This window comes from Oncorhynchus mykiss, chromosome 10, assembly GCF_057628025.1.
Source record: "Oncorhynchus mykiss isolate SJ-2025 chromosome 10, ASM5762802v1, whole genome shotgun sequence".
NCBI classification, from domain to species: domain Eukaryota; kingdom Metazoa; phylum Chordata; class Actinopteri; order Salmoniformes; family Salmonidae; genus Oncorhynchus; species Oncorhynchus mykiss.
In genome coordinates this window covers 41,888,061-42,176,418 of record NC_143031.1, presented here as the reverse complement: position 1 = coordinate 42,176,418, position 288,358 = coordinate 41,888,061, and the positions used below count along the sequence as shown (strand labels likewise).

The window sequence follows — 288,358 nt, the reverse complement described above, 5'->3', positions numbered from 1 at the left end:
CAAAATAAATGGTCTATTGATTCTGTATCCTCACAACAAAATCTGCAGAGCTTCGATGACTTTATGTCCCAAATATTCAACATTTTGTTGGTGGCAAGAATTCTATATAATCATTTTAGCTGAAAAGCACAATTTGTGAATCTTGCGTTGTTTTATATATCAACTCATACACCCTGTACCATGGAATCGGTACATCAAAGATCACTTCCCAACTATTTTGCAATCTGTGTGGCACAGTTGTCAACATCCTGGTCCTCAAATTAAACTGGTATACTTTCCTATTTCTGCTATTCTCATTCCTCTGGAGGTTTGGATCCTTTATATTGGGCGGACAGACCAGTTCCCTACCTCTTTCCACTGCCACCTGCCTCCATTTTTGGGGTAATTCTGTAATCAATTGGCTGTACTCTTGGATTGAGCAGACCTTCCCATACAATTCTGATAACTCCTTGAAGGACATAACTCTACCATTCCAATTTACAATATCATTTAAGAACAAAATACCCTTTTAAAAAAAAAATCCGATAAATACAGGTATTTTATCAACCGGCACATTTGAGTTCAGCCGTAATATTTGTTCTATCTTTTCAGGGGGATGAAATTGAAATTGTAGCCAGCTCTGCAATGTTTGTTTGTTAAAGAGAGATACTTTGAAAAAAGTATCATTTTCAATTAATCGAAAATGAATGAGACCTGGCAATCTGCACAAAGGCAAAAGGGCAATTTTTAAACAACGGATGACCTGGACTCTCACCTATTTTGTATCTCTGTAGTATTGTTTTTATTGCTATCTACCTGTACTATTAGTTCATGTTTTTCCTTTGTTAGTCTTGTCTCTTAAGCCAGAAACTGCTTGTTTATTATTGATGAATATTGAATTGAATGATATCTGTAGGTACATTTAAAGATATCCCAAACAATAAGGGGATTTGCTGAACTTTTATTATACTGGAAAAATTAAGTTATAAATGATTTTGTCTTAGTTAAAAATAAGTTGTCCTCCAGTAAACTTTGATTACATTTTCAATAGCATTCTGTCTCCTATTAAAACTTTTTTTAACCTTTTGATGCAAGAGAGAAAGAGACAAGAAAGTAGTCAAGACGACTAGCTTGATTAGGTCTTCTCCATGTATACCTCACTAATATTTGTGATTTCCTTAAGGGCACAGTGATAATAGTTTGTAGAGTGATTACCTTTACGGACCATTGAGGTCCTTAGTGCTGTGTTATAGCTCCTACCATAATGATTTGATCATTTGTTGCCTGTAAGTTCAATCAATTGGTATAAATGTTTTCAAAGAAGTGTGGATCATCCTGATTTGGACCATACAGATTAATGATCCAAATCTCTTTTTTAGTCCACATTCATATTCAAAAGGATCCACCTTCCTTGCGAATCATTCCTGACTATTTGCACATTCAGATCGAAATTTTAGTTAATTAATATCATCACACCTTTTGAGTTCCTTTGTCAAAGACAGAAAATGATTTCACCGCCCCATTCCTTTCCCCACGCAACTTCATCTAAGGATGTAGAGTGAGTTTCCTGTAAACAGTACATGTTATATTTCTTTTCTTTTATCCATGTAAAGACTGATCTTTTTTTATGATGTGCTAAACCGTTACAATCATAACTGGCTATACTTATTTCTCCCGTTACCATAACTAGATACTATTCTCATTCTAAATTGACCATAATTAGTGCTTGTAAAGTTTCTGCCATCAGAGGTACTATGACGATCAAAATTAGAGCTTTCAAATGTCTGACATTTAGAATTCAAGAAATAGGTTCTAGCAATATTTGTTTTATTCCCTTGCCTGTTTGCCTGTGAGCCAATGCCACAGATGTTAGAAAATTGAGACAAGATATTATGTGTGTAGTAAATCTGAGAAGGTTGATGTGATATTGGATGGTATTTGGATGTGATTTAGTGAGAGTGTGTACGATGTCTGTATATGAGTAAGACTATAATGTGTGATGTCCAAATAAATACTAATTTGCATTGTTGAGTGTCTGTGTGTAACATGTAATGTGTATAGCCTTAATATTCATGATAATTGTAATCCATATCGTATCATATCGTATCACCCCGTTATAGTTGCATCATAATTACCTTTAACATCATTGACAGACACATCCCAGCATTTCCATAGCAATTGATGTTTCACATGATCATGAAAGACACCTTGCATTACTCTAGAGACGGCTTCACTACATTACAAATGTATTCTGTACAATATGTTATTATTCCCCAATGCCCCTATTCTGATATCTTCCCCTTGCTTGTTGTAAATATATAAAAGCTTATAGACAAATACATAAAGAGACAAACAATAAACACATTAAATTATAAAACAGTTCTCAACAATAGAGGGAGAGAAGAGAAGAGAAAAGAAAAGAGAGAAAGAGAGTGAGAGAAGATAGCTATATCAGGTGTGTGTATGTATAAGTTTGTATGTTTAAGCGAGCATGTAATCGAGTACGTGAGCATGTAATCGAGTACTACCGATCCCTGGGTGACCAGAGGAGGGGGACGTGTTAGCCCATCAAATTATCCTGTCTCTAACCTCCAGTGGAACGTGCACCAGTCCCGCTGGACACTGTGGTGGAGTAGGCTCAACATGCGATGCTCGCTTGATGCGTCCACCTCCCACCTCACAGGTGCCACTAGACAAGAAGCCGGGAGGATAGGCACAGGATCGATGGCCCGCTCCTCCGTATCATATAGTCGGGACAGTGCGTCTGCCTTAGTGTTCTGGGAGCCTGGTCTATAGGAGATGGTAAACCTAAATCGGGTGAAAAACATGGCCCACCTTGCCTGACGAGGGTTCAGTCTCCTTGCTGCCCGAATGTACTCTAGATTACGGTGGTCAGTCCAGATGAGAAAAGGGTGTTGACGCTCAAGCTAATGTCTCCACAACTTCAGGGCCCTGACAACAGCCAGCAGCTCCCGATCCCCCACGTCATAGTTTCGCTCCGCGGGCTGAGCTTCTGAGAAAAGAAAGCACAGGGGCGGAGCTTCGATGGAGTACCCAAGTTCTGGGAGAGCACGGCTCCAACCCCAGCCTCGGATGCGTCCACCTCCAATATGAAAGCCAAAGAGGGGTTTGGATGCGCCAGCACGGGAGCCGAGGTAAAAAGAGCCTTCAGGCGACCAAAAGCCCTGTCCGCCTCTGCCGACCATCCCAGACGCATCGCCCCCCCCTTCAGCAGTGACATAATGGGAGTAGCCACCTGCCCAAAACCCCAGATAAACCGGTAGTAATTGGCAAACCCTAAGAACCGCTGCACCTCCTTTACCGTGGTTGGAGTCGGCCAATTACGAACAGCTGCAATGCGGTCACACTCCATCACTAGATGTGGTACTAAACGCTGTCTTCCACTCATCTCCCTTCCGGATACGCACCAAATTATATGCACTCCTGAGATCCAGTTTCAATCGCCGTGGCAATGAGAGGTAGCGGGTAACTATACCCCACAGTGATGGAATTTAGACCTATATAGTCAACGCAGCCCTCCCTCCTTCTTCTTCACAAAAAATAAACTTGAGGAGGCAGGTGAGATGGAGGGCCGAATGTACCCCTGCCCCAGAGATTCAAATATGTATGTCTCCATACCCACCGTCTCCTCATGGGACAGGGGATACACGTGACCCCTGGGAAGTGCAGCGCCTACCAGGAGATTTATCGCACAATCCCCTCGTCGATGTCTGTTGCCACGAAATCCTGGGGTTGTGACGGGCACATCAGGGGATCCCCAGCACCACTAATTGTTAAGGGAATTTTTTATCAACGATGACTAATTATGTATACATTTCAATCAGGACTGACTAATCAGAATACTATTATGTTACTGTATATGTACTAATCAGAATACTATTATGTTACTGTATATGTATGAATTTTCTTTTTAATCCTAGTACTGAATATAATGTGTGTAAATATAATCAAGAATTAGAACAATGACTGTCTGTTCCTTGGTAGAAATGAATGAACTATATCGCCAGTCTGGATAGAAGGCTTATCTTCACAAGCATGACCTTGGCTCGGTCGTATATTATCTTAATAGGGAGAGACGATGTGAGAACCATACAGCCTTTGTACTTGAACGGAGATGGCACGGGTTGGTACTGAAACCAATGACGTCATTTTAAGTTTATAACCTGTGGTAAAACGTGTAAGGAGCAGTACTCACGAGAATAAACGCAGCTGGTTGATTTCAAAGGCTGGTCTCTGTCCATTTTATACCAATAAGGGTCTTACAACCTCTTATGAATTGACAGAGTGATTAATTTTAATTGGTAACACTAATTTTTTCCTCATGACCCTCCTGCGTGACCATGTCCAGTGGAGCTGTGGCTTCCCTGACTAGCCCTGACCCTAATGGTCGGCTATCTAAGGTGTGCACTGGGAAGGGTTTGTCAAGCTGAACAAGGGGGATCCCTAACCTGTGCGCTAAACCGCGGTCAATAACATTCCCTGCCACGCCTGAATCTACTAGCGCCTTATGCCGGGAAAGAGGGGAAAATTCAGGAAAAACAATCCATACATGCATGTGACCAACAGGTGAGCCTGGTGCCGACTCACCTGAGGTGTCCGAGCAGTGCTCGGCCTGGCGTCGCGACTCCCTGGAGGACCCCCCCAGCACCGGTCAGCAGTGTGCCCTCTGCGACCACAGCTGGCACAGGAAAGGCCCCCTCCTCCGGTCGCCCTCGCTGCAGCACCTCCTAGCTCCATGGGCGTTGGAGTGGTGGAGCTGGGGGATGGAACTGACAGAGCCCGATCTGGACGTCCACGGGTCGCCAGCAAGTTGTCCAACCGAATGGACATGTCGATCAACTGGTCCAAGGAGAGGGCAGTGGCTCTACAGGCCAGCTCCCTACGGACGTCCTCACTCAAACTACACTTATAGTGATCGATCAAGGCCCTGTCGTTCCATTCCGCGCCAGCGGCCAAGGTCCGGAACTCTAGAGCAAAGTCCTGAGCACGCCTCCTCTCCTGTCTCAGATGGAACAGCCGTTCACCTGCCGCTCGACCCTCAGGTGGGTGATCGAACACGGCCGGAAAGCGGCGGGTGAACTCTGGGTAGTGGTCCCTCGCAGAGTCAGGATCGTTCCATACCGCATTGGCCCACTCCAGGGCTTTACCTGAGAGGCAGGAGACGAGGGCGTTCACGCTCTAACCTCGCGAAGTAGCCGGACAAACGGTCGCCAGGTATAGGTCCATCTGGAGTAAGAACCCCTGGCACCCGCCCGTCGTCCCATCGTACTCTCCTTCATTGCCCAGGCAATGAAGGAGAGGGTAGTGGTACTGGTTGGGGTGTGGGAAGGCCACCTCTCTCCCATCTCTCCATCGTCACCATCACCTGATCCATGGCGGTCCTCAGCAGCAGGTGTAACACTGCCGTGTCGTGTTGAACTCGCAACTCCGCGGACCCTGGGAGTGCGTCTGCTCCTGCTGATTCCATAGTGGTGCGAGATTCTGTGATGATGTGCGTCTCGGTGAGAGGTGTAGAAGTCAGGCGCAGGACAGCAGGGAATTTTGAGAAGTGTGTTTAATCATAAAGTCCACCAATACAAAAATGGCACAGACGAAAATCCCAAAACTACCGAACTTCCCAAAGCTCCCTTCCCCTGCTTTTGATCAACTCGTTTTGTTGTTAGTGTTCAAATTTTGCGATGTCCCTCGGTCTTGTCGCTCTGAGCTCCAAGTCTGTGTACTCGGTGGAAAGCCACCTTGTTTACAGTCTCTATAGGAAGTTTCAAGGCAGATTGCATGAATTCTTTGATCGCGCCATCTGGATTATTGGATGCATCCTCAGGAATCACACAAAAAAATATGATTTTCACGCATGCTACGACCTGTATGTCTAGTAGCGACTCCATCACCCTGTTTTCTCTGAGTAGACAATCCATGTTGGAATCATGGATTTTTATCTTGGCTGTGAGTGCCTTGTTTTCTCCTTGGAGCTTGAGAATTTCACTCTGGCTAAACTCCAAAGACCCCCTCAGCCCTGCTTCCTCCTCACACAACTTTTCCAGTGTTGCATGGATTCCAGCCAGAGCACTAGCCTCTAATTCAATGGTAAGTAAATCGCCGTGTCTGAAGAATTAATCTGTTTTTCTCTTTTTATGTCGGGTTGAAGTTCTTTTGTGAGGTAGTCGGATCTTTCCATGATGGAGTATGTTACACCTCCATAGCGTAAAGCTGTCACGCCCTGACCATAGAGAGCCCTTGTTTCTCTATGGTGTAGTACGTGACTAGGGGGTATTCTAGTTTATCATTTCTATGTTGTGTTCTAGTTTATATTTTCTATGTTGGTGTTTTTGTATGATTCCCAATTAGAGGCAGCTGGTAATTGTTGTCTCTAATTGGGGATCACATTTAAGTAGCTATTTTTCCCACCTGTGTTTGTGGGATATTGTTTTGTGTTTGTGCACCACGTAGTCACGTTTCATTGTTCGTTTATTGGTTTATTGTGTTTTGCTTTAAGTTTCACTTTGAAATAAATATGTGGAACTCAACATCCGCTGCGCCTTGGTCCCATTCTTACGACAACCGCAACAAAAGCTGTTGGTACTCGTCAATTTCCCTCAGGATCTCCTTAGTATCCAGGTTGGCTCTATACTGCAACCAGTTGTTTTACGAAAAGATAACAATGAGTCTTTCCTACTACGTCGACAGGTGTCTGTAGTACAGCCAGCTAGCACTCGCAGCATCCACACAAAAAAATGGAACACAAACTTGCAGTCCCAGCCATAAAGGCTAACCGCTTCGTTGAATCCTTAGCAACAATACTTTAGTTCTGATTTAAAATCGATTTAATTATATATATTTTAATATAAACAACAAACCGAGTGTAGACAGTACAATGTTCTGTTGCGTGCTATGATTGAGTACTTCAATTGTCAGCTTCACCATCTTCATCTTCTGTTCCTCCAGTTGAGTCTCTGTGGCATTTGACCTCATGGTCAGGGCCTCCAGTTCATCTTATTGAGCTTTAGAAAGCAGCCATAGTGAGTGGAAAAAGAAATTGGATGGCTTTGAGGCAGTTTAATAAATGTGGCCCCATGATATATATTTTTTCAGACCACAACATCCTCACCTTTAATCAACCTCTATGTACAATTGAATGACTGTTGGTTATTATGAACAACATACCTTCACTGTCTCTCTTCAGCTCCTCCACCTCAGCTTTCAGCTCAGTCAAATCCACCCCCTGTTCTCCCACCTGGGTCTCAGTGCTGTTGGACCTAGCATTAAGTGCCTCCAGTACCATGCTTTGAGCTGAAATCACTGTCAAAAATGCTGTGCTCGTTATACAGGTAAAGATGATATAATCTCCCCATCAGTTCATGTCTTTAAACATAGTTGATTACCTCTGTTCTCCTTCTTCACCTCCACAGCAGTCTCACTGGCCTTCAGTCTGCCCTGCAAGTGCCTTAGTTCAGCCAAGTTGGCTAAAAATATAATTATTGATTCAGTTTGGGAGGTAACCTTGTACTCTTTGCTGCAGTGTATTGTTCTCTCTTCTTTTACATTACTTTCAGTCACCTTCCTCATTTCATTCACCTGTCTGTCATTGGCTGTTACCTTTTTGCTTCCAAGGTTGTAATTGTACGACAAAGCAATTGCACTTCAAAATATTCCCTCTTATTTTTGGTACCCTGAACTAAATGATACAATTCAGTCAATTTACGAATGGAATGGTGTTTCTCTAAAACAGAATGGACATGAACATGGTAGAGGCAAGATCAAACAACAGATGATAGCCACAATTACAACAGCGATATTGATAATAATATAAATAATACCTGAGTTGTCATTCCTGAGGTCCTCAATGTACTGCTTCCCAGCTTGCAGCTGCATCTGTGCAATGCTCAGTTTAATTTCTAACTTAACCATATTGTTGGTGTGCTCCTGTAGCACTCTCCCACCTGTCTCAAACTTTCCCAGCTCAGAGTGGGTGATGCTCAGCCTCACTGCCTGCTCTACCATCATGCTCCTCTGACTGCACCAAACGCTTACTAGCTCTCAGTCTAGCCTCCATGACCTTCAGTTGTGACCTAGCGGTTGTCAACTCCATTTTGTGCTCCACCGACACAGCCCCTAGTTTCTTCACTACTGCTCTCATCTCTCTCAGCTCAGTCCAGATGTCAGCTTGGTTGGTTGTCTGTTTCTCAGCAGTGGCACCAGCTTCATTTATTTTAGTCTCATCTTCATTGACCTTTATATGTCCCTGTGCTCCACATAGAGAGATCACCAACACCAGCCACACGACAACAGCCCTCATCTTGAGGTCTACTGCAGAGCCATTAACTTTGAAATATGCTGGTAATACCTTTCACCCTCTTCATATACGCATGCTCCAGTTAAACATTCTATTGTATTTTTTTTCTCTCAAGGGTAAAACTGAAGACATATGACCGTGAACATGTTCCTAGAAAAGGCCAGCTGAGTTCAAGTGTGCATGTCTGTGAGAAATATGAAGCTGCTACCCTGGCTCTGGCTCTGACTTAGCTCTGAATGTGTACTTCATATCACATTGTCCCCGTGGGGAAGTTGCAGGTGCATAATTCCCACACAGGAAAAATACAAAACACTGTCATTCAAAGGATAACTATAAGTGAATAACCAGGGTAATTACCTTGTAGAAAGTAGAACAGACAATTAGATGGTACTTACCACTGTTAATTCAGTGGTGTTTGTCCAGTGAAACAAAAAAAGATAGCAAAAACGCTTTACAGATACCTAAATGACCTTACGGTAACCCCATAGAAATTGATTATATTTCTATGGGTAAGTCAATGTAAAATGCTGCTAGGTATTCAACTGGTAGTTACACTGGTATAAGGTCTATGCAGTTTGTTGTCCTTTTTAGTGGTAAATGCAGGTGTCTCTGTCCTTATAATAAAAAGCTGCATCGCAACCTCACTCGAGAGAAGAAGGCTGTACAGCCATCGCACCACTAGAGGTCAGTATCTGCCTTGTCTTTCAGCAGTAAATCTGGGAGGTCTTGTATTGGTAGATTAGTGGAAAATAAACTCATTGTGTTGGATTAACTTTTTCAAATTGCAGTAAGCAAAGACAGCAAAACAGCATCTACAAACCTTCAACAGATAGCAGTGGTGAAAGTATCAATTTTGAACATCTTTAATAAAACATAACAATTCAAAAGTAACTGGCATATCTGGCAGATGCTCCTCAAAAAGTATAAGCCAGCAGACAATGGAACAATATTTCACAGGAGATGAACTGATTTACATATTATTTGGAGAAATCATGGATTTGACAAGATATCCAAACGCATTCCAACTTCCTCATTCTGAGTGCACAGTAATAGCCCCCCTCTCAGTGTTCTTAGGAGGATGAATGAAATATAGGCTACTGTCGTTTGGTAGAGGCTCAGAATTGAAACTGTGATTTATCTTGGAGTGACATATGGTGGGTTGTCTATGTGTGCTGGTGACACTCATACGAGATTATGATTCAGGCTCCTCTTACCAGCCTCTTTTCAGATAACGCTCTCAGAGAATGCTAAGAATGTCGTTTGTAGGATTTCAAGTTTTAAATACCAAATATCAGAGACAGTTGGGGACAACTCATAAATCACTGTTAGAGCTTAAATGTCAGACTCCGAGAGAGATTGAAGGAGAGAGAGGGAGAGAGAGAATGGGATGTTCACTGTTATTATTACCTCATATCTGAACCCGATGAAATGTACAGAATGTGGAGAGGAGAAACACCTTTTCCTCATACCTTAATTTCTATCTACATCTGTTTCTCAGTCTGTGTAAAGCCAGTAGCTATCTTCTAGTCATAGTGGTAGTCTTTCTCTCTCTCTACTCTCTCTATTTCACTCTCTCTCATGCACACACACATACAAACAGGCGTAGCGCAAACACATTTACCTATAAACCATGGACCATAGATTCAACCTGTATATAGCCTGAATGATGGGTATCAGTAACAACCAAGCTGATAACAGGCTCACCTGGACCATTGACCTAGAGGGGCAAATCAGATGAGTTGGGATGGGAGGTTGGAGGGGGGGAACGTTGAATCAATCCAAAGCACTTATCATGATTGGGCTCCATTACAGAGATGACCGTGTGAAAGCCAGTTGCATGGCTAGCTCAATTCCACTCACTTTGCCACTCATCTCCCTTGCTCTTATTCATGGTATTTGCTCCTTTTTCAGAGAGAGAAAGAGATCTATGTGAAATCAATGCATCTATGCCCATTGTGATAAAGGCATTGTACAGGCCCACAAACACTCAGAATAGTGTACACAGGCACACATTCACACCTTGGTTCTGGTGGATCAGTTGGTTTAGGCGTGGTGCTTGCAACATCAGAGGTCAGCGGGTTTGATGCTTGCTGGATGTTGCCTTCGATGCTATCACAGTTCACATTAACATGCTCCCAGACCAACCAGACACTGTTCTGACATATCTCACTGAGTCAAAAGTGCTATTACTTTTCTGTCTAGCAACTCTCGTAAAAACCCTCGGCAGGACGGTGTGTAATTAATAATTCAAGCTTAGATATTACTAATGCGCCAGTAATTCGTTTTAACTATCCCATTCCTCAATAAGAATGACTACAATGAGGAGTACATTATCACGGCAAATTAATAGTTTAATATTAAACCAGCAATAAAGGAACTCATCTAGCCACCTTCTAGAGAAACAGAGGAGCAGGATGAACTCTTAGCTCCTTCATCAACACTCATTTTACAGAGGTAATAGTGAAAGTTGGCAAGTTGACCTTGGTTTGGAATTTCATGAAAAGAGCTTAAAAAACACGACAACGGCTAAGAAAGTTTTAGGTTAGTTTGTTACCAAGTAGCTCTCCAACCTCATGTTACTTTAAAGTCATGCCTAGAATTATTTCACTGTTAATGCAAATTCATTTCCTTTAAGTAAAGCCCAGCAGTTTTGGAACCTATACTCCTTGTAGATATTAGATAGAACTTCACAGCCCAGTCTGCCTTGAGGGAAAACAACCCTTGGTTACGCCATTGGCTCACAGAAAAAAACGTAACATTTTTCAAATGATTTTTTTTTGTCTGCTTATTTTAGTAAATTACAAACCTACATTTAAGAAAAGTATAACATGTATAAAGATTACTTTTCAACATTGCCTTCTCCTGAGCGTTCTCGCTACTTTAGAAAAACATAATATTGTAGGGCTTCCCTCATGCCCCTTTTCATGACAGTGCTAGCCACGTGAGAGAGTGAGGGCTTGCTAGCTATCGACCAGAACATCAAGCTAGCCATGACCAACAACACAAACAAACTTTACTAGTGAGTCGTAGTTACAAGCCCTGAGTGGAGTTACTGACGGACTATACTAAACAAAGTAACTACTACCTGTGATGAAATGTTTTCCAAACACATCGCACTGGGAACAGACATCAGTTCAACATTTAGTTTTGATTTACGTTTGGTTGAGTTGTCAACTAACGTGAATTCAACAAAAAATGTCACCTTGTCATTGGATTTGTATGGAAGCCCAGAAGACCAAGACACATTTTTTTAAATTAGAATCTTAGTAAGTCATTCAAACGAGATAATTGAGATACTAAGTCGTTCAAACGAGATACTAAGTCATTTGAACAACTTATTATCTCTTTTGAATGACTTAATTGTTATTTTGTCTAATTAGGCTGAATTTGTGATGCAGCTTGTCAGACTGTGTAATGATTACTGCAGCCATTCATTCACTGATTCCATCCATTGATATGATTATTCATTGACCGTTCTTTGATAGGCTAAAGCAGGGTTGATTTTGAATGTCACTGCTCAGTCACAGGCTCTGGGCATGCATGCTCTGCCAACCTGGACTCAGGGGTAGATGTAACATAGTAAACAGAAATCTGGGACACTCCAATTAGTATGATATGTTACTTTTCGTATGGTGTGTATTAATTTGTAGATCGCCATCATCCATTTTGTATGATACACTACAATACAAAAGTATGTGGACAACTGCTCGTTGAACATCTCATTCCCAAACCATGGGCATTAAAATAGAGTTGGTCCCCCCTTTGCTGCTATAACAGCCTCCACTCTTCTGAGAAAGCTTTCCACTAGATGTTGGAACATTGCCGCAGGGACTTGCTTCCATTCAGCCACGAGCATTAGTGAGGTCAGACATTGATGTGGTGCGATTAGGCCTGGCTCGCAGTCAGAGTTTTGATTCATCCAAAGGTGTTCGTTGGGGTTGAGGTCAGGGCTGTGTGCAGGCCAGTCAAGTTCATTCAAATTGATCTAAAAAAAAACATTTCTGTATGGACCTCGCTTTGTGCATGGGGGCATTGTCATGCTGAAACAGGAAAGGGCCTTCTCCAAACTGTTGCCACAAAGTCCAAACTGTTGCCACTTTACAGTTGGCACTATGCATTCGGGCAGGTAGTGTTCTCCTGGCATCCGCCAAACCCAGAATTGTCCGTCGGCTGTCAGATGGTTAAGCGCGATTCATCACTCCAGAGAACGCGTTTCCACTGCTCCAGAGTCTGTGTAGTTTGCAAGCCCTGCCACACCCGACAAGTGCCAGAGCCAGTGTAGTAGAATTCAATCTTAGTTCTGTATTGACCCTTTGCCTGTTTGATGGTTAGTCGGAGGGTGTTCGGGATTTCTTATAATTGTGCGGATTAGTGTCCCGCTGCTTGAAAGAGGCAGCTCTAGCCTACACTGTCAGTGCAGGCTGTACGTTGGCTGTGTGTTCTAATCTAAGGTCTGCTAGACCGAAAGCGTAGCAAATAAACTGAAACTGGCATCAATTGTACATGTGCACAAGTATCTTTCTTTGTATTGTACAGGGTGTACCAAAACCACGTTTGATCAAATTGCTGAGAATTAACAAAGCAAATGTTAATTTGCTTCGGGCTACTGTGGGTGGGGTAAGCTAAATCATTACAAACAAATATGTCTAATTAAGAGAACAGTCATAAAGGAAACAAACAATTCTAGGCAGAGCATGCCCAGAGCTTTCGGCTGAGCAGTACCAGATTTTTAAAAAATCTTCTCAAATGATGCTCTGTTCCCTAGATCCACACTCGCCCATTGACATGCGCTGGCATTCAAAATCAGCCTTGCTTTAGGCTATCAATCATATCAATGGATGGCGTCGGTGAAGGAATGGCTGCAGCAATCATTACACGGTCTGTCAAGCTACATAACAAATTAGGCCTAATTAAACAATTCAATCAGGAATATCTTTTTCGATAAGTAATTCAAAAGAGATACTAAATTGTTAAAAATAGATACTAAGTCGTTAAAACGAGAATTCCGAGAGTCTATGTTTCTTTTTTTGTTGTTGCCTTGGGATTCAGGGCTTCCGTGGATTTAAGTTCAAAAGTTGTGTTAAAAAAATACTAAATTCCCTTACGTTGAGGACGTTTTGTAAATCCAAACAGTTTTCCATGCTGATTCAACGTCATCACATATACATTTTTTGGGGGAAATGACATGGAAACGATGTTGATTAAACCAGTTTTCGCCCAGTGGGATTGTTATGTGTACTTGGACACTGGGTCCCCACAATTTCCCACTCTTCAATGCCGAATAGCCTGAAGCCACAGAGCTCTCCTCACAGGCTCTATTTTCTTACATGGGAACATTGCAAACTGTAAATTGGGATGGGCGTGGTCTAGGGAAATTCCTTCTTATGATGTGAATAGCGACTGGGAGTGTAGGAACTCATATCATTCCCCATCCAACCTACAGCAAGCTATCTTTTATAATGTTATATATTTCTATCACTGGTGAATCATCACCCATGTTTATTAAGAAGAAACATTTTCCAAGGTTTTCCACCATAGAATCCATGTCTTTGAAAAGATAATTATGACGGTTTTAAATAGCTTTCAGACCTTTATTAAAAAGAATAAAACATCTATGTTGTTGCAATCTATTCAAACTTATTTTTGCATGGTGAAAACCAGACTTCAAATTTGACTGAGGGTGTTTGTTGACTTTGTGGCTGACTTTATAACTGTGGGAGTGGGTAGATCCAATCGTCTGCAATGACCCTGCTCCTGCTTTCATGAGTCTGGACCATTATTATGTTTGAGGGTTCGAGGCTATCCTTTTTAGTCAGAACACATTTCCATGTCTTTAAAAGCTGCTTTGTGCCAGTCTGGTGTCTTTTTAAAGGCTACATCGTTCTCCTTGATTCTTCCTTGTATTGCTCTTTGAATCAGGCTTTCTTTCTCACTCCTCTTTCCTACTCAGTAGGTGGCTTTAAACAGGACCATCATACTCATTTTTGCCATGCAATTTAATTGAACATTGATTTACCAAACGAGGGGGTTTATAAATAAGATCCTATGAAGCTATTCAAAGGCTGGGGAATTTATAGGCATTACACTGGACACCTATAGAGGGAATTTTCAGATCGGCCAGTGGGAAACTGGGCTCTTAGAGAGGGGATTATGTGATAGCGTTTATACGACTACACTATACAGTACTTATGCAGTACTTATACACAGCAGTCTGTGGGGGTTGGTTTGACGATATAGGATCAGCCTTATGAAGCACCCAGGATCAGGTAATGATTCCCACGTGAAATAACCAATGGATGAGTTGCCAAGTGAGATGGGGGTAGCAGGAAACCTTTGGCCTTTGTCCAAATACCCATACTTGTGTCTTAAATAGTAGGCCGTTTGAGTATGTGAAAAAATACATTGTCGGGCAATGTTTATGATGAGTATTTCTGTAAATTGATGTGGCTCTCTACAAAATCACTGGATGTTTTGGAACTACTGAACATAACGCGGCAATGTATACTGAGATTTGTTTGTATAAATATGAACTTTATCGAACAAAACATTGTGTAACATGAAGTCCTATGAGTGTCATCTGATGAAGATCATCAAAGGTTAGTGATTAATTGTATCTCTATATCTGCTTTTTGTGACTCCTCTCTTTGGCTGGAAAAATGGCTATGTTTTTCTGTGACTTAATCATATGGTGTGCTTTCGCTGTAAAGCCTTTTGAAATCGGATACTGTGGTGGGATTAACAACAAGTTTATCTTTAAAATGTTTGTTTTTAAAAAGTTTCTTCTCTTCTATGTTTGAGGAATTTTATTTGGCGCCCTGCACTTTCACTGGCTGTTGTCAAATCAATCCCGTTGACGGGATTTCTGCCGTAAGAAGTTTCTTTTAGCTTTTATTTCTTTCATCACATTCCCAGTTGGTCAGATGTTTACATACACTCAATTAGTATTTGGTAACATTGCCTTTAAATTATTTAATTTGGGTCAAACGTTTCTGGTAGACTTCCACAAGCTTCCCACAATAAGTTGGGTGAATTTTAGCCCATTCCACCTGACAGAGCTGGTGTAACTGAGTCAGGTTTTGTAGGCTTCCTTACTCGCTTTCTTTTTGAGCGGCATTTCAGGTCATTTTGATATAGGACTCGTTTTACTGTGGATGTACATACTTTTTACCTGTTTCCTCCAGCATCTTCACAAGGTCCTTTGCTGTTGTTCTGGGATTGATTTGCACTTTTTGCACCAAAGTACGTTCATTTCTAGGAGACAGAACGCGTCTCCTTCCTGAGCGTCATCCCATGGTGTTTAAGATTGTGTACTATTGTTTGTACAGATGAACATGGTGCCTTCAGGCGTTTGGAAATTGCTCCCAAGGATGAACCAGACTTGTGGAGTACAATTTTTTTTCTGAAATCTTGGCTGATTTCTTTTGATTTTCCCATAATGTCAAGCAAAGAGGCACTGAGTTTGAAGGTAGGCTTTGAAATACATCCACAGGTACACCTCCAATTGACTTAAATGATGTCAATCAGCCTAACAGAAGCTTCTAAAGCCATGACATAATTTACGGGAATTGTCTTAGCTGTTTAAAGGCACAGTTAACTTAGTGTATGTAATCTTCAGACCCACTGGAATTGTGATACAGTAAATTATAAGTGAAATAATCTCTGTAAACAATTGTTGGAAAAATTACTTGTGTCATGCACAAAGTAGATGTCCTAACCGACTTGCCAAAACTATAGTTTGTTAACAAGAAATTTGTGGAGTGGTTGAAAAACAAGTTTTAATGACTCCAACCTAAGTGTATGTAAACTTCCAACTTCAACTGTATATACAGTACCAGTCAAAAGTTTGGACACACCTACTCGTTCAAGGATTTTCCTTTATTTTACTCTTTTTACATTATATAATAATAGTGAAGACCTCACAACACATCAAAACAACACATATGGAATCAGGTAGTAAGCAAAAAAGTATTAAACAAATCAAAATATATTTTATATTTGAGAATCTTCAAAGTAACCACCCTTTGCCTTGATGACAGCTTGATGACAACCAGCTTCATAAGGTAGTCACCTGGATTTTGTTTCAATTAACAGATGTGCCTTCTTCAAAGTTCATTTGTGGAATTGTTTTCCTTCTTAGTTAATGCATTTGAGCCAATCAGTTGTGTTGTGACAAGGTAGGGGTGGTACACAGAAGATAGCCCTGATTGGTAAAAGGCCAAATCCATATTATGGATTCATTTCAGGCAGAACATTTCAAGAACCTTTAAAGTTTCTTCAAGTGCAGTTGCAAAAACTATCAAGCGCTATGATAAAACTGGCTCTCATGAGGACCGCCACAGGAATGGAAGACCCAGAGTTACCTCTGCTGCAGAAGATAAGTTCATTAGAGTTATCAGCCTCAGAAATTGAAGCCCAAATAAATGCTTCACATATTTCAAGTAACATACACATCTTAACATCAACTGTTCAGAGGAGACTGTATGAATCAGGCCTTCATGGTCGATTGCTGCAAAGAAACTACTTCTAAAGGACACCAATAATAAGAAGAGACTTGCTTGGGCCAAGAAACACGAGCAATGGAAATTATAGCAGTGGAAATCTGTCCTTTGGTGTGATGAGTCCAAATTTGAGATTTTTGGTTCCAACCACCGTGTCTTTGTGAGAAGCAGAGTAGGTAAACGGATGATCTCCGCATGTGTGGTTCCCACCGTGAAGCATGGATGAGGAGGTGTGATGGTGTCGGGGTGCTTTGCCGGTGACACTGTCAGTGATTTATTTAGAATTCAAGGCACACTTAACCAGCATGGCTAACACAGCATTCTGCAGCAATATGCCATCCCATTTGGTTTGCGCTTAGTGGAACAATAATTTGTTTTTCAACAGGACAATGACCCAGCACACCTCCATGTGTGAACCATTTCATGAAACTAGCCGTTTGTCGCGGGTCACTACTTCACAGGAGAGCCGTTTAAACCTTTTTTTAATCAAAATGCGTTTTTTTGACAGAAATGCCTTGTCGAACATGTGAACTTTCATGTGCCTTAATAAAAAACGTATATGCGATCTGTAAATATGAAAAAAATAAAATAATTATGAGCCTAGAAAAAGAAACCTTCCCGCTGGCCATGATTGGCTAAGACAATGAGTGGGCTGGACATGCCGAGAGATGAGGTTGCATTGGTCTGCCATAAATCACTCTTCTGTCTATTTGAGCTGGTCAGTATGTGTAGGTAATCCTGTCTAACCCGGCTTTAAATTTTTTTTATGGCGCAGTAAAAATGCAAAAGTGTTGCTCTTCACTTTCTGGAGGACCGAGTTTTGAAATCAGTGGAATTCAAGTATGATAGCAAAAGAGATGGAGAAAACACCTGTCTCCGGATTATATTTTCAAACTAAGGGCAACCATGGCGTCCGTGACAGGAGATGCATCCATATATGATGTACACAGTCCATGCAAGTTAAAGTGTACTGTTAGCTAGCTGATGTTGGCTGGCTGTCTCGCTATCTAACGTTACATGTATGATCCTATTATTTGTATCTCAGTCATTTGCTTGTCTAGTTATAGTCTAATGTGAGCTAGCTAGCATTGAACCTGGTTGGTTAGCTACCTGCAGGGTAGTAACGTCATGAATTGGGATTATGGTTAATTGTTTAACTGGCTAGCTAGCCTTAACAAAAGTCTCCACTATGCATGCAACCATTTCGGGTGCATTCGTAAATTAAGTCTGGCCATCTACTCCAATTTCAGAACATTCACGTCTGAGTGTGCCAGAGCGCAGAATAACTGATGAATTTACGAACGCTCAACACTGTTGAATATGGCAACGCTATTAAATTGTTGGCAGCAGCACCGTTACAGTCACCAACGCTCTGGATAACATGAAAACAGCTTAACCAGCTCTGCTAGAGCAAGTAAAATTGTCATAGTTTGGGTGGGGGCTAAAGCTTAAGAGGGTGTGAACAATGCTGTGATGGGTGTAGATAAAGAAGATCTCTCCAGTAGGTAGCAAAACATTCCAAAGTCATTTTCTCAAAAGTGAGGTTACAAGTTTATCAACTTTCAAAGCAGAATTACTTTCCCATTGTTCCTCAGATGCAGTGTATAATATCTAATTTTGTAGCTCTGTCTCTGCTTTTATCCACTGTAAAAACACAATTTCAAATTTTGCTACATAAGACCGAATCAAGGCGTCTGGCCACATACAGTATGTGTTATTTCATAGTTTTGATGTTTTCAATATTATTCTACAACGTAGAACACAAATAAAGAAAAAACCCTGAATGAGTAGGTGTGTCCAAACTTTTGACTGGTACTGTATGTTACAGCACTTTGGTTTTACTAACAAATATGTTGAAATAGAACCAAAATTCTGTTTCTTCCTTCCTATTTAAATAGGATAGGTGGACTATATGGGCTCCAGTATAGGTCAAATGAGTTATTCTGCCTATAACCATCCTGCTTAGGCTTATAACTCCATTCCTATTCTATTCAGAGTTTACAGAAATTAATCAAATTGGATGTGAGCTATTATCTGTTTGGTTAATACGATGCATGTCTGTTGAATTTGGAAAAATCCATCACTGAACCCAACCCCACCTACTCAGCCAGTAAAGAGCTGCTACTGCCTTGCGGCCGTGTCATACTACTTTTTCTAAAACAGTATGTGCTAAATAGTATGCAACGATGAGTACATATTAGGCAGTTTATGAATGTAGTACGCTAGTATGGGTATTCAGACATGGACAATGAGTGGTGAGAGGAGGGGTGGAGGACTGTTGAGCCACATGAGGCAGGGAACATCAGAGAAGTTGAGAGAGGTTGACTGACTTGTCATGGCCCAGTTTAAGGTGGTATGTGAGCATGTGATCAGTAAATTATTGGGTGTGGTCAGGTGGGAGACATTGTGAGGATTGAGTTAAATGGTTTTAGACCAATTGATGAGGGTGGTGACTGAATAAATCAGGCTGGTGACTGAATTAATGGATATTGAGGCCATGAGAATGTTGAATTCATGCTAAATTTGATAACATGCTTAGCTTCCTGGAACCGTAATGACATTTTACCTCAGGTTGTCAATAGAGGGCACTATGGCATTATGCTCCCACAGTTTTTATTCAGAATAGTTCTAAAAGGTAAACTGTTTTTCTTTCTGAGCACAATAATAGCTGTCAGAGGAATCATAATGTCAAGCACAGGAGGCTGAGTTGAGGACGGCTCACAATAACGTCTGGAATGGTGTAAATGGAGTGGTATCAAACACATGGAAAACATCTGTTTGATGGGTTTGATACCATTTCATTGATTCCGTTCCAGCCATTACTATGAGCCTGACCTACCCAATTAAGGTACCACCCGCCGCCGCCTGTGGTGTCAATCTGTTGATTTAGGTGGAATGGCAACTATATTGTTCATGTCTTTATATGAAAATACCTTAGATAACTTTTGGATTACTGTCAATAGGGTTTCAGCTCGTGAAATACCAGTAATGCTATTATGCCATTTCATAGAATATATGTTTATAACCCTGACAAAGACATTACTTAGCATTTATTTGTGTAACTATATTTTAGTTTTGATATGATGAATATCTGAAATGAAGTGTGTGAGACAATCTGTTAGTTCTGGCCATTACCACCTCTAAGAGACAGCAGCTCCATAATCATGACAAATATGTCATCTCAGAAATAAATTGTCTAGTTAAAATACAAGTGCAAATTACATTTCTTAAGTAACAACTGAAAATGACTTTGCACAGTAACTGTTACGCCCTGACCTTAGTTATCTCTGTTTTCTTTATTATTTTGGTTAGGTCAGAGTGTGACTAGGGTGGGTATGCTAGTTTTGTCTTGTCTAGGGTTTTTGTATATCTGGGGTTTTGTAGGTCTAGGTATATGTATGTCTATGGTGGCCTGATATGGTTGCCAATCAGAAGCAGCTGTTTATCGTTGTCTCTGATTGGGGACCCTATTTAGGTAGCCATTTTCCCTTGGGTATTTGTGGGTTCTTGTTCTATGTTTAGTTGCCTGTCTGCACTATCCATATTAGCGGCACGTATTGTTAGTTTGTTCAATGTTTTGTTCTTTATTAAAGAAGAATGTACGCATATCACACTGCGCCTTGGTCTCCTCCTTACAACGAACGTGACAGTAACTTACCAGTTATTTGGCATAAAACACGTTTAGGTGTGGGAGCCGGATGGCATTTTATGTGTCCCACTTTTGAAGGATTCGACAATGAACCAACAATTGATGCAGTGCTAGTTATCTCAACAGTTCAAGACCAGGTTCTTCCGTAATAAATAAGTCTTACTCACTTTGTGTGGAAGCACTCCAACAGGAGTTCAACTACAGGCTGCAATTGATTTATGAGCTAATTAAATGGCAACCGGAGACCCTGAGTCAGTCCAAAAAATGTAATTACATAAGGTCTCCAATCACATGCATACACCTATATGCATGTAAATACCAATATGCAGACATATATGAAACCCTTCTCATTCCTCTAGTTGAATACACACACACACACACACACACACACACACACACACACACACACACACACACACACACACACACACACACACACACACACACACACACACACACACACATTCCCAGAATGTCCCGCACACTAGGTTTGAGAGAGCAGAAACAAATAAACACATTAGCCATTATTAAGTAACTATGATGTAGTTAACATTTTACAGTGTAATGATCTGTATCATTATGAGAAAGTTGTAGCAAACTGTAAAATGGAACATAAACACAAACTCTTGAATTCCTTTCAAATTGTTGAATTGTACATTTTAAAGAAATTGACAAAGCACTTTTGTATGAAATAGCCCTTTGTATAATGGCACCGGAGAGGATGGCTGATGTTTTACGTGCTCCTAACAAACAGTTTTTTTTGTGTTGTTTGTAATTTGTTTAAAATTATTTTGGACATAATGTTGCTGCTACGGTCTCTTATGACCGAAAATAACTTCTGGACATCAGAACAGCAATTACTCACCACGAACTGGAAGAAGCTTTTTCCTTTAATAGCAAATCTGACAAGTCCGACGTGAAGGAAAAACGGCTTTCCCGGGAACAGGCCCAAATCCCTGTCGTTTGCGTGAAGAAATGACAGAGAAAAAGGTGCGGAGGTTGGACTGCCTTTTGAGAATTCATAGGTGAGTGAGTAAACCCCCACTGCCCTCCGTTCTATTGGCAAACATGCAATCATTGGAAAATAAAATCGATGACCGAAGAGCAAGATTAAACTACCAACGGGAAATAAAAAACGGTAATATCTTATGTTTCACCGAGTCGTGGCTGAACGACGACATGAACAACATACAGCTGGCGGGTTTTACACTGTATCGGCAGGATAGAACAGCAGCCACTGGTAAGATAAGGGGTGGCGGTCTATGTATATTTGTAAACAAAAGCTGGTGTACGATATCTAAAGAAGTCTCAAGGTTTTGCTCGCCTGAGATAAAGTATCTCATGATAAGCTGTAAACCACACTATCTACCTAGTTTTCATCTGCATTTTCCGTAGCAGTCTACATACCAACACACTGATGTTGGCACTAAGACCGCACTCAAAGAGCTGTATACTGCCATAAGCAAACAGGAAAATACTCATCCAGAGGTGGCGCTCCTAGTGGCCTGGGAATTTAATGTAGGGAAACTTAAATCCATTTGAGCAAATTTCCATCAGCATGTTAAATGTGCAACCAGAGGGAAAAAAACTCTAGACCATCTTTACTCCACACACAGAGATGCGTACAAAGCTCTCCCTCGCCCTCCATTTGGCAAATCTGACCATAATTCTGTCCTCCTGATTCCTGCTTACAAGCAAAAATTAAAGCAGGAAGCACCAGTGACTCGGTCAATAAAAAAGTGGTCAGATGAAGCAGATGCTAAGCTGCAGAACTGCTTTGCTAGCACAGACTGGAATATGTTCCAGGATTCTTCCGATGGCATTGAGGAGTACACCACATCAGTCACTGGCTAAATCAATAAGTGCATTGATGACGTTGTCCCCACAGTGACTGTACGTACATACCCCAACCAGAAGCCATGGATTACAGGCAACATCCGCACTGAGCTAAAGGGTTGAGCTGCCACTTTTAAGGAGTGGGACTCATAAGAAATCTATAAGAAATCTTGCTATGAACTCGGACGAACCATCAAACAGGCAAAGAGTCAATACCGGACTAAGATCGAATCTTACTACACCGGCTCCGACGCTCGTCGGATGCGGTAGGGCTTGCAAACTATTACAGACTACAAAGGGAAGCACAGCTGAGAGCTGCCCAGTGACACAAGCCTACTAGACGAGCAAAATAACTTCTATGCTCACTTCGAGGCAAGTAACACTGAAACATGCATGAGAACATCAGAGGTTACCAGAACATGTACTGTGAGCATGCGCTGACCAACTGGCAAGTGTCTTCACTGACATGTTCAACCTCTGTAATACCAACATGTTTCAAGCAGACCCCCATAGTCCCTTTGCCCAAGAACAATAAGGTAACCTGCCTAAATGACTACCGACCCGTAGTACTCACTCTGTAGCCATGAAGTGCTTTGAAGGGCTGTTCATGGCTCACATCAACTCCATCATCCAAGAAACCTTAGACCCACTCCAATTTGCATACCGCCCTAACAGATCCACAGATTATGCAATCTCTCTTGCACTCCACACTGCCCTTTCCCACCTGGACAAAAGGAGCACCTATGTGAGAATGCTATTCATTGACTACAGTTCAGCGTTCAACACCATAGTGCCTTCGAAGCTAATCACTAAGCTAACGACCCTGGGACTAAACACCTCCCTCTGCAACTGTATCCTGGACTTTTTGACTGGCCACCCCCAGGTGGTAAGGGTAGGTAACAACACATCCGACACGCTGATCCTCAACACGGGGGCCCCTCACGGGTGCGTGCTAAGTCTCCTCCTGTACTCCCTGTTCACCCAAGACTGCACGGCCAGGTACGACTCCAACACCATCATTAAGTTTCCCGATGACACAACAGTGGTGGGGCTGATCACTGACAAAGACGAGACAGCCTATAGGGAGGAGGTCAGAGACCTGGCCGCGTGGAGCAAGGACAACAACCTCTCCCTCAACTTGATCAAGACAATGAAGATGATTGTGAACTACAGGAAAAGGAGGACCGAGCACGCCCCCATTCTCATCGATGGGGCTGCAGTGGAGCAGGATGCGAACTTCAAGTTCCTTGGTGTCCACATCACCAACAAAGTAACATGGTCCAAGCACACCAAGACAGTCGTGAAGAGGTCATGACAAAACTTGTTCCCCCTCAGGAGACTGAAAAGATTTGGCATTGGTCCTCAGATCCTCAAAAGGTTCTACATCTGCACCGTCGAGATGGTTGCATCACTGCCTGGTGTGGCAACAGCTCAGCCTCCGACTGCAAGGCACTACAGAGGGCGTACGGCCCAGTACATCACTGGGGCCAAGCTTCCAGCCATCCAGGACCTCTATACCAGACGGTGTCAGAGGAAGGCCCTGAAAATTGTCAAAGACTTAAGCCACTCTAGTCATAGACTGTTCTCTCTGCTACCGCATGGCAAGCAGTACCGGAGCGCCAAGTCTAGGTCCAAGAGGCTTCTAAACAGCTTCTACCCCCAAGCCATATCACTCCTGAACATCTAATCAAATGTCTACCCAGTCTATTTGCATTGTCGTCGTCCCCACCCCCTCTTTTACACTGCTGCTACTCTCTGCTTATCATCTATGCATAGTCACTTTAATAACTCTACCTAGATGTACATATTACCTCAACTAACCGGTGCCCCCGCACATTGGCTCTAGACTGGTACCCCCTGTATATAGCCTTGCTATTGTTATTTTACTGCTGCTCTTTAATTATTTGTTACTTTTATTTCTTATTCTTATTTTTTCCTGAAGGTATTTCTTTTAAATAGCATTGTTGTTTAGGGCTTGTAAGTATGCATTTCACTGTCTTCGGCGCATGTGACAAATACAATTTGATTTGATTAACACACATTGCAAAAGACAATCAGACATTTGTCATGTAGAAAATCCATGCTCCTTTTCTATATTGCAATGATAGATTGTGTGCTGAAATGGCAAACTCATGTCCTCTCTCTGAACAAAGGCATAATCAAACAGCTTTGTTCGTGATTCACAGAATACCACTGTACAATGTGTTCCCTCCTCTCTTCCTCATGCACACATGTTCATGCGCGCCCCCCCCCCCCCCCCCCCCCCCCCCACCACCAACACACACAGACACACACAGCATGACTACACCTCCACACCCCTCCCGCAACAGCTCATCTCACAGGTTGTATTTTCTGGTTGTCTCGTTATGACCGACCTTGTGTGTGTGAGGCTCTCATTAAGGCTGTTTTGTTGGTACAGATTGGAACTGTTGTATCAGCTATGGTGACGCCAGAGGCACACACAGACCCCCAGCAGCGAGACAGAATCTGGTCAGTGGATCGCTACCGCCTGTCTGCTGATGACATGTCTCAGTAACACAAGATCAGTTCATCCCTATGGCGTACTGCCTCTCGGCTCCCTTCCCTAGCAGCCCTGTTTCTATGTCTGATGACATCGCCCCGTAACCCAACTGACTGCCTTGTTTTTTGTTTTTTCGGAACCGAGTCTCATGATGTGATGCAATACATTGCAATTTAGAGTTATTCTCTTAAAAATAGAAAAATCAAAAGGAGAATACTAAAATGCTACGTCAAGACTGTGTACTGTTTAATAGTACATTCCAAAGGCTTCTGTCTCAAGACAGCTTTTAATGATTTGAACCCATAGGATATGTTCTTCTTTCCCAGTCCACTTTCCCCTAGCTCACTGAGCCAACACTTGTGTTGGTATGGTTGGTGCTCACGTTTTGGGGACCACATTTCTCAGTAGATAGGCCTACCTGTTGACCAAAACAACTGTAACCTTGACTTCAAATTTCCTGAATATGTCTTATCGACAAGCACTTGCAGTTGGATTGCTCTCAGTCTGAGGCAGAACACCACAAGTACATCCTCTAAACATTTGTAAAAATGATTCAAGTGGAGGAATTCAAAACCCCTTCCAAGCTTACATACAGCACTTAGTTAGATCATGTTTTGGCATTTAGCTCATGTACGATAAATCAGCTGCTGTGGATCATATCCAACACTCTAAAGTCACGTTTTTTTTGTTCCAGATTGTGTTTTGCATTTTCAACTTTGTATTCGATTTTGCAATAGTGATGTGGTGATTTTAATCTCTGGTGCTGACAACCACAATCTGCTGTATTAATCTATTACGTCTGATGATTTACAACCACCATCACCATGACAGCCACACTCTGCAGTATTAACCTATTATATCCGAGGAGGTACAACCACCATCACCATCATATAATCTAGGTATGGCAGGCAATCCCTGTTACTCCCTGTTGCACTATGATTTAACACTGATGTGACATGTAAGTAGACTGGCGTAAACTCACTGTTCCTTCATTTCCCACTGGGTGTGACTGGGTGACAACCTTCTCCATAACCATGATGACCATACCACTTTCCACCTGTAAAGGCTCAGACTGATATGAACGCTCTTTTTTTGAATGAATGGTACATCCTCAGTTGTGTAAGGTTGGCTCACTGCTGTTACTGTAAGCTATGTCTGTTGCGCCGTTTGTTAACATCGAGTATGCTTCAGCAGGAAATGGATTACTCTGCTGGCCTGAGGTCTTTAGCTATTGTTTTGGGAGAGGGGATAGGGTGTCCCGAGATCGTTGAGGGTTCTCCCCATCTGAACCACTTACCCTCCATTTTACCAATGAGCTCAAAGCAGTGTTCTTGTACTAAAGAATTTATGTGACTGTGTTATTGGGTAAAAGTCTACTGTTAAACCAGCGAGGTTGGTTGGAATTGTCTTCGGTTGAAATATCATTTATTGCGCTGATAATGATTGCATTGTTCACAAATATGGGATATCCAAAGTGAAATATACTGGTATTACATTTTGGCGAGGGTGTCTGCCAATAAGCAATAAAAAAATACATATTTATTGTTCTCTATGGTTGGAAGGGTGTAGTGACTAGATTGAATAGTTTATTCCTTGAGCTATTCATTCAGTGGAATCAGAGAGGGGAGGGAATCATTTCAGACATTCAGAGGGGTGAGTGTTCTCTTGAATTACCTATTAACCTTTGGGATTTGGCCGTGCAGATGAATCGTGGTGTCAGTTTTGTATGCATGCTGCCATAGAATCATTAGCTACAACAGTCCCCCGAGCGAGCGCAGGTGTGGAGACTAATCAGTAACTGTAATGGACGTTTATGGACCGTAATGGACACACTTCGTAACTGTCACTCTCTCAGGATAGGGTGAGGGGACCCGAGCCTGGGAAACTGAGTACACAGTATTGTCTGAATGTGGTGAGAGCTTGGGTGATGTATTTGTCAGCATATCAGTGTGTGTGCATGTATAGCCTACGTGTGTGTCTGTCTGTCTGTCTCTGTCTGTCTGTCTGTCTGTCTGTCTGTCTGTCTGTCTGTCTGTCTGTCTGTCTGTCTGTCTGTCTGTCTGTCTGTCTGTCTGTCTGTGTGTGCATACTCCATGCTAAAAAAAAGTATAGTCCCAATAATACAATACAAATACAAAGGCTCAGGACTTTTCAAAATTTTATTACTGCATCATTTGCATAAAAGTACAAATATCTGCCTATTCTTCTACCAACTGAAGCTAAGTGAGTTGTTCATAATTAGTGGAACTTGGTAAGCACTGTTCCCAGACGGCTGTATGTAAGAGCACCTGTGTTAGATGTGTCATCTTTATTAGCTGGAGCATGGTAAGCCTAGCTCTCCATGCACTAATCCCCAGCTAAAGAAACAGCTTTCAAGGATTTAACATCAAAAGTAAACCCTTGCGTGCCGGCGGGGGAGCTTTCACCAGAGTCGGCCTCAACTATCTCCCAAGTATTCCAGAGGCTCAGGGATAAAGTGGAAGTTAAACTTAACTTACTATGTGTTCTTCCATAAGTCTTTGACCTTGTTCTCAGGTCCCATAATAATCCCCTCTCAGATGTGTCTGAATCCGTGCGGGTTTGGGGAGAATCCGTGGGGTAATTCCAAAGGGGTGGCGAATGGATGTTTCTCCAGGGCCAATGGGCTGCTCTTCCCCCCAGCCATGTAGGGCTTAATCCTACCTACGATCTGCAGGTCAGGTCACTCACAGTTAAAATGTGTCCAGTACCACCACCTTTCAATCATTTCCGTAGCCTCCCATGGTTAGGCTAAGTGTTTAAAACCAGTAAGAGGAATATGATATTTTAACATACGGCTCTCTAGATTATATGAACATGAGGCCACAAAAATATCACTATTCGAGATATTATATATATTATATTATATAAACACACGTGTTCAGTAAATGGTACATCGTTACACAAAACTGTACATTCCCTTCCCTCCACTCATAAATGGGACTTTTTTTGTTTCTCCCCTTTCACACAATGACAGTCAGTATGTGATAGATTAATTAATTTGAATTTATCAAAGCTCCACAAAAAGCAATATTTGGTCATATCCTGGCAGCGTCTTCACTTTGTAGCTAAAAACATTTGAGAACAGCGCACAAACAGTAGCTTGCTGTGGCAAAAAAGCCCTGAAGTACAATGGATTACACATCTACCTGAGGTTAACACTTGTGTGGTGTTCGTGTTTTTGTTATTCACCCAATATTAACAGGTCTGATGGACCCACAGCGTTATTGGGTTTTTAAAACAATACAGCAATAACAATTTGTAAAAAACGTAATACTTAGATGTTAACTTATCAATTACAAGTCATGACAGTTACATACATTATTTTATGGAAATTATAAATGAGCCCTATTGAACACAAATTTAGGCTAGTCTACACACCACATGAAGGACAGACCTTTACTGTGTGTGTGTTGCAAATGTATTTATTGCACTTGATGCAATAATGTTTACTGTGTCTTCCTGTCCTACTTGGGTCCACACACATCACAGCGCTTCTTCCTGTTGCTACCGGCTGGAATCTAGAATCATAAAAACACTTAGTTCAGGAATTTTACTAACATCTCAATAACTTATTCACATATATAGGTAGGAGAGTCAGACACACATGCAACGACATCACACTTACTTCTGGTATTGTAGTTCTTGGTTCTGTGGATTGGGCGGATGAGGCACCAGCATCCTCATCCTGAATCCTCCTCACGATGGCTGCAGAAGCTGGGGTCCTTGGGATATGTTGCCTCCTCTGGATTTGAGGTCTTACCAATGCCTTGCCCAGCTACTCGAGAACGATCCGTCTCCTCTGGAGATTCCCTCTGTTCCAATCTGGGTTCAACGCCATCCAGATGACAAATGTGTTGTACGCCGAGATGTCCAAGTTATTGAAAATGTCCCAAGTTGCCAGCACAGGGTTCTTCTTTTGCAGCTGTAGCCAGTCACTAGTTTGTCTTGTCCACCCCTCCTATTGTGTCATTGATTTATGGTTTTTGATGTTCCTGGCCGCAGATTCTCCCATCAATATACAGCGTACTCATGAGTACCACATTTTTGCCTTTCTTTGGCACGTAGGACACTAGGGACGTGTCATTCGTGAACACAAACTTAGAGGAATTGATAGGCCTGTTCAGTGTATTCAACAGTTGAGGTGGGAGCTCTGGTTTGTTTTCATACTGTTCCTACCATCGTCAGCTTCCTCTTGAGGAGCTTATGTCTGAACTTGTGCGAAGTAAAAAAGTTATTGCATGTGATGTTGTGGACACGGAGTCCCTGTGTCACATCCAGGACAAACCGCATCCATTGGTTCTTCTCAGGGGATCCTCCATCTGGCTTCCCTGTACACACTTCCAAGTTCCCAATCATATGATGAAGCAGCAACACAGGCAGCCCAGATATTGATTCCGTATTTTGCCGGTTTATACGGTATGTACTGCCTGAAGGGGCAGCAGCCCCTAAATGGCATAAGCTGCTCATCAACAGCAACGTTGGGCCCAGGGTTGTAAAAAAAGGGGAAGGCGGTCCACCAAATTGTCCCATCCCGTCCGACCGATGCCAGGGTGACCAGAGGAGGGTGACGTGTGGGCCCAATAGATCAATCGGTCACGGACAGCAGACGGAACGTACAGGTGCCCAGCTGGACACTGGGGGGGGGGGAGTGAGCTCTGTGCGTAACGCCCGCTCGATGTCCGCATCCAGCTCCTACACCACCAGTGGCACCAGGCAAGAGGCCGGAAGTATGGGAGTGTGATCCATGGACCGCTCCTCTGTGTCATACATCTGGGACAGTGCGCCTGCCTTAGCATTCTGGGAACATGGTCTGTAGCGCAGAGTGAAAAGAAAACGGGTAAAGAACATGGCCCACCTTGCCTAGTGAGGGTTCAGTCTCCTCGCCTCCTGGATGTACTCCAGATGGGGGGGTGTTTAGCCCCCTCAAGCCAATGTCTCCACACCTTCAGAGCCTTGACAACAGCCAACAGCTCCCGGTCCCCCACATCATAGTTTTGCTCTGCCGGGGTGAGCTTCTTTGAAAAGAAAGCACAAGGGCGGAGCTTTGGTGGCGTGCCCGAGCGCTGAGAGAGCACAGCTCCTATCCCAGCCTCAGATGCTTCCACCTCCACTATGAATGCCAAAGAGGGATCCGGATGAGCCAGCACAGGAGCAAAGGTAAACAGAGCCTTCAGGTGACCAAAAGTGGTCGGCCTCAGCCAATTACGCAAGGGCTGAAATGCAGTCACTCTCCATCTCCACCCCTGACGTGGAAATGCGGTACCCTAGGAAGGAGACGGACTGTTGAAAGAAGAGACATTTCTTAGCCTTGACGTACAGGTCATGCTCCAACAGTTGACCGAGCACCCTGCGCACCAGGGACGCATGCTCGGCGTGTGTAGTAGAGTATATCAGAATGTCGTCGATATACACCACTACACCCTGCCCATGCAGGTCCCGGAAAATCTCGTCAACAAAGGCCTAGAAGATGCAGCATTCATCAACCCGTATGGTATGACGAGGTACTCATAGTGCCCTGAGGTGGTACTAAATGCCGTCTTCCACTCGTCCCCCTCCCATATACGCACCAGGTTGTAAGCGCTCCTGAGATCCAATTTGGTGAAGAAGCGCGCTCCGTGCATTGACTCGATCTCACTGGCGATAAGAGGCAGCGGGTAGCTGTACCTCACAGTGATCTGATTTATACCCCGATAGTCAATACAAGGGCACAGACCTCCATCATTCTTCACAAAAAATAAACTAGAGGAGGCAGGTGAAGTGGAGGGCTGAATATATCCCTGCCCCAGGGATTCGGACACATATGTTTCCATAGCCGCCGTCTCCTCCTGTGACAGAGGATACACGTGACTCCTGGGAAGTGCTGCGTCTACCACAATCCCCCCGTCGATGGGGTGGTAATTGAGTCACCTTCTTCTTACAGAAGGCGAGAGCCAAATTGGCATATTCTAAGGGGATGCGCACGGTGGAGACCTGGTCAGGACGTTCCACCTTAGTCGCACCGATGGAAACCCATACACACCTCCCTGAGCACTCTCGTGACCACCCCTTGAGAGCCCCCTGTAGCCACGAAAGAGTGGGATCATGACAGGCCAACCAGGGTAGGCCCAGCACCACGGGAAGCGCAGGAGAATCAATAAGGAAGGGACTGGTCAGGACTTTCCACCTTAGTCGCACCAATGGAAACCCATACACACCTCCCTGATATTCACAGGGAAGGGCATATCCACAGGAACAAGGGGAAACCCTAAACTATGGACAAATGAACGGTCAATACAATTCCCAGCTGTGCCTGAATCTACAAGCGCCTCATGTGGGCAACAGGGGACTCTGGGTGAGTCTGGTGCTGACTCACCTGGGGTGACACGATAGTGCCCTGCCTGCTGCCTCAACTCCCTGAGGAACCTCCCCAGCACCGATCAGCAGTGTGCCCTCTGCGGCCACAGATGGTGCAGGGAATGGCCCCTCCTCCGGTCGCCCTAAGCGCAGCACCTCCCAGCTCCATGGGCGTCCGAGCGGAGGTGCTGGGGGATGGAACTGACAGGCTCCGATCCGGACCTCCGCGGGTAGCCAGCAGGTTGTCCAGCCGGATGGACAGGTCCACCAGCTGGTCCAACGTGAGGGTGGTGTCTCGGCAGGCCAACTCCCACCGGTAGTGATCGATCAGGACCCCGTCGTTCCATCCCGCGCCGGTGGCCAGGGTCCGGAAGTCCAAAGCGAAATCCTGTGCGCTCCTTATCCCCTGCCTCACGTGGAACAGACGTTCACTCTACCCTCAGGCGGATGCTCAAAAACTGCCCGAAAGCGGTTGGTGAACTCTGTGTAATGGTCCTCTCAGGCAAAGACCTGGAGTGGGCCAACGCCGTATGGAGTGAAGGAGATTGGCCCACTCCAGGTCTTTGCCTGAGAGGCAGGAGACAAGGGCGGACACTCTCTCACATCCCGAAGGAGCCGGGTGGATGGTCGCCAGGTAGAGCTCCAGCTGGAGTAGGAACCCCTGGCATCTGGCAGCCGTCCCATCATACTCCCTCGGGAGCGCGAGCCGAATTCGCTGGGACCGGGTGAAGGAGGGGTGGACAGTGGGGCCTGCTGTAGTGGGGCTGGTGGAGGTGCTGGATGACCTTCTCCTCTCTCCCAACGATCCATCGTTTGCAGCACGCGATCCATGGCGGTGTCCAGACGTTGCAACATGGTGCTGCTGGACGCGCTCCTCTACTGCCAAAGGGAGGGCGTCTGCTCCTGCTGACTCTATTCTAGGTGAGTCATTCTGTAATGCGGTCTGTGTGTAGCTGGTGTAGAGGAGTCAGACGCAGGACAGCGGATATGAGGAAATAAACATACTTTATTCAAAATATACAAATGCAATACAATAAAGAGAGCCCACATTAACTGACCGTACTACATACAAACAATTACTCACAAACAGACATCGGGGCACAGAGGGTTAAATAATGAACAAGTAATTGGGGAATTGAAACCAGGTGTGTAAGACAAAGGCAAAACAAATGGAAAATGAAAAGTGGATCGGCGATGGCTAGAAGGCCAGTGACGTCGACCACCGAACACCAGTCGATCATGGAGAGGGGCCGATTTTTGCAGAAGACGTGACAATGTTGAAAAAACAGGCCCAGGGAGGAGGAAGGCACAAGGCAAAACTTTGTGTTTAATTCTTACTTGATTTCACCAACACACACACGTTTCCACACTTTTACTACCCTTGGGTCCAGTGGACCCAAACACCACATGTCATATAAATGTGTAGGGGGTTGTGTGCACTCAATGAAAATGTGTTATTTTACATGTTCAGGAAATGAGACAAGGCCAATGAGTCTCAGGTTGAAAAAAGAAATACTTTTTATAATTTTTCTTTTAGTTAACATTGAAAATGAGTCCCACAGACCCGAACACCACAAAAGGGTTAACACTCCCATCAGGTCATCGTAAATAACAATGCCTATTACATGTAGCCTATTATGTGTTGTGTTTTGGGTTGCATGTTGTCACAGAACGGAGGTTTTGTGCAGCTGCAGTGCCAATGCATGCTTCTTCTCTTTTCACAATGTATTAAAAGATTATGACATGAGGAGACAGGTGGGAAATAATAATTGGAGTGAAATATTAGGAGACGTGTCTCTTTAATTACAAACTATAGTACAAACTTTTTAAAACTTAATAAATGTATAATTTAAGGCCAGGAACTACACCCTAATATACATGTTTTTCTCTAGATTGCAGGAAAAGTATTGCGAAAGAAATGTGGCTTTCTCACCAAGGTCTCGATCTACTTAAAAGCCCTTGATAGACAGTGGCCGCCCTGCTAGAATGAATCAACTATATTTGTAACTCCAAAATAATGTTTCAATTCACTACAAATGCTTTATCTATCCCTGTGGCATTGATATGCAAATGTAAACGGAGTGGTTAACATTCTTGCCCATATTCTTGTGTCATTCATTATGTGACCTGTGCACCTAATAGGTGCATAACAGCATAATACCCAGGAATCTGCAAAGTCCATGCACACACGCTTGCATACTGTCCTACATGTGCTAATTAGAGTTGGTTGATTTATGTTCTTCACATTTTGTTTTGTATCTATTATCTTATTTAATTTATTTATTTCATATCTATTGTTCTGGTTAAACACCGTTGGAGAAGACTAGTATTTTGTAGTTGAATTCCTCATTGTACAGTGTATAAGAATATATCACTATGTTGCCAAAACAATTCAAGACTGTTATTGTTTCCCTTCAATACAATGCATTCAAAACTACTTTCTGCACATTTCTGCTACTTTCTTAGGCTATACAAGTGATATCTCTTGCTATTTTTTTTTTTACACCTATGCAGTACCTTCAGCAATAATAATAATAATAAACCTCTACTTTAGTAAAGAAAACAATTATGAAAGGTGTGTTGTAATAAAAAGGAGTGGCGTCCACTGATTGAATGCAGTCGTTCTGCATTGTGAAGAGGGAAAACAAAGATATTCACAAAGTTTGTGATGAATGACAGGTTATTTCTTTATGCAAAATAGAGTTGGGGTTTAAAATTCAAATAAGCTGCTTTCTTTTAGGGGTTTAGTGAAGGCGGGTCATTTTTTACCCTTAGGACAAGGGGAGCATACAGAATGTTAAGACTACGCAAGGGTTACATCTGCTTAAAAATATATTGCAAGACTTGAAAGTGGGTGTCTAGCAACGATCAACAACCAATTTGACAGAGCTTGAGGAAATTTGAAAATAATTCTGGGCAAATGTTGAGCCATCCATGTTTGAAAAGCTCTTAGAGACTTACCCAGAAAGACTAGCTTCTGTAAACCAAAGGTGATTCTAACATGTATTGACTCATAAATGTTTTACAAATATTATACTCCCCCCCCCACTTTGAAGTTAGAATATTTTGTGTAAACCATTGACAAAAAATGATAAATCCATTTTAATCCCACTTTAACACAACCAAATGTGGAAAAAGTCAATGGTTTGAATACTTTCTGAAGGCACGTAAAGGAAGATAGTTTCAGTGCTTGCTTTGTTATCCAACTGATCGTGTCCTTTCTGCATCGTGACCCTCATTCATTGCTGCTTGCAACTACTGTATATTTATAGGTGATAGTATATGCTGTCACAATACATTTGTAGATGTTATGGAAGAAATAACATTTATGCTACTTGGCAAATAAGTCAAACTTTTTTAATTAAAAATGTTACTGGATATGTGTGCAACAGCAGTTCAACATTCACCTTTCGCTACTATTTCTCTCAACTCTACTCATACAATTAGATGCATAAATTGGATATATGCAAGACAAATGCAGCGTCCCATTGGAAATGAATGCACTTCTGGTGTACCAAAACACAAGGACGCTGCTGATGTGACTGACGCGTAAGAGTTTGTTAAGTGAAGTGGAAATTCTTACTAGTATGTACTGTACAATATAGACATTCTGCATTCCACAGTCACCCACAGGTTGCGTGGGCAGATGGATAATGGAGGTTAGCTGAGCTCAGACAAAACTTGCTAATGTGATCTCCCACGCTCTCAAAATGCATGTCTCACACACACACACACACACACACACACACACACACACACACACACACACACACACACACACACACACACACACACACACACACACACACACACACACACACACCACACACACACACACACACCACACACACACTAGGCTCCTTGCAGGTTAGCAGAGATGGTCTCTCAACACAACAGGATCTACATGGTTGGCTTACATGCTTTTTATTACTGTGTTATCCTCCATGTTGGAGTTCAAGAGGTGCTTTGGAGTTCAAGCGCACTGAGGCTAAAGTGTTTTCTCCTACAGAGACCCTCACTGAGTGTGCTCTATGGAACAAAGCCCAGTAATCCATATTAGATGCTCCGCTGGTGCTCTCTCCTGTTGCGTGCGTGAGTCATTGGGCTTTGCAGAGCTTGATCTGGACTAAGCACCATGCTGGGTGATTGACAGGCATATTGCTGTTGTCCTCTCGCTCCTGTTTTGTTGTTGTCCAGAGGCTCAGCAGGAGCTGTTATTTACAGCCATGGTCTTTGGGTTCCTGGGGGATGGAAGTGCGGTGGGAGTGGGCGGTGGCTCCGGGCTGGAGCGAATACCTATAATTTCTCTAGAAAGTACAATCAGAGCCCATGTTTTCTCAAACGAGGGTCTTCTGCACTCCACAATAGGGGTCTGTGGGTGCAAGAGGGCAACCAATGAATATTAACTAACAACCAGTGTTCCCACACTGGAATCAATAGTCAATGTGCACCATTACAGTAGTTTTCATCAATCTACCATTTCCTCTGATGTTGATAGAGCATGACATGTCTGTCATGTCTGTAAATCGCTTTGGCTGACCGCATCTGCTAAATGGCATATTATTGTTACTTTTATAATTGTTATTTCACTGCTTATCCACCTCCAACTCCTGTGTTGCTCATCCAGTACACGTTATCCTATCATTTAAATTGTATATTGTAGGCATATTTAGATTAGAGTACCATGAGGACACCAAACCTACAGGTGGTTTTCAGTGTGAAGGAGGCACATATTTGATGCTGATGGCCGAAGAGTGGATTTTTGCCCACAGATGAGAAATTTAACCTTTTTCATAGTCTTTCTAACTATACTCATTGATGCATGGGAAAGTGAAGCAGTTAGATTTTTTTTTAAATCCGACAAACAGTTCTGTATTCCAAAAACAACACACAGGGCTCAACGTAGATTGATGTCATTGTAGATGTATATGCGTATCGATGAATAATCTCAATCATAATTTACAGTATTGTACTTTCTTTCGCAACTGATTGCGACGCAATCCACTGACTATCATAAACCATGATGAAGCACCTTACTTATAAGAAACCTGTCGTTAAATATAGATGGTGTCAAAGAAACCAGATTAGGGGAAACCAATCACCTCCTTGTTCAAAGCGGGTTCTTTTCACCTCCAACTGGCAAAAAAAAAATAGATGTATGAGTATGATTTAAATTGTGTCTATTGGCATGACAATATGGATGTGCGCCTGCTTCTACTAAAGGTTTTCGATTGGCATTGTTCTCCTGTTTCTGGGGAGTTGCCATGGAAACCAATGTAATAATCACAGTGGCGCTGTTACAAGGTTCCCCACCACAGGGAATGTGAGGGGGTGGGGGTGAGGATAGGACGAGGGGGAAGGGGGTTGTAGTGTTTATATGTCATTTATAGACATGCTCACACACATACACAATGGAAACATGAAATTCCATGAAGTGATCCTGCAGGTTATTACTCTGACTGCAGAGCTATTTCAAAACACCTGGATCTGTACTGAACAGACTACTGAATCTTATGGCTTCGGGTGGAATGGTATTTAAACCCGACACTTCTCCTGGATCCTCTTGCTTGGTTGGTCATGGTCAGAGAATGAAAACGCAACATTTTCCATTTAACTTGTGTAGCCTAGTTGATTTATGGAATCGTTTTTAATTTTTTTTATTATGGTTCCAATTCAACAACAGAACACACAACACAATCATAACTGAGTAAATAATTCTGGAGGTTACAGTGTCCTGTCCATCACCCAAAAGTATGTATACAGAGTTATTTGTTTGGAGGGGGGGGGGGGGGACTTTAAGACGAGAAATTGAGTCACCTTAGTGTGTCACGTATCCAGTGTGCCCAGCGGGGGACAGTGCGTGTGGTAAACACCTAACCACCATCGCAGAGGATTCAATTTGAGGCGACGTTGCAGATTGGCCACACGCGACTCAGAGCAGATGGTGGAGAGCAGAATAGACTCTGAGAAAGCAAGATTAGCCCTGCCAGCCCGAGAGCAGGGGAGAGTATCTGAGTCGCACAGATAGGGGAGTTTCAGGCACCTCTCCTCGTCCAATCAGATAAGGCTGGCCTGCGGAGTGGTGATTTATTGAGTGCGTGGAGGGGCCTGACAGCCACGGCTCTCATCAGACGGACTGAGACGTAATTAGCCGGAGCACGGTGGTGATGCAGCTGTTTGCATGGGGAGGAGAAAGCTATACCGGGAGTACAGGGGCCCACACAGCTTTTTCAGAGACGGAGCGGCAAACAGCGTGCTGCTCCCACGACCTCAGAGGGTATTTAGTAAATAGCTTTACTGAGTCCAGAAAAAGGCAGACTACACATTCGCTTCACTGAAGATAATTAAAAATTGGAAAACACCTCACTCTCTTGCATATCTCTCTCTCTCTCTCTCTCTCTCTCCCCCAGTTCTTTCGGAGTTGTCACTGAGTTGATCCTTTATTCACTGGACAGCTGGTAGAGAGGGACAGGACAGCAGTGCAGTAGCCTGTGGATTTGGTTTGGCCAGGCAGAGCAGTAGAACTGGCTCCATGAGTTATTTTCCCATTTGAATGTAATGAATCTTCAACAAGGTGCTGAAAAGGGAAAGGCCTGTGTGTACATCTTCTCTGCATGGCTGTCTCTGTTTATTAGCACGCGCCACTTGGGGTGGTGTTGCTGTGTGGCGGCATGGCCACTGAGAGCTTTGATGTGAAGATTAATGGCTGACTGTGTGCAGGATGTTGAGGGATATCGATCCCAGTTAGGTGAGATACACAGTATCCATAAGAGAAGACTTGCCTGCAGTGAAGTGGCACATTAATCTGAGAGGTCAGAGACTACATTCGTCACTTGAACTGACCCCCTGTCTCTGATTGGGAGCCATTTTCTTTTTTTCTAGTCACTTGAAGTGTCCAGGATTACCTCCTAAGTACCTTTGGTTTGAGCTTTGAGGCTTGATCTTGTTGGCATTGTCTCTATCCCTTTCTCATTACTTGGTAACAGTAAAATATCATGGCCCCTGCAGCTTAAAAGTGAGTATGTGGCCTTTACAGCGACCTAACAACGCTTGAGATGAGAGGATGATGGTGTATAGGGATTTAAATCTCTCATTTAATCGATCATATTAACACAATAGTATCTGAACACAATAAGAAATTAGTATCTGTATGAGAGAGAAATGGAGACATGCCCATGTCTATACTCAGTGGGTGTTTCTTATTATGCAGCAATAAGGGCCAGCATTAGATGCCTTGGCCATGCTGAGGAGGATGAGAGCAGCTCCTAATGAACATTTGGGGATTAATAATGACTAGGTTATTAGTCCGCTGCTGTATTATTCATGCCTCTCTCATTAACAGCCAGTCTTGTACAATGAATATCACATCTCAGTCCAGTCATAGCCTAAGTTTAAACATTCTGACCAATCAAATCAAATTTATTTATATAGCCCTTCGTACATCAGCTGATATCTCAAAGTGCTGTACAGAAACCCATCCTAAAACCCCAAACAGCAAGCAATGCAGGTGTAGAAGCACGGTGGCTAGGAAAAACTCCCTAGGAAGAAACCTAGAGAGGAACAAGGCTATGTGGGGTGGCCAGTCCTCTTCTGGCTGTGCCGGGTGGAGATTTTAACAGAACATGGCCAAGATGTTCAAATGTTCATAAATGACTAGCATGGTCATATAATAATAATCACAGGCAGAACAGTTGAAACTGGAGCAGCAGCACGGCCAGGTGGACTGGGGACAGCAAGGAGTCATCATGCCAGGTAGTCCTGAGGCATGGTACTAGGACTCAGGTCCCCCGAGAGAGAGAAAGAAAGAGAGAAAGAGAGAATTAGAGAGAGCATACTTAAATTCACACAGGACACTGGATAGGACAGGAGAAGTACTCCAGATATAACAAACTGACCCTAGCCCCCCCCTCCCCCCCCACACACATAAACAACTGCAGTATAAATACTGGAGGCTGAGACAGGAGGGGTCAGGAGACACTGTGGACCCATCCAATGACACCCCCGGACAGGGCCAAACAGGAAGGATATAACCCCACCCACTTTGCCAAAGCACAGCCCCCACACCACTGGAGGGATATCTTCAACCACCAACTTACCATCCTGAGACAAGGCCGAGTATAGCCCACCCAAGGGGGAGCGCCAACCCAGACAGGAAGATCACATCAGTGACTCAACCCACTCAAGTGACGCACCCCTTCTAGGGACGGTATGAAAGAGCCCTAGTAAGCCAGTGACTCAGCCCCTGTAATAGGGTTAGAGGCAGATAATCCCAGTGGAAAGAGGGGAACCGGCCAGGCAGAGACAGCAAGGGCGGTTCGTTGCTCCAGAGCCTTTCTGTTCACCTTCACACTCCTGGGCCAGAATACACTCTATCATATGACCCACTGAAGAGATGAGTCTTCAGTAAAGACTTAAAGGTTGAGACCGAGTCTGCGTCTCTCACATGGGTAGGCAGACCATTCCATAAAAATTGAGCTCTATAGGAGAAAGCCCTGCCTCCAGCTGTTTGCTTAGAAATTCTAGGGACAATTAGGAGGCCTGCGTCTTGTGACCGTAGCGTACGTGTAGGTATGTACGGCAGGACCAAATCAGAGAGAGAGGTAGGAGCAAGCCCATGTAATGCTTTGTAGGTTAGCAGTAAAACCTTGAAATCAGCCCTTGCCTTGACAGGAAGCCAGTGTAGAGAGGCTAGCACTGGAGTAATATGATCAAATGTTTTGGTTCTAGTCAGGATTCTAGCAGCCGGATTTAGCACTAACTGAAGTTTATTTAGTGCTCTACTTTCCGGCTACCCGGATAAAGCATTGCAGTAGTCTAACCTAGAAGTGACAAAAGCATGGATACATTTTTCTGCATCCTTTTTGGACAGAAAGTTTCAGATTTTTGCAATGTTACATAGATGGAAAAAAGCTGTCCTTGAAACAGTCTTGATATGTTCTTCAAAAGAGAGATCAGGGTCCAGAGTAACGCCGAGGTCCTTCACAGTTTTATTTGAGACGACTGTACAACCATTAAGATTAATTGTCAGATTCAACAGAAGATCTCTTTGTTTCTTGGGACCTAGAACAAGCATCTCTGTTTTGTCTGAGTTTAAAAGTAGAAAGTTTGCAGCCATCCACTTCCTTATGTCTGAAACACATGCTTCTAGCGAGGGCAATTTTGGGGCTTCAACATGATTTAAAGATGAGTCCGTACTTTGCTTTCTAATAATTATGATCTTTTCCTCAAAGAAGTTCATGAATTTATTACTGCTGAAGTGAAAGCCATCCTCTCTTGGGGAATGCTGCTTTTTAGTTAGCTTTGCGACAGTATCAAAAAGGAATTTCGGATTGTTCTTATTTTCCTCAATTAAGTTGGAAAAATGGGATGATTGAGCAGCAGTAAGGGCTTTTCGATACTGCTCGGTACTGTCTTTCCAAGCTAGTCGGAAGACTTCCAGTTTGGTGTGGCGCCATTTCCATTCCAATTTTCTGGAAGCTTGCTTCAGAGCTCGGGTATTTTCTGTGTACCAGGGAGCTAGTTTCTTATGAGAAATGTTTTTAGTTTTTAGGGGTGCAACTGCATCTAGGCTATTGCGCAAGGTTAAATTGAGTTCCTCAGTTAGGTGGTTAACTGATTTTTGTCCTCTGGCGTCCTTGGGTAGACAGAGGGAGTCTGGAAGGACATCAAGGAATCTTTGTGTTGTCTGTGAATTTATAGCACGACTTTTGATGTTCCTTGGTTGGGGTCAGAGCAGATTATTTGTTGCAATTGCAAAAGTAACAAAATGGTGGTCCGATAGTCTAGGATTATGAGGAAAAACATTAAGATCCACAACATTTATTCCATGGGACAAAACTAGGTCCAGAGTATGACTGTGACAGTGAGTAGGTCCAGAGACATGTTGGACAAAACTCACTGATTCGATGATGGCTCCGAAAGTCTTTTGGAGTGGGTCTGTGGACTTTTCCATGTGAATATTAAAGTCACCAAAAATTTGAATATTATCTGATAGGAATTCAGGGAACTCAATGAGGAACGCTGTATATGGCCCAGGAGGCCTGTAAACAGCAGCTATAAAAACTGATTGAGTAGGCTGCATAGATTTCATGACTAGAAGCTCAAAAGACGAAATCGTCATTTATTTTTTTGGAAATTGAAATTTGCTATCGTAAATGTTAGCAACACCTCCGCCTTTGCGGGATGCACGGGGGATATGGTCACTAGTGTAGCCAGGAGGTGAGGCCTCGTTCAACACAGTAAATTCCTCAGGCTTAAGCCATGCGTCAGTCAGGCCAATAACATCAAGATTATGATCAGTGATTAGTTCATTGACTATAATTGCCTTTGAAGTAAGGGATCTAACATTAAGTAGCCCTATTTTGAGATGTGAGGTATCATGATCTCTTTCAATAATGACAGGAATGGAGGAGGTCTTTATCCTAGTGAGATTGCTAAGGCGAACACCGCCATGTTTAGTTTTGCCCAACCTAGGTCGAGGCACAGACATGGTCTCAATGGGGATAGCTGAGCTGACTACACTGACTGTGCCAGTGGCAGACTCCACTAAGCTGGCAGGCTGGCTAACAGCATGCTGCCTGGCCTGCACCCTATTTCATTGTGGAGCTAGAGGAGTTAGAGCCCTGTCTATGTTGGTTGATAAGATGAGAGCACCCCTCCAGCTAGGATGGAGTCCGTCACTCCTCAACAGGTCAGGCTTGGTCCTGTTTGTGGGTGAGTCCCAGAAAGAGGGCCAATTATCTACAAATTCTATCTTTTGGGAGGGGCAGAAAACAGTTTTCAACCAGCGATTGAGTTGTGAGACTCTGCTGTAGAGCTCATCACTCCCCCTAACTGGGAGGGGGCCAGAGACAATTACTCGATGCCGACACATCTTTCTAGCAGATTTACACGCTGACGCTATGTTGCGCTTGGTTATCTCTGACTGTTTCATCCTAACATCGTTGGTGCCGACGTGGAAAACAATACCTCTATACTCTCTACACTCGCCAGTTTTAGCTTCAGCCAGCACCATCTTCAGATTAGCCTTAACATCGGTAGCCCTGCCCCCTGGTAAACAGTGTATGATCGCTGGATGATTCGTTTTAAGTCTAATACTGCGGGTAATGGTGTCGCCAATGACTAGAGTTTTGAATTTGTCAGATCTAATGGTGGGAAGCTTTGGCGTCTCAGACCCCGTAACAGGGAGGAGTAGAGACAAGAGAATGCTCGGCCTCTGATGTACTTACTGGTGGCACAGACACTTTTTCATCCTTTCCTACACTGATATTACCCTTGCCTAACAATTGCGTCTGAAGCTGGGCTTGTAGCACAGCAATCCTCGCCGTAAGGCGATCGTTCTCCTGTATATTATGAGTACAGCGACTGCATTTAGAAGGCATCATGTTAATGTTACTTCTTAGCTTCGGCTGTTGGAGGTCCTGACTAACCATGTCCAGATAAAGCGTCCGGAGTGAAAAAGTTGAATGAAAAAAAAAAAGTTGAGGGAAGAAAAAAAAATATATATAAACGGTAATAACCGTAAAGATGTCAGGTAGCAAAGTAAGGTTGGCAACAAAACGCACCAGCAACACGTAAACAAGTCTGCACGTTGTGACTAGAGAGGGAGGAACAGAGGGAGGACAGCCATATCTGTCAGCCGGACACACAATCCACTTTTCATGAAAGTCTCTGTTGCGTGTGTGATGCTATTTGGATAGAGAATCAAGACGGGGGGTGTGGGGGGGGGGGGGGGTCTGTTTATGTAATCAGGAAAAGTGTCCTGTGGGCATTAAAACCACAAGGTAGACGTCCATGTTATGGCTCTTCTCAATGTGCCAACTGTAATATGGGATAGGATTGACATGCTGATGATTCTGACAGTGTGGTCCGATACTAATTCAATGCTTCAATTTCCATCCTTTAGGGAGCACTAATGCAAGCTTCGTCTGCAACACTGGCCTTCTCTCTGGGCACACACATCTCAACACCATCATAGAAATTCACCAATTATTCTGGAAAATTAATCGCCTAAATGCCACATTGGCTTATTTAGCTATTAGCCTCACAGTGCCTCCAGAAAGTATTCACACCCCTTAACTTTTTGCACATTTTGCTGTGTTACAAAGTGGATTTAAAACTGATATATATATATATATATATATTTTTTTTTTTTGTCAACGATCTTCACAAAATACTCTAATGTAAAAGGGGAAAAAAATATGAAAAATAAGACAATAATATACTGTGTCTTGATTATTTAAGTATTCAACCCCCTGTGTTAGAATCACATTTGGCAGCTATTATAAATGTGTCTTTATGGGATAGTCTCTAAGAGCTTTGCACACTTGGATTGTACAATATTTGCCCCGTATCCTTTTCAAAATTCTTCATGCTCAAATTAGTTGTTGATCGTTGCTAGACAACCATTTTTAGGTCTTGCCATAGATTTTCAAGCAGATTTAAATCAAAACTGTAAACTCAGACACTTAGGAACATTCATGGTCTTCTTGGTAAGCAATTCCAATGTAGATTTTGTTATTGTCCTGCTGAAAGGTGAATTTATCTCCCAGTGTCTGATTCTTTTTTATCCTGAAATTACTCCCCAGTCCTCAAGCATAACCATTACCCATAACATGATCCAGCCACCACTATGCTTGAAAATATGAAAAGTGGTACTCAATAATGTGTTATATTGGATTTGACCCAAACATCAAGACATAAACTTAATTTCTTTGCTAAATGTTTTGCAGTTTTCTCCTATCACAGCCATTCAACTCGGTAACTGTTTTAAATTCACCATTGTCTCATGGTGAAATCCCTGAGCGATTTCCTTCCTCTTCAGCAACCAAGTTAGGAAGGAAGCCTGTATCTTTGTAGTGACTGGTTTTATTGATACACCATCCAAAGTGTAATTAATATGTTCTCCATGCTCAAATGTATATTCAATGTGTGCTTTTTTATTTTTTACCCATCTGCCTATGGGTGCACTTCTTTGTGAGACTTTGGAAAACCTCCCTGGTCTTTGTGGTTGAATCTGTGTTTGAAATTCACTGCTCGATTGATTGATTGTTGTATGTCACTTTCAGTTTATTTTATTGTGGTGTATTAACTGCACCTGTTTGAACTCGTTACCTGTATAAAAGACACCTGTCCACACACTCAATCAAACAGACTCCAACCTCTCCACAATGGTCAAGACCAGAGAGCTGTGTAAGGACGTCAGGGATAACATTTTAGACCTGCACAAGGCTGGGATGGGCTACAGGACAATAGGCAAGCAGCTTGGTGAGAAGGCAACAACTGTTGGCGCAATTATTAGAAAATGGAAGAAGTTCAAGATGACCGTCAATCACCCTCGGTGTGGGGCTCCATGCAAGATCTCACCTCGTGGGGCATCAATGATCATGAGGAAGGTGAGGGATCAGCCCAGAACTACATGTCAGGACCTGGTCAATGACCTGAAGAGAGCTGGGACCACAGTCTCAAAGAAAACCATTAGTAACACACTACGCCGTCATGGATTAAAATCCTGCAGCGCACGCAAGGTCCCCCTGCTCAAGCCAGCACATGTTCAGGCCCGTCTGAAGTTTGCCAATGACCATCTGGATGATCCAGAGGAGGAATGGGAGAAGGTCATGTGGTCTGATGAGACAAAAATATAGCTTTTTGGTCTAAACTCCGCTCGCCGTGTTTGGAGGAAGAAGAAGGATGAGTACAACCCCAAGATCACCATCCTAACCGTGAAGCATGGAGGTGGAAACATCATTCTTTGGGGATGCTTTTCTGCAAAGTGGACAGGACGACTGCACCGTATTGAGGGGAGGATGGATGGGGCCATGTATCGCGAGATCTTGGCCAACAACCTCATTCCCCCAGTAAGAGCATTGAAGATGGGTCGTGGCTGAGTCTTCCAGCAGGACAACGACCAGATACACACAGCCAGGCTAACTAAGGAGTGGCTCCGTAAGAAGCATCTCAAGGTCCTGGAGTGGCCTAGCCAGTCTCCAGACCTGAACCCAATAGAAAATCTTTGGAGGGAGCTGAAAGTCCGTATTGCCCAGCGACAACCCCGAAACCTGAAGGATCTGGAGAAGGTCGGTATGGAGGAGTGGGCCAAAATCCCTGCTGCAGTGTGTGCAAACCTGGTCAAGAACTACAGGAAACGTATGATCTCTGTAATTGCAAACAAAGGTTTCTGTACCAAATATTAACTTCTGCTTTTCTGATGTATCAAATACTTATGTCATGCAATAAAATGCAAATGAATTAGTTAAAAATCATACAATGTGATTTCCTGGATTTTTGTTTTAGATTCCGTCTCTCACAGTTGAAGTGTACCTGTGATAAAAAATTACAGACCTCTACATGCTTTGTAAGTAGGATAACCTGCAAAATCGGCAGTGTATAAAATTCTTGTTCTCCCCACTCTATAATCAGTTGAAATATAACATGAGGCTGTAGGAGTCATGCCTGACGTCATGCACCGTTGTCATGGTGGAGCAGCATATGAAAAATACATGCTAGATGGCTTCTAAATTCAACTCAAGTACGAGACATGGTCACGACAACCATGAAAAGGAGGTGAAAGTCACACCCTGGAATCACACTCAGCGTATATGCATCATACACATCTGTGCTTCCATTATTACCACATCAAAAGACCCAGACACAAAATCACTATCATTTTACCCTGGTGTTATATTATCCCAGTTACAGTATGTGAGACTATTAGCATACCATATCAGCAGCTCCGCCCCCCTCAGGTTGAGGTCGAGGTGCTCTCTGAGAGAGAGAGAGAGACAGCTGAGAGGGAGAAAGGAGGGGTAGTGTCACACTGATCAAACTGTCGCTTTGAGCAGAACCACACTGGGAATCAGCCTGTGACAGATTTATGGGACTATGGCAGTGCAGTTTGCATTTCCATTTCATTTGTCGTCCTGTGTAACACGTAGTACCCTACGCCTCAGATTCTCTGTCATCTGTGATTTCTGCCAAGGCTGGGTAGAACAAGACCAGGTGCACGGTGATGATTGTAAGCCCCACCGATGATCCTCTAGTGGTCATATTTCACGTCCAACAAGTGGGGCGGGGGCTCCCCCTCTGCAGGGAGCTGAACTGGGCCAGGTTCTGCCTCCTGCTACTCCCCTGCTGGGGGAGTTGTGCTTAGTCAGGATAGGGGCCTAATGGATCATAGCAGCAGCAGTTCCCAGGATTCCCTAAGTCTGAAGTGGATCATAAACAGGGCTTTGGCGTTATGTGTGACATCACATTCCAAGTCATCAGAGCTGGTCCATGAGGAATGGCGGAGGTAATGAATATGCATGATCTATAGACGAGGCTGACAGGAATTCAACGGATTATAAATCAAAGCCAACGCCTGGATGTAAAATCAGAGGATGCAGAAAATTACAATCATGCCATTTTAATGGCCAAGTATTGTGATTTGTTTGCCAGTAAAATTGTACTGACAGTACTTTTCTAAGAGCGTGTGGAAGTTCAAATTGTATCACTGTCCTTATAACCCAGGGGATAACAACAGCTGCTGGGAAATATACAACATCCTAGATCACAGATACAGTAAGGGTTATTAGTGTACCCCAAAACAGGGAAACAGTCTAATTAACAAAAACCAGTAAAGATGACCAAAATGACTATTCTATAGCTTACTGTTTTTGTGTCATCTGTTTCTGTGGAGCTGAATGGGATATATTGCACCATTGAGCGTGTGTTGCTGCGGTCTTGCAGAGGTCACGCTCCAGTGTATTTTGAGCTTCAGGAGACATTGGGTTACAGCCCCCATTACAGTCGATGGCTATTGGAGACAGACTTGTCCTTGTCCCTAAGTGGATCAATGGTCCTGGTTCACTACAGTGGCGAGGGGAGAAAGGACAGGCCCGGCCGCCCACAATGGTACAGGTGTCTGGAGATTCAGCAAGTTGCCAGAGACAGTTTATTGAGAGTATACCCACGGGGCTCTGTTATCTGATGGAAGCGTTCCAACAGCTTTCCACAGGCTAAAAGGCTTGGAGAAGTCACCCGTTTACCTCCGCCCAGAGGCTTGGGACGCCCGCTTTGTTTACCAAGGCTCAAAGGCTTGGAAAGGCCACATGTTTATTATGGACCAGAAAGGGCTTAAAGGTCACTGGCCCACAAAGCAAACTAACATATGCAAAGTGACAGTACTGCTGATGATTAGCTGCATTAGGAGGGGGTGGGTGAAAGGAAGCCTGGCATCAAATCAGTCTGATTATGGATGGTGACATCATGTCATGTTCACCTTTAAACGGATGACATTTCTACCTCTTTATTCAGCTCACATTTCAATCAGAGTATATGAAAAATATATCCCTGCATCGTTACCATGGAGATGTAGCTCTTTTAGCATGAGCAGAACCCCAAACCGGAGCTACTCACAGATCATTCATTTGATTTGATATGACTACGTTGCAGCCCTCTCATCTCTCTACAATGATTAAATTCCGCAAGGAACAGCCACTAGGATCACGTACCTAAATATGAGCTCTTTGCACCTTCATGAAGAACAGCTGTTGCATGTGTAAATCCCTACCATGGTTTGAGGCTCTCTCATTGGAATGTGTGGTGTTTCCCCCTGATCAAAGGGACATCCAGACTGCCCCCCAACATGGTTGTCATGGGAACAGGTGTCACATGACCCAAAGTGAGACAAACTTTGGATGAGAGAGGGTTGGACCTCTGGAGGGAGTCAGTACCCTACTCGTTTCACCTGACACGGTTACCTAGGAAACAAGGCACTGAGACAGGAAGCTAGGGGGAGCAATGTAAGCCTTTGTTTGTTTGGATAACAGCAACGAAGCTACTTGGACTCCAGACGTCTTGCTCTGTACTTGGGGGTGCTATTAAAGTGGGGGGCGGGAGGGGGGGTGTTGTGTGGAGGGCAAGATCAGGCTGAAATCCCTCTACCAGCTGTGGATTTGTTTCTACATCCCAGCTGGATGAAGAAAAAATAACCAACATCATAAATGATTCAGCTGTGCTTGTGAATACATCTGGGTATCCCACTCGCCCACTGCCTGCCTCTTATTCCACTTCCCAGTGCAAAGTTCCTGTTGATATCCTCAACAATAAGTCATGTAAGAACACATACTCAGTACCATCATCTATGTATCATACAGTACATGCAATGAAAGAGTTAACTTCCCAGGGCAAACTCCTCTGACTAATCTTCATTAAAGCCCATGTAATTTGGTCTGTAGTTATATTTATGTCTATATTTGAGAGGACGGTCATGTGGGCGTCAATTTCTGTGAGGACAGGAGCCTGGGAGCAGGGCTGTGAACAGGGGCTTCTCTGTGTTTCTCCTGAGAGCACAGAGTGTAATTATTGAACATCAAACAACAGGGTTAGGAGGTTATTAATAAGAGGGGATGTTAGACGGTCCTACAGGACTAATATTTACTGTTGATTTGGACGGCACCCAGAATGAGCCTGACAGCCTCTCAATAACATTGACAACCCTCAGACTGATGGGGGCGGGAGTGGGCATGCCTTGGGATATTTTACAGGTCCCGCTGCTTGCCATTCATCCAGAGAACCAGTCACTGTCAGAAGTCTGTGTCTTATTTAGCTCCTTTTTGTGTGCGGTGTCTGTGGATGTGATGAAACTGACAGATTATTCTGATAATTTGGGTTAATTGGGATGTTCTGGAGGATGACGTCTTTGCTCTCTGATTGGTGTCTTGAAAGTCATTTTTTGGGATGTCTGTTTACTAGCAGATGAGGCTCCTCTGGTAAATTTACTTTGTGACTTTACTGTCAGAAATATGTGTAAGAATATCTTTACTCTGCTTGACACAAGGCAGCGAGTCGGGTGCGTGTAAACAAATCACTTCCTGCTGAGGAGCCTACCTGCTTATACTTTGTAAGCGGACAGAGGGCTTCGAACATGCAGACTACACAATTTCATCTGATTGTTTGTGAGGATTATCCCAATGGTAAATGCGGATCTCGTGCTGTCATCATCTCATTAGGTTTTCTTTGGTCTTCAGTGGGATCAGGAGACCTGGGGAGACGCAGCCACGTCAAGGCATCAGGTAGATATCAGATAGCGCTCCCCTGTTCAAGTGCTGTCTCAATAACAAGTGACCCACTTATTTGAATTGCTTACCCACAAACACAAAGGAAAAAATTATAATAGCACGCAGCCTTGCTCCTGCACCTTCGTCTTAGGACTTAAATAAGGAGCATCTCTCCATCAACAATAGCTATTTGATGAAGGCATTTTCTCACATCAAAGCATGAAAGAGAATAGATTACGAGTATTAAACTCTAAAAATACTCTAAGTTAAAGTACAAAAGGCAAAAATCCAAGAAATGAATCAAACACTGACATACTTGACCCAATATTTTTGTGATGGAAAGCTGTCGCCAATGTTTAGGTATGTTATGATTCAGCAACGCTGTTTCCAGCCTTGTTGGGTTCTCTGAGCGATGACATTTCAACATTTCTGACATATTTCAGTTTTGTGAGCATACATGGTCCAATTAAATAAACCAACACTAAGTGTTAAAATACCAACCTACATGAAATGTGTGTATCGCTAATATAGAACTTCCAACAGAGACAGTAAGGACCTTTTGTGAGAGATCTGACATTCTCAACTTCCTGATGCTGTCCCTGTAGGCCCTGTGTGTATAGACCAGCTTTTGGACAGTGGCCTGTGACATTTAGACAGCTGGCACATTGGAGCCTTTTCTATGGGCCTTTAAGCATTTCTCATTAGTCCTATTTCATTTTCATCTGACAGATTAGAAACAGTGTTGTCAATACAGAGAGTTGACTATCAAATTCCTCGAAATGAGATTCTGCAAAAACTCACATCCAAAGTCAATAACTAGCCGGTCAGATGAATCTCTCACCTAATGGTAAATAATAATCCCTCCATGACAACATGTCCATCATAAGCAAATTATGATGATGTAATCAGTCCTATTGATTAAGGAGCGGTACGAACGAGACTACTTGTAGGAAGTGGTTAAACAGATGCTCAGCTCGGACCACCTACATTCGTCATATATGTCAGTTGACACTGTAGCCATTCGGGGCAGATCTGATGGAATTGATTTGAAATACAATTTTCAAGTTAACTTGAGACTACAGAAGAATGGGGAAAGAAAATTATGGTTTATTTATGACATACTAACATTTCCACAATAAACAAAGAGCTAACATCAGGTGCTCTATCAAGCTTTGAGACCTTGATTATATTGGGGAGGCAGCTAGCCTAGTAGCGTTGGGCCAGTAACCGAAAGGTTGCTAGATCAAATCCCCGAGCTGACAATCAGTTGTTCTGCCCCTGAACAAAGTAGTTAACCCACTGTTCCTAGGCCGTCATTGAAGACTTGCCTGGTTAAATAGACAGACAGATGAATTATATCTCTACATTCAATAACTTGTAGCTATATAAATATATATTTTTTACTCTTATAAAATCCCTATCATGAAAAGCTTTAGAGGCCTTTAAAGTATTGAAAAATAAACACCTTTTCAAAGATTTAAGTTATTGATAGCTGAGAGGACATATTTACATGCATTTGCAGTAATAGCTGGATCTGAATTTCAAATGGGTCTAAATCATGAATGTTTCTAGCCTTAAGGGTAATGCAGAATGTAGCATGATTAATGAGTTTTATATTGACATGTCTAGCGAAATGTAGGACAAAAAGAGAGATGGGGAGGGTGAAAGGAGAAAACGATTGAGAGCGGTAGAGGAAAATAGGGAGAGAGGGGGAGAGCGAGGAAGAGAGAGAAGGGGGAGAGAGAGGGGAAGAGAGTGGGTGGGGCTCAGGTGGAAGTTGTGTTCTTTCTGACATACCTTATGAGTCACCATGAGCACTAATTATGTTATGTCGTAAACTGAGGCTATTCTATTCCATACAGTACAGTTGCATTTATTTATAGACCTTTTTAACATAAATTCTGGTGTGTTTGTAAACAACAGCTGTTCTGTCTTGGCTGTAAACAGCTAGCAACTAAGCTAGCTAACTTAGTCTAGTTGTTGTCTCAAGGTCAACATTTTGACCATAGTAATCGCGGGTGGGATGGTCCTTACATCCGGGGACAAATCTATTTTAGAAAATGAAAGTTGATAGATTACCCAAAGAAGAGTCGTAGCTGCCATCATTACCTGCATGGATAGTAAAGTTAGCAGTAGGAGGTGGTGGTGCCAGGATGATGTGTAGCACACGGATAGGTTGTTTATCAAGTTAATCGTCTATTCGAGATAACGTCAGCTAGCTTATTACATATAAATAGGATAGACAGCAATCCAATATTTGTTTATTTTATCACACAACCTTTAGCTTGATCTGTTAAAAACAACAATGTTAGCTACCTAGCAAGTAGCTAAGATGGCTAGTTAATGAACAGATGTTCAGTCCCGAAGAGAGAACTATGTCAATACAAAACATAATTGCAAATAAATACCACATTTTACAGTACCTTCAGATATTATTCATACCCCTTGACTTATTCCACGTTTTGTTGTTACAGCCTGAATTTAAAAATGATTACGTATATACAAATATAAAACATTCTCAGCCATCTATACACAATACCCCCATTTGTAGAAATGTTTGCTAATTTCCTGAAAATTAAATGCATACCTATCTCATTTACATAAGTATTCACACCCCTCAATCAATACATGTTAGACACACCTGTGTTAGAATCACATTTGGCAGCAATTACTGCTGTGAGTGGTACTCAGTGATTTTTTTATTGGGTTTGCCATAAACATAACACTTTGTATTCAGGACAAAAATATGCATTGCCTAGCCACATTCTTTGCAGTATTACTTTAGTGCCTTGTCGCAAACAGGATACATATTTTGAAATATTTTCATTCTGCACAGGTTTCCTTCTTTTCACTCTCTCAATTAGGGTTGTCACGCCCTGATCTGTTTCACCTGTCTTTGTAATTGTCTCTACCCACCTCCAGGTGTCACCCGTTTTCCCCATTATTCCCTGGGTATTTATTCCGGTGTTCCCTGTTTGTCTGTTGCCAGTTCGTCTTATCAAGTTAACATGTGTTTTTCTGTGCTTTTCCTTAACTCTCTTTGCTAGTCCTCCCAGTTTTGACCCTTGCCTGCCTTGACTCTGAACCCGCCTGCCTGACCATACCGTGTGAATCAAGATGAAGTAGCAGTCTGTTGTCTTGTCCCGCCCCATCCCATGTAAATATATTTTTCTTCGTATATGTTCTGTATATATTTTTTACATCTCAATTCCCATCTACGGACTGAACATACTCTCGTGCAACCCGCCTCACCCAATGTGGTACGGATCTGCAATTTATTTTTGCACTTTAGAACCGGAACCCCCATCAGAAGCTAACTAGCTACTTGCTAGTAGTCATCACCATTAACTCGGACATCAGCCAGCCTCAGCCTGGTCAATTCCTGCCAGTCTGTACAGCGCAATATCAACCCAGAGTATTTCAGACTGCTTTTTCTTTACCTCATCTCCACATCTCCGGATTCCAACCGCAAGCTATGAACCTTTACACCGGATCATCACAGCTAGCTAGCTGCTATCCGAATTGCTACTCCTGGATAACGTCTCTGTCCCGAAGCAAGCACCAGTTAGCCTGGAGCTAGCCCCATCTCCCGGATAGCTGAAGAGGTCCTTCAGCCAATTTCTTGAGATATAATACCTATTTTGCCAATTAGCCTGGACCCTTTTACTGCCGACACGGAACCCCGCTGATCCATCACGACTGGTCTGCCGATGTAACCGTCCGAGGGGTCTCAACAGGCTCTTCCGTCGTGGCGTCCACCAAAGGCTTTCTGCTAGCCCCGGCCCACTAGCTGTCTGAATCGCTGTGTCTACAGCTCGCCTAGCTACTCACTGGACCCAATGATCACTCGGCTACGCATGCCTCTCCCTAATGTCAATATGCCTTGTCCATTTTTGTTTTGGTTAGTGGTTGTTTTATTTCACTGTAGAGCCTCCAGCCCTGCTCAATATGCCTTAGCTAGCCGTTTTTTCCACCCCCCACTCATGCGGTGACCTCACCTGACTTAAATGGTGCTTCTAGAGACAACCCCTCTCATCACTCAATGCCTAGGTTTACCTCCACTGTATTCACATCCTACCATACCCTTGTCTGTACATTATGCGTTGATATCTAGTCTTCCACGCCCAGAAATCTGCTCCTTTTACTCTCTGTTCCGAATGCACTAATCGACCAGTTCTTATAGCCTTTAGCCCTACACTTATCCTACTCCTCCCCTATTCCTCTGGTGATGTAGAGGTTAACCCAGGCCCTGTAGAACATAGCTACACTCCCATTACCCAGGCACTCTCATCTGTTGACTTCTGTAACCGTAAAAGCCTTGGTTTCATGCATGTTAACATTAGAAGCCTCCACCCTAAGTTTGTTTTATTCAATGTTTTAGCACACTCTAACCCGTATGTCCTAGCCGTGTCTGAATCCTGACTTAGGAAGGCCACCAAAAATCCATAACTATAACATTTTTGACAAAATAGAATTGCCAAAGGGGGCGGAGTTAGCCTGCAGAGTTATGTCATACTATCCAGGTCTGTGCCCAAACAATTCGAGCTTCTACTTTTAAAAATCCACCTTTCCAGAAACAAGTCTCTGACCATTGCCGCTTGCTTCAGCCCCCAGCTCTGTCCTGGAAACCATATGTGAATTGATTGCCCCCATCTATCTTCAGAGTTTGTACTGTTAGGTGACCTAAACTGGGACATGCTTAACCGCACTTGTGGTACCTCAAATTCCTAATGATTCCTAACATAGTTGATTTGATAAATAAGTCATCTGATTAATGAAAGTAAAGTCACGACACCGGTGTGTTCTTTTTAATTAGACAATTAATGAGGCTAACCATGTTGAAGGATACCAGATTTGACTAATAATGAGGCTAACCATGTTGAAGGAGATCCGATTTTCCTACTACAGCTACTGGACATGCCGTCATGAAATGGATTAGTGCAAGCCCTACCCTTGTAATGAAGATAGGCCTTCAGAATGACATGCACAGGAGAGATACATTATTCAAAAATATGATTATCATGAGGGTGTGCAGAACTGAATATTTTAAGGTTAATTTGATTTAATAAAAATAAATATTTATATTTGCTTCATGTTATCATCCTGGTGTTATTAATATGCAGTTCAACATTATCACCAGAAAGTGTCAGCGCTAGCATTTGTATTAGTCTAGCTTTATGTGAAAACAAACCACTAGCTAGCTCTCGTGACGCAATGGCAAGAATACATGCCCAGCGAGTCATTACCACTACAGTATGGTTCTTAATTGAAACTAAGTGAGCAATACACCTGGGTAAAATATGGTAGCGTTTGAGGAAGCAGAGAAAAGAGGTAGGAGAGAGACTGGTGAGGGGTGAGATTGATAGTGGGGTCACTTGATGTAAACAATGTGGCGTCAAATTGAACTTGTATGCTAGCTACATTTAGTTTAGTTATATCGTAAACCACTAGCTAGCTCTCGTGACGCAATGGCAAGAATACATGCCCAGCGAGTCATTACCACTACAGTATGGTTCTTAATTGAAACTAAGTGAGCAATACACCTGGGTAAAATATGGTAGCGTTTGAGGAAGCAGAGAAAAGAGGTAGGAGAGAGACTGGTGAGGGGTGAGATTGAGGTTGATAGTGGGGTCACTTTTGATGTAAACAATGTGGCGTCAAATTGAACTTGTATGCTAGCTACATTTAGTTTAGTTATATCGTTGCTGTCTTGAGAGGAATCCATCAATCTAGATGGCTATCAAGATAAGCTGATCTTTGTCTACCTTCACATCACACTAGCTCTGTTATTTGCTGTGCTAGCCAAATGTAACACCAGAGCAATAATAATAAACCGGAAATAATGTTATGTGGAGTGGAACAGGGGAACCCAAGAGCAGACTCAGATGAGGAGACAGGGATAAAGTAACCAAGGTATTTATTGAAACACGGGGGAGATGGAGTGCAGGTCAGGCGGGTTGCTGGGAACCAGGCACTGAGGCTGGAGCGAGAGGGGTTGAGACAGGGTAAGCAGGTCCAGAGGGGAATCCAAGGGAGTAGTAGAGAGGGGAATCCAGGACAGAGTAGCAGGACGACGAGACGTGGGACTGAAGACAGGGACCAGAGTCAGAGCGGGCAGAACTGTAGCGGAGAGGAAAACCGCATCAGGCAAGGAAAACAGGATAACAGGATCCGAATAGTAACAAACGGCTAGAAACGTAGAGTGACTGAGCAGAGATTACCATCTGGCAGTGTGGAAGTGGCAGGACTGAGTATTTGTAGAGGTCTTGATTATGGAACAGTTGCAGCTGGTGGGGATCTGCTCTGACTCCAGCATGATGTTTCCTGGGGAACCTCTGTTGCACATGCATATGGAACGTATAATTCTTTTGACTGTTTAAAAGGTCTAATAGTGATTAGCTTAATGGCTCAGAGAATATCAGCTTCCTCTCAACACTGAAAAAGAGAACAGTTCTCTAACACTCAAACATTTTCAGCAGCAGGAACCTTCAAAATCCTCAAAACAGTTTGTTTTATCAGTATGTTGTTCCGGTCTTTGGAGAGCTCTGGAAATGGAGGACATTGCTTTGTATATGAGATGTCATAATAGTGAAGGTTAAATTAATAATCCACTCCCCCCCCCAAAAAAAAATATTGGGTTATTTGTCATTAGAGCATTGTTGATACAGTCCAAAAACATTTTGGGAATGTGTCATCAGTGGACTAATGAGTGGATTATTCCTTTAAAGTAGAGGATTATGGGCTGACTCCATCCCTCATCAGTGTTCACTCTTGTCTCGATCTTGAGGTCTATTTGTCCATGGTCAAATACAAAGTGTTGTACTTGATAGTCTGGTCACCATGTTGTATTATATGAATCAGTCATATTCTCTTACGAGCAGGTCTATCATCATAACATCCAAATAATACAAGATTAGCATGGCATCTCAAATATAATGACCTAAGACAGTGCATGTTTACAGTAAATAGCCAATATCTTCACTGATATGTAGTGCTCTCTGAACAGGTCATTGAAGCTGACACTTACACAGGCCTACATAATCAAATCAATGCGCCGAATACAACGGTGTAGACATTACCTGTCACGGATCGCTAGGAGTGGTGGGTGTGGAGTCAGGCGCAGAGAGCAGTGCTTCCAATGAATACGTTTTATTCAGCTGGGTCCAGCCAACAACCAGGGAAAGTGACCAATAAACCGATAACTCCCCCAACCAGGGAAAGTAACGGACAGCAAACACATAAGAGCAAACCAATAATACACTACTGACATAGAGGTTAAGCCTGCACAAAAGCAGGTGGAACCTGGGAGTTTAAATAGCCCCTAATTAACAACAAATAAGATACAGGTGAAAACAATCAAGACAAAACCAACAGAAAATAAAAAGGAATCGGTGGCAGCTAGTAGACCGGTGACGACGACCGCAGAGCGCCACCCGAACAGGGAGAGGAGCTAACAGGGAGAGGAGCTACCTTCGTTGGAAGTCGTGACATTCCCATGAAATACTTGCTTACGAGCCAATGATGCAGAGTTAAACAAATAAATATATAAATAAAAAAATGTCATATAAGGGGAATAAAATACACAAGAATGGAGCTACCAGTCGAAGTCGGAAGTTTACATACACCTTAGCCAAATACATTTAAACTCAGTTTTTCACAATTCCTGACATTTAATTCTAGTTGAAATTCCCTGTCTTAGGTCAATTAGGATCACCACTTTATTTTAAGAATTTGAAATGTCAGAATAATAGTAGAGAGAATGATTTATTTCAGCTTTTAATTCTTTCATCACATTCCCAGTGTGTCAGAAGTTAACATACACTCAATTAGTATTTGGTAGCATTGCCTTTAAATTGTTTAACTTGGGTCAAACATTTCGGGTAGCCTTCCACAAGCTTCCCACAATAAGTTGGGTGAATTTTGGCCCATTCCTCCTGACAGAGCTGGTGTAACTGAGTCAGATTTGTAGGCCTCGCTATTTCAGTTCTGCCCACAAATTTTCTAAAGGATTGAGGTCAGGGCGTTGTGATGGCCACTCCAAAACCTTGACTTTGTTGTCCTTAAGCTATTTTGCTACAACTTTGGAAGCATATATGGGGTCATTGTCCATTTGGAAGACCCATTTGCGACCAAGCTTTAACTTCCTGACTGATGACTTGAGATGTTGCTTCAATATATCCACATAATTTTCCTCCCTCATGATGCCATCTATTTTGTGAAGTGCACCAGTCCCTCCTGCAGCAAAGCACCCCCACAACATGATGCCGCCACCCCATGCTTCACGTTTGGGATGGTGTTCTTCGACTTTCAAGCTTCCCCCTTTTTCCTGCAAACATAATGATGGTCATTATGGCCAAACAGTTCTATTTTTGTTTCATCAGATTAGAGGACATTTCTCCAAAAAGTGCGATCTTTGTCCCCATGTACAGTTGCAAACCATAGTCTGGCTTTTTAATGGCGGTTTTGAAGGAGTGGCTTTTTCCTTGCTGAGCTGTCTTTCAGGTTATGTCGATATTGGACTTGTTTTACTGTGGATATAGATACTTTTGTACCTGTTTCCTCCAGCATCTTCACAAGGTCCTTTGCTGTTGTTCTGCAATTGATTTGTACTTTTCACACCAAAGTAAGTTCATCTCTAGGAGACAGAATGCATCTCCTTCCTGAGCTGTATGATGGCTGCGTGGTCCCATGGTGTTTATACTTGCATACTATTGTTTATACAGATGAACATGGTACCTTCAGGCGTTTGGAAATTGCTCCCAAGGACGAACCAGACATGTGGAGGTCAACACATTTTTTTGGAGGTCTTGGCTGATTTCTTTTGATTTTCCCATGATGTCAAGCAAAGAGACACTGAGTTTGAAGCTAGGCCTTGAAATATATCCACAGGTACACCTCCAATTAACTCAAATTATGTTAATTAGCCTATCAGAAGCTTCTAATGATATCATTTTCTGGAATTCGCCAAGCTGTTTAAAGGCACAGTCAACTTAGTGTATGTAAACTTCTGACCCAATGGAATTGTGATACAGTGAATGATAAGTGAAATAATCTGTCTGTAAACAATTGTTGGGAAAATGACTTGTGTCTTGCACAAAGTAGATGTCCTAACCGACTTGCCAAAATTATAGTTTGTTAACAAGTTACTTGTGGAGTGGTTGAAAAACTAGTTTTAATGACTCCAACCTAAGTGTATGTAAACTTCCGACTTCAACTGTATATACAGGGAGTACCAGTACCAGATCAATGTGCAGAGGTACGAGTTACGTGAGGTAGATATGTACATGAAGGCAGGGTAAAGTGACTAGACATCAGGATAGATAGTAATAAGAATAAAGAACAGTAGCAGCAGCATAGGATGAGTATACAGTGGGGCAAAAAAGTATTTAGTCAGCCACCAATTGTGCAAGTTCTAGGGACCTAGTTAATGACCTGCAGAGAGATGGGACCAAGTAACAAAGCCTACCATCAGTAACACACTACGCCGCCAGGGACTCAAATCCTGCAGTGCCAGACGTGTCCCCTTGCTAAAGCCAGTACATGTCCAGGCCCGTCTGAAGTTTGCTAGAGAGCATGTGGATGATCCAGAAGAAGATTGGGAGAATGTCATATGGTCAGATGAAACCAAAATATAACTTTTTGGTAAAAACTCAACTCGTTGTGTTTGGAGGACAAAGAATGCTGAGTTGCATCCAAAGGACAACATACCTACTGTGAAGCATGGGGGTGGAAACATCATGCATTGGGGCTGTTTTCCTGCAAAGGGACCAGGACGACTGATCCGTGTAAAGAAAAGAATGAATGGGGCCGTGTATCGTGAGATTTTGAGTGTAAACATCCTTCCATCAGCAAGGGCATTGAAGATGAAACGTGGCTGGGTCTTTCAGCATGACAATGATCCCAAACACACCGCCCGGGCAACAAAGGAGTGGCTTTGTAAGAAGCATTTCAAGGTCCTGGAGTGGCCTAGCCAGTCTCCAGATCTCAACCCCATTGAAAATCTTTGGAGGGAGTTGAAAGTCCCTGTTGCTCAGCAACAGCCCCCAAACACCACTGCTCTAGAGGAGATCTGCATGGAGGAATGGGCCAAAATACCAGCAACAGTGTGTGAAAACCTTGTGAAGACGTTTGACCTCTGTCATTGCCAACAAAGGGTATATAACAAAGTATTGAGATAAACTTTTGTGATTAACCACAATAATAATAATTTGCAAATAAATTCATTAAAAATCCTATGTGATTTTCTGGATTTTTTTCCCCTCATTTTGTCTGTCATAGTTCAAGTGTACCTATGATGAAAATTAAAAGGCCTCTCTCATCTTTTTACATTTTTTAATTTTACTCCCCAATTTCATAGTATCCAATTGTTTAGTAGCTACTATCTTGTCTCATCGCTACAACTCCCGTACGGGCTCGGGAGAGACGAAGGTTGAAAGTCATGCGTCCTCCGATACACAACCCAACCATGCCGCACTGCTTCTTAACACAGCGCCATCCAACCCGGAAGCTAGCCGCACCAATGTGTCAGAGGAAACACCGTGCACCTGGCAACCTTGGTTAGCGCGCATTGTGCCCAGCCTGCCACAGGAGTCACTGGTGCGCGATGAGACAAGGATTTCCCTACCAGCCAAACCCTCCCTAACCCGGACGACGCTAGGCCAATTGTGCGTCGCCCCACGGACCTCCCGGTCGCGGCCGGTTACGACAGAGCCTGGGCGCGAACCCAGGGTCTCTGGTGGCGCAGCTGGCGCTGCAGTACAGCGCCCTTAACCACTGTGCCACCCGGTAGGCCTCTCTCATCTTTTTAAGTGGGAGAACTTGCACAATTGGTGGCTGACTAAATATTTTTTTGCCCCATTGTATATGTGTGTTTGCGTATGTGTGCACAGTATGTTTGTGTGTTGTCTGTATGCACTTGTGTGTGTTTGCATTCTGTATGTAGTGTATGTGAATGTGAGTGGGTTTTGTGTGAGAGTGTCAGTTGAGAAGGTGAAAAGCTTCAAGGTCTTCTGTGTACACATCACTGACAGTCTGAAATGGTCCACCCACACAGACAGTGTTGTGAGCAGCCTCAGGAGGCTGAAGAAATTTGTCTTGGCCACTAAGACCCTCACAAACCTTTACAGATGCATAATTGAGAGCATCCTGTCGGGCTGTATCACCGCCTGGTGGCCATCAGAGTGTTAAATAGCCATCACTAGCCGGCAATCACGCGGTTACTCAACCCTGTGCATAAGAGGCTGCTGCCCTATATACATAGACATTGAATCACTGGTCACTTTAGTAATGGTACTCTAGTCACTTTAATAATGTTTACAAACTGCTTTATTTATTTAATATGCACATATGAGTGGCGCAGTGGTCTAAGGCACTGCATCTCAGTGCATGAGGTGTCACTACAGTCCTTGGTTCAAATCCTGGCTATATCACATCCAGCCATCATTGGGAGTCTGGTAGGGAGTCACAATTGGCCCAGTGTCATCTGGGTTTGGCTGGGGAATGCCCTCTGTTGACATGCCCTTGAGCAGGGCATTGACCCTGTATACTTCTGTGTGTCTCTCTGAATGCGAGTCTGTTGGATGTGTGGTGTAGTGGCTTTACGGCAAAAATATACAATCTTTTGGATTCAATAAAATGTATTTTTTTATTTCGGAAAGTTGTAGCTACTGTATGTAGCTGTCTTATGGCTTGGGGTAGAAGCTGCCAATGCGTGCTCTCCCTTCTTTCTCCTGTAGTCCACAATCAGCTCCTCTGTCTTATTGATGTTGAGGGACACACTGTCACGTCAATAACCTCCTCCCTGTAGGCCAGTGGTCAGCAACCTATATATACATACTGTATATAAGCCTACTGTATGCAACATAAGCCTATGCAACAATTAAAAACAGTTCTGAAGTAATGAGGTTTGTGCAGTTGGCTATAGGCCCAATACATTATTACTGCAAATTGGCTACGCTTGAATTGCACTGCCAATGTTGTTCTTCTCAGACCATTTTGAAATTATATTTCAAAATCTTAGCTATATGATCACACTGGTAATAGATCATTTGTTGTATTACTTGTGAGGCACAGCTGAGTGAGCAGAATAATTAGCTTTTTTATTTTACTGGACTGATTGCCTGCATCTGATGGTCAGTCTGAGGGGAGGGAGGGATCAGCGGTGAGGCTGCCTCTCATCCAATTCACCATCCCTCCTCTCTCCCTCCCTCCACGGAGAAAAGGGGACACAGTCTTCCAGCTGATGGAAAAACTTAAGTCACACTGCAGTACTTCTGCATCATGTACCAATTCATGTTGTTACGACTATGACCAGAGAAAGTGAAATGTTCCTTGATATTAAAAAAGACACAGGTCGCAAATAACAACAATGTAAGCTCATCAAAACACGCGCCGCCCCCAGGTGGTGAAGGTAGGAAACAACACATCCGCCATGCTGATCCTCAACACAGGGGCCCCTCAGGGGTGCGTGCTCAGCCCCCTCCTGTACTCCCTGTTCACTCATGACTGCACAGCCAGGCACGACTCCAACACCATCATTACATTTGCCAATGACACAACAGTGGCAGGCCTGATCACCGATAACAACGAGACCTGGCCGTGTAGTGCCAGGACAACAACCTCTTCCTCAAGCACTCCCCCATTGTCATCGACAGGGCTGCAGTGAGGCTGGTTGAGAGCTTCAAGTTCCTTGGTGTCTACATCACCAACAAACTAACATGGTCCAAGCACACCATGACAGTCATGAAGCGGGCACGACAAAACCTATTTCGCCAAAGGAGACTGAAAAGATTTGGCATGGGTCTTCAAATCCTCAAGGTTCTATAGCTGCACCATCGAGAGCATCATGACTGGTTGCATCACTGCCTGGTATGGCAACAAGGCACTACAGAGGGTAGTGCGTACGGCCCAGTATATCACCGGGGCCAAGCTTCCTGCCATCCAGGACCTCTATACCAGGCGGTGTCAGAGGAAGGCCCTTAAAATTGTCTAAAATTGTCTTAAAATGGTCTAGTTCCAAGATGCTTCTAAACAGCTTCTAGCCCCAAGCCATGAGACTCCTGAACATCTAGTCAAATGGCCACCCAGACTATTCACATTGCCCCCCCTCTCCCCTCTCCACACCACTGCCACTCTCTGTTGTCATCTATGCATAGGGGTGGCAGGGTAGCCTAGTGGTTAGAGCGTTGGACTAGTAACCGAAAGGTTGCAAGTTTAAATCCCCGAGCTGACAAGGTACAAATCTGTCGTTCTGCCCCTGAACAGGCAGTCCACTGTTCATTGGCCATCATTGAAAATAAGAATTTGTTTTTAACTGAGTTGCCTAGTTAAATAAAGTTAAATTAAAAAATAAATAGTGACTTTAATTAACTCTGCCTACATTTATATGTTACCTCAACTAACCGGTGCCCCGCACATTGACTCTACCGGCATCCCCCCTGTATATATTGTTATTTTTTACTACTCATCTTTAGTTATTTGTTACTTTTATCTCTTATTCTTATTTTTTGAAACTGTGCTGTCGGTTGGGTGCTCGTAAGTAAGCATTTCACTGTAAGGTCTACACATGTGACTAATAACATTTGATTTGATTTGATTATAAAACTGTTGAACAAAGTGTTGACTGTGCTGAATAACAGCTTACACACAAACTTACTCAGAAAAAACATCAGCTCTTTGTCGAGTCTCTCTCTAGTCATGGTTTTAAAAGTTTTGAAATCTCACATCAACTTTGCAAGGTTTCGTTTTTACAGTTTTGGTGCTTGGAAACTGCACACACAGTGATCTGAGTTATCTGATTGGCCAGCGGTAGGCCTATAGCTGCACTTGATATGCTCTCTGGGCCTGATGGATAGGCAGAGTTCTACCTTCAGACACACGAAATGGCTCAAAAGTGGTGTAACGGTTGTCGTTGGTGGAAGAAGGAGAGGACCAAGGTGCAGCGTGGTACGTGTTCATGATCTTTTAATTACACTGAAGACTGGAACAAAAATAACAAAACGGAACAAACGAAACAGTCCTGTCTGGTACAGAGACAGAAAACAATTACCCACCACTCAAGGGCGAAAACAGGCCACCTAAGTATGGTTCTCAATCAGAGACAACGATTGACAGTTGCCTCTGATTGGGAACCATACCAGGCCAAACACATAGAAATACAAACATAGAACGCCCACCCCAACTCACGCCCTGACCAAACTAAAATAGAGACATAAAAAACGGAACTAAGGTCAGGATGTGACAGTACCCCCCCCAAAGGTGCGGATTCCGGCCGCAAAACCTAAACACATAGGGGAGGGTCTGGGTGGGCACCTGTCCGTGATGGCGGCTCTGGCGCGGGACGTGGACCCCACTCCACCTTAGTCTGGGCCCAATTAGGTGGCACCTTTGGAGCGGTGACCCTCGCCGCCGACCCCAGACTGGGGACCCTTTCAGCGGGCCCCGAATAGACAGGAGACTCTGGCAGCACCGGAGTGAAGGGCGGCTCTGGCAGCTCCTGACTGACGGGCAGCTCTGGCAGCTCCTTACTGACGGGCTGCTCTGGCAGCTCCTGACTGACGGGCAGCTCTGGCAGCTCCTTACTGACGGGCTGCTCTGGCAGCTCCTGACTGACGGGCGGCTCTGGCAGCTCCTGACTGACGGGCGGCTCTGGCAGCTCCTGACTGACGGGCGGCTCTGGCAGCTCCTGACTGACGGGCGGCTCTGGCAGCTCCTGACTGACGGGCGGCTCTGGCAGCTCCTGACTGACGGGCGGCTCTGGCAGCTCCTGACTGACGGGCGGCGCTGGCAGCTCCTGACTGACGTGCGTCTCTGGCGCACTGGCGGTCTCAAACTAAGGGCCTAAACAACCCGTTCTGGCTGGATGTTAATTTTAGCCCGGCACTTGCGGGGCGCAGGCACAGGATGCACTGGGCTGTGCAGACCCACGGGAGACACAGTGCCTAGGGCTGGTGCCATATAACACGGACCGAGGAGACGCACTAGGCTCCAGATGCGCTGAGCCGGCTTCATCCCTCCTGGCTCGATGCCCACTCTAGCCCGGCCGATACGAGGAGCTGCGATGTGGGGACACCGTGCGCTTCACCGCATAACACGGTGCCTGCCCGGTCTCTCTCCACCGTAAGCACAGGGAGTTGGCTCAGGTCTCCTACCTGACTTAGCTACACTCCCCGTGTGCCTCCCCCCCAAGAAAGTTTTGGGGCTGCCTCTCGTGCCTGTTGTGCTGCCGTGCTAACTCCTCATATCGCCGCCGCTTGGCTTTAGCTGCCTCCAGCTTTTCCCTGGGGCGGCGATATTCCCCAGCCTGTGCCCAGGGTCCCTTACCGTCCAAAATCTCCTCCCAAGTAAGTCCAGGAGTCCAGAACCCTCTGCTCCTGGTTACCACGCTGCTTGGTCCGGTTGGGGTCAGTAGTTCTGTAACGGTTGTTGTTGGTGGAAGAAGGAGAGGACCAAGGTGCAGCGTGATACGTGTTCATGATCTTTTAATTACACTGAACACTAGAACAAAAATAACAAAACGGCACAAACGAAACAGTCCTGTCTGGTACAGAGACAGAGACAGAAAACAACTACCCACCACTCAAGGGCGAAAACAGGCTGCATAAGTATGGTTCTCAATCAGAGACAACGATTGACAGCTGCCTCTGATTGGGAACCATACCAGGCCAAACACATAGAAATACAAACATAGAACAAAACATAGAATGCCCACCCCAACTCACGCCCTGACCAACCTAAAATAGAGACATAAAAAACGGAACTACGGTCAGGACGTGACAGTGGGAACACTTTGCCATCCCGGCGCTAGGGCTGCTGAATAAAGTGCACCTACCCTCAACAGCAGCGCAAAACGGATAAGAAAATAAGAACACAACGCTTTATTGTTGTCTATACATGTTTGGTGATCGATTTAAGAATGGCCTGGTTATCGACCAGTCGATTGCGATCTTCCGGTTAGTGATCACTGCTGTAGGCTGCCTCATTGCCATCGGTGATCAGTCCTACTACCGTTGTGTCGTCAGCAAACTTGATGATTGTGTTGGAGTCGTGCCTGGCCACACAGTCCTGGGTGAACAGGGAGTACAGGAGTGGACTAAACACACACCCCTGGGGGGGCCCCATGTTGAGGGTCAGCGTGGCAGGGGTGTTGTTACCTACGTTTACTACCTGGGGCTGGCCAGGAAGTCCAAGATCCAGTTGCAGAGGCACGTGTTAAGTCCCAGGGTCCCGAACTTGGTGAGGAACTTGGAGGGGACTATGGTGTTAAATGCTGAGCTGTAGGCTATGAACAGCCTATAGATGTTTGCTGAAATGTGTATGGAGAGTAGGGCCAGTGAGTCCATTCCGCTAGCGCTTGACACAGCAATGAAAACATCATCAGGAGCACAGGGATTACAGCTCTAGGCACATCATTGATCTCTAGGAGAGGAGGGCCATCCCCTCACTGCTGAGGAATAATGGCAAAACTTTTACCCTGGGCTCTAATCGATAAACCAGGAGGAGCATCCTCCACTCCACTCGCTTCGCTCCACTGTGGCCCAGGCACAGCAATGAACTCCCATTAGCTTTGATCAGGATGGAGAGGGTCTCCCCCATCCATCCCCATGCTAATAGCCTTTATTGCCCTCAAATAGGCAGGCCACTGACTCACATTGTAGATATATATCTACTGTGTTTGATTAGTAATGTACCAATTGTTAATAACATAACCACATTTATTTGAGAAAATCAAGAAAGCAGTCTGGGAAGAACAGATGCATAATTCATATTTGTTTTGAACTGGGCTCATGAATCTGGCATCCCCTAAATAATGCATGACTTTGCGTCTTTGTTAATAGGGTTTGCACTCAAAGTAATGTGCTTTCCTCCATTCCAAAGGGAAGAATCTAGCCAGGCCTGGGTATTGTGCACTATTGATTTCCCTAAAACCCCCATGTGCCAGAAGACATTAGTCAGCTCTGGCCAGGAGCCAATTGGTCTGCATAACTGAGGGTCCAGTGTGGTGCTGTTGGAAGGTGAAGGATATTTTTAATCTCATATATGCAGCCTTTGTAAATCGGATTATCGCCATAATGGAGAGGAATAGCTCGACCCAAGAGATCAATAAGGTGAAAGATATACAACCACTGCCAATAATGATAAATCTGCATTCGGAATTACAATTAAACTTCTCCATGCCCGAAACGGATGCATAAAACCCCAATTAGATTTTGACAATCCTGAATGGCATGAACCATTCACCTCAAACTATCAGTATTTAGAATATCCCCTGGTTACTGGAGCTTGAAGGTAAAGTTGTGCAAATAACAAATCATTCAATTAATTCCATTCATGTAAATGATTGAGCTGAAATAAATTGCTTTAATGGGTATTTAAATGAACAAGGGAATTAAGATGATGTACTAGTATAAAGACATGTCGTCAAGATAAAAAAATAGCACCATTATTTGATATTGACACCAAACAGCTAAAGCTATACATCATTGTTTGAAAACACACAGGATTACACATGTAAAAATGCATCCCAATCAATATTAGAGAATCAGATTTTCCAAAGCGATACTGTAGCCTACAGTATGACATCAAGCTCTGTTTTCTCCTGTTTACTGTGTGTTCAAACAGTTAACATTGCATTTGTATTATTTGATTTCAGCTTGTTGAACTATTTTCACTAGTCAGGGCTATTTTTGGATGCCATGACACAAACACAGGTTTTATTTAGTTTTTTTTATGTCAAAGTACTGATCATTGTGTCTGTCATATTCACAAACAGAGAGAGGAAAGTCAGTGGAGCACATTTCCACGGGCTCACATTCACAGGTATAAACACATTGAAGCACAGTTGGTGCCTTTTCTCTCCCCATTATTTCAGAGCTGAGTTTAATCATATGGGGGGGAAATAATGAGTCGACCTAATCAAGGACTTCCGCTACTCACTCAACAATAATTACACAGTCAGACCCACTGCCATGCTGTATGATTTATGACAGGACATGATAGATATTAATGGATTTCGTAATTGGTGCATATGTTTATGAAATTGGCTGTCTGGCTCTGACATCACACTGCTCAACATCACTGCTCAACTGAGGCATAAAAATATAGTATTTTTTAAAGCTTGGTCCAAATGGCGTGCGGTGGTTCCTGGCTACCTGGTGTTGCTATTAGAAAGGTAATGTCATGGCCACTTTCAAAGGGGTTTAGCTCTTGAGAAAGACATGGGTTTTCTGGTCAGTAGTTATTGGGAACTACAGGTAACTGTCATAATAATGGAAACACTTGAGTAAATGGGGGACACAGTATATTGAAAGCAGGTGCTTCCACACAAGTGTGGTTCCTGAGTTAGTTAAGCAATTAACATGAGGTCATGTATAAACATGCTGGTCAGGCCAATATTTTGGCTGCCATGGCTATGATAATGCCCCCATCCACATGGCGCGAGTGTAGCTGACTGAAAACTATGTTTAATATAAAAATAAACTACATTCAGCAATCTGACTCCGTTATTATGTGAATAAATGCAACAGACCCTGTGTGTCTCTGGAGGAATCTAGTCAAGGAATTAAGCCCTGCATCACCTCTTATGTATGACTAGAATGAACACGTGTCTTTCTTGCACCGTTATGCAATTATTAAGTTATTAAATTACAGATCGCTAATCCTGGGAACCAATGTTCTAGCATTAATTTATTCCATGTACTATGTGTAGCATAAATAATATTTACCAATAGACCTACTAAATTATGAACGTATAGTCAATCAAAGAATGACTCAGTAAAATGAGGTCAGCATTTATTCAGTTAAACGAATAGGATTTATTTGTCACAAAATAATGAACACTCAAACAATTACATTCTACATAAAAGACATGATACTTTACAGAATACACAGAGTAGATGACTATCCCCTAAATAAGACTTAACGTGGTCACACGTGTCTTCAGTTCAGAATAATCTAAGAGAAAATAACGTGAGTCTGATACACACAGGAGCTTGGAAGCAAGATCTGATAGTATGAGCGAATTCATTGCCCTTTTCAACCCAATTTGAGCACAAAATCTCCCACAACCTGAATTAAAATGTATTTTCACTTTGCTAGTTAAAACAAAAGGCAGTAGAAACACACCCAGATTCCAATCGAATCACCACATCTTGAAACTGTATAATAGGAGTGTACCCTTGTGTCGCTCCTCTTTGAACTGTCCGCCGTCCGACGAACAGAATAACACAGTTTCCGAGTAACAATACATCCACAGCACTTACAGTACAGTAGAATATATCAACATTCATAACTCTCTATGAACTCTTGAAACAATCCAAACATGACAGTTTAATTCACACAGTTGCATTAATTCAGTTGATAAAAATTTTCATCAGTTTTCACACCTCTCCTGGCGTCTGTGACACCAGGACTTCCGTGGAAACGTCTCGTCCCAGGAGATTGCCACAGCGAAGGTGTGTCTCTCTTCTGTGAGATGCAAATATACGGCCATCCATCTAAACAATGTATTGAGTCCTCGTGCTGGGCCTCGTCACCTGTAAGTCGCTAGTCGTGAGTATTACCTTCTCTCTACACGAGTGGTCACTCAATGGTTTGATGAGCATGAAAACAATGTAAACCATATGCCATGGCCATCTCAGTCACCAGATCTCAACCCAATTGAACACTTATGGGAGATTCTGGAGCAGCGCCTGAGACAGCGTTTTCAACCACCATCAACAAAAAAACGAATTATGGAATTTCTCATGGAAGAATGGTGTTGTTTCCCTCCAATAGAGTTCCAGACACTAGTAGAATCTATACCGAGGTTCATTGAAGCTGTTCTGGCTAGAGGTGGACCAACACCCTATTAAGACACTTTATGTTGGTGTTACCTGTACATTACAGATCTATATATATTCTACCCTGCCTTTGAAAGCCAAGTTAACAAACAGATTACCGACCATTTCGAATCTCACTGTACCTTCTCCTCTATGCAATCTGGTTTTAGAGCTGGTCATTGGTGCACCTCAGCCACGCTCAAGTTCTTAAAGGATATCATAACCGCCATCGATAAGAAACATTACTGTGCAGCCGTATTCATCGACCTGGCCAAGGCTTTCGACTCTGTCAATCACAACATTCTTATTGGCAGACTAAACAGCCTTAGTTTCTCAAATGATTGCCTCGCTTGGTTCACCAACTACTTCTCCGATAGAGTTCAGTATGTCAAATCGGTGGACCTGTTGTCCGGACCTCTGGCATTCTCTATGGGGGTGCCACAGGGTTCAATTCTTGGGCCGTAGCTCTCGCTGCTGGTGATTCTTTGATCCACCTCTACGCGGACGACACCTTTCTGTATACCTCTGGCCCTTCTTTGGTCACTGTGTTAACAAACCTCCAGATGAGCTTCAATGCCATACAACTCTCCTTCCGTGGCCTCCAAATGCTCTTAAATGCAATGAAACTAAATGCATGCTCTTCAACCGATCGATGCCCGCACCTGCCCGCCCATCCAGCATCACTACTCTGGACGGTTCTGACTTAGAATATGTGGACAAATACCTAGGTGTCTGGTTAGACTGTGAACTCTCCTTCCAGACTCACATTAAACATCTCCAATCCAAAATTAAATCTAGAATCGGCTTCCTGTTTCATAACAAAGCATCCTTCACTCATGCTGCCAAACATACTCTCATAAAACTGACCATCCTACCGATCCTCAACTTCGGCGATGTCATTTACAAAATAGTCTCCAACACTCTACACAACAAATTAGATGCAGTCTATCACTTTGCCATCCGTTTTGTCACCAAAGCCCCATATACTACCCACCACTGCGACCTGTATGCTCTAGTTGGCTGGCCATCGCGTCATACTCGTCGCCAAACCCACTGGCTCCAGGTCATCTACAAGTCTCTGCTAGGTAAAGCCCCGCCTTATCTCAGCTGACTGGTCACCATAGCAGCACCCACCCGTAGCCCGCCCTCCAGCAGGTATATCTCACTGGTCACCCCCAAAGCCGTCTCTCCTTCCAGTTCTCTACTGCCAATGACGGGAACGAATTGCAAAAATCTCTGAAGCTGGAGACTCCTTACCTCCCTCACTAGCTTTAAGCACCACCTGTCAGAGCAACTCACAGATCACTGCACCTGTACATAGCTCATCTGTAAATAGCCCATCCAAACTCCCAAATCCCCATACTGTATTTATTTATTTTACTTGCTCCTTTGCACCCCAGTATCTCTACTTGCACATTCATCTTCTGCACACCCTACCATTCCAGTATTTAATTGCTATATTGTAATTACTTTGCAACCATGGCATATTTATTGCCTTACCTCTCTTATCCTATCTCATTTGCACATGCTGTAGATTTTTCTACTGTATTATTGATTGTATGTTTGTTTATTCCATGTGTAACTCTGTGTTGTTGTATGTGTCGAACTGCTTTGCTTTATCTTGGCCAGGTCGCAGTTGCAAATGAGAACTTGTTCTCAACTAGCCTACCTGGTTAAATAAGGTGAAATAAAATTTTAAAAGAAAACATTCCGTTTAGTAACTGGAGACGAACATTTCATTTACAGGATTACTCAAACTTGATCTATGAGGAAGCGCTAATGTGGAAGTATACAATGTTAACATTGGACACTAGCCTGGTCTTAGATGTGTATGTACTTAAGCCAAGTCCTCTAGCTAATGCCAAAGAGGATAGTTGGCTAATCATTGTCAGAAGAGTTGGCTAAAGCACTTACAGGTCTAGAACCAAGCTGATTTGACAGATGCAGACTCCTCTCAGTGTTGTCTATTCTACTAGTAAATATAAACTATTTTCTCCATAATTTAACTTCTTTAATGCTCTTACAATTGTCTTGGATATTGTGGCCAGATAACAGGACTGTTGGGATAAATTAACACTAATGCTGGCTTCTTCACACTGTTTCTTTCAGGCTTGTTTCAATTCATCAAAAGGCCAATAAGAAGCCAACTATATTAACAGCAACAGTAACCATAATTTCAATTGCACAATGCTATTCTGCAACATTTGGAAAATAATTTAGCTGTTGAGAATACAGAACTGTGCAACAAAGGAAAAGGTAATTGGATGCACAGCAACCCTTCCATAGCTTTAATTAATGCTCTTAGTACACCAACATCAATGAAGACGTGGATTTCTGAGAAAAATACTGCTAATATCCCCTTGCTGCAGAGGCGAGAGCTGAGCTGCAGTTGGGCAGGCAGTGGCTTCCTTGGGCTCCACCCAGAAAGTCACAGGAAGATAAAGGCTCAGTGTTCTGCCTGAGTGGAATCATCTCCTCTAGGCCTCCACATCTGCCCCCCAGGCTCACAGTTTCTCATTAAAGGCAGACATAGAGGAAATATTTTTCAGTGTTTGATGGGTGCCAGACGGACAACATGAGAGCAGAAACAGACTCTCATTCCATCAGCAGCCAGCACACAAAGGGCAATGTGACTGAACATAAAATCAGAGAGAGAGGCAATAAAATAACATAAATAATCTGGGGTTTATCACTGATGCTCTGAATGTAAAGACTGAAATCAGGCCGTAATAGGTAATAATAGACATAGGCTACGGAACACAGTACAAACTCCCGCAGACACACACACGCGATGCCAATTTATCAAAGGGGTACCCGTCTGATATGGATTTGTGATTTACAGTGTCCTTCACACCTTTGTTGTGAAAAACAGCAAGATTTCATGTGTTCCTGTTGTTTTCTCACATTTTCAATTATTTTTTCATAGTGTTGCTTCAGAGTCACATAGAGAGAGACTGAAGCAACATGAGGGAGCGCTGCTCCATTGGAGTTTATGGACCATGACATAGAACATTAGCCTTTTATCTTTCCTACCAACCCAACTGTGCTGTGCTGGCTCAGATATTTTATTTCCACATTGTCCTTTTTAGCACGGATCCAGCAACTATGGTGGATTCGTAGCCAGTTCAACACCATTTAGTAAAGTTTGGCTTGGGTCAGTGGTGGGAACAGGGTATATGTATGTCCATCTTCAAATTGCAATGGATAGATTGGAATGCTTTACAAATATACACAGACAGGAAGTGACCCTAATCTGTATGTGTATTGCCTCTGTCTTCTTCAGCCCCACTGACTACAGAACCACTGTCAGACACTGAGTTTGTTCTAGACTGGAATGAGTTTGGCCTCGGGCTAAACTAGAGCTAAAATCAGTTAGATACTTCTTTAGTCTTTGAAAGGTTGACAATGTGTGGTTTCCACTTCTTTGGGCACTGGGTACTTCAGGAATTGTATTCTGATTATACTGTGATCGAAAGTCTTTAAGTTGAAGGAAAGACATGAAAAAGAAAAAGGAAGCATTTAGAGCACTTGAGCCAATGACTTCTCCATATTATCAATACATTATAATTACAACATGGGCCCCTATCTGGGTCTACTGTTGAAAAGAGGGAAGATACCCATGTGTCTAACTAACACCTGACTGTAGTTATAATGAGTCTCACAACTCAATCGCTGGTTGAAAACTGTTTTCTGCCCCTCCCAAAAGATAGAATTTGTAGATAATTGGCCCTCTTTCTGGGACTCACCCACAAACAGGACCAAGCCTGACCTGCTGAGGAGTCACGGACTCCATCCTAGCTGGAGGGGTGCTCTCATTTTATCTACCAACATAGACAGGGCTCTAACTCCTCTAGCTCCACAATGAAATAGGGTGCAGGCCAGGCAGCAGGCTGTTAGCCAGCCTGCCAGCATAGTGGAGTCTGCCACTAGCACAGTCAGTGTAGTCAGCTCAGCTATCACCATTGAGACCGTGTCTGTGCCTCGACCTAGGTTGGGCAAAACTAAACATGGCGGTGTTCGCCTTAGCAATCTCACTAGGATAAAGACCTCCTCCATTCCTGTCATTATTGAAAGAGATCATGATACCTCACATCTCAAAATAGGGCTACTTAATGTTAGATCCCTTACTTCAAAGGCAATTAAAGTCAATTAACTAATCACTGATCATAATCTTGATGTGATTGGCCTGACTGAAACATGGCTTAAGCCTGATGAATTTACTGTGTTAAATGAGGCCTCACCTCCTGGCTACACTAGTGAGCATTTCCCCCGTGCATCCTGCAAAGGCGGAGGTGTTGCTAACATTTACGATAGCAAATTTCAATTTACAAAAAAAAAAATGCCGTTTTCGTCTTTTGAGCTTCTAGTCATGAAATCTATGCAGCCTACTCAATCACTTTTTATAGCTACTGTTTACAGGCCTCCTGGGCCAAATACAGCGTTCCTCACTGAGTTCCCTGAATTCCTATCGGACCTTGTAGTCATAGCGGATAATATTCTAATCTTTGGTGACTTTAATATTCACATGGAAAAGTCCACAGACCCACTCCAAAAGGCTTTCGGAGCCATCATCGACTCAGTGGGTTTTGTCCAACGTCTCTGGACCCACTCACTGTCACAGTCATACGCTGGACCTAGTTTTGTCCCATGGAATAAATGTTGTGGATCTTAATGTTTTTCCTCATAATCCTGGACTATCGGACCACCATTTTATTACGTTTGCAATTGCAACAAATAATCTGCTCAGACCCCAACCAAGGATCATCAAAAGTCGTGCTATAAATTCACAGACAACACAAAGATTCCTTGATGTCCTTCCAGATTCCCTCTGTCTACCCAAGGACGCCAGAGGACAAAAATCAGTTAACCACCTAACTGAGGAACTCAATTTAACCTTGCGCAATACCCTAGATGCAGTTGCACCCCTTAAAACTTAAAACATTTCTCATAAGAAACTAGCTCCCTGGTACACAGAAAATACCCGAGCTCTGAAGCAAGCTTCCAGAAAATTGGAACGGAAATGGCGCCACACCAAACTGGAAGTCTTCTGACTAGCTTGGAAAGACAGTACTGTGCAGTACCGAAGAGCCCTTACTGCTGCTCGATCATCCTATTTTTCTAACTTAATTGAGGAAAATAAGAACAATCCGAAATTCCTTTTTGATACTGTCGCAAAGCTAACTAAAAAGCAGCATTCCCCAAGAGAGGATGACTTTCACTTTAGCAGTGATAAATTCATGAACTTCTTTGAGGAAAAGATTATGATTATTAGAAAGCCAATTACGGACTCCTCCTTAAATCTGCGTATTCCTTCAAAGCTCAGTTGTCCTGAGTCTGCACAACTCTGCCAGGACCTAGGATCAAGAGAGACGCTCAAGTGTTTTAGTACTATATCTCTTGACACAATGATGAAAATAACAATGGCCTCTAAACCTTCAAGCTGCATACTGGACCCTATTCCAACTAAACTACTGAAAGAGCTGCTTCCTGTGCTTGGCCCTCCTATGTTGAACATAATAAACGGCTCTCTATCCACCGGATGTGTACCAAACTCACTAAAAATGGCAGTAATAAAGCCTCTCTTGAAAAAGCCAAACCTTGACCCAGAAAATATAAAAAACTATCGGCCTATATCGAATCTTCCATTCCTCTCAAACATTTTAGAAAAGACTGTTGCGCAACAACTCACTGCCTTCCTGAAGACAAACAATGTATACAAAATGCTTCAATCTGGTTTTAGACCCCATCATAGCACTGAGACGGCACTTGTGAAGGTGGTAAATTAAATTTTAATGGCATCGGACCGAGGCTCTGCATCTGTCCTCGTGCTCCTAGACCTTAGTGCTGCTTTTGATACCATCGATCACCACATTCTTTTGGAGAGATTGGAAACCCAAATTGGTCTACACGGACAAGTTCTGGCCTGGTTTAGATCTTATCTGTCGGAAAGATATCAGTTTGTCTCTGTGAATAGTTTGTCCTCTGACAAATCAACTGTAAATTTCAGTGTTCCTCAAGGTTCCGTTTTAGGACCACTATTGTTTTCACTATATATTTTACCTCTTGGGGATGTTATTCGAAAACATAATGTTAACTTTCACTGCTATGCGGATGACACACAGCTGTACATTTCAATTAAACATGGTGAAGCCCCAAAATTGCCCTTGCTAGAAGAATGTGTTTCAGACATAAGGAAGTGGATGGCTGCAAACTTTCTACTTTTAAACTCGGACAAAACAGAGATGCTTGTTCTAGGTCCCAAGAAACAAAGAGATCTTCTGTTGAATCTGACAATTAATCTTAATGGTTGTACAGTCGTCTCAAATAAAACTGTGAAGGACCTCGGCGTTACTCTGGACCCTGATCTCTCTTTTGAAGAACATATCAAGACCATTTCAAGGACAGCTTTTTTCCATCTACGTAACATTGCAAAAATCAGAAACTTTCTGTCCAAAAATGATGCAGAAAAATTAATCCATGCTTTTGTCACTTCTAGGTTAGACTACTGCAATGCTCTACTTTCCGGCTACCCGGATAAAGCACTAAATAAACTTCAGTTAGTGCTAAATACGGCTGCTAGAATCCTGACTAGAACCAAAAAATTTGATCATATTACTCCAGTGCTAGCCTCTCTACACTGGCTTCCTGTCAAAGCAAGGGCTGATTTCAAGGTTTTACTGCTAACCTACAAAGCATTACATGGGCTTGCTCCTACCTATCTCTCTGATTTGGTCCTGCCGTACATACCTACACGTACGCTACGGTCACAAGACGCAGGCCTCCTAATTGTCCCTAGAATTTCTAAGCAAACAGCTGGAGGCAGGGCTTTCTCCTATAGAGCTCCATTTTAATGGAACGGTCTGCCTACCCATGTCAGAGACACAAACTCGGTCTCAACCTTTAAGTCTCTACTGAAGACTCATCTCTTCCCCCCTTTGGCGGAGGTCTTTGTGGGCTATACTCAGCCTTGTCTCAGGATGGTAAGTTGCTGGTTGAAGATATCCTTCCAGTGGTGTGGGGGCTGTGCTTTGGCAAAGTGGGTGGGGTTATATCCTTCCTGTTTGGCCCTGTCCGGGGGTGTCCTCGGAGTGGACCACAGTGTCTCCTGACCCCTCCTGTCTCAGCCTCCAGTATTTATTCTGCAGCAGTTTATGTGTCGGGGGCTAGGGTCAGTTTGTTATATCTGGAGTACTTCTACTGTCCTATTCGGTGTCCTGTGTGAATCTAAGTGTGCGTTCTCTAATTCTCTCCTTCTCTCTTTCTCTCTCTCTGAGGACCTGAGCCATAGGACCATGCCCCAGGACTACCTGACATGATGACTCCTTGCTGTCCCCAGTCCACCTGGCTGTGCTGCTGCTCCAGTTTCAACTGTTCTGCCTTAATATTATTCGACCATGCTGGTCATTTATGAACATTTGAACATCTTGGCCATGTTCTGTTATAATCTCCACCCGGCACAGCCAGAAGAGGACTGGCCATCCCACATATGCTCTCTCTAATTCTCTCTTTCTCTCTCTCTCTCGGAGGACCTGAGCCCTAGGACCATGCCCCAGGAATACCTGACATGATGACTCCTTGCTGTCCCCAGTCCACCTGACTGTGCTGCTGCTCCAGTTTCAACTGTTCTGCCTTATTATTATTCGACCATGCTGGTAATTTATGAACATTTGAACATCTTGACCATGTTTTGTTATAATCTCCACCCGGCACAGCCAGAAGAGGACTGGCCACCTCACATAGCCTGGTTCCTCTCTAGGTTTCTTCCTAGGTTTTGGCCTTTCTAGGGAGTTTTTCCTAGCCACCGTGCTTCTACACCTGCATTGCTTGCTGTTTGGGGTTTTAGGCTGGGTTTCTGTACACCACTTTGAGATATCAGCTGATGTACGAAGGGCTATATAAATACATTTGATTTGATTTGATAATGTAAAACACCTATGTATAATACCCATCTATCTATTCTAGGTAGTCTATCATAGGGATTTAAACAAATGTGGAAGCATGCCCGACACACGGTGGGCCTTGATCTCAGTTCACTCTCATCTGGAGCCAGTCAGGTGGTTATCAAGGCCAAGAAGTCCCAGACTAATGGCACATTTCCATATAGGATTTTCCCTGGTGTTTTACCCAAAAGGCTCAGGATCTACGTTGGCCGGCACCTGTGTCACACTGGGCTGCGGCTCCGGCAGACCTGCTCTCACTTGGGGCCAACTAAATGTGAACTTTAACACCTTCTTACAAAGAAACAGTTTTGATTATGCAGAGGTTGTTGATTCTGCTCTTCACAAGTCCTCGCTGTCAGCCCTAGCTATGGAAACACAATTTCCATAGTATATTTCCCTAGTGTAACACTGGTGTTCGAGTCGAAAAGCAGCATAACAGAACAAGCAAAACCCGCCTGTGAGCCAAGTCTAATTAAAAATGGGAGGCCAGATGTTTTGCCTCTACTGTGCCTTTTCCCAAATGCTTCCCCTTGGCAGCTAAAGCTTCCCTGCCAACCTGAGACACATTTTGAAGTTCATTAAAGCAATATTATATGCTTTTACTCTCGGGCAAGCAGAGACGCGGATGCTTCCAATTTTGTTGAGGACATAGTGTTCATGTTTCAAATAGAGGAGTTGATAAAACAGGTCTAGACTTAATCCCTTGATAAGATAATTCTGAAAGTTATTCACCATGGGAAAAGATGTGTTTCTTCCTCTTGGAATGTGTAGTGTCTGACAACAAGTGTGTAGTTCACCTGATGACAAAAGTGGGAGAAAAGCCTAATATTATTCAACATTGTTCAACAAAGTTCCGTTACCTTTACCTTTACTTGATGTCATAACCATGTCATAATATGTCATAACAGCTGATATATCTTGTATGACCCACCTGTTGTGACATATATTGTGTTAAATCTTTGTTGTTGTAATTGATCATTTACAATCATGTTCTTTCACGATTTTAAATAACTTGGAGAAAATACACTTTCTGACACTGTCATGAAGCATTATGACCATCATAATCAGACCTATCACGTACAGGCCCTTATACCAGTCAAAGAGGATGTTTTGTCCTTCTCCTGGAATCTGCTCCTGCATTCATCCCAGTCATCAGCAGCAGTGTAATGGGGTAGGTGCATGTCTGACATCCATGTGTGCACAATTACAATGCTAATTGAATATGGCCAAAATATTTTTTTATTATACTATGGTATTTTATTAAGGCTATTGTCGTGTCTTTGGCTATGCCGGATTAAGTGATATGACATGCTATTCTATAAAATAATTTTTCCGTAATTAATATTACCTGATTGAGCTAATCATGTAAATGTAATTAACTAGAGAGTCGGGGCAAGACAAAATAATATTTATATAGCTGTTATCTTCCGAATAAACTCTTAAAGACCTAGTCATATTTTACATCAGTAGCAGTCAATATTAATCGTCACCTTAATTCAGTCTCATCTGAAAGTTGTAAATTCTTGGTTATCTGCACGAACCCTGGCTAACAAGTTGAATCAGCAATACGAAATTGGGTTTAATTATTTATTTACTAAATACCTAACTAATCACACAGAATTACATATACACAAAATTAATCAACTTGATTACAAATTACGTCATAAAGGAAAACGTCCCTAGCGGGAGGAACAGATATGACAGCTTGTTACACAAAAGAAAAGGGGCTGGGCTTGAGTGAAAGAGCTGGAAGACTGAGGAACAAAGGGCGAAGCTGTGCTATCGTAAATACAGTATCTTATGCAATCTAAATTACCGCCCATTTGGAAAAGGAAAATGCAATAAATATTTACTCTGAGCTGCGCTTCGGTAGGTTGGTGGTAGATGGAAGGCCGTGTTACCCAACTGAGTCCTTTGAAGAATGTATCTGCTGGTAAATTGGATACGCTGTAGTAACGTCGTTGTGTTGTAGACTGAATACTCTGTCTGTTCCTTCCTAACCTGCGTTTGCAGCTGCTGTTGCTAACTCAACGACTAGGAGGTATCACTTCTGTAGTGGATAAGAGTTCAAAGTTCATACCATTCACAACCAAAGCTCACGCTGATTTGGCTTCGTTCTGTAGTTATTATCTGAACCATTCTGACATCACATTTCATCCCATCTCGAATAATTTCATATTCAAATTCCATGTGAATCCGATAACTCTGATGTGTAGACTTTCCACTGTAGAGTTTATGTCATCTTATCATTGATGAGAATGTCTCAGATGACAACCGAACTGACATCATATTCATTAAGTACCACCGCATATGTTCAATTGGTCGGATTACCAGAATATAGTTCATTTCCCCCCAAATTCTGATGTTCCCAGAATCTCTATGTTAACCAAGAGTTTTGCTAATGAAACATCAGTAGGGTAGAGTGAGGAAAAAGGGGGGAAGATGTATTTATGACTGTCATAAACCTACCACCAGGCCAACGTCATGACAGTCCCCCCATGTTGGGTTCAATCTTGCGATTAACCTGCATCTTGCAAACCAACATAAAAATGACCGTGGGTTGTCCTGGTTGTGGACCATCGTTGTGGTCCCTATCTGGTGGTCGACCCGGGTAGGGTTTCTGCAATTAAGAAGTCCGCTCCATGGCTGGGCAGCAGATGTCCAGTTGGTGATCGCTGTTGCAGTCCCCCCTCTGGTGGTCGACCCGGGTAGGGTTTCTGCAAATTAAGAAGTCCGCTCCATGGCTGGGCAGCAGATGTCCAGTTGGTGATCGCTGTTGCAGTCCCCCTCTGGTGGTCGACCCGGGTAGGGTGTCTGCAAATGAAGAAGTCCGCTCCATGGCTGGGCAGCGATGTCCGGATTGGGATCGCCGTTCCGGACCCGTCGTCTGGTCGTCCAGACTGGAAGATCTGGGCAGTAACTTAGGCAGATGTTAACAACTCACACACACTCATGAAATATATCATTACATTTCCTCCCAAATGAGCGGCGTTGTGGCACTAACTGATGGATGTATGTGGAAGTTGTTTATGGCTCTATCACTTTCTACGTGCCGAAGAAAATTAAACAAAATGAATTAAAGCATAAACAAAACAAATATAGTTATGCCCCCTTAATCATCTAATTGGACTGTATTCTACAGTGCCTTGCGAAAGTATTCGGCCCCCTTGAACTTTGCGACCTTTTGCCACATTTCAGGCTTCAAACAAAGATATAAAACTGTATTTTTTTTGTGAAGAATCAACAACAAGTGGGACACAATCATGAAGTGGAACGATATTTATTGGATATTTCAAACTTTTTTAACAAATCAAAAACTGAAAAATTGGGCGTGCAAAATTATTCAGCCCCCTTAAGTTAATACTTTGTAGCGCCACCTTTTGCTGCGATTACAGCTGTAAGTCGCTTGGGGTATGTCTCTATCAGTTTTGCACATCGAGAGACTGAAATTTTTTCCCATTCCTCCTTGCAAAACAGCTCGAGCTCAGTGAGGTTGGATGGAGAGCATTTGTGAACAGCAGTTTTCAGTTCTTTCCACAGATTCTCGATTGGATTCAGGTCTGGACTTTGACTTGGCCATTCTAACACCTGGATATGTTTATTTTTGAACCATTCCATTGTAGATTTTGCTTTATGTTTTGGATCATTGTCTTGTTGGAAGACAAATCTCCGTCCCAGTCTCAGGTCTTTTGCAGACTCCATCAGGTTTTCTTCCAGAATGGTCCTGTATTTGGCTCCATCCATCTTCCCATCAATTTTAACCATCTTCCCTGTCCCTGCTGAAGAAAAGCAGGACCAAACCATGATGCTGCCACCACCATGTTTGACAGTAGGGATGGTGTGTTCAGCTGTGTTGCTTTTACGCCAAACATAACGTTTTGCATTGTTGCCAAAAAGTTCAATTTTGGTTTCATCTGACCAGAGCACCTTCTTCCACATGTTTGGTGTGTCTCCCAGGTGGCTTGTGGCAAACTTTAAAGAAATGGCTTTCTTCTTGCCACTCTTCCATAAAGGCCAGATTTGTGCAATATACGACTGATTGTTGTCCTATGGACAGAGTCTCCCACCTCAGCTGTAGATCTCTGCAGTTTATCCAGAGTGATCATGGGCCTCTTGGCTGCATCTCTGATCAGTCTTCTCCTTGTATGAGCTGAAAGTTTAGAGGGACGGCCAGGTCTTGGTAGATTTGCAGTGGTCTGATACTCCTTCCATTTCAATATTATCGCTTGCACAGTGCTCCTTGGGATGTTTAAAGCTTGGGAAATCTTTTTGTATCCAAATCCGGCTTTAAACTTCTTCACAACAGTATCTCGGACCTGCCTGGTGTGTTCCTTGTTCTTCCTGATGCTCTCTGCGCTTTTAACGGACCTCTGAGACTATCACAGTGCAGGTGCATTTATATGGAGACTTGATTACACACAGGTGGATTGTATTTATCATCATTAGTCATTTAGGTCAACATTGGATCATTCAGAGATCCTCACTGAACTTCTGGAGAGAGTTTGCTGCACTGAAAGTAAAGGGGCTGAATAATTTTGCACGCCCAATTTTTCAGTTTTTTTATTTGTTAAAAAAGTTTGAAATATCCAATAAATGTCGTTCCATTTCATGATTGTGTCCCACTTGTTGTTGATTCTTCACAAAGAAATACAGTTTTATATCTTTATGTTTGAAGCCTGAAATGTGGCAAAAGGTCGCAAAGTTCAAGGGGGCCGAATACTTTCGCAAGGCACTGTATCTACGTCCATGGTCTTGGCAAGATGCCCCTATCCTGGCATTGTCTAATGTCATATCTATGGTTTTCCTAAGTTGATAACTATATGATAAGTTTACAGATGTAAGGCACTAGTTTTAGGCAGTCTACAGGGATGACCTATAGACTTCTGGGAAGAAAACTGGTGAGTGCTATAGCTGTAGAGTTAAAGGCCTCAAAATAAATGTTCAACTTTACTAAGGCTGGAATTTTGCTTTGACTCTTAAGTGATCCTAGCATAAATCCTAATTGGATGTTCCGTTGAGCATGTGCGTTTATGCTTACGCAAGCTCACATGTCAAGGGAAGGAAACCAAAAATCCTGGCAGATTACAATTTGCTCAGAATGAGTCTGACGTAGTCAGGTAATTTTCAGGTCAATGCCTGGAGGTCAGTCAGAATTGGTGTCGAGAGAGTCTAGTGGTTTTACTACCAGTCACTGTCTTCCACTATTGTAGTGGCGGTAGGTATTCAGAAGTCTACTTCATAGCTATGTGATCCACGGAGGAGCTAACCTCATGACGGAAGTACTCTTTAAGTATTAGGCCAGTCGTACGTGGTGTGATCGTGGTTCATGACATCTAATAACTTTTCTCCTGAACAGAGGGTTCTATTTATTAGTGGCGTGTGTTAACCATTGGAAGAATGTAATAGAGATTCCCTTCCCCATGTTGCACTCTGAGTGACTCCTATGTTGCTATTATCAATAGCAATTTAACTTGTGAGGTTACTAATCCTCTTACTGCGTGTTGCTGGACTGACTGTGGTATTGGTACTGGTACTCAAGGGGTCCAGTTGTCCTACTGATTTATTCTGAAATGTTATCCTACAGGTATACATGATTAGAGCATTTTACTAGTTGTCTTGTAGTGACTACTACACATGGCAAGGAATGATTATTGTTGCCATTTGTTTTGGAGGTGGACAAGTCCACTGGACTTCCTTTATGACCAGTGTGGTACACCTCAGTACTATCTTAGATGTGTTCTAAGATAATCCCAGTCTAGGGGCCTGTCTGCTCCTCATTGTTCTTAAAGGGGAGTTTACAAGTAGATTTGATTAATGCTCTGGCGGCCTCTTACGGTGTTGTCCGTAGTCTCGACCCCCCCACCGGCCTCGATAAGGCTCATCATTGGTCTGGGCTACTATTCCCCCCTTTGTGTCTCGGGACCCTTCCACCAGCGGGTGGTGTTTGTATCCGAGGTCCAAACGAAAAGTTCTGACCCTATGTACGAGTTGTCAGTAACCGCGTTATTATGAGAGTGGCTGTAACCTTTCAACCAAATCTCCTGGTGTTTGTGCTTCAACACCCTCAGTGGCTGTAAAGGTCTGTCAGTCACCACCGCGTCTGCGTGTGGCAACCTCTTCAGTACCTCCGAACTGAGACGAGGATATCGGTCTGTGATATCGCAAAGTGTTTCTCCAGTGGGAGACATCGGGTCAGTTGCTGGACTGACTCCATTAGTGTCATTGTAAGGGTTGACAGTCCCTCACAGAGCGTAAGGTGTGTCATCGGAAGCAGAGTATACTTTGCACATCAATGTTTTTCTGGCTGAGACGGCCGCAGTGTTTGTGGAAGTGTCGGAAGGGCAAGAGAAGTCCATCTCAACTACCGTATTGCACGACTGCAAGGAGGAGGGAAGATGCTCATTCACAGAGACAGCTGGCTTCAAATCATGACAAGGATGGTCAATCAGATTGGCTGATGGAATGTGTCGAGATATCGAAATATCTCCTTGGATCGGATTCCGCCCCAAGAGGTTTCTAAACGTCTTTTTCCCAAGGGGTGTTTTCGACAGATACCCCTCGTGAATGACTGCATTGCAGCTAGCGTTAGGGGAAGACAGTGTGGTCGGTGGAGAAGGCACTGTAGCCTGTCACCATACCTGGATTGTTTTCCAATCCATCAATGGGAGTTACCGATCCATCAAGTCTGCTTCAAGTAGCAGGGGTACAGTTTTGAGGCTGGTAACATACACAGGGTAGATGAGCGATATGTCCTTGAAGTGTAGTTTCAGCATGACTCTTAATGTGAGAGGTGAGGTAGTCTGAGTGACCCCTCGAAGTGTAGTGTCGCATCGTTCCACTTTTAACCAACATTTAGTTGGCTTCAAAGCCCTTTTTAGATCATCAATCAATGTTTGAGAGATGAGTGATATTGTCGCACCCGAATCAATTAGCGCATGACAAGTTAAGCAGTCCTCCAGGACTGTTTCCAGGTATGGTCGTTTCGATTCGTGTTTAGTGGCCATATTCCCCACAAAGTGGAGTGACCGTTCGCAACAACGTGATGTGTCAATTCTGTTCAAGGTGGAAGCAGATCGACTTTTCAGAATTTGAGTGGGCTTGGCTTTAACGAAGCGTTTGACCTTTTTCTTCGCAACCTTTGTGTCAGAGTCTTTAGACAAAGCCCGTGGGCTTGTTTCTTGATCAAGCGGGCCCTGGATAGGGTCTTGAATGAGAGCGGGAGAGATTAGATGGGTGTTATGGGTGTCCTGTGGACCATGTGTCCGGTAATTCCCTGTCTAGTCCTTGTGACTTATCTTTTACCCTTTTCTCAAATGTTTCTCGCTTTAGTTCTTCACGTAGTGGAACTTCCGGAGAACATTGGTCTAAGTTTGATCATCCTTCAACCCTTTGTGACCCTTGTGCTCTGACACTTTGTGTGGGTTGGGTGCAGGAAAGTAGTGAACAGGTCGATTGTAGTGGTAGTTGTTTTGATGGCGACGTACTTTACAGTTATTTCGACCGCGGAGGTTATTGGAATCATGGTTTCCTGGTAGAAACTGTTGTTGCGCGATAATGCACCCTCTAACTGGAGTGAGTGCTCCTGGTCAAACTTCAAAACCGAGTGGTCAGGGCTCTTAGCGTTGCGAGCTTTTGATGCCTCAAAAGCTGTGCTTGCAAACTCTCTGAGTTGTAAGATAGGAAAGCCAACGTGGGCTGCAGGGCCCAAGTAGGTAATGAAGGTGGGATACATGTTTGACAGGAACATTTGTTTAAATGGTAACAGGTCTTCCATACCTGTTTCAGTGAGTAGGCCAAAGTAAGCTGAACGAAGCCTATGATAGTAAGCTTGTGGGTGTTCATTCCGAGCTTGTTTGAATGTGTTAGCTAGTGAGCTTTCGTGTTTACGAGTTGCAGAACCACTGAATTCTCATTTCAAAGCTGTGGCAAGTTTAGCGTAGTCATTTAGCACGTGTTGCTGTTGTAGGCGAATGAACCTTGTCACGTGCCTATTCGGCGTTCGCTTCAACAGGTAAAAATATTCAAAATTAGCTCCATAATATCTACAGAAACATGGCAAACGTTGTTTATAATCAATACTCAAGGTGTTTTTCTAATATCTATTCGATAATATATCCTTGGGACAATTCGTTTTTCAGTAGGACCGATAGGAGTAATGGCTACCTCTGTATTTTACGTGACAATCTCTCTCGGAGCCACCATGTGACCACTTACGCAATGTAGCCGCCTACGGCTATTCTTCAACATAAAACTACGTCACAATGCTGTAGACACATTGGGGAATACGTAGAAAGCGTAAGCTCGTTGATGGCACATTCACAGCTCAACAGGGACTCATTGGAACGCAGCGCTTTCAAAACCTGGGGCACTTCCAGATTGGATTTTTCTCAGGCTTTCGCCTGCAACATCAGTTATGTTATACTCACAGACAATATCTTTACAGTTTTGGAAACATTAGCGTGTTTTCTATCCAAAGCTGTCATTTATATGCATATTCTAGCATCTTGTCCTGACAAAATATCCAGTTTAAAACGGGAACGTTTTTTTCCAAAAATTAAAATACTGCCCCTAGAGTTGCAACAGGTTAATGGAGGCAATGTCTGAAACCTATCATCTTCACTCCTTTGAGTGCAGGGCTCCGGTTGCTTGGATGGGTAGTCACGCTGTGGAGCGTGACCATCCTGGATTTCCTCCAGATGGTACCTAAGGGTGGTATTCTGCTGCATTGCAGAGTCCACTTGAGCGCTTAGAGTACTGATTTTGGACACGTGATTGTTTCGGTCTCAAACTTATCTGTCATAGTTTGCAGATAGAGGTCTTGAGTATGGAGCGAGAGACTCAGTCTCAGATTTCTTCCTCTTGCTTAGAAATCAAGATTTCCATCTTCATCACCCGAGTTCTCTCATCATTCATTTGGTCAGCGACTTCAATGAGTTCTGCTGATTTGTCATCCAACTTAGTCATTGTGTTCATCAATTGATTGTCTTTGGTCTGCAGAATTTTGAGTAGAACCGTCTTACTCTGAGTAACGTTCAACAAAACTGCCTACATGTTATCAAATTGCGTGCACCTGTTTGTAGATAACTCAACATATTAATCTAGTTTGGAGTGGACTACATCGTATTTAGTTTTGGATAAATCGAGTTGTTCCTGGAGACAACGATTTTGTTGAAGAGTTTGTGCTCGTTCATTGTCATAAGTATTTGCAATTACTTTTAATTGTTCAGATTTCAAACGCAGTTCCTCGACTAGCAGAATGTTTTCATTTCCTGCTTTTGTCAATAGTTGCTCAGTTCTCTCCACCTGTCCCCTCATGTTAGCCATGTCTGGCACGTGCTTCAGCTGTGCACTGTGGTATTGGACCGATGCCACATTTGTATGGCGATACATCAGTGCAAAAGTGGGGAGAACCGTCACAAAGCCTGTGTTTGATGGTTGATTTTGGAGAGCGTTCGCAATTTCGGCTGTTTTTCGCTAATGGCATAATTAGGGTTGGTATCGCTGCTGAGGTCAGAGATCAATCTTTTTATGGGTGGAGGTTCACTCATTAGCGGAGGAGTGGTGACCACCTCCTTTGATAGCTTGCACATTATTAGACAAATTTAGAGGAAAAATGTTCCTATTTTTCTTTTCAAAGTTTGGGTTTGGAATTCATTGGAAGTTGCAAAGACAAGTTGAATCTATTTATAGACATTGACAAACCATCAGTACCGTACCAGTAATGTGGAAGTTGGACGTGAATTAATTTGCAAAAGCAAATAGAATTAATTAAACAATGCCAATGATTAATCCTACCTGGGTAGGCTATCTGGGTATTAAACTTTAATTAACCTGAGAAGTTGCTTCATCTAGGTTAGTTTGGAAAAAGTTTACAATGTCTTATTTAGAGAACTCATCAATTTGGATATTATTTAAAATATCTATTTCAGAATGTAAATTGCCAGATTTACACTTATTAGTTCAATTGGATAAGACGTTGATATCCATCTGGATATCATAAGGAATGACTTGAGTGTGGGCACACGTCAGCGGTCAATGATTTCACACACTGAATTCAAACGGAAATACCCGGGGTGGGACTTCCGTTCCGCAAGGCGGGGGAATTTCAACGTAGCACAAGAAAACAAAATGGCTATTTTCCCTTGTTAGCTTTAGCATGCAAGCAAAAGCACATAGGATTCCCTTGACAAGGGGAATGTTTTACTTATAACGTATTATGTTCAAACGCTTTTCGGCGTTTTATGACGATGTTTTAACCGGAACACGCGGCAACACGAAATCTGCTGTGGTCTACTCGCAAGGAAGCGCAAGAGAGACAGATAAATATATCGCTGGTCAAGCTTATATCTCCTGAATTTCAATCGGCTGGCTCTTTGTCGTCACTCGAGAAATGAATAATGACCGAGCCTACCCGCGTCTGAAACGCGCCAGGCCCTGCGTTTGGTCAAACGCTCTATTTCTCAGATTTCTATAATTGGCTTTCTCAGCCCTCATACAGAAATGTATTCGCTTACGTTACCCACTGATTACGTCAGCGAACAACACGGAGGCGGGGAATCTTCAGCACACACACACACACAAAAATGCCTGTCATTAACACTCCAAAAATGTGTACAATAACTTGGTATATTATGTAATCTGTTTTTCAATTTTATACAGGCTGAAACAATCAATGTCACACATTTATCTTCATTCAGGCAATGAATACAGTAGCGTAGTGGGAGAGTTATGATTGGATATTGCAAGTGATGGTTGAACACATTGTCAGAAATTCACCTCTTGAACTGTGTTCCAAAACATTTCAGAATTTCAGAACATTACAATCCCACTAATACTAGGATAAAAGTGAAGGAGCGTTATCCCGTTTCTTCTGCCCAATATGACAAATGAGCATGTTTGTGGTGGTGTGCTGTAAGTAACCCATGCCATCTGCCATCCCCACAGTCTCCTGTGGAGAGATCATTAATTACCCCCTCCTCTCAGTAGGGAGGTGGGAGGTAAACACTTACTTAAATAGCTTAAATGCTTGCCAAGATATCAAGTTATTTAATTCATTCACTCATTAATTATTATCAAAAGTATTGTTACAGTACTGAATTAAGTCCACATCCAAAGTAAGGCTATGCCCCATACTTAAATGTGCCATTTACATACTGAATGAGACGTTTACAATGTCTTGTCTTCTTTCATTCTGCATTACAACTATTGCATTATAAGGCACTGTCTGTCTCGCCCAAAAAAACACAAGGTAAAACTGCCATGCCATTCTGTCTGGTGGATCCTCTGTGACCCTGTTCTCCTCAGTAATAAAGTAGGCTATGCATACCATTAGCTGGTTCATGTTGAACTGTGGAGACACAGTCCCAGCTACCAGTCTGTGGTGGAGTTCTACTCTGATCTGTTCCATGAGCATATTGAAATCTTATTGCCTGGAACGCTGGCTGAGGCTGATGGGAGTGTAATACATTGCATACCTCTGCACTCTGCAGTTCATTGTCTTAATTAGAGGCAGAGTTAGTGTCTCTATAACACAGCTCATCTTTCTTTCTAACACTCTTTTTTTTCCTTCTTCATCTCTTTCTCTCTTTTTCTCCCAGAGAGGGGGGCCGGGCAGTGATGTCAGAGCAGGGCTGTTTCCGTGGCAATGAGTTGTCAGGGATATGAAGCAGGGCACTCTTTTTTTCCCTCCACATATCCCTGCTTCCTAAATAAGGGCCGGAGACCAGAGAGAGCTTCTCTGGCACTAGTGTCTGTGGAGACAGTGCCCTGGGGACTCCGGAGTCACAGATCCAGTGTAAAACCCAGCGAGTGGAGAGGTTCTCCCTAACTGCAGGCTGGGGGACTGGCGTAATTAGCCCTTTAGATGTCGTCTGTTGAATAAGAATGGGGCTCCGATGCGCTCAGAAGGCACTGGTCTGAAGGGTTTATTTAATTTGCCATGCACTAACGAGAAAAATAAATGCTCAACTCTCTGCTGTTGTGGGTGTGCCGATTTGTTTCCCTCTGATTGCTGTGTGCAGTTAATACCCTCTTTCATCATGCATTTCAGCAGGCCACAAAGCGGCTCTCTCTTTCTCCAGTAATGTGCAACGCTATTGAGCTTTTCCTACCAAGATCTCCCAGTTGTTTTCCCTCTAATCAAATACATTTTCTAAAAACAAGAGTAGATATAAGTCATAATTTGCCTTTCTGATGCTTTTCTCTCTCTCTCTCTCTCTCTCTCTTTCTATCTCTCTCACTCTCTCTCTCTCACCCACACACACTTACTTTCTGTCAGGCGTACACACCTCTTTGCTGCCCATGCTTTATGAACTGTATGAAGGTTTGTCTGCTGTTCTTTGTGCGGAATTGAAGAGTAGTTCAAAGTAGCTCTCCATGGTGCTGAACTAACTGCTTGTATTGACCAAGGAGCTCTTTTAGTGTTCATTAAATTATGGTTGCTACTTGTATGTTAAAGAAACATCGCAATGCATCCATTGTGCATCAACAAAACATCCATAATCTAACTTTGGTGAAAGAGACTTCTACTTCTGTATTTTTGCCTGAACTACAGTAATACCAATTAAATTAATTTAAATAGCTAATGTTATCTATTGTCCCTGAATTTGTAAAAAAGGACAAAGCTGAGATATTTGTCATTTTGTTCCCCTGCTGTTAATTATGAACTGAAAATGTCACATTTTCTTTCTATTGATTTACGAAGAGTTTAATTGGTTTCTGTTCTAATTATCTGGTTCCATGTTGTGTTATTTCAGAAGCTAATTTACAGATAAGCCTGGGTTTGGGTGGGGAAAGGAGAATGTACCTGATTTAAGGAAAGAGAAGCTAATTACCAGTATTGTGTTAAGACTCTAACCCTTCTCCCACACATAAGTCTTCCTAGCCGCCCTATCAGCCTGTCTCACAGCCCTTTCTCATTACCCCCAACCCCCCTTTCCCCCACCCCTTACCTCCACCCCAACTCACTGCATTGTTTTCCCATTTAGACAACAAATCCGACTCATCAGACAGGATTTTACTGCCCAGTGCTGTGCTCCAGAGTCAGGACCCCAAATCAGCTCTTCACAAAGGAACCCAACACGTTCCATTTGAGTTCTCTATCACTCTCAGCTAAAGAAAATAAAACGGCAATATAGTTATTAGGGGGGGCAGCTATATTGTTTTTACTCTCCAAGGTTGACTGCATGTTTTCCCTTTTGGAGCTCTGGAGATGCACCACTTGCCATTTCCTACATAATGGCTTTAAAAAAAAATCAAAATGCAGCTTAAACAACGGATTCTGTCATTGTGTCATGATTTCATGCCTCCTCTGACAGGAGAAATGGCTCTTTGATGGTGTCTGTGCTCTCATGTGAGCATAATTGTTGGGATTATAGAGGCCTGTATATGTCACATGCAAAGTACACTCTACAGCCTGGGAGACGTGCAGCCTTTTTTCAGCTGGGAAGCAATATTGATTGTGCCAGATATCTGGGTAAAGAAAATTATATTCAACCCACCTAAGAAATGTGGCTAATAAACGTGCATGCGTGTTGACAGGCCTCATTTTGACATTCATGTGGAATGAAAACTAAAAGCTGAAAACCTTCATCCACAGACTGTGGAATACTATCAAAGACTTTAACATGTACACAACGCAGGAATGAACTTTTCTCTCTGTGTCGCTCTGTTAATGTGTGTGTGTGTGTGTGTGTTGTCTCTCTTTCGTGCACACACATGCACACAAACAAACAAAAGCACACACACACAAGCACGATACAACAGCCCACTCACCCACAAATTGTCATGAATCTCCATAGACACCCATGTTTGCAGATATTATACATTTAATTAAATGGCTCTTTTGCAGCGGAGATTAATTTAATGATCTGTTCATGTTTATTATAGGCGACTAATGGACCCTCATCCCACACACTTTAAATTAGATTCAACTGTTGGTTATACTTTCAAATGAATTCTGTGGTCAGTGTGGCTCTAATGATGTGTTTTTACAGCTCTCCATAGTGCCACAGTGTTTTGACAAAACTGCACTAGATAAAGGCGGCATACTCTGTAAGTGGGACTGTTCATCCCTGCGGATACAGTCAATCTTTCCCGTATTGGTTAACAGTGAGTGCTGACAAATAACCCTGAATGGGCAGTCCTACATCAAACCTTACACAGGCAGCACAAACAGACAGATAAGGGAAGGTATACCGTTTCATCCCAGAAATTGGGCAGTCCTGGCATTGTGATCATGAATATTGACAGAAAATACAGAAAATGTTCCTGCTGCTCATTTTACGATGTCCGTCTGCATTGGAAATCTAATTCATTCCTCCACCCTGGATGAACATCTCACCAGCCTGACAAGAGTGATGGATTGCACTTGATATTCATTTTCCATCATGTTATGCAATCTTCTATTCCTTTGAAAATATATTTCTGCTTTGTTTTTGGGCACATTCTGTCTACCTTATAGTGGCACCACAAGGGCAGAAACATACACTGAACAAAAATATAAACGCAACATCCAACAATTTCAAAAGTTTTACTGAGTTACAGTTCATACCGTGTAAGGAAATCAGTCAATTGAAATAAATAAATTAGGCCCTAATCTATGGATTTTACATGGCTGGGCAGGAGTGCAGGGTACATCCAACCGGCCTCACAACCATAGACCATGTGTAACCATGCCAGCCCAGGACCTCCACATCTGGCTTCTTCACCTGGTGGATCAGAGCTGCTGTTGCCAGAGAATTGAGTGTTCATTTCTCTACCACAAGACACCTTCAACGTCATTTAGAGAATGGGGAATGGGGGAAAACTAATTATGAATGGCTGGGCCTACACCCACCCACTGGGCCTGGCTAATTAGTCCCCCCCCCCCCCCCCCCCCCCCCCAAAAAGGCTTTATTACAAACAGAAATACCAGTCAGTTTCATCAGCTGTCCGGGTGGCTGGTCTCAGACGATCCCCCAGGTGAAGAAGCCAGATATGGAGGTCCTGGGCTGGTATGGCCAAATTCTCTAAACGACGTTGGAGGCATCTTATGGTAGAGAAATGAACACTCAATTATCTGGCAACAGCTCTGGTGGACATTCCTGCAGTCAGCATGCCAATTGCACACTCCCTCAAAACTTGAGACATCTGTGTCATTGTGTTGTGTTACACAACTGCACTTTTTAGAGTGGCCTTTTATTGTCCCCAGCACAAGATGTAACAATCATGGTCTTTAATCAGCTATTGGATATCCCACACCTGTCAGGTGGCTAGATTATCTTGGCAAAGGACAAATGTTCACTAACAGGGATGTAAACAAATGTGTGCACAAAATTTGAGATAAATACAATTTTGTACATATGGAAAAATAATGTTATATTTAATTTCAGCTCATGAAACATGGGACCAACGCTTTACATGTTGCGTTTATATTTTTATTCAGTATAGTTATCATTATAGTCAGTATAACCATTCTCATTTACACAGAGACTAGATGTAGTACGTCATTCCTTATATTTTATTATTGTAATTTTTTTAATCCTTTTTCTCCCCAATTTCATGAAATCCAATTGGTAGTTACAGTCTTGTCACATCCATGCAACTCCAATACAGACTTGGGAGAGGCGAATGTCAAGAGCTATGCGTCGTCCGAAACACGACCCTGTCACGCCCTGAACTGTTTCACCTGTCCTCGTGCTTGTCTCCACCCCCCACCAGATGTCGCCCATCTTCCCCACTCTGGGTATTTATACCTGTGTTTTCTGACTGTCTGTGCCAGTTCGTCTTGTTTGTCAAGCTTAGCCGCGGTTGTCCTGTGAGCTCATGTCTTTTCCCTGCCTCTCTTTTCTCGTTCTCCTGGTTTTTGACCCTTGCCTGTCCTGACCCTGTACTCGCCCGCCTGACCACTCTGCCTGTCCCTGAGCCTGCCTGCCGTCCTGTACCTTTGCTCCACCTCTGGATTACTGAACTCTGCCTGTCCCTGACCCTGAGCCTGCCTGCCGTCCTGTACCTTTGATCCACCTCTGGATTACTGAACTCTGCCTGTCCCTGTCCCTGAGCCTGCCTGCCATCCTGTACCTTTGATCCACCTCTGGATTATCAACCCCTGCCTGCCTTGACATGTCATTTGCCTGCCTCTGGTGTTATAATAACCATTGTTACTTCACACAGTCTGCACTTGGGTCGTACCTTGATTCCTGATAGACCCTGCCAAGCTGCACTGCTTCTTGACACTCTGCTCGCTTAACCCGGAAGCCAGCCGCACCAATGTGTCGGAGGAAACAGCGTCCAACTGGCGACTGTGTCAGCGTGCATGAGCCTGGCCCACCACAGGAGTCGCTAGAGCACGATGGGACAAGGACATCCCGGCCGGCCAAACCCTCCTTTAACCCGGATGATGCTGGGCCAATTACACGCCGCCTCATGGGTCTCCCGGTCGCGGCCGCCTACGACACAGCCCAGGATCAGTCCCCGGATCTGTAGTGATGCCTCTAGCACTGCGTTAGACCGCTGCCACACTCGGGAGGCCCTAACTTTTTTTAATGACTGGGAACCAAACTCATATATTTTATGTGGTCAGGTGAGTGATGATAAATGTCTCTACATATTTAATTGACATTGATTTTAGTTGGAAGGAGAGAGAGAGAGCAAGAGAGAGGCAGACAGACAAAGAGACGGACAGACAGACCCACGCACTCCTAGGTGGAGACGGGGTGTATTTTTCTGCAGGTGGAGTTTAGCAGGGTCAGGGCTACATTAAGCTAGCTAATATACCCTTGGCTGGCTGTTGGTGAGTGCTGTTTTTTATGCTGACCAAACAAATTTCACCCCAGCCTGGAGAGAGGCAATCAGCAGTGAGGTCGACAGCACTAATCGATTACTAGACCCGAGTGGTTTTGGGTGATTATATATAATTTGTATGTATTGTGTTTACTTACTTAAGTGTATGAGACTCTAATCAAAGCCATTCTACTGATACACAATGCAGATGCTGCTGAGCTGAATGCTATGCCTTTTTTCCCCGAGTCACTGATTTTATGATCACAGATAACACTTCATCATTATTCTGACAAAACACTGACAGAACCGAAATGACTGGAGTGGAAACTTGATTCAATCTTGATATCATTTAGGCTAGTTGTCATATCAATCAAATGAAAGGGGTAATTTCATTCACTGTGCTCAGCTAACCGTCAGAAACATTATGAGTTCTAAGGGAAACAAAAGCAAATTCATTTCAGTTTAACTGAAAGCAGAATCCAATTTCAAACCCTGCAACTTTTTATTGATTTATAAACAATGTGATATACAAAAACATATTTTCCTATTTCCCATTCTCAGAGAGCATGAAAGACACGCCCACGTGTCCAGACAACAGTCTCACCCTGTAGGAGCTTTGTGTGAATGTTGGGGTCTGAGGTGTATCTGTTTGTGGGTAAGGGTGTGTGGATGTTGGGGTCTGAGGTGAGTCTGTATGTGGGTAAGGGTGTGTGCATGTTGGGGTCTGAGGTGAGTCTGTTTGTGTGTAAGGGTGTGTGGATGTTGGGGTCTGAGGTGAGTCTGTATGTGGGTAAGGGTGTGTGGATGTTGGGGTCTGAGGTGAGTCTGTATGTGGGTAAGGGTGTGTGGATGTTGGGGTCTGAGATGAGTCTGAATGTGGGTAAGGGTGTGTGGATGTTGGGGTCTGAGGTGAGTCTGTATGTGGGTAAGGGTGTGTGGATGTTGGGGTCTGAGGTGAGTCTGTATGTGGGTAAGAGTGTGTGGATGTTGGGGTCTGAGGTGTATCTGTTTGTGGGTAAGGGTGTGTGGATGTTGTGGTCTGAGGTGAGTCTGTATGTGGGTAAGGGTGTGTGGATGTTGGGGTCTGAGGTGAGTCTGTATGTGGGTAAGGGTGTGTGGATGTTGGGGTCTGAGGTGAGTCTGTTTGTGGGTAAGAGTGTGTGGATGTTGGGGTCTGAGGTGAGTCTGTATGTGGGTAAGGGTGTGTGGATGTTGGGGTCTGAGGTGAGTCTGTATGTGGGTAAGAGTGTGTGGATGTTGGGGTCTGAGGTGAGTCTGTATGTGGGTAAGGGTGTGTGGATGTTGGGGTCTGAGGTGTATCTGTTTGTGGGTAAGGGTGTGTGGATGTTGGGGTCTGAGGTGAGTCTGTATGTGGGTAAGGGTGTGTGGATGTTGGGGTCTGAGGTGAGTCTGTATGTGGGTAAGGGTGTGTGGATGTTGGGGTCTGAGGTGAGTCTGTATGTGGGTAAGAGTGTGTGGATGTTGGGGTCTGAGGTGAGTCTGTATGTGGGTAAGGGTGTGTGGATGTTGGGGTCTGAGGTGTATCTGTTTGTGGGTAAGGGTGTGTGGATGTTGGGGTCTGAGGTGAGTCTGTATGTGGGTAAGGGTGTGTGGATGTTGGGGTCTGAGGTGAGTCTGTATGTGGGTAAGGGTGTGTGGATGTTGGGGTCTGAGGTGAGTCTGTATGTGGGTAAGGGTGTGTGGATGTTGGGGTCTGAGGTGAGTCTGTATGTAGGTAAGGGTGTGTGGATGTTGGGGTCTGAGGTGAGTCTTTATGTGGGTAAGGGTGTGTGGATGTTGGGGTCTGAGGTGAGTCTGTATGTGGGTAAGGGTGTGTGGATGTTGGGGTCTGAGGTGAGTCTGTATGTGGGTAAGGGTGTGTGGATGTTGTGGTCTGAGGTGAGTCTGTATGTGGGTAAGGGTGTGTGGATGTTGGGGTCTGAGGTGTATCTGTTTGTGGGTAAGGGTGTGTGGATGTTGGGGTCTGAGGTGAGTCTGTATGTGGGTAAGGGTGTGTGGATGTTGGGGTCTGAGGTGAGTCTGTATGTGGGTAAGGGTGTGTGGATGTTGGGGTCTGAGGTGAGTCTGTATGTGGGTAAGAGTGTGTGGATGTTGGGGTCTGAGGTGAGTCTGTATGTGGGTAAGGGTGTGTGGATGTTGGGGTCTGAGGTGTATCTGTTTGTGGGTAAGGGTGTGTGGATGTTGGGGTCTGAGGTGAGTCTGTATGTGGGTAAGGGTGTGTGGATGTTGGGGTCTGAGGTGAGTCTGTATGTGGGTAAGGGTGTGTGGATGTTGGGGTCTGAGGTGAGTCTGTATGTAGGTAAGGGTGTGTGGATGTTGGGGTCTGAGGTGAGTCTTTATGTGGGTAAGAGTGTGTGGATGTTGGGGTCTGAGGTGAGTCTGTATGTGGGTAAGGGTGTGTGGATGTTGGGGTCTGAGGTGAGTCTGTATGTGGGTAAGGGTGTGTGGATGTTGGGGTCTGAGGTGAGTCTGTATGTGGGTAAGGGTGTGTGGATGTTGGGGTCTGAGGTGAGTCTGTATGTGGGTAAGGGTGTGTGGATGTTGGGGTCTGAGGTGTATCTGTTTGTGGGTAAGGGTGTGTGGATGTTGGGGTCTGAGGTGAGTCTGTATGTGGGTAAGGGTGTGTGGATGTTGGGGTCTGAGGTGAGTCTGTATGTGGGTAAGAGTGTGTGAGGGCATGGTGAAAAGATATGTTGTGATGGTGGTAAATACACTGAGTGAATAAAACATTAAGAACATCTGCTCTTTCCGTGACATACACTTTTGACACTTTTGACACTTTGTAGAGTCCATGCCCTGATGAATTGAGGTTGTTCTGAGGGCAAAAAGTGTGGGGGTTGGAGGGGGTCTTCCTAATGTTTGGTATCCTCATTGTATATAGACATTCACACTTGTCTAACACTGTTTGAGGGTGTGAAGGATTAATGCTACCCATGTACCAACTCTCTTCTGGTGGTTTTTAGTTAAAGGATCATACATTTATTTACTTGGCTTGCTCAACTAGATGAGTGCCATCCATTGATTCAACCATTAAGTCTTGGGGATATTCAAAGGCATATATGGCTATCATGAGTTGATGCATGCATGCATGCTTATGTATAGAAATGAGGTACTCCGAGCGTCAGTAGTGTTAAGGATGTTAACGGAAACTCCTTTCTGTGAATTCTATGTCTCGCTGTCGCTCATTGTCCCTGTGCCTTCATGCAGATTAATGTTAGGGTGAAATCAAGGTACAAAAGACAGGAAGAAGTGCGCTGCAGGCAGGTACTTGACTGTTCAACACTTGAGTCATTTTCCTCTAAAGTGGTGTTCCTGTTCATGGAGAGTCGCGGGGGAATGGAGATGGTCTTGTTTAGGATTATGGGAAAACGTGTAAATGAATTAAACAGCTGCCTAATGCATCTCTCATCTCTCTCCCTAATGGAGATGTATTGCATCTTAGTGGAGAGAATATCAGAGGGGCCGGGGCTCGGCGGTAGGAGACTGGGGTGTTTGGACTGGTGTTGCTGTAAGGCATGTGGCTGTGAAGTGGGCAAGCAGAGCTGTCAGGTCAGCTGAGTTGGAATGTATGTACTGGGTGGATGAAATGTCAGGGAAGTGGCATCTAATGGGTGTTTCAACCTTAAGGCTGTGAAGTTTTCTCATGACGTGTTGGTGTGGAGGTGTTGTAGAGGTTTTGGATGATGTCCGTGTGTGAAGTGTTACTGAAGGTCCAGGAAGGGGTAAGAGATTGTGGCTGGTTGATTGGTATTCTTCACATGGAAGATTCACTCAGAAATCCTGCAAATAACAACAACAGCACCACAGAAAAGGACACTGTGTGTTGACTTCAGGAATTAGGCTGTCATGGACACAAATATGTGGCAAAACGAAGGCACAATATATCATTACCCTATTGTGGTAATTGAATGCAGTGTTGGTATCATATGTTGGTATCCCAATAAAAAAAATTGCCCACTGCAAATGCAGTCCATGCACTCATAAATAAATCTATGCATAATGTGGAAAAATAGCCTTGCTTTTCAGCCAATTCCTTTCTTAATTAGCTGTATTACACTACTGTTTCTCAGCTTGAGGGTGTCCTGTTGTTATCAAAGCATGGAATTATTTCTTCACACATAACTAACACCTCTGTTTATTTTTAAGCTCCTCACTGAGAGACGCTAATTATCAAAGGATAAACTCTCCTTTCCCAGAATGCCTCAAAAATGGGGATAAATAGTGGACCTATTATTTTGTGATGTATGGAATTAATTATTTTCTGGTAAGGTCAGAATCAGCTTTGAGGTTTAACACTTCATAAAAAAGGCTATATTTTGTGGTAAAAAGTAATGCAGTTACAAATTCGTTGGTTATAAAGGTTCAGTGAGTTTTCTACATTTTGTTATTATAAGCTCCCCTGATATTCTGTGAGTTTTCTCCATACAAAAAGTTGAATTCCTCTGTCTTTTAATAATTCCTGAAGATCTGATCATATTTTGTAAAATAGTCTGGTTTTGAAGAGACCACAGACCACTTCTGGCTGTGACACTGTTTGATGGGATATATATTATTACACATTACAAAACATTTTTAGTGACAAAGACAGCTCACTTCACTTCTATGTGATAGGTGATTTTGTGGCTGCTTTACATGATCTGAGATGGAGATAGATATCACGTCAATGAATATAGGAATGATAAATGCTGTGTTATACTTCATAGGTATGGTGTAGAGGAGAGTAAGTCATGGAGAGACTGGAGGAGAGGATGATTGATACATCTTTCAGCGAGCGAGGGACACACTGGCAGAGAAAGACAGTGATTAAGATAGTCTTTGAGTGTTAGAGCACGCAGTGGAAAGTGAAACGGAGTGATTTAAATTGAGTTAGAGTGTTGTTCCTAATGACGGCAAGACAAGTCAAGTGAGAGAGAGTGTACCAGAGAGATAGTATAGCTGCACCCCTAAACTAATCCTAACACTGGCCCTATCACCAGACTTAGTTCAGGTAGCGCCCTACCTCTTGTTGACGCTCTGACTGTAAGCCACGGGTAGGTAATCCTGAAAGGAGAGATACAGTATAATTAATGCTATTTAATTATGCATGCAAATCATTTTATTGGAAGGACCTGGGCACATCTGAAAGCTGTTTGCACTTTACATTACTGCATGCTTCATAAAAGTGCATTTGAGAGTAAAATAACTGCTGTTGAATATCTTAAATTATTCTCCTACAGTACTAAATCAAACATGGAAATATATGTACTGTATGACGAACATGTAAATAGCACCTCACTGTGCACTAGTCTGTCTCAAATAGGTTTACAACTTACTCTGTACGAGAAGGAGGTTCCATTTGACAGAGGTTAATGGTCTGTAATGACCAGACGCTGGAATACTGTAGGTATGTCAGATCATTTGCGAATCCATCTGTCTTTACCTCGTGCGTCACAAGAAGAATGTTCTGTCATTAAGTCAGACAACTCTAATCAACGATGTGCTTGACAATAAACAGGGAGCCAAAGTGGAAAACATTCATGTGGTTGTTGATGCGATAGAGCCCGTTGATTAAGATGGAAACACACATCTCAGCAGTCAGACTGCTCAGTGTAGAACTTTCTTCTCACCTCCCTCGCATCTCCCCAAAGGCGCCCTCTCAGCACCAAGAGTAAGCCATCAACACACAGTTCACTACAGACCTAGAGACTCTCTGTACCCTTAGTGAACACTAGACAGCCACATAACGACACATATTCGCTCTACAGTGCCATAACATCGAAATGCTTATGAACTCAATCTTTCATTTCCCATGTTCTTCAATTCCAAGTAACAGAAGTATACCCTGTGTGATGCAATGAAAGCAGCTCTGTTAACAGCCTGTGTCTCTACAGGCTGCTGCTTATTGTGAAGTCTGAGAGGTCAATAGCATGGAGAGGATGAATGGGCCTATATGTTGACATAGCTTATGCAGAGGCATTGTCTTTTTCCCCAAGTCGAGTGTATCAGAATATCTGTTGGCTGAAAATGAAAGCAGGTTGTGTTGCTTTATTGTGCATCCAAATACATCTCTCACTGACTGAGAAGCTTTAGGCTGCCAAGGGGAAGCATTTGGGAAACGACACAGAGAAGGCAAAACATCTGGCCTCCACATTTTAATTAGAGCTGGCTCACCTTTGGGATCTCTTGTCCTTGAGGACCACCTGACAACAATGTGTTAAAATAACTGCTAGTGTGTGCGTGTGTGTTTGAATATTTTGTGTAAAACTGCTTGACTCCTTTGCAAGAGTTTCATTCCGAAAGGTCAATTTGTGTTAAGTCATAAAAAATGCAAATCCCAGCCAGCAGCAAGCCTATCGACATTTTACTCACTGAAAGTGCTTTGCTGATCAATTTAAACAATCTTTGACATTTCAACCAACCAGTATGGTGTGAGTTGTCATTTCCGAGCTCCTCAGATCCAACAAATGTCTCAAGAATGCTGCATAGGGCTCATGTGATGATAGGCTCACAGCAGCAAGCTGGTTTGGTAGAAGACAGGAATGGGAAATGCCAACGCACATCCCAGGCAGGGAGAGCAAGTACTGTAGATGGCAATATATGTTTTTTTCACTTAGCTCTGTCCGGTTCAAAGATGAGACCTGAGATGTCTGTATCAGCACTGACATCAGCTGGACCCAAGTCAAGCCAACTTGCAACTTCCAGAAGACAAATCAAATCCAAGTGCCAGGCTATATTGCCAAGTACCAGGCAATACTGCCAATTGCCAGGCTATACTGCCAAGTGCCAGGCAACAGTGTTCTCCCTCAGTGTGCCGAACTGGTTCAACACTTCTATATGCTTCACAAGTTACAGAAAAGTGGAATTAGAGAGGCTTTATTGAGATTGGATGAGGATGATGGCACTTCACAATTTGACTGAAAGTGAATAATTGTGGATTTCAGAGCTGTCCTCAGTAAACCCTTGGGCTATAAACCAGCACTCCTTTGACTGCCAGTCTTTTGTGATCCACTGCTGGAGTCCCAGACCACCTATTGGGATATTTTGTTGGTGGATGTTGTACAGTTAGAGTTTAAAATGGTTGCTCCCAATCTAACGTTGCCTTGGTTATACTGACAATGGGAGTCACACTGTTAAATAGTTATAGCTAAATTCATTTTTTGATCAATTCACAACTCCATGTAGTCTTTGAGGCATGATAACATGCCTTGTTTGAGGGTGAGTTTCAACGGTGCTCCAGTGAGAGCTGTCACTCAGTGCTGTTCTGAAGCAGACACAGACGTAGAGGGGGAATGAGGAACTTTTCATGTTTAATTAATAATGCTAATGAAACTTAATTAGCACAGCTTATGAAAAATGCATTCAAATGAGAGACGCGCTTTATCCTTAAATAACAAGCCTCCTGTGCTGGATTTGGTGTCCTATTTCATGCTAATTAGACTGCACTAGGGACCGTTAATTTAACGAGCGAAGATCATTTTAATCTCTGGCACAGTGGAGGGGCCTAAAACCTGTGATTGTGCTTGTGTGTCAATGTCTCTGTGAATGTCTCTGTGCATGTGGGTGAATGTCTCTGTTCATGTGTGTATGTCTCTGTGCGTGTGTGTGTATGCATGTGTGTGTATGTCTCTGTGCATGTGTGTGTATGTCTCTGTGCATGTGTGTGAATGTCTCTATGCATATGTGTGAATGTCTCTATGCATGTGTGTGAAGGTGTGGGTAAGTGGTCGTGTATATGTATTATGTGTGACTAGTTTGGCAGGGAGCTGTATTTGCAGATATCATGATTCACACTGCCGTTCACAATTCTGACACTAACTTGGCACAATTCCGGCTATTTCTAGAAGGTCTAGAATATTTTCAATGACAGCCAATGTCTTGTACTCCAGTTGATTATGGACTATTTATGAAGTAAACAAAACAACAAAAAAAGCATATATCAGAATCATTACAAAACAATCGTATATGTGTGCATAAATGTCTAGCATTTGCTTTACTCTACTAAGCATGTACAAGTGGAATCATCTGCAAAATATATTTTTTTTAAGTTGTTTTTGTTTCACACTCCAATTAGTATTTTCATTAGTGAGCTAGGTCATCGGAGAGCTCTTTCAATGTGTGAATGAGACAAAAGCTGTCTTGAGCTCAAGTGAATTGGAAAACTGCTAAAATGGACCCGGAAGGCATTATATGCCCTAATGCTGCATAAATACTGTGGCTGTATTCAATTGTTCATATTTAAAAAAAAAATCTTTATAGATGCAACTGCTTCTACTGCCATCATCAGTCTAATTATGGCAAATTACTGTCACACATGAAAAACTTTCTTTTGCAACTTAATCTACCCAGAAATTATAATTGATAGTCACCGACATTTTCACTTTCTAAGCATCCGTTGTGCAGAATCTTTATGCAGGGGTCATTTGAACATCTCCTAAGAAGTGGTTGGCAGGCGGGATGGCAGTTCACAATTTGTAGACCTACTGCAGAAGGTGGTAGACTGTCACATTGAGTGTGTCGTTGTCTCAAGTTTCCTAAAAGCGCAGCGACAGCCCAGCTCATCCGTGGAAAATGCCGTTACGCCCCGTAGGGAAGGGCTTGTGATCGGCTTCCTCTCTGTGTGATCCTACCCCCAAGGCCTGATTCTATCTCAACATAAAGCCATTAGCCAGATCTGCATCGCAAGATGTGCATTGCCTACGGCCATTTACGTCTCTAGAATTATTGCAAATTAGCCCTGGTTTAAGAATATAGCAAATACTGGCTTTATTACAAATATATGACAAATCCCAAAGCTGATGTGCTATCACTAAAATAACTTCACATAAAACTGCACAATTAAAGATATCAACTATCGATCGACTACACGACTATATGAGGGTGTGTGTACATGTGTGGGTGTGTGCATGGTGCACGCAAGTGTGTGCGTGTGTACTTCTGTGTGTGTGGGTGGATGGGTTGGTGGGTGAATTGGTGTGTGTGCGCTCTCTGTTACATGGACTGTCAGTTTGGCAGACGCCTGTAGGGGTTGGTGTGTTGCCATGGTGACATGAGGAAGGCATGAAAGAGCAGCAAGGTTTGCCCAACAGGACCAATTTCTATTGGACTGAAGAAATTAGAGGCTTTTCATTTACATCTCCTCAACTTCTTTGTTAATAATAATCCTCAGCTTTAGAGAAACTCTGCAGGATTTAAAAACAAGCGGTAGGCACGATACAGTACAATGGAATATAGCCTACCTTTGCTGAAATAAGTAATTAAAATGGCTTTACGGACCAGGATAACACATTATTCTGTTGCTGAATTATTCAATAACATCTTTATGTTACTGATGGACTTGCCCCTACCATGTTGCATAACATTGAGTAGATTCTCGCTCACGGGTGTAACAAATAGCGTCTTGCAAGGCACACCTCAAAATATGTTAATGAGCAAGGAACAGCAAAACCATGCACCCACTAGTGGTCAAAAAGTTTTTGGCGCTCCAAAGATACGGTACGGCACTGTATTTTGTGGAGTGTAATTACTCTGTCCAGTGTCTGTGTTCTTTTGCCCATCTTAATCTTTTTTTTTAATCGGCCAGTCTGAGATATGGCTTTTTCTTTGCAACTCTGCCTAGAAGGCCAGCATCCCGGAGTCGGCTCTTCACAGTTGACATTGAGACTGGTGTTTTGCAGGTACTATTTAATGAAGCTGCCAGTTGAGGACTTATGAGGCATCTGTTTCTCAAACTAGACACTCTAATTGACTTGTCCTCTTGCTCAGTTGTGCACCGGGGCCTCCCATTCTTCTTTCAATCCTGGTTAGAGCCAGTTTTCGTACTGTGAAGGGAGTAGTACACAGCGTTGTATAAGATCTTAAGTTTCTTGGCAATTTCTCACATGGAATAGCCTTAATTTCTCAGAACAAGAATAGACTGACGAGTTTCAGAAGAAAGCTCTTTGTTTCTGGCCATTTTGAGCCTGTAATTGAACCCACAAATGCTGATGCTCCAGATACTCAACTAGTCTAAAGAAGGCCAGTTTGATTGCTTCTTTAATCAGAACAACAGTTTTCAGCTGGGCTAACATGATTGCAAAAGCATTTTGTAATGATTAGCCTTTTAAAGTGATCAACTTGGATTAGCTAACACAACGTGCCATTGGAACACATTAGTAATGTTTGCTGATAATGGGCCTCTGCCTCTGGCCTCCGTTTCCAGCTACAATAGTCATTTACAATGTCTACACTGTATTTCTGATCAATTTGATGTTATTTTAATGGAAATAAATTGCTTTTCTTTCAAAAACAAGGACATTTCTAAGTGACCCCAAACTTTTGAATGATTGTGTAAGTTTACTGTTGATAATACCTCAAATTACCATATACATTACAGTTTTCGGTTACAGTGTATGTAAAAAATGTGCATTTGACTTTTATTGTCATTTAGCAGATGCTCTTATGCAGAATGACTTACAGTAAATGCATCCATCTTAAGATAGCAAGGTAAGACAACCACATATCACAGTCAAATATACAGGACACAAACATTCCAGTCCAGCTAAACAATGTATATATAGCATTTAGCAAAAAACATGTTTTCATACACATCTAAAACCTATGAATAAAACATTTGAAGGTCCCGCACCCGCCCCCTTAAGTAATTATTTCATTTGAAAAAAAATTGTCGATATATTGTTTTAGAAAAAAAAAAAAACTCTTCATTTACAGGGAGAAGCCATCATGTATGACAAATTCAATAATTGGTTTGCCATTTTGAATTTCTTGGGTAGGTGTCTGAAAGTGAGATTCATAATCAGGATTAATTAGGATGACGGAGAAAAAAGCAACACTTTTCTACCCTGTGTTGTTTTTTTTTCTCTTCCTGACAGGTCTCAGCTGTCTTTTCACAGCACCGCTGCACTTTTCTTTCTCTACCTAACACTTACCCAGCAGGCAGTACCACGGCCCTGGGTCTGGGGGCCGCAATTCCACATGCTTTTTAATAGGTGTTCTAATCTAAACTATGGAGAAAGTACAGTATCACAATGATGCTTCCGGGAAGTCCAACCATGCCATTATTTGGTCACCTTATTTAACTTGTTATTTTTTTTAAATGTAAGGATGGCGATGACAACGTTTTACATTTACATTACATATGACATTTTAGTCATTTAGCAGACGCTCTTATCCAGAGCCACTTACAATTAGTGCATTTATGGGAGCGTCGTGAGAGTTATTTTAAGATACACCTATTTTCTAGAGGTTATCATATGACTCCTCTGTGCCTCCTAGTCAACAGGCTTTTCAGGACTTGATAAGGATGCCCATTGTCTACAGGGCTTGGGTAAGGAGCAGGCACAGAGGCAGAAGAACAGTCAGGGTTATTTATAGTCTTCCAAGACGATACATGAATAAAGGCTGCATGGTCTGATATAAATAAGACATAAATACTTCCAAAACCGAGACGTTCTCTTAGTGGATGTGGATGTGATGTCTGCGACAAGTAAGCATTCATACTTATTGGCGGCTAAAACTCATTTTTAGTAAGCCGGTAGCCAGGTGCAGGTCTGTGGATGGTGCTTCGGCACAGATCCTTGTGCAATTGCATCATTTCCTTGTTGCGGCCCCTTGCGGCTATGCAGACACAGCACCCCTCCTCTCCCCACCTCTATCCCCACCACTCCATTGCTATAGGGCAGCCATGTGTGTCTGGACAGGGGGTAGCGAGGGCCCAGCACACCTGGCCATCTTCTCCATCAGCTGCCATGTTTACGGAAAGGTGAGAATAAGGACATTATCTCACATGACGTGACTACATTTATCAGGATTACTGGAGTGGAATTTGATAGCTTAGACCCTTTTCTCCTTTTACAGTGGAAATGAAGGCCTAAGACACAACTTTGGATGTGTTTGTGTATTCATTGACCTGTAAGTGTAAGGATGACTTTTTTTAGTCTGACAGGGGATTTCTTTTAGGTAAACAACCGTTTTTTAAAATAGGAGTGGTCTTGTTCAGATTGATACTCTCTCTGTTAGTGTGTATGAGGTACATCCCTAAGCAGTAGGTAATACACTGACAGCCCGCTCCAGACTGTTCGCATTATGAGATCAAAGCGGTATTGCACAGAGCACACAACATCAAAGCAGTAGCTTCCATGTACTTTACCCCCGTTATCGCCAAGCACGCATTACCCTTCTGTGTTCACACCTCTTTATTTCACACACAAATATCTGGGTCTGCCGTACCAATCTTTCCAACGACACATTGTAAGTGAAGGGATATCGGTCTGAAATTAGACATGGCACCATATTGGTATTCTCATAGGCAAAATCAACACGCATAGAGGGGTATACGTTATGAACATGAACCAGGCATGCTATTGTGTACCCCAAAAATGGGTTATTATGGCATTGTGATCTTGTTATTGTTGATGTGCCACAGAGACCACTTGATGGCCAGAAAAGTTTACAGTTGAACAAAGTTCTCCGCCCTGAGTCACTACATTCAGGAGATTAACAGCAAAGCATAGAAGTTCATAGATGTATGTGGTAGCTGTAAAGCTTTCTGCAAGCTTATGAGTGATAATGCAGAAGCAGGCTGGCATGATGCTATTTTGGAATCTGTCAGTGATAAGGTGTGGCATATGTCAGAGACAGGGATGTGTGGGAAAATGATAGACCCCTGCTGATGCGGAAATACACATAGGTGAGATATTAATTGTTAGAGTTTCATCTGTGCCTAGCTTATGGTTGTTGTTTTTTTGCCAAGTTTATACTGCATGGAGTTTAGTTCACTTGTAAAACACCACAAGAGGACATTACCCAGTATTCTATACAGAGACCTATTTGTTTCTCTGCAGTTAGCCATCTACAGTATTTATCAATATATAACTACCAGCACCCAAGGATGATACACATTCCATAAATTAATAGGGTTTCCAAGGGGCAGTATTAATCCAAGGCAAAAAATAGGCTTAGTAAGACTAATGATATCCAGAACTACAAGAATGTTATGAAAGACACTGTATTTACTAATCCATTCAAATCTGTGCTATTGATATAAGGGTTCTGCTGGCAAACCATTTTGAAAAGGAGGACCAAAACGTTAAGCGGCTTAATTTGCTGTTCCTTTTTTCTGGGTTTGCGCAATGTTTGGTGTATGAGAGTAAATGAGTGCAGGAAACAAAAGAGCCCCACTGGTTCACTATCAGTCATGTTTCTCTTTTCGCTGTGCATCAGTTGCTGTGGGGATCATGGAGATTTAATCCTACTAAACAGCCCGGTGGCAGATAGCCCGGCAGCTAAAGAACAAACGTCTGTGAGACGAGTAAACACATAGCTAAAAAAGGAAGGGGAGAATTAGCTTGCAGCATGTTCACACACTTTCAATACATTATTGCACAACACTAACCCGAAAAGAGAGTTATGTATGCATTATATATAGTATGCAGCACAGAGGCCTACTGACAAAATTAAAGTTGGTGAGAGCAGAGAAGAATACGAGAGGAGAGAGGAGAGGGGAGGCATCACACAAAGGTTTCAGGGGCTGTAAAGTGTGGCCTTAACATCTCCCATGTCTTTGGGTTTTAAGTAGCATTTTTCCGATCACTGAAGGACATACCTGATGGAAATGTGTCTTCTGCATTAATCCAATACACACACACGCACACACGCTGAACTAAACGCTGTGCGTGTGTGTGTTTCCCCTCTTTGGGTGTTCTGTTTAGCATAGGGTCTCTGAAAAAACCACTGCTCACAATGGGACTGCTGCTTTGTGTCTCTCAGAGATGCCTTGTGTTATGTCATATGTACATATTTCTTTTTTGGGCTCCCGAGTGACGCAGTCTAAGACACTGCGTCTCAGTGCAAGAGGCGTCACTGCAGTACCTGGTTCAAATCCAGGCTGCATCACATCCGGCCGTGATTGGGAGTCCCATAGGGTGGCGCACAATTGGCCCAGCGTCCTCCGGGTTTGGCCGGGGTAGGTCGTCATTGTAAGTAAGAATTTGTTCTTAACTGACTTGCCTGGTTAAATAAAGGTTAAATACATTTTAAAAAATTAAAAATGTTCAGATCCTTTCCATAAGCCTCAGGACTTCATTCTCTGTGCCCCCCCCTCCTCTCCAGTTTCTTATCCACTCCACATTTAACCCTGTTTAGTAATATGTGGTCTTAGTGGTCTAATGCCCCTCTCACACCCTTTTAATGAGCCACTTATCTGACTACCCAAAGTGGCATTCCACCGAGCCTTTATAGGTGTCTTCGATTGGTCTAAGATCTCCCCCTACTCTCCACCAACATGGTCCTATTAAACCACTCCTCTTCCTGTTCAAACTCCTTCCAACAGCAAGTCCACATTAACTAGGCTATTTTTCATCAGTTCTGATGTTCTTCCCAGATTCTCTCCTGTTCCTGGCAGAGGAAATTCCCAGTGCTCATTAAAGCTTAATACATTTTTAAATACTCAATCAGAGGTTGGGTGGAGGAGCAGCACAGTGTTTTATCCATTCCAGTGTCCTAGTGCCTATGTTAGTACCACAGCATCACGCTCCTGATTAAAGTCCCGTAGATCACTGCATTGTTCCCTTTTGGTTTTCAAAGCTCCACAACACAAGGTTCCAACTTACCTAACTTAACCCCCCTAGAGTCGATGTCCGCGCCCCTCTGAACTCTAATCAGCATAATAATACAAATCCCTATAAACATCTGTCAGTTTAAGCAAGAGATATCTGCATTGGATGTGTCTCAATCCACCGCATCCACCGATGTCGCACCTCCGCATCTGCAGTGAAAGGTGACAGAGCGAGAGTGGTGTTTGGCAGACCATGAAACATCCAGAAAATCGCTCTTCTTACAAAATCGCCTGTAGAAAAACATGAAAACTCGTTCACGAGGTTGGTTAACTCTTGAGGTTCCTCGGGTCTCCACCAAACTAGGTAAATCCGCTTTTAGTTTTGAAGTACCTCATTGCTGGAACAAATGACAAAAAAACATTTACATTTGGATGTTATGGTGTTGCTCAGGCAATTTAAAAATATTGATTGGGGACCTACTTATTGAGGAAGGTAACTGTTTTTCTTGAATATTTCTGTTGTGCTGTATTTTACTGGTTTATATTGTATTACATTTTTTATGTTGTGTATGCAAGGCTCCCTTGTGAAAGAGATCCCTGGTCTCAATGGTGACTCAATGGTAAATAAAGGTGAAATACAAATAAATAAACTGGCCCCACCACGACAAGGCCAAACAGGCCCCCCTGTTTTGATCAAGTTTATATTCTGGCCCCATAAAGGAAAGCAGCCGGAAGCAGAAGCCGTAAATAAAATAAATGGCTATAGGATGCCATAACACGAGGCCATTTGAAATAGAGGAGGACGTGACAGTCATTTAAAACCTCATCTGGCTGCCCTGACATGACATTTCTCAGCAAGAGTAATGGTCAGGGGATGCTGCCTGCTGGTAAAGGTATCACCCCTGTCTAGGGAAACCTGTTTCAGATATTAGAGGAAAAATCCCATACACATCTATCTCCCTGCTATAGACTAACACACGCTCATAGAGTCTGTTGGCTCCTCCTCCTTATTGTTTTCCACCCCTGTCTTCTCCCATCCTTCCTCCATTCTTTATCCCATTGTCTTTTATTCACTACCAAGCTTCTCTCACCAAGGCTCTGTGCTTTTCTCTGGAAAAAGGGAGGCACATGTGTGAGTGGGCAAGCGTATGTGAGGAAAGGTGATTACTGATCGACAGCTACTGAACAGATTAGAGGGTAGCCTAAATCCTTCAACCCTTGAAGCTGTCAATCAGGGATTTCCCTGCCAAGTCCCCGTCTGTAGCTCTGCCTAAGCTTGATCTGGCCAAAGATTCTCTGCATCTAATCAGATAATAAGGTGTCATATGAGGAAATAAATCTATAGAACATTCACACATTGCATTTGTTTCTTCATGACATCACAGGGTGTATGATTACCAGTAGCAACTCCTACATTGATAATCAACCTGGTATTGTCGTGCATGATCCATAAGGAGGATTGGCATGCAAGACATTTAATCAGTGTGCTGAGTGCTGACAGCCCGCTCATGTAATGATGCTATTGATTTTTACAGACCCTCCATGGTTGGCTGCTTGTAAATCATCTCTTGTAAATCATCTTGTACATTTGCACAAAAATGAAAGCAATATAATCATCACTAAGAAACATCTGCTGTTTCTGTTTCCTATTCTTATTATGCCGGATGACAATGAAGGGTTCGTTTTCTAATTGATCAGACTATAAACAATATAGCTTGTAGTCATCCAAACACAATATAGTTGGTGTCTGATGTCTCTCCCTGCCAAAACCAATGAGCATTATAGACTGGCATGTGTACTGGGTATAATAAAGAGTGCCATTTTCAGTGATAATCAACGGATGCCCTCTCTCCTCTTCCTCTCCTGTTTCAACAACAACCTTGTTTTTTTTACCCAGGCTGTTCGACACTACTTGGAGCACAACAACATGACTGTTTGGGCATGAGACATAACACAACCTTACGCCAGTAGTCCTGAGGTAAACAGAAACACCAACAATAACACCCAGCTCTACTGACTCCTACCATACATAACTTGACATAAGACAACCCCTGCATCCCATCTCCAGAGCCTGTACAGATTATTTCCCTCTAACCATTTAGCAGGAATCAAGGATAGTCTTTCTTTGCATTTAAACTACACAGGTATTTAAGCACACAGATTTGTGAAGGCTATTCGTTGGCTTACATACAGTGCTTTCGGAAAGTATCCCGGCCCTTTGACCTTTTCCACATTTTGTTACGTTACAGCCTTATTCTAAAATTGATGAAAGAAAACATGTTCCTAGTCAATCTACACACAATATCCCATAATGACAAAGCAAAAACAGGTTTTTAGAAATGTTTCCAAAAAGCGAACTACCTTGTTTGCATAAGTATTCAGGCCCTTTGAAATGGAGCTCAGGTGGATCCTGTTTCCATTGATCATCCTTGAGTTATTACTACAATTTGATTGGAGTCCAGCTGTGGTATATTCAATTGATTGGACATGATTTGGCAAGGCACACACCTGTCTATATAAGGTCCCACAGTTGACAGTGCATGTCAGAGCAAAAACCAAGCCATAAGGTTGAAGGAATTGTCCGTAGAGCTCAGAGACAGGATTGTGTCGAGGCACAGATCTGGGGAAGGGTACCAAAACATTTCTGCAGAATTGAAGGTCCCCAAGAACCATCATTCTTAAATGGAAGAACCAAGACCACGACTTGTCTGCCTAGAGCTGGCCGGCGGCCAAACTGAGCAATAGGGGAGAAGGACCTTGGTCAGGGAGGTGACCAAGATCCCGATGATTACTCTGACAGAGCTCCAGAGTTTCTCTGTGGAGATGGGTGAACCTTCCAGAAGGACAACCATCTCTGCAGCACTCCACCAATCAGGCCTTTATGGTAGAGTGTACAGACAGAAGCCACTGCTCAGTAAAAGGCATATGGCAGCCCACTTGGAGTTTTCCAAAAGGCATCTAAAGGACTCTCAGACCATGAGAAACACGATTCTCTGGTCTGATGAAACCAAGATTGAACTCTTTGGCCTGAATGCCAAACGCCACGTTGGGAGGAAACCTGGCACCATCCCTACGGTGAAGCATGGTGGTGGTAGCATCATGCTGTTTTTTAGTGGCAGGGAATGGGAGACTTGTCAGGATCGAGGCGAAGATGAACGGTAAAGTACAGCGAGTTCCTAGATGAAAACCTGCTCCAGAGCGTTCAGGACCTCAGACTGGGGCGAAGATTCACCTTCCAACAGGACAACGACCCTAAGAAGACAGCACAGGAGTGGCTTCAGGACAAGACCCTGAATGTCATTGAGTGGCCCAGTCAGAGCCCGAACTTGAACCCAATCGAACATCTCTGGAGAGGCCTGAAAATAGCTGCAGCAATGCTCCCCATCGAACCTGACAGAGCTTGAGAGGATCTGCAGAGAAGAATGTGAAAAACTCTCCAAATACAGGTGTGCCAAGCTTGTAGCGTCATACCCAAGAACTCTCGATTCTGTAATCACTGCCAAAGGTGCGTCAACAAAGTACTGAGTAACGTGTCTGAATACTCATGTAAATGTGATATTTCAGTTATTTAAATAAAATACATTTGCAAAAAATTATAAAAACCCGGTTTTGCTATGTAATTATGTGGTTTTGTGTTGTGTGTAGATTGATGAGGGGAAAATAACTATTTATCTGTTTGAGAATAAGGCTGTAATGTAAGAAAATGTAGAAAAAGTCAAGGGGTCTGAATCATTTCCGAATGCATTGTAGCTCTGGTGAGTGTATGCTGGTTGAATGCTGAGGGCAAACTCATCTGGAAAATCACAATTTCTGTTTTAATGTGTTGCCCTCTTCCTTTCCTTTGGGCCTTCTCTTATAATATGCAGATACTGTTTGGGCCGTCAGGAGAGCTGTGTGGAGAATCAAACAGCACTGTAGTCTTTCAGCTGGCTAATCAAGAGATCAAACCAGCCACTGTCTCATCCCACGTCCTGTCAGACCCAATTCTGCCTGGACCGTCGGCTTTGGTTTCCATTTCTGCACTCATCTCTCTCCACCTCCTTTTGTCAATCCAAAACAATATCTTCATTTCAGCTGCGATCACTAATGCCAAGAGGGATTGCACAAATTGACGTTGAATAACTAGAATCAGCAAAGAGTGCACTTTCAAATCAAATCAAATTTTATTTGTCACATACATGTGTTAAGCAGATTTGATTGCAGGCATAGCATAATGCTTGTGTTTCTAGCTCTTGTAAAGGAATGGAATTAAGAATATATACATATTTGGGTGAGCTCAAAGGCGGTCAAAACATGCAGACGAATACATCCTAATAATACCGGTAAAGTTTGTCAAAACATGTCAAACGATGTTTATAATTAATCCTCAGGTTGTCAATTGTCTAAATAATCAATAATATTTCAACCGGACAATAGCGTATTCAATAGAAAGGAAAAACAATGAAGGGTGTGCACTCGGTCACACGCGCAAACCAGCACTGCGTGATTCTACAGTCCACTGACAGAAAAGTCTCATTCTTCTTATTTTTTCAGAAAACAAGCCTGAAACAATGTAAAGACTGTTGACATCTAGTGGAAGCCATAGGAACTGCAATCTGGGTCCTAACCCATTAGATACTCTATAGGCATTCAATTGAAAATACATTTAAAAAATCCCACTTCCTGGATGGATTTTCCTCAGGTTTTCGCCTGCCATATCAGTTCTGTTATGATCACAGACATTATTTTAACAGTTTTGGAATCTTTAGAGTGCCTTCTATCCGAATCTACCAATATATATGCATATCCTAGCTTCTGGCCCTGAGTAACAGGCAGTTTACTTTGGGCATGCTTCTCATCCAGACGTCGAAATACTGCCCCCAAGCCATAAGAAGTTAAACAAATCATGAAATAGCCCTTTGTGATAAAGACACATTGCAGAAGACCATCAGACATTTTGTCATGCAGAAAATCCATCCTCCTTTTCTATAGTACAAAGTTAGTGTGCTGAAATGGCAAACTCATGTCCTCTCTCCTAACAAAGGCATAATCAAACACCTTTGTTTGTGATTCACAGAATATTACTGTACAATGTTCCCCTCCACTCTTCCTCATGCACACGAGGAATGTTTCCCCTCTCCTATACACACCCACACATGCGTGCACACACACACACACAGACACACACACACACACACATCATTAGAAAGTATTTTTAAGTAATAAGGCCCGAGGGGTTGTGGTATTTGGCCACGGCTAAGGGTTGTTCTTATGCACAACGTGGTATATTGGCCATATACCACGAATCCCTGAGGTGCGTTATTGCTATTATAAACTGGTTACCAACGTAATTAGAGCAGTAAAAATAAATGTTTTGTCATGCCAGTGGTATACGGTCTGATATGCCACTGCTTTAAGCCATTCAGTATTCACCCATTTTATAATTACATTTAAAGGCTTAACTACAAGTGATTGACAGTGGGGTTGGCTGCCATTACCACACATTGTACTGAGAATGAGTCACCAGTGAAGCACAATCAGGAAACAAAAACTTCCACGCGGTGGAGTAATTTGTGTTCAGACATTATCACAACCATTAATTCATCTGTTAAGTGGCTGCTCTAAACCAAAGAGACGTCCACTACAGTAGATCTTGAAGAAATCAACACCTGGCCAAAGAGTGGGATTGTATATTTTACATACGTAGGAGCTCAAAATCTTTGAACGTCTCGGGGCTGTAATCAGTGAGCATTGTCACCAAATGATTGTACATACTGTGCCTTCAGAAAGTATTCATACCACTTGACTTATTCCACATTTTGTTGTGTTGCAGACTGAATTCAAAATGTATTATAACTATTTGTCTTTCACCCACACACACTACGCTATACGGGCAAAGTGAAAACAGGTTTTTGGAATCTTTTTTGAAAATGAAATACAGAAATATCAGATTTACACAAGAGTTCACAGCCTTGAGTCAATGCATGTTGGTAGCTATTACAGCTTTGCGTCTTTCTGGGTAAGTCTCTAAGACCTTTGCACACCTGGATTGTACAATATTTGCCCATTATGTTTTTCTAAATTCTTCCAGCTCTGTCAAATTGGTTGTCGATCATTGCTAGATGATCAAGCAGATTTAAGGCAAAACTGTAACTCAGCCACTCAAGAACATTCAGTGTCTTCTTGGTTATTTAGGTTATGGTCCTGCTGAAAGGTGAATTAATCTCCTAGTGTCTGGTTGAATGCAGACTAAACTAGGTTTTCCTCTAGGATTTTGCCTGTGCCATTCCATTTATTTTTTTATCCTGAAAAACTCCCCATTACTTAACGATTATAAGCATACCCATAACATGATGTCGCCCTCACTATGCTTGAAAATATGGAGAGTGGTACTCAGTAATGTGTTCTATTGGATTTGCCCCAAATATAACACTTTGTATTGAGGACAAAAAGTTTTGCTTTCCAAAATGTTTTTGCAGTACTACTTTAGTGCCTTGTTGCAAACATGATGGATGTTTAAGAATAGTTTTATTTTGTACAGGCTTCCTTTTCACTATTTAAATTGGGTTAGTATTGTTGAGTAACTACAATGTTGTTGATCCATCCTCAGTTTTCTCCTATCACAGCCATTAAATGTTATAACGGTTTTAAAGTCACCAATGGCCTCGTGACATCCCTGAGAAGTTTCCTTACTCTCCGGCAACCAAGTTAGGAAGGACACCTGTGTCTTTGTAGTGATTTGGGTGTATTGGTACACCATCTAAAGTGTAATTAATAACTGCAACTTGCTCAAAGGGATATTTTATTTAATCTTTATTTAACTAGGCAAGTCAGTTAAGAACAAATTCTTATTTACAATGACGGCCTACCCCAGACAACGCTGGGCCAATTGCGCATCACCCTATGGGACTCCCAATCACAGCCGGATGTAATGCAGCCTGGATTCAAACAAGGGACTGTAGTGATGCCTCTTGCACTGAGATGCAGTGCCTTAGACTGCTGCACCAAATCTAATTAAACAACAGTTTTGCACACAGAGATAATCCAATTCAATTTATGTGACTTGTTAAGCACATTTTTACTCCTGAATTTATTTAGGCTTGCCATGGCTTTTCAGCTTTTCATATTTTATTAAACAAAAATATTGAAAAACATAATTCCAATTTGACATTATGGGGTATTGTGTGACAAAAATCTAAATATAATCAATTTTAAATTCAGGCTGTAAAACCAAAACATTTAGAAAAAGTAGCAGGGTGTGAATACTTTCTGAAGGCACTGTAAATGTCCACCTAACCATAAAACTTCCATTAAAAGCCCAGGTGTTTAATTGCTTTAACACTGAACACAACCGGCACAGAACCAGTTGTCTATTTCCTTAATATGGATGGAAACTATTGTGAAGTACTTGGGAAAGTGAGAGATCGCCAGGCAGGACCTACTGTATCATGTCCACACACAGTTCTTCCTGCTCATCAACGCAGTCTACATTGCTTTCGGAAAGTATTCAGACACCTTGACTTTTGACACATTTTGTTTCTTTACAGCCTAATTCAAAAATTGATTAAATTGTTCGGGGTTTTTTCAGCAATCTACACACAATACCCCATAATAACAAATCACAAACAGTGTTTTAGACATTTTTGATAATTTATAAATATATATATATATATATATATATATATACAGTATATCACAAAAGTGAGTACACCCCTCACATTTTTGTTAATATTTGAGTATATCTTTTCATGTGACAACACTGAAGAAATTACACTTTGCTACAATGTAAAGTTGTGAGTGTACAGCTTGTATAACAGTGTAAATTTGCTGTCCCCTCAAAATAACTCAACACACAGCCATTAATGTATAAACAGCTGGCAACAAAAGTGAGTACACCCCTAAGTGAAATTGTCCAAATTGGGCCCAATTAGCCATTTTCTCTCCCCGGTGTCATGTGACTCGTTAGTGTTACAAGGTCTCAGGTGTGAATGGGGAGCAGGTGTGTTAAATTTGGTGTCATCGCTCTCACACTCCCTCATACTGACTGGTCACTGGAAGTTCAACATGGCACCTCATGGCAAAGAACTCTCTGAGGATCTGAAAAAAATAATTGTTGCTCTACATAAAGATGGCCTGGGCTATAAGAAGATTGCCAAGACCCTGAAACTGAGCTGCAGCACGGTGGCCAAGACCATACAGCGGTTTAACTGGACAGGTTCCACTCAGAACAGGCCTCGCCATGGTCGACCAAAGAAGTTGAGTGCACGTGCTCAGCGTCATATCCAGAGGTTGTCTTTGGGAAATAGACGTATGAGTGCTGCCAGCATTGCTGCAGAGGTTGAAGGGGTGGGGGTTAGCCTGTCAGTGCTCAGACCATACGCCGTACACTGCATCAAATTGGTCTGCATGGCTGTCGTCCCAGAAGGAAGCCTCTTCTAAAGATGATGCACAAGAAATCCCGCAAACAGTTTGCTGCAGACAAGTAGACTAAGGAAATGGATTACTGGAACCATGTCCTGTGGTCTGATGAGACCAAGATACTTATTTGGTTCAGATGGTGTCAAGCGTGTGTGGCAGCAACCAGGTGAGGAGTACAAAGACAAGTGTGTCTTGCCTACAGTCAAGCATGGTGGTGGGAGTGTCATGGTCTGGGGCTGCATGAGTGCTGCCGGCACTGGGGAGCTACAGTTCATTGAGGGAATCATGAATGCCAACATGTACTGTGACATACTGAAGCAGAGCATGATCCCGTCCCTTCGGAGACTGGGCCGCAGGGCAGTATTCCACCATGATAACGACCCCAAACACACCTCCAAGACGACCACTGCCTTGCTAAAGAAGCTGAGGGTAAAGGTGATGGACTCGCCAAGCATGTCTCCAGACCTAAACCCTATTGAGCATCTGTGGGGCATCCTCAAACGGAAGGTGGAGGAGTGCAAGGTCTCTAACATCCACCAGCTCCGTGATGTCGTCATGGAAGAGTACTCCAGTGGCAACATGTGAAGCCCTGGTGAACTCCATGCCCAAGAGGGTTAAGGCAGTACTGGAAAATGATGGTGGCCACACAAAATATTTACACTTTGGGCCCAATTTTGAAATTTTCACTTAGGGGTGTACTCACTTTTGTTGCCAGCGGTTTAGACATTAATGGCTGTGTGTTGAGTTATTTTGAGGGGACAGCAAATTTACACTGTTATACAAGTTGTACACTCACTACTTTACATTGTAGCAAAGTGTCATTTCTTCAGTGTTGTCACATGAAAAGATATACTCAAATATTAACAAAAATGTGAGGGGTGTACTCACTTTTGTGATATACTGTATATATACACACACAGCTGAAGTTGGAAGTTTACATACACCTTAGCCAAATACATTTAAACTCAGTTTTCACAATTCCTGACATTTAATCATAGTACAAATTCCCTGTCTTAGGTCAGTTAGGATCATCACTTCATTTTAAGAATGTGAAATGTCAGAATAATATTAGAGAATTATTTCTTTCAGCTTTTATTTCTTTCATCACATTCCCAGTGGGTCAGAAGTTTACATACACTCAATTGGTATTTGTTAGCATTGCCTTTAAATTGTTTAACTTGGGTCAAATGTTTTGGGTAGGCCTCCACAAGCTTCCCGCAATAAGTGATTTTTGGCCCATTCCTCCTGAGAAGGCTGGTGTAACTGAGTCAGGTTTGTAGGCCTCCTTGCTCGCACACACTTTTTCAGTTCTGCCCACAGATTTTCTTTAGGATTGAGGTCAGGGCTTTGTGATTGCCACTCCAATACCTTGACTTTGTTGTCCTTAAGCCATCTTGCCACAACTTTGGAAGCATGCTTGGGGTCATTGTCCATTTGGAAGACCCATTTGCGACCAAGCTTTAACTTCCTGACTGATGTCTTGAGATGCTGCTTCAATATATCCAAATATTTTTCCTACCTCATGACGCCATCTATTTTGTGAAGTGCACCAGTCCCTCCTGCAGCAAAGTACCCGCACAACATGATGCTGCCACCCCCGTGCTTCACGGTTGGGATGGTATTCTTCAGCTTGCAAGCCTCCCCCTTTTCCCTCCAAACAAAACGATGGTCATTATGGCCAAACAATTATATTTTTGTTTCATCAGACCAGAGGACATTTCTCTAAAAAGTACGATATTTGTTCCCATGTGTAGTTCCAAACCATAGTCTGGCTTTTTTTATGGCGGTTTTTGAGGAATGGCTTATTCCTTTTCTGAGCGGCCTTTCAGGTTATGACGATATAGGACTTGTTTTACTGTGGACATACATACTTTTGTACCTGTTTTCTCCAGCATCTTCACAAGGTCCTTTGCTGTTGTTCTGGGATTGATTTGAACTTTTTACACCAAAGTACTTTCCTCTCTAGGAGACAGAACACATCTCCTTCCTGAGCAGTATGATGGCTGCGTGGTCCCATGGTGTTTATACTTGGGTACTGTTGTTTGCACAGATGAACGTGGTACCTGCGGGCTTTTGGACATTGCTCCCAAGGATGAACCAGACTTGTGGAGGTCTGCAATTTTTTTTCTGAGGTCTTGGCTGATTTATTTTAGTTTCCCATGATGTCAAGCAAAGAGGTGTTGAGTTTTGAAGGTAGGCCTTGAAATACATCCACAGGTACACCTCCAATTGACTCAAATGATGTAAATTAACCTAGCAATAGCTTCTAAAGCCATGACATACATTTCAGGAATTTTCCAAGCTGTTTAAAGGCACAGTCAACTTAGTGTATGTAAACTTCTGACCCAGTGGAATTGTGATACAGTGAATTATAAGTGAACTAATGTCACGTCCTGATCCTTTTTTATGTCTCTATTTTGGTTTGGTCAGGGCGTGAGTTGGGGTGGGCATTCTATGTCAATTCATAAATAAAGATGAACACGTACAACGCTGCACCTTGGTCCTCACCTTCTTCCACCAACAGCCGTTACAACTAATCTGTCTGTAAACAATTGTTGGAGAAATTACTTGTGTTATGCACAAAGTAGATGTCCTAACCGACTTGCCAAATCTGTGGTTTGTTAACAAGGAATTTTTGGAGTGTTTGAAAAACATGTTTTAATGACTTCAAACATCAAACTTCAACTGTATATATATATATCTATATATCTATTTATATATCACATTTACATAAATATTCAGACCCTTTACTCAGTACTTTGTTGAAGCCCATTTGGCAGCGGTTACAGACTGGAGTCTTCTTGGGTATGACTCTAAAAGCTTGGCACACCTGTATTTGGGGAGGTTTTCCCATTCTTCTCTGCAGATTCTCTTAAGCTCTGTCAGGTTGAGTGGGGAGCATTGCTGCACAGCTATTTCCAGGTCTTTCCAGAGATGTTCAATCTGGTTCAAGTCCGGGCTCTGGCTGGGCCACTCAAGGACATTCAGAGACTTGTCCCGAAGCTACTCCTGCATTGTCTTGGCTGAGTGTTTAGGGTCGTTGTCCTGTTGCAAGGTGAACCTTCGCCCCAATTTGAGGTCCAGAGCTCTCTGGAGCAGGTTTTCATCAAGGATTACCATCTTTGCCTTGATCCTGACTAGTCTCATAGTCCCTGCCGCTGAAAAATATCCCCACAGCATGATGCTGCCACCACCATATTTCACCGTAGGGATGGTGCCAGGTTTCCTCCAGATGTGATGCTTGGCATTCAGACCAAAGTGTTCAACCTTGATTTGATCAGACCAGAAATTCTTGATTCTCATGGTCAGAGCCTTTAGTTGGCTTTTGGCAAAATCCAAGAGGGCTGTCTTTTACTGAGCAGTGGCTTCCATCTGGCTACTCTACCATAAAGGCCGGATTGGTGGAGTGCTGCTGAGATGGCTGTCGTTCTGGAAGGTTCTCCCATCTCCACAGAGGAACTCTAGAGCACTATTAGAGTGACCATCAGGTTCTTGGTCACCTCCCTGACCAAGGTTCTTCTCCCCCGATTGCTTAGTTTGTCCGGAATGCCAGCTCTAGGAAACGTCTTGGTGGTTCAAAACTTTGATGGAGATTGATGGAGGCCACTGTGTTCTTGGGAACCTTCAATGCTGCAGATATGTGTTGGTACCCTTCCCCATATCTGTGCCTCGACACAATTCTGTCTCGGAGCTCTACAAACAATTGCTTCCAGCTCATGGCTTGGTTTTTGCTCTGACATGCACTGTCAACTGTGAGCCTTTCCGAATCATGTTCAATCAATTGAATTTACCACAGATGGACCCCAATCAAGTTGTAGAAACATCTGAAGGATGATCAATGGAAACAGGAGGCATCTGAGCTCAATTTCGAGTCTCATAGCAAAGGGTCTAAATACTTAGGTAAATCAGGTATTTCTGTTTTTAAATGTTAATACATTTGCAAACATTTATAAAAACCAGTTTTCACTTTGTCATTATGGGGTTTTGTGTGTAAATTGCTGAGGAAATTATTTAATTTGATCTATTTTAGAATAAGGCTGTAACGTTACAAAATGTGGAAAAAGTCAAAGGGTCTGAATACTTTCTGAAGGCACCGTATGTGTCTCTCCTCCTCGAGATGTCTTCACCACCAGCCAATCATTAGAGGCTTGGAGTAACACATGCAAATGTTTAAAGAAGAATAGTGTGAGAGCCACAGGCATTGTTGAAGACCTGCATCTTGGCGACGTGTCACTTTTGACCCCTCAGGTGTGTGTGGGCGGGAGCTCCGCCGTGATTGGCTACGGGCTGCTTTGCGTTTGAGTGGCAGCCCCTAATGAGAACCCTGGAGAGGTAACCCGACAGCTGTTTGTTTGCAGCTAATGAGAGACTGGAGGAGGAGTGTGGATCAGAGATGGGAACTCTCTGATAAAGGCTACCTTTACCAGGGCTGGAAAGAGGGGAAATAATGTTTCCTCTAGAGGAAGATGTTCGGGGCTCTCCTTTGTGTCAGAGCAGTATGTTTGAGTCATTGCTCCTGGGCCATTGCTTATGCTCAGCAGCTGCTGTCGGGGTTGGGGGGGGTGGGACACGGAGGCTGGTTCGTGGAGAGGGACATGGTGTTCCCAGTTGGGTAATGATGATTTATAGCCCAAAGCTATGCCATGTTATATAACTAAACCCACCTGCATCTTCTAATTGATGACACACATTATTAGGAGATTGTGAGGTGCAGCACTGCAATGCCTTGGTCAATAAGCTGTTGCTAGATGCCTGTTCACAGAGGCCACTGATGTCCACCCCCTTAATCAAATGGGGAATAGGATACACATGAGTAGGCAACTATAGATATACTTCGCCAACAAATCATCACATCAAATAAAGATTTCACGTTTACAGTAGCCTACATTACAGCAGCCTAGCCTATTATTTCAGACGAGATGTCAGACTGGTTTATTCATTTTTTTTTTTTTTTTACAGTGACAGAGATGTTTCCCCCTGTAAACTAGTCGCCTGAGGGTGGCGCCAAAAGAGCAAATAGTGCCCCTTGTGCTTTCCTCTGTTGAATTGGATTCCATTACAATCAAACTAATGCCAAAATATGATGCATTGAATATATCAACAACTAAATAATCACCTATGAGTAGATGGTTTTAGAAGTTTGAGAGAGAAAAAAATATCATGAGGTTAGGGTACTGACACATAAAACCACACCTGAAACCTCTCCATAGAAACTCCCATCGGGAGATCGACTAACACGTTTGTGTATGAGCTCAAGTAGCCTAAAATCAATATTAATTTCAGTCACCCTCGGTTTTAACATAAATTGTCTAAGTCCCACCGTTCTGATTTAGGTAGTAAATCCGTGTTTACGTCTCGAGTGTTCAGCCTGTGGCATCCAGTGATGTGGATGAGAAGTTGCTGAGGCTGAGACAGAGAGCGGAGTTCGGTGGAGCCCCACCTCCTACCACGCTCTTGTGCGCGGTCTGGAGAGCAGAGCAAGTGCTGAAAAATGATCCTCACTTGATTTCTCATAACAAATACGTGCTTCGTTTACTCTACGCGGTGACATATTCCGTTTTGTGATTAAGACACGTGTGACATTTTAAATACTTTTTTAAAATATCGTTCAATCTGTATTTCGTGGTGTGTGGGTTTTATGCACGACATTCGCAAAGCTTGAGAAACTTGGACTAAAGGGATAGATAGATAGGTTGAATATGAGTGCATATCTTCGCTAAGGTGCAGTTGCAACAGGATTTGAGAGTAGAGAAAAGCAATTGAACGTCGTGGCCAGAAGCATAGAGTTCATAACTACTGGTTATTAGCTGTAAAAACGAAATGAATTAATTCAAGCTTGATTTGTGTTATTTTTCGTGGTCAGAAAAATAGCGTTTTTTTTGACAGCGGTAGAATGGAAGGCTGCACAATGACATGGGAATGGATTCATCGAATTTGAGGGTAAAGTTATCAATGGTACTAATGGATTTGCTCTCAACTGGTGATTTTTTTCGTCGTCGTGATACAGTATTTGGATTGAGTCATTGATACTGAGGTTTGAGGGTTATATACCTGCCTCTGGGACGACAGAAGGAAAAAACCCCGAGACAATCGCACCCTAAGAAGTCTTTGGCAAAGGTAAATTAAATATATTGACATACAACCAGAATAGTGCTTTCCAAGATAAACGCATGTGAAGTATGTCATGTTTAAAAGTCAAACGTTTCTTAGTAAAGGTTAATTGCCTCTTTCTAAATAGGAAAGTATGTCTGATAATATATTTTGTTGCTGTATGTATAATTTCTAATACAATATACACTCATTCATTAAATAGCCTTGTGTACATTTAAACAAATTTAAAAGATGGGTAATTCAAACCACTCCCCAATAGTTTTCCTGCGAATCCGATTAACCAGGTGCAATAGCTTGAATCGGACACTTGTTTGACTAAAAGCCCTTAAACGCCTGGAGTCGTCACTCTCTCTTTCTCTCTCCCTCCCCGCAGTGAAAGCAAGAGATGCTCTTATCGACCAACTATGCATACTGACCAGCCATACAGGCTATATTCGTTTAGCATCGTTTATCAATATTTCGTTCCCACTTCCCACATATTAAACGTCAGTTTGACAGTCTATATGACTCCAGACGCAGCTCTTTTCAGTGCATATTTGCATTTTTCAGAGACTGAGCGCATTTCTTTAGTGATACACGCCTATGCTTTGTCCATACCCTCCCAAATATTGACAAGCAGTACACATGGGCAGAGTATGGATAAATATTGCTCATCATGGTGATTAGTATTATTGTTGTCTTGTCATAAAAAGTAACTATGCATCTAACTTCATATAGATTATTAGAGACTACTGAGAGGCAAGGGAGCAGTATGTTATGCAGTCTATTGCCTTGCTACTCAAATCAATGTGAAGTGTATAGACTAGCTCTTCTGGAGATAGATTCTCAGACTAAACTATGACAGGGTTCCCTTTTCAAGAATTGTGTTTTAATAATTATATTTGTGTTTATTGGCGAGCTGCTTCTTGTATGTTTTAGAGTCGGCATAAAGTGATGTATTTCTGCACATATTAGATGTTAAGCATGGGTATGGCTTGAAGCTAAAGCCAGTGCTAGGGAAAGGATTTTCATCTTGGGCCATTCACACACATTGATTCAAACAGACCGCCATGTCTCTGATGTGCAATCTTCAGACATTGATCAAATTACTTAGAATTTCCATCCATTCCCAAAAACGCCACTCAACTACAATGCATACTTCTAAGTTAGACAGTTAACGTATGTTTGAAACACTTTGCGGGATGAAGGCCTACTGTACGTACACATGCTTATTCATGACTTAACTCAAGCTTTCAATGTATGTTATACACAAGCCTTTGAGCTACACTCACATTCCTCAAATTCAGCTCTGTGTGTTTGTGACAAAGTGATTTCAACCCTTATACTCCTACGGTAACAAGGTGATTTAAAGAGACATGTGTTGCCATATGGCATGAACCCAAGGAATGAAACCATTAGTGGCATAGCAATATAGGCCTACTGTACTGTGTTTGAAATGGAATCATTGTGAGACAGAGGAATGATGAGTCAGTTAATGATGAATTGCTGCTGAGGCTTATCCCAGAACCTGTTGCAGTCTGATGACCATGATCTGTCAGTGACCAGGCTGTGGGGAAGAGAAAAGGTCACTGCCACACGGAAGGCTGATGTCACCAGGATGCCTTGTAAAAGCTGTTGATAAAAGCTGCTTGTGCTGCAGCTGATAATGACAATGGCGGACAAACATCAGGATTAGATCATTCTTATGTCTATAATTGTTCAATGCATGCCAAAGGTTATATTCTCTATGGTATTTTGATGAATGGAGAGCCATGATTCTAGGGCACTTCAACACACAGAATCCCTGGGCTGCAATTATGACCCAGTAATGGCTTGTGCTATGGTTCTTCATACATCTGAACTGGGTTCTTCATACATCTAGGATATAGAATACTAGAATGGACATTAACCTTCTTATGATGGTTCAAAGGTCAGCCATGTTGGTCTGGGAGTTGGTCAACCATGGGTTGCCAGTGCTGTAGTAAGATATTGTGTAAAACAATGAATGTGAAGAATGCATCTGCAATGTACATGTAAGTATGTTAGCTAGCCAGCCAGTTTTAGAGGAATGATTCCAGAATGTTAAAAAAAATTCTGCCAACATTCCATTCAAATAATGCAGTCAATCCACAGCCATATACTGGCTCAAATCAGTTCATGTAAAGACAAGTTTTAAATGCAACAACAAGTACTGATATTGTATCATATAATAGCACTCACAGCTTTCCAAGAACACACAATCTGAGACATTTATGGTCTGTTTGTAAATATTTGAGAAGCTATTTGTACAGAAAATGTGTATTAAAAACCCATCTTAACTGTATTTATAGTTAAATGACTATGTTAGGTGCACAATAATTCAATTAGACCATTTCTGATACATCACATGCCTTACTTTTATTTGCCTGCATATGTAATGCAGGAAATGCATCAGCTATGCCTCTACTGCCATTAATTTCAATAAAACTACTTTTGGACTTGTCACTGACCATGATGGCTGCTATTTCGCCCCATTGTGGAACTTTGAGGGTTTTTGACATATCCCCTCTAGTAAATTAATAGGATCTCTACGGAGTACTTGATATTCTTCTTCACATATTTTGTCTCACTCAATACGATAGCAATCCAATGTTGTGCATATTCTGAACTCTTGGATTATGTTTTATTAATGTTTACTTAGAAATATGCTGGAACTGCATGAGTAATTTAATATCACAATTACATCCGAATTATTATTATTATATTATTTTTGGGGGTGAAAATAACACAAGCCATTGACCTCATTACTCGTTTTGGCTTTTCCAAAACCCCAGTGCTGTTGAACTCACCCTCTGTTGAGGAGATACACACAACTTGCAGTGCTGCAGCCCTCAAAAGCACACGTTATTACAGTCCAGGTTGAGTTGTAATTGTGTATCTGCTCTTATCCGTTACCTGAAAGTATACGGACTCTTATCTCAAATGGAAACTGGGCTTAGACTCTTCAGTGGAGAAGTCCACTCATAGGTATGAATAAGCTATGTATGTTACTCTGTATATTGCTTCTGTTATTGAGGCTTCCATAGACTCTTATCTGACGATGAACGTGTGACTATAATCTGAGTTGTGTATGTGTGTACCTGATCTGGAGACTGTTGAAAGAATATTGTTGCAATTATCTCCTTGGAAGTGATCACTTCTAATGAGTGTTTGGAGTCTCTTATCTAGAGGAAAGTGTGGTTATGGCTTTATTAAGGAGACATTTTAAAGAACCTCTGAGAGACATTCATTCACTGTATGGAGACTCCTGAAGGCCCATATGACACTTATTGGGAGTGAGTTTTATATGATTAGCCTGACTGGGTGAGTGGTATCTTTTTTTCCCTTTAGTATTTAGGATCTCTTGGGATCTGTTTTAGATACTGTATGTCATCTGAGAAGCTTTTGAATTGTTTTCATGCAAGTCAATACAGTACTGCAGTCCAATGCTGCTTTCATCATGCTCCTTTGTAAAGCAACACTTTCAAAGGAGATATTGTTATGGGTCATTGCTGTTGAACTTGATGACTGTCTTCCTCAGCAATGGTGGACATGGAGGATGAGGGTGATAATGTGCTCTGGGTTAACTAGCTGTCATCGAGTTTATTTGTCTCCATATGTTTGTCACCACAAGCTCATCACATTAACAGGACTATAGGCTGGAAAAGTAATGTATTCTCTGATCTCCTCCAATTGAGTTTATTTATGAAAACTTAATAGATGGCAACATGTTTAGTTTCTATGTAGCTGTAGTCTTAGGTTTTTTTTTTAAAAACGGTGCTTTACGATGTACTCTTTAAACATGCTTTTACTCTACGTGCTGTCATTCAAGCCACATCGACTGGAGGCTGCCCTGCAAATGTAAAAAGGACACATCAATAACTAAGCAATTAGTGCATCAATAACGTGCACTTCCAATCTTAACGGATTCAAAGGAATTGGATTTCTAATTGGTATTCTAGACATGCTCATGTTTTGCTGTTTAGTTTTAACAAGTATTTGCTTTGCAACATTGTTGCATGCAAAGAGGGGCAGAAAAATACTGGCTTACGGCCAAAAATATATGCAGCTATAGGATCGCTAAATTTGTTCACGGATGCTTTTTGGCACACACTCACCCACATACTGTACACACAGTTTTTCTATTCTTGTTGGGTCACAGTGTAACATTTATTTCCATTCAAAATCCTATTTTAACCCTAGCCTTGACCCCTAAACCTAACCCAAACCCCTAATTCTAACTCTAACCCAACCGCTAAGCTTAAAGCCTTGTTCTCGTGGGGACATGGGAAATGTCTCCATGAGGAAAAAATGTCCTCAATGAGGAAAAAATGTGACTAACAGAAATGGAATAATGTGAACAAAGGGGGGCCAAAATCAAAAGTAAAAGTCAGTATCTGGTGTGGCCACCAGCTGCATTAAGTACTGCAGTGCATCTCCTCATGGACTGTACCAGATTTGCCAGTTCTTGCTGTGAGATGTTACCTCACTCTTCCAAGGCACCTACAAGTTCCCGGACATGTCTGGGGGGAATGGCCCTAGCCCTCACCCCCCGATCCAATAGGTCCCAGACGTGCTCAATGGGATTGAGATCCGGGCTCTTCGCTGGCCATGGCAAAACACTGACATTCCTGTCTTGCAGGAAATCACGCACAGAACGAGCAGTATGGTTGGTGGCATTGTCATGCTGGAGGGTCATGTCAGGATGAGCCTGCAGGAAGGGTACCACATGAGGGAGGAGGATGTTTTCCCTGAAATGCACAGTGTTGAGATTGCCTGCAATGGCAACAAGCTCAGTCCAAAGATGCTGTGACACATCGCCCCAGACCATGACGGATCCTCCACCTCCAAATCGATCCCGTTCTAGATTACAGGCCTCTGTGTAATACTCATTCCTTCGACGATAAACGTGAATCCGACCATCACCACTGGTGAGACAAAACCGCCACTCGTCAGTGAAGAGCACTTTTTTGCCAGTCCTGTCTGGTCCAGCGATGGTGAGTTTGTGCCCATAGGCAACGTTGTTGCCGGTGATGTCTGGTGAGGACCTGCCTTACAACAGGCCTACAAGCCCTCAGTCCAGCCTCTCTCAGCCTATTGCGGACAGTCTGAGCACTGATGGAGGGATTGTGCATTCCTGGTGTAACTCAGACAGTTGTTGTTGCCATCCTATGCCTGTACCGCAGGTGTGATGTCCAGATGTACCAATCCTGTGCAGGTGTTGTTACACGTGGTCTGCCACTGCGAGGACGATCAGCTGTCCATCCTGTCTCCCTGTAGTGCTGTCTTAGGCAACTCACAGTACGGACATTGCAATTTATTGCCCGGCCACATCTGCAGTCCTCATGCCTCCTTGCAGCATGCCTAGGCACTTTCACGCAGATGAGCACGGACCCTGGGCATCTTTCTTTTGATATTTTTCATAGTCAGTAGAAAGGCCTCATTAGTGTCCTAAGTTTTCATAACTGTGACCTTAATTGCCTACTGTCTGTAAGCTGTTAGTGTCTTAACGACCGTTCCACAGGTCGTTCCACATTGAACAAGCATGGGAAACAGTGTTTAAACCCTTTACAATGAAGATCTGTGAAGTTATTTGGATTTTTACGAATTATCTTTGAAAGACAAGGTACTGAAAAAGGGATGTTTCTCTTTTTTCTGAGTTTACATACTAACATACAATAGCAGTCAAACGTTTGGACACACCTACTCATTCAGGGTTTTTTTCTTTAGTTTTACTATTTTCTACATTGTAGAATAATAGTGAAGACATCAAAACTATGAAATAACACATGGAATCATGTAGTAATCCAACAAAAATCGATTTTAGATTCTTCAAAGTAGCCACCCTTTGCTTTGATGACAGCTTTGCATTCTCTCAACCAGCTTCACCTGGAATGCTTTTCCAACAGTCTTGTAGAGTTCCCACATATGCTGAGCACTTGTTGGCTGCGTTTCCTTCACCCTGCGGTCTAACTCATCCCAAACCATCTCTATTGTGTTGAGGTCGGGTGATTGTGGCGGCTACGTCATCTGATGCAGCACTCCATCACTCTCCTACACAGCCTGGAGGTGTGTTTAGGGTCATTGTCCTTTTGACAAACAAATGATAGTCCCACTAAACACAAACCAGATGGGTTGGCATATCGCTGCAGAATGCTGTGGTAGCCAAGCTGGTTATGTGTGTCTTGAATTCTAAATAAATAACCAGCAAAGCACCCCCACACCATAACACCTCTTCCTCCATGCATCACGGTGGAATCCACACAAGCGGAGATAATACGTTCACCTGCTCTGCATCTCACAAAGGCACGGCGGTTGGAACCAAAAATGTCCAATTTGGACTCATTTGACTGAAGGGTAGATTTCCACCGGTCTAATGTCCATTGCTCGTGTTTCTTGACCCAAACAAGTCTCTTTTTCTTATTGGTTTCCTTTAGTATTGGTTTCTTTGCAGCAATTCAACCATGATGTCCTGATTCACACAGTCTCCTCTGAACAGTTGATGTTGAGATGTGTCTGTTACTTGAACTCTGTGAAGCATTTATTTGGGCAGCAATCTAAGGTGCAGTTAACTTTAATGAACTTATCCTCTGCAGCAGAGGCAGCTCTGTCTTCCTTTCCTGTGTCGGTCCTCATGAGAGCCAGTTTCATCATGGTGCTTAATGTTTTTTTTGACTGCACTTGAAGAAACGTTCAAAGTTCTTTACATTTCCCAGAATGACTGACTTTCATGTCTTACAGTAATGCTGGACTGTCGTTTCTTTTTGCATATTTGAGCTGTTCTTGCCATAATCTGGACTTGGTCTTTTACCGAATTGGGCTATCTTCTGTATACCACCCCTACCTTGTCACAACACAGCTGATTGGCTCAAATGCATTAAGAAGGAAAGACATTCCACAAATGAACTTTTAACAAGGCACACCTTTTAATTGAAATGCATTCCATGTGAGCACCTCATGAAGCCGGTTGAGAGAATGCCGAGAGTGTGCAAAGCTGTCATCAAGGCAAAGGGTGGCTACTTTGAAGAATCTAAAATCTATTTGAATTTGTTGAACACTTTCTTTGGTTACTACATGTATTATTTCATAGTTTTGATGTCTTCACCATTATTCTACAATGTAGAACATTTTAAAAAATTTAGAAAAACCCTTGAATGAGTAAGTGTGTTCCAACTTTTGACTGGTGCTGTACATACATACATACATACATACATACATACATACATACATACATACTTACATCAGCATGCAAAGGCTATAAGGACCTGTGCTGTAGCACTACAACTATATAAACCACCCCAATGAACTGTCTTATTCTCTTTCAAGTTACAGCGAGAACTCTTCTCACACATGAAATAATTCAAGTCTAAAATCATTTGCAGTCTGAAAAATAGTGTATTCTTTAGCTTGCGGAATATGGATCAAAGCAGAAGCTAAACTAGCGGGGTAGTGATTAATGGGGTGGCGTAGCAGGTTAGAAATCAAACATGAACATTACAGTGTGTAAATTAGCCCAACAGGAGAGTAGGATGGAGATCTCATCTGCTCAAAAGTAAAGCTGCATTTTGTGATAAGGCGCAGGCCAGGTTACAGATCAGCAACATGTTCCACATGAAGCCAAACACTGATGCGCTGCTGCCTCTGGGTGCTGCAGCTGGAGCCTTAGGTGGGTCAGACCTCTCTCGTATTAGATCAGTCAGATTATGCATTTTCAGTCTTGTCTTTATATCATATCGTCAAGGTTTCGTAAACATACTGTATGGTTTGTTCAACAGTGTTATTTTTTTTGTGGCGTTGCATTCACAAGCTGCTTCTATACACATTTAATGATGTCTAGGAGGCTCAACCTTGAACCGTGGCACTGTACCCTGTCTTTGAGGCTCTGCATTGGATTATACAGCTGCCGTAATGCACACTGGGCCGCTCTCACTTTATCTTCTGTGTAAATTCTGTCTGGAAATCAATTCTTTAAAATATATATATATATATATATTTATGTAGCGCTTAAACAAGTTTTCAATACTGGCTGTTGCTGTTTTCAATATCCTCAGCACTGTGCTGAAGATCTGATTTAGTGAATGAAAACAGTTACAAACTGTCTGCAAAAGCTCAATTTGGTTTAATTAATGTGGCAAAAATAAGGACGGGAAATCACCCAACATGCCGAACTGTTGTTACACGATTCCACATTTAGATGAATGACATTATCATCCCTATTTGTTAAATTGTTCCTTTCAAATAGAAGATTGGGTGCTCATTGCTTTATAAATTCCCTGTAAGTCACTAAGTCAGTGGAGAAAATCTCCAACATCTGAACCATTATTTTTCAAGCATGGCAAAAATGGTCCTTGGGAGAAACATGTTATGCTCATTGTTCATGTTTCCTGGGTTTTGTCCCATTGACAGGGGAAAGATCATCCTTGCTCTCTTAACAAGGATATTATCTATTCCAATGTGGAGAGCTTGTTTTTGGTAAATATGCCATATATGATGAATCGTTCCTTGTATTGTCATTGCAGAAGAAACATTATTTTCACATACCTGGGATAATACATTTTTTTCACTAACGTTAAAACCCCTAGAATTATAAAATCGTAATTAAACCCCAATGAAGATACTATATATATATAGTATCAACGGTTTCCCGTGTGTATCAAGAATAGTCCACCACCCAAAGGACACCCAGCCAACTTGACACAACTGTGGGAAGCATTGGAGTTTAAATGGGCCAGCATCACTGTGGAATCCTTTCAACACTTTGTAGTCCATGCCATGATTAATTGAGGCTGTTCTGAGGGCAAAAGGGCGGGGAGTGCAACACAATATTACAAAAATATTCTTAATGTTTTGTACACAGTGTATATACATACCGTATGTATAACTATGGCTGTTGATTAACTATGTTGTTTCAGAGCACATTCAACATAACCAATAAACCTTAAGCCCAAGTATAGTTTTTCATCTTTAATGTGTTATTTTTATTTTTTATTTTTTTTGCTGGCAGGTAATCTGGTGACGGACTTCATGGAACTGCACTTGGGAGCAGTTCTGTTGTGGGTCCTGGTGTTGGACTGCTGTGGTTGGGCTGAGGCTGGTATCCTCTACCGGGTCCAGGAGGAGCAGCCCCCCAGCACGCTGATTGGCAGCCTGGCATCAGACCAGGGCCTGCCAGACTCTGGTCACTTGTACAAGCTGGAGGTGGGCTCTCCGTACCTGCGAGTGGATGGGAAGACAGGGGACATCTTCACCACAGAGATCCCCATAGACAGGGAGACACTGAGGGACTGCCGCAGTATTGTCAGGGGCAAGCCCTGCTTCCTGGAGTTTGAAGTGTCCGTCACAGACCTAATCCACAACCAGAGCCCCAGGCTCATTGAGGGCCGCATCGAGGTCCAGGACATCAACGACAACACGCCGCAGTTTCCCTCCCCCGTGCTCACCATCTCTGTCCCAGAAAACACCCACTTGGGAGCTCTGTTCTCCATTCCCCTGGCCACAGACAGGGACTCGGAGAGGAATGGGGTGGCCGACTACGCCCTCACAGCTGGGCCAGACGCGGTGACGCTCTTCGGCCTGCAGGTGGCGGAAGACAGGGGGGAGAAGCTGCCCCAGCTCATCGTCCTGGGCAGTCTGGACCGGGAGCTCAAGGACTCGTACGACCTAACAATCAAAGCTGTGGATGGAGGTAACCCCCAGCGCTATAGCAGTGCCTTGCTGAGAGTGGTGGTTGCTGATGCTAACGACAATGCTCCGAAGTTTGAGAAGGCCACGTACGAGGCAGAGGTTTCAGAAAACAGCCCTGTGGGACACTCTGTTTTGCAGGTAAAACATTATTTTAATATTGCAGAGTGATCAAGGTGTTGTGTACGCTACTGTATAGATTGGATACAACTTTGACTGTGAGAAGACTAAGTGTTTTATATCCACAACTCATTAGGGTCCAACATGCGGTGCTGGGTTTCTAGGTTTTTACCATGATGAAATACCTGAATGAAGTTACTGAATTTGCAATTTCACAGTGTAGTCTTATTGAACTGCTGACAGAAGCAGCAAAGCTTAGCCAATTTATTGAATGTTTTTTGAACAATTAGCCCACTCAATAAAGTTTCTTCCCGAGCGGGTATTTTGGTTGACAGTTTCTAAGTCAAATAAACCCTCAGTGTACATTTATTTTCATTTCACATGTGTCTCTCTGAAGCTAGGATGGTGTGTTTTCATATTATTGCAAGATATGTTTATAATATTCACATTTAGACTCCCTTGCTTATCGCCCTCTTGCTGTAAACTAACTCCAATGACATCGGGCTGTAAACCTAAACCCCTTACCCATACCTCCATATGCTAACATAATCCCTGAATTCTTACCCTGATTCCAACCTCTAACCTAATCCCTTGTCTCTGATTGCAGGTGAAAGCCAATGACTCTGACATGGGCCCCAATGGAGAGATAGAATACACACTACACCAGGCATTAGACCCAGTGCCAAAACTCCTGCGAATTGATCGCTCCACTGGCATCATCTATGTCAAAGGGCCCTTGGATCGGGAAGAAATCAGCGATTTGACATTCTACGTAGTGGCCAGGGACAAAGGTCCCCAACCCAAAAGCTCCAAGACCTTTGTGACAATCCAGGTGACTGACCAGAATGACAATTCCCCTGCTGTGGAGATCCGTGGGATCGGCCTGGTGACCCACAGTGACGGGGTGGCCAACATATCAGAGGACATGCCAGTGGGCACGGCGGTGGCCCTTGTCCAGGTGTCTGACAGGGATGAGGGGGAGAATGCAGTGGTCACCTGTGTGGTGGCGGGGGACGTGCCGTTCCAGCTGCGCCCGGCTAGTGACTCGTCTACTAACAAGAGGAAGTATTTTCTGCAGACTACAACCCCCTTGGACTATGAGAGGGTCAGGGAATACCGTGTGGAGATTGTGGCTGTTGACTCTGGCAACCCAGCTCTTTCTAGTACTAACTCATTGAAGGTGCAGGTGACTGATGTTAATGACAACTCCCCAGTGTTTTCCCCAAACCTGTTTGAGGTTGCCTTTGCAGAGGAGAACCAGCCAGGGGACAAGGTTGTGGACGTGGTTGCCACGGACGCTGATAGCGGAACTAACGCCGAGCTGGTCTACAGCATCGTAGCAGACACATCTACCAGGGGCCTGTTTGAGATTGACCCCGATTCAGGGGAGGTGAGGGCACGGAGCTCACTGGACAGAGAGCATAAAGAACGCTATGAGTTCCGGGTCACTGCGTCTGATAAAGGTTCTCCCAGTCACAGAGGAACAGCCACGGTTGTGGTCAAGGTGCTGGACCGCAATGACAATGACCCGAAGTTCATGCTAAGTGGCTACAGCTTCTCTGTTCTGGAGAACATGCCCCCACTCAGCGCCGTTGGCATGGTGACTGTGCTGGACATGGACCAGGGAGAGAACGCCAGAGTGCAGCTCTCTGTGGAGCCAGACGGAGGGAAGTTTGTGATTCAGAATGGAACAGGAACCATCCTGTCCAGCATCTCCTTTGACCGGGAGAAGGAGAGCAGCTACACCTTCCGTCTGAAGGCCGTAGACGGGGGAGAGCCTCCCAGGTCCTCCTATGTAGGCGTTACCATCAATGTCCTGGATGAAAACGACAATGATCCTGTGGTCACCAAGCCCTCCAACTCCTCCTTCAGACTCCTGTCCCCTCTAGCTGCCCCAGAAAGCCGTGTGGAGCTAGTGGAGGCTGAAGACCTGGACACTGGGCCCAATGCAGAGCTGGTCTTCAGCATCACTGGAGGAAACCCTTATGACCTCTTCAGCATCTCCTCCACTACTGGGGAGATCACCCTGGCCAAGGAGCTGACCCGGAAACATGGTGGGCTCCATCGCCTGGTGGTGAGGGTGAGTGATGTGGGCAAACCCGCACGCCACGCCACTGCCATGGTACACATCTACGTCAATGAGACCATTGCTAATGTCAGCCTAGTGGAAGCACTGGTGGGACACAGTCTCTACACCCCTCTGGAGACAGACATTGCTGGTGACCCTGACTACGGCCTGGCGGCCCAGCGCAGTAACATTGTGTACGGAAGCCTGGCGGGAGTGGCGGGCGTTGTCATGGTGATCGTAGTGGTGGTGTTTATCCGCCACCGCATTCAGCGGGAGACGAAGAGCGGCTACCAGGCTGGCAAGAAGGAGACCAAGGACCTTTACGCCCCTAAGCAGGGGCCAAAGAATGGCAAAGGCAAGAGGGGAAGGAAAGGAAAGCCCTCCAAGTCCCCCAAGCCCTTGGGAGAGGAGGAGGAGGTCAGTCTCCAGAAGAGTCTCAAGTTCAACCTGGATGGGGTCAACGACAGCCCCAGGATCCACCTGCCACTGACATACCCCCCAGGCAGCCCTGACCTTGGCAGACACTACCGCTCCAACTCTCCCCTACCATCCATCCAGCTGCAGGCCCAGTCTCCGTCGGCCTCCCAGAAGCACCAGGCAGTCCAGGACCTCCCTGCAACCAACACCTTCGTAGGGACTGGAGGAGATGACAATTCAACAGGCTCAGACCAGTACTCGGATTATAGCTACAAGGCCAGCCAGCCAAAGTACAACAGCAAGCAGGTAAGAGCCAGAGCTTCGAAAGCAAAACAATCATTTGTTTAAATTGCCTGTGACAAAGGTAGGAGGTGGTGTGTTATTAGTGGAGTGGCTGTGATATTTAAGGATATGGATGGGGGCCATTAACGTTGGAAATTCCACCCCAAAAACAATCAAGCAGCCATTTCAGAATGCTGTTGGCTACCTGCTTTTCATCATCTGATTTAAACACACAATCAGTAACTAAAAAAGGCTTTAGTAATTAGGAAAACTTCCATCCACTTGGAGGGAGAAAGGGCACATGGGAGTAATAAGAAACTGCTTTTGGTTGCTTTTGGTCTCCACTTTTACCGGGGTGGAGACGAGTCTCCTTGCCCTTCTCCCCCCCCCCTCTTCCCCCTCTTCCCATGGGTTCATTAATCTAGCTGGTGAACGGAGGAGGTGAGGTAGAGGGCGAGGTTCATGTCTGAGTGACTTACTCTTACACTTCTGCTTGACCTCACGCCCTGTGGTCCATACAGGTCACATGCTCTTATCTTCTCACTGCACTGCACTCCACTTCACTTGGCTTGGCTCTGACCCTTCTACCATTGCCATGGAAACAGAAATATTAATAGGCTCAGAGAGGATTAGAATGCAAAAATAAATTAGGGAGAGTATGTCTGTATGTCTCTGTGCATATATGTGTGCTTGCTTGAATGACTGATTGTGTGCCCGTGTGTGTGTGTGTATCTACAAGTGTCTATTAGCTTAACCTGACCTGAGCGGGACTATATGTTCAAGAAATTATCCTATTCTTCAAGGGAAATGGGTGACTGGGCTCTGAATATGTGTGGGACACTTTGAGGATAAGAAAGCTTATCTCCAGAACCCAGTCAGTCACCACTGGTTGGCTAGTGGCTGGTGGGTAATTTCAGCAGATGTTGCCTGACAGCTTGGACAATTGCGAGCCCCTGTGGGTTAAGAGAGTCAGTAGTGTGTACAGTCACCACTGTCTCAGTGATGGACAGCATATACGAGCAGTGTGACAATGAACTGTAGCCCTGCAGTGGGTTTGCATGTTTAGGTCTATGTGAGTAAGTCTGTGTTTCCAGGTGGGCTTTGTGCTTGGGTTGTATTTGAGGACATACATGTCTAATCTAGCTATATGCTACTGCTAGTGTCTGTGCTGTGTGCACCTGTGCATCAAGCTAGCCTCCTCACCTCTCTCTGTTTGCGTGTCTCTGCATGAGTGTGTAAAGTGTTTCAAAACATGTGCGAGTTGATGGAAAGGTGCCGCAAAAACGCGGACAGATGTTAAAACTCATGTGACATACCTCAGCAGATGTTACCTCATGTATGGCATCCCCTCTCACATCAGGAAGAACAGATTGACCAAAATAAATAATAAAGTTGCTGCCTATTGGAGTGACAGATGTGGAGTGGAGAGCTTACTCTAGTCAACCATGCTGGTCTAAACAATGACTCACATTTTCAGTGGGGATGTGCTCAGGTGTCTGTGACTAGAACTGAGCTTCTCAATGATTCTTGGCAGTGCTGAATGTAAACACACTGGTGCTACCATTCGCTGTCAGCACATATTCATATCTCTGGCAGTTTCACCTCTTCTCTTTTTAGACCTAGCTCCGATAACTGGATGTAGGAGGGTGTTTCTCAATATGCATACTACCATGCTCTGAGCATAAAAATTGGAGCACGGGAGTGTCGTAGTATGTCCAAATCAAGGTACCTTATGCGAAACGGAGCACGGCTAGCACTTCTCTAATGCGTACTCCGTTTCTACATATTTTGCAGCATGCATCAATTCAAGCTTCAACAGAAAGTATGCACAGACAAATGACGCAACCAAGTAAAAAAGGCCGGACATTATTTGAGCTGAAGTGAGAGACTTCTTAATGAAATGTTGCCTATTCACATCTCATATGATGCCTGACTACAATATTTTATCTTGATACATTATCTTGATGCCTGCCTACAATAGCTATGGACTTGCGTAAATTGCAAGCCCATAGTAAGTCAATAGGGCTAACTGACTAGCTACTACTGTTAGCTAGCCAAATATCCACAAAGAATTATTAGCTAGCTAGCTACCCATGAATAATCTACCCATTCATTTTAGGTCCTGTTTGCCTGTTAAACTATATGGTTAGCTACATTATTATGATTCACATATGATAGCTGATAGTTAAACTTTTGCTTTGTGTATATCTTGTTTCGTCTCTATTGCGATTGTCCTGGCTGGAGGAAGGTTCAGGGAATGGGTAAGTCCATAGTAAATCAATAGGGCTAGCTAACTAGCCACTAAGATTTGGCAGCTAGCTACCCACGAAGAATGTACATCTAACTTGCATGACATAAGTTGTAGGTAATTTGTGACGGTTTAACTAGCTGGCTAGCTAGATTATTGCGATTCACATAGAGCTAGCAGATAAATATGAAGTAAAATATTTGCTTTGTGATATGTTGTTTTTTCCCTATTGTTGCCATTGTCCTGGCTGGAAGAAGGTTCAGTGAATGGGGAGATGCAGCGAGAGTGTGAGTGCTTTACAAATGTAATGTTTTATGCATTCTCCACACTCTTATCCTCACAAGAACGTACTCAAGAGAACATCCTTGGAGAATGCACTTACAGCATGAGCATGTGGAGCAGGGTAGTATGCATATTGAAAAACACCCTTAGTGCAAAAAACATTAGGAACGTAGACTGACCAGGTGAAAGCTATCATCCCTTATTGATGTCACTTGTTAAATCCACTTAAATCAACATAGATGAAGGGGAGGAGACAGGTTAAAGAAGGATTTTGAAGCCTTAAGAGAATTGAGACAGTTTCCTGTGTGTATCAAGAATGGTCCACCACCCAAAGGACATCCAGCCAACTTGACACACCTGTGGGAAGCATTGGAGTCAACATGGGCAAGCATCTCTGTGGAACGCTTCCAGCACTGTGTAGAGTCCATGCCCCGACAAATTGAGGCTGTTCTGAGGGCAAAAGGGGGTGCAACTCAATATTAGGAAGGTGTTCCTAATGTTTGTACAATCAGTGATCAAGTAAACAACCACTTAATTTTCCAGTGGCGTGATCTGGTCTGGACAGAGCTGTGTGAAGCCTATGGCTATGTCCCAATCCAAAGGCAGCTGCCTGATGCCTACCTGCCTCACCTACCTTTGTAGGTTGCCCTTTTCCAGTAGGCAACTGCTGATTGGGATGGGATTCTAAGGCAGCATCCGCGAGACATTTAGTTACATTGTAGCCACTGTAGCTGGCAATTCAGTGAACAACTATCCCAAATGGAAATATCTGACACAAATAAAAGTTACAAAATTGATCTCCTCAGTACCAGTTCATGAATTAAGTTGACACCGATGAGAATACTTAGCCTACAGTATAGGGTCCTCCTCTAGCATATTGCTTGGTCTGCAGCTCCATCTTTGTGGAATGTGGACATGACAGGTAAGCTTGCATGCATGATACAAACTACAGTTTTTTGAGATAGCTAAGCTATTTTACTGACTGTTTAAGAATGATTAATAGCCAGAATAGTAGTGTTTCACTGTGAAGCTATTACTGCATTAGAGCTGCTAATGTTTTATTCTAATGAGTAGGCTTGCATTGTGATTCCTAAACTATCACACCCGCACATATTATTAAATGACTCTGATCTCAAGAACATAATTTAATATTTGTTGATAACTAATATTGAAAGGTGATATGATGCAATCTAACTAGATTAGAAAGCTACTTCATCCTAATGTTAGCTAAATGCATTGGATACCCAAAAAATATAATGACATGTGATAAAGGATAACATGTCCAATATAATTATATAAATGCATATCAAACAGGAATATACATTGCATTTGGAAAGTATTCAGACCCCTTGACTTTTTCCACCTTTTGTTACATTACAGCCTTATTGAAAAATGTATTATATTGTTTTTTCCCCTCACCAATCTACAAAAAATACCCCATAATAACAAAGCAAAAACTGTTTTTTTAGAAATGCTTGCAAATATATTACAAATAAAAAACTGAAGTATCACATTTACATACGTTTTCAGACCCTTTACTCAGTACTTTGTTGAAGCACCTTTGGCAGCGATTACAGCCTCGAGTCTTCTTGGGTATGATACCACAAGCTTGGCACACTTGTATTTGGGGAGTTTCTTCCATTCTTCTCTGCAGATCCTCAAGCTCTGTCAGGTTGGATGGGGACCGTCGCTGCACATTTGGAGACTTGTTCCGAAGCCACTCCTGCATTGTCATGGCTGTGTGCTTAGGGTCGTTGTCCTGTTGGAAGGTGAACCATCACCCCAGTCTGAGTTCCTGAGCGCTCTGGTTCAGGTTTTCATCAGGATCTCTATACTTTGCTCTATTCATCTTTCCCTCGATCCTGACTAGTCTCCCAGTCCTTGCCGCTGAAAAACATACCCACAGCATTGTGCTGCAACCACCATGTTTCACTGTAGGGATGGTGCCAGGTTTCCTCCAGACGTGGCGCTTGGCATTCAGGCCAAAGAGTTCCATCTTGGTTTCATCAGACCAGACAATGTTGTTTCTCATGGACTGAGAGTCTTTAGGTGCCTTTTGGCAAACTCCAAGCGGGCTGTCGTTCCTTTTACTGATGAGTGGCTTCCATCTGGACACTCTCCCATAAAGGCCTGATTGGTGGAGTGCTGCAGAGATGGTTTTCCTTCTGGAAGGTTCTCCCATCTCCACAGAGGAACTCTGGAGCTCTGTCAGAGTGACTGTCATGTTCTTGGTCAACTCCCTGACCAAGGCCCTTCTGCACTGATTGCTCAGTTTGGCCTAGGAAGAGCTGGCCTTCCTAGAACTTTTTCTGTTTAAGAATGATGGAATTCTATGTGTTCTTGAGACCTTCAATGCTTCAGAAATGTTTTGGTACACTTCCACAGATCTGTGCCTCCAACACGATCCTGTCTCAGAGCTCTACGCACAATTCCTTCGACCTCATGGCTTGGTTTTTGCTCTGACATGCATTGTCAACTGTGGGGACCTTATATAGACAGGTGTGTGCCTTTCCAAATCATGTCCAATCAATTGAATTTACCCCAGGTAAACCCCAATCAAGTTGTAGAAACATATCAAGGTAAATGTGAACAGTGTAACGTAAACAGGATGCACCTGAGCTCAATTTCAATTCTCATAGCAAAGAGTCTGAATACTTATGCAAATAAAGTATTTCTGTTTAATACATTTGGAAAATTTTCAAAAAACTTATTTTCACTTTGTCATTATTAGGTATTGTGTGTAGATTGATGATCATTTTTATTTTTTTTTAATCAGTTTTAGAATAAGTTTAAAAAAAGTCAAGGGGTCTGAATACTTTCCGAATGCACAGTATATTCAATTAAATCAATGCAGCATTGTAATATTATTGACGTCTTTCTCCTGCAGAGGATTAGTCAGATGAACTGCAGTCACCAGATGCCCAAGACTCAAAACATGTGGAGACATCAGCACTTGTCATTTTCAATAAATGTTAACATTTGTATTGGTTTTCCTGTATCTGTGCATGAGTCCTTAAAACACATGCCATTGTACAAAAGAAGCAATTCCCAAGTGAGGGACATCAATGAGATTAACTTCCAACATACATAAGCTTGTTCAATACATGAGGGCACATTTTGTCATGACAACCATAGGTTTTTGTTTTTATAGACAGGCCAGGAGTTTACAGTTTTTTTTTGTTTTTATAGACAGACAAGGAGTTTTCAGGTTTTTGTTCCCTAGCCCTTCACTAACCTATGTCATCTAATTGTGGTCTACATTGGAAACTTGCACACAGTGCATTCCCCTGGGACAGAAAATCACATCTGTATTTTAGAATGAGCTTCAAAAGTTACAATTTCCTGACAAATCTGCATGATAAACCATAACATGGGTGAATCTATTTATATTTAACATTGTGATGGTGCACACTCCTGAATAAAATCCTGGAATATGGTGATTATCCTGTTTGCTGAGAGGTTCCCGACAAATTATTTACATCTGTAGGGTGTCAGGGTGGGATGTCCTTCAAACCCGGAACAAGCAGAGACGAGAGGGGAGAAATTAACCTCACTGCTCAAATATCAGTGCTGGTTCAAGTTGCTGAAGCAACAACTACCTTTATTAATGTGCAATAGTTTTGTTAACAGTTTTGCATATTTTTAAGCTTGATCAAGTTGTTTACACTAAGAGTAGAATAACTTAGCCTCTAATGTAAACTAGTAACACCAACCCAATGGTGCAACCAAATAGGGGAAGGGAAAGTGACGAGAGAAAGTTAGCTAACGTTAGGTAAACAGACACTGTATGCAGCTTGCTAGCAAAACAGAGTCATCAACGGAATGCACAAATGATTTGGCTGGCTAACAAGCCTAGTTTGAACAGAACACAGCTGGCTGCATTTCCTATCGTTTCCATCAGATGTTGTTAATAAAATGTCTTATCTCCAAACAAGTCCAGAAACGTTTTCTCCTGCCAAGCCATTGCAATGTGGTGCCCACTTTAGTCCCTGAAAACAGATGGGAAAACATTATTTGCTGCATGTCTTCAGCTGGCTAGAAAGTTCACCAATTCATTATTTAAAAACTGTCTGGGTCTTCACAATTGACGCAATGCTCAATCTATGATTAGGTCTAGTTAGTTTACATGTTCACCTCTAAACAACCGATAAACAGGACGAGTTCGACTACTAGCTAGCTATCGCGTCCGGCGTGTTGGCAATGGGCTGATAAACATCATATGAAAGTGATCTGTTGATCATTTTAACAAAATGTTGATGTTAAATAAACATTATACTTACATTAAGTTATTGCTTATTCTTCTGAGAAATGTTTTCCCAAGTGGGGACAACATTTGGGGAATTTTGGGATGCTGCCTTCAAAATCAGCCCAATGAAGGCACCTTAGAAGGAAGCATTTTAAGTTACTTTAAGATTGGTACATGCCAATTTTGATGTCCTGCCTAGAAATTCTGCCTCAAAGGGCAGCATTCTTGTCGATTGGGACACAACCTATACAGCTTATGTGTGTTTGTGTTTGTGTAAGTGATTGAGCTTGACGTTAAGGCAAGGTGGGGTCACGAGGTTGGGTTCAGGGATGCAGTTATAGGTTTTCCCAACGTGTTCTCCCTCACTCCGAATGTGTGAAATTACATGATGGTTGCCGGGGAGACCATTAGCTTACATTGAGCCCAGTGTTGATAATTAGCCCATTCAGGCCAAAGATTGGACACCTTTTTACATAGCATTTTAATGATGTGTCCCTCCTCCTTAGGAGAGAAAGAACCAGTGTGAGAGATATTAGCACACAGTGAAAGATCAAGGGAAAGGCCTTCCCAGTTCATTTTTAAGTGGGCGTGATGAGCGCTTGTGAAGCCGTAAATCTGTACTTAAATTAAATCCACACAATTAAAATGCCTTATTAGTCAGAGATAGCTGAGTGTTGTCCCCCTGTGGGGCTCCGCCTTCATCTCGGCACTGCAGTGGGCAGCTAGCTAACTCCATCTCCAGCCAACCTGAAGGATTCTCACAGAGGATTCAGGGCTAGCCTTAATTAACCCTACTTCATTGTTCAACTGGCCATACACTGGATGAACTCTAGGCATCCCTGTGAGCTGGGATTAACCCAATTTGGGTTCGCTATCTGAGAGGTGCAGAGATGCATTTCAGGGGGCGAGGCCACAAGCAGAATCTCCTCATCTCCACAGATGGTTTACAACACGGTCATGCCTAATACTCCGTTTCTTGCTGTCTTCCTGAGACCTCAGAAATCCTCAGATCAGAGCACATCCATGATGTATTTAATTGCAGTCGTTCTCTCACTCTCTTCTGCTCCCTCGCTTATTCTCTCTCTGTTTTTCTCTCCTCTAACTATTTCTCTCTTGATCCATCCATCTGGAAGTCACCCTTATCAGACACATAGTCACACACCCACACTCAGACACATGGTGCAGATTCATCTTCTACTATCTGATTCAGAACACTCCAGACACTTCCCACTCACATCCTCTGTAGCAGAACTTAGTCAGGGAACAACGTAGAATTAGGAGGAAGTATTTGGTAGCAGACGAAGACCCGCCTTCACCCTGAGGGGAACAACAGCAATTATCTGCAAATATTTTGTTCGTAGATACTGGAGAGACATGTCCCACTGAGGGAAATCCACCATGTAATGACTAATTCTAATACACCTGGAGCTACAGCAAGCCTCCCACTGGGGTGATAGAGTCAACACAGTGAGGACAAGGAAGACAGCCGAGAAGCAAACAACTTCAATTAGCACACTGGCTCTAATGAAAGTGGGGGTCTTTGAACCAGGACAAAGGGATTGATTTCATTGGCATAGGATTTTTAGACAGAGTAGTCTAGGTTTGCCATCTGAGATTGCCTGGCCTGGCCTTGCATTAAGGGATTAGCAAGTGTGCAACCTCTCTGAGATGGACTTGTCTGGGCTGGGTGGACTCTGAGACGGTATGTTGGGTGTGAATGGTGAGAATGTAAAGTGAAATCACAGTGCACTCTGCGCTGCCGCTGGGTTGAAGTGGGCAATTTAAAGCTAACTTTCCCTTGATTACCTGTTAAAAGAGATTACAGCTGGAGACCAAGTGAGACACTCGGGGCACATTCAATCCAAACCAAACCCACAGGCTAGCTAGAGCAAACCTACAGATGGGTTGCCATATAACATATACAGTGGGGCAAAAAAGTATTTAGTCAGCCACCAATTGTGCAAGTTCTCCCACTTAAAAATATGAGAGAGGCCTGTAATTTTCATCATAGGTACACTTCAACTATGACAGACAAAATGAGAAAATCCAGAAAATCACATTGTAGGATTTTTAATGAATTTCTTTGCAAATTATGGTGGAAAATATGTATTTGGTCAATAACAAAAGTTTTTCTCAATACTTAGTTATATACCCTTTGTTGGCAATGACTGAGGTCAAACGTGTTCTGTAAGTCTTCACAAGGTTTTCACACACTGTTTCTGGTATTTTGGCCCATTCCTCCATGCAGATCTCCTCTAGAGCAGTGATGTTTTGGGGCTGTTGCTTGGCAACACGGACTTTCAACTCCCTCCAAAGATTTTCTATGGGGTTGAGATCTGGAGACTGGCTAGGCCACTCCAGGACTTTGAAATGCTTCTTACGAAGCCACTCCTTCATTGCCCGGGCGGTGTGTTTGGGATCATTGTCATGCTGAAAGACACAGGCACGTTTCATCTTCAATGCCCTTGCTGATGGAAGGTTTTCACTCAAAATCTCACGATTACATGGCCCCATTCATTCTTTCCCTTACACGGATCAGTCGGGTCCTTTGCAGAAAAACAGCCCCAAAGCATGATGTTTCCACCCCCATGCTTCACAGTAGGTATGGTGTTCTTTGTCCTCCAAACCCGACGAGTTGAGTTTTTACCAAAAAGTTATATTTTGGTTTCATCTGACCATATGACATTCTCCCAATCTTCTTCTGGATCATCCAAATGCTCTCTAGCAAACTTCAGACGGGCCTGGACATGTACTGGCTTAAGCAGAGGGACACATCTGGAACTGCAGGATTTGAGTCCCTTGCGGCATAGTGTGTTACTGATGGTAGGCTTTGTTACTTTGGCCCCAGCTCTCTGCAGGTCATTCACTAGGTCCCCCCGTGTGATTCTGGGATTTTTGCTCACCGTTCTTGTGATCATTTTGACCCCACGGGGTGAGATCTTGCGTGGAGCCCCAGATCGAGGGAGATTATCAGTGGTCTTGTATGTCTTCCATTTCCTAATAATTGCTCCCACAGTTGATTTCTTAAAACCAAGCTGCTTACCTATTGCAGATTCAGTCTTCCCAGCCTGGTGCAGGTCTACAATTTTGTTTCTGGTGTCCTTTGACAGCTCTTTGGTCTTGGCCATAGTGGAGTTTGGAGTGTGACTGTTTGAGGTTGTGGACAGGTGTCTTTTATACTGATAACAAGTTCAAACAGGTGCCATTAATACAGGTAACGAGTGGAGGACAGACAAGCCTCTTAAAGAAGAAGTTACAGGTCTGTGAGAGCCAGAAATCTTGCTTGTTTGTAGGTGACAGGCCTCTCATCTTTTTAAGTGGGAGAACTTGCACAATTGGTGGCTGACTAAATACTTTTTTGCCCCACTATATGGCACCTGTACACAGAAAAACATGATTCTGGCAATACCACTAATGTATTCATATCTGTGACGCAATGGAATTCTTTTCCCTTTTCCCCCAACCATAACCTCTGTTGATTTTATCAAATTACCTGACTTGCTTGTTGATGCATTTGGAAAATAATTGGGAAATAATATTAGAAAGCGACACTCCCAGCATCTATCTGAACCCAATGGAAAGCTGAGCCTTTGGTTCCCTATGTTCTCTGCTCACTTCTCTGCAGACAAAGATGCTTTCTGCAGGCTGCCCATGGTCAGATTCCCACTTTTATGTAAACATTTAATGAGAAGCTCCTTTAGGTAAAGCTGTGTGGAGGCTCAGCTCCCTGATGGCATTGCCTTTAGCTCAGATATTTTATCACCACACATCCCAGCCTCCTTACCTTCTGCCAGGCAGATTAGTGCTTTTATCAATAAGCAGCTTACCGCCAAAGCGTCCCTCAATAATGTGCCATGGTATTTTCTCTCCTGCTGCTATAACTCTGAGGCTCCTCTCTCTTCCCCAGCTCCCTCTCTCTATGTCTTCCCCTCTCTCTCTCTTGCACTCTCTCCTCTCTCTCACTTTCCCACTTTCTCTCTAACTCTGACTATTGTTAACTATCCTCTCATCTGTAAGTGTGAGCAGTGTGAAATCTCCCTGTGTGTAGTTAAGCAGGGTTTGGCTAATTGTAAAAAGATTGTCGTTTTCTGAATGCCAAATCACTATCATGTTTATTTATAGGGTGGCGCACAATTGGCCCAGCGTCATCCGAGTTTGGCCAGGGTAGGCCATCATTGTAAATAAGAAGTTGTTTTTAACTGACTTACCTAGTTGAATAAAGGTTAAATAAAAAATGTAGTCCGAGTAATCGCTCCCACCTATCCAGTGTGGGACTTGATTAAGATAAAAACCCAGACTAGACTGTCACTAACCAAGCATTGGGATGGTCAAACCAATGGAAATGTACAGAACCTCCAGAATGTTTAACATTGTAGAGGTTTTTAGTCCCTGAGAGAGAGAGAGAGAAAGAGAGTGAAAGAGAGAGAGAGAGACAGAGAGTATATTATCTACTTCACTTGCTTTGGAAATGTTAACATATGTTTCCCATGCCAATAAAGCCCCTTGAATCTAAATGAATTGAGATAGTCTACAGGTCAGATAAGGAACCCAGACAGAGCCTGGGAGAGACACTAGGAGAACAACAGCAGACTCATCAACATACAACATACAACAGACCCATAACCCCATTAGAGGTCCTGTATAGAGCACCAAAAAATACATTAGGAAAGTGTACACCTTTAATGCTACTTAGCCACAGAGGTGCCCAGTTACACAGATTCAATCAAGTTTATTTATTTAATTGTAGATTAAAATGTCATGTTTTGCATAATACCCACGTCAGCCAAAGGCCACATTTCATTGGAAATCTTTAGACCCAATAGATTTTTATCCGTTCTGCTGTGGTTACACGAGGCTCATTTCGATACATCATTATTAGTATGATAATTCCAATTTACACAATGTTTCAGTAGGTTAACAGAGACATGGATGTCAGCAATCCTTGTTGTGAAGTTGATTTTATCGGTAACCGTTATGCACTGATTCATTTTTTCATGTGTTTACGGTGTTTCTATCGCTGAATGTTTAAGATGGCGCCGGAGCAGAAGGCAGACGGCAGACTTTTTATTTCCCCCCAACCGATTGTTTTTTTGTTTGTTTATCTGCGTTGTTTGGACCTTCTTTTTGACCAAAAATAACTTCTAGACATCAAGACTGCGATTACTCACCACCGACTAGCAGAATCCTTTTTCTTCTTTCACTACTCTGATAAACCCGAGGCGGAGGATATATGGCTCCCTCGTGAACAAGTCCCAACCCCAGTGATCTGCGTGAAGAGGAGACGGAGAAAGAGAGGCCGGAGAGCGGGCTACCTTCTGTGAAGTCGGAGGCCATCCAATAAACCCCCACTTCCCTCAATTCTACTAGTAAACATGCAATCTTTGGACAATAAAATGGATGAGTTACTGGGAAGATTAACTACAAACGGGATATTAAAAACTGTAACATCTTATGCTTCACGGAGTCATGACTGAAAGACGACAATATCAACATACAGCTGACTGGCTATACGATGTACCTTTAGGATAGAACAGTGGCGTCTGGTAAGACAAGGGGCGGCGGTCTATGTATTTTTGTAAACAACAGCCGGTGCACAATATCTAAGGAAGTCCCGAGCTATTGCTCGCCTGAGGTAGAGTTTTGCATGATAACCTGCTGGCCACACTACCTACTGAGAAAATGTTAATCTATATTCTTTGTAGCTGTTTACATACCACCACAGTCAGAGGCTGGCACTAAGTTAGCATTGAATGAGCTCTATTCCGCCATGAGCAAACAAGAAAACGCTCACCAAGAGGCGGCGCTCCTAGTAGCTGGGGACTTCAATGCAGGAAAACTTAATTCAGTTTTATCTAATTTCTATCAGCATGTTAAATGTGCAACCAGAGGGAAAATAACTCTGGATCACCTATACTCCACACACAGAGATGCATACAAAGCTCTCCCTCGCAACTCCATTTGGCAAATCTGACCATAATTCCGTCCTCCTGATTCCTGCTTACAAGCAAAAATTAAAGCAGGAAGCACCAGTGACTAGATCAATAAAAAAGTGGTCAGATGAAGTAGATGCTAAGCTACAGGACTGGAATATGTTCCAGGATTCCTCCAATGGCATTGAGGAGTACACCACATCTGTCATTGGTTTCATCAATAAGTGCATCGATGATGTCGTCGATTACGTACATACCCCAATCAGAAGTCATGGATTACAGGCAGCATCCGCACTGAGCTAAAGGCTAGAGCGTCCGCTTTAGTGGGACTCTAACCCAGAAGCTTATAAGAAATCCCGCTATGCCCTCTGACTAACCATCAAAACATAACGATGGTCATTATGGCCAAACAGTTCTATTTTTGTTTCATCAGACCAGAGGACATTTCTCCAAAAAGTACGATCTTTGTCCCCATGTGCAGTTGCAAACCGTAGTCTGTTTTTTTTATGAGGGTTTGGGAGCAGTGGCCTCTTACTTGCTGAGCGGCCTTTTAGGTTATGTCGATATAGGACTCGTTTTACTGTGGATATACATACTTTTGTACCTGTTTCCTCCAGCATCTTCACAAGGTCATTTGCTGTTGTTCTGGATTTGATTTGCACTTTTTGCACCAAAGTATGTTCATCTCTAAGAGACAGAACACGTCTCCTTCCTGAGCGGTATGGCGGCTGCGTGGTCCCATTGTCACGCCCTGGCCTTAGTTATCTTTGTTTTCTTTATTATTTTGGTTAGGTCAGGGTGTGACATGGGGGATTTATGTGTTTTGTCTGGTCTAGGGGTTTTGTATGTTTATGGGGTGTTTTGTATTTTGTAGTGTTCTCGGGTATCGTCTATGTTGAACACTAACGACGCTGCATTTTGGTCCTCCTCTCCTTCAGCGGAAGAAAACCGTTACACCCGCGTACTATTGTTTGTACAGATGAACGTGGTACCTTCAGGCATTTGGAAATTGCTCCCAAGGATGAACCAGACTTGTGGAGGTATACAAATTGGCTGATTTCTTTTGATTTTCCCATGACGTCAAGTAAAGAGGCAGTGAGTTTGAAGGTAGGCTTTGAAATACGTCAGGTACACCTCCACTCAAATGATGTCAATTAGCCCGTCAGAAGCTTCTGAATCCATGACATAATTTTCTCTGAATTTTACAAGCTGTTTAAAGGCACAGTCAACTTAGTGTATGTACACTTTTGACCCACTGGAATTGTGATACAGTGAAATAATCTGTCTGTAAACAATTTTTTGGAAAAATTACTTGTGTCATGCACAAAGTAGATGTCCTAACCGACTTGCCAAAACTATAGTTCGTTAACAAGGAATTTGTGGAGTGGTTGAAATACTTAGGTAGAAGTCATTAAAACTTGTTTATGTAAACTTCCGACTTCAACTGTATTGTTATTTTTTACTGCTGCTCTTTAATTACTTATTGCTTTTATCTCCTATTCTTATCCGTGTTTTTTGAAACTGCACTGTTGGTTAGGGGCTCGTATGTAAGCATTTCAGTGTCAGTGTCACCTGTTCTATTCGGCTAAGACAGTTTGGTTTGACTTGATTTTAAGTTGATGACTTGTTCTTCATTAAGGCTGATTGTCTTACATGAGGTCTAGGCTTTGTAAGGTTTGTATTGTTACTGTAGTAAAACATGTATCCAATAAAAAGTCTCAAACATTTCCCAACATAAAAATTTCATGACATGAATAATGTAGAACAGAAGGGAGCATAAATAGTGTATTGTGTGCCTGTCCTGAAGTTTATCCCACTAAACTGCACTCCAACACACAGCTTCCCCTCTAGCACCTCCTCTATAGCATCATGTCTAGGGAACACTGTAAATGAGGGTTCTGCACACTTAAAAGTGTTCTACCTGGAACCAAAAAGGGTTCTCGTATGGGGACATTCGAAGAACCCTTTGTGATTAGTGCAATTGTAACGGCTGTCATGGGTTGAAGAAGGTGAGAACCAAGGTGCAGCATGGTACTTGTTCATCTTTTATTATGAATTGGAAAAACAACAAAAGAGAATGACCGAAACAGTTTTGTCTGGTACAGAATACAAAAAACAGAGAACTACCCACAACCCAGTGGGAAAACAGGCTGCCTAAGTATGGTTCTCAATTAGAGACAACGATTGACAGCTGCCTCTGACTGGGAACCATACCAGGCCAAACACAAATCTAACACACAGAACAAAACATAGAATGCTCACGCCCTGACCAAACTAAAATAGAGACATAAAGGAACTAAGGTCAGGACGTGACAGCAATGCTGATTACGTTTTTATGTGTTTGACCCAAATCTTTAATAAGAGGCCGACGTGTTTAGAGAGTGGGAATTTCTTAAATCCAAAATAAAGTCACAGCTGATTCCCCCGACTTGGCCGTCAATTATTGTTTCCTAGTGTATTGCTGTGGGTAATAATCCACTTTTCAAAATCCCCTAAAAGCCCTGGAAAAAAACACTCTGAAATAAGTTATTGCATAATTCCATTTCCCCTGCTGACCAACGCTAGCTGACATGAGAAGTGATCATTACTCTCTGTGTCTTCACCACACTAGAGACCAAGGATATTAGAATATTTCATGAATATTGAACCCTGCTGGCTCTTGGGTTGCTCCAAAAAGATGTTCACTGCTGTTTCATGTTGGCACTGTAGAAGAACATGGCTTAATTGCATAAATCTCAGAAAATGGGATGAGGGGAGAACTCAGCATCTATGACAATGGGAATTGTTCTGATGGCTCGGCCTGCCAGTATCAGAGTTATACACAGCTTTGTTGAACTCAATATGTTCCAGCATAACAGATGAAAAGAAGCCTTGGAATAAATGAAGACTAAACCTTGCATTCTCAGCTTTAATGGCCTATGTGACCAGGCTTTTAATTGTGTTTTTTAGTCAAAAGGAGAGTTTATTGTGCATACTGAATAGTTCTCTGAGCCATGTTAATGTACTGCGATCTCTTTAGGTTTACGATGCTGGACTGTGGATCTGAATGTACTTAATGGTTTAGCCTATGGTGAAAAATAATGATCAGCTCATGCTTTAGGTGTAGGCCTGTAGAGCATGCAGGTGTCATCAGGGTGTTTCAACTCTTTCCTTATTAACCTTTTGAAGATAACTGTCTATTGATTAATTGGTATGCAGCAGAATTATGATTTTATTGGGGAATACTGATTTACTGTAGGTGTGATAGAACCTGAAGTCTTTAACATTTCTCAATGTTAAAGATTTCCCCCAATGTTAGAGTTTCATCTCAATATCATGTTTGGAAATATTTTTGATACAATACTAAGTACTTTTGTGTTATATATTCCTTCTGTCCACCAAATGGAGCGCTTTCCACTATATTGACATTCCAAACCATTGCCTGCTCAGAAGTTTGTGCTTTTCCTTTTTCTTAGAAGAGATTTGTGCGTCAGTGAACCAAAGCCTACTGAGAGATTATTATTTTCATAGTGGTTTTACAAGATTATCTCCAACATTAAGGGTGTTTAAACACATAGGGCAAATGGAGAGGGATAAAAACAGAGATGGAATGGGTTTGTGTGTGAGAGAGGTGGACGAAGCACCAGTGATAATTATCTGTCTAAAAGCACTTGTCCGAAATTCCAATTAAAGTGCTTTAAAACAAGCAAGAAATTTTGATAAATTGTATGTGAGGCGATAAGGAGATTTAGTGAGTGAATGGGAGAGAGAGGCATGAGAGGGATAATTTGCCATAGTGTCTTTGTGTGTTGGTGGTGAAATACTCCCCCTCTCCCACAGTAGGACTAGCTCTAGATTGCAGGAGGCTGACCACTATCGAAGACCCAACCATGAGACATCACAGACACACAACCTCTGATAATACTCATACTATAAATCATAATAAAAATACTACCGTAGTTGTTTACTTTCTCAGCAGATGTCTTTATCCAGAGTGGCTGGATAACATATCTCTGGGTTTTTCATATTACACAGTTGAGTGCATTGTGCCAGGGCCGGTTCCAGGCATAAGCGACATAAGCAGTCGCTTAGGGCCCCCTGCCACTAGGGGCCCCAGACCCCAAAAAATTATAAATTAGGATATACTGTATAGATTTTTAGGTACTCAGTCAGGGTCTCAACTTACTATTTTGAGTAAGAATAGTAGAATAGCCCAGGGGCCCTGACCTCCAGTGGGCACTCTTTGCTTTTGTTAGTCATTCTCACTCATATATCATATTAACATGGCGTAAGTCATTGCAAAATGGGAGAGTTGCAGGGAATTAGCCGTAAAACATATTTTTATTTTTATCTCTGCCCCATGGCAAAATGAGTAGAATGGCAGGAGGCATTTTTCTCTCTACCGTCAAGAAGGGTGCCACAAAAATGATTTTCCGCGAGGTGGGGGACCCCCAACCAAATCTCGCTTAGGTCCCCCAAAGGCTTGAGCCGGCCCTGCACTCCACAGACAATTAAGGTTAATTACCCTCGCTGAAGAATACACAGCAGTGTCCCCAACTGGGGATTAAACCTGCAGCCTCCAGGTCATAAGTCTGCTTGCCACTACTCAATGCTTCCTGAGCCATATAAGTTTTTTTCTGCTTTGAAATAGAGGTTTTCACTGAGGAGGCAGACTGCACCATTCATTACATGGAGGTGGTCGCAGTGGACACACAGCCAATAAATGAGTTTGTCCAATTCTGCCTGCGATGCATCCAGGAGTGCTACATCAGCGTCCACTCTGCTCCCGGACCAGGGATACATACAGGGAGGAGGGAAGAGGGGTCCAGGGGTGCAATGGGCAAGCACAACCGCTGTGTTTTTCCAGCATATTAGCTACCGCTTCACCAAATCAAAATGTCCACTCATCCTCTCCAACCGCCGTTGTAAGAATTAATATGATTATATGAATGTACTTTGTTAACCTAGCACATAACACACTCCATTATGATAATTCTGCAAATTATCTCTTTACATTTGTATTCTAAATAAGATTTCAATAGCATTAACATCCTTTAATCTATTAGCTGTAGAGTATTTTATAGAGACTAGGGCTTTATACATGGAACGAGGCTAAACAGACTAGGGCTTTATACATGGAACGAGACTAAACAGACTAGGGCTTTATACATGGAACGAGGCTAAACAGACTAGGGCTTTATACATGGAACGAGGCTAAACAGACTAGGGCTTTATACATAGAACGAGGCTAAACAGACTAGGGCTTTATACATGGATCGAGGCTAAACAGACTAGGGCTTTATACATGGATCGAGGCTAAACAGACTAGGGCTTTATACATGGATCGAGGCTAAACAGACTAGGGCTTTATACATAGAACAAGGCTAAACAGACTAGGGCTTTATACATGGATCGAGGCTAAACAGACTAGGGCTTTATACATGGAACGAGTTGGCAGAAGGATGAGTGGGGGAGGTGGGGGGATGGGTGAATGAAGTGGGGGCGGAGGGTGGATGTAGGGGGGGTCATGGGGAAGGCCCTGTCCTCGCTCTTATGAAGGAGAAGCAAACCGATCTGACAGTGACAAATGAACCATCTCCTCTCCCCCCAGCCTCATCCCTCTCAAACTCCCCCATATCACCCTTATACTCTTTCTCTCTTTCTCTTTCTTTCTTTCTTTCTTTCTTTCTTTCTTTCTTTCTTTCTTTCTTTCTTTTCCTCTCCCTCCCTCAGTCCCCTCCTGCCTTACATCCACCTGTCCTACATTTTCTCCCGCTTTTATTCTCTTGCTATTGCTTCTGCTCTTTCTCTCTTTCTTTGAGCTTCTCTCTCTCCTCTAGCTTGCTCACATTCTCCCTTGTCTTTCCTTGCTGTCTAAGCACAGGAAGCTATTACCATAGAAAAGGTCTCTGTGCATAATAATATTTTGTTGACGTTAATTTCTGCACAAAAAAAAGCTTATGATTCAAGCTTGCCTAATATCAGAGCCACTAATACGACATTTAAATACCATAGACTGCCTAGGGATGTATCAACATTTTTATTGCTTTTGAACAGTATGGTCACAGTCTAGTGTTATTTAACTGAAGTGATGATGAAGCGATACACTGAGTGTACAAAACATTAGGAACACCTGCTCTTGTCATGATGTAGACTGACTAGGTAAATCCAGGTGAAAGCTATGATCCCTTATTGGTGTGTAGGGGAGAAGACAGGTAAAAAAAAAAAAATTAAGCCTTGAGGCAAATGTGTGCCATTCAGAGGGTGAATGGGCAAGACAAAAGATTCCAGTGCCTTTGAACGGGGTATGGTAGTAGTTGCCAGGCGCACCGGTTTGAGTATGTCAAGAACTGGAACGCGGCTAGCTTTTTCACACTTAACAGTTTCCCTTGTGAATCAAGAATGGTCAACCACCCTAAGGACATCCAGCCAACTTCACACAACTGTGGGAAACATTGGAGTACACATGGGCCAACATCCCTGTGGAACACTTTTGACACCTTGTAGAGTCCATGCACCGTCGAATGAAATCTGTTCTGAGGGCAAACGGGGATGCAATTCAATATTAGGAAGGTGTTCCTAATCTTTTGTACACACAGTGGTTTGTTGGTTTCTTTAATGATCATCCTGCTTCTCTAATATACTTTCTTTGCATGAATGTTTAAATGGGATGACAGGCAAAGATAATTCATTTCTTGGCTTCCTTTGTTGTTGTTATTTCCCCAGTCCTGTTTAAAGGTCAACCGATTAATCGGCATGGCCGATTAATTAGGGCCAATTTCAAGTTTTCATAACAATCGGTAATCGGCTTTTTTGGGCGCCGATTATGGCCGATTACATTGAATCGTGGCAGGCTGACCACCTGTTACGCAAGTGCAGCATCAAAAGGACCTTGTGGCTGCAACGAGCCAAGGTAAGTTGCTAGCTAGCATTAAACTTATCTTGTAAAAAACAATCAATCTTCACATAATCACTAGTTAACTACACATGGTTGATGATATTACTAGGTTAACTAGCTTGTTCTGCGTTGCATATAATCAATGCGGTGCCTGTTTAATTTATCATCGAATCACAGCCTACTTCAACTTCGCCAAATGGGTGATGATTTAATAAAAGCACAATCATTGCAGTAATGTACCTAACCATGAACATCAATGGCTTTCTTAAAATCAATACATAAGTATATATTTTTAAACCTACATATGTAGTTAAAATAAATTCATGTTAGCAGGCAATATTAACTAGGAAAATTGTGTCACTTCTCTTGCGTTCACTGCAAGCAGAGTCAGGGTATATGCAGCAGTTTAGGCCGCCTGGCTCGTTGCGAGCTGTTGAAAGGCCATTTGTTCCTAACAAAGACAGTAATTAATTTGCCATAATTTTACAAAACTATGACATAACATTAAAGGTTATGCAATGTAACAGTAATATTTAGACTTAGGGTTGCCACCCGTTCTTTAAAATACGGAACGGTTCCATATTTCGCTGAAAGAATAGTTTCCGGATTTGACCATATTAATGACCAAAGGCATCTATTTCTGTGTGTTTATTATATTATAATTAAGTATATGATTTGATATTTGATAGAGCAGTCTGACTGAGCGGTGGTAGGCAGCAGCAGGCTCATAAGCATTCATGCAAACAGCAGCTCTTAGCAATGCTTAAAGCACAGCACTGTTTATGACTTCAAGCCTATAAACTCCCGAGTTTAGGCTGGCAATACTAAAGTGCCTATAAGAACATCCAATAGTCAAAGGTATATGCAATACAAGTGGTATTGAGAGATAGTCCTATAATTCCTATAATAACTACAACCTAAAACTTCTTACCTGGGAATATTGAAGACTCTGGTTAAAGGAACCACCAGCTTTTATATGTTCTCATGTTCTGAGCAAGGAACTTAAACGTTAGCTTTTTTACATGGTACATATTGCAATTTTACTTTCTTCTCCAATACTGTGTTTTTGCATTATTTAAACCAAATTGTACACGTTTCATTATTTATTTGGGAGTAAATTGATTTTATTTATGTATTGTATTAAGTTCAAATAAGTGTTAATTTTTCATTCAGTATTGTTGTAATTGTCATTTATTGCATATTTATATATATATAAAAATTGGCCGATTAATCGGTATCAGTTTGTTTTGGTCCTCCAATAATCGGTATTGGTATCGGTGTTGAAAAATCATAATCGGTCGACCTCTAGTCCTGTTATTCTATTTATTGGCCTGAAACCTGATGAGAGAGAGAGCAGCAAAGCCACCCTGATACCCTTCCCAGACCCATCATGTCCATGCTAATACAGTAGCCCCACTCTGCTGAAGACTACCCATTGTTATGCACTAGTAAGAGGACTATAAAAGGCAATACTCAATATTAACAACACAGTAGAGCAGTAACGGTACAGCCTGCACAAAGCCTACACATTCGTGTTCATAAATGGAAGACAGCACACAGGCAACTGACAGTATATTATATTGCAAATTGTAGGGTCTATACAGCAGTAGTATACAGTGCAGTCCATACAAGATGAATGCAAACCTATCAGAATCGCCAGAGAAAATATTGAATATATAGAGAAATTGGAATAACAAATTGTGTATATAAATCAACATATGGTCAAGACCACATCGATTATACAGACGGATTCGGACAAATATGGAGCTTTATCAGCCCATTTCCTCTCTGCTGGCACACTATGGAGTGCCATTAAGAGAATGGTCCGCTGTGAGTAATGGGTGGCATGATAAATAACACAAAGATCACACAAATATTGTTAATCAATTTAGCATTGCACAAATGTGTTATTGCAGGGCTGATACATTATTTTGTTCATACCTAAGAAGTAGAAAATAAACCATATTTGCTTCCTACTTCCTACATTGCACAGTCAACATTGCACAGCGCTAAATTGATTTATTTCTTGTGTTTTTAGTATTTGCAATTTGCAACCGTTTCCATATAAACCAACATTATATTGACATGCCTACCGATTTAGGAAATCTGATTGTATCTCTCGCCTATCCTTTTTTGATAAATGTCAACGTAAACAAAGCACTCCCGTGGGATTTTTTTTCTCGCAACAAAATGATTATCAGAACTGCAGGAGCTCTCCCCGGGACGGATTTTCTCTGATTTACAGCCATATGAAATGGCACCTGGGATTTGACAAGTATTATATGAAGCAGCCAATCCCCTTTGGAGATTTCCACTGAGCCGCAACATTTGTCTGCTATTGTTCTACTGATAGAATTATGCCCTTCCGGGTGACCCGTGTCATTGTGTGATAAAGCTAATTATTATCCACGGAGATGATTGTCGCCCTCTGTTGATACATGACTGGAGGCCTCATTATGCTGTTTAGCTGTTGGCACAAAAACTGTGTTACAAGTCAACAGGGTTCATATCTCTCATTCATACAGATCACAGGACGGTTCAATTGTCGTTTTTCACCTTGGCAGAGTTTCACCCTGGGTTTAGTCACACTGTTCGCTTACCCCTCCCTCCGGATTTGACTAGGGGAAAGTTAAATTGCCATGTTGTGTGAATGGAGTAATCAGTGAAGCTAGTTTCCACAGCTGCATAAAGTACGGGTTATCAAAACTATTGTCATCAAAATGTACCTACTGTGTTGGACAGCCAAATAGGCACACGTTCATATTGAAGCTATTGCACATGAGTTTAGAAAGATAAGAGTGTGCTATTGAATTTTACAACACATGGTTAGGTCACGGTAGAACTTCGAAGCGTTCCATCTGTACGTCGATATTGGTATCAACAGGGAATCCCAGCTGGGGCTGAAGGCGGAATGCACTTCTAGTTCCTTAATTCCGCCATTGTCTTGGCAGCACAGCCGGGGGGTTCAAATGCATGTGTACTTCCCATGTCCTGCATTCTGCCATCGCCATGGCAGCACAGCTGGAGATCAAATGGGTCTGCTGGGCTCCTGTCCTGGGTTCCAGCTGCTCCGAGGTTTACTAAGACAGTTGGAGTGTGGACTGTATCTACTGTAAGGCCTGCGGTCCTGCACCCTGGCATCTCCATGGCTGCACAGCAGGAGCACTAAGGCATCTTATGCTAGGATGCACTGCTTCCATTATTCTACTATTATCACAGTCTTCTGTGCTCATACAACAGCATCATTGTCAAGTAAGAGACATTTGAAAAACCATCGCAGAAATGTACTGTGTGCCCATATAGTCAGTCTTGATTCTGTTCCCAATCAATGTGTATCTGAGACTATAACTAGAAACACTTACCATACACCTTACCTACTGACCTAGAATCAGTGGCGATTTTAGCATGTCAATATTGGTGGGGAAAACGCCAACATTTTTTTAGATGCATGCATGCCAGCCAAGCCACTACATAACACAATACTAAACAATACATTAATTGCACTATAACTGTGACGAGCAGTTAAGACATTAATGAGCGCTTTTTGCAGACGTAGTCAATATAACAGAATTCAGAACATGGGCCGTACTGACAGTATTCTTCCTGTACACAAAGACAGAACCAAAGGATAAATAAAGGGGGCATATAAGCAGACAATGAAAGCTCTTAAAACATTTGATGATTACTGTAATGAACATGAGGGGAGACTGGTTTCAAGTGCAGGGCGAAGCAGGTGTTTATTGCAAAGGACCACAGGAGGAGGCAGGTAGCTGGGTCCAGGGGTAGGCAGAAGGTCATACACAGGGGGTCCAAAAGAGCAACAGTACAGGCAGGGAAAAGGCTGGTAACGTAGTCTGGGATCTCAGGCAATAGGTAGATAACAGGAAATCCTGTTAAAGTACAGGCATTGAATAGCCAAAAGGTGTCATTAGTGAGGCTGACAAAAACTATCACACAGGGGAGGAGTAAATCACAGGAAAACCCAGAGCTCTGAAAGCCGTGTGTCACAAAACAAACAATACCTCACAGTGATGGGGTGCAAAGAATTGAACTAAATAGTGTGTGATAATGACATACAGTTTGAACAGGTGATTAGAATCCAGGTGATTGGGATCTGGAGAGTGAGCTGCGTTCAGGGGATCTAGGTGTTTGAGAGTGTGAGCTGGAAAGTGGGCTGGAAAGTGAGCTGCGTTCAGGGGATCTACGTGTTTGAGCGTGTGAGTTGGAAGCAGACATTTATCTCAAACTGTCTGTAGGCAACATGTGCACCACCAAGTCAGAACAGTAGACTAAGTGTGAGGGGGCAAGGGGCCAAATTATTAGGGTGAGGGACAAGGGCTACTAACAGCTTGCTACACAACATACACTTAGTATTTCTTTCTTAGTACAGTATACATACAGTTGAAGCTGCAAGTTTACATACACCTTAGCTAAATACATTTAAACTCAGTTTTCACAATTCCTGACATTTAATCCTAGTAAATATTCCCTGTCTTAGGTCAGTTAGGATCACCACTTTATTTTTAGAATGTCAGAATAATAATAGAGAAAATTATTTCTTCCAGCTTTTATTTCTTTCATCACATTCCCAGTGGGTCAGAAGTTTGCATACACTCAATTAGTATTTGGTAGCATTGCCTTCAAATTGCTTAACTTGGGTCAAACGTTTTTTGTAGCCTTCCACAAGCTTCCCACAATAAGTTGGGTGAATTTTTGGCCCATTCCTCCTGACAGAGCTGGTGTAACTGAGTCAGGTTTTGTAGGCCTCCTTGCTCGCACACGCCTTTTCAGTTCTGCCCATAGATTTTCTATAGGATTGAGGTCAGTGCTTTGTGATGGCCACTCCAATACCTTGACTTTGTTATCCTTAAGCCATTTTCCATTTGGAAGACCCATTTGCGACCAAGCTTTAACTTCCTGACTGATGTCTTGAGATGTTGCTTCAATATATCCACATAATTGTCCTCCCTCATAATGCCATCTATTTTGTGAAGTGCACCAGTCCCCCCCCGCAGCAAAGCACCCCCACAGCATGATACTGCCACCCCCGTACTTCACGGTTGGGATGGTCTTTTTCGGCTTGCAAGCTTCCCCCTTTTTCCTCCAAACATTATGGCCAAACAGTTCTATTTTTGTTTCATCAGACCAGAGCACATGATCTTTGTCCGCATGTGCAGTTGCAAACCGTAGTCTGTTTTTTTATGGGGGTTTGGGAGCAGTGGCTTCTTCCTTGCTGAGCGGCCTTTGAGGTTATGTCGATATAGGACTCGTTTTACTGTGGATATACATACTTTTGTACCTGTTTCCTCCAGCATCTTCACAAGGTCCTTTGCTGTTGTTCTGGATTTGATTTGCACTTTTTGCACCAAAGTACGTTCATCTCTAGGAGACAGAACACAACTCCTTCATGAGCGGTATGGCGGCTGCGTGGTCCCATGGTGTTTATACTTGTGTGCTATTGTTTGTACAGATGAATGTGGTACCTTCAGGCGTTTGGAAATTGCTCCCAAGGATGAACCAGACTTGTGGAGGTCTACAAATTCTTTTTTTCTGAGGTCTTGGCTGATTTCTTTTGATTTGACCATGATATCAAGCAAAGAGGCACTGAGTTTGAAGGTAGGCCTTGAAATATATCCCCATGTACACCTCCAATTAACTAAAATGATGTCAATTAGCCTATCAGAAGCTTCTATAGCCATGACATCGTTTTCTGCAATTTTCCAAGCTGTTTAAAGGCACAGTCAACTTAGCGTATTTAAACTTCTGACCCACTGGAATTGTGATACAGTGAGTTATAAGTGAAATAATCTGTCCGTAAACAATTGTTGGAAAAATTACTTGTCATGCACAAAGTATTGTCCTAACCGACTTGCCAAAAACTATAGTTTGTTAACAATACATTTGTGGAGCAGTTGAAAAACGAGATTTAATGACTCCAAACTAACTGTATGTAAACTTCCGACTTCAACTGTATCTCCCTGGCATATTACATAATTTATGCAACAGCATACAATACATTTTTGAACTCACCTTTCTGTGCTGTGCTCACTTGAACAGGAAGGTGGCGCGGTGCTCCTTCTTGTGGACATATCATGTCATCAAACTTTGCCAAGTCTGACATTCTCTGGATTTATGGTGCTTTCAAGACAACTAGGAAGTCGGAAAAAAACAAGGTTGAATCATAACGTCAGTGATCGTCATGTTGGAGCTCTGGAAAGAATTCCTGACTTGGAATTCTGAGTTGAATGACCTTTCAAATGGTATTTTCCCAGTTGAAGCTAAATTTTTTATCCTTTTATACTTGGAAAATAAACCCTTATTCCCAGACTTGGACCACACACCCACTCCCTTGAATAGCAGGCTAGTGATTGCTTTGCAACGCTTGCATTTAGCCACTGATTCCTTCCAAAACATTCATTGTTGTATTTGCGATTTCCAACTTGTTGTGCAATGTTTATGTCCAATGGCCGATGAGCCCTGATACGTTTTATCTATAATTTATGACAAGGATTGAAAAAGACTTGCCAGTAGATTGTCGACATGATTCATGATAATGACTACTTGTCTAGCTTGCTAAGATTTTGATGTTGATTTTGATGTATGATGTTGACATGATCAGTCCAATCAAAGCTATGTTAGATATAACGTGATTTGACGTAATTTTATCTGTGGCCAATGACCTTGAGCCTTATTGGATGGGCACTTTGAATGTAAATCTATGGCATAATGTTTTAGCTCTCCCCATAGATTTTGCAGTGATGTAGTGTCCACATAAGTGATAGAACACTGAGCCAATCTCAGCGAAACTAGATAACATTACCAACCCCTACGCTACGTATTTTCCGCCGGCTGCCCCACCACCACCACAGAAAGCACTGAGCTAGGCTGAAACACCTGCATTTTGGAGCTTCAGGTGTTGCCTTGATAAAGGTTAATTTGTGGAATTTCTTTCCTGTTGGATCCAATCAGTTGTGTTGTGACAAGGTAGCCCTAGTGGATAAAAGACCAAGTCCATATTATAGCAAGAACAGCTCAAATAAGCAAAGAGAAACGACAGTCTATCATTACTTTAAGACACGAAGGTCAGTCAATCCGGAAAATGTCAAGAACTTTGAAAGTTTCTTCAAGTGCAGTCGCAAAAACCATCAAGAGGTATGATGAATTTGGCTCTCACGAGGACCGTCACAGAAAAGGAAGATCCAGAGTTTCCTCTGCTGCAGAGGATACATTATTTAGAGTTAACTGCACCCCATAAATTGCAGCCCAAATAAATGTAACAGACACATCTCAACATCAACTACTCAGAGGAGACTACGTGAATCAGGCCTTCATGGTCGAATTGCTGCTAAGAAACCAATACTAAAGGATAGCAATTAGAAGAGACTTGCTTGGGCCAAGAAACATGAGCAACGGACAATAGACTGATGGAAATTTGAGATTCGTGGATCTAACTGCTGTCTTTATGAGATGTAGAGTAGGTGAGGGATTGATCTCCGCTTGTGTGGTTCCCATCATGAAGCATGGAGGAGGAGGTGTGATGGTATGGGGGTGCTTTTCTGGTGACATTGTCTGTGATTTATTTAGATTTCAAGACATACCACAGCATATGCCATTTCATCTGGTTTGTGCTTAGAGGAACTATCATTTGTTTTTCAACAGGACAATGACCCAATACATACCTCCAGGCTGTGTAAGGGCTATTTGACCAAGATGGAGATTGATGTAGTGCAGATGACTTGGCTTCTATAATCAATAAACCTCAACCCGTTTGGGATGAGTTGGACCACAGAGTGAAGGAAAAGCAGCCAACAAGTGCTCAGCATGTGAGAACTCCTTCAAAATGGTTGGAAAAGCAAACCTCATGAAGCCGGTTGAGAAAATGCCAACAGTGTGCAAAGCTGTCATCAAGGAAAACGGTGGCTACTTTGAAGAATCTCAAATCTAATATATATTTTGATTAGTTTAACACTTATTTGGTTACTACATGATTCCAAATGTGTTATTTCATAATTTTGATGTCTTCACTATTATTCTGCAATGTAGAAAATAGTAAAAACTAAGAAGCCCTTAAATGAGTAGATGTGTCCAAACCTTTGACTGGTATATATTTATTTTAGCTAAACAGGTGGGTTCTGCCCCGCCTGCCCTGAATGACGGGTCGCCACTGCCTAGAACTTTTCAGGAGGAATGTGTGAACTGCCCATAAAAGCAACTTATTTCCAGAAGAGAAGCAGCATTATCAGAAAACGTCTCTGACTTAACACCAGATAATGGATACGGCCTCAATGAGCTTCAATATATCAGTGTTGTCCCACATGCAGTCAATTCTGTCAACAAGCACAACAGCTACTCCCAACAGGTTATCTGTGTATTTTCAGGCTGTCTTGAAACCATGTCCCCCTGATATCGATCAATCAGCTTAATCAAATGTTGTTTTTGTAGAGATCGTTAACACACTAATTTGTCACAGAGAAGAAGCCTTAATAGAAAGATTCAGAGCCATGATCAACCACATGCCTGCCTGTGGTGTCTTTGACTGCTTCTGAAGCATCTTATTCATCACAGTCATTCTCATTGTTTGCTGTCACTTCTCCCGGTGGCAAAAACGACTGTGCTAACAATGACTGTTAACTTAAGTGATTTAATATTGATGTTGGCCTTTATCCATGAAGGCAAATAGGAGATACACTACCATTCAAACGTCTGGGGTCACTTAGAAATGTCCTTGTTTTTGAAAGAAAAGCACATTTTCTGTCCATTAAAATAACACAAAATTGATCAGAAATACAGTGTAGACTTTGGTAATGTTGTAAATTACTATTGTAGCTCGAAACAGCAGATATTTTATGGAATATCTACAGAGGCGTACAGAGGCCCATTATCAGCAACCATCACGCCTGTGTTCCAATGGCACTTTGGTTAGATAATCCAAGTTTGTCATTTTAAAATACTAATTGATCATTATAAAACACGTATGCAATTATGTTAGCACAGCTGAAAACTGTTGTGCTAATTAAAGAAGCTATAAAACCGGCCTTCTTTTGAAAAGTTGAGTATCTGAAGCATCAGAATTTGTGGGTTTGATTCCAGGCTCAAAATGGCCAGAAACAAAGAACTTTATTCAGAAACTCGTCAGTCTATTCTTGTTCTGAGAAAATAAGGCTATTCCATATGAGAAATTGCCAAGAAACAGAAGATCTCATACAACGCTGTGTACTACTCCCTTCACCGAACAGCTCAAACTGGCGCTAACCAGAATAGAAAGAGGAATGGGAGGCCCCGGTGCACAACTGAGGAAAAGGACAAGTACATTAGAGTGTCTAGTTTGAGAAACAGACACCTCACAAGTCCTAAACTGACAGCTTCATTAAATAGTACCTGCAAAACACCTGTCTCAACGTCAACAGTGAAGAGACGACTCCAGGATGCTGGCCTTCTAGACCTCACTACACCTATGTAGATATTCCATAAAAAATCTGCTGTTTCCAGCTACGATAGTCATTTATAACATTAACAATATCTACACTGTATTTCTGATCAATTTGATGTTATTTTAATGGACAAAAATGTGCTTTTCTTTCAAAAACAAGGAAATACTAAGTGACCCCAAACATTTGAACGGTAGTGTATGTTGACCAGGGTTTTGTCATATCGGAACAATTCCAGAGTCAAATAATGACATTTTTTTTCCAGAGAGTTTATTCTGTACTTATTACATAACATGAACTGTGTGTAGAAACCCAAATCTGACAGATTAGTATTGCACACACAGATTTGTGTGTGTGTTTGAGGGAGCCTATGTATTTGACAGGGTTGGTCCCAGAGTGTGTTTGGCAGAGTGTGTGTGTTTGATAAGGTTTCTGTGTGAGTTTGATAAGCCCGTGTTTTTAATCGCAGCCCTGTGAGAGTGTGATAAGCCAGTGCTTTTGATTATTGCTCTTCATAAAGTGTGTGTCTTTGATCAAGGTTCTCTGTGAATTGGTTAAAACTGTATATTTGATCCTCACTCTGTTTAATTGTCTTAAAGCCTATGTACTGTATTAGGCCACCTCCCTGCCTGTGTGTATCTGTAATCATGGCATTGTGCGTGTTGGTTTAGCCTGTTCATTTAGCTCATGTTCTTTGCGTTTGTATTTGACAAAGCCACAATCCGACTGCCTGCGCGAGCACACATGACCCGTGAATCTGATGATGGCTTTTGGTTTTTGTCATTAAGTTTTTTGTTTTGATACAATCTGTGTATCTGATAGCGTCTCAGTGTGTGTCTAGGACTCTGTGCACATTCGATACAGCCTGCATATTTGATTATAGCTATTTATGCACTGCTTGATTATGGTTCTGTGACTATGTGCCATTTATTTTTCCAGCTGAGGGCTTGTTTGTGTCTCTCAGCCTGTGTGATCTGCTGTTGGCCATGGTCACTGACTCAGAAACAATTACCTATGAGGGACCCCGATGACTTGAACATAATTCAATTAATTCTCCTTGATTTCACTGGTAATAATGCTTACCAGACAGTAGGGGTTATGGCTGCTTGGAAAGCTACCTCCAGAGAGCCCCAGTGAATGCTACAACTTTTCCCTTTAAAGGGCAACTTCACCTCTAGCTCACCTGCGGCAGAGCATTCCAAGAGAGACCGAGATGGGAATGTGTGGTATTACTTGATCGATAGAGACGGGCATGTACAGTATTTTGAAATGAGACTTTAAGACACTGCTCAAAAAAATTAAGGGAACACTAAAATAACACATCCTAGATCTGAATGAATGAAATATTCTTATTAAATACTTTTTTCTTTACATTGTTTATTGTGCTGACAACAAAATCACCAATGGAAATCCAATTTATCAACCCATGGAGGTCTGGATTTGTAGTCACACTCAAAATTAAAGTGGAAAACCACACTACAGGCTGATCCAACTTTGATGTAATGTCCTTAAAACAAGTCAAAATGAGGCTCAGTAGTGTGTGTGGCCTCCACGTGCCTGTATGACCTCCCTACAACGCCTGGGCATGCTCCTGATGAGGTGGCGGATGGTCTCCTGAGGGATCTCCTCCCAGACCTGGACTAAAGCATCCACCAACTCCTGGACAGTCTGTTGGTGGATGGAGCGAGACATGATGTCCCAGATGTGCTCAATTGGATTCAGGTCTGCGGAACGGGAGGGCCAGTCCATAGCTTGAATGCCTTCCTCTTGCAGGAACTGCTGACACACTCCAGCCACATGAGGTCTAGCATTGTCTTGCATTCGGAGGAACCCAGGGCCAACCGCACCAGCATATGGTCTCACAAGGGGTCTGAGGATCTCATCTCGGTACCTAATGGCAGTCAGGCTACCTCCGGCGTGCACATGGAGGGCTGTGCGGCCCCTCAAAGAAATGCCACCCCACACCATGACTGACCCACCGCCAAACCGGTCATGCTGGAGTATGTTGCAGGCAGCAGAACGTTCTCATGGCGTCTCCAGACTCTGTCACGTCTGTCACATGTGCTCAGTGTGAACCTTCATCTGTAAAGAGCACAGGGCGCCAGTGGCGAATTTGCCAATCTTGGTGTTCTCTGGCAAATGCCAAACGTCCTGCATGGTGTTGGGCTGTAAGCACAACCCCCACCTGTGGACATCGGGCCCTCATACCACCCTCATGGAGTCTGTTTCTGACCGTTTGAGCAGACACATGCACATTTGTGGCCTGCTGGAGGTCATTTGGCAGGGCTCTGGCAGTGCTCCTCCTGCTCCTTCTTGCACAAAGGCGGAGGTAGCGGTCCTGCTGCTGGGTTGTTACCCTCCTACGGCCTCCTCCACGTCTCCTGATGTACTGGCCTGTCTCCTGGTAGCGCCTCCATGTTCTGGACACTACGCTGGCAGACACAGCAAACCTTCTTGCCACAGCTCGCATTGATGTGCCATCCTGGATGAGCTGCACTTCCTGAGCCACTTGTGTGGGTTGTAGACTCCGTCTCATGCTACCACTAGACTGAAAGCACCGCCAGCATTCAAAGGTGACCAAAACATCAGCCAGGAAGCATAGGAACTGAGAAGTGGTCTGTGGTTATCACTTGCAGAACCACTCCTTTATTGGGGGTGTCTTGCTAATTGCCTATAATTTCCACCTGTTGTCTATTCCATTTGCACAACAGCATGTGAAATTTATTGTCAATCAGTGTTGCTTCCTAAGTGGACAGTTTGATTTCACAGAAGTGTGATTGACTTGGAGTTACATTGTGTTGTAAGCACAATGTTCCCTTCATTTTTTTGAGCAGTGTATATTTTTTAAGGGTTTTCATGGCTCTAGACTTTTTCAACTAGTGGCACTGGTGCTACCGATGTTTTTTTTTTCAGTTGATAGCACCAGCACATGTTTTGGTCTCACCAATATTTTACAGCAGCGCGGCGAGAATGACCTGCCTGTGTCCCATAATGTGCCTGCATTCCATACAGAACCAGGCTAATAATGACTAGCCATCTTTTACATTAGCATGCCCTTGTGTTCTAATATTGATTTGGATAGATTTACTCAGGGTTCAATGTTAACTTTTTATCTTACTGGCAGTTTATAAATTGGGGTGTATGTTTTCTTTCTATATTCAGCTAGTAATAGGCTACATTTGATTATTTAATTATGTACTAAAAAGCAGTTTGATATATATATATTTTTTTTAAATGTAACCTTTGTTTAACTAGGCAAGTCAGTTAAGAACAAATTCTTATTTACAATGATGGCCTAGGAACAGTGCCTTACTGACTTGTTCAGGGGCAGAACGACAGATTATTGTCAGCTCTGGGATTTGATCTAGCAACCATTCCGTGACTGGTCCAACGTCCTAACCACTAGGCTACCTGGGTAGAGGTGTGATACAGAGTAATGGGTAAAGATATGCAACAGGGTAATGGGTAGAGATGTGTAACAAGGTTTTATTTGTTCATTTTATTATTGAAATAGGCAAGTCAGTTCACAACAAAGTCTTATTTACAATGACGGCCTACCTTGGCCAAACCCAGACGACGCTGGGACAATTATGCGTCAACCTACGGTATTCCCAATCACAGGCAGATGTGATACAGCCTGGATTTGAACCAGGGACTGTAGTGATGCCGCTTGCACTGAGATGCAGTGCCTTAGACCGCTGCGTTACTCTGGAAACAATTTGGTTCAGCAATGTAAGACTACTCTATTCTTTAAAATTACATTGCATTAATTGGATACATTTTTGTTTCTGAAGTAGGCCTGTCAATTAAAGATGTTTTTTACATTTCAGTATTGGACGTTGCCCCTTTGAGACAGACTGCTTTTCAAAAGAGATATTGAAATCCCAGACTTTCTAAAACCAGAGTTGCAACATCACCAGACTTCCCGTGAACGCTTGCGAAGCAGACCAAGCAGACCAGACCGGGGTTTAAGAGAAGACAAAGAGACAACCGTTAGACCTGATGACGTGTTTCTGCACATGAGCTTAGCTAGCCAACATCATCATGTGTGTCATAGTTCCTTTTTTTTGTTGAGTGACTCGTTCAAAATAGTTATTCGTTTGACCCGCCCGGTGTTGGCCGCAAGTCCAACAGCAAGATTAATACATACTCCTCTGGCTCAACGGCTTCAGAGACGTCCACCAACCACTAACTGTCTGTCATATGCAGACAGAAAAATAGACCATGACCATAGAGAAGAGAAAGACATGTTTAGATTTGATAATTGATCGCATGGTGCAAGAATTAATTGCTTATTGAATGTTATTATGAATACAGCTTTGTATAACCAAAACATACACAGCATATTTTCCACAAAGTCAAACTTGAGAACGAATCGTTTGAGGGGCTGCAGTTCGCAAATGACTGTGATTATAAATCTCATGGCAGTCAAGCAATGCATTCTGCCAAGAGTCACAACCATACCTTGTTTCAAGTGTATCAAGAAATAAGATTTTTTTTATGCCTAGCAATCAACACACGTTTTCAAGCACATATTTATATGTATCAGTCACAAATGACAGCTCCAATAAGCCCCAGTGGATGGCTTGAACAAGAGGCTTTTAGAATCATGACTCTTTCAAGTTTTTAGTTCATCGTTCACCGGTAGGGGGTCCTGGGTGCTCTGGGCGTTACTGACTCAAATGAACGAAATGAGTCGAAAGATTTGTAGTTTAAATGTAAAGATCTGAGTCAGTAAAATGAGACGAACTTCCCATCACTACAGGGTTAGACAGATTAATTAAACCATCTAAACTGGAACAACCATTTCAGTAACGGGTGGAATAAGTCCAACTAACAGATTGGATAAGTTTAGAAAAATCTATGTTATGTATCTTTATGTAGCATAACATATATTCATTGATTAATGAATCAATCAATCAAAATGCAAACATTTTGCAGACCAGCAAAGTTCTAATTACTTAGGAGTCCAATTCACTTGGGATTTGAACAGCCTGTTGGTCACTGATGTAGCAAGAACAAGTAAATGTTGTATTATTTCATTATTGGAGTCCTCCAGGTGTATGTGTTAATATGCACCATATAGAATGATAGAGGCCACTAGTGGCCAAATGGCCATTATAGCATGGGCAGCGCCATTGAGGGCTTCCACCGTGCTTCCACCATTTTAAAGTAGTCAACTGAGTGGGAATTCCAATGGGTTGTAGCCTCAGTGGCGCTGCCCATGCTGTCACAGACTCTATAATGGCACAGACATAAAGATGAGTCCTCTATCTATCTCTATGTTATGCACTGAAAGGTGTTGATACCACTAGGTGGATGTTACGTTTGAATCAGATGGAGTGTCAAGTGGAGATGAGAGTGAGAAGAATTGGATTACAGTAGAATGCAAAAGGAAATAAGAAAGGTAAAGTGGTAGTGGAATCGAGTAAATCGAAGGGGGGGTCAAAGTAAGGGTTTTGGATCGATGTTGTTGCCTGGGAGGTCCAATTTGAAGTGTCTATAAAATTGGTGAATGTGTTGGATGAGCTGCCATCGATGAGAGTAACGATAAGTGGACTTATTTGAGATGTTAGGGGTATCTATGCGCCTCAAGAAGATATCGGATTGGAATGTATTGCGTTTGTGGATCTTCGAAACAGGGCACCTATCAAGGATGTTATCTCTGGGGTGGCGCTAGAAGTAAAAGCAAACGATATATGACTGAAGGAATGGGATGCTTTTTGTATTTATTTTTTGTATTTTGTATGATGTCGGGTTCCCTCCCCTCTTCCCAAATTGTTTTTTATTTTTTCAATCTCCCGCACAGTAGGTGGAAGCAATACACCAATAGGTGTAGTCTGCCATAAAACCTTAAAGAAGAAGAAGAAGGTGGAGCCAGCAGATCTGTTGGTTGGTGGCCTTTACACTGGTGATAGTGACCACACTTCCTCATTCTATTGAGAGTACTTTTCCTGAAACCAACCAGGTTTCCCTTGTCTCAATATAAACATAACATGCAACAATTTCAACGATTTTACTAAGTTACAGTTCATATAAGGAAATCAGTCATTGAAATGAATTAACCCTAATCGGGCCCTAATCTATGGATTTCACATGATTAGGCAGGGTTGGGCCTGTGAGGGCATAGGATCCAGGCCCACCCACTGGAAAGCCAGGCCCAGCCAATCAGTTTTTTCTCCCACAAAAGGGCTTTAATACAGACAGAAATTCTCCTCAGTTTCATCAGCTGTTAGGGTGGCTGGTCTCAGACTATCCCACAGGTGGAGAAGCCAGATGTGGAGGTCCTGGGCTGGCGTGGTTACACGTGAGGTTGGTTGGACGTACTGCCAAATCCTCGAAAACGACGCTGGAAGAGGCTTATGGTAGAGAAATGAACATTACATTCTCTGGCAACAGTTCTGGTGTGCATTCCTGCAGTCATGTCAATTGCACACTCCTTTAAAACTTAATCAGCTTCTTGATATGCCACACCTGTCAGGTGGATGGATTATCTTGACAATGGAGAAATGCTCACTAACAGGGTTGTAAACAAATTAGTGCCCAACATTTGGGGGAAGTAAGCTTTTTGTGCGTATGGAACATTTCTGGAATCTTTTCCCACACACTGTTAAAGCTCCCAATTCACAAATGTATTGACAATGTTTTGGTCCGAAACGGCTCTTCATCAGTTTAAACAAACTGAGTGCTCACATCCCAAAATATACACATTTCCCCTCACATGATTATTGTGGATATGAGGCATGGTAGGTACACAAATAGTTTTTGCATCTCTAATAATTGAATAACAATGAGATGGATATATGTATTAGTCCCAGAAAATAATATATATTTACAAAATGACCAGGTGGGTAACCTGGAAGACAGGTCAAAGTGACATATTCATATAAGAAATGGTCTATCAAACTCTCGGTTCAGACCTCTAGGAGACATGGTGCACAAATGGTGAATCCAATACAATTCTCTTCTCAAAAATATATTTTATTTCAGCTCATGAAACATGGGACCAGCACTTTACATGTTGCGTTTATATTTTTGTTCAGTAAACATAGCCGGCACTGCCCGTCCCCCACTGAAATGCTTGAACCCCAGCTTGGCTAGTTGCTCTTCAGCGAGTGGACTTGTTTTGGTGGAAGACTCATTCGGGCAAGCAAGGAATGGCCTTAACTACGCATTTGAGCAAGCAAGGGATTCTGCTCGACATTACTTGAAGTAGCAACATAGGATATTTGTATTGATTATTGACATGGCTAGAATATGTAGTTATTGCTATAATGTTAGTTACATACTGCGTTCGGGTTTTGTAGAACACCACTGTAGCCTGTGTAGCTAGCAGTTTAGCCTAAAGAAAGGGCTGAAGTGGTAATGTAAGGCACATTATAATGCAAAAAAAATGTTTCTGATTGAAATACACTCACCAGACAGTTTATTAGGTACATCATTCCTTCCACGATAATGGATCGCTCCTACATACAGTGAGTAATGTGGACATGGTTTGCTATATAAAGCAGGCATACAGGCATTAAGGAATTCAATTACTGTTTGATTGAACTTGTTATAATGGGACAAATTTGTGACCTATGCAACTTTGAGTGTGGTATGATCATCGGTGCCAGGTGCGCAGGTGCATCTCAGAATTGGCTGCCTTCCTGGGCTTTTCATGCACAACACTGTCTAGGGTTTATCGAGAATGATGAGACAAACAAAAAACATCCAGTCAGCGCCTGTGGGCGAAAACAGCTCATTGATGAGAGGTTGAAGGAGAAGAATCGTGCAAGCTAAATGCCGGGCCACAAACAGACAAATAGTGGTGTGCAGAAGTACGTCTTGGAACACACAACTTGTTGATCCTTGTCATGGATTGTCTATTGCAGCAGACCACCACACCGAGTTCCACTCCTATCAGCTAAAAACACGAAGAAGTGGCTGCTGTGGGCACACGAAAACCAACACTGGACGATTGAGGAGGGGATAAACATTGCCTGGAACATGTTAGTGAGTTCAGTTTACTTGAGTGGCCTGCGCAGTCCCCAGACCTCAACCTAGTCGAGCATATTTCACATAAGATTGAACGGGCTGTTCACGACATGAATGTACTGTCGTTCAATCTGCAGCAACTGTGTGATGCCACCGAGTCAACATGCCCCAAAGAATGCAGGCTGATCTGGAGGCAAGGGGGTCCGGACCGGTACTAGATGGGTGTACCTAATAAACTGGTCGGTGAATATATATTATAGAACACTATGCGTCTGTTTATGATATTTCTTTGTCATTGAAAATGTATAACTTTTGTCGCCAGAGAAACTTGAGTCAGAGATGCTAGTCCACCCAGGGACTCAACTAGTGATGACATTACTTCCTGTGATTTGCGTGTGTGGAAGGAAGGTTCAGACAGACAATGGAAAGTTGTCACGTTCTAAGCTACAGGGAGTAATTGAATTTTGAGTCAAATGTGGGTCAAATCATGTTTTTCTATTTAGCTTAGCTTGCACAAGTTGAGGCTCCTTCTATCGACTATTTTCCATTTCATGCTCAGTTAATAAGCGATATAAACAAAGTAAATCACTAAAGAACACGTTTTTTAAGTTATTTATTAGTATTTTGGCCTGTTCAATGTGGATTCTTCAATAGCATAACCAGTTTTGAAACATATTTTATTGGGAACATGTTGTTGTTATGATAATGTAACAGTATATGTCTTAGTTGTCGCTTTCATGGCGTAGGAAACTAATCCAGACAATTATAAGAAATCCCTCTATGCTCTCAGACGAATCATCAAACAAGCAAAGCGTCAATACAGGATTAAGATTGAATCCTGCTACACTGGCTCTGATGCTCGTTGGATGTGGCAGGGCTTGAAAACTATTATGGACTACAAAGGGAAACCCATACACGAGCTGCCCAGTGACGCAAGACTACCAGACGAGCTAAATGCCTTTTATGCTCACTTTGAGGCAAACAACACTGAAGCGTGCACGAGAACACCAGCTGTTCTGGATGACTGTGTATTAACGCTCTCGGTAGCCGATGTGAACCAGACCTTTAACCTTTCTCATCTCCCCATCCCGGATCCGGGTTCGTGAATACAGACTCAAGCTCATTACCATAACGCAACGTTAACTATTCATGAAAATCGCAAATGAAATGAAATAAATATGCCATCTCTCAAGCTTAGCCTTTTGTTAACAACACTGTCATCTCAGATTTTCAAAATATGCTTCTCAACCATTGCAAAACAAGCATTTGTGTAACAGTATTGATGGCTAACGTAGCATTTAGCATTAGCATTCAGCTGGCAACATTTACACAAAAAAACAGAAAAGCATTCAAAAAAATCATTTACCTTTGAAGAACTTCAGATGTTTTCAATGAGGAGACTCTCAGATAGCAAATGTTCAGTTTTTCCTGAAAGATTATTTGTTTAGGACAAATCGCTCCGTTTTCTGCGTCACGTTTAGCTATGAAAAAACCCCTGTATCCAGGATTGTGTAAATCTATCAGCAAGCTCATTAGCATAACACAACGTTAACTATTTATGAAAATCGCAAATGAAATGAAATAAATATGCCATCTCTCAAGCTTAGCCTTTTGTAAACAACACTGTCATCTCAGATTTTCAAAATATGCTTCTCAACCATAGGAAAACAATCATTTGTGTAAAAGTAGCTAGCTAGAGTTAGCATTTCGCGTTAGCATTTAGCGTTAGCATTAGCGTTAGCATCCAGCACGCAACATTAACAAAAACATAAAAGCCTTCAAATAAAATAATTTACCTTTGAAGAACTTCTGATGTTTTCAATGAGGATACTCTCAGTTAGATAGCAGATGCTCAGTTTTTCCAAAAAGATTCCTTGTGTATTAGAAATAGCTCCGTTTTATACATCACATTTGGCTACCAAAAAAAATCCATAAATTCAGTCCTCAAAACGCAAACTTTTTTCCAAATTAACTCCATAATATCGACTGAAAACATGGCAAACGTTTTTTAGAATCAAGCCTCAAGGTGTTTTTCACATATCTCTTCATTGATACATCGTTCTTGGACACATGCTTTCTCTTCTGAATCCCAGGAGAAAATGACCGCACCTGAAGATTACGCACAAATTTAGACAAAGGACACCGGGCGGACCTCTGGAAAATGTAGTCTCTTATGGCCAATCTTCCAATGATATGCCTACAAATACGTCACAATGCTGCTAAGACCTTGGGCGAACGACAGAAAGTGTAGGCTCATTCCTTGCGCAATCACAGCCATATAAGGAGAGAATGGAAAACAGAGCTTCAGAAATTCTGCTAATTCCTGGGTGATGCATCATCTTGGTTTCGCCTGTAGAATGAGTTCTGGGGCACTTACAGACAAAATCTTTGCAGATTCTGAAACTTTTCTTTCCAAAACTGTCAAGAATATGCATAGTCGAGCATCTTTTCGTGACAAAATATCGCGCTTAAAACGGGAACGTTTTTTATCCAAAAATGAAATAGCGCCCCTAGAGCTCTAAGAGGTTAAACAGGTCCACATTCACAAAGCTGCGGTGTCAGGTGGGTTACCAGGATGTGTACTCAAATCATGCACCGACCAGCTGGCAAATGTCTTCACTGACATGTTCAACCTCTCCCTGACAAAGTCTATAATACCTACATGTCTCAAGCAGACCACCATAGTCCCTGTGCCCAAGGATGCGAAGGTAACCTGCCTAAATGACTACCTACCCATAGCACTCACGTCGGTAGCCATGAAGTGCTTTGAAAGGCTGGTCATGGCTCACATCAACAGCATCCTCCCGGATACCCTAGACCCATTCCAATTTGCATACCGCCCCAACAGATCCACAGAAGACGCAATCTCGATCACACTCCACACTGCACTTTCCCACCTGGACAAAAGGAACACCTACGTGAGAATGCTGTTCATTGACGACAGCTTAGCATTCAACAACAACAGTACCCATGAAGCTCATCACTAAGCTATGGACCCTGGGTCTAAACACCTCCCTCTGCAACTGGATGATGTACTTCCTGACAGGCCGCCCCCAGGCGGTAAGGGTAGGCAACAACACGTCTGCCACGCTGATCCTCAACACTGGGGCACTTTAGGTGGGTACCTAGTCCCCTCCTGTTTTCCATGTTCACCCACGATTGCGTGGTCAAACACGACTCTAACACCATCATTAAGTTTGCTGACGACACAACGGTGGTAGGCCTGATCACCGACAATGATGAGACAGCCTATAGCGAGGAGGTCAGAGAACTGGCAGTGTCAATGTGAGCAAGACAAAGGAGTTAATCGTGGACTACATGAAAAGGCAGGCCGAACAGGCCCCCATTAACATTGACGGGGCTGTAGTGGAGCGGGTCGAGAGTTTCAAGTTCCTTGGTGTCCACATCACCAACAAACTATTATGGTCCAAACACACCAAGACAGTCGTGAAGAGGGCACAACAAAACCTTTTCCCCCTCAGGAGACTGAAAATATTTGGCATGGGTCCTCAGATCCTCAAAAAGTTCTACAACATCCCCACCGAGAGCATCCTGACCGGTTGCATCACCGCCTGGTATGGCAACTGCTCAGCATCTGACCGTAAGGTGCTACAGACTCTAGTCACTCAAATCATGGATTGTTTCCTCTGCTACCGCACAGCACGCACTACTGGAGCGCCAAATCTAGGACCAAAAGGCTCCTTAACAGCTTCTACCCCCAAGCCATAAGACTGCTGAACAACTAATCAAATGGCCACCGGATTATTTACATTGACACCCCCCTCCATTTGTTTTGTACAGTGTTGCTACTCGCTGTTTATTATCTATGCATAGTCACATCACCCCTACCTACATGTACAAATTACTACAACTAACCTGTTCCCCTGCACACTGACTGTGTATAGCCTCGTTATTGTTATTTTGTTTTACTTTTTTATTATTTTTTACTTTAGTTTATTTAGTAAATATTTTCTTAACTCCTCTTAACTCTTAACTCCTGCACGATTGGTTAAGGGCTTGTAAGTAAGCATTTCACGGTAAGGTCTATACTTGTTGTATTCTGCGCATGTGGCAAATTTGATTTGATTAGGGCTGGCTAACGCTACCACACATTAATGAACGTGTTTATGGCTATTTTGGATCTTTTGAATATTATTAATTTTTTTCTATTTTACTTCAGGAATGATGTTGAGCCCTGCTCTGATGTAACATTTCTCCTGTATGAAAGAATTGGTCAGTCACTCTCCCCCATCCTCACCTTCAGGTACTCCTGGCTGGCTGAATTAGTGTTATATAGCCTGTAGTTGTATTACCTATTTGAGCCAATGCAAACATAGCACTATTTAGGATATTTAGTTTACTCAAATGATATACTGACTCGCGTTTGAACAAAATCCTGAACATGGTGCACAGGAAGCCTGTTTATAGTGTCTGTATGCCATCTTTAAAAAAAAATACATTCTGAATGCACATTGTGAGTGAATAAAAGATCACATTTTGGAATATCCTGAGTCAGGCTGGATTCCAATAGGAATTAGACATCACTTTGCAAGCCAGCATAATGTGACTTGATGCTGGTTTAGTGGGTGACCAGCATACTGTATGTATCCAAAACACAGCAAAGGCTGGGTCACTAGGGCTGTTGCAGTAACCGCATTATCAGCAGTCATGAGTCATGACCGCAGTAAAATTCTACGTGACCGCTGAGTCACAGTAATCTCCCTTTATGCACTCAGGACTTGCGTTGGTAGTATCCAACTCGCTAATGGCCTGGTACTCAAGGCTCTATCTGTCCTTCTTACCACTCTGACATCAATGCAATCGAAAATCACATCAAACACTCAAACACAGTGACTATTGTGACTTTAAAACTCACCTCACTGTGATTGATCAATTTGAAGAAAGAAGTTCAACAACAGGTTGAAACTGAGTGGAAAACATGGTCATTGTTGATGTTGTTTCAAAGCCTAACAACGAAATGGACAGTACTTTATAAGGTGATGATTAACACATATTAGAGCTTATGCATAGGCCTATTTATGAGCCCAAGTCCCTCCAAAAAACAACATTAGAATAATGATTGTGCTATTCGTTATACGATACATATCCTACCGCATATTACACAATGCAGAAAAAACATTTTAAAAATGATTTAAGATGTCTTTAATTGGTCTAGCCTATATTTCAAAATTAAACTAATTCTAGTAATCCCCTTTTGAGTGTGGACTGTTTTATGATGCATACAGGATGGACTGGTTACCTTATGCTACGCTCCAGACTTTCTATCCATAAGTCTGGAAGAGAACGTATAGGCCTAGGTGATGCTGTTGGTTCATTGATTGTGCAGGGCGGCTTACAGAGTTAGCCTACAATAGAGAATTCATATTTGATTTTGAATAGCCTAGTCTTAGTGAATTTGTTTATAATTTCCTAATTAACAGGGAGACACAGTAGGCTACCTGTAGCTACAGAATATCTCACCACCGAGCGTTTCCATCTCCTCCCCTCTTTCCATGACTTTCTCAAGCACACAGAGTGGAGCTGTCAACAGTTTAGTTACATAGGTTTCATGTGAAAACATGTTTCGTTCGATGTTCCCAAACAGATTTCACAGATTTCACAAAATCAAGCACTTGGTAGCTTCAGGAACAGGGATGGGGAGTCCATGGCATACAGAGTATCACCTGTTCCGCAGAGAGAGGCTGAATGCTCCTCAAACACTGATTGGTGTGTGGAGTGAAACAACCAGAGTAGCTTTCCGCTCACTATTCCAATGCATATAACCTCTATTTTTTTCCTCTGCCCATTTGATATTGGCCCGTTCTAAATCTAAACTATTTTAACATATTAGTAAAGAAAATATTAAATTGAGAATAGTCTGATGGGCGATAATATGATGACTTGATGAGAGAACAGTAGCCTGAGGCTTTGTGTGCAACTTTCTCAAATCATCAATAGCCTGTAGTTGGATCACGCAGCCCATGTATGTTTTGATTTCTAACACATTCTAAGGTTTGTTTCATTCACAACTAAAGTGTCCAAATAACTCCAAATCTAGCGTAGCCTATAGGACCTGTTTCTTATGATCACTTTTACGCTCAACATAGCTTTCATATGCACACTCGCTCCGGAATGGGAAAAATCAAGTTAAATTATATTCTTCTTACTATTTAACAAAAAAATGATTACCTTCATTTAACTAGGCAAGTCAGTTAAGAACAAATTCTTATTTTCAATGACAGACAAGGAACAGTGGGTTAACTGCCTTATTCAGGGGCAGGATGACAGATTTTTACCTTGTCAGCTCGGGGATTTGATCCAGCAACCTTTTGGTTATTGGCCTAACGCTTTAACCACTAGGCTACCTGCCGCACTATAAAATAATATCATATAAAATAATGACAAGGGACTAATATCTTGTCTGCTAAATGAACAAGCCTACAGCCTATGGCATGCCACATAGCCAGATAACATACAGTAATAAGCCAGCTCATATTCTGTTCATCTTAAAAACATTTTCTTCATATCAGAATGTTTCTTTAAACCTACCTACCTAAAATAAATAATGGATTTATTGTGATGTTGTGTATTAAACTGATTTGTTAGACTTGTTCACTTGTAGATTTTCCAAAGGCTTGTACGTGTAGAGGCCATGGAGATATTTAATAAGGTATATATGTTTGCGCGGCATGTAGCCTAGTGGTTAGAGCGTTGGACTTGTAACTTAAAGGTTGCAAGATTGAATCCCCAAGCGGACAAGGTAAAAATCTATCATTCTGACCCTGTTCCAAGGCTGTCATTGACAATAAGAACTTGTTCTTAACTGACTTGCCTAGTTAAATAAAGGTCAAAAAAATTCAATTAACGGTCAATTAAATTGCGACCGGCACTCTTTTGCATGAAAACAACCAGCTGACAAAATGTAATGACCGCCACAGTGGTCACAATGGTCACCAGCGAAAACACAATGAAGGATGGTCACCAGCGAAGGCTGGTCACCAGTGAAACACAAAACTAAGGCTGGTCACCTGCCTATTCTGGTCTATGTTGTTTTTTTCAGCAGTGATATCAAGGGAATACGTGTCAAAATATATTCAGAATTATCCAGAAATGTTTGTGCATTGGCTATATTATTCACCACCTGAGGATAGTGGGAACTCAAAACACTGAACTAGATTGCTAACCCTAAATGTGATCATGATGCTACATAGACATGCAGACTTAATTGATTACTCTAAAGTCCTACAACAACTTTCCAGCTATAGGCCTATAAAGGCTACTTGATGTAGGCCTATCCACTCAAAATGGTGCACTCTGCTTGGCTCCGCTCTGCTGGCGCATCAAAACCATACTACATAGCCTACTCTGGTTGTAAAGTGGTGCTTTGAACTCAATATTGAGATGTAAGAAGTACATTATACAGTATATACACAGAACAGTGTGACTATTCTCTCTGTAACTAGAGCAACAGTACTTTAAGAACTGTGTTTTTCACGCAATTGCATTTTGAGCAACGATCATGTGGTTGTGTTTATTAGAATGCACCTCTCTCTCCTCCGTGGGCACAGTAGGGAGAGGGAGTGGCTCGCTCACACAGCAGCCGACAGCGAAACAGGGACAGGCAGATACTTTCATGTGGTTTATTTTTGGTCAATTGCACATTACTGTTTGAATAAATCATGATAATAAAAAAAATAAGCAAATTGTGAACAAAAAACTAACGTGACCAGCTACATATTTTTTCCACTGGCACACTAGCGGCCAATAAAACATTGGTGTCGCACTGCCAAGTCCAAGTGTTGTAAATGCAAGTGTTTTGGTTGCAGTTTTGAGGCCTGGATTGTGTGAAATGATTGAGAAGAACCACCATGTAGAGTGGGGGGAAGATGGAGACAGACACGACCATGTGGAGCAGTGGACCTACTGTAGTTTTTCACCTGAGGGTTGAGGTCAGCTAAAGGTAGAAGGATGGAAGTCAAAGGACAGCGAGAGGAGGCGAGAAGCATCGTGACTGGGAAGGTGCAGAAGTGCATCCCTTGTGTCTGAAATGGAGGGGTTGCTAGGATACAGGGGAACAAGAGAGGGGGGTGCTTTCTCAGAGCATACAGAGAGACTGGGAATGTTATGTTAGGCAGACTAGGGCAAATGATTGCCGAATACTTTAGCCTAGGATTGTATCAGTGGAGACTCCTTGGAGGAGGAAGGGGAGGACCATCCTCCTCAGTGTATTTCATAAAAATATAAATTGTGAAACGTTAAAAAGTTATAATTTTTATATAATACTATGCTACATATATTCACATCACCAAATAATTGTTTAAAACACACTGTTTTGCAATAAAGGTCTACAGTAGCCTCAGCAGCAATCTGTAGGGTAGCACCATGGTGTAGCCGGAGGACAGCTAGCTTCTGTCCTCCTCTGGGCATATTGACTTCAATACAAAACCTAGGAGGCTAATGGTTCTCACCTCCTTACATAGACTTTCACAGTAATTATGACAACTTCTGGAGGACGTCCTCTAACCTATCAGAGCTCTTGCAGCATGAACTGACATGTTGCCCACCCAATCAAAGAATCAGAGAAATAATCTAGTACTGAAAGCATAAGATACAGCTAGCTAGCACTGCAGTGCATACAATTATGTGTAGAGTTGACTCAGAGTGAAAGACAATAGTTTAACAGTTTTGAACATTAAGCAGAAGCAAAAGGGAGAGAGAGAGAGAGAGAGAGAGAGAGAGAGAGAGAGAGAGAGAGCTAGCTAGCTAAATTTGTTTGTATTTTTTTAAACTTCCACTTTTTTTTAGCTGCAAATTTCCAGCTAGCTAGTTTAGCCTATTCAAACCCCCAACTCAAACAGAGAGGGATGTTATGTTAGCTAGCTGGCTATTGCTATCTAACACTGGATCTCTTCCAAGTCAAAGTAAGCTTTTGGTTTTATTAATTTATTGCCAGCGGTGCCCGCAGGTGTAACTGCTAAACTGTTTTCTGACTACACTGTACTGCATGATTGTAGCGTGTTTACTAAAGCATTAGTTCAGCTGATGTGTTTTGCACTAAAGTCCGCAAGCGAAGAGAAAAGGTGACAGGAGGAGAAGAAAACGGAACGAAACGGGGATAAACGTACCAGAATTTGGAACTGTTATATCAGCTAGATGCAGGCACGGCACTTTCTATCACCTTGTTTACTAAAACGTATCTCGACCTGTGCATCTACATTGTAAACTTTAATTCATAGGCTCGGATGTATCAACCTCATGATGGGTACATGGAGAATTTGAGTATCATGTAGTAGCCTAAATGTATTGATGTTACATTGAGCCGGGTGAATGGAATATGAATGACAGTCATCCAATATGCTGTAATAGAAATAAGGCCATGCTCATTAAAAAAATATGCCTAGAGTAACACACAGGGTTTTGGGCTATATAGTACTGGTGCATCATGGGAGCTGAAACAGACATCAGATTTCCATGAGCCTCTCCCTATCTCACGGGCGAATTGAACCCGACACACTAGAACACACTAGGATGGTATCAAAAGGAGAAAATCATTACACACCACCTTAGCAGCTCTGTGTATGCATAATTTAAAGGGAAGATGTATCAGTAATTGGCAGGGCTTAAACATCTTGAGCTGAGGTAATTGAACAGTCTCCCCTCTAATGGAAGTGTGTCAGACATGGTCTTCCACCCATCAGACAGTGAGTGACAGAGAGCCAAGGAGAGAGGAAGGAGGGGGGGGGGGTTGAGAGAGGGAAAGGAGAATAAATGCAATTCCCTCTTATTATTCACTGGTCCTTGTAGCTGTGTATATGAAAATGTCATGATGAGCAGGAGCTGGGTCATGTTGCTCGACTGTCTAGCTACTGTGGCTTATTCCACTCCTTTTCTTCAGTATTCATCTTAATGATAAACCCGCTGTTAAAAGCTCCCGAGCAGTATTATTGGGTTTTCTGCTATGATCTTAACCCCCTTGACTATTACAGCAGCACCGTTAGTTCTAGTATTTCAAGCATCCTCCCATCTTCTTTTCTGCCCTAAAAGTGTAACCGTGCCTTCCTGCCTCAGCCGAGCAGTCATGTATTAACACTAGATGGGTGCTGTGCATTTCCAGTGAGGATTAATACATGAAAAATTGCTTCCAAGATACACCAAAGTGGGGTAGTGTCTCGAAGACAATCTTATGGCGTTGCTACCCTTTTCAACCACTCAGAAATGCTGTTGATTGGAGTCACATGGAGAGTTAAAGGGGAATAGGAGAGAGTTGTTGTTGGTCCCTCATTAATAATTTGATGGGTGCTTATATTTGTCCTATTTGTGTATTGACAATGTTTATTTTGCAGATGCCAACACTCCGGTGGGGTCACGGCAAGGGTCTGCCATTATTAATGACGATCCTAGAACAATTAGGGGTATGTGCCTTGCTGAAGTGAACATAAACATATATTTCATCCTTGTCAGCTCGGGGATTGGGAACTAGCGACCTTTTGGTTATTGGCCCAACGGTTTGACTACTAGGCTACCTGCTACCCTTGTTGAGGATGGTCCCATTGCACCTCTACTCTAATGCAGGCTGGGGCTGTCCAGTCCATTCATGAATCACTGGGGCAGGGAGGGAAGCGCAGGAGAAAACCACCAGCTCTCATAAATAAAGCAGGAAGCTGCTAGCGCCTGCCACTGAGTCACCCAGCACTGCTCCGTCTCCCTTACATAACCGGGGGGAAAATAAAGCCTGCAAACCTACCGCAGAGACCAGCGAGAACCTGCCACCACTGCATTCAGTCCAAAAATGAACCACTCTCCCACTGTTTCTGTCCACCTGGGAGTTACCCGCTCTATATCCGCCAAATGCTGCACAATGAGGAGAAATGCTCACTTTATTCATGAAAGGATGGGGGAGTTAATATAATGAAATGTTAAAGTACATTTCATTTCTTCCTATTGATTTAAGATGGTCATCTGGATTTGGGTTTAGCTATTGATTTGAGATGTTAGGGATGGGATGGTTATCTAGTGCAGGGAAATCGTTATATGTAATGTCTATATTGGATTTCAGCACACCCTCCTGGGGACACTCCAGACACCCTCACATCAAAATGCCACTAAAATGCCAGCAGGGAAATGGAGGCATTTTTCACAGACTCTACACTCTTAGAAAAAATGCTTCCTAAAGGGTTCTTAGGCTGTCCCCATAGGAGAACCCTTTAGGGAAAAAAAGGTTGTTCAAATGGTTATCCTATGGGAACAGCTGAAGAACTCTTTTAGGTTCTAGATATCACCTTTTTTTCTAAGAGTGTACCAACGTTTAAAAAAAATAATTAGCAGGATTGCTCGAGTGGTTCTTCATTATCGCCAGCAAATATCACCGGTCTCCGCTGAGCCACACCAGTAGATCTGCTTTCACTCTTAGAATGTCAGCTAGCAGTATAATGGCAGGAAAACAAATGTAGATTAAAATTAAATTATTTAAAACAAGCTGATTGTTTGTGCAGTTTTTTTTATAGTATTGTCACACGTAGTGGAATTGGAGCAGAAACTTTATTTCAATAGTGGGAACAACATCCTCTATATTTGATAGTATATCAAAGCACTGCCACACTAGCTGACTTGGGATGTGTTCCTCTCTTTCTTTTCATTATTTATTTCCATCCTGACAAGTTAATGTGGGGCCCTTTGATATGAACTCTTGCAGCGTGTTAGGAGTCTTCTCGTATGTCTGCCTTATGTGTTTATGGTGAAGGCAGATGTCAGGCTGGTACGCAGAAAACACTTCTAGAAATGTCACACTGACTGGTTTCATCCTTAAGTAGGATTCTTCTGGAAGAGAAGATTGTGGTCTATGAAAAAGTTCTGTAGTTTTAATGAAAACAGAAGAATCTTGTCAATAAACCCAACCGACCTTCCTCTAGTGAAACCTCAGTTGCACTCTCTGTGTGCGCGCACGTGTGTGTGTGTGTGTGCGCACACGTGTGTGGATGTCTTCGCCCACACAGTTATTGTGGGTGGTGAGGCACACCCTGCTGTGTAACATTGTCCAATGTGTTTCTTTCTGTTTCTACCAATAAAAGTGGAGCTCTGTCACTTTTAATACCACTTATGTGCATTTTTTACGTTATACTGGTATTGTACTGTACATCCACATCCTACTTCCCTATGTCCTCACTGTGTAGCCTAACATAGCTGTAACAGACAATATAATACTTTATGATATGGCAACAATCCATACAATTTATACAGAACTGAAATCACACATGGACTCTTGCAAACAAACACACACACACACACACACTCACGCACGCGCACACACTATCACTTCCAGAAATCCATATCATCCTCACATATTGAGGCACTTTTGTGTCAGTTGGGTGGATTCCAAAGAGTCCCAGAGTGATATCCGAGCTTCTATTTCCATCTCCATAAAAATGCAATGGCAGCCTAAATGACTGAGGAGATTTATGAAGAATCCAAGCAGCCGTAGTTCAGTTAAATTGGCCCTTGTTGTTCTACGGGTATCAAAACTGGTGCTGTTATTGAGAGTGAGTGCAGTGCAGGCCCGTGAATCAGGCACTGTTAGTTTGCACTGACACCCACCCTGTAGTCTGTGACTGACTGACATAGGAAACACATCAATCTATACTGAACAAAAATATAAACGCAACATGCAACAATTTCAAAGATTTTACTGAGGCACAGCTCATAGAAGGAAATGAGTAATTTGAAATACATTTATTATGCCCTAATTTATGGATTGCACATGACTAGGCATGGGTGCAGCCATGGGTAGGCTTGGCTCCCAAGTGGGTGGGCCTACGCCCTCCCAGGCCCACCCATGGCTGCACCCATGCCTAGTCGACCGGCGAGCCAGGCCCAGCCAATCAGAACACATTTTTCCTCACAAAAGGGCTTTATTACAGACATGCATCCTGGGCTCTTTTGTTTCAGCTCATGAAACACTGGACCAACACTTTACATGTTGCGTTGATATTTTTGTTCAGTATACATGGCTGCAGTGGACAGTTAAGAAATCAGGTCCTGTCAATGTGCTGATGGACAGGGTCTAACACCACGGTCTTTATTTACGTGACTCCTCTGCTCTGCTGTGGTTGGCTGGCTGCATGATGCTCCTGGAAATGTGATTTTTAAAGCCTCTTCTATCCGCTTTTTAGGATTTGCAGTATAGCGGATCACATCCATTTGAGTCTCGCCACGCTTAAGCTATCAGCAGCCCAATGGGATGCCCCTAACACAGACAGCCCTCCCCTTTTCACTCTGACATCATTTAGACTGGCGTAATACTCCCCGGATACCTTTCAAACACCTAAATCCATCTGCTAAGTGTCTTACCGTCGAAACGTCTGAACTGCTGGTTTAAGTTAATGAAATGTCCTAGTGTAAAAAAGATGAGACAGACGTTGCATCTCTGTCCTTGCAGCCTAACAGGCTATTTCACGGATTACCTGCTCACTCTGAAAATGATCAGGTAATTGGAGATAACACCACTCCAGTCTCCAGATAGTAGCATGTCAATGCTAATATTAAGTTGGCATAATAATTGGGCTTCAGATTGTCAAGGCACATTTAGGACTTCATAGCATCCAAGTTGTATTTTGTAATGCACATGAGAAAATGTAACCAAATGGAGACTTGGGAGAATAGGATTTTTTAAATAAATCCATTTGATGTGAAAAACAGCTCATAGACATTGATGATGTTTGAACGGTGTGAGGCAAGGACAAGATTATAGTTCCTGTGTGGTTGATAGGCATCAAAGTGAAGGCTAAAGACAGCGTCTTTTTGTTGCTTAATTCATGCGGCCACAGCAAGCAACCCTGTTTAAAATCCAATAGTTAAATCCAATAGCATAATAAAATCATTGTAAATGTGAAGGGGGAAGGGGGCACTTAAGCCCAGTATTTATAGGGTAACAGGCCATGGAGTTGCCATGGTAATTATAAAGCATTTCAATGCTGTTGATATACTAATGAGTGTCCATTTCATTAGGGTTGGATCCAATAGGCCACCTGCTCTCTCCATTCACTGGCCTGTTTTCAGAAGAGACCTTGTTCACTGCTGCTTTACAAATGGTTAAAAGAAAAGCAGCCTAATTGCACAGGGCACACTGTAATTTAACTCATTCAGTGTATGTTGATTTGAACGTTTTGATGGATGGTGAAATTGCCTTTCCAAGAACTGATTACAGATATACCACTAGCGCAGGGTATTCATAAAGAACATCGTTCTAAATAACCACTATACAAATAGGATGTAGCATTCCTACAATAAGGAGGTGTTGATCAATGCATGTGCTTATTGATTGTTATGTCTCTGGAGTCTACATAAAGCCCTTCGCCACTGTCATCCTGTTGTATGGTTTGCTTTCTAACTTGACATTATACAAGCTTACAAAAGCGAAGGTAATACGTAAGTGAATCTAGTTTGGCAGCATGTTCTGTAACCACCCATATACAGTAGACTTCATAGGGAATAAAGAAGCTGGTGAAGCTGGAGGGGGAGGCAGCAGCGACTGAGGAATCATGGGCTGTCAGAACCGTGTCTGTCTAAGCTTTAGGAATCCAGGAAGCTAATGCTGTTTGATGTATTAACCATGAGGGAGGGGGCAGTGTGTGTGTGTGTGTGTCCATGTGGGTACTGTGCGTGTGTATCTGTGCGTGTGCGTGCGTCTGTGTGTGTGTGTGCGTGTGTATCTGTGCGTGTGCGTGCGTCTGTGTGTGTGTGTGTGTGTGTGTGTGTGTGTGTGTGCGTGCCTGTGTATCTGTGCGTGTGCGTGTACAAGTAAAGGGAGGGGAGCTGATACTGTTTGATGTATTAATCATGCATTTGTGTGATTGAGAGGCTCTGTGTTAGGTTGGTTGGGCACTGAATACATCTTCAATCAATGTCTTATTTGGGTCCCTTTGCGTAAACACTTAGCATTATTCAGTGTGAAATAACATGGCTTATTTGTGAGCAGCATAGAATGAGACAGGTGTGGGTGTGCTTGGGTGGGTACACACGTGTGTGTGTGTGTGTGTGTGTCCATCACTTGTCAGCTTGTCAGTTCTATATTCATTTTATAGACAACAGCCTCATTGACAGACGTACAGTTGTGTTTTCTGATGCAGCCATGTTTTGATGTGTAATTGATGGGCTAGTTATTGGGAGACACACATAGAATGAAAATACAAATTAGTTTTAACTCTAGAGCTCTGATCAATTATTTAAAAGAATGGAGGGGCAACAGCCATTCATCCTACCCTGCCTATCACTTTCCACTATCTCTTACAGTACATCCCCCCCGGATCATATTCGTTATCTCATGCTATATAATCCTGTGTGATGACAAAAACGGTAACCCTGCAGGCCTAGGTGCACAATAGGTAGCAATTACAGCCAGCTACTGAAAGCCAATTATTTCTGTTGCTGCGTTGCTTTGCCACCTACAACAGCAAAGGCAATATTGCTTTGCTCCCATTATTAATAAGCATGCAGAGAATAGAGGATTCTCTTTTTTGAAGTCTTTGCCCACCTTAGCTAATAGTTTAAAGGCTTCAGTCTAAGGAATTCCCACTGTTTAACAGTAAATCAATGTTGTAGCCTGTGGGTTACAGGGACGTGTTTATAGTTTGGCACTTTAATTCACTGTAAAGGAATTGGATTTATGAGCGCTGTGATAACTTGTACCTCTAGAGACCCTAATGCATCCAACGTTGTTCATTAAAAGTTAAAGGTAAACTTGACATCGAATCAAATCAAATTGTATTTGTCACGTGCACCGAATACAACAGGTGCACAAGCCCTTAACCAATAATGCAGTTTTAAGAAAATATAGTTAAGAAAATATTTACTAAATAAGTAAAAAAAAAAAAAAAAGTAACACAATAAAATAACATTTACGAGGCTATATAAAGGGGGTACCGGTACCGAGTCAATGTGCGGAGGTACAGGTTAGTTGAGGTCATTTATACATGTAGGTAGAGGTAAAGAGACAATGCATAGATAATGAGCAGCGAGTAGCAGCAGTGCGCGGGGTTGTTCATACACAGTGAACTCGGATAACAACCTTTCCCCCTTATAAAACAGTACGTTTTGACATCTCTACATTGGCTTTGTCTTATGATCCTGTAAACTACAACCCTTATACACCATAGACAGTACAACATGTTTTAACCTCTCAGGACTACAGTCCCTGTCCTACTTGACCCTACTTACCACTAAATCCACAGCGATGAAGTTAGCTTCTCACGCATGCAGTAGTCTGAACATCAGGCACTCAAGTTGTTCCAGAAGCATCAGCAGTGTTTTTCTAACAGGAGATGACAGAATGGCCCTCAGTAATTATAGGGTTCATCGTTCTTTGTCCTCTGATGACCAGAATTTGACACGATGAGCCATGAATGTGTCACATAGGTTTCAAATGTGCTGTGAAGGGACATTGGGATATTGTGCTTAGGGACTTCCACCAACAGTGTTATTAGTTCAGCCATCATATAATCAGATCTGTCATCAATCTTATGCTGGACCTATTTCAACAATAACACATTATCCGACGGCCTAGCCTGGGCACTGTTATTAGTTATTGCATCCAACTCAATACTACTCTCTTTAAGACATACTGTGTTTCATTTTTAAGACCATAGCAATGCTCTCAGCAATCTTTTTAAAAAGACAGTATTACTGCATGTCTCTCCAGTTAGGTTGCTTGTGGCTTTGTGGCCAGATGATAAACCATTGGCGTGTTGGTGTGAGTTTATTTAACATACTCTGGGCACATCACTAGAGGAAAAAAGCTTATGTGATTTATGTTTTAGAGAGAGATATTCAAAATCCTGTCTTATTTACCATCAGAGCTTTACTGCACCCTGCTAACACGACCGCGAGTGAGCACTTCTCCAAACTTTTCACCCCAACATCCATTCCCACTTAATTGGAAATGCTGGATCAATGCTTTCTGATTACAAGGCTTCATTGGATAGTTTGTTTATTGTTTACGACAGTGCTTTTCAACCGTTGACCTGTGGTTTTCCTCACAAAACCTCTTCTTCTATGATGTGGCCTAGCACCCTTTCCCCCAACAGCCAACCCTGTCCCTATCGATCACTAATCAGCTTTTAATTCATTAAGTGGAGAAAGTTGCAGATTCATCAGCCTGGCATCTATCTGAGCCTGGCCTCTTCACAGCGTGCTGGATAAACACTAGTGATGCGCGGGTTGACTCATAACCCACAGTCCCCGCGGCTATATCCACGGGCGGGTTTAGTGTCATGAAATATTGTGTCGATGAAAGAAGGGTGGGTGGCGGCGGATCGAACAAAGAGAAAACAATACCTTAAAAAAGACATACATGTATAATTCTTGTGCAATTTATATCCATAGGCTACATTTAAGGTTTTTCTTTCATTATCTTAGGCTATCTGGCATTAGTGTGTCTGCCTGAGATTCAGGGCCTAACATTTCGTGCTCTAAATATCCTACACATCCAATCACCAAATGCTTTTGGGAACGGGCAGAAAAAGTTAACGTTATCGACGATCCAAAAAGGACAATGTCGGAATTGAATTCAATAAAAGAAAAGCTGTGAATTGGAGAGTTGGAAATAAAGAGAAGGGAGGGCCAGAAAAGTCAAGTTTGAGAAAGATTTGGTGAAGTTGTAAAAGAGGATGATAAGCAGGCTATGTTATGTGTGATGATTGTGAGGCGCTATACAAATTCGTCAGTCCCAAGACGGGGACTTGAAAAAGGCCTACGGCATGTCAAGGGAACTGTAGCCTACTGTTTAGATGGGTTCAACGGAAAGACATCTGGACAATGACAATAGGTCTATATTCTCTCGCATAGCCTTAATATGAACTCCTGCAGAATTAAGCATTTCTTGCTTAATTTCATGCTTAATATGCTGAACTGAAATCTTATCAAAACATGTCGTTTTTAGAGCTTTCTATTTCATTACAACCAGTCAAACTAATGTCGTAAGTATTTTTCTCCCCAAACACTAAACACGAAAGATGCGCCACAAAAGATGACAGAGAACTTTACTGATGTCAGCTAGATTGAAGCATTCATTTGATCGATTTATGACATTATTCTGCTGAGCAAGGGTTTCTGTTGTCTTCTAGGGCAACATACTGTATAATGACAGAAGTGAAGATGCATGTATCTAATTATAGACATGTTGACTAACAAATAGCCTACCAAAATGTTGGAAATTATAAGCGGAAACATATCTAAATCAGGCAAAAGAAAATCATGCACCCTCTGTCAAATAAATCATTACGCGGCCTGTGACTGTAGCCAACAGCTCGTTTTATATTTGCGAGTTAGGGTTGGGCGCGGGCCTCAGATTTTCACTTTATCACATATAGTTGGGGGTTGCAGATAGGTTGGGATGTTTGCAATTGCGGTCAGATGTGGGTGAACAAACAGCTAACCCTCACACCACTAATAAACACTGCTACAGTAGGCATTTACCACGGGATTATTTGGACTGTTTGTTTCCTAGGCTTTGATGCTTCTCAGCCTTTTGATACCTTTAGATTTTTTCCCCGACTACATTCTAGCTAGCCTGCCAAGCAATGTGATTGAGAGGCAATAGAGGACACACAGCACATCTCGCTAGCTCAGATAGAATAATCTCTTGATCTGATGATTTTTTGGTATGTCGTTTTTTTTTCCTGCCTCGTTTCACAGTGTTAGGGCCCTGCTGAATCCCCTGGTCTGCTGAGATAGATCAATGGAGGGAACATGTCCCACTGCTTTGGCAGTGGCAGGGTGCTTGTAGCCAGAGATGAAAAAGGCAGCTCCGGATCTAATTAAGCATGATTTTTTAATGTCACCAGTTCCTTGATTTGATCAGATGAAGGGACACATGGAATGCCCGTCAAGTTGTTTCCAACGGATTACTTAGAGCGCAGGAATGAGATGCAGATGCATTTCCAAGATCCTCTTCCTCATAAAATGACTTGTCAATCAGAACTTCCATCTCCTATGTAGGCTAACAAATGAAGACGATCACCAAGGATATGAGACGCTATTAATAGACATTCCGGGAAAAAAGACTAGGGGGGGAAGGAAGAGGAAGCCCAGAAAAAAGTTTTAAGCATGCTTGAAGGCTTTGTCATCTCACTTCACAACCCCATTATGTTCCACTTCTTTTAAGCAATTGGAGCTCCATGCATGCCTCCCAGCCGATAGCGCAGGAATAGAGATATTCACCCTGAAAAAGAGAACTTTGAGGGGGACTAAGGTACCCACTAGGGAGTGGATATTGCGGATTAATTTCTCTGGTGTCTGGCTTTCTCCATCTCTCCTCTCCTCCACACCCTCTTTCTGGCCTGATTGACAAAGCCTTGTGTGACTATATTTCAAATTCTACAGGGAGGTTTTTTAACATTTCTCATTACTTCGAAATGGGTGAGTTATTGTAAATGATGACAATTACTGTCATTTTCTCATTACGTTAATGTAGGCAGCATTTTCTCATCTTCTGTAAAAGCCTACCTTGTTTGTCAATTCAGCACTAGGTCTCTTAAAACAAAAGGAGTGGAGATTGAATGAGACCCATTTCCTCTTTATTTGTATACAGTACAGTTTAATATATAAAAAAAACACAGAAAGCCTCACATGCCCAAGGGAGAAGCAGAGACAACATGAGTGGGAGAGAGAGAGAGAGTGAGGTTAGGAATAAGACACTCAGCTCCACTAAGGTTTGAATGAAGTGCTCCAAATGGGTTGTGAAGGCAAACATATACAAATCATAGTACTGGTATGCTTTTACCTTTTCAAGTTGCAGAGATCTATGCTGCCCTTTGTTATCATTCAGTGTTGAGGAATACATACACTGCTGTTGGATGTAAAACTTTTCCCCATTGAATCACAGTTTGTGCCTTTCTTATGTTATGAAATGGGTTTGCTGCCCATCTTAAAGGAAATGGCAGATGTCTCCGTGGCCTTGTGATATGAAAAATTCAATTTAAAAGGATGAGAGAAAGAATTGTGCACGGCCTATTTTCATTCTCCCACACCCAGAGATATGAGAATGATGTTTTATTGTGAGGGGGGAAATTATGCCAATCGTACTGCAGAGAAATTCCTTCATAATTCAATTCAATTTCCTCTAAATCCCAATGGCAAGCTACTCTGCCAAAGAGAGGGAGAGACAGAAAAGGATGGATAGAGGAAGATGGAGGGAGAGAGAGCAGTGCGGAGAGAGATTGAGACTGAGACAATGGGGAGAGTATGGTGGGAGAGTAGGATTTTTCCAGGGAGGTAGAGAGAATTGCAGGGAGCATTGAACAGACAGCAGAGAAAGAGAGAGAAAAAGGGGATAGAAAGGGGTAATGGTCTAGCTAGGACAATCAGAGCCATGGTAGCGATTTAGAAGGAAGTGGGGGTAAATGGGCTTGTAACAACTACCAATTGCAGTAAGAGGAGTTTTTTTTAGAGACGGGGAGTTTAGCAATTTACCTCTTTTCTAACTGATCAAAGTCAGATGCTTTACTGCAAGGCTAGTTCTAGTATGGGAGATGCCTCTTGTGATCTATTTTGGTTCACAGTATGTGTAAGGGAGTCAAGGATTTTTCTTGAAAGTTAATCTGGAGGTTCATTACATAATCATTTGACATAGTTTTGCCAAGATCAATTAAATCCTGGCATAACAAAATGCAATGCATGTGTGTCTGTAACTCTCTATCCAATATTGTCGTATAGGTTTATAGCAGTATAAACAGTGCCTTGTTCAACTCAAGCTCTGGCGTTAGTTGGAGTCCCTGTATGTTTTGTAAACTCTTGACAGTTTATTAGCCGCCCTGCATGTAAATCCTAGCAGCATTCCCAGTTAGTTACAGTGTGTTGTGAGTGCGCTGTGGCTCTGGCAGTCTGGGCGTGTACGCGGGGATCAATGAGCCGCGTTCTCTGAAGGCGTGGAGGAGAGCACGGGAAAGATGAGCTGCACGAACAAATATGACAAAGAAGGAGTGCACCTCTGAAGAGATGCAGCAAGCATAAAATCATAGAAAGTGAAGCAAAGTGAAAGAATTGCATTCAGATCTGTTTTTATTTTTTCGATTTCACTCCGTCTCCTCTGTTGCTGACCGAATCCCCTCTTGTTTTCTCTCTTGCTCTCTCTCTCTCTCTCGCTCTCTTTCTCTATCATATAGTTGTTTTTGTATTGTAGGTGCAATAGCTTGGAGGCAAGTAGTCTGGAACTGGAGTCTTCAAAACTGCAGGCTTATCAAAGAGACACAGCTACCAGAAAACTAGAGGACAAGAGACAGAGGGGGAGGGAGGGGGACAGGGGCAAGAGGCAGGGACAAGAGGGAGACACTATACGGGGGTCAACATGAATTAGGGAAGAGGGAGATGAGACTAGATAGGATGGAGAACAGAGGATAAGGATTTATTTATTTTTTATAAAGAAGGGGATAGGGACAGAGAGGAGAGAGGGAGCACATAGATGGCTAGATTAACAAACCCTTATATATTGCCATTTGGTGAGTTGTATTCATGCTCTTCACTGTCTCTGAGACTACCTTTCCCTCCATGGGAAAACCTTTCTATACCCAGGAAATCATGCACTTAACAATGAGTGCAGTGGCCTTGAAATGCCGTAATGTTGTCACAGTGAAGCCCTGCATTATTGTAGCCAGCATCAGCCAGTGTGAATGTAGCTGCCACTAATGACGAATCTCACTGTTCACACCGTTTCAAATGACAGGATGCAGGAGTAATGGTGTGAATGAATCACTCACAGACAACAACAAAAAATGCGCTCCCACTGGCCTCAACAGGCCCATGCTGAACTGAGAATCTCTCTCCTTCCATTAGAGCAACACTTCTCACCAGACCACACCTACTGTGAGAAGAACAGCCAGCTCCATCAGCCAGCTACAGGGCTTAATTTACGCTCTACTGTGCCAGGCCAGACGAATCCTCAGTCTGGGCATCAAACTCTCTGATTCAGACAAATCCCATCTGTATATTCTTTTGCACTCATATCATGATCAAACCATGTGACATTGCGCAAGGAAGGATAATTCTATGTGACACTGATCAGATTGATTAGATATTCACATTTACATACAGTCCTCTCGGATTTTGCTTTAGCCCCACCCCCAGCTCTAAGTATTTCTGAGTTTCCAGCCTCCAGTCCTCTAGAATCTCCTCCAAGTCGCCTCTAGCCCCAAGCGTTGATCCCTCTACTGCCCCCCCCCCCCCCCCCCCCCCCCCTCTGTCTCCTCTTTGTAACTCCTCCAGGCTTGATGGAGTAGTTGTGTTCAGACTAAAAGGGAGAATCTTATTTCCCATCTGCGTAGCCCCAGCCTCTCGGCCTCCCAGCCTACCAAAATGCTGACTCTGTAGCTATGCCTGGAGGAGCAGTTTAAGCAAGAATCCATATTTAAACAACTAAATGCCCCCTTACATTTAAATAGTAATGTGTCTGCCTTGGAGACCTTTAATCACAGTCTGAGAGTTCTCCTTGAGAATACCATTACCTCGGTTCGTCCTAGTAAAGCAAACCAGCAAAGAGGGGTTGTCCTAAGGACATTAGACGACATTTCGATTAGGTCCCATTAAGTCTTGGACAGACGTTCTGAGAACGTTTTGATGTCAATTAGACAATGTTGCGAAAAGGTTCCTATTTGGTACCTACAGGACATTATCTGTGGGACATTCGATGACCACAAGGGGACGTTTCATGATGGTCCCAAGGGAACATTCTCTGGGGAACCTTTGTCTAGTTACCTGTAAGTTTCCAGGTTGTCACTGAAGACCATGTCATTACCTTTTTAGGTTGTTTTCAGGACATTGCGTGAATGTCCCAAAGGAACGTCCCTGCAAACAAAATTTGCTGTTAAGATGTCCCTAGAACGTCACAACATGGTCACCTAAAGTAGTCAGGACGTTATGTTATGGTTGGGCCAGTAACCAATAGGTTGCTAGATTGAATCCCCAAGCTGACAAGGTAACAATCTGTCGTTCTGCCCTTGAACAACCCACTGTTCCTAGGCCGTCATTGTAAATAATAATTTGTTCTTAACTGACTTGCCTGGTTAAATAAATCAAAATAAATGGTCCCCTGGAGCTTTTGTCTAGTTCCTGGATCATTTTTAGGATGCCAGGGGACCATGACACAACATTCCGAGAATGTCATAAAATGTCCTGGGGACATCCCTGTAACAAAACTGGGAACTAGACAAAACCTCCAGGGGACCATGACACAACATCCCAAAAACATTATTGGGGACATCTCCGGGACAAACTGGGAACTAGACAAAACCTGCAGGGGATCATGACACAACATCCTGACCACTTTAGGCAACAATTTTGTGATGCTCCAGGGATGTCCTAACGATACATTTTTGTTTGCAGGGTGGGACATCACGTAATGGTCCCAAGGGAATGTTCTCTGGTGGACCTTTGTGTATTTCCCTGTCAGTTACCAGGACGTCGTTAAGAAGCATGTTAGGATGTTTGTAAGAGGTTCTCAAGACATTTATTTTACCAGTCGTCAAGACGTCACATTATGGTCCTTATTTCAAATCAAATAATGTAATTAAGGGAGGAAACACATAAAAGATGATGCTCTAAGACACACTCACAAACACAGTGAGAGAGAGAGAGATTTTAGAAGTAGTAAACATCTCGTTCAGTAAGGCTTAAATTGATGGATAAAGCTCACTAACTTTTCCCGTGCAAATGTTAACGATGGGCTTTTTGTATGGCCATGACCATTTGCACTAGGGCATGTGGGAGGAGGAAGTTTACACACAGCATATGTTGGCCAGCACTTCAGAACACAGATAGGAAGTACTGATTGTGAGTGAAAGAAAGAAAGAAAGAAAGAAAGAAAGAAAGAAAGAAAGAAAGAAAGAGAAAGAAAGAAAAAGAAAGAAAGAAAGAGAAAGAAAGAATGAATTAATGAAACAGAGGAGAGAGTAAATTAAAAGTTGCTAGATTATAAATGATTGATAATAGCAAAACCATCGTGGCAGCATTAGTGGTCTGGTAGGCCTGATTAACAACCCAGTGTTGATGGTAATGTATGCTCTAAAAGCTGTTTCCTGTACAGTATACGTGCTAAAATGACTGTCCAAATGCTTCCAATCACTACTAAAATGGATCTGTTTAGTTTGCCTGAAAGAAGAGGGGAGGATGGAGAAGGGGAGAGTGGAGTACAGACCTGGGTTATTGATCTCCACCACAGACTCTTAGCAGCACAGAATAGGCAATAAGGCATTTTCTGCTGTATCAGTGGTTTCCTCAGTTTTACGAGGGGTGTGCGTGGGCGAGGGAGTGTGCTTGTGTTTGTGCCATGAGAAGTCATCTTTCCATTGTTGAAGATGGCAACTGGCCATTTAGTAAACTTATCTCTCTGTAAGAGGGAGATTCCCCCTGCAGTCAACTCCATTACAGCTAATAGAGTTGAGTCTATGCTTTTATATAGGACATGGTCTTCTGTCGTTTATCATTATGCTCCTCTATTAAGAAGGTTTCTGTTAGACTTTTATGTTGATGGAGCTCTACTCTGGTTTCAGCTCCCCCATCGCAGAGTGACATTCTCCACAGCCAATCCGGTGCAGGATCTGCAGGATGCATCTCAGCACAGTTACTATGACAGTGGCCTGGAGGAATCCGAAACGCCCAGCAGTAAGTCATCATCAGGCCCCCGCATCGGCCCACTGACCCTGCCTGAGGACCACTACGAGAGGACCACCCCGGATGGCAGCATCGGGGAAATGGAGCACCCTGAAAACGGTACGATCCTGAATTCTCTGTGAGTTGCAGTGTGTGTGTTGTATCTAATAGTAGTTTGTAGTCTGGTGTTTTGTGTTTGTAAAGTGTTTTGTGTTTGTAAAATTAGTGACTCAGGGTTGTGAACTAAGGCGGGGATTTGTTTTGGCTATTTGTGTGTTTTTTTTAGAGGGTAGACATGTGCAGACAGTGTTGGTGACAAATCAAATCAAATCAAAATCTAATTGTATTAGTCACATACAACAGGTGTAGATCTTACCGTGAAATATCAATTACGAGCCCCTAACCAACAATGCAGTTTAGAAATAAATAGCAAAAGCGAGACTATATACAAGGGAGTACCGGAACAGAGTCAATGTGCAGGGGCACAGATTAGTCGAGGTAATATGTACATGTAGGTGGAGTTATTAAAGTGACTATGCATAGATGATAACAACAGAGAGTAGCAGCGGTGTAAAAGATTAGATGTTCAGGAGTCTTATGGCTTGGGGGTAGAAGCTGTTTAGAAACCTCTTGGACCAAGAGCTCCGGTACTGCTTGCCGTGCCGTAGCAGAGAGAACAGTCTATGACTAGGGTGGTATAGAGGTCCTGGATGGCAGGAAGCTTGCCCCCAGGGATGTACTGGGCCGTACGCACTACATTCTGTAGTGCATTGCGGTCAGAGGCAGAGCAGTTGCCATACCAGGCAGTGATGCAACTAGTCAGGATGCTCTCAATGGTGCAGCTGTAGAACCTTTTGAGGATCTGAGGACCCATGCCACATCTTTTCTGTCTCCTGAGGGGGAATAGGTTTTGTTGTGCCCTTTTCACGACTGTCTTGGTTTGCTTGGACGATGTTAGTTTGTTGGTGATGTGGACACCAAGGAACTTGAAGCTCTCAACCTGCTCCACTACAGCCCCGTCGATGACAATGTGGGTGTGCTAGATCCTCTTTTTCCTGTAGTCCTTAATCGTCTCCTTTGTCTTGATCATGTTGAGGGAGAGGTTGTTGTCCTGGCACCACATGGCCAGGTCTCTGACCTCCTCCCTATAGGCTGTCTTGTCATTGTCGGTGATCAGGCCCACCACTGTCGTGTCATCGGGCAAATTTAATAATGGTGTTGGAGTCGTGCCTGGCCATGCAGTCATGAGTGAACAGGGAGCACAGGAGGGGACTGAGCACGCACCCCTGAGGGGCCCCTGTTTCGAGGATCAGCGTGGCAAATGTGTTGTTACCTACCCTTACCACCTGGGGGCGGACCGTCAGGAAGTCCAGGATCCAGTTGCAGAGGGAGGTGTTTAGTCCCACCTTATTGACTGATGAGCTTTTAGGGCACTATGGTGTTGAAAGCTGAGCTGTAGTCAATGAATAGCATTCTCACATAGGTGTTACTTTTGTCCATGTGGGAAAGGGTAATGTGTGGCGCAATAGAGATTGCATCATATGTGGATCTGTTGGGGCGGTATGCAAATTGGAGTGGGTCCAGGATTATTGGGATGATGGTGTTGATATGACCAGCCTTTCAAAACACTTCATGACTTCAGATTTGAGTGCTACGGGTCAGTAGTCATTTGGGCAGGTTACCTTAGTGTTCTTGGGCACAGGGACTATTGTTGTCTGCCCTAAACATGTTGGTATTATAGACTCAGACAGGGAGTGTTGAAAATGTCAGTGAAGACACTTGCCAGTTGGTCAACGCATTATTGCAGTACACGTCCTGGTAATCCGTCTGGCCCTGCGGCCTTGTGAATGCTGACCTGTTTAGTGTCCCGCTAGCGGGTCAACTTCCGTTGAAACTGGAGGGCGCGTATATTCAAATAAATTCTCATAGTTATTATAGCGGTTAAACATTCAGGTACATATAAGTGTCTTATATCATCCGAAATATTAAAATCTTGTTAATCTAACTGCACTGTCCAATTTACAGTAGCTATTACAGCGAAAACATGCCATGTGATTGTTTGAGGACGGCGCCCCACATCAAAATATTTTTCCACCTGCACAGGTTTCATACATAAAGATTAAATATTTTTTTAAATCTTCCTCTGATTTGTCATCCAAAGGGTGCCAGAGATAACATGTAGTGTCAAGTCTGTATATCTAGTTGAGTAATCCACTCATTCAACTTGCAGAGAAAGGAATCCGAAAATCTACCCCTAAACTTTGTTTCAACAAGTCACAATACATTTGTATTTACTCTACACCCTAAAATGTAATCAAAATATGATATATCCTTCGGAAAGAAGTATGTTCAATAGGAAACCGATTTTAGCAGGAGCTCAACAGATTTTCAAGACTGTGTCCTCATACAAAAACTTTTATTTCATATTTGTTTTTTACAAGCCTGAAACTTTGAACATAGACTGCTGACACCCAGGGAGCTATTTTACATTATGAGCTTTCTCTTGCATTTTTATAACAGGATGGTCTCTTAAAAAAAAAGAAAAACAGTTGGTTTTTCTTTGGATTTTCTCCTTCCATGTCTATTGTGTTATATTTTCCTACATTATTTAAACAGTTTTACAAACTTCAAAGTGTTTTCTTTCTAATGGTAGCAATAATATGGATATCCTGGCTTCAGGTCCTGAGCAAACAGGCAGTTTGCTTTGGGTACATCATTCATGCGGAAATTGAGAAAAAGGGGCCTGATCCCTAAGAAGTATTAAAGGTCTTACTTACATCTGCTGCGGAGAGCGTGATCACACAGTCTTCCAGAACAGCTGGGGTTCTCATGCATGTTTCAGTGTTATTTGCCTCGAAGCGAGCATAGAAGTAGTTTAGCTCATCTGGTAGTCTCGTGTCACTGGGCAGCTCTCAGCTGTACTTCCCTTTGTAGTCTGTAATGGTTTGCAAGCCCTGCTACATCCGACGAGAGTCAGAGCCGGTGTAGTACGATTCGATCTTAGTCCAGTATTAACGCTTTGCCTGTTTGATGGTTCATCAGAGGGCATAGCGAGATTTCTTATAAGCTTCCAGGTTGGAGTCCCACTCCTTGAAAGCGGCTGCTCTAGCCTTTAGCTTAGTGAGGATGTTGCCTATAATCCATGGCTTCTGGTTGGGATATGTACGTACGGTCTCTGTGGGGACGACGTCATCGATGCACTTATTGATGAAGCCAATGACTAATGTGGTGTACGCCTCAATGCCATTGGAGAAATCTCTGAACATATTCCAGTCTGTGCTAGGAAAACAGTCAAAACAGTAGTTTAGCATTTGCTTCATCTGACCACTTTTTTTTATTGATCGAGTCAATGGTGCTTCCTGCTTTAATTTTTGCTTGTAAGCAGGAATCAGGGGGATAGAATTATGGTCAGATTTGCCAAATGGAGGGCGAGGGAGAGCTTTGTATGTGTCTCTGTGTGTGGAGTAAAGGTGGTCCAGACTTTTTCCCTCTGTTTGCACATTTAACATGCTGTTAGAAATTTGTTAAGACAGATTTCAGTTTCACTGCATTAAAGTCCCCGGCCGCTAGGCGCGCCACCTCTGGATGAGCATTTTCCTGTTTGCTTACGGCGAAATACAGCTCATCGAGTGCGGTCTTAGTGACAGCTTCAGTCTGTGGTGGTATGTAGACAGCTACGATAAAAGCAGATGAAAAATCTCTAGGTAGATAGTGTGGTCTACAGCTTATCATGAGATACTCTTCCTCAAGTGAGCAAAACCTTGAGACTTCCTTAGATATCAGCTATGCACCAGCTATTGTTTACAAAAATACACAGTCCGCCGCTCCTTGTCTTACCAGACGCCACTGTTCTATCCTGCCGATACAGTATATAACCAGCCGGCTGGATGTTGATAATGTCGTCGTTCAGCCACGACTCCGTGAAGTATAAGATATTACAGTTTTTAATGTCCCGTTGGTAGTTTAATCTTCCGCGTAGGTCATTGATTTTATTTTTTGCTAGCAGAATGGAAGGCATTGGGGGTTTATTCGATCGTCTTTCAATTCTCAGCCTTCTCTTCACACAAATGACCTGCATCTGGCCCTGTTCCCGGGAAAGCAGTATGTCATACACGTCGGGCTCGTTTAAAGGAAAAAAAGGATTCTGCCAGTTCGTGGTGAGTAATTGCAGTTCTGATGCCCACAAGTTATTTTCAGACATAAGAGACGGTAGCGGCAACATTATGTACAAAATAAGTAAAAACATAATCGATTAGGGACACGTAAACCGTCAGCCTTCTTCTCCGGTACCATCATATGTGTGTTGTGTTTGCACAGCGTTGTATTGATGTTTTTGCTGTTGTTTTGGCTGGTGGCACAGATGGATAGAAGGATAGATAGATAGATACCCACTGGGCACACACTGGTTGAATCAACGTTGTTTCCAGGTCATTTCAATGAAATTACATTGAACCAAGGTGGAATAGACTTTGAATTTACGTCTGTGACCAGTGGGTAGATAGATCTTTGTGTTGTGGTGTCAGAGGTGGAGTCAGCAGTGTTTCTGTCTTTTCCCTTAGCAGGCCCTCTCATCCCTCTCTCAGAGCTGTAAGTCATTCCTAATGACCCTCCCTCACAAGTGTGCTAATTAAAAACCCCAACTAATGGAGCGTTTGGCCTCCAAATAAATCTGCCATGTGATATCTGTGTAGACAACAGTGTGTTTGCCGTAAACATTTTCCCCTCCTTACGCCAAGCGTTCTCTCTGCAGCCAAGTGTACTTAGGTGTGCCAGTTACAGAGATATGCATTTCCCTTTGCTGTGTATAGAGTGCTCAAACCACAATACTACATCCATATATGCTGTGCAACAGTAGAGGCTGTTGAGGGGAGGACGGCTCATAATAGTGGCTGGAACGGCGCAAATGGAATGGCATCAAACACATCGGAAACCTTGTGTTTGATGTGTTTGATACCATTCCACCTATTCTGCTCCAGCCATTACCGTGAGCCCGTCCTCCCCAATTAAGGTGCCATCAACCTCCTGTGCTGTGCACTATGCCTAATACACACAGACATCTCGGTCCATGGAAAAGCCTTTACCCATAGCAAAGAGCAATAACCCTATTAAGATTATCCATGCATGCACTGACAGTAAGAACCACGGGTCCTTAAGGCTCAGCGTAGTGCATTGTTAGTCCTGTACCACAATGCACTAAATCATACACTGGATGCAAGCACCAGCCAGAAGGGCACTGCTTCAACTCTGTTTGCTTGCCAATAGTTTACTGTTCCACAACATGTCCTCATTGGTTTCGTCTCCAATATTAAGCCTTTTACCTATTCCACTGCTTTTACTCCAAAGCATGGCTTCGTCTTTGTTTCCTTTTTGTCTGGGTAAAACATGGCTTCCTGTGGCTTTCTCCCAGAGCCTCAGTCGCCCCATGTGGGGAGTGGCTGTCAGCCGCCCAGCAGCAGACAGGGAAGAGAAAGGAAACGTTAGGGAGAGAAATGTCAGCTCCACCCGGGAACGATGTGTGTTGGGGGAGAGGATGAGTGACACGCTAACAGGTGGGGCCAGTCTCCTGCTCTGTGCGTTCACAGCCACTTCCCTCACATATGATATATTATGCATGCTTTATTTTCTGGCTCTGTTGTTGTGTTGTATTCTTTCCAAGGAAGCATATTGGCTGAGCAAAAAAAACAAAACTCCATTTAAAGAACAGAGGACTTTGTTGTCTGGTTTGTTGTTGGTGGCAGGAGGACAAGATTGTGATCGGAGCTGGAGCGGTTAAAGAATGAAAAGACAGAGAGAGATGAGGGAGATGTTGGATGCTGACAGGGAGCTGGGACTGTGTCGTCTTTGACAGAGATGCAAAGCCAACAGGGTGAGCACGTAGCAGCATGTAGGGACTGGGAGCTGGGAGATGAACCGCTAACAATGGATAGACCTAATTAAAATGTGATTCTCACTTCAGGGAGATTACAGAGAAGGCCCACAGAAAATGATGGATGTGAAAGGAATGGAGCGAGACAGAGGGATTCCTCCCTCCCCATCTCCACCTGGTCTTTTTCCTGCTCTGTTAGAACAAAGTTGAGCGACAGGGTGACCGACTGTACCAATGCGGGGATTTATTCACGGCTCCTGAGATGATTGACAGGTGGAAAGCAGGGAGGTTAGCACTCTGTGTGTCACTGCATTTAAGCTGGATGAAAAGCAATATGTGAACTCGAAACATTCAGCGTGTGCGTCGTTGGCCCCGCAGATGGAATGACGTGGATGTGGTTTATGATGCAGGCTGGCCTTTTGTTATGGGAAATCTACATTTTAAAAGTGTGTCTATGGCCCACAGCAGGAGGAACTGTGGTTTATGATTCACTCTGGCCTTCTGTTCTATGAGCTCTGGATTTCCTGTATCTGTCTGTATCAGTGCTGCTGCCTGCTGTAATGGTTGATGTCCTGCTCTGTCCTTCGCTGGGTGGACTGATAGTCTGTCTGTATCAGCAGATTGAAGTTAGGATGACTCAGTGATGTTATGGTTCACTGTTGTCTTTTGTAACACTTCCCCCTTTGTTCAGGATGCCTTGAAGGTCGGATGAAGTTAATCTTTCTGGGGAAAAAAACAAACTAGACCTTCAATTAACTTTGCTAACCCACACTACAACAATCACAAATCTGTTTGAGTGCCAACGTGAATCCCAAACTACTCTGGTAGAGTTCTCAACACCCTTCAATATCATAAAGCTATCTTATACAGAAATATTTCTCCTGCTCACCATATGTGAGAAAATGTAATGCAAAAAACTAATTTCCTAGGTTTCCCTGTCTAGTCTGATTGACCTAAGAAACTGTGTGGTAGTTTCTTGTGGCTTTTTAATTAACCACTATATTAACGCTAGTTTTGTGAAAGCAATTGGGGTTGATACTGTGTAATGGAATGTGTTCTCTTGCTCGGGTGGTATAAGCCTGTGTGGTGTGGGTGGGAGTGTGTGGTCTTTGACTCAGGCTCTGGATCACTGATAGAGACGGAAGCATGCACTTCCCTGGCGCTAAGCCTCTTGTCTTCAGAGAGCAGGTTCAGACAGCGTTCGGAAGATCTGTGATATTTGATTTGTATGCTACATGATCTGCAGCTATTGATTTCTCCAGTTCCTTTCTTTGTAGGCCTCCTCTGTATTTCCATTCTTGACTCCAGGCTGTGTTGGAGTGCTCTACATTAGGTTTCGTTCTCCCATGTGCATTCTCCACTGTGGGGTATACATGTGCATGAATTCTGCTTTATTCAAATGCCTTTTTCACCCTTTTACACTTTAGCACATCTGCAACAAGCGTCTAAAGCAGTTGGAGTGACTGTTTGAGTGTGCATGTGCACACACGTGTGTTAGGAGTACGTGTGTGTGTGTGGTGGGGGTGTTCACAAGCTAAGTCTTTGCAGATGTAAAATAATATCTTAATATTTAGATTTCTGAATATTCTGATAGGCTTCCTAAAGCCAAACATCATCACTGATCTACCATTGTCTAATTGTGACTTTTCTCAGTTATCATTAGTCATATTAGACATCTTATTTCTGTCAAAACAAAATATGTGATGAAAGTTAGAAAACAGCGTCCAGCTACTCTGAGTGACAGCAGTTCATTGCCACTTCCTTTAAGCTTAGTTGAGTCGTTTTGATTCTGCTTCATATGAGTTCTGAAATGCCGCCAGTCTTTCTGTCATGACTATGAGAAGCTATGCTCATCGCAGATTCTATTAGCTCATTTCCATCATATCTAAACCAATGAGGCAGTAACCCAGACCAGTAACGAGCCCCAGCGCAGCCATTGCCTCACATTATCAATGACCTCAAGTGTTTGACACTCCACTGTCCCCATTACATCCCCTCTGTCCGGGTCACTGGGGACCCTGAATGGGCCCACAGCCCCCACTCATAGATGATACACTCTAGGTCAGTGACTGCTGCAGCATACTCTGGGTCAGTGGTGACCAGCAGTATAATTAGGATGCTCATAAACTCTGGTTCAGTGAAAACATTACTCCCAGTCCCAGTGTTCTAGTCATGTCCTCTTTCCCCCGGGTTGGTGATGATTCCCACTAGGATCAGTGCTCAGCCCCCTGGCTGTGGTGGCGTGGGCACTGGCACAGTTGGGACCCCTTGTGTATTGGAGACCGGTACCAGGGCATGCTCACACACACTGACACACACAGTCTCTCTGGGCACCCAGATGGAGTTATTTCCATGTGGCTAGATGCTCAGCATGGAGCCTCACTCTGTCTGCCTCTGTGCGGACTCACTGCACATATGGGCCAGTGAGAGAAAGGGATAAAATTGAATAAAATGGCATTTGCATAATAATGAGGACCATTAGCGATGCTGTGTGATTTTTCTCCCTCAGATGTCTCCGATGATGCATGTAGCCTTGTATTTCTGTTCTTTTGAACTCCTAGCAGAGATTGTTTTGTTCTGTGGTTGTTTCAAAAGCTCTGCACCCACCTTCTGCCCAACAGACTACATGTAACTAATTAATGTCACACTATGGTGCCATACATGGATGCCACTGAACACCTGTATGTGTGTCTGTGCGTGGGTGGGTGGGTGGATGCATGTTTTTCTGTCTGTGCGTGTGTCCATGTTCATACTTGTGTGTGTATGTGAGTGCAGTGTGTGCGTGTGTGTGTGTGTACTGCACTGATTTTTGTTGTGTTTGAGGGAGAAAGAAGGAGAACGAGGGAGAGAGAGGGGGACATGGAGAAAGAGAATGAGACAGACTGAGAGACAGTGTGAGTCTGAGGGGGCTTGTTTGTCTTGCGGGTGCCAGTTTGGGCTGCTGCCCGGGTGCCAGTGTGGCATGGCGATGCGGGGGCATGGTTTTGCCCAGACAGATGGTGCTGGGCCTTGTCAGAGTCCCTGCCTGTTAGTAGAATTGATTGCAGAGGCCTGTGCCAGCCTCTCCCAGGACAGTGGCCTATGCAGGCATATCATGGGACTGCCACCACCTTTGAGGCGATAGGTCATGTGACTCACAGCTTATTTTGGGCCTGGTTGAAAATGTGTGAACAATGCAGTCCCATGCAAAGGGTCCCCCTGAGGCAAGTTGTCATGAGCAATCTGGCCTTAATACAGAGCACATTCTGGCACAGCTATTGTGCTCAGTTCCAATCAGCTGCTGCTGTTTGTTGCCCCCAATTCTTTTAGTTGTTGTTGGTATCTTTACTGCAGAGCCAGCAGGTCAGTGGTAGAGAAGTTTCTTACTGTAGTAGAATTGCATTCTTTAACCTGCCAAGAGCTTTGACACTATGGACAATGTTTCACAATATCCCTTTTGGTGATGCGTTTATGAGGCAATGGAGCTGAAGACAAAAGGCTAGTGTTGTGATGATATTTTAGGGTGTCATAGGTGTCTCTAGAGGCCCCTCGGCTCCCGAGTGGCGCAGTGGTCCAAGTCACTGCATGTCAGTGCAAGAAGTGTCCCTGGTTCGAATCCGGGCTGTATCACATCCGGACGTGATTGGGAGTCCCATAGGGTGGCGCACAATTGGCCCAGCATCGTCCGGGTTTGGCCGGAGTAGGCTGTCATTGTAAATAAGAATTTGTTCTTAACTGACTTGCCTAGTTAAATAAAGGTTAAATAAAATATCAATCTGGAAAACTCCTGTCTGTGATCACTGGCAACATGGCCTATTCCACAACACAGTCAATGCATCGACCCACTCACTGCAATGGCTGTAAAATGATACCCCTAAAGAGAAGAGAGACCATTGGGATGGACTAAGTGAGGACAGGGTATCAAGGACCAAACCATTGACCGTATCATGTAGGAGATTGGCTCATTGTCCTTTCTGGAGAATTGGCATGGAAGCTTATAAAACAGATTGCAGCCACAACATGCAGTAGCATCCACATTACGATGCTGTCATTATTCTACTACCCAAATTCTACCCATTGCCAGCAATTTCACAAATGTTTTCTTCCACTTAAAAAGATTTCCCCAAAGTTTCATCATTCAGTGAGGCCAGTCCAGTTCGCTGTAAGGCTTTGATAATACTGTTGATAACAGCGCTGCTTTGACAGAAACTTAAATTAATTTTGGCTATATTCCATGTCGCATTTGAAATGGATGTCAGGGAGATTGTTCTGTATTTCCATTTCTTCACTGTTGTGTTCATCAAAGTCACTTTTGGGGTTTCAGCCACAGTATTATGAGAAGAGCGTAAATCACGAGGGACGTGATTGAATCAAACAGTGCTTATTAACATACTCATATTATTCACATTTTTGACATTCTTTCTGTTTCTATTGACAAAATCCCCAAATCCTTTTCACTTGAAATTAAAACTGGGTGAATGAATAAGCCTCTTTAAAGCCATGCCAGTGCTGTGAAACATAGATGATCACTATGAATTAGTGTAGCTATTTGTCAGAGTCAGAGCACACGGATATGAATACACATTAGGTCCCTTAAATAATCTTTCTAACTACACTCTCCAAGTATTAAATGACTGCTCTTAATACCACGCACTCACTGTAAATGTACGGTTTTACGGCTAAGCTTGCAAAGTGGACGAGTGTGCCAGTATCTCGAAGCTCTATTTACAATGTGTGTGCATGTATTACTTTAATAGAAATATATCATTCTCTGTCCATAGAGAAATCTCGGATAGGATTGCGCCTGCTCGCACCTTATCAGGAACCGGCGAGCTGAAGCTGCAGATTTGGAAGTGATGATATCTGTGAGAGCTGGGACCTGAGAGTATGTGGTTGTAAAGAGAAAGGCAGAACAATGTCTCCATTAGCCTATCTCTGCTCTCAGCCACTGGAGAGGGCCCATTCGGCTGGGGGTCCCACCGCAGCAACAGGGGGTCCAGGGCAGACAGGGGTAGGCATGGGAGGGGGTCATTAGAGGATCAGATATAGAAAGTGGTGATGGAGTTCTGTGGGCCTTAGAGGCGTTGGTTTGCCCAGTCTCACCATCCCTGGGTTCATAGAGCAGGTAACACACAGTAATTTGGGGAGGGGAGCTGGCTTGGGGCCACATCGTCTTCCGCCCCAGTTGGGCTGCTCAGACGGGCATTAGAGAGAGGCCCCGGGGGTCATCTCTCCATCACAGTGCGACGGGGACCGAAAGCCGCTTAACAGCTCTCGAACTAGTGCACTGCCCTTCCATGATGGATAGCACTTGAGGGACTGGAACTGTGTGGGTCTGACATGTACTTCCTTATTTCCAGCGAGTCACTGTGGAATGGAGCCGCTGTGTTGCCTTTAAGGCTTTCTCACAGCCAGTGGAGTGTGTCCCACAATTCACTGGGGTTCATGGCCACTGCCTCCTCAACAAGGAACAGCACAGCATTGCAGTCACACAGAAGATCTCCCCAATTGCTCTCCAAACACACTCAAACAAAGCTCTCACCAAACTGACAAATATTACTGAAGCATCTTAAAACCAAAACATAGGCGACTATCATAGCCAAATGTAAGTAGCATTGATCTCAAAGATCCCAAGATACCATATTAGGCAAATATCAGTATGATAAGCCTCAAGTTAGAGCCAGTGTCCTTACTCAGCCAAAGCACATACAAATGTATTAGGACAAAACAAACCATTCCAAACATCCTGCTAGTGTAATAAGGCCAATGTCATGCCAATACTAAAAATAGCATGCAGCATTGAATGTAGGCCTATATTAAACTACACTCTATAGTGCATGATTTCTTGCAGCAGTGGACAGCTGATCCCACAAAACCATCAGTGAAGGGCAGTTGGGAGCTCTGTTATGCACTTTAAAGGTCATTTAACCAAAACATTTGGCCTCACAGAAACACCTGAGCCTTTGTGTCTCTCCTCTCTTGCCCATTCTGCCACATCTGAGCCACTCTTAGATCTGCCGTGGTTTTGTACATTGGTTATGTCTATCTAAGGATTCCAAGGCTTTCTTCAAAGGGCCTTTGCGCTGACCTCTATTTCCTCATAGGTGAAAGTTGGTCAGAAACACAGGAAGCTGAATGAAAGGGATTAGTCCACAGACAGGAACATCTGGGGAGGGTGGGAGGGATAGGCCGGGACCTACTGGCCTTCAGAGAAGCTCTACTGACGCTTTCTCTCTTCAAGGAGATCGTTATCGGTGAGAAAGTAAACCAAACACAGGTTCAATAATTAATCAAATATTCTCTTGAAATGTACCCACTTCTCATTTTTTTGGTGTAAAAAATTCACAAGCTGAGATTTGCTTCCTTAGCCTGAGGAAAGGCTCCACAGAGCAGCTAAAGACTGGAGGATGGGCAGGGATGATCACTGGGAGGATATGCTGTTTGCCTCTCCTTTCACTCGAGTGTCAGCCTCTCAAAGAGAATCCCCACAATTCCCATGACAATTTGACTGTTATATAATGAGTGCGTATGCAGAATGAATATGCTAAATGATCCCAAACACGTCAAAACAATATTTCTAGAAAACAAGGAAAAGTCCCAATTTGATTTGTGAAAATGGTGTATACCTTCTGTACGTGTGATTTATTTAGTGTTTTGTTGCGTTTCTGTTTAGCCACATATTTTATTTCCCTCTTGTTTTCTCACTCCCCCTTTTTGAGGAAGACAAAGTGTCAGGTATCACTGCTTACCGAAGGGAACTGTTGTGAATGCTTTAGTAAACACTCTCAATATGTCACTGGAAAACAAACACGACCCCGGAATTGTATTTATCCTACTATGCATGAACAGATCACTATCGAATCACTGCCTGTTTTGATAGCACGCTCCATCTCTATTGAGAAGGCCTAGAGTATGTAAAGATATATGAATACATTGGGTGTTGTTTCCACTGTCCGTGGGGTGCCTTGAATAAATGTTTAATTCATAAATTAACATTTTAGCATTAACCACAATTATATAACCACACAGTCAATTTCCAGCTATAATGACTTTATTTTGTTCTCCTCCATCTTTCTATGAACTGCGGGTCTCTAATGTCTGTTCCCCATCGATCACAAGCGCTGTGGCACACACTGGAAAGCAGCCGGTGGGGAGAGGGAGGATTTGCAATCAAACAGAGAGGAGCAGTGTGAAATCTCAGGAAGAGCAGCTTCCCCCCATGCCCATGGGCAGGGGATCAGACGGAGAGGAAGCCTGGCTCAGACAGCCAACACCTCCCACTGGCACCCTGATGCAAGCAGCATGCAAACCCACCCCTCACATGTGTATCAGCTGGGGGGGTTGAATTCTGCACGTACTCCCCTTCTCCTCTCCTCCGTGGTCGTGCATGGTAGAGTGTGTATTACAAATGTGTGAAGGAAGTGCATTTGAAATCAATGATGAAGTTCACTGGGAATCAAAAAGTGAGAGGTGGATGGGATATTGAATGTTGCTCGGCAGGGTTTCCTGTTGTTCATGGCTAAGTGTGTCTGATGTAATGAATGGAATATATGAAATAGATATGCTTAAAAATGAAACCGACTGTAAGTGAATGAACGATAGCTACATGGGCTGCACTGGGCTGTCTCCAGATCTGGAGAGTTCAGGACTTGCTGTGTAGGGAGAAAAAATGGCATTGAGTCACCTTTCTTCAAAACCCAATCACCTGCTCTCTAAATCCAATCACCTCCCTGTTAAAGCCAGTGCCCTGCCAGTGCTGCGGCTCACCCATCCACTCTCTGGGCTGCCCGCTCTCTTCCTGCTCCCGGCCTTTTGGAGCTGCACTCTCCATCCGTGACACATGAGACTGTGAACTCTTAAAGGGTTTGTTTCAGGCCTAGAGCTTGATTTATTCCAGGCTCCACTCCAGGAGAAAAAAAATCTTCCTTTTCCCTCACCTTTCTTTTTGCTGCTCCTTTAACCTACTGTGAAACTTCTTTGATGTATCTTCCATGTCCACTGTGTGTTTGGGGTCTGTTTATTTCAGCAGTGTGAGCTGTGCTGAGCTGAATGTGCACAGTAGGTAAAAGGGTCAATACTGTGGCTTTGTGTTGTGCAGGTGGAACAGCCCAGAAGTCCTACATAATGGCTGTATTAGAGCTAGCTGTGTGTACAGACACAGAGAGACCAGTGGGGAACAGGTCCCCTGGGTTGCTAAGCAGGCCTACAGGCTGCCGCCTCCAATTTCCAGGCAAACACATGTAAGGGTTGCTCTGCATGCTTGTTTCCCTGTGAACTGCACAGAAAGCTGAACTGACAGAATATCTCCGTTGTTTGTGTTTTGAGATTCATAGGTGCTATCAAGTTACTGTACATATTGACCGAGAGGGTGTTCCCTGTGACCCAGTCACCATACCTTGTATTTTCTGTGACTGCCCAAGAAGGGCGTAGGTATGCAGTCCAGCTATTGATTTGGATCTGTGCTGTTTGGAATGAGGTCAGTAGGTCGTGGACCTATTTAATTAATTAGGAACGGTAGAATGGAAAATGTATAACAATCAAGGACATGGACTCATTTCAGACCTGCCAGTCAATAACAACCATACCACGATGGGTTTACCCTGGGGCCCTGCAGGGATCCCTGTGGAGCCACATGCAGCATTGTGTGTGGGTGTGTTGTCTGATCATGCATGCGTGTTTGTGTGTTAAACTTTTTTTCTCTCCCTGGAAGCACATTGGGGGCGCCATTTACACCCACTGCATACTAGATGGCAACCTACATACAACACAATACAGCCACGGGGCAGCACAGAACATGGCAACAACAAGAAAATATGGCAACTATCAATCACCACTAGACACACGGTCGTAACCTTTGCTCAATGCTTAGCAATGATTGCCCAAATCAGTGAAAGGACTTCATAGAACACACCACTGGACTGCAACTACTGTAGCATCAATGGCACAGTGCATAGTAACAGCTACATAGCAACAGCTGTACTGTGCATAGCAACAACTACAAGGGAAATAGCAGACAGAGCAGGAAGGTTTTCACAGACTGGGCGTTGTTAAATCAGCAGTGAAACTCCCTCTATTGTCTTTCTTGTCTGTTAACATTTGAACCTCTCTGAACATGGGTGTTCTTCTCTCCTTGCAGATATGCGATCCATTCCTGATGTGGCAATGACGGGGAACTGTACTCAAGAGTGCAGCGAGCTGGGCCACTCTGACGCCTGCTGGATGCCTGGGCAGCCCTCCCCAGTGCGCAAGACCAGAAACCCCCCTAAACTCTCCACCTTCGTGCCTTACCAGGAGAGAGGCAGCCTGGGCCGCTTGGCCAACGGGAGCGCCAGGCTGGGTGGAGAGGAGCACCGAGCCCACCTTCCACCTTCCCGGAGTGCCTATTCCAACAGCGGCCACGCCCCAAGTCAGGACTTTCCCCTGGAGGAGGTGCCCCTGAGCGTGGCCACCGAGTTCCCGTCCACCTCCCCTCCTAGCCACACCCCCAAACGAGAGATCTACCTGTGAGAAAGCCCCATCTCCCATGTCTGATTGGTGCACAGATAGAGGAGCCACAGAGACACACCCACTTTATAAAAAGAAACATGCTCTTATGCTGCATTCATAACAAAGTGGGAAGGTGGTAATTACCTCATAAGATTGGTAAAAATCGTCTTGAACGCCCCTCCACTGGTAATTACTAGTGGGAAACACATCTATCATCCCTAAACTCCGACTTCTCCCACATGCTCACCTCTGTCACTTACTAAGGAAATTACCTTGATAACAGCATTTTCGGCAGTTAAATGCAACAACACAATAGTATTTAGAAAAAGCAATCTATTCATATGGTTTTTTAACACTATAGTTTGTTTACACGCATGATAGCTGTACTTTGAGTTTATGGTTGAAGCAGCTTGTTGGCCTTTAGCCAATCTGCATTTTTCAAAAGATTTAAAGCATGTGAATGCATCCAACTGGTATTTACAACTTCACAACTGGTAATTAGCACCTTCCCATTTGGTTAAGAACTCAGCATGAGGCTCTGAAATGTCCATTTATTTAAATAAATATCCGTTCTGTAGGAAATATGGTCTGTAATTCGTGGAACCATTGGTATGTGCAATAGGAGTTTTTCAGTTTATTTATTTTATTTATTTACATATTTATTGGTTCAATAATGTATTAATTAGTTAATGTATTCATTTATTGATGCAGCTTATTTGAAAGCATTGGTTGAACACTTGTGGTAATATCACACAAAAAAATATACAATCAATCCCTCAAACGCTACTGATTTACTTAGCTTAGCCCCAGCCTGTGGAATGTTCTCTGGAACTTTTAATGTGTGATCAGTGCTTTAGTGCCATAACCAGATAACATTCAACTGACAGGCAATACATCCCTAGGGTAGACTTAATGCTTTTGATTACAAATCAAATTGAATGGTCTTTCTTAATGTACAGTGCTGTAAATACATTTGAATGGTGTACACTGTATCCTGTATATATTTCTGTCTGGCTCAAGCTGATAACAATAGCCTCAGAATTTTTTGCAGTTGAGCTTTTCTTTCATTTGAGCTGCTGCTGTTTAAAACTTGATTGAAATGTTTCCCTAAAGCTTGGACGGACTGTGTGGAAAAGCTCTTGATTGAATTCTACACATACACACCCGTGACCCCCAATCATGATAGAACCATGGCCTTGTACCTCATGCTCTCTGGAGAGCTCTTCAGCCAGTGAAGAGAGCTGTGTGGCAGCATTTAATCGGACAATGTGTGTTCCACTGAGTCTCAGCACTGTGACTTGTCTCTTTTCCTGGAAACAGTACACTTAGAGGCCACCGCACCTGGTCGCACTGACCATTCCCAATCCTTTCCCAATCCTTTATCCAATCCTTAATACTTTAGTTCCTTTAGAACCTGTGGTTCTCCACCTAGATGAGACTATATTCTCTGTCATGTGTGAAAAGCTCCTCTCCAATGCTAGGCCTCTCTATGCCAAAACAACACTATGCTAATCAGTGGCTCTCCACGTAGAGGTCACCATTAACTTCAACCCTGTGTCTCCAGCCTCGTTAGGGTTTCTCTTCACGATCCGCATGAATTTCAATGGTTCTGATGAATGCATGAGGAGTTATTCACACGAGTTTCAACATAGAAATCTTCAGTCCTGAGAACCACTGAAGTGACTGAGAGTGCTGTGACTGAACTCCCCTGTCTCACAGAAACTAAGCTTTTTACATTCCCAGGCTGACTCCTGAACGGCTTCAGTAATCTGGGACTAAGAGACATTTCAATTTGCAAAGAAGGGAAGCGGTTGTCAATGCCTTAGAAAACACTCTGGTCACCATTTTGTTTGAATAGACCTGTTGCATCCATTGGTGCATGTTATAAACAATGGTGAAATGGTGCCATTTCAAATAAAGTTAAATATTGGTAGCAGGAGTGTATTTACTGTCCCATATTTCCAGTCCATTTCCAGTTGACTTTCATTGAGGCCAACAGGTTATATTAGCTTGTTAGCTGTTGTTCCTCACTCTTCAATTGAGTATGATGTAGATAGAGGACATTCCTGTAGGCTGCAGCAGCTATTTTTTACAAATACACAATTTCAAAGTCATTTAAAATCAGACGTCTGGAGGACACAGGAATGTTAGTATGTAATTGGATGATGATTATGCCACCAGCCCGCCTCGCAGCACAGTAGCATTACTCATAGCTTTTTGATTTGTACACTGATTCAATTAGATTTGTACCTTAGTTTTGACCTCAGTGTATTTCTATAGAGAGAGAAACCGTGGGTATGGTCTGAGTAAGGGTGGAAGGGCCTAGAATTGATGCTCCGCTCCCCTAATTACTGTGAGTAATGAGTCCTGAGCCAGGGCATATGTGAGCACTGAGCACACACCCTGAGGACAGCACAGCAGCCAGATAATCCAAATCCATCCGCAAAATCAGTTAAAAAGGGGTATTTTTATCTGCACTTACCTCATCGCACTGCCGTCGGCAGCACATGTAGAATAATTAAACTCAGAACATATGGAATTTACTGGACATGGCAATGACTAAATAAGGTGGGTGATTATCCTAGCCTTGAGGGAAAAATTCACATTATGCTGTTTTCAAAGCCATTCCTTTACGACATAAAAAAACGGAGAAAAAAATCCCATGTGGAAAAAAACGTGCTTTCGGACACGTGTGATTAAGTCACATACAAAATGTAGATGCGAAGCTGCAACTTGTACATGTTTTTATTTTGCAAGGGTTTAGCCGCTGAAATAAAATACAGCGAGTCATGATACACTGTGATGAAGCCCCTTTGCGGCCCCCCCAACCCCTTCTCAGTGTGGAACAGAGCAGCTTTACAGAGCTACAGCTGCGGGTGAGTTCACTGACCTGGAATTAATGATAAGTGTGAAAGATGGCGATGAGTGATAAAGCCAACGTCACACAGACTCAATCACTGGCTTTGGCTCCTTACGCTATGTCTGACTCCTTTCAGATTCACTGGCGTTGACTCGTCTGACTTACTGCGATTCACCGACTCCTCTGACTCGAGCCTGAATCCCCTGAGTGATCTGGCATGAATCACCAGTTTTATCTCTTTACTAATGAGAGTCTGAATCACTTCTCTCTGGCTTGACTGAATCACCAGTTATATCTCTTTACTAATGAGAGTCTGAATCACTTCTCTCTGGCTGGACTGAATCACTGGTTTTATCTCTTTACTAATGAGAGTCTGAATCACTTCTCTCTGGCTTGACTGAATCACTGGTTTTGACTCAAGACCATATTAAAACCAAACCACTGAGTTTGAGTCCTTACCACCGGTCTTTGCATCCGTTTTCTTGTTTTTTTTTCAGCCTGAATAACTGTGTTCTACTCCTTTTCTCCAGCCTATATCAATTGTTCTGAGTCGTTGAATATACTGAATCACATGGTTTTACCTGTCGCTTGAACTCATGCTGAATTTATTATTTGCGTCGACTGCTCTCTAGAGAAAGCAGGGTTGTTGTCCTTTATCAAAGTAGAGGACAGCATGAAAACCTTTTGATACACTCCACGGTATGTCCAGTCATGTTTAGTTTTGTATTTTTGATATTTTATTTCATGTGAAGTTCACCTGAGTATCCTCTGCCTCTCTGTAGTGGTATTATATGGTGATTGTGGCTATAGATTGTTGGGACATTATGGAACACTGGAGAATGGGCAAAGGATTTTTTCTTGCAGGTGTTACATAAGACTAAGCCTCCTGACATAGTAAATCAAAGTGAGCTGTATGTGGCAAATCTCTCCTGAAGGTGAACTGTACATATGTAGATCTACACGTCCCCGTGTGTGCTGTCAGGCAGGCTATGAGTTTAGCATGAATTCCAAAGATAATTGGTAGAAATTGTTTACTGTTTTTGCTGGGGTGTTAGTGCTGGTTTCTGTCCAAGACCCCTCTCCCCAAATGAGCTGACATTCACTTCACTGCACATTTCATCACTGTCACAGACAGTTCACACTAAAATATAGACAGCTACCTTGAAAGTATGTCTTAGCAGGAGAGTACCAAGTTGTTATCCTAATTGTTGGTTATATTTATATAGGACAAAATGCTTGTGATGCCATGTTTTTGTACAGTTTTATGTACATGCAAGTGAAGCTTTTTAAAACGTATGACAAAAGCCGATGGCATATAAACATTGTAATGTGTTTCTTGAGATGTGCACATCTTGCCTTGGTTGGATTGATCTTTGCTGAGTCAGTGTGAATGTGGCCGTTCTATGCCTGCACCGTAGTCATTCACTGGCTCCCTGCTCCCGAGGGCTTTATCAGAACTTCTGTTTATCGTGAACAGTGGATTGTCGGATCCTACCTGTTTGTTCAATTCCCATGTGTTCCGTTTCGTTCTGTTTTCGCATGTTAAGGAAAAATCCCTTGTAATAAGTCCTCAAGAACTTTGTAATAAAATGAGTCCTGTAAAAACAATCGTTTCAGTGACTTATTGAGTGTTGAGTGTGGTTATTGGTAGAATATTGGAGTAATTGTTTCTACTGGAACATAAAAAAAAACATCACATGTAGCTTGGAACTGTTTAGTATTCTTATAGCGTCGATAGGTGATGACTCATACCCTTTGCTCTTGCAGTTCGCCATATTTTGATTTTTCTGAACATTTTCTCTGAAAAGCATATTCTCTGACTGCTAGTCTCTATTGCTTTTTGGACATGGTAGGTAATGCATTTCAGCCTTGGGTGAAAGATTTATCTGACACCTCTAGGACCTATCGTGCTGCAATGTGGCTCATGTATGAGGGCAAGCCACCGCATTTCAGAACTACACTGTAGTGCTGACTGTCTATCAATCAATTATTAATGTGTCTGCACTCTGCAAATATGAAGGAGACCCTCTCACTTGAGGGATGTGCTGGCTCAATGTCAAGGATATTACCTGATTTTAGGACTCATGGAAGTGTCTACATTGCTATTCAGAGAAGTCACTCACTGTTTTGTCAGCTAACCAGATAGAGGGACTGACTTAAAACCATACAATAAAGCCACAACTATGAAGATGGCACTGTAAAACATTAGTTAATAAGTGAATCCATATTACATGTGCAGCATTTTAGGCAGTGGTTCCAATACTTTTTAGTAAGTCAATTATTACCTAGTCTTAAGTTATGGTGTAAATTGTTTACACCAACTCATGAGTAGGAAAGTGTAAATTCAAACTGGTCAGAGATTTTAAACAGCAATGGTCAGAAAAGCACAATGCAGCCTCACGGGAAACACTCTATTACTGCACTTCGTTACCGAAGTGACTCTTTCAGAACAGGTTATTACAGGTAACTTACGCAGCAGGTTTGCAGAATTACCGTTGCAGGTTAAGAGACTGAGGTTAAGGTTAGGAATATGGATAGGGTTAGCGAAAATGCTAAACCTGCTACAAAATCACTTGACACAATGCAGGTCGAGGCAGACCAAACTGACCCCTTCTGGATGCTGAAGAAACTGCACAGGGAACTGTTGGACAAAAACAATGAGGATATGGAGGAAAGATACAGTCATTCCAATCTTGGGACTCCCAGGTTTTACTGAGACATATTGCATTAATTTCTCTCTCTCTACTCATCCTTATCCATTAGGTTTCTCAGATTGAAGATAGAGTTTGAACACCATTATTAGATGACTAGTTATGGGGATGCAATGACAAGTCTTTGATGCATGCAGGGACAGTCAGTACTGCGAATCAACAGCTCCGGCAGGGAAAAAACACTGTGCTCCTGTAGCCATTTCCTCAAGATGAAACTACGCCTTGGCTACTGCTGCTGTAGATCTGCCGTTGCCGTGGAAACCTGGCCGCGCTCTCTCTCTCTTTCACCCACGCACGCTCGCTTCGTTAAACGCTCTGCTGCTGGCAATTAGAAATAAAACCAGCGGCAGAGCTGGCTGCCTTGAAACGCACTCTCCAATTAAACACTGTCAAATAGCAATGTTTCTTAGAGCTACATCCACTCTCTATATAATAGACCATGTGCCCCACAGCAATGTTTCTAAAAGCCTGAACTGTGTGCTGCTTGCTTTGGAAGATGAGAATGTCCAAAAGCCATCTTTCTTACAAATATACTAAGTACATTTGCAAAATGGATCAGGTTCCATTTTAGGATGTTATTGTTCCAAATGCTATGTTTTCAGAAGCATTATCCATGCTCCTTTAGGCAGGAACATGTTCCCAACAACATTTAACACCATCTAAACATGATTTGTAAAAAAAAAAACTTGATGGTTGATTGATACACATCATGTGTGCCCTGGTAATGCACACGTGAACATTTGTTTTTCTTTTTTTCCCTTGACGATTCATACAGGAGCTACAGTACATTCCACACCCAGATACACATTCAGTCAAACGTGCCTTCAATTACCATATATTTGATTATGCATGACTGTCCATCGATACTAACAGAACATATATTTCAGTGAAGTAAGGTTTGTGGTTCATAAGCCCTTAACTCCCATAGAAAATCACTGGTGTATAGTCATAGCCAGCCATTTGTATTACTGTCTTGTGTATTGACTTTCATACACTAAAGATGTAATTGCTGGGTTAAAATCAATGGACAAATTTAAAGTGCGTCATAATTACAGAGTTTTTTTTGTGTAAAGTCGATAACTACACTTGAGAATACTCCGCACTGCATGTCCTACATAAACCAACTTCATTATTTAAAACGCACAAACCCCCATACTACACACACACACACACACACACACACACACACACAAAGGTTCTGTGAGGAATAAAAACACACACTTATCAGCCCATTTCTAAAAGCAACCTCTCTCTACTGTGTTGAAAGCGCTATCATACTCATGTGACAGTCTATTACCGCCCACCTCAATCTCCCAATCGTCTAGACCCAGACACATCAGGAATCAATCACATAATCATCCACATATCCATGTGACTCTGACCATCCAATGGGATCACCCAGAATCAGGATCAGTCTGAGGCACATAGCCAGGCCCACACGTTCAGAGTTGTTAGATTGTACTACTGAAATATTCACCAATGAAAATGCACACGGGGATAAATCCCTCATAAATCCCTTATACCATTGGATTGTTAGATTGATGGGGGACTACATTGAAATGTTGTTAGGTGTCCCCAATATGTAGACTTATTGCTTTTTCATGATGATTTTAAACTGTAGTCTATCCTATTCCCACTATGTGCTGTCTCCCATCTGTTCCACTCCGTTCCCCCACAGTTTAACGCTGTCTGTATTGCTTAATCGTTATAGGTTCTGGATACATGGTGTATGAAGGAGGGCTGGCTGCAATTCCCAATTTACTTGCAAACAGCTAATGTTAGCATATTGGCCATTGGAATTCTATGCCTTGCTGCACTAATCAAAATATATGAAAATCACCATACAAAAACCACAATACATTTTTTTTGCAACATGATCCTCTTTCCTCTAAAAGCTGTTGCTGAAACATTTTCCATTTTTACAGTACTTGCCGATTCAGCAATATTCCATTCAAACTTGGCCTTACACAGCTGATTAAGTATAACAAATGACTGTTACCCTCAATTTCCAATCCTACAGCCTCCAATAGGATATTGTCACACACAAAAAAACATTGAAGCATCTGTAAAAGAGATTCTGTCCTGCATTTCATTAGCATACCAGGGCCAATGGCTGCAACAGGCAACATTTGCTGTTTGTGTAGTAAAGTAACCCAAAATGGGGTTTTGCAGCCAGTCCTCCTCCATTGTAACGTCACTGTTTTTAAAGAACAGAGTGAAACAGTACACTTTTAACATAAATATGGACAGACTATGGCGTTAATGAAAACCATCAATAGCCTGTGATTCAGACAGTTAGAGTTAGAAAAATGGATTTAAAACCCTCCAGTTGTGCTCGTTTCATGTTTACTAATTCTAATGTTTACTAAATGACCGCCCCATCATAGCTGATTATAAATCCATAATAATATACGTATATTATCACCTAATGTTGTGTTAGATCTTTTTATTCAACTGAAGTTCTTGTGAACATTACAAGTTTTTAACTTCTATTTGCTATTTATGGCTGTCAAGTTCGTTATAAAGATGAGACCAAGGCGCAGCGTGAGTAGAGTTCCACATGTTTTTTAATAAAACCGAAACTCACCAAAACGCTATACGAGCAGGGCAGACAGGCAACTAAACATAGAACAAGATCCCACAAACACCAAAGGGAAATGGCTACCTAAATATGATCCCCAAATAGAGACAACGATAAACTGCTGCCTCTGATTGGGAACCATATCAGGCCACCTAGACCTACAAAAAAGCCTAGACAATGCAAAAACTAGCCTACCCACCCTAGTCACGCCCTGACCTAACCAAAATATAAAGAAAACAGAGATATCTAAGGTCAAGGCATGACAATGGCCTGTAGGCCTCATTGACCTGAGCTCATACAACTTGTTTTTGAGTTAAAAAAAAGCATAATCTATGGATTATTTTGACTGTAACAAATACTCAGATGAAACATATTGTGCTATTTATCACAGACTACTTTGTGTCAAAGTTTAAGAAGGATTTTTGTTTTGAAACCATTTCACATTGTTCAATGGTGGCAGCATTTTATGTCATCATCCTGGGATATGGCGTATCTCGTTGGCCCTGGGATCATCCTGATAACATTGTCAACCGACAGCCGATCTCTCCTCTCAGGTGGGGATGAAGACCAGGACAAATTCCCATTCTTTGACCGGAATGTAACAACAACATCAGCAGGGCCCTCGTCCTCATCACTGGATTGTTCCACATCTCATGGTCTGGATCATATTTTGTGTTGTCTTCAACTTCTGACACTTCCTCCTCTAATACATCTTCATTGTCAGTTTCCTGGCCTCTCTCCTCCTCACCAGTGTCATGATCAAAGATATTATCAAGAGCCTCACATACAGTATATCTTTGGTAATTGTGCTGCCACAGAATGAAGGCCTCAAAAAATCTTCATATACCAGAGCTGCGAGAAAAGTTGTAGATATTACTGAAACAATGTTGTGATTGTTTGTGAGAATGCCAACAGGTGTGGTTCCCGTAGGTGAAAGATTATATTGTGGAAAGCCAAGAAGGGAAGTGAGGGGTGTGTGTGTGTGTGTGTGGGGGGGGGGGGGGGGGGGGGGGGAGTGTGTCCATCTGATGAATGGGCATGTGCCTGAACTCAATTTTATTCACAAATTGTAGTCTCACCCATTCATTTATAATGACCGGGAACACCACAGGTGTACAAAAGTTAAATAAAACACTCAAAATGTAATGAAAATCATAAAAATGTATGTTGTGTGTTCAAATGTGGACAAATGTCATGGAACCTTATGGCAATCAGATTAAATTATCTACGTTTTTCAGAGAGAAAACTTGTAAATTGGTCCAATTCGACCGAAACAGCAGGAGGTTAAGTGTCACCCCAAAATGACACAACAATACGAAGTACAGGTTTTTTTCAACCAAATTTTGTGTCACCCAAATTAAGTTTTAAGACACTAAAAACAATCATGGTCAAACATGGTACAGCCGTCATCTATAATGCATTAAATAATATATGCATAAACAACAACAACAACAAAAAACAACAAAAAACAATGTACAGTGGGGGAAAAAATTACAATTAGGCACCTAATAAGAAACATCTCCTTTGGAAAATAGGGTGGCAGGCTTTGGCGCAGACTTCTACAATGTTGTTACATGATAAAATTCCAAAAAGAAACGTCCTCTCACTGTCAACTGCGTTAATTTTCAGCAAACCTAACATGTGTAAATATTTGTAGGAACATAACAAGATTCAACAACTGAACAAGTTCCACAGACATGTGACTAACAGAAATGGACTAGTGTGTCCCTGAACAAAGGGGGGGGGTCAAAATCAAAAATGACAGTCAGTATCCTGTGTTGCCACCAGTTGCATTAAGTACTGCAGTGCATCTCCTCTTCATGGACTGCACCAGATTTGTCAGTTCTTGCTGTGAGATGTTACCCCACTCTTCCACTAAGGCACCTGCAAGTTTCTGGACATTTCTGGGGGGAATGGCCCTAGCCCTCACCCTCCAATCCAACAGGTCCCAGACGTGCTCAATGGGATTGAGATCCGGCCATGACAAAACACTGACATTCCTGTCTTGCAGGCAATCACACACAGAACGAGCAGTATGGCTGGTGGCATTGCCATGCTGGAGGGTCATGTCAGGATGAGCCTGCAGGAAGGGTACCACATGAGGGAGGAGGATATCTTCCCTGAAATGCAGTGTTGAGATTGCCTGCAATGACAACAAGCTCATACCAATGATGCTGTGACACACTGCCCCAGACCATGACGGATCCTCCACCTCCAAATCGATCCCGTTCCAGAGTACAGGCCTCTGTGTAACGCTCATTCCTTCGACGATAAACGTGAATCCGACCATCACCCCTGGTGAGACAAAACCGCCATTCGTCAGTGAAGAGCACTTTTTGCCAGTCCTGTCTGGTCCACGATGGTGGGTTTGTGCCCATGTCTGGTTAGGACCTGCCTTACAACAGGCCTACAAGCCCTTAGTCCAGCCTCTCACAGCCTATTGCGGACAGTCTGAGCACTGATGGAGGGATTGTGCATTCCTGGTGTAATTCGGGTAGTTGTTGTTGCCATGCTGTACCTGTCCTGCAGGTGTGATGTTTGGATGTACCGATCCTGTGCAGGTGTTGTTACACGTGGTCTGCCACTGCGACCAGCTGTCCGTCCTGTCTCCCTGTAGCGCTGTCTTAGGCATCTCACAGTACGGACATTGCAATTTATTGCCCTGGCCACATCTGCAGTCCTCATGCCTCCTTGCAGCATGCCTAAGGCACGTTCACGCAGATGAGCACGGACCCTGGGCATCTTTCCTTTGATGTTTTTCAGAGTCAGTAGAAAGACCTCTTTAGTGTCCTAAGTTCTCATAATTGTGACCTTAATTGCCTACCTTCTTTAAGCTGTTAGTGTCTTAACGACCGTTCCACAGGTGCATGTTCATTAATTGTTTATGGTTTATTGAACAAGCATGGGAAACAGTGTTTAAACCCTTTACAATGATCTGTTAAGTTATTTGTATTTTTAATGAATTATCTTTGAAAGACCGGGTCCTGAACAAGGGGAGTTTCTTTTTTTGCTGAATTTAGTAAATTATTTTCATCAAGACGGTTAAAATGTTTGTTTTGGCTGGACAGACCAATGGGATGCTTTAAATCTCATTATAGGGTCTATAAAATATTTTTACACAATGTTTTTTATGCCCTCTACGCTCCTAAAGGTTTAGTATTATATGCTGTATATCGTGGAGGCCTAGCATCTATCCGTTAGGGATTAACGTGCAGTACTATAGCCTGTATAAAGGCTACAAGATCTCTGTGTCAGCTGTGATAGCTCGCTTATCACTTCCCTGCCTGCCCGTCGCCTGCCTCCTAGGATACACTTAAACCGCTCCCATTTACATCTCTAAACCTGACAAACATGACACTTAAGCAGTAATCTAATTAGCCATAACTATAAATCCAAATGGAATTAGCGTTGTTTGCCTTTTCCATCGTCGGCGTAGATGAGCATTTTCTTCCCTTCCACCTCACACTCTTCTAGCCATTAGAGGCTCATACTGTGCACAATGTCTACTACTGTATGCAATAACACACACAGGCCCAGGAGATAGTGTTCTGACTGTCACAGGCTCTCATTGACTCACATACTTTTCAGGGCATAATATTCTCACATATACTCATACCTTATACCCGTAGAGTTAAATCATCTACCATCACTGTCCATTATGCAATCTGTTCTACCTTCATAGTCTCGCATCCTCTCATGGCCGTATGCACCTGCCTCATTATGCTTTTCCCAAGCCTCATATCATGTATTCGTAGTTCCTTCTAATAGATTCACAGTCAACACAGTCACAGCTGAAGAGCTACCTACTCTACCCACTTGTATCAGCTACAGGCCTTTGTCAGTGACACTCTACAGACTCTAAACATCAGTAGCCGATTGATAGTAATCTCTTCAAACAGCTGACCTGGCTCCTCTGCAGTGACAGACTCCAACCTTTAGGAGTGGCTGACCCATATCTTCAGGGACAGCTAGCTTGGACTAGGAGTTGTGACTGATACTGTACTCACAGTAGAGCCACTGAGTTGCTGAGCACAGTCAGGGAGTGCATGCACGGCCCACGGCTGTCAAGCCCTCTGCATTAAGCCCGCTCCTCCCTTGATGGTCAGTCATCTAGTTCCCCTCCTGTGGTCAATGGTTTAGTTCCAGCTCTGTGCCCAATCATTTATTTCTGGTCTAATTTTCACTCATTTATTTCCGGTTCTGTGGTCAGTTGCTTCCTGTATTTATTTCCGGTGCTGTGGTCAGTTGCTTCCTGTATTTATTTCCGGTGCTGTGGTCAGTTGCTTCCTGTATTTATTTCCGGTGCTGTGGTCAGTTGCTTCCTGTATTTATTTCCGGTGCTGTGGTCAGTTGCTTAGTGTATTTATTTCCGGTGCTGTGGTCAGTTGCTTCGTGGATTTATTTCCGGTTCTGCGGTCAGTTGCTTAGTGTATTTATTTCAGTTGTATATTTCTGGTTTTGTGGACCATGATGGAACCATGATGGAACCATGTGTTGCAGTATGGTGTCTTACCAGCAGTGTGCTATCTATCTATGGCAACCATTTTCCTGGTAGCTTTAATTGCATTTTTTCTGAATGCTTAAACACTAACAGTGATTCTTGAAGCACTATCTCTGAAACCATTAACACTTGTAGCCAATGCATTTACCAAGTGTGCAAAACTGAATGCATGTTCTCTGCTTTACACTCAGTTTGTAATTTTATAACGCACGTTTTGCAAAACTGTGAACACAACCTCTAGTGACTCCCCATCCCGCATGAGGGAGCGTAATCCTCAACTGACACTAATTAGCATAACGCAACGGACATAAATATTCCTAGAAAATACTCTTATTCATGAAAATCACAAGTGAAATATATTGAGACACAGCTTAGCCTTTTGTTAATCACCCTGTCATCTCAGATTTTCTAAATATGCTTTACAGCCAAAGCTAGACAAGCATTTGTGTAAGTTTATCGATAGCCTAGCATAGCATTTTGTCCAGCTAGCAGCAGGTAACTTGGCCACGGAAATCAGAAAGGCAATCAAATTAAATAGTTTACCTTTGATGAGCTTCGGATGTTTTCACTCACGAGACTCCCAGTTAGATAGCCAATGTTCCTTTTTTCCTCAAAATATTATTTTTGTAGGCGAAATAGCTCCGTTTGTTCTTCACGTTTGGCTGAGAAATCGCCCGGAAATTGCAGTCACGAAAACACCGAAAAATATTCCAAATTAGCTCCATAATATCGACAGAAACATTTTTCAGTAGGACCGATTGAAATAATGGCTACCTCTGTATTTTACACAAGAATCTCTCTGGGAGCATCAGGTGACCATTTGCGCAATGTAGCCGCTTACGGGTATTCTTCAACATAAATGCGTAAAACTACGTCACAATGCTGTAGACCCCTTGGGGAATACGGAGAAAAAGTAATCTGGTTGATAGCCCATTCACTGCTCAATAGGGACGCATTGGAACGCAGCGCTTTCAAAACATGAGGCACCTCCAGATTGGATTTTTCTCAGGCTTTCACCTGCAACATCAGTTCTGTTATACTCACAGACAATATTTTTACAGTTTTCTATCCTAAGCTGTAAATTATATGCATATTCTAGCATCTTGTCCTGACAAAATATCCCGTTTACTACGGGCACGTTATTTTTCCAAAAATGAAAATACTGCCCCCTAGTCACAAAAGGTTTTAATAACACACTTCTATCAAAACCTTAAAGATTGGTCTCTGCATTGCTACACTATTTCGCCAATTGCCTTTCCACATTGACACGTGAAAACACTTTTAGATAATGAGTTCACTTACAAATCAGAGCTTGAGCACTATAAATAGGCCACATGTAAACATTTGGTTTGGACAACAATGGAGGCCAATATTGGACAGAGAGTTAGAGGGGTGAGAACTAGAGGAGGACGGGGAGGAGGAGGATGAGGAGGTGAAGTAGAACGGGGAGAAGGAGAGGACGTGGAAGAGGAAGAGGAGTCAGGAACACAATAACTGATGAAATCAGAGAGATTGATTGGTTGACCATGCTGTTAATCATGGGATGAGCATGAGGGAGGCTGGGCAACAGGTTCAACCATATCTGAGCAGCTATACTGTTGCAGGTATGTTAAGGGAATTTTTATCAATGATGACTAATTATGTATACATTTCAATCAGGACTGACTAATCAGAATACTATTATGTTACTGTATATGTACTAATCCGAATACTATTATGTTACTGTATATGTACTAATCAGAATACTATTCTGTATATGTATGAGTTTTCTTTCTTGATCCCAGTACTGAATATAATATGTGTGAATGTGGTCAAGAGTTAGAACAATGACTGTCTGTTCCTTGGTAGGAATGAATGAACGATATCTTCAGACTGGCTAGAATGCTTATCTACACGAGAAGACCTTGGCTCGTAAATTATATTAAATTGGTAGTGAGACGGATGTGGGACGGCTTGAGATACAGCCTTTGTACTGGAACAGAGATGGTATGGGTTGGTGCTGAAACTAATGACGTCATTTTCAGTTTATAACCTGTGGTAAACTGTATCGTATTCAGTACTCTTGTGAATAAAGGCTGCTATTTGACTTTAAGACCGGGCTCTGTCGATCTCTATAAAATAAGGGTCATACAAATTCTTATGAATTGACAGTGTTTCATTTTAATTGGGAATTAAAACAGAGGAATTAAATTCCTGCAACAGGGTATCATCCGGATATTTCGAAATGAGAACCGGTAAGTATCTGTAAGGGCTGTAGTCTTACTGGTACAGTAATATGTACTGTACTTTCATAATAAGAATGATCTATCACTAGAACCATTCAAATGTTTTCACAGAACTGCAAGAAAACCAGTATCTGGTGGAAGACGTCGACTGTTCACCCCAGAGCAGGAGACCCGCATAGTAAATATGATCATTGCAAATAACTGCAACAGACTCAGAGAACTGCAGGACCACATAATGGTAGATAACACCAAAACGTCAACAGAGTGAGTCTCTCTGCACTGTCTCGTCTACTGAAACGCAATAGAATTAGAATGAAGAAGCAGTACAAAATCACTTTCGAAAGAAACTCAGTCCGTGTAAAACAACTGAGATATGAATATCTGCAGGTAAGCTATACTATCCTATCATTGGTACTGGATCTGGAAGTGTATGGTGCTACATCATATTGACTGATCCCTGTCTTTTCCTACTGTACTACATTGTTTTGTCTCTTTCAGAGAGTAATGGAGCTTGAAGGAGATGCAGTGCATCATGAGCTAATATATGTGGACGAGGCAGGTTTCAACCTTGCAAAAACAAGGGGCCGCGACAGAAATATCATCAGACACCTAGGCCCATACAATACTGCACACATTATCACATTTCTGGACACCCTCCACAATAGACTAATCCCTAATGACCAAGGGCCAGAGCAGCCCAGGTACGTTATCATCTGGGACAATGCTAGTTTCCACTGGACTGCTGTGGTCCGCAATTGGTTCACAGGTCACCCACTTTTCATCGCACTCAATCTCCCCCCATACTCTCTGTTCTTGAATCCTATCGAATAATTCTTATCTGCGTGGCGTTGGAAAGTGTATGATCGCCAGCCCCACCAACACATACCCCGTCATCAGGCGGTGGTGGAGGCTTGTGGAGACATCAATCAGGGGTCATGCTAGGCCTGGATACGGCACCCCAGGCGATACTTTCCACGCTGCCTAGCTCAAGACAACATCGCATGTGATGTGGATGAAGTCTTCTGGCTTGACCCACAAAAAAGGCGAGATGTAGCCTCATTTTTATCTGTCTTTATTTTTCTAGCACAAATGTTTTTGTTTTCTTCTACTGCGCTTTTGTTGTTTGAGGAGTGTTAGAACATTTTGAGAAAAAAATTAAAACCTTACCCCCTTATTGTATTGAAAGTGTGTTATGTTCGGAATACACATCGATACTTTACACATTTGGATACCTGTGTGTATGTGTGTTTACTACATGTATGACAAAACTTTATTGCAAACTGCTATAAAGAAAAAGACACAAGTGTTTTTCATTCATACTATCAGTGCATAGTTGGTGCTTCATGAGCTTATTCAAATGATGGTTTGTGTGTACTGTATTGACACAAAAACACAATTGTTTAAAAGAGTTTAAAAGAGTTTTGCAAGAATTGTTTGCTTTCGCAAGAGATGTATAATGTTTTGCTGGTTAGGTGTAAGGTTTTGTGGTTAGTGTGTAGAGTTTTGCAAAAATAGCCTATAGTTTCAAAGATAGTGCCTAAGCAATCAGAAAAAACAGTCATCGGCAGGGGACTTATTTAATCCAGTGAAAACACGGAGTTCTGTGAAAAGTGGTTCCCCAGGGACGCTGAAAAGCTGAAGCTATAAACGTGAGTGGGAGCAGGTGCACATTGGGAAGAAAAAAGGACAAATAGTAGGAGTGTGTGTGCGTGAAAGAGGGGATTGTGTGTGTGTGTGAAAGAGGGAGTGTGTGTGTGTTTGTTTGCGTGTGTGAAAGAGGGTGTGTGTGTGTGTGTGTGTGTGTGTGAGTGAAAGAGGGAGAGTGTGTGTGTGAAAGTGAGACATAAGGAGTGTAATCCACTACATTTTCCCTGACACCCAAAAGTACTTGTTACATTTCGAATGCTTAGCAATACAGGAAAATGGTCCAATTTACGCAGTTATCATGAGAAAACGTGGTCATCCCTACTGCCTCTGATCTGGCGGACTAAGATAAATGCTCCACCATGATAGCTGATTTGTTGTGAGCGTTCTAGTGTTCAAGTGGGTGCTACACATTGGTGGTGGAAGAGGTGAGTTTCTCCCTTACTATGGAAAGTGAGCACCTTCTATAGGTGGAAAGGAGTTATAAAAATGCCATCATTTATTATTACTATTATTAGTAAATGATGCCTGAGTATTGGAGTGTGCCAATGGCTATCCGTAAATAAATCAAGAACAAGAAAATCGTGCTGTACGCTTTGCTTAATATAATGAATTTGGGTAACACTTTAAGGGGTCCTTATTGCAGTGCAATTACATGTCTTAGTACACTGTAAGAAGTATTGTAGTTAATTGTAATAACTTATAATAACAACATGATAATTGCAGTCTGTTATTAAAGAGGTGTAACAAGTTTGTTTGTTGCCAGGCTTGTTACAAATGGGCAAGTTTCCACTAAATTCACCAATTTAGTGTTAAGTTTCTTCTCAGCTGAGCTGTTTCTTCTTTCACGGACAGATGCGCTGGGTGTTCAAGATGAATAAGGTTGAAGGCTCAATAGGCTCTAAGTACTTACCAGTGAATGCGTACTCTTCAAAATCTTTACTCAATGTTGTGGTTAGAAGTTGCCCCCCAGAAGTATATAATCTGGGTTGACTTGGTTGGGTTCACAGAAACAGATCAGATATAGATCAACCTCACTGACTGGGGTCTACCATACAGGTGTCATCCCACATGATATATATTTTTCTACTTTAATTAATGTGTATGTTACCCATTATGACAACCTGAACCTCCTTGCCATCCAAATGGGATGATAAACACATTAGTACACCCCAGAATACAATGTAATTACCAGGTGTTACACAGGACTTCTCTAGTTTAAATGTAGTGTAACCTGAGGGCACTTACTTGTAATTATTGTGGACCTACATAGTACGTTACCTACATAGTTACCTATGAGCAATTACCATACAAGTACTTACTATCAATCAAATCAATCAATCATACCTAGAGAGGAACCAGGCTCTGAGGGGTGGCCAGCTCTCTTCTGGATCTGCCGGGGTAGATTATGAGCCATTTAAGGCCAGATTGTTCTTCAAGAAGTTAAAACGTAGTTGGCCAGCAGGGTCAAACAACAATCACAGTGGTTTTAGAGGGTGCAACAGGTCAGTTGAGTTTACCTGAGGAGTAAATGTCAGATGGCTTTTCATAGCCAAGCATTCAGAGGTCGAGACAGCAGGTGCTGTAGACAGAGAGAGAGTCGAAAACAGCAGACAAGGTAGCACGTCCGGTGACCAGGTCAGAGTTCCCTAGCCACAGGCAGAAAAGTTGAAACCAGAACAGAAGCATGACCAGGTGGACTGGGGACTGCCATCAGGTCAGGCTCACGTCGTCCGGGAGGGAGAGAGAGAGAATTAGAGGGAGCATACTTAAATTCACACAGGACAACAGATAAGACCATTACACCAGATATAACAGACTAGCCCTCAGGCACATAGACTATTGCAGCATAGATACTGGAGACTGAGACATGGGTTGGTCGGGGGACACTGTGGCACCATCTGACGATACATCCAGACAGGGCCAACCAGGCAGGATATAACCCCACCCACAGGACACCAGATAAGACAGAAGAATTACACCAGATATAACAGACTGTGACGAACCTCCTACTCTGTCTGCCAAATTCTTTCTCTTTGTTCTTGTTTTCCTTAATAGGAGTTCGGTTGGTGGAGCTGGGAGGGTCGTCAGCAAAATGGGACACACCTGGGCCCGGGTGGGTCCCGGGATAAATACACCTTTTACCCATTCATTGAGGAGACTCTCTCTGTTTCTGCATGAAACACTGTTTGAATTTGGTTTTGGCATTCTTGTGACTTGCTTTGGCATCTTTCGACACTCCTCATTATCACATGTACAGGTATACACACCAACCACTCACTTACACTACTGATTACTGATTGCACACACCATTGTTTATATGTATATAGGTTATCTCAGTTAATAAATATATTTTTGTTATTCCTTATCTCCACGTTGTCTCCCTTTTTGGCTTCGAGCCGGTTCGTGACAAGTGGGGGCTCATCTGTGAGTCATCCGGGATCATAAGGTTGGTTCCTGGACATTTTAGCGTATAGCACATTGTTGCATGATGAAGGACTAATACTAGTGTTGTTAGGCTAGCTGGTATGAGTATTTTGTTTAGGGGAAAACATGGAGTTATTGTTCGATAAAAACTCTGTTGGTGCTTTGTTTGCATCTTTTGTTCATTTTTTTGAGTTGTAATGTTTTGTGCCCAGTGTTGGTTGCCTTTATTCATTTGGTGAACTTGCCACTGCGGTGGAAAGTTGGTTGTGTTGGAGAGAGTACATTGGTTAGTTTCCAGGCCCCTGCCCAGGCTGGAAACTCTTGCTCTACTCACTGTTGGGACATCGGTCATCGGAGGTGAATACAATCTGCTGTTTAGCTCAATGGGAGATTTGGGTAGGGTAGTACCATTTACTACCCGGAACTATAGCCTTTCTTTTTCCCTGTTAGGATTAGCGACGTGTTCCACTTTGGAATACGTTGGGCACGTTATTTTGTTAGTTATTTTTGTGTGGTTTCGGGGGGCATATCACTAGCATGGGGGGAATCTGCCAGCGTGCATGTTTTTTTTCCTTGCCAGCAGGCTATAGTGCGTAATTACCCACCGCAAAACTCCATGAAGACTAGGGTGGAGTTATTGTTGGATTTGGGGAAGCTTCATATATAGTTGAAGTCGGGACGGTTACATACACCTTAGCCAAATACATTTAAACTCTGTTTTCACAGTAAAAATTCCCAGTCTTAGGTCAGTTAGGATCACCACTATATTTTAAGAATGTGAAATGTCAGAATAATAGTAGAGAGAATGATTAATTTCAGCTTTTATTTATTTCATCACATTCCCAGTGGGTCAGAAGTTGACTTACACTCAATTAGTATTTGGTAGCATTGCCTTTAAATTGTTTAATTTGGGTCAAACATTTCAGGTAGCCTTCCACAAGCTTCCCAGAATAAGTTGGGTGAATTTTGTCCCATTCCTCCTGACAGAGCTAGTGTAACGGAGTCAGGTTTGTAGGCCTCCTTGCTCACACAGGCTTTTTCAGTTCTGCCCACAAATGTTCTATAGGATTGAGGTCAGGGCTTTGTGATGGCCACTTCAATACCTTGACTTTGCTGTACTTAAGCAATTTTGCCACAACTTTGGAAGTATGCTGTGTCATTGTCCATTTGGAAGACCCATTTGTGACCAAGCTTTAACTTCCTGACTGATGTCTTGAGATGTTGCTTCAATATATGCATATCCTAGCTTCTGGGCATGAGTATCAGGCAGTTTACTTTGGGCACACTTTTCATCCGGAGGTGAAAATACTGCCCCCTACCCAAGAGAGGTTAAGGTGTCATATGTAGGGATTCCTAATGAGAGCGTGCAGAGTTTCCCAGAGGTCTTCTTTGCATGTGTGGTGACGCGTTCTATGAGCCATGGCGACCTGGTCACTGCGCCGGCTAGCAATGATGGCACAAAGAAATCTGTCACTACTTTCCCTGTTATCCGGTTACCTGTGCCACACTCCGATCTAATCAAAGAGCACCGGGCTTACCCTGCATTAGAAAAGTTGTGTGACCAAATTATGTCTGTGGAACAGTTGGGAGATGTCGCCCATGGCTATTTTCTCCAGGATGATGTCCTGATGAGAAAGTGGGTGTTTCATGGTAGTTGTATTGTGGGGGAGGATATTAGTCAGGTTGTAGTACCAGTTAACCTTTGTGAGTTGGTGCTGAAAACTTCCCATAACAATCTTGCTGGACATCTGGGTGTGAGGAAAACCTACAACCGCATACTAAGACATTTATTTTGGCCTAGGTTAAAGAGAGATGTTTCTGAGTTCCTCAAAACCTGTCACACCTGTCAATTGACTGGTAAACCTAATCAAACTATTAAGCCGGTAACACTGTTTCCTATTCCCGTGATCAGCCCACCTTCTGCGTATCTGATTATTGATTGTGTTGGTCCTCTGCCTTGCTCTAAGAATGGTAGTAATTACCTGTTCAATGTGAGACCTGTCAGACCACTAGGTTTCCTGCTGCATATCTTCTCCGGTCTATCACGACTAAGTCTGTGCTAAAAGCTTTGACACAGTTTATCTCACTGTTTGGAGTCCCCAAGGTCATTCAGAATGACCAAGGATCTAATTTCACCTCTAATCTGTTTGGTCAGGTTCTCCAACAGCTCCATATTAAACACAATTTGGCTAGTGCCTATGACGTGCAGAGTCAAGGAGTGCTGGAATGTTTCCATCAAACACTTAAGTCTTTGTTGAGAGCTTATTGTACGGAGATTAATAGGGATTGGGAGGAGGGGTTGCCTTGGTTACTGTTAGCCTCTTGGGAGGTTTCACAGGAGAGCATGGGTTTCAGTCCAAATGACCTTTTGTTTGGACATAGGGTGTGTGGACTTCTAGCAGTACTCCAGGATGACTGGAAGTCTCCAGAGCCACCTCAGTCCCTGAGGGTTGGTCAGGGGACACTGTGGCCCTGTATGACGACACCTCTGCTCAGGGCCAACCAGGCAGGATATAACCCCACCCACTTTGTCAAAGCACAGGCTCCACATGACTAGAGGGATATCAACAGACCACCAACTTACTACTCTAAAACAAGGATAAGTATAGCCCACAAAGATCTCCTCCACTGCACAAGCCCGAGGTTGCACAAAACCGGTCAGGAAGATCAAGTCTGTGACTCAACCCACTCAAGTGCCGCAACCATCCTAGGGACAGCATGGAAGAGCGCTTGTAAGCCAGTGAATCAGCCTACGTAATAGGGTCAGAGGCAGATAATCCCACTGGAGAGAGGGGAGCCGACCATGCAGAGACAGCAAGGGTAGTTCGTCGCTCCAGTGCCTTACTGTTCACCTTCGCACCCCTTGGCCAGACTACACTCAATCATAGGACCTACTGAAAAGATGAGTCTTCAGTAAAGCCTTAAAGGTCAAGACCGAGTCTACGTCTCTCACATGGATAGGCAGATCATTCCATAAAAATTGAGCTCTATTGGAGAAATGCCAGCTCCCAGCTCTTTAATACTCATTACCATAGGGAAAACATACTACATTTGTGCTTCTACTATTGTCAACTTTATTGCAATGTGTAAAAATACCTTAAAATTCTTCCAAAATAAGAATGGCTATTATTGGATTTATAATTTGATTAATTAGAATACACAATTATATAGGCCTACTCAGTAACAATCTGTAGCTAAGCCTACAATATAGTTATTTGGCTAGCTAGCTAGCAAATTAAGAGAAAACAGGATTATCTTTCCTCTCCTTTTCAACAGTATAGGTAACAAAGGAAATCGACAATGTCTGTAACAATACCATACTATTATACCATATAAAAAAAAGTCACAACAGCTGTGATGGAAACAGAAAGTTTTGGGACAATTTTATAAATGCCGATAGATCAACTGTTTGACATGTGTTTTTGTGTCTTAAATTAATTATGTGAGAAATGGCAGTGTAAATGCCTTTATACACAAATATTTATATAATAACCATTCTATTGAAGTAAACTTCGAGTCACACAACAAAATGGTGTGTGGTCCTCCTACTGGAACTCTGGAAACCATGCAGTTTATGAGGCTACAGATTAAACAAGTGATGATAAACTTCCCCGTGCCCGTTGATCTTGATGCTCCTTTCCAATAAATGTTGAGTGTCTACGTCTGGTGACATGATGATCGATGCTTGACGCACATTTGACAAAATATTAATATTCTCGCTCTTATCCATTATAATCTCGTCATGTAGACTAGCCAACCCGCATAGTTTACCCACACTGTGTCTGGGCGCTGTTATCTAGAGCGCATGGGCCAAAACCAGAGTAAGTACATTTACTATTTAAAACTATTGGTACAGTTGAAAATATGCTAAAAACCTGAGACATAAAAGTTCATTTTGCGTGCATGTGTCATCGCACACTGATTTTTATCTGCAACAAGTTGTTTGCTGGAAACAGACCACTGTTGGGAAGATGCACATATTTCCATGACAATCTGTTGGCCATTGGATGGAAACCTAGCTTGTGTCTTCATCTGTCTCTTTCTTGTAAGCAATTTCCAATCCCGGAGTCTAAGATAGAGAAGAAGAATGTATAACAATTTAACAAAGTCACTTTCAAATTCGCCTACTAGCTATCTATCATCGGAGATGGTATAGAAACCTTCCTCCAATATCCGTGCAATCATCATTGTCATGATTTCTATAATTTAGGGTTTAGGCTTAAAGATGGGCCTAGCTACCTAGTTGTTGTGTTATCCAGCTAGCGTTATACTGATAATGATGCTTGCTAACACTAATAAGCTAGCTCGTGTTTGCATTGAGAAGGAATTACTCATAGGTGTATTGACACAAGTAGCTAGCCAGCTGGATCTGTCTGGATATGGATATGGATATCCTGGGAACAAGGTTCAGGGAAGATAAGACCACTGATTCCAGCTAGCTTGCTATTTAGCAGCTTTTGGTAACTGGCTAGCTAATGTGAACTGCCAAGGCATGGAAGGTCTATTCTGTAGATGTTAACTAAGCTAGCTAGCTAGCCTAGCTTGTAGACCTACCAAAAATGTCAGCCAGTGATTTTTTGATATTATGTTGGACAATTTAGCATAGGCAGTTGGCTAGCAAAGCCAGGCTACCTAGCACAATCTGTAACTAAAAAGCAAAAACAAATTGCATGGAAAACCTACCTTTTCTCTTCTGTGTGAATGTTTTTGTCTCTTCTATAACAGTTTGCTTCATTTGCTGCAATTTCATACACTACGGTCAACATTTTTAGAACACCTACTCATTCAAGGGGTTTTCTTTATTTTCCTACTTTCTAAATTGTAGAATAATAGTGAAGACATCAAAAATAACACATATGGAATCATGTAGTAACCAAAAAAGTGTTTTATCTATTTTATATTGAGATTTATCTATATTTTATATTGAGATTCTTCAACTTTGTACACTCTTGGCATTCTCTCGACCAGCTTCACCTGGAATGCTTTTCCAACAGTTTTGAACACCTGTTGGCTGCTTGTCCTTTACTCTGCAGTCCGACTCATCCCAAACCATCTCAATTTGTTTTGGGCCGAGGGTACGCTGACCTCCTGCTCATGTTCCGGGAAGAATGGAGGTTGATACCCCATGGAGCACCCGAAAGGCGAGAGTCCCGTGGCAGACCTAGGAAGGGCGTTCCGGGCATACTCCACCCAGACCAGTTGACTGACCCAGGTAGTGTGGTTGGTTGAGACCAGGCACCTTAAGGTGGTCTCCAGGTCTTGGTTGGCTCGATCCAACTGACCGTTAGTTTGGGGATGGAATCCGGATGACAGACTGGCCGACGACCCAATAAAGGGTGCAGAATGCCTTCCAGAACTGAGACGAGAACTGAGGACCCCGATCGGAGACCATGTCTACCGGGAGTTCTGGAAGACATGCTGAACCATAAGCTGGGCCGTCTCCTTGGCAGAAGGTAGTTTGGGGAGAGTGATGAAATGGGCGGCCTTGGAGAACCGATCGACTACCGTCAGAATGACAGTGTTGCCCAGTGACAAAGTTCAGAGATATATGAGACCAGGGACCGGTAGTGAGTGATGGAGACCAGCAGGAGCTTGCTGCGGAGTCTTGTTCTGAGCACACGCTGTGCATGCGGCGACGAAGGCAGAGACGTCAGGGACCATTGTGGGCCACCAGAAACATTGTCGTAGGAAGGCTAGTGTAAGATGGGACCCTGTATGACAGGTCTGCCTGGAAGAATGAGCCCATTCCAGGACCTGGGACCTGACTTGATTAGGGACAAACAGCCAGTTAGCCGGGCCCCCTTCAGGTCCAGGCTGGGAGCGTTGTGCCTCTCAATACCCCAATCCACAGTGGCAGCAAGGCATGATGTAGGGAGAACCCTTTCAGAGATCGAGGGCGTCAGGCTTCACATTCGTTGACCCTGGGCGGTAGGAGATGGTGAAGTTAAATCTGGTGAACAGATTTATGGTCGGTCCAGACCAGGAATGGCTGTTCTGCTCCTTCCAGCCAGTGCCTCCACTCTTCCAACGCTATCTTCACTGCCAGGAGATCTCGGATATCAAAATAGTAGTTCCTTTCAGCAAGATTGAGACGATAAGACAAGAAGGCACAGGGATGAAGCTGGTCCTGGGCAGATCGCTGGGACAGGATGGCCCCCACTCCAACATCCAAAGCTTCCACTTCCACCACAACTTGACGCGAAGGGTCCGGAAAGATGAGGATGGGTGCTGTTGTGAACCGATACTTCAGGTCCACAAAGGCTTTGTCGACAGCTGGAGACCATTTAAACGGTACCTTGGGAGAGGTGAGTGCTGAGAGGGGGGCCGCCAGGGTGCTGTAGTTCCGAATGAAACGGCGGTAGAAGTTTCCAAACACAAGAAACTGTTGTAACTACACCCTGGACGCTGGTTGAGGCCAATCCACCGCTGCTTTCACCTTTCCAGGATCCATCTGAACATTGCCCTCAGCAATGACATATCCCAGAAAGGTGATTGTAGAGCGGTGGAACTCACTTCTCGGCTTTCACAAACTGTTGGTTCTCCAGGAGGCGCTGTAGGACCAGTCTGACATAAAGAACATGTGCACATCGGTAAAAAAACAGGATGTCATCAAGGTACATGAACACAAACCAGTTTAGCATGTCCTGAAGCACATCATTGACCAAAGCCTGGAAAACAGAGGGGGCGTTGGGGAGTCCAAATGGCATGACCTGGTACTCATAATGTCCACTGGCTGTGTTGAAGGCTGTCTTCCACTCACCCCTTCACGTATCCGAACCAGGTGGTAGGCATTTTGAAGGTCCAACTTGGAAAATATGGTGGCCCCCTGGAGAGGTTCAAACACAGAGGAGACATCCACAGTCTTGCTAACATCCAGAGGAAGAAGACTTGAGGAAGGCTGTGCTGCTTGAAGGCAGTGGGAATGGCAAAATGGGCTCCAACCCAGGATGGAGCTTGTGGTCCAATCAATCTTCAGATTGTGCTTTTGAAGCCAGGAAAATCCCAAAACAACCGGAACATGGGGAGATGCAATGAGGAGGAACTGTATTGTCTCACTGTGGTTACCAGAAACTCGTAATTGAACGGGCACAGTACCATGGGTGACTTCTCCTACAGAGTGGCCGTCCAGTGCCTTAGCATCCATGGGCACAGAGAGAGGCTGAGTGGGAATACCAAGCTATGAAACTATCGTGGCATCCATAAGACATTCATCAGCCCCAGAGTCAATGAGCACTCGGTCTCTCCACAGCACAAGAGCAAAAAGGGGTGTGTGGGGGATGGGAATTAGGGAATTCCCAGTCTGAATCACCATAGTACAGGTACCCACTAGATACAAGGGTTTCCTAATAGGGCAGGTAGCTATAAAATGTCCTGCCCCTCCACAGTACATACAACAGTTATTATTCAGCCTTCCTGAGCATTCCCCAACTGAAAACCTAGCTCTTCCCAACTACACAAACTCAGGAGTATCCAACTCACCCATCGTAGATTCCTCACCCATCGTAGAGGGCTTCGAATCCTCTCTGAAGTGCTGCCTTTGGAAACTTCGGATTCCATTGGAGGTGAACACGCCATAGCGGGAGCACAAGTGTGCCCGAGACCAGATCTCCTCTCACTCTTGCGTTCCCTTAGATATCCATCAATTTTAATGGGAAGGGCGATAAGGGAGTCGAGATCCATCGGGAATTCCCGAGCAGCTAGCTCATCCTTTACCTCCTTAGACAATCCGTGCAAAAAAGTATAGAAAAGAGACTCCAGATTCCAGGCACTCTCGGCGGCCAACGTGCGAAAATCAACAAGGTAGTCTGCCACACAATGGGAGTTTTGACGGTTTCTCTCAGAAACCGGAAACTCAAATACCCTTCTCACTTCTGCCATGAATTCCTCCAGATGACCACAAATGGCAGAGTGTTGCTCCCAAACTGCTGTAGCCCAGGAGAGCGCCCTTCCTGACATTAGTGTAATAATATACGCCATCTTCGATCTGTCTGAAGGAAACGAAGATGGCTTTAGCTCAAAAATAAAAGAGCACTGAGAAAGAAAACCCCGGCAGGTAAAAGGATTCCCCGAATATCGCTCCGGAGGAGGTAAGCGGGGTTCTCGGGGAGCCGGGATAGTCTGTACAAACTCACCACAGATAAGGGAAAAATTACTGGTTGAGTGGGTTTTTTCAGAGGTGACAGGTAGCCTCTGAGTTAACTCCCTGATTTGCTCCATAACAGCCTTTAACCCATGGTCGTGGCGTTCCATCAAGGACCTGAGCCCTTCCAAAAGGCCCTGTACCAACTCCTCATATCTCGCAATGGTGTCTCCCTGCAGGGAGACAACGTGGCGGAGCTATTCCAAGTCTGCTGGGTCTCTCATGGCCAGTTCATACTATAAGGGCACAAGGCGAGACCCAGATGCAGACACAGGAGGCAGCTGGTTAGAGTCTTTATAGTTTGTTTATAATCCAAAAAGAGTAGACAATAGAATGGTCGTGGACAGGCAAAAGGTCAAAACCAGATTCTGAGTACAAGAGGTAAAGATTGGCAGGCAGAAGGGTCAGCCAGGCGGGTACGGAGTCCAGAATAAACAAGCAAGGGTCAAAACCGGAAAAAATAATAGAAAACAGGAGGACGGGAAAACACGCTGGTTGACTTGAAAACATTCAAGACGAACTGGCACAGCGAGACAGGAAACACTGGGATAAATAGACTGGGGGAAATAAGCGACACCTGGAGAGAGTGGAGACAATCACAGGGAAAGGTGAAACAGATTAGGGCGTGACAACACTGTCACCTTAGTGTTTGCATTTAGCCTACCACATGTCATGGAACTTCTGGATATATGGCCCCATCCTGCAAAGTGGCTCAGAACACGTAGAACACACAAAGGAGATTTCTACACATCTCCCACTCTTGCCCTGCGTCCACTCCAGATGCACACCACACACACTTTCTTGCATCCTTCAAACTGCACCTGCTTTCAAATGAGTTACAAATAAGTCCACATGTCCTGGTGGCACACTCTTCCTGCCACTGTAGTCAATCACCAAGTGAATGCACAAGCTTCATTTTGAATGCCTACAGGGACCAGAGCCTGTGGTTTCTGGGAAAGGGCCTTGTCCCCCACACAATGAAAGCATTTATGATGTCAATGTTGAGCATGCCCCAAAACACATACTTCCACCATTTTCTGCCTGTGCGTCCAACATTGTAATAGCTCCGCAGTTGGTGTCACGTCTACTCCCGCTCCACCGCTCCGGTGCTCGACGTCGAGTGCTGGTTTACCAACCACCCGTCCTGGCAACCCATTATTACGCACACCTGGACTTTTTATTGGTTTTCTCTAACGTTCAGTACGCTTCCCATGTTTGTTCTTTTGTATCTCTTCAGTACTAAATTGATCTTCTGCACCTGCTTTCTGGGTCCCGGCATATACTTTAGGGTTGGACAAGATGGTCAACCATGCTAATTTTCTTGTTGTAATCTATTACAAGCTCTCGTACAGATATACATTCCTACCACAGGTGGACTTACCAATCAAGTTGTAGAAACATCTCAAGGATGATCAATTGAAAAAGGATGCACCTGAGCTCAATTTCGTCTCACAGCAAAGGCTCTCAATACCTATGTAAATAAGGTATTTCTGTTTTAAAAAAAGTTTGAAGCTTTTTCTCCAAATATCCAATTATACTTTCAAAAATAACTCCAAAACCCTTGCCACTGTCACTTTAGGCCCAGGCTGTGTGGAAATGTAGGCTCCTTTCTTGAGTGTACTCTCCCTCTTCCCCTCTCTATTCCTCCTCCTCTGCCTCCTACTCCATGTCCCTCTCCCTCCACTCTCCACTCCCTCCCATTCACACTCCTTTTCCTCTCTCCCTCCACTATCCTCTCACTCCACATCTCTATCCTTCCAATCATCTCTAACTCCTCTTCCTCCCTGCCTTTTGCTGCTGAGCCCTGACTCTCCACAAAAATTCCTTCACTACCACTGACCTATAGGAATAGAGTTAAAGAGGGAGAGGAGAAGAGCAGCAAATAGGACACAATTGTAGTCAGGAACATAATCTCTCTCCCTGTCACACTGTCTCTCTCTTCATTCCTCCCTTTGTTTTTCTCAACCATACACATTACTCTCTTCCTAATAAGGGGTTTCCAAAATAAATAGTGTGATACAGTTACACACTTCCCACCCCCCCCCCCCCCCCACACACACACACACACACACACACACACACACACACACACACACACACACACACACTCTCTCTCTTCTCCAATCAACTTTCTTGCCTAGCAGACTTATTATTTGCAATTTAGTTACGAAGATAAAACAGTTTCCAAATAAATTGCATTGGTAGAAAGAGGACAAAAAAAGCAACTTGTTCGCTGGCTATGTATACAAATATCCAACTCGTTATATTCAACTCATCATCACATCCAATTCAAATATTCCAATTCATCATACAACTTTTCTGGCCTGATTAACTAAACTCAGCAAAAAAGGAAACGTCCTCTCACTGTCAACTGCGTTTATTTTCAACAAACAAACATGTGTAAATATTTGTATGAATATATCAAGATTCAACAACTGAGACATATCTGAAAAAGTTCCACAGACATGTGACTAACAGAAATGGAATAATGTGTCCCTGAACAAAAGGGGGGTCGGGGGGGGGGGGGTCAAAATCTAAAGCAACAGTCAGTATCTGATATGGCCACCATCTGTATTAAGTACTGCAGTGCATCTCCTCTTCATGGACTGCACCAGATTTGCCAGTTCTTGCTGTGAGATGTTATCACACTCTTCCACCTGCAAGTTCCCGGACATTTCTGGTGGGCATGGCCCTAGCCCTCACCCTCCGATCCAACAGGTCCCAGACATGCTCAATGGGATTGAGATCTGGGCTCTTCGCTGGCCATGGCAGAACTCTGACATTCCTGTCTTGCAGGAAATCATGCACAGAACGAGCAGTATGGCTGGTGGCATTGTCATGCTGGAGGGTCATGTCAGGATGAGCCTGCAGGGAGGGTACCACATGAGGGAGGACTATGTCTTCCCTGTAACGCACATTGTTGAGATTGCCTGCAATGACAACAAGCTCAGTCCGATGATGCTGTGACACACCGCCCCAGACAATGACAGATCCTCCACCTCCAAATCGATCCCGCTCCAGAGTACAGGCCTGATTGATTGGACATGATTTGGAAAGGCACACACCTGTCTATATAAGGTCCCACAGTTGACAGTGCATGTCAGAGCAAAAACCAAGCCTTGAGGTCGAAGGAATTGTCCGTAGATTATCGAGGCACAGATCTGGGGAAGGGCACCACAAAATGTCTGCAACATTGAAGGTCCCCAAGAACACAGTGGCCTCCATCATTCTTAAATGGAAGAAGATTGGAACCACCAAGACTCTTCTGCCTAGAGCTGGCAGGCGGCCAAACTGAGCAATTGGGGAGAAGGGCCTTGGTCAGGGAGGTGACCAAGAAACCAATGGTCACTCTGACAGAGCTCCAGAATTCCTCTGGAGATGGGAGAACCTTGCAGGAGGACAACCATCTCTGCAGCACTCCACCAATCAGGCCTTTATAGTAGAGTGGCTAGACGGAAGCCACTCCTCAGTAAAAGGCACATGGAAGCCCACTTGGAGTTTGCCAAAAGGCACCTAAAGACTCTCAGATCACGAGAAACCAGATTATCTGGTCTGATGAAACCAAGATTGAACTCTTTGGACTGAATGCCAAGAGTCACGTCTGGAGGAAACCTGGTCTCATCCTTATGGTGAAGCATGGTAGTGGCAGCATCATGCTGTGGCGATGTTTTTCAGTGTTTTTATTGATGGCTGCTTAATAAAGTCATTCACTAATTGTCAACAATTGTCAATTGTAAACAAAATAATTAGCGTAGCCGGTGCTACACAAAACGCATAAATAAAATATAAAACATTCATTACCTTTGATGATATTCTTTGTAGGCACTCCTATATGTTCCATAAACATCACAATTGGGTCTTTTTCCCGATTAAATCCGTCCATGTATGCCCAAAATATCCATTTGTATAGCCTGTCTGGTTCAGGAAAAAAGCTTTCTTCCAACACGCAACGTCATTTTTAAAAATTATATAAGTTGCCTATATTCTTTGACAAAACACTTCAACCTACTTTTGTAACCCAACTTTAGGTATTTGTAAACGTTAATAAGCGATCAAATTGATCACTGGGCGATCTGTATTCAATAGCAGCTACTCAAGAAAACCATGTCCCTTTTTCTCTCCTCCAAAATCGATTGCTGTATGCTGGACGGAATGAAGGATCTATTTGTCATGACACAAAGGATTTTTGTCAATGAAAATGACGTTTTTGGCAACATCGTGTGGAAGCTGTAGGAATTGCAACCTCAGCCCTATTTAATTTGGTGTCCCTTAAACAATACATGCAAGTGGCGCATGGATATTTTTTTCAGTTTTCAGTGACCAGTTTTTCTTGTGCTTTTCGATGAAACACACGCTCTGTTATAGTCACAGCCGTGATTTACCCAGTTTTAGAAACTTCAGAGTGTTTTCTATCCACACATACTAATCATATGCATATACTATATTCCTGGCATGAGGAGCAGGACGCTGAAATGTTGCACGATTTTTAACAGAATGTTCGAAAAAGGAGGGGGTAGACTTAAGAGGTTTTAACACCCAATCAATTTCATTTCCATGTCTGTGCTTGCAGTGTTATTAAAGTATTATTTCTTAGACCGTTAACAAAGTGTTCAATAATAAGCATAACAAAACCTTCACAACATTTAGAGAATGGTCTCAGAATGTTATTTCATTACCTTCAAATGTCTATTTTCTTTTGTCAGAGCGTTAATAAAAACTCCCAGGTAAACTTTAACCTCTCTGGTACAAGTGGGACGCTAGCGCCATTTTCCAACCAAGGAGAGGTGTCACAAAAGTCAGAAATAGCGATTAAATTAATCACTAACCTTTGATGATCTTCATCAGATGGCACTCCCAGGACTCCGTGTTAAGCAATAAATGTGTGTTTTGTTCGATAAAGTTCATCTTTATGTCCAAAACCTCATTTGAAATTGGCGCGTTATGTTCAGAAATGCATTGTCTCAAACAAACATCTGGTGAAATTGCAGAGAGCCACATCAAGTTACAGAAATACTCATCATAAACACTGATCTAAGATACAAGTGTTTAACATACGATTAAAGATAAACTTCTCCTTAATGGAACTGCTGTGTCAGATTTCCAAAAAGCTTTACGGCAAAAGCGCACCATGCGATTATGTTAGGTCAGCGCCTAGCCACAGAAAACCTTACAGCCATTTTCCAACCAAGGAGAGGTGTCACAAAAGTCAGAAATAGCGTTAAAATGAATCACTTATCTTTGATGATCTTCATGTGATGGCATTCCCAGGTCTCCATGTTAGACAACAAATGTTAGTTTTGTTCAATAAAGTACATCTTTATGTTCAAATACCTCCGTTTTGTTGGTGCATTTAGTTTAGAAATCCAAAGCTGCCCCCTACCCTAGTGAAGTTTTAAAGGAACCAGAGTAAAACTTTTTCAAAACCTCCCTGCAACCGAAAATATAAACGTTTCCAGAACATATGAAATGTTCACTTTTGTTCTCAGAATGTTTAAAAAACGTTTTGTTTTACTGGTCAGGAAACGCATGGCTTCGTTCCCACAACCACAACAAAAAACATACATTCCCCAAACTTCCAAGAAACCAAATGTGCTAGCTGGGATAGCACTACACTCTGTAAATGGCTATGTGAGTGGACAGCTTGTCTTACTGTTGTCCAGCACTTTGTTTTGTTCATTGGTATGTACAGACATATAGGGCTCTATTTTAACAAAGCTAACTCAATGGTAAATCTAAGCTCTGGCAGTAGCTCTTTAGGTTTGGGGGTGTGTCAGATGTTTTTGGGCTATTCTCTCAACCAGAAATATGGGCGCAGTAGCTGGCGGTGGTGTGAAAGGGCTTGCTTTTGATGAATAAACAAGTTCACACTGATATAGTCCTAGGCCTACTGTAAAATGCATTTTGTCCGAGCCATGGACATGCCAAATGTTGTCAAGAAGCAAGATTAAATTCACTATTGATAAGACATTTGAAAAAACAGTGAATAATTCTAATAAAATGAAACAACTTGTTTTAAATAGGCTATTTCTAAATACAGTAACAGACATCATAATTGCTCCCTGTGGGCATACACTATTAGGACTAAGACAACATAGACTATGGAGGGTTTTATGTATATCCAAACTTTCACAGGAGCTGGAAAAAGATCCAATATAAAGAGAAAGGGGAATGTCCACTCACAGTTACTGCTCCCAAATATATATATATATAGCTATAGCTTACCATTTCTGTAGTGACTGTGCCACGTTAAAGGTAAACCAACAAACAGGAAAATATAGCAAGCAGATTCAGCACCACGGACAGCAATTTGACAGTTAGGTACAACAGAGGCAAGTGGAAGATACGTGTCTGAAATAATTATAATTTAAAAACAAGCATTTTTTAGAAACGTAATATTCCTAAACAGGCTTCCTACAGTCACTGACACCTTTGGGCATCGCACATAATGAGGCCAACTGTTTAACAGAAGCTAGACAAAAACCTTGTCCTAAAGTATAGAAATAAAAAAGTGCATTATCGGTTCACTCTTTTTCTGATTGTGATATTGTAATAACAAATAAGTGATGCACATACAGTTGCTGTGTGCGCCTTTGCTGGAAAAAATCAATGCTATAACCAATTGCGTTACCATCACCCCCACCCCCAAACTACTTCCCTCCGCTATATACAGTATATCCCTATTTGAGTTCACTGAAATTGTCATATTGGCGCAGGTTTTCAAGGACAAAATCTCAAGCCTCTCCACTCCTTGACATATTAGACTTGTAAATTGCTGGAGTATGCCAGTGTGCCAGTTTTTACATGATGAAATTGCAAACTAAGGTGTGTTTGACACTTGCACCAATTTACTGCCAGCCGAAAATAGAGCCCATAGTGTACGAGTGTGCAAGATAAGTGGTGTAAATACAACTGGATTAAATTGAGATGTGTTTTTTTATACACTGGCCTACACACAATACCCCATAACGTCAAAGTGGAATTATGTTTTACAAATTAATACAAAAACAAAAAGCTGAAATGTCTTAACCTGTTAGAGCTCTAGGGGCGCTATTTCATTTTTGGATAAAAAACGTTCCCGTTTTAAGCGCGATATTTTGTCACGAAAAGATGCTCGACTATGCATATTCTTGACAGTTTTGGAAAGAAAACACTCTGAAGTTTCAGAATCTGCAAAGATTTTGTCTGTAAGTGCCCCAGAACTCATTCTACAGGCGAAACCAAGATGATGCATCACCCAGGAATTAGCAGAATTTCTGAAGCTCTGTTTTCCATTCTCTCCTTATATGGCTGTGATTGCGCAACGAATGAGCCTACACTTTCTGTCGTTCGCCCAAGGTCTTAGCAGCATTGTGACGTATTTGTAGGCATATCATTGGAAGATTGACCATAAGAGACTACATTTTCCAAGTGTCCGCCTGGTGTCCTGCGTCGAATTCGGTGCGCAATTGCCAGCTGCTTCTACTTTACCATTTGATTCAGGGGAGAAAGCATGTGTCCAAGAACGATGTATCAATGAAGAGATATGTGAAAAACACCTTGATGATTGATTCTAAACAACGTTTGCCATGTTTTCAGTCGATATTATGGAGTTAATTTGGAAAAAAGTTCGCGTTTTGAGGACTGAATTTTCGGATTTTTTTTGGTAGCCAAATGTGATGTATAAAACGGAGCTATTTCTAATACACAAGGAATCTTTTTGGAAAAACTGAGCATCTGCTATCTAACTGAGAGTATCCTCATTGAAAACATCAGAAGTTCTTCAAAGGTAAATTATTTTATTTGAAGGCTTTTATGTTTTTGTTAATGTTGCGTGCTGGATGCTAACGCTAATGCTAACGCTAAATGCTAACGCTAGCTAGCTACTTTTACACAAATGATTGTTTTCCTATGGTTGAGAAGCATATTTTGAAAATCTGAGATGACAGTGTTGTTTACAAAAGGCTAAGCTTGAGAGATGGCATATTTATTTCATTTCATTTGCGATTTTCATAAATAGTTAACGTTGTGTTATGCTAATGAGCTTGCTGATAGATTTACACAATCCTGGATACAGGGGTTTTTTCATAGCTAAACGTGACGCAGAAAACGGAGCGATTTGTCCTAAACAAATAATCTTTCAGGAAAAACTGAACATTTGCTATCTGAGAGTCTCCTCATTGAAAACATCTGAAGTTCTTCAAAGGTCAATTATTTTATTTGAATGCTTTTCTGTTTTTTTGTGTAAATGTTGCCAGCTGAATGCTAATGCTAAATGCTACGTTAGCCATCAATACTGTTACACAAATGCTTGTTTTGCAATGGTTGAGAAGCATATTTTGAAAATCTGAGATGACAGTGTTGTTAACAAAAGGCTAAGCTTGAGAGCTAGCATATTTATTTCATTTCATTTGCGATTTTCATGAATAGTTAACGTTGCGTTATGGTAATGAGCTTGAGTCTGTATTCACGAATCCGGATCCGGGATGGGGAGATCAGAAAGGTTAAGTATTGGGCTCCAGAGTGGCGCAGCGGTCTAAGGCACTGCATCTCAGACATCACTACAGTCCCTGGTTTAAATCCAGGCTGTATCACGTCAGGCTGTGATTGGGTGGCGCACAATTGGCCCAGCGTCGTCCGGTTTTGGCCTGTGTAGGCCGTCATTGTAAATAAGAATTTGTTCTTAACTGGTTAAATAAAGGTACAAAAAAATGGCAAGCCTAAATAAGTTCAGGAGTAAACATTTGTGTTTTTGTGTTCTGTGATTTTTGAGCAACTAAATGATCTCTGTACCCAACACATACAATTATCTGTAAGGTCCCTCAGTCGAGCAGTAAATTTCAAACACAGATTCAACCACAAATACCAGGGAGGTTTTCCAATGCCGCTCAGGGATTTCACCTTGAGGCTAATGGTGACTTTAAAACAGTTACAAAGTTTAATGGCTGTGATAGGAGAAAAATGAGGATGGATCAACAACATTGTAGTTACTCCTCAATACTAACCTAAATGACAGAGTGAAAGAAGGAAGCCTGTACAGAATAAAAATATTCCAAAATATGCAACAAGGCACTAAAGCACTAAAGTTACACTGCAAATAATGTGGGAAAACAATTAACTTTTTGTCCTGAATGCGAAGTGTACCATCACTCATTCATATCTTTATGTACCTATCTTTATCCCTTTACACTTGTGTGTATAAGGTAGCCGTTGTGGAATTGTTAGGTTAGATTACTCGTTGGCTATTACTGCATTGTCGGAACTAGAAGCACAAGCATTTCGCTACACTCGCATTAACATCTGCTAACCATGTGTATGTGACAAATACATTTGATTTGATTAGATTTTTATGTTTGAGGCAAATCCAGTACAACACATCGGTGAGTATAACTCTCCATATTTTCAAGCATAGTGTAGGTTGCATCATGTTATGGGTATGCTTGTAATCGTTAAGGACTGGGGAGTTGATCAGAATAAAAAATAAACGTAATGGAGCTAAGCACAGGCAACAACCTAGAGGAAAACCTGGTTCCGTCTGCTTTCTGTAGTATCGGTGATCTATATCTGTCTATATCAGTTACTATACTGTTACTAAGCAGTTATGTATTACTGGCAGTGTTATGTTACGACACCTAATAGAAAGTGCACATGTCCACTTTTGATCCGGAGGCTGTATGGCACAAGATGTTTTTTTTACTAAACAACAGTAAACTGTACTCCTGTCTCCTGTCTGGTGATATTCTCCACAAAACAAATATTACACTTTCCACCAGACAGGGAGATGAATTCACCTGTCAGCAGGACAATAACCTAAAGCACAAGTCCAAGTCTACACTGCAGTTGCTTACCAAGAAGACAATGAATGTTCCTGAGTGGATGAGTTACAGTTTGACTTAAATCTACTTGAAAATCTATGGCAAGACCTAAAAATAGCAATGATCAACAACCAAATTGACAGAGCTTGAAGAATTTTGAAAAGAATAAATGGGCAAATGTTGCAGAATCCAGGTAATGGAAGAGACTTAGAGACTTACCCAGAAAGACTCACAGCTGTAATCACTGCCAAACATGCTTCTTCAAAGTAAGGACGCATGGGTGTGAATACTTATGTAAATGAAAGATTTATTTATTTAATTTTCAATAAATGTGCAAACATTTCGAAAAACACATATTCACTTTGTCATTATGGGTTATTGAAACATATATTTAATACATTTTTAAATTCAGGCCGTAACACAACAACATGTGGAATAAGTTAAGGGGAATGAATACTTTCTGGAGGCCCTCTGATCTTAGGGCTCTGGAAGTGGATATGGGAACATTTGAACGCCAGCAGCTTCGTCTGGCGACATGTTTGTTCAGACAAGAGGAAGAGCAGCGTGTTAGCTCTTAACGGCGTACTTATGGAGACAGGTGGGGATTTCAAGCAGCAAAGCCGTGCTTGGTTGATGTCTGGTTGGTGGGTTTGTGTAGACGTTAGTGAGGGATTCAGATGGAGAGCACTGCGTTCGGTTATAGTGATGCTGTAACTGCCAGAGAAAGCAGAATTGGCAGCCCCTGCAGAAGGATGCATAGCCTTCATGATGGAGGGGAGAAGGGATTCTCATTTAGAAGATGAATGCTGAGGGAGGTTCCCAGAGGACCTGCTCTTTCTGTCCAATCTGAAATCAAAAGGAGAGACTATGCACCTGGGCTGTTAGGCAGCTTTAGATTAGCCTATTTTCTACAGGCCTGTGAGTACATATTCATTCTCAAATGGCAGGTGCACACCCATCCTTGATTTGATTGAAGTTGTGAAAGTTAGACTCTTTTGACTTCATTGAAGTATTACTCGTGTGATGCAGGCACAATCCTTTTTAAAAAATGATTTAATGCATCTCAGTCTACTGTATTTCTCTGTTATGAATCAAAAGGTGAAATTTTCCAATTCATGTGAGCAACAGTGCCCTGATTTTTCAGGGAGAAATTAGTTATTTCCAAGAAAGGATCTTTCTAGAAAACATGAAAGATCTTCATGGTAACGCGAATCCCAACACATGTATTAATAAAGCTGACACACTAAACAAAACACAATCCCTTTCTTATATTATGACAGGTTTACCCCCAAATGTCAGCTGTCAACAATGAAAAAGATGCCAAATAATGTCATTTTTACAGTGACGGAAGAACACTCTCTCATCTCTCGCTCTCTCTATTTCTCTCTCTTCTCTTTCTCTCTTCTCACTCTACCAACGTTCTGCTTCTCTCTTCTCACTCTACCAACGTTCTGCTTCTCTCTTCTCACTCTACCAACGTTCTGCTTCTGCTTTCTGATTAAATCTCTCTCTCTCTCTCTCTCTCTCTCTCTCTCTCTCTGTCAAGCGATCTCACTCTCAGAATGAAACCCAGTTTCTTTCTGTCTATCAGATCTAATTAGACCTCACACTTTCTCTCTATGTCGATCTTGTCTAATTAAAAGTCTCATTCTTCCTCTCTCCCCGTGTGTCCATCTCCCTCTCCCTGCAAGTAAAGGTCTCACCACTCTCTTCCTCTCCCTACAGCTCCTAACTGAATAAAACTCCCTCTTTCCCCTCTCTTTCTTTCCTTTCCCATGTCCTTACTAAATTAGACAGAGAGCTATTGGTAATTGAAGATCATTGTCTACCTCCTTGGGCTTTGAAGAGTCTCAATAGCCCAACAGTACACCTCTCTCCTCGCCATCCAACCAATCTAAACCCAGCTTGTTCATTTGCTTTTTGGATTTATCCTCGGGAACTCCAAAAAGCCTTTTTGAAAATGGACTTTTTCCTTTCATAAAAACTTGCGATGTGTTTCTCTCTCACTCTCCGTATGTCTCATCTGTTTGCTGCATCACTGCTGATGGCTTGGATCCCCATTGGGAGGCTTCTCTTTGTGGTCTCAGTTTGGGACTTGTCTTGCATTCTGTTCATCTAGGGAGACACAAGCAGTCTGTTCGACCAGGGAGATACAAACATCACACCTAACTACTTACCTACCCACACCATCATGCCTCTGTTGCAGGCTCCACAAAGCTGTGCAGTAAAGTTCTAATCCGATTGGGTATTAGATGTGTTTCTCTCAGTACCATTATATTCCACATGCTGTGAGATGTTTTGATGGAAATGTGTTTTTAGTAGGCCTGGGAATTTTGGAGTTGGTTTACAACCGGTTCTCAACTGCGAGAGCTTCATAGACATTGTTGTATTACATTCTCTTCACAGCTTCATTTTTCTGGGTTTAACCACAGGGGAAAAATTGTAAAATTTTATGGAAGTGAAAGAGAAAAGGGCCTTAACCTTCTGACTTCCTCTTCACAGTTTCCTGGAGGACTGGAAACATATCCTCATGGGTATAAGTTGTCTGCATAAAGAGTTGAAGAGTTCCCTTTTCTCTGTAACACGAATCATTTATCCACAAAGTTCTCCATTGTTGGAGAATATGTGAAGCCAAAATTCATTTTTAAATTATAATTTTTTTCTGTTGCCGCCGAACTGACATGTTTCACTTTTATAATGAGTTGTTCCTTCACACTTGACTAAACTTCTATTTTCTCCCAGCTCTTATGAGGAGGACGTTTTAGCTCTCTCTGTCTCTCATCACAGCAAGAGTGGATCTGACAGGCGTGGTCAGGTTCCTGTGATTCAGCCTGGAAATTACAATGAATAAAGATACAACTTCTAAAGTCAATTAAATGTTGCCATTTAACTTTGCTTCTCCTTTCAGGAGGAATTTCAGTGGACTTGGTGACAGTGTTTGTTGTTATCACACGGAGATGATGAATTGTCCAGTCCGTTCCCATGTGAAGGGTTTTCATCTCATTTTTTGTTTTCTCTAATCACCCTTCATGGTGAGGTAACTTTAATGCCCTGTTGTGCCTTAGCCTGTTCCCGTGGTGACGAAGCGTGCAGATAAGGAACATTTACTCAGACGGTCTTTGCAGTGTTTCTATGACTCGCTGAATGCTGGTGACAAATCAACTGCATGCCTGCGGCGGTGGGAGAGCAGAGCAGAGAGCTACAGCCGCTCATGCAAAGCAGTGTTGCCGTCCTGCCAAAATGAGACTCATTTCATGAGCAAACACTCCTTCCCGAGAGCAAGACAAAAGCAGCCCAACACCAAAACATCCACTCAAAACCAGTTGAAGGGGAAAAACACGGTAACACAATAAACGATAAACGATGTGAAGGTGTGACCATTTTAGATTTGTTTGCTCTTTTCAAAGAGTATGGTCTGTTTACATACACTTCGGATGGAGCCATTAAAATTCATTTTTCAACCACTCCACAATTTTCTTGTTAACAAACTATAGTTTTAGCAAGTCAGTTAGGACATCTACCTTGTGCATGACACAAGTAATTTTTCCAACAATTGTTTACAGACAGATTATTTCACTTATAATTCACTGTATCACAATTCCAGTGGATCAGAAGTTTACATACACTAAGTTGACTGTGCCTTTAAACAGCTTGGACAATTCCAGAAAATGATGTCATTGCTTTAGAGGCTTCTGATAGGATAATTGATGTCATTTGCGTCAATTGGAGGTGTGCCTGTGGATGTATTTCAAGGCCTACCTTCAAACTCAGTGCCTCTTTGCTTAAAACCTGTTAAGGATATGGCAGACATACGCCCCCTTTGGAGAGATTGGGTACCCCTAGTAAACTGGAAAAAAAATCTGTCAAATTGCTAATATATGCAAATAAATAAATTATTATTGGATAGAAAACACTCTAAAGATTCTAAAACCGTTGGAATTATGTCTGTAAGTATAGCAGAACTCACAGGGCAGGCATTCTTCCAAACTAGTTTTTGTGGCCATGAAAGTTGGAGCAACTTTGACGTCATGGCCCCCACCCTTCCCAACCAGTTATGATTCTGGGGACACTTTCTATCTCTTCCGCTAGATGTCCTCTTTCAGTAGAGCTTTGAATCGTTCAAATCGCGTGAGAATTGACCCTATGGGAGTGAAATTAGTGCGTGCCACGAGAGAATAGGCTGTGCGTATGGGCGCGAATTGGTCCCAGCCATTCCTTTGTTCCAGCACTCAGGAGAAGGGCAGACGATGGCCGATTGAATTGAAGTTTGTTTTGCGTGTCTAAAACATCATAAAGCTTGCTTCTGCACTTAGTTTGACCTGTTTAGTCGACATATAATATGTAATTTTGAAGTTTTGATGCGCAACTTTTCCGGACCAGAGGACATTTTGGGTGCATTTCAGCTGATGTTATTAGCAGTAGCTAATACAAAGACGCAAGACTTGAAACCAAACGATGTATTGGGTAAGTATGAAGCCTTCCAGAACATTCTGAACGAAGACCATCGAAGGTAAGGGAATATTTATGCTTAAATCTGTGTTTCTGTCGACTCCAACATTACGTAGAAATGTAGCTTGGAACTGAGCGCTGTCTCAGCATATGGAATAGTGTGCGATTTCTGTAACGTTAAAAATAAATCTAACACAGCGGTTGCATAAAGAAGCAGTGTATCTTTCTAACTATATGTAGAACATGTATATTTAGTCAAAGTTTATGATGTCTATTTACGTTATCTTGCCGCGCTACATAGATTTCCTGCGGGCATTTTTGAGTAATTTCTGAATGTGAACTCACTGTAAATGGACATTTATGGATATAAATGGCATATTATTGAAAAAAAAAAATGTACTGTGTAACATGTCATATTACTGTCATCTGATGAAGATTTTCAAAAGGTTAGTGAGCGATTTATTTTTTAATCCTGCGTTTGTTGATTGCATGTTTTGGCTATTCAAATGAGCTGTGTCTGGTGGTGGTTTTACATATATATGTGCTATGTTTTCGCCGTAAAACATTTTAGAAATCTGACTTGCTGGCTAGATGAACAAGGTGTCTATCTTTCATTTGAGCTATTGGACTTGTTAATGTGTGGAGGTTAAATATTTTTAAGAATATTTTTGCGTTCCATGCGCCACCGTTTCAGCTGAACGTGGGAGGGTTGATTCCCAATTGGGAACCAGTATCGTAGACAGGTTAACATCATGGGAAAATCAAAAGAAATCAGCTAAGACCTCAGAAATGTTTTTGTAGACCTCCACAAGTCTGGTTCATCCTTGGGAGCAATTTCCAAATGCCTGAAGGTACCACGTTCATCTGTACAAACAATAGTATGCAAGTATAAACACCATGGGACCACGCAGCCGTCATACCACTCAGGAAGGAGACGTGTTCTGTCTCCTAGAGATGAACGTACCTTGGTGCAAAAAGTGCAAATCAATTCCAGAACAACAGCAAAGGACCTTGTGAAGATGCTGGAGGAAACAAGTGCAAATGTATCTATATCCACAGTAACACGAGTCTTATATCGACATAACCAGAAACGCTGCTAAACAAGGAAGAAGCCACTGCTCCAAAACTGCCATAAAAAAGCTAGACTACGGTTTGCAACTGCACATGGGGACAAAGATCGTACTTTTTGGAGAAATGTCCTCTGGTCTGATGAAACAAAAATAGAGTCTCCCGCCTGTCCAGAGCTGCTAGAGTCTCCCCTATAGAACTGTTTGGCCTTAATGACCATCGTTATGTTTGGAGGGAAAAGGGGGAGGCTTGCAAGCCGAAGAACACCATCCCAACCGTGAAGCACGTGGGTGGCAGCATCATGTTGTGGGGGTGCTTTGCTGCAGGAGGGACTGGTGCACGTCACAAAATAGATGGCGTCACGAGGGAGGAAAAGTACTTGGATATATTGAATACCTCAGTCAGGAAGGAACATCTCAAAACATCAGTCAGGAAGTTAAAGCTTTGTCGCAAATGGGTCTTCCAAATGGACAATGACCCCAAGCATACTTCCAAAGTTGTGGCAAAATTGCTTAAAGACAACAAAGTCAAGGTATTGGAGTGGCCATTACAAAGCCCTGACCTCAATCCTATAGAACATTTGTGGGCAGAACTGAAAAAGCGTGTGCGAGCAAGGAGGCCTACAATCCTGACTCAGTTACACCAGCTCTGTCATGGGGAATGGGACAAAATCACCCAACTTATTATGGGAAGCTTGTGAAAGGCTACCCAAAACGTTTGACCCAAGTTAAACATTTTAAAGGCAATGCTACCAAATACTAATTGAGTGTATGTAAACTTCTGACCCACTGGGAATGTGGTGAAATAAATAAAAGCTGAAATAAATAATTCTCTCTACTATTTTTCTGACATTTAACATTCTTAAAATAAATTGGTGATCCTAACTGACCTAAGACAGGGAATTTTTACTAGGATTAACTGTCAGGAATTGTGAAAACTGAGTTTAAATGTATTTGGCTAAGGTGTATGTAAACTTCCAACTTCAATTGTATATACAGCTGAAGTCAGAAGTTTACATACACCTTAGTTCAAATGTATTTGGCTGAGTTTTCACAATGCTTGACATTTAATCCTAGTAAATATTCCCTGTTTGATAACATTATTGGACCACGATGTTTAATGTGGAAAAAGACAACTATATTTGGGTGGTTTATTCTTATCGGATAATGGAGGAGTCAGAAGGCATGCTCATTGGGGGAATGAGGGAGGAAGTAGAACAGGCTAGATGTCATCTGTCTGTGTCCTCCAGCACACTGACAGAGTCTTTCATGGCACTTTATTTTCTGTGGGAGTAGTTGTGAAAATTACAGCTGTGTTTCAAATAAACATTCAATTACTCATGTCAAAGAGCTCCCAAGTTAAAACATCATCTGTTATGGATGGGGATATTGTGTACGGATTTTTGGGGATGATGAGTGTGGAGAGGCTAGTGCATTTTGAGCGATCTGTGGGAGTTGTGTGCAATGTCATCCTTGTTGGAGTGGTGTAAGTTTTGTGGATGCAGTAAGGTTGTGGTCAATGTCATTCCTGGATGGATATTACTTCAGCAGATTTTTTCAGGAAGGAAGGTATGAGGTTATTTGTCAGATGTGGATAATTCAAAATGTGGGAAGCATGGACTTTTACAATAATAGGTAGGGGGTTGGTGTGATGTTCTTTGAAGTTAACTGGTAAGTGTTTACAGTAATTGGGTGAATGGAGGTAGACCCTATTTATTAAAGGTTTTGTTTAAATAGGGCAAGGCGTCCCGTCACCAACTTCTGGTGAAACTGGAGGACGAGTAATTCAAATAAATAATCATAAAAATGATAGATATTAAACATTTAGGTACATGTGTCTTATATCGGTTGAAAGCTTAAAATCTTGTTAATCTAATTGCACTGTCTGATTTACAGTAGCTATTACAGTGATCACATGTGATTGTTTGAGGACAGCGCCCCACATCAAACATCTTTTTCCACCTGCACAAGTTTCATAAATTCACAAACAGCGAAGAAATATTCACTTACTTTTTGAAAATCTTCCTCTGATTTGTCATCCAAAGGGTCTTAGCTATAACATGTAGTGTTGTTTAGTTATATAAAATCCTTCTTTATATCCCAAAAAGTCTGTTTAGTTGGCGCCATCGATTTGAGTAATCCACTCGTTCAACTTGCAGAGAAAGGAATCCGAAAATCTACCCCTAAACTTTGTTTCAACAAGTCAAAATACATTTTTATCTACTCCTCAGATATCCTAAAATGTAATCAAACTATAAAATGTCTTACGGAAAGAAGTATGTTCAATAGGAAACCGATTTTAGCAGGTGCGTCCTGTCTTCACACTTATTTCAAGACTGTGTCCCTGTACTAAAACTAATATTTCTTATTCATTTTGGAATTACAAGCCTGAAACTTTGAACATCGACTCCTGACACCCTGTGGAAGCCATAGGAATTACATCCATGGAGCTAATTTACAATATGACCTTAAACTTGCCATTCTAGAAGGATGATCTCTCTCAAAAAAAGAACTGGTTGGTTTTTCTTTGGATTTTCTCCTACCATATCTATTGTGTTATATTCTCCTACATTATTTTAACATTTCTACAAACGTCCACGTGTTTTCTTTCCAATGGTACCAATTATATGAATTTCCTGGCTTCAGGGCGGCAGGGTAGCCTAGTGGTTAGAGCATTGGGCTAGTAACCGAAAGGTTGCGAGTTCGAATCCCTGAGCTGACAAGGCACAATTCTGTTGTTCTGCCCCTGAACAAGGCAGTTATAACCCACTGTTCCTAGGCTGTCATTGAAAATAAAAATGTGTTAAATAAAAGTAAAAAAAAATAAAAAAGGGCCCGAGCAACATGCAGTTTACTTTGGGCACATCATTCAGACAGGAAGTGGAGAAAAAAGGGGCCTGATCATGGTCTGAAACAAGCATGTATCAAATTACATGGATGTCAATTCTATTGGATTTCTCAGGGTGTTAGGGCCAGGCTGTATTTTCTAATGTCACTCATACCTAACATTAATGGATATATAGAGGTGTATAAGGTGTTGGCTGAACTAATGCCCTTGGGTTACTAACTAATGCCCTTACAATAGGGATGCACTATTGTAATGGATTAACTATTCTATTTTGAGGAAGTTTATAGGGTTATTGTAATGGATTGACTATTCTAATTTGAGTACGTTCATAGGGTTATATTAATGTGATCGTGAATGGGGTGCAGGCTAATCTAATGTGAGTGTGTATGACATGTCGGCAGGCTCTCCTAATGTAACTTGGCATGCAGCGTTGTTTCCAGCACAGAGGCAGAAGTATAGAGATGTAACCGTGGAGGAGACTTGCACCACTGTAATGTATTTACTCTGTAATTTGTGTCTCAGTGCGAGGCCATATATCCTGTTTAAGAGTGACACCTCTCCTCCCCCGCTTTACGAGGCAGCACAGCCACTCTGACGGGGACTTCAGCATGCCGCGCTGATGGATGAGCTCGTCAAGGCAGCTCCAGGCTGATCTGCTCCCCACAGAAGGCACAGGGCTAGAGACACAACACAATCACAATGCATCACAACAATCACTCCTCCTCATCTGTGTGTACTGCTGCAGGTCTGCATGCCGCCTAGTATGTACAGTCCCATCCGGAGGTGAGGAACATAACGTCTTCATGACAACATGCATATATCTCAAACATATAACTTTGGGTATATATTCAACTACTTTGAAGTAGAAAGTGCATGAAATAGAGAGTTGCATTAACAAGAAAGATGTACAATGCATAATGCATGGAGAAGGAAGATGTGCAGAGATGCAGTATACTGGACAGGTTACAGAACTTGTGTTAACCTGATGCTTCCCTACAGTATGAAATATCAGATGAACAGTATAGTAGCATGCTGATATACAGCATGGTACTGTATTAAGTTGCACAGTGATATTTATATCGCTAAACTTGACCTACAGTTCAATCTGAAACAGATCACATATTTTGTCATGACGGTTTAACAAATTAATGCCATGGTCCCTGTTATGTGTCACTATGGAAACATCTGTGACACTCATCTTTTCACATTGAATGTAATGGAATAAGCGTTAACCCTGTGACACCCATCTTTTCCCATTGACTGCAATGTATTGATGTAGGAGTAATATGTTGTGACCGCTAACTTTTTGCAAAATTGTCATGTTTTCCTATGATATTATGTTGGCTTATCATCTCAGCCTATATCTTACATCACTGAGCGATGCATGACATTACCAGGTACAGTCAAGTCCAACATGACAGTCTATCAACGTTCACATTAGAAGATCTCGATCCCTTATATGATTCATGAAGGTGAGGAAGGAAAGCATGCTAATTGGTGTAGGTGGAAAGCCCGGGCAACGGTCGGCTTTCCCTGCAGGATCAGTGGCTGTGTGATCATCAGAGGGGGAGTTGCATGGGCCAGAACCAATGCTACTGCTACACTCCCTTTCTACTTGTGTCATGTGCACATCAAACTCACATACCAGGCAAGGTGTGAGCGTGTGCCACTGATGAAAGTCTAAAGTCTCTGTTGCCCTACACTGGTGAGTGCCAATCATCTCATCATCACCAGTCCTGTCAGCCAGTTTCTTCTCAAATCACAAGGATAACGGGCCAATGCTTGGACACAACAATTTGTATGCCAATTTTTTGACCTTTTGATTGCTTCACTGGAATTTTATTGCTGTTAGTAGAGATTCACAAAGACGTTGCTATACTGACGCCATTGTAATAACTAGTGCTGTTAGTCAGGGAGTCATCTGATTTGAGAGAGTGAGTGACTGCAAACACTATCCTCTCAGCAGCATAAGTCACACCCAATGAATGACTGGAGCATAGAATCAGAATGAATTATGTATGATCAAAACATAATGTTGGATTGTTTGCACACCCTTGGTCTCCTGATTACCTGCATCCTTCCACCACAGTTTCATATCTCAGGCCCAAAAAAATTGTGATTTTGTCTGTGTGTGTTGAAAGTTCCAGTAAAATCAGCAAAGAAAACATATACATCCAGGACAGAAATCGATGAGTCCTGTTCACTGTTCATGGTGAAATCTGGGAGAGTTGGCTGATTGAAGATTGATCACACAATAGAATCAGAGTGGCCCATCATCAGACAGCCTGTGGTGTTTATTGCCTGTCACACTGATAATGTGCACATGTTCCCTCTCAAGGTCTGCCAACAAAGTTGTTGTACCAAAACATTTACTGGACTCCAGAGTCAGGGGACGTTCTGTACAGGACCGTTACGGAGTGACACTGGAGGATGACCAGACTCAGGGGTACTCGGTCTCTACTGAGTTTAATAATACAAAAATAAAAATGGTGGGCTGCAGAAATTATACAAGTCCTCAAAATGGAATGCCAAAGTGTGCATAATGAATCACGGGGCACAGAACTAAAAGGTATTTTTTTCAACTTCACACTTTTTTTTTTATCTCATGAAGATTAGAATGTAATAAAAATAAATGATAAAAAATGCTCACAGAGTGATTTAGTCACTTAAAGCTCGTGAAATGTTTCCCAGGATGCAATGAAGCAGCCATATGAGCTGAGTGAGGAACTCCTCGCAGGCATTGCCACAGCACTCACATTAGACAGTCCATCAACAGGCACATTGGTGCACAGAGTTAGGACTCTCAAGTGGTAGGCGATCTTCCGTTTCAGTGCTAAGCCAGCAGCAATTTATACTTTTTATATTGAGATACACTGTCCAGGAATATACACTCCCCTACGTATTTATTTGGATAGTGAAGCTAAAACTTTTAATTTGGATCTATACTCCAGAAATTTGGATATGAGATCAGATGTTTCATATGAGGCGACAGTGCAGAATGTCACCTTTAATTTTAGGGTATTTTCATACATACCTGTTTTACTATATAGAAAAATAAAAATAAGCTATGTATCTAGTCCCCCCATTTGAAGGTGCAATAAGTATTTGGGCAAATTCAATGACATGTGCATTAAAAATGTAGTTTCCGGTCCCATATTCATGGTAAGTAATGACTACATCAACTTTGAGTTTGTTTTAGTTGTGTTTCAGATTATGTTCTGCCCAATAGAAATGAATGATAAAAAATGTAATGTGTCATTTTGGGAGTCACTTTTATTATAAATAAGAAAATAATATGTTCCTGAACACTTCTACATTAATGTGGATATGACCATGATTATGAATAATGATGAGTGAGAAAGTTAGAGGCATAAAATAATGTTAATAATAAAATAACAGTTATTTTCAAGAAAGTATAGATCACTTTCGTTTCCGGTTCAGATTCTGTTTGTCTAATACTTTTGCTATTTTCCAGTTTTCTGTACAGTTTCCTGAACCTGTTCCAACCCTTGGAAATGACACGTTAAAATGTGTCATGTATTGTTTTTTTGATGAGCATTGATAAACTGTATTTTTGGGGTGCGTACTGTTTCAATGAAAAATGCATCACTACATAAAGAAACAACTGACAATATATGTTCCCTTTCTTTCTGATAGGCTACAGCATGCTCTTTCTTTACGGTTTCATTTTTGCAGACATCGCTGTTTTCGTCCACAAAAGACAGTTCCGTTTCCCGTTGTTTGAGATCACAGGCTGTGGTGCGATCACTTTGGTCAGCACTTTCATAGAAGAATGACTGCTGGGGTCTCACACATGGCTCTGTTTAATGTGGCCCGTTCACAACACACTACTCCAAACACAGCCGTGCCTCTCAATGCTGCCATATGGCACCTGGAGATGCCTAGCTTGAGACATCAGTGAACACCCTCAGATCAGCATCCAAATCTCACCCAGAGAAGAGCCAGTGACAGTCAAGATAGAACCTTCTAGTGTGGAATGTTCCATTCCAATTTATATTAGACCTCAGGACTTGGTGATCAAATATTCCCTAACTCTAATATGAAGTCTCACAAGAGGACATACAACACATGTATGCATATAGAAAGGTTATGTTGCACATATTCTGTCCAAAAAATACCAAAACAAACATTTTGCTTGTATTGCGTGTTTTGGGAACAAGAATTTATGTCAAGGGAAATAGTCCAATGATCCTCTGGCGTACAATAGTTATTTGGACTGCAGGCAGCAGGCCTCTTGTCTGTGTGTGAGTGAAGAACAGCCATGTGTTAAATCAGCAGACTTGTAATTTGGCCTATAAAGAGTGTTGGGCCCAGTGGGGAGTGACTTGGCTCCCGGTGAAGCTGCAGATGTTGGAGTTTCAGAGAGTTGGCATTCAGTACACGGTGAGCTGTCTGTGTTTCGCCTGCGTGTCAACATTCATAGATAAGCGTACACTTGAGTGCGAAAAAATTAAATATAACCACGTGTGAGAGAGAGAGAGAGAGAGAGAGAGAGAGAGAGAGAGAGATAAAGGAGAGTGGCATCTAGAGAGAGAAAGAAAGAAAGGGAGGGCAGAGAGAGAGAGATAAAGGAGAGTGGCATCTAGAGAGAGAAAGAAAGAAAGGGAGGGCAGAGAGAGGGAGAAAGAGAACGAGACAGAGAGAGACAGATGGGACGCAGAAACAATATGTAGAGGGGAGAGAGTAATTGTTTGAGTGCCTATTAGATAATCACTGAGTAATAATCGCTGTAAGTAGTGAGCACATCACACTCTTCTCTTCCCGATCAGCTCATGTGAAAAAGAGTGATGCATTTGGTAATAGGGCAAACAGATTGTTTTGTAGAAAAGATTACTCTGCGTTTAAATCATATCAGTTGGTTGGGGGAAATCTCCCCTGGTTTGAGGCTGCCAGCAGAAAGAGTCTCTGGCGGTCCATTCTGTTTGTCTGCAGTGGCCTAATTAACTGGAGGTGAAGATTAAGCCTGATTCCTCCTCCAGAGTGTGTGCATCATGACGAATTCATACACTGAGCCAAAAGACAATGAGCCTCATTTATATCATCTACCCACGCTGATGCGGAATGGGATTGACCACAATCAAAAATGCACACTAATCTATCCAGCTGGCATTTGTCATCAATATTTACCACACAGCCACCATCGGCTTGGCATTTCCATTTGCGGGCATGGGATAGAGCGAAGAGATTTTCAATCTGAATACTAGCAACAGGTTGATGGGAGGAACCAAACAGACTCCCGCTACTGGGGGCACAAGGCGCTGTTGAGCAGTATTCTTCATTAGCATCCCCATAGACTCCTATTGGAACCCTCAACTCTCAATCATTAGCATCACTGCTCTGGTTGGCTGTCATCATAGATTATTCCCAAACAGAAAAAAAATATACATGATGATCCTTTAATAATCCATAACTTCTTGTTTATTCTATCATCATGTATTAAATTACCATACCGTCTCTCTTCGCAATCTTAAGTGCTGTAAGTGATCATTTTGATTTGCACTTAATGATCTGTGTGTGAGAACAGATGCCAGAAAACAACTGCTGTCTATTAATCTACCTTCCTATAGCAAAATGCCTGACCTTAAAACTACCCAGCATATTTAGTTCTTTGGAAGGTGTGGGAAAGTACGTTTTAGGTTTCCCATTGGTTCTGGGAATGAAGCCACACATTTCCTGACCGGTAAAAGTGAATGTTTTTTAAACGTTCTGAGAATGGAAGTGAAATTCTTCCGGTTCTGGGAACGTACGTCTTTAGGTTGCAGGGAGGTTCTGAGAACATTTTACTCAGGCTCACTAAACGTTTTCCTGGGACGTTTAATTCATGTTCTGAGAACAGAAATTATAGGTAATTTTTTAGGTAATTAAGTAACGTTCCGAAAACATGTTTCAACAATAATTTTAATAAAATTGCTGGCTTAGGTAAACTGTTTTGAACTTCAAGCACAGATGGGACACATCATGGACATTTATTTAATTAGGAATTAGTCATGCAAAGACATACATTTGTTTAATGCAGGATAGAGTCAGTGAGATTTGAACCTATAATCTTATTTTCTCTATCCACAGAATTAGTCCACTGTAGCACCAGAATAGAGCTAGCATCCTATGTTTTTTTTTTTTACTCATACCAAGCTGTTAATTTTAGTCTATTCAAAGAGACCCAATTTCAAAGGAAACAAGTTCTCATTAACATGTGGCCAATTATTAACGTGTGAGAGCCATCACTAGGAGGGCGGGACTAGGATGGCGGGACTGAGACAGGTAATGGCTGAATAAACATAGTTATGTAGAGCACCTGAAGATAATAACGTAATATTCAATATCGGTAAGTTAGACTAAATATTAGCACTACACAATCTGGTGGGTGATAACCTTCAATCTGGATAACAACACAAAACAAATCTTAAGACTAGAGACATTTATCGACAAATATTACGAAAACATGATGGAGAGTAAGACAGGGGAACCGATTTCAAAACGATAATGTGACTCTTCTACAGACACAGACGATTTAATATTTTCACCACCGGGAATGGTAAAGGTCGAAACCGATCTGTTAAAATCAATAAATGACACACTGGGTATATTGAATTAAGGATATAAAAGAGTTGAAGGCAAGCCTCAAGATGAGTGATGAAAAAGCTGCGACATTGGAGAAGGAAACAAACAAGCTGAAAGGGACAGTCAATAAGATTGAAACCGAAGTGAATGAACTTAAAAAGGAGAACACCATTCGGAGAGAAGCCCTACTTGACATATAGACTAGATCCATGAGAGAGAATCTGGCACTTACAGGTATCCAAGAGAAAGAAGGAGAAGTTCCTGAATCTGTAGTTAAGGTAACACCGCTTCAGATTCCACACGAAGCTATCGACAAAATCTAACTCAAACGTGTACACAGCTTCGGACAGAGAGTGCAAAGGTATGAACACCCAATCGTTGCCAAATTTGCTTCCTTTAAAGATAAAATAATGGTTAAAAGCCTGGGTAAAAAAACTTGCTGGGACCAAAATTGGCATGAATGACCAGTTCCCGAAGGAAATTGCAGAACGGCTTAAAGTTCTGTATCCAATTTTCAAGGAAAATAGACTAAAAGGGAAATGAGTAGCTCTTGTCGTTGATAAACTATATATTGATAACCAGTTGTTCAGAGACACAAAGACTACTCCATGGTTATTTAAAAAAATACACATTTGTTATTGACGAGGAAAATAATGAAACACAATTCTAGCCCGGTTATGGATTGTAACAATACAATAAAAAATATACAGCTTTTCTATATATCTTCAAATATAACAAATTGGAAAACACAAGCACTAATTCGACATGGTGAAGATAAAAACTCAGTAAACAGAAGGCACGGTATGTGTGGATGGTGTGGTGTGTGTTTATTTTATTATCATTTTGGTTGTTGTTATGTTTGGGAAAGTGTGGCGCTGAGTGAGAAAGGAAATGGTTGCATATCCCAGAACCAAGCTTTCAATGTTGTTCAGATGATGGATATACTTTTTTTATAATGAAATATACGTCTTATTTACTTATGTATTATCCTATCATGGTGGAACTGTTTTAAAATAAATTATACATTTAATTTATTTATTGTTCTATCATGGGGAACTACATTTTTTAAATCAATTATATATCTAATTGATTCATTTATGACCCTATATTGATGGAACGGTCCACAACATTATACCCTAGACACCCACCTGAATGACCCAGAAACTAAGGAGAAGTCCCTAACTGTTTTATGGGCCTGCTGTAAGCGGTCTGTATGCAACCAGAATGCGGTCAGAGACCTAGAGCAGCACTGCCCCCTCAAGATTTTGGTCCTGCAAAGCCAAAGCCCCCTAAAGGGAGAGCATACTATACAAGGAAATTCTCAAAGCTGCTAATGAGAACCTTGGCGACCTTGTACCTAGCCAGTGGAGATTCCGGTGGGGTGCCCCCACCCAGGCATTGGCATTGCTGGCAACACTAGCTGCAGTAACCCATGGAGAGGGCGTCACACTCAGACATTCAGAGAGGGGGTATATTATTGTGGCCCTTGTGGTACAAAATCAAAAGGCTGACTGCGTGGAGATGCTTGGGAATATGGTTAATACGGGGAACCGTATTGTGGGTGTCTCAGTGAAAAGGTGTACATTTGACCTCAATCATCTAGGATGTGACAATGGTTAATAAAATCTCTCAATTTCTGCTCATTTTTTTGTGCGCGGTCTTGCAGGCCTTCTCATACAGCTGCAACTGTATTTGCATTCGTAAATCAAGACCTTTCTTGAGTTGGGCTCTGGGATGGTGCAACTGTTGAGAATGAGAGCCTATGGTTGTGTGGGGGAAAGGGTTGAGTTTGTAAGAGTGTGTGGGTGTATGTGCGTATCCCACAACAGTTGCAAAGTAGTAAAAGATGTTAGGGACAATATAGGATGATTCACAATAATTGCTTGTAATAATGTAATTTTGGTAATGGCGAGACTGGTTAGAGGTAAAATCCTTTGCATAAATTGCCTACGTTCCTACAAATATTAATAGCTAATTATGGAAAATAAGAAACATGATTAAATATATATATATATATATATATATATATTGATGGTGTCACGTCCTGACCTTAGTTCCCTTTTTATGTCTCTAATTTGGTTTGGTCAGGGCGTGAGTTGGGGTGGGCATTCTATGTGTTTTTTTCTATGTTTTCTATTTCTATGTGTTTGGCCTGGTATGGTTCCCAATCAGAGGAAGCTGTCAATCGTTGTCTCTGATTGAGAACCATACCTAGGTAGCCTTTTCCCACCTGTGTTTTGTGGGTAATTATTTTTCTGCGTGTGTTTGTGTGCACCTCGGTTGCGTCACGTTCTTTGCTGTTTACCTGTTTGTTTTTTGGTTGTTTCGGTTTCACTTTCATTAAAAGATGTGGAACTACATGCACGCTGCGCCTTGGTTGATTTATGACAGGGAGTTTGAGGATAGCGAGCGTGACAGAATTACCCACCACAAGAAGACCAAGCAGTGTGCGCCAACCTGGAGGAGGAGTTGGACCGCGGAGGAGAGAATGGTAGAGGACAAGACCCGGTCACTGAAGCCCGAGAGGCAGCCCAATTTTTTGGGGGGGGAAGAACACGGGGAATGTGGCGGAGTCAGGTTGGAGACCTGAGCCCACTGCCCGTGCTTACTGGGGAGAGCAGGTGACAGGTCAGGCCCCGTGCTATGGGGTGATGCGCACTGTGTCTCGGCCGAGTATTCACAGGCAGGTGAGCTTGGTGCCAGTTGCCAGTTGCCGGGTAGAAGCTGGCATCCAGGGGGGAGCCAGCTATGCAGTCGAGACCGCCAGTGCGCCTCCACGGCCCTGTGTATCCGGTGCCTCCTCCACGCACCAGGCCTCCTGTAGGTCTCCCCAGCCTGGTGGGTCCTGTGACAGCCCCACGCTCCAGGCTGTCTCTCCGTCTCCTGTCATGGATATATTGGAATTTGTGGATAAATGGAGACTTAAATACCCTGACCTAGTGAGATATACATGGCGGGGGAATAATCAAGCAAGTCATCTTGACTACTTTCTTATGACATTCTCTCTGGCACCAAAAGTTTCAAATGTGTTGATAGGGGACAGAATGCGGTCAGATCATCACATAATGGGCATATACAGTGGGGAGAACAAGTATTTGAAACACTGCTGATTTTGCAGGTTTTCCTACTTACAAAGCATGTAGAGGTCTGTAATTTTTATCATAGATACACTTCAACTGTGAGAGACGGAATCTAAAACAAAAATCCAGAAAATCACATTGTATGATTTTTAAGAAAATTATTTGCATTTTATTGCATGACATAAGTATTTGATATATTAGAAAAGCAGAACTTAATATTTGGTACAGAAACCTTTGTTTGCAATTACAGAGATCATTCGTTTCCTGTAGTTCTTGACCAGGTTTGCACTGCAGTATGGATTTTGGCCCACTCCTCCATACAAACCTTCTCCAGATCCTTCAGGTTTCGGGGCTATCGCTGGGCAATACGGACTTTCAGCTCCCTCCAAAGATTTTTTATTGGGTTCAGGTCTGGAGACTGGCTAGGCCACTCCAGGACCTTGAGATGCTTCTTACGGAGCCACTCCTTAGTTGCCCTGGCTGTGTGTTTCAGGTCGTTGTCATGCTGGAAGACCCAGCCACGACCCATCTTCAATGCTCTTACTGAGGGAATGAGGTTGTTGGCCTGTCCCCTTTGCAGAAAAGCATCCCAAAGAATGATGTTTCCACCTCCATGCTTCACGGTTTGGATGGTGTTCTTGGGGTTGTACTCATCCTTCTTCTTCCTCCAAATATGGTTCTAGAACGTTATGTGGTAGCTGGGTATCCTGCATCATTCCCATGTGCTATGATAGATTTAGTACAAGGGGTGAAAAGCTATGCAGAGCAGATAGAATGTAATTTGTGATTGTGCTTCAAAAGGGTCTGGAATGTAAGCCTCATCTTTATTTTTTACATTTCGTTTTTATTGTTCTTCCATGGCATATAATCAGACATTTCAAATTCATACAATGTAAATGCATATACTGAGTATTGAAAACATTAAGAACACCTGCTCTTTCCATGAAAATGACTGACCAGGTGAAAGCTATGATCCCTTATGAATGCCACTTGTTAAATCCACTTCAATCAAGATTTTAATGGCACATACACAAGTAGAGTGATATCCCATTCTTGCAAGCTCTAACCCCAACAATGCATTAATCAACAGTGTAATACTAAAAATAACGAGGTAGAACAAAAACACGCAAGATAAAAAAAAGAGAATTACGAGCATAATATATACAGGGTCAGTTCCAGTTCCATACTTACAATGTACTGGATAGATAGAGTGGTAAGGTGACTAGGCATCAGGATATACACTACATTACCAAAATTATGTGGACACCCGCTCATCAATCATCTGGTGTGTGAGTTTGATGTACACGTGACACAAGTAGAAAGGGAGAGTAGCAGTAGCATTGGTGCTGGCACATGCAACTCCCCCTCTGATGATCACACAGCCACTGATCCTGCAGGGAAAGCCGACCGTTGCCCGGGCTTTCTACGTGCACCAATTAGCATGCTTTCCTTCCTCACCTTCATGAATCATATAAGGGATCGAGATCTTCTAATGTGAACGTTGAGAGACTGTCATGTTGGACTTGGCTGTATCCTGGTAATGTCATGCGTCGCTCAGTGATGTAAGATATAGGTTGAGATGATCGGCCAACATAATATCATAGGAAAATGTCATCCTGCGATTTTGCAAAAAGTTAGCGGTCACAATACATTGCAGCCAATGGGGAACGATGGGTGTAAAAGGGTTGAAGCATATTGATCATTGCGTTCAATATGAAAAGATGAGTGTCACTAGATGCTTATCCGTTAATACCCTTGATGCATAAATACTACATGACCAAAAGTATGTGATAACCTGCTCGTCGAACATCTCATTCCAAAATCATGGACATTAATAAGGAGTTGGTACCCTCTTTGCCGCTATAGCCTCCACTCTTCTGGGAAGGCTTTCCACTAGATGTTGGAACATTGCTGAGGGGACTTCCTTCCATTCAGCCACAAAAGCATTAGTGAGGTCGGGCACTGATGTTGGGCGATTAGGCTTGGCTCACAGTTGGTGTTCCAATTCATTCCAAAGGCTTAAGGTCAAGGGCTCTGTGCAAGCCAGTCAAGTTCTTCCACACCGATCTCTACAAACCATTATGTATGGACCTCGCTTTGTGCATGGGGGCATAGTCATGCAGAAACAGAAAATGATCTTCCCCAAACTATTGCCACAAAGTTGGAAGCACAGAATCCTCTAGAATATCATTGTATGCTGGTCTGGGGCTGCTGTTAAAATGTCCCTTCACTGGAACTAAGGGGCCTAGCCAGAAACATGAAAAACAGCCCCAGACCATTTTTCCTCCTTCACCAAACTTTACAGTTGGCACTATGCATTGGGGCAGGTAGCATTCTTCTGGCATCTGCCAAACCCAGATTAGTCCGTCATACTGCCAGATGGTGAAGTGTGATTCATCACTCCAGAGAACGCGTTTCCACTACTCCAGAATCCAATGGCTTTACAACACTCCAGCTGACGCTTGGCATTACACATGGTGATCTCCGCCATGGAAACCCATTTCATGAAGCTCCTGACAAACAGTTCTCGTGCTGACCTTGCTTCCAGAGGCAGTTTACCAAGTTCCAGTGAGTGTTGCAACCGAGGACAGACAATTTTTTACATGCTATTCACTTCAGCACTCATCTGTCCCTGTCTGGGTTCTTGTGTGGCCTACCACTTGTTGCGCCTAGATGCTTCCACTTCACAATAACAGCACTTACAGTTGCCCGGGGAAGCTCTAGCAGGGCACACATTTGACAAACTGACTTGTTAGAAAGGTGGCATCCTATGACGGTGCCACATTGAAATTCACTTCGGTAAGGCCATACTACTAACAATGTTTTCCTATGGAGATTGCATGGCTGTGTGCTCAATTCTATACACCTTTCAGCAAAGGGTGTGGCTGAAATATCCAAATTCACTAATTTGAAAGGGTTTCCACATACTGTTGTATAGATGATGAATGATATACAGAACAGCAGCAGCGTAAATGACGTTTGTACATGAGTGGGGTTGTGTAGAGTCAGCATAAATGTATTTGCATGTGTGTGAGAGCAAATTATGGAATGAGTGTTTGTATGTGTGTTGGAGTGTCAGTGTGTGTAGTGTGTAGTGCCCTGTGAATGTGCATAGAGACAGAGAAAAAATGAGAATAAAATACTAAGGTCAACTCAGATAGTTTATGTAGCCATTTTGTTAGCTCTTCAGGAGCCTGTTGGTGTCAGACTTTATGCTCGGTACCGTTGCTGTGAGGAAACATAGAGAACAGTCAGTCTATGGCTTGGGTGGTTAGTCTTTAACGATTTTCCGGGCTTTCCTTTCACACCGCCTGATAAAGAGGTCCTGAGCTGTAGTCAATGAACAACATTCTCACAGGTATTCCTCTTATCTAGGTGGGTGAGGGAAGTGTGGAGTGCAATTGAGATTGTGTCATCTATGGATCTGTTAGGGCAGTATGCAAATTGGAGTGGGTCTAGGGTGTCTGTGATGATGGAGTTGATGTGTGCCGTAACCAGCCTCTCAAAGCACTTCATGGTTACAGAAGTGAGTGCTACAGGGCGGTAGTCATTGTGACATGAAGCTTTAGAGTTCTTAGGAACAGGAATGGTGGTCATCTTAAAATGTGTGGGGATTACAGACTGGTACAAGGAGAGATTGAAAATTACATGTATTGTACCTGCCAGGAGTTCTGCCTGGCCGTGCTGCTGCTCCAGTTTCAACTGTTCTGCCTGTGATTATTATTATTTGACCATGCTGGTCATTTATGAACATTTGAACATCTTGGCCATGTTCTGTTATAATCTCCTCCCGGCACAGCCAGAAGAGGACTAGCCACCCCACATAGCCTGGTTCCTTTCTAGGTTTCTTCCTAGGTTTTGGCCTTTCTAGGGAGTTTTTCATAGCCACCATGCTTCTACACCTGCATTGCTTGCTGTTTGGGGTTTTAGGCTGGGTTTCTGTACAGCACATTGAGATATTAGCTGATGTACGAAGGGCTATATAAATACATTTGATTTGATTTGATTTCTGCGCATGCTCTGAGAACATGCCCTGGAATAGCATCGGGCCCAGTGGCCTTCGGGTATTGACCTGATTAAAGACTTTACTCATGTCGGCCTCGGAGAGCGAGATCACCCAATCTTCTGGGTTGGTGGAGGTCCTCACACCCAGGCACGATGTTGATATTGTCAAAGCATGCGTAAAATGCATTGAGTTCGTCTGGAGAGAGGTATCGTTGGGCAGATCATGGCTGGGTCTTCCTTTGTAGTACGTCACGTATCCCCCCGGAGCTTTCATCACGCACACCTGTCCCCTATTCCCACTGATTAGTAGTTGTATATATGTGCCCTTTGTTCACCATGGTGCTGTCGATTATTGTTACATTGTCCATTGGTGCGTGTGAGTACCTGTGCTGTGTGTTGTCCCATGTGTCCCATGTGTTAATCATTGTGCACATGTGTATTTATTCAAGGTACTCCTCGCTCTTTTGTATGGGTTTCAACCCTGTGTTTTTGAATAGTGTTTGTTCGCCTTTACATGGCACATCGTAATTTGGGTACAATAAAAAACGTTATTACGCATTCCTGCATCTGTCTCCCAATCCTTCATGCAAACGTGACAGAATAATCAACCATTGAGAGAAACAGCGGGAATGGCCCGTCCGACAACGCTGCAACTGGGCGGTCCGGCGCCACCGCAATTTCGGCAGCTGCAACTGGGACGTCCGACGTCGCCACAACTTCAGCAGCCACAACTGGCCCGTCTGATGCCACCACAACTGGCCTGTCCGAAGCCGCCACAACTTCGACAGCGGCAACTGTAATAAAAAAAAACTAATACGCATTCCTGGGCCTGTCTCCCGACCCTTTATACCAATGTGACAGAATAATCAACCATTAACCGCTAGCGGAACCCCTCGACAACATTCCGCTGAAAAGGCAGCAAGCAAAATTCAAAAATATTTTTTAGAAATGTAACTTTCACACATTAACAAGTCCAATACAGCAAATGAAAGATAAACATCTTGTTAATCTACCCATCATGTCCGATTTAAAAAATGCTTTATAGCTAAAGCACAACATATGATTATGTTAGGTCATAGCCAAGTCAAAAAAACAAACAGACATTTATCCAACCAAAGATAGGAGTCACAAAAAGCAGATATAGATAAAATTACTCACTAACCTTTGATGATCTTCATCAGATGACATCATGTTGCACAATACATGTATGTTTTGTTCGATAATGTGCATATTTATATACAAAAATCTCAGTTTCCATTGGCGCCTTTCAAGCAGTAATGTTTTGATTCCAAAACATCCGGTGATTTTGCAGAAATACTCATAAAAAACATTGATTAAAGATACAAGTGTTATTCACAGAATTAAAGATAGACTTCTCCTTAATGCAACCGCTGTGTCAGATTTTTAATTAAAGAACTTTATGGAAAAAGCATAATCTGAGAATGGCGCTCAGAACCCAAAACAGCCAGAGGAATATCCGCCATTTTGGAATCAACAAAGTTAGAAACAACACCATAAATATTCACTTACCTTTGATCTTCATCAGAAGGCACTCCCAGGAATCCCAGTTCGACAATAAATGACTGATTTGTTCCATGAAGTTTCAAAATTTATGTCCAAATAGCCACTTGTTTTTGGCGTGTTCAGCCCAGTAATCCATCTTCAAGGGGCGCAGGCACTTCATCCAGACAAAAACTCAAATTGAAGTTCATTCAAGTTTTTAAAGGCGGTTGACATCTAGTGGAAGCCGTAGGAAGTGCAACTTTATCCATATCTCAATGTGTATTCGGTAGGTCAAGCTTTGAAAAACTACAAACCTCAGATGTCCCACTTCCTGGTTGGATTTTTCTCAGGTTTTCAACTGCCATATGAGTTCTGTTATACTCACAGACATCATTCAAACAGTTTTAGAAACTTCAGAGTGTTTTCTATCCAATACTAATAATAATATGCATATATTAGCATCTGGGACAGAGTAGGAGGCAGTTCACTCTGGGCACGCTATTCATCCAAAAGTGAAAATGCTGCCCCCTTTCCCAAAAAGGTTAAAGGAGACAGCAGGAATGGCCCGTCCGACGACGCTGCGACTGATCCGTCCGGCGCCGCCGCAACCTCGACAGCTGCAACTGGGCCATCCGTCATCGCCACAACTGGTCTGTCCAACGATGCAACTTCAGCTGCTACAACTGGCCCATCTAATGCCGCCACAACCGGTCCGTCCGACGCCACTACAACTTCGGCAGCTGCAACTGGCTCGTCCGACGACGACGACGCAACTTCGGCAGCTGCATTGGGTCCTGATCGACGCGCACTGCGTTCCTGTGATCGCCCTCGAGGCCGGTGTCGTTGCACTGTTAGTGCAGTGCATCAGAGGGTACTGTCACGGATACCTCCAGAACTTTCATTACCCAGACCTGGCCCCTGTTCCCAGGGATTAGTAATTGTATAAGTGTACCCTTGGTTTACCAGTGTCCTGTCGATTATTGTTACTGTGTCCGTTGGTTGTGTGAGTACCTGTGCTGTGTGTTTTGGGCTTTCGTGCCCTTGTGGATTGCGCAGATGATTACGGGTCTCATCCTGTGTGTTAATCATTGTGCGCGTGTATATTTATGTGTGGTATTCCTCGCTCTTTTGTTTGGGTTTCAACCCTGTGTTTTGTGTACGTGGTTGTTTGGTCTTCATCCCCGTGCCTTTACATGGCACATCGTAATTTGGGTGAAATAAAAACCCATATTACGTATTCCTGCGCTTGTCTCTCAATCATACTTGCCTGTGTAAAAATATTCAACTTTTTTCCTATATTTTCCTTTTGCTTGTTTGATGACTGCAGAGGTCATAGTGGGACTTCTAGTACTTATTCCTGTCCTCAGCTGAAGAAGCCTCAGGGTTGTCTGCGATTGCCCTGTGTCCGGAAGCCCTATCCTTTACTTTAGCGCCAACCTCAGTTTTAATCCAGGGATAATATCTGATTCTGGAGATACATTCTGGAGCCTCGTACAGTTCGTACGAGCTTGTTATTTCTCTTGTCCTGAGGTGGAACGTATACAACAGTCATGATAACAGCTGAAAAGTCCCTCGGGAGGTAAAAGGTTCAGCATTTTACCATCAGGTCTTCCAAGACGGGTGAGCAATGGGTCGACACACACGAAGAGGCAAACCCCTCCCCTCATCAATTTCCCTGACTCCACTGCCCTGTTGGCACTGGGAATGGAGAATCCATTGAGTTGGATAGCCATGGGGGGGATCTTGTCCGAGAAAGGTTTTTCAGAAAAGTAGATAATATTACCCTTTGGTAGCAAATCTGCAATCTGAGGTCATCCATCTTTTTATAAGGGAAGAGGTGGCCAGTTCTCACTTGGTGTCACGGGTGTCGTTGAAGGAAGACCAAAGCACATTGTGGTGAGTGTACATTACTTTTTATTTGGATAATGTCGCCAACAAAAACAATAAACAATACAACACTACCGTGACGCTTAAAGGGCTATAGTGCCACTAACAAAGATAACTTCCCACAAATAACAAAGGGAAAAATGCTACCTAAGTATGATTCCCAATCAGAGACAACGAATGACAGCTGTCCCAGATTGAGAACCATACCCGGTCAAAACAAAGAAATACAAAAACATAGGAAATAGAACATAGAATGCCCACCCAAATCACACCCTGACCAAACCAAAATAGAGACATAAAAAGCTCTCTAAGGTCAGGGCGTGACACTTTGCCTTAATCTTGCCCGGATCCCCCCTCTCGTGCCTTTGTAACACTGACGTTTCCTCTTGGGTAGATTGTGTAAATGTACCATTCAGAGGGTGAATAGGCCAAACAAAAGATTTAAGTGCCTTTAAACGGGGTAAGGTAGTAGGAGCCAGGCGCACCGATTTGTGTCAACAACTGCAACGCTGCTGGGTAATTTCATGCTCCCATGTGTATCAAGAATGGCACCTTTAGTCCATGCCCCAATGAATTGAGACTGTTCTGAGAGCAACAGGGGGGTGCAACTCAATATTAGGTAGGTTTTCTCAAGGCTTGATTGAATAAATTAGAAAAGATTTCTAAAAAACAGTTTTTGCTTTGTCATTATGGGGTGTTGTGTGTAGATTGATGAGGAAAAATACTATTTAATCAATTTTAGAATAAGGCTGTAAAGTAAGAAAATGTGGAGAAAGTCAAGGTGTCCGAATACTTTCAGAATGCACTGTATGTGGGGCGTCATGTTTGCAGACATCATACAAAGCATTCTGATTGTCACATAAAAATCTGTCAGACCAAAGATGTTATAACAAAACTACGCAAAGGGATGGTAAACTCGACTGACTTAGATTGTAACTATCGTTCCTCAGTGTTGCCAGCTAAGATCCCTCGTTCCAGGGGGTTTAATTTACAAACTTAATCCTGTGTTTGCCCCCCATTTATTGATAAATCCCCCATCATATTAATATTTCCTGCATCATATCGCCCCACATAACATTCCCCCATTTCTACCCACTATGGACTTGAAATCCCCCACACATTGAATATACCCCCCCCCCCCCCCCCACAAACCCCCCTAAAACAGTTTCATGCAAATCTGGCAACCTTGTTTAGCTATTGCGCTATGGTTAGGCTTGGCAGTATGCTTGCATTCGGGGTGATGATCTGTAAGGTGATAACATTTTATTTGCTTTGTGATTTGTCAAACACTGTAAATTATGTATTTAGTCATGTGCTCCAGTTCTTGTATGCACTGTAACAAGTACATCAAAGATTTGTAATATGCTGAAAAGTGGCCAACCTAAGTTTGTGTTTTTCAGGCAATGGGCGCAGCCATCTTTGACTTTGCTTTGTTTATTTGCGTTTTACAGTGAATGGCATTTTGGGATTAGGGAGTTTTCTCTTGTCAAAAATGAACAAACACGGCTGCCATCATAAAGAATGTAGCTGCTGTTAGCTTAGCTGACACCCATCTCTTTTCTGAACAATATTACATTTCCCCCTTGTGCTCACCAGAGATGTGGTACATTGTTAACAAGTCTAGCTGTTTGGTCTCTAACATGTTTTTTTTTTGTCAGCACAACCTGTTATTTAGACTGGTTAATGGAATGAGTTTGGCTGTGGATGTGTTTGGTGTGATATGCGTGGGTGATGAATTTCGCATTTATCTTGTACAATTAAAGGTGAAATTTAGGATTACATTTGTGAAGACCTTTATTTCCCATCAGTACAAAACATTGTTTAGATTATTTTCAGACAACAATTCTGTTTAAAAGAATTTGTTGCATCGTACGTTCTGTTGCTACTGTTCCAATCACATATTTGCGATGGTACGCTGCAGGGACCACTCAAAAATGATCACATATACAGTGGGGCAAAAAAGTATTTAGTCAGCCACCAATTGTGCAAGTTCTCCCACTTAAAAAGATGAGAGAGGCCTGTAATTTGCATCATAGGTACACTTCAACTATAACAGACAAAGTGAGAAAAAAAATCCAGAAAATCACATTGTAGGATTTTTAATTAATTAATTTGCAAATTATGGTGGAAAATAAGTATTTGGTCACCTACAAACAAGCAAGAGTTATGGCTCTCACAGACCTGTAACTTCTTCTTTAAGAGGCTCCTCTGTCCTCCACTCGTTACCTGTATTAATGGCACCTGTTTGAACTTGTTATCAGTATAAAAGACACCTGTCCACAACCTCAAACAGTCACACGCCAAACTCCACTATGGCCAAGACCAAAGAGCAGTCAAAGGACACCAGAAACAAAATTGGAGACCTGCACCAGGCTGGGAAGACTGAATCTTCAATAGGTAAGCAGCTTGGTTTGAAGAAATCAACTGTGGGAGCAATTATTAGGCAATGGAAGACATACAAGACCACTGATAATCTCCCTCGATCTGGGGCTCCACGCAAGATCTCACCCCGTGGGGTCAAAATGATCACAAGAACGGTGAGCAAAAATCCCAGAACCACACGCGGGGACCTAGTGAATGACCTGCAGAGAGCTGGGACCAAGTAACAAAGCCTACCATCAGTAACACACTACGCCGCCAGGGACTCAAATCCTGCAGTGCCAGACTTGTCCCCCTGCTTAAGCCAGTACATGTCCAGGCCCGTCTGAAGTTTGCTAGAGAGCATTTGGATGATCCAGAAGAAGATTGGGAGAATGTCATATGGTCAGATGAAACCAAAATATAACTTTTTGGTAAAAACTCAACTCGTCGTGTTTGGAGGACAAAGAATGCTGAGTTGCATCCAAAGAACACCATACCTACTGTGAAGCATTGGGGTGTAAACATCATGCTTTGGGGCTGTTGTTCTGCAAAGGGACCAGGACGACTGATCCGTGTAAAGGAAAGAATGAATGGGGCCATGTATCGTGAGATTTTGAGTGAAAACCTCCTTCCATCAGCAAGGGCATTGAAGATGAAACGTGGCTGGGTCTTTCAGCATAACAATGATCCCAAACACACCGCCCGGGCAACGAAGGAGTGGTTTCGTAAGAAGCATTTCAAGGGCCTGGAGTGGCCTAGCCAGTCTCCAGATCTCAACCCCATAGAAAATCTTTGGAGGGAGTTGAAAGTCCATGTTGCCCAGCAACAGCCCCAAAACATCACTGCTCTAGAGGAGATCTGCATGGAAGAATGGGCCAAAATACCAGCAACAGTGTGTGAAAACCTTGTGAAGACTTACAGAAAATGTTTGACCTCTGTCACTGCCAACAAAGGGTATATAACAAAGCATTGAGATAAACTTTTGTTATTGACCAAATACTAATTTTCCATAAGAATTTGCAAATAAATTCATAAAAAATCCTACAATGTGATTTTCTGTATTTTTTTTTCTCATTTTGTCTGTCATAGTTGAAGTGTATCTATGATGAAAATTACAGGTCTCATCTTTTTAAGTGGGAGAACTTGCACAATTGGTGGCTGACTAAATACTTTTTTTGGCCCACTGTATGTGATTGTACTTGTCAAAGGGAAAACATGTGACATAAATCAAGGGATCATAGCTTTCACCTGGATTCACCTGGTCAGTCGTTCATGGAATAAGCAGGTGTTCCTAATGTTTTATACACTCAGTGTGTATTGCCCAACTAGGAATAAATGAGACACTTATTTGTTTAAATTAATTACACATACAGTACTGTATGTGTAATATCTGACAGTAGAGGGGTGTAACGATTGTCCTCTTCTTCTGACGAGGAGTAAGAGATGTCGGACCAATGTGCAGCGTCGTAAGTGTCCATTTTAATATATAAAACTGAACACTACAAAAATACAAAATAACAACGTGAATGAACAAACGAAAATCGAAACAGTTCCGTATGGTACAGACACAGGAAAAAAATCACCCACAACTCAAAAGTGAAACCAGGCTACCTAAGTATGGTTCTCAATCAGGGACAACGAATGACAGCTGCCTCTGATTGAGAACCTTACCAGGCCAAACACAGAAATCCCAAAACATAGAAAAAGGAACATAGACAACCCACCCAACTCACGCCCTGACCATACTAAAACAAAGACATAACAAAATAACTAAGGTCAGAACGTGACTAGGGGTCTGGGTCGCTGCATGTTCAGCTCCCATACACATTTCCAAAAACTGCGGAGTGAGTGGCTGTACAATGTGTCCATGCTATGTGAGGTCAAACGGTATAATTAGTGTTTGTGAAGTAAATATGGTGATTCTTATTAACACTAGATCTGACATAAGCCAACGGCCACTGACGTTCATTTTTTTTATAAAAGAATCTGCCTCAATTCAAGCTATGTCCTGCTACTTCCCTGACTTTTCCTAAATGTTTGTATTTTACACTACTTGTTTGTCAGAGTTTTTTAATCAGAAACAGAAAAGTATTTAGAGCCTTTCTACCTGTTTTTTTCACACCTGTTCCCAACTTGGTATTTTATTAGGATCCCCATTAGCAGTTGCAAAAGCAGCAGGTATTCTTCCTGGGGTCAACACAAAACATGAAACATGACATAGTACAGAACATTAATAGACAATAACAGCTCAAGGACAGATCTACACACATACATAGGGGAGAGGCGTTGTGCCGTGAGGTTTTGTTTGATCTGTTTTTTTAAATCAGGTTTGCTGTTCACTTGAGCAATGTGAGATGGAATGGAATTCCACACAATAATGGTTCTATATAATACTGTACGCTTTCTTGAATTTGTTCTGGTCTTTGGGGACTGTGAAAAGACCCCTTGTGGCATGTATGGTGGGGTAAGTGTGTGTCAGAGCTGTGTGTAAGTTGACTATGCAAACAATTTGGGATTTTCAACCAAGAGAGACTGGCATGCATAGTATTTATATCAGCCCTCTGATTACAATGAAGAGCAAGACGTGCCGCTCTGTTCTGGGCCAGCTGCAGCTTAACTAGGTCTTTGCTTGCAGCACACGACTGGACAATAATCAAGATAAGACTAAACTAGTGTTACATCTGCTCCTGACACACTCTCTACTTCTCATCCTGTGTCTCCCTAACCTGACACCACTCCCCCAGTGCTCTCTGCCTTCTCTCTCCGTGTGGGTGTATGTGATTGTGTGATTGGAGACAGGTGCGCTGGAGGCAGAGCAGATCCCCACCAGCTGCAACTTGTTCCATAATCAACACCTTTACAATTACTGATCCCTGCCACTTCCACGCTGCCAGATCGTAGCCTCTGCTCAGTCAGTTTGTGGTTCAAGCCATTTGTTCTGCATAGATCTTGTTATCCTATCCCTACCTTTTTTCCCTAGCCTGACGCTGCTTTTTTCTCTGCTACATTTCTCTCCTACTTCCCTTGCCCCATCCTCAGCCTCAGTTCCCTGCTACCCTCCCGAGCTTCCCCTGGCCTGCTCCTCATCTACCCCCTGATTTTAAAATAAATACGTGCTTTAGTTACCTTATCCCTGTCTCCTCGTCTGAGTCTGCACTTGGGTTCACCTGCTCCGCCAAGCGTAACAACTAAAGCCAGCAGACTTGCTTTTTCAAGTGATGTTCAACAGCCACACCATTCATTACCAAATTCAGCTGAGGTCTAGAACTTAAGGAATGATTTGTACCAAATACAATGCTCTTAGTTTTAGAGATGTTCAGGACCAGTTTATTACTTGCCACCCATTCCAAAACAGACTGCAACTCTTTGTTAAGGGTTTTTAGTGATTTCATTAGCTGTGGTTGCTGATGCATATATGGTTGAATCATCAGCATACATGGACACATGCTTAACCTGCCAAGACATTGTGCTGTAGAACGTTGGTACCCAACCAGGTGCTAATGCGTCTCTCTTTCCTCACTGAATGAATGACAAATAGCTGAATGGGCAATATTTGTGCACCTTCACAATTTAGTCCTAACTGAATGATAAGAGGGGTTAAGATGTTGATTTAATTTAGAAAGACGATAGAGTAATGATGAGTTTGTCTTTTGCATATTTATCAGCAGCAAATAATTGGACTGTGCACCTTGCGGGATGATACAATTGTCTTTTACATTTTTTACTAAATAAGCTGTTATGGGACTTATTTACTGTGACTCTATTACTGATTGAATTTATTGTAAGGGAAATAAAAACATTCTACATGTTGCAGTAGGCCTTTGGAATAATGCAAAACATATTCTTGATGATATCCTAGGAAGCAAACAATGCCAGCCCACTGAATGAAAGACACATTGATGGAATGGGTGATAATTGTGCAAGTTACTTCAATCTAATTTCAATTAGGCCTGACTGAATGATGAGGGGGAAGAGGTTGATTTAATTTAGAACAACAGTGTAATGATGAGTTTGTTATGCCCATTTATCAGCATTGAAGCTCAAGTTAACCTTTTGAAGTGTACAATCACATATTTGTGATCATTGTTGAGTGGTCCCTGCAGCGTACCATCGCAAAGATGTGATTGGAACAGTAGCAACAGAACGTATGATTCAACAAATGCTTCTAAACAACATTGTCTGAAAAGCATCTAAAACATATTTTGTACTGAAAGGTCTTCACCTTTTATTGTAAAAGATAAATGTGAACATCATCATCCAAGCATCACACGGAACATATCCACATCCACTGCCTAGAAGGCCAGCATCCCAGAGTCACCTCTTCACTGTTGACATTGAGACTGGTGTTTTGCGGATACTATTTAATCAAGCTGCCAGTTGAGGACTTGTGAGGCATCTGTTTCTCAAACTAGACACTCTAATGCACTTGTCCTTTTGCTCAGTTGTGCTCCGGGGCCACCCACTCCTCTTTCTATTCTGGTTAGAGCCAGTTGCACTGTTCTGTGAGGGGATTAGTACACAGCGTTGTACGAGATCTTCAGTTTCTTGGCAATTTCTCGCATGGAATAGCCTTCATTTCTCGAACAAGAATAGACAGATGAGTTTCAGAAGAAATTCTTTGTTTCTAGACATTTTGAGTCTGTAATCAAACCCACAAATGCTGATGCTCCAGATGCTCAACTAGTCTAAAGAAGGCCAGTTTTATTGCTTATTTAATCAGAACAGTTTTCAGCTGTGCTAACATAATTGCAAAATGGTTTTCTAATGATCAATTAGCCTTTTAAATTATAAACATGGATTAGCTAACACAACTTGTCATTGGAATATAGGAGTGATGGTTGCTGATAATGGGCCTCTGTACGCCTACAGTATGTAGATATTCCATTAAAAATCCGCCGTTTCTTGGTACAATAGCCATTTACAACATTAACAATGTCTACACTGTATTTCTGATCAATTTGATGTTATTTTAATGGACCAAAAATGGGCTTTTCTTTCAAAAACAATGACATTTTGAAGTGACCCCAAGTTTTTTAAAGGTAGTGTAGGTATAGCAGATCCCCTTATTGTTTGGGACACTTTTAAAATGTGTATTTAGAGGCCATGCAATTCAATACTAATCTATAAGTCAAAAGAGTTCATATTTACAAAGAAAATAGGACAGTACAGATAGATAGCAATAAAAAACCTAATAAGCGTACCGGCCGTTGGCGGTGGAAGAAGGTGAGGACCAATGCGCAGCGTGGTAAGTGTCCATATTTTTTATAACGTAATAGAACACTGAACAAAGTGAACGAACGGAACCGAAACAGTTCTGTCTGGTGCAGATACAAACACTCAACAGAAAACAATCCCCCACGAAACACAGGTGGGAAAAGGCTACCTAAGTATGATTCTCATTCAGAGACAACTAACGACACCTGCCTCTGATTGAGAACCATACCAGGCCAAACACAAAACACAACAGAAAAACGAACATAGACAACCCTCCCAACTCACGCCTTGACCATACTAAAAAAAATACATAACAAAAGAACAAAGGTCAGAACGTGACAATAAGTTAGAGGAAAAACAAAAAGAAATGGACAAACTTATTTCAGAAAGATCAAGTTGAATATATTACAAAAATGTATAAATAAAAAAAAAACATCTTCAACATACAAATGATACCAACAATGATTTACTGAAACTTGTTACAAATGACAGTCACCCATGATTCACCAAACAATATTTTGAAAGAGCAAGCAAAGTACTTTAAGAATATTTTTCATTTCAGTCTCCTCCATCTCCACTAACCGAAGTTAATTATAAATTTATGTATTTCTTTCTGTTAATAATGTAAAATTAACAGCTGTACAGAAAGACATGTGATGGCCTAATTACAGGAGGAATTTCCTGATGCAATTAAAGTCTTTAAGTCTGGGAAAAGTCCAGGGCTGGATGGCTGACCAAACCTTTTTCGATGTACTCAGAGGACTGTTATTAGCCTGTTGTAACCACACCTATAAAAATGGGACATTATCAGATACTCCACAAGAAGGTCTGATTTCATTATTACTGATACAGGATCCAAGTGTAAATATAAAGGTCTAGTCCATTTCAAAAATGGAAGGCCCCTTACACTTCAGTGTTGTGCTGAAAAAAATTCTAGCAAAATGCATAGGGCAGAGAATTGAAAAGGTATTGTCGGATATTATTCATCCTAATCAGACATTTTTTTATTTTTTTTATTTTTACATGTATGATACATTGGAGATAATAAAAGACAAGTTCAGGAAACAATAGAACACTATGAACAATCTGGGAAACCAGGCCTGGTATTCATAGCTGACAAAAAAGGCTTTTGATAAAGTATGACTGGAATTTATATATAAATGCCTGGAATATTTCAATTTTGGAGAATCTCTTATACAATGGGGTAAAGTTACAGTTGGAGTCATTAAAACTCATTTTTCAACCACTCCACACATTTCGTGTTGACAAACTATAGTTTTGGCAAGCCGGTTAGGACATCTACTTTGTGCATGACATGTCATTTTTCCAAAAATTGTTTACAGACAGATTATTTTACTTACAATTCACTGTATCACAATTCCAGTGGGTCAGAAGTTTACATACACTAAGTTGACTGTGCCTTTAAACAGTTTGGAAAATTCCAGAAAATTATGTCATGGCTTTAGAAGCTTCTGATAGGCTAATTGACATCATTTGAGTCAATTGGAGGTGTACCTGTGGATGTAATTCAAGGCCTACCTTCAAACTCAGCGCCTCTTTGCTTGACATCATGGGAAAATCAAAGGAAATTAGCCAAGAACTCAGAAAAATAATATGTAGGCCTCCACAAGTCTGGTTCATCCTTGGGAGAAATTTCCAAATGCCTGAAGGTACCATGTTCATCTGTACAACCAACAGTACGCAAGTATAAACACCAAGGGACCACATAGCCGTCATACTGCTCAGGAAGGAGACGTGTTCTTTCTCCTAGAGACGAACGTACTTTGGTGCGAAAAGTGCAAATCAATCCCAGAACAACAGCAAAGGACCTTGTGAAGATGCCAGAGGAAACGGGTACAAAAGTATCTATATCCACAGTTAAACGAGTCCTATATCGACATAACCTTAAAGGCCGCTCAGCAAGGAAAAAGCCACAGCTCAAAAACCATCATAAAAAAAGCCAGTCTACGGTTTACAACTGCACATGGGGACAAAGATCGCACTTTTTTGAGAAATTTTCTCTGGTCTGATGAAACAAAAATATAACTGTTTGGCAATAATGACCATTGTTATGTTTGGAAGAAAAAAGGGGATGCTTCCAAGACAAAGAACACCATCCCAACCATGAAGCACGGGGGTGGCAGCATCATGTTGTGGGGGTGCTTTGCTGCAGGAGGGACTGGTGAGCAAAAAATATTTTATTTTATTTGGAAATGCAAACCAGACAATTTTATGGCCTATTTACATAATGAATTTGAATTTGGAGGGCAGAAATGATGAAATATTAAAGCATTAGACCTCTCAATAAAGGCTTCAGTCATGCAAAAATTATACTTAAATCTGAACAGATTCTTTAGCAGATTAGTAAGAATGTCTTACCCCATGTTCAAGATTGGCCTTTTCCCTTTATTCAGATTACAACCTCTCACTTTCAGTTATTTAAAAAAGAAATAAGCTCCATAATGTTGTTATTTTTAAAACAAGTCATATAAAGTTGGTTGATATTTCAGTTTAATCCACCAGAAAAGACAGAACAAATAATACAAATATTATGTTTAATCTCAAATATACTAATTGATAAAATTAAAACATTGTTATAATTTTGTTTTGTTTAAAAAAAGGTACAGTATACTCCTTGTAAATGATACCATACAAAGGATTGGTGGAGTTATGCCACACACGCAGTTAACAAAAATATATGGAAATGTCTACTCTACCCAAAATTACAACCAACTAACTTTTCATTACCATGAAAATGGAAGATGCAAGTGGAAGGGGGAAAAGGAAGGAACTGGCCTGTCGGCTCTGCAATAAAGACCAAAATTGATTTAAAGAAAATTGTGATAAATTAAAAAGTATACCAGTTTCATTTAAGAACCAAAAAATTGACAGTTTTGGCATATAGAATGCAAAATAGTTGGGAAGAGATTTTCTATGTACTTATTCCATGGCACATGGTTTATGAAAGGATACACAAAATGAGACCTGATTCAATACTTATAGTTTTTTCAATAGAAAAAATAGAAAATAGAATTATGTATATGGGGGGATACAACCATCCCAGCTCTGTAGATTTTGCTGTGAAGAGACAGAATAATTAGATTCTTTGTTTTTACACTGTTCATATGTAGCTTGTTTTTGGTCATAGGTTCAGGAATGGCTGAAGAATTGCAACATTTACCTGGAAGAGACTCTGCAAATAGCACTGGTTGGCTATTTGAAAAGTCATAGTCAATCGATCAATAATATAATAATACTTTTAGCAAAAATGTTTCATTTACAATCCGTAGAAACTGGTAATAGAAAGGTTCAGAACTTTGGTGAAACATCACAGCACAGTTGAAAGATATATGGCAAATATAAATCAAAACTGGATGGTATTAATAAGAGACAGATGGCAAGTGTTGAGTGGAGCTGAAGGGAGGGACTGAAAACAAGATAACTAATGTAAAATATATTGTGTCCATAAAATCTATATTGTAAGTATAAGCTGGAAGTAGAGGGGTTAGTGGAAAATAATAAAGCAAGGAAAAAAATCACACATGATTAGAGTTAGCCTATAGACAAGATTAATGTGATGAGTGACAATATTAGGCCTATCAGTTGTCAATTTGTACATGGAGAGATGGGCGCATCTTGTAATTGACAGATGCAGGGAAAGGAGCATCCTTCAGAGACACATGCAGGTAAAACATTGTGATTTCTATATTGTATCAGAAGGAGCATATCAAAACCAAATCACATCAAATTTTATTGGTCACATAAACATGGTCAGCAGATGTTAATGTGAGTGTAGCGAAATGCTTATGCTTCTGGGTTCCAAAAGTGCAATAATATATAACAAGTAATCTAACAATTACCCAACAACTCCCTAATACACACAAATCTAACAATTCCCCAACAACTCCCTAATACACACAAATCTAACAATTCCCCAACAACTACCTAATACACACAAATCTAACAAGTAATCTAACAATTCCCCAACAACTACCTAATACACACAAATCTAAAAGGGTGAATGAGAATATGTACATATAAATATATGGATGAGCGGCATAGGCAAGGTGCAGTAGATGGTATAAAATACAGTATACACATGTGATATGAGTAATGTAAGATAGGTAAACGTTATTGAAGTGGCATTGTTTAAAGTGACTTGTGATCAATTTATTAAAGCGTCCCATGATTGGGTCTCAATTCAAAATATACATGTGATATGAGAAATGTAAGATATGTAACATTATTAAAGTCTGTAGTTTCTATTACACTTACCTTTGTCAAATAACTCACACAATTCAAGAGGTGCAGCTCTATTTACAAATTTCACTGTTTCCAAGAATATTTGTGCTGTTCATACATTCAGCACATGACCGCTCTGGATACAAAGCAAAAACTACTATCATAACTAAATTTAAAACATGCTATTATGTCGTCAATGGATCAATGGGTGATAGAAACCAGATAGAAACTGATAATGGTGCATGTGAGTTCAATGAACTGAATGAGAAACAGGGTGATTGAATTTGATTGATCTGAATAATGAGGAGGAAGAGGATGATTGAATTTAGAACAATAGTGTAGTGATGATGAAGAATTGTGGGTGTTGTGGTCGGTCTAATTATTTTATCATGAAAGGCTGGAAATGGTATTTAATTTCCCCTTGGAGATCCAAAGCAGACACTCAGTAAAATGTGTGTAGTTCACACTGGCAACCTGAACCAAACTAATGGATGCACTGACAGCATTGCTGCAGAATTTAGATGAGTTACACTGTAAAAGAATGACCCACGGGCTTAGTAAATATTGCAAAAGAAAATCAATGTTTTTTCTTAAAATAATAGATTTCTGGTTTAAATAAAAAATTTTAATATAGTACTTAATTTATATCTGTTGAAAAAGACTGGCATTTGAAAATAAAAATCCAAGGTAAAAGTCTGCTAAATTTTAACGAATATTTTTAAGTAACAACCAACAACTTATGATTTTCAAATTATCATTATTGTGATGGACTGACATACTAGATCTAGTTAAGAACTTAAGAAGCAATTGTGCTTGGAACAGTTCAACGGACGTCGTCTTGATCTTTCTCCTCTGGAATGACTGTGGCAGGTAAGGACCAAATTATCACTTGGAATGTAGTTTGGATCTCTACACATATTTTCAACAAAATGTAAAAAATATTTGTTAAATAATATTCTTCAAGTACAAAAAGCCTTTAGCTAGCTATATTGCCAGAGTACGTTATATATTTGCACGTTGATAAGCTAGCTAGTTAACGGCCATGATGTCTGTATAGTTAGCTAGTGGTGGGCATGCTACTAACTAGTTAACGGCCGTGATGTCTGTATAGTTAGATCGTGGTGGGCATGCTACTAGCTAGTTGACTTCCATGATGTCTGTATAGTTAGCTAGTGGTGGGCATGCTACTAGCTAGTTGACTTCCATGATGTCTGTATAGTTAGCTAGTGGTGGGCATGCTACTAGCTAGTTGACTTCCATGATGTCTGTATAGTTAGCTAGTGGTGGGCATGCTACTAGCTAGTAAGTTAGCAGTGCATTTACTCGCCTCAGCGCTGTTTAACTTGTCATTTTTGTGTAAGTTTTATATTAACCGAAATAGCTATGTAACATATTAGTTTCCTAGCTTACCAAAAAATGCATCGTCAGCCAACATTACAGTAGAACTGAACACATGTGCTCCTGCAAGGTAATGTTCACCTGCTAGGCAAGCTACCCAGGAAGAGACCGGTAGGAAAAATACGTAGCTAGCTAGCTAACTACACCTAGCTATCCAACTACACCTGTCCTTGCAGAAACCTTCTTGTTGTTCACGTATTCACAATGCGGAAAACTCAGACGGAATCCTATGGAATCCAGAAATTGAAACAGAATACAGGTACCCCTCGGACAGGATACATTACATACTAACCCAACATTAGTGTGAATAATAGATATTACATATATACTGTATTTTTAAATCAACCAAATGGATTGAACACGTTAGGCAACAAAAAGTTAACATGGAATTCCGGGGAAACAAATATTTTTTATTTTATTTTTTTATTTCACCTTTATTTAACCAGGTAGGCTAGTTGAGAACAAGTTCTCATTTGCAACTGCGACCTGGCCAAGATAAGGCATAGCAGTGTGAACAGACAACACAGAGTTACACATGGAGTAAACAATTAACAGGTCAATAACA

At 42.5% G+C, this 288,358-nt stretch overlaps 1 protein-coding gene and 1 long non-coding RNA gene across 7 annotated transcripts; one reads left to right on the top strand and one right to left on the bottom strand.

Moving 5' to 3' along the window:
• Positions 1 to 78,516: 78,516 nt before the first annotated feature.
• Positions 78,517 to 174,575, bottom strand: LOC149980017 (uncharacterized). 6 transcript variants are annotated; one of them, XR_016484053.1, is made up of 5 exons: positions 174,113 to 174,575; positions 173,683 to 173,744; positions 160,942 to 161,061; positions 142,139 to 142,239; positions 141,427 to 141,847 (listed from the first exon to the last, which is right to left on the bottom strand). It is a non-coding gene; the product is annotated as an uncharacterized LOC149980017 (long non-coding RNA). The 6 variants fall into 6 exon arrangements; XR_016484058.1 differs by lacking the exons at positions 141,427 to 141,847; positions 142,139 to 142,239 and adding an exon at positions 78,517 to 79,852 and having other exon boundaries at positions 174,113 to 174,435; XR_016484056.1 differs by lacking the exons at positions 141,427 to 141,847; positions 142,139 to 142,239 and adding an exon at positions 98,722 to 98,765 and having other exon boundaries at positions 174,113 to 174,435.
• LOC110533892 (protocadherin-1) lies at positions 122,103 to 216,743 on the top strand. The gene is made up of 5 exons (XM_021618481.3): positions 122,103 to 122,769; positions 131,765 to 132,582; positions 133,169 to 135,352; positions 196,847 to 197,066; positions 211,928 to 216,743. Exons 2-5 carry the CDS (start codon positions 131,785 to 131,787, stop codon positions 212,296 to 212,298), a joined length of 3,573 nt encoding a protein of 1,190 aa, XP_021474156.1. The 5' UTR covers positions 122,103 to 122,769; positions 131,765 to 131,784; the 3' UTR covers positions 212,299 to 216,743.
• Positions 216,744 to 288,358: the final 71,615 nt, after the last annotated feature.

Coding starts and splice junctions, on each gene's coding strand:
- LOC110533892 (XM_021618481.3), top strand. CDS start 131,785: ATGGAACTGCACTTGGGAGCAGTTCTGTTGTGGGTCCTGGTGTTGGAC. Junction 132,583..133,168: donor TGGGACACTCTGTTTTGCAG/GTAAAACATTAT, acceptor CTCTGATTGCAG/GTGAAAGCCAATGACTCTGA. Junction 197,067..211,927: donor AATGGAGCACCCTGAAAACG/GTACGATCCTGA, acceptor CTCTCCTTGCAG/ATATGCGATCCATTCCTGAT.